Source organism: Poromitra crassiceps, assembly GCF_964638095.1.
Source record: "Poromitra crassiceps genome assembly, chromosome: 1".
In the NCBI taxonomy this organism is placed as follows: Eukaryota; Metazoa; Chordata; class Actinopteri; order Beryciformes; family Melamphaidae; genus Poromitra; species Poromitra crassiceps.
Genome location: NC_139623.1, coordinates 117,696,367 through 117,984,724, shown reverse-complemented (window position 1 = coordinate 117,984,724; position 288,358 = coordinate 117,696,367). Strand labels below are relative to the sequence as shown.

Below are 288,358 nucleotides of genomic sequence, written 5' to 3'. Positions count from 1 at the left end.
ACCCCCACGCCTAAACCTAAGGTCGGCATTGCGGCTTCTAAGGTGAACGACCGCCAGTCCGAATAATGGAAGTTAATGTTCGGAGTGGCAGCATGTCGGAAAGGCAAAGGAACCCCCCCTAAGGGCTAATGTCCACCAGCTCCGGAACAGAGGCAGTGCGGTTCCGGTACGGCTGCGAACAGACCCACACTCATGTAATCTGTGACGTATGCGGGATCCGACAAAAATAGAGGTGCGTAATTTTTCCGTACCGCATGTATTGCCCATCTATTAACATGGGTGAGAGTCTGATCCAGCAGTTTTACCGGATCCGCAACGCAGCCGTAACGCATCTGGTGTACATTGGGTATAAGACCAAAACCAAATGTGTGAGAGGCATATGAACTGACCAACCACGGATCTCCTTGTTTGCATGACGGCGACGCAACTCGTGGGCGGTACATTTTGACCGATGCACCAATGCACACAAAGAGACGGACTTCCGCCATGATCCTATTGGAGCCGCGGGATTTCTTCCGGCAAAACCCGGAAATGCTGACTTGTGATTCAGACCCTCTGGCGCTGATGTATAACACAATATATGTGTGTGGTGATATCCTGTTTCTTATTACACTATTGTTTTGCTTATTGTACAGGATTCAGGAGGAGGTGAACATGCAGGTATGCAGGATGAGCAAGCATGTACTGTATGACAGAGCCAACAAACAGATGCTTTCTGTTTTCTAGAAAAGCATTAGCTAGAACAGACCTGGGCAACTGGCGGCCCGCGGGCCACATGCGGCCCGCGAGCGCCACCTGTGTGGCCCGCGCTGGAATTGCAAAAAAAAAACGCCAACATGCAAGATACCCGCTGAATAAGTGTCCAAATGTTTATGTTATTCTGGCCAATACTCCACTTCTGTTATAACATTTCAGTCTGGAATATGGAATATCTTTCAATAATCTTTATGACTAAAAGGCTAAAAGTAATCTCATGTGTAAGAAATGACTGTTCTACATTGAAGTAAAAATGTAAATAATTAACTTGTTGGTTTTGGATTCTTTTTAGCTTCAAGAGTGCATTTTTGTTCATATGACCCTCAACACAGGCTTTGAGAATCCCGGGCCACTTACTGATACTTATGCTTAAAGGTCCCAATTCGTGCAGCTGTAACCTCTTAAAAACGTGTGTCTCTGGTCCATAAAACATGATTCTGGATTAATCTGTCGAAAATATAGCAAACCCGTTTGTTGTGACGGAGTTCTCACTTCCTCATCTGGTCGCTTCCCAAGAACGGCCTGTTTCTATAATATATTCAGAACTAACAGTTCCCATTGGCCGCTGAGGGAGAGCCCGCCCCAGGCTCCCAGCGGCCAATCAGATTAGCGTCTGTGGACCAGCACGCTAGGTTGCGAGTTATCGTTAACTAAACGGTACTACGCTAAAGAGGACATCTCAAAATGCCTAGACTTACCGAATGCACCTCTGCAGTTGCTGGATCACGTACAGTTGGCGTCGCTCCAGCTAGAAGTGTTAATTTTGTGGCTATAGACTAAATGGTGCAGGTAGCTTGTGTGAGAGAGACCCGCGCAGTATGCAGGAGGAAGCTAGTGACGTCCCGATTCCCCCAGATTCCCCTCTGGGCAAACGAAGCGTTTGGGGGTGTGGCTTGGAGGAGACTGCAGAGGGACGCTGGATAGGGACAAATCCAACTGTGGCAGTTCTGAGCGTGTGACCACTCATTACAGGGAGGGCTGACAGCAGTATATATGCATTTACAAGTAAAAACAGCTTTTGCACGGAATGGGACCTTTAAATTAACCCACTCATATTGTGGTTTATTTCAAGAAAAACATTTTGGATAGTGGAAATTCTAATTGGCTGGTAACTTTAAAATCTAGCAGCCATATTGGCAGGTGGTCAAAAAGGTTAATTTCAAGCCCTGCAGGGAGAGCAGGTGGTGATATAGGAGTGAGTGAGAAAAGGATCAAATATTGGTGTTTAAGACTGAATAATGACATCACAACTGTTAATTTAAAATGAGTTATTCCTCTAAACCTGAATTCAAATGACCCAAAAAAAGAATTGCGCCGGTGCAGTTTGGCCCCCAGCCCTCAGCAAAATCTGGCCCTCTGGTAGCGAGGACATTTTTTTGTGGTCCTCTCTATCATCAAAGTTCCTGGGTTACGGCATGACAATATTTGTTAGGCCCCCGGCAACAATCTGGGTTTCTCATGTGGCCCCCCATGAAAAATAATTGCCCACCCCTGAGAATAGAAAGACAGACACATGCACACACACACACACACACAATCAGATAGAGACTTACTGTATGGGGGGGATAGCAATGTTCTTGTCTCACTGCTTTGTCGCTCTTAGGCTGGTTTCACACCGGCGACCCAAGCCTTGCCTATGCCTTGCCTTTACCCACGCTTTTAAATAGGCGTCCGTTTTAGTCAATGAGGCTGTGTACACCGGGCGCCTGAGCGTGAACCCTGCGTGTACCCACGCCTTGCCTATGCCTTGCCGATTTTATCGAATAGGCGAGAGTTCTATTTTCACGCCGACAAGGCGCGTGCAGGCAGGCTTTTCTGTCAAGCCATGAAAGAAAAACGCGACAATATCCGTGGGAACTGGCAAAGTCAACTGAATTTCAAAATAAAATGGAGTTTCTACAACAGTATTGAGCAGAGAGAGAGAGCGAGAGAGAGATTGACGGGTGGCTATCACGTGGGGCTTTCTCCCTGTCGGCAAACAAATCTTCATGAGAGAGAATAGCGACCGAAGAAGCAAGATGGACAATGTTGTTGTGCCAGCACATATTCTTGCAAGATCACCTCTCTAAAATGTCCGACTATAGTCAGACCTGGTTATACATATCCAGCATCAATAGAACATTAAATATATCCGATTTATTTTACCTAGAGTAGAGGCTACCCATGACAATTCTGGACAACACGTGAAAAAATACAGTCGGGAGAGAGGAGAGGCGCTTGTGACTCGGCTCCAGGTTCGGCGTGCAAAAGGCGTGCGGTGTGATCGCAAAAGCGTGTAACAGGTTCACGCCCAGCTCGGCGTAGGCGTGGGTTGAGGCAAGGCAAGGCGTGGGTCGTCGGTGTGAAACCAGCCTTACAGCCAGTCAACCATCGTGGGCTCAGTGAGGCTCCAGCAGGCTCTCTCTGTGCCACCCCCCCCCCCCCCCCCCCCCCCGCCAACACACACACACACACACACAGAGAGAGAGACATTCTCCTTGTGGGTGTCGGTTCTGTCAAAAATTGTGACACTCGGATATACAGCTTTAATTATTGACATACATAGAACAATCTGAAACACATGGCTAAAGAACGGGAGAAAGGTTTGCTAACCCAACCACATGATTTATTAGCAGATCCTTTCCTCTGTACACAACCTTCTTCACACACATTGATGTTTTTACACTTGTAAGCATTGTCGTGTCCTGGTCGATTTGATTATTGCATGTATTAAAATCATATGCATCATTGGACTGCCCTGAATTGAACTGGCCCAAAGGGGGAAATAAAGTCACATTGCTTGCATCCTATCATATCACGTTGCATACCGGCAAATCTCTCTCAACATTAACGATTCTTCAGTTGTGAATGATGAAGGTGAAGTAAGGTCTCCTGAGGAGGTTGAAACTGAAATAGAAAACCTGCAGCAGTCAGATTCAGCAGCCTCCACTGGTGACGCTTGTTATTTTTGTCATTTCCCGGGCATAATCCGATTGTACATGCTCATGCTATTATAAATATACAGTGATACCCCTCTAAAGGTCATCACTGGATTTGTTTGGATTCTATAATAACAATAGGACGTGAACACAGATGGGTATTCAGACTGTATTTTCTTATCAATTGCCTTTGACTCCCTGATTCCATTTCCTATCTGGCTGTGTGTACTGTCATGGAAAATTATTGATCAAATGCTGATTGATTGATTAGTTATTAGCTATGGCAATTCCATGCTGTATTTAGTGAACTGTGTTTTTTTAGCAATGCAGAGGATTGCTGTTCTGTGAGAACATATGTCTTGTTTTGGGAAGTGTCTATGGGAATAGAGTTTCCTGTGAGAACCTGTGTCTTGTTGTGGCTCTAGACTGGACTTGTTATGTATTCTTCCGAACATCAGATTAGCTACATGGATGAATGGAAAGAACTGCCCTCCACGGAGAGGGGCGGGCATCGATAGTTTCAGTATATGATGTGATGTAAACAATAATTCGGGGCTCTTGCATTGTCAAATGTAGACAAGAGGAGACCTCCGTGCACGGAGAGATGATTGTGGAAATAAAGAAAACCTCCTATGAACATTTAAAACGGATATCTAATTATTGATGAATCGGCAGAGCATTGCAGTGGATATTTTTTCCCCCACAACTTGGGGGCTCGTCCGGGATCTCACGACTGGGATGCGGACCTCTGGCATGTCGACTGGTGATAACCTCCTGTCAAAGTTGGACCTGAAAGCTCGCTTAATGCTAAGAGAGCAGGAGTCGACATGCGGAGGAATGTAGCCCAGCGCTGTGATCTGCGGAACCTGGTGAGGCAAATACACACTGAATGCAATGTTGATTGATCAGTTTTATGTCAAATTGAGTAGCTGTGAAATTTAGAATAATGTTATACAATTGGTTCTAAAAATAGACAATTGTAACTACTGTTAAAAGCTGCAGGTCTGGGGGATTGTGTAGTGGAGAACGGATGTAACTTCTGCCTGGGCAATTCTTTGCCTTTGAGGGGAGTGCGGGGTCCTGGGGATGCCCGCGTGAGATAATATTAGATAAAACTCACTATCGCCGTTATCGGATATACTCACCGCCGAGAGGGTGAGGCGTTGCGTTAGGAAAACGGATGTAACTTCTGCCTGGGAAATCTTTTGCCTTTGAGGGGAGTGCGATGTGTCCTGGGGATGCTCGCGTGAGATAATATTAGATAAAACTCACTATTGCCGTAGCTTAGAGCGCACGTGTAAGAGGAGCTTACTATGAGCCGACTCATATTTGGGCAAGATTTAGAGAAGAAAAAATCGGCCTGTTTGTCGACGGGCAAACAGTAAAGACGCAGGTTGAAAGGTACACTTGGCGTCGACGTAAGTTGAAAGGTATACTTAGCGTCTAAAAACTGCAGTAAGTGGAAAAAAAAACACATACCCGGACCTGGGTTTTGCGAAAGGAGGTATAAATTATATGTGGATATAATAGAAGGGATACAATTACAAAGTCAAAGCATTGGGAAAATTCTTACCATTCATTTGCAAAAAGAGAAAAAAGAAAAGTTGTTTTCAAAAGGTCTCTTTCCTTTGAACAAAAAAAAAATGAAAAAAAAAAAAAAGGGGAGAGTGTGGGTGAAACTGAGCAGTGAGGCTCATTGAGGAAGAAAAAAAATGAGAAAAATGAATGGGAAATGACTGAGATATGAATGAGAAATTTATGAATGAGAAAAATGAGAGGAAGAAAAATCACAAACTAAACTTTTTGTTGTGGGGCTAAACGTTCAAATTGAACTTTTTGTTTTGGGATGCAAGCGTTAAACGGGCTAAACGTTCAAATTCAACTTTTTATTTTGGGGCTTAAACGTTCATATGTGTGTAGATAAGCCGGCCGGCAGGGGACAAACAGGGTTGTTTATTTTGTTATGTGGATCCACAGTTATGTTTTATTTTAATCCATACCTGCCTACAAAAGAGGGATTGGTTGTTATTTTGTTTTTATTGGTAATATCATAAGGTATTGGTTTTGATTTCGCATACACAAACAAAACCACAGTTGTTTAGAGAAAGCTCACGAGGAGCTATGGGTTTGTATAAATATGGGTTTGTGTAAATACACACCAGGAAAGCACATTTGTCTCAAGCAGACCTACACGCCACATTTAGAGGGAAATATAGACTGTATAAAAGTTATGGCCTAGGTGGTTTTGAAAAACCACAGAAAACAAGAGCAACACATTTTTTATAAGGGGGAAAAGAAAGTATGTCTGCCAGAAGCAATACATACATACCATACATACACTTTCAATTATCATGTGAGGAGTTTAATCTTTCGCTAGTGTCTCTTAATGTGTCTTAAAAAGGTCTCAACCTGGAAATTGACCCGTGCCTCACCACCATCATGTAGCAGACTGAGAGTCAGCGCCAGGCTCAACTACACTGAGGACCACCAGCAGTCCAGGCTCCAGCGGAGACGATCAACACTCCGGGCAGGCTTCAGCCAGGGAACCGGCAGCAGCATCCGTACCAGCAGCCACTACAGCCCTGAACACCGCAGCTAGCGGCCAGCAATGGGAGAGAGTAAAATCTCTCCCTCCCGTGTAAGTGTTTCACCACACCGGTGTAAACGGGCTACAGAAATGCAATATGAGTGGTTTGCTTGCTGTAAAAGAATATATGACTGCCGTGGAGTTTTCGATTCATAGGCTTGGCCCGGAGGTTGACGCCACCTGGACAGTAACAGCGGAGAGGACTCAACGAAGCAAATCAAGACGGAGCGGAGAGGGTGTGAGGCGCTGGTCAATAGCAGGCGAGAGACTGACACGGCCGGAGACGCAAGCCAGTTGAGGGTGGAGGAGTTCACAGCAGAATTTTCTCCAAAGACACCAATTATGAGCAGATAAGTAATGACACACATGAACATTTGCATGTTACAGCTGTTTGAGAAACCATTGGTTTAGTAAGAGAATCACACACTCAAGTGACATTATGTACATGCAATGCACACAGAGCAAAAGTACTTTTTTTGCAGTAGTACAGTATTGTTTAATAGAAGTTATGTTTTCTTTTAGGAAAAGCGTATTTAGCTTGGAAAACCCTTATTGCCAAGCGAAAAGGTAAATGTTTGTGAACACACTGAGATTTCTCTCCCCCCCCCCCCCCGCTTCTCGGCCTGAAGCCTTGAAGCGCAGCACCCTCCAGATAACCACAGTGCATAGCGCACACACATTTCCCAAGAGGACTGAGAGAGGCAGAGACAAGTTAAAGGGTGTCTCTCTCTAAAAAATAAGTATATAGAAAAACTGCTAAATTAATTGACACATGCGTTATATAACGCATCTGTCAAAGGGGGTAAGCAGCTTTTGTTTTTGTGTCTGTTTTTTGTTTTGTTTTTAAGTTTTTGTTGTTTGTTGTGTATGTGTTTGTGTGCCTGTGTGACTGAGACAATCAGATTGGACAAGCAGACTGAGATAAGCAGATTGGACAATCACCATGGGACAATCGGATCTCCAATGCCAGATGCTGAGATCCAGCCCCCCCCCCCCCCCCCCCATATCCTTCACCAGTGCAATTAGCTTAGGCTTTGCACACACACACACACATGCGTGAGCTGGACCACAGACGGTGTCCCCATGACGAATCGGATGCAGAGAGTCGTACTTTGCGTGGTTTGTGTAAAAAACTGTGATCATGTGTATTAAAAAGCGTTTTGGAACCACAGGAGACAGGGGAAGTGTGAACACAGTGTGAATGAGTGAGGTTTGGAACGGTGAAAGGAGTGTGATTGTTGAAGGGAATGTTAATGTACACCAGTTAGACAGGAAATAATGGACTCCAGTGTGACGAGAGAGTGGAGATGAGGACAAAGACTTGAGACATGACTTGGACTTGTAAGATGACTTGTGAGCTGATAGGTTGCGGGTTTGTTTCCCGGCTTTTGAGCAGAGTACATGCCAAAGTCGACTTGGGATGTATGTCTGCCGGATGCTTGGAAGGGAACCCAAAACATAGAGGTTAATCTGACTATGTGCTCTGTAGGTTGTGTAAATTGTGTATTGTAGTAGGGTTGGGGGTAATTAATCAAATTGTGTGTTAAATGAATATAAACATATTCTAAACTACCAAGTAGGGCTTAATTTGAATGTTTTTATATGAAATGTGAATAGCGGCTTGCTGATATGAGTGGATGGTGGGGGACGAAGTGGGAGGCGGGCCAAAACGATTTAGTGGAGGGGCCGCCTCTGACTTCGGCTACCAAAATCCAACACCAGTGAACAGAAGCCCAATTACCAGAAATGTGTAAACTGTGTTTTTAAGAAGAAAAAAATATATGCCAAAAGTGTGGAGCAATAAAAAGGCCATTGACCTCTGACACACTTCGTTTATGATATGAAATCTTGGGTAAATAATCATGCTTGATTTGATATTTAGCATCGCCAAGAGTTTGATTTGAGCAAATGATTACATTGTAACATAAGTATGTATTAAGTATTAAGTAAGTAACCAAAATTAAGGACTTATTAATTGTGATTGTGAACACATAGGGAAATTTTAATCTATATAGATGTGTGAGATGATACATTTTTTTCTAACAAGTTAAGGATAATAGTTATGTTAGTTTTCTTTGACTGTGTTTGAACTTATAGTTTGTTATCAATAATTTATTTTTAATATTGATAATAATGATTTATTCTTATCAAAAGTGTGGAATTGTCATGGAAAATTATTGATCAAATGCTGATTGATTGATTAGTTATTAGCTATGGCAATTCCATGCTGTATTTAGTGAACTGTGTTTTTTTAGCAATGCAGAGGATTGCTGTTCTGTGAGAACATATGTCTTGTTTTGGGAAGTGTCTATGGGAATAGAGTTTCCTGTGAGAACCTGTGTCTTGTTGTGGCTCTAGACTGGACTTGTTATGTATTCTTCCGAACATCAGATTAGCTACATGGATGAATGGAAAGAACTGCCCTCCACGGAGAGGGGCGGGCATCGATAGTTTCAGTATATGATGTGATGTAAACAATAATTCGGGGCTCTTGCATTGTCAAATGTAGACAAGAGGAGACCTCCGTGCACGGAGAGATGATTGTGGAAATAAAGAAAACCTCCTATGAACATTTAAAACGGATATCTAATTATTGATGAATCGGCAGAGCATTGCAGTGGATATTTTTTCCCCCACAGTACTTATTTTAGATGTAACAACTTTAGATGCAAAACAACTCACCCGTACATGCAGATGCACACATGAAGTTATGATATAACTAAAGTTCTGGAACAAGGCAACGTCACAACCAAACACTCATTCATACAGTGGAGGGCTACAGCAACTATTGAAAGTGTGCTCAAATTATGGCAATGAACATGACATAATTTACAATGCAAAAAAGAGTAGTGTCATGATAGTGAGAAGCCAGGAGGACAAGAAATTGGCCTTCCCAGCCTTTCACCTATCTGACAGTCATCTTTCTGTATGCCAGGAAATTAAGTACCTTGGCCACATCTTCACAGATAATCTCCATGATGATAGAGATATCTATAGACAGTGCCGCAAACTTTATGCTCAGGCTAATATGTTGCTTTGCAGGTTCAGTATGTGTTCTGGTCCTGTCAAGTGTGCACTTTTTAAAGCTTTCTGCACTCCCATGTATACAGCTTTCTTATGGTGCACATATAAGAAAGGTAGCATGCGGAGGCGTAAGGTGTCCTAAAATGATGCCCTGAGGATTCTACTTAAGGTCCCTAGGTGGCATAGTGCCAGTCAATTGTTTGTAACGTGTGGAATCCACACATGTGAGGCTCTCTTAAGGCATTCTATGTATGGATTCATGTCTCGCCTGGATGAGTCCCAGAACAGGCCGTCTGTGTAAATAAGAATTTGTTCTTAATGACTCGCCTGTCTAAATAAAGGTTAAATAAAATAAATAAATAAAAAACAGTATTATTGAGGATATAGTCAATCCTGGGAAGAGCTGTCTTCGGTTCTCGTCCAGGCATGGCCGTAACTAGCTATGAGGACGGGGAGGTCCGGACCTCCCCTAATATTTCAGAGAAAAAAATAAAACAATCTGCATGGAAAAGCATGAAAAACACTGGATCGCTTTTATTTTGAAACGAAAGGCAGGTCAGGCAGGAAGTCATCTGACGCCGCGTCCGCGGTAACTTGATTCCGAGAGAGCAGCAGCATGGTGGTGAGTGATGACTGTCTGTCTGCCTGGCGAGATAATTGAAGGTGAGCGAGCTGCGAGACAGTGAGCGAGTGAACGACAGACAGTGAGTGACACTGACAGATTTTTTAGCAACAACCAAGAAAGTAAGTGTCTAGTCTGTCTCTTAAGTAATGTTACCTGTGTGACACGTTGGGATGCTACTGGCTAATCATGCATGATGCCAATTGCCAAGCTCCCGAAGTCAGGTATGCAGGTGGCTATATGCATGGTTTCAGTTTCATGACCCAATAAGCAACAAAAAGAGGTGGTGTAAAGTTAAAAACAACATAATATATTTTATTTTATTTTTCAATCGTTCCTATCAGGAATAAATAAATGTCCCTCTGTATGTTTTTTTTATTATCGATGATGACTTTGTGTGTTGTGTACGGCTTGGGCTGTGTACCTGTGTTTGTAGGTGTCATTTTGATATGAATTTGGCTAAAACAGTTTGTGTTTGTTAGTTACAATTATGTTGACAGGAGAGCTGAGCAGGTGGTGACATGAAAGAGAATATACTGAATAATGACATCACAACAGTATAATCCTAATGTTGATTTAAAATGATATATTACTCTAAATATGGCTAAAAAAGGGGGGGGGAAATACAAAAAAAAAATTCCGCCTCCCCTTGCTGGACCTCCCCTATTTCGGAACCCTGGTTACGGCCCTGCGTCCAGGCTGCATAAACACTGGAGAGTCAGCCTCTATTTATGAATATGTTTGTTGTTGTTTCTCTCTTATTTTTTTTTAACTGTATAATTTGTTGTTTGATATGGAGTTAGCTTGATAACTGAGGTTCAGGAACACAAGATCACACCATGTCCGCGTCTATCTCACCACCTACTCTAATCCACCATCCATTCACCTGCGCTCCTCCAATCCAATCACCGAGCCACACCGGCTTTCTATCAGCTCAATCACCTGTAGCCTATATACACTCACCGTCATACCACTTCTCTCCCGTTTGTCATGTCTTCACGACCCGACATTCAAAACAGCTCTAGCGCAAGTAAATAAAAATAAAAAATTATCACAGAAAGAGAGAAAGAAAAGAAGGAGAGAAAGAATAGCAGGAAAAGTATAGTTCAGATCGGCTCGTTGTGCGTTTTTTTTTTCTTTACCTGGCCGCTCGCGCGTTTCGCCAAGCATGGCAAACCGAGACGAGTTATTTATAGGATTGTCGGACGAGGATCTGTTTCCCGATCCAATTCCCGAGTCACCCGAGGCTCAGCGCAGCTTGCCCTCGTCGGGACGGAGCCAGTCCAGCCAAGTGCGCTCGGAGATACACGCTCTCCCGGGCGCGCTGCTCCGGGTGCGCCCAGTATCCAGCCAGCTTTCCCCCGATTCCAGCCAGCGTTCCCGATCGTCGCGGAGCCCCAGGGGCCGCTCCCCGCACCGCGACCCAGCTCCCCGCCTTCGCCGCTCCAGGAGTCCTCACGGGGAACGGGGCAACGAAGACAGCCGCGCGACGCTCCTCCGGGCCGCCGCCCACCTCCCAACCTACGCTGGACCATCCCCCGCCTCCAGCAGGAGCTCAGAAGCCGTGGGGTCCACTTCCGTCGGGCGGACAACAAGGCAACTCTGTACGGCCTATACACCTCCTCGGCGCCGCAGCACCAGGCAACCCAGGTATCGATCCCCACGGCCTCTGCTTCCCTTCCCCCTCCCTTCCCTTCAGGCTCACGCCACCGTGGCCACAGCCAGCAGGCTAACGTCACCTCGGTCGCAGCCTCCCCTTCCCTCCCCCCTCCCTTCCCTTCAGGCTCAGGGCACCGTGGCCACAGCCACCAGACTCACGCCACCACGGCCACAGCCTCCCCTTCCCTCCCCCCTCCCTTCTCTTTAGGCTCACGCCACCGTGCACACAGCCAGCAGGCTAAACGTCACCTCGGTAGCAGCCTCCCCTTCCCTTCCCTCCCCCCTCCCTTCCCTCCAGGCTCACGCCACCGTGGCCACAGCCAGCAGGCTAACGTCACCTCGGTCGCAGCCTCCCCTTCCCTTCCCTCCCCCCTCCCTTCCCTTCAGGCTCACGCCACTGTGGCCACAGCCAGCAGGCTAAACGTCACCTCGGTCGCAGCCTCCCCTTCCCTCCTCCTTTTCAACCTCCTTTCCGCCCTCCAGCCGCAGCGCGGCGGGGGCGCACCCATAGACTCCCGCGCACACGCATCCTCTTCTCCCCTCCCCTCGCAGTCTCTTCCTTCAGCGCCAGCGGCCTGTTTGTCCCCCCCTCCGTTGCCAGCGAAGCTGCCCACCTCAGCGAGGGCGGCCTACCGCAACATTCCTACTTTTCTACCCCCCCTCGATGCCCTCCCACCCCCTCCAGGGAGCTTACGGTGGGGGAATTTGCGTACACTTTCTCCCTGTACCGGGACGTCCTCTGCGTCGCCTACCCCGGGCGCAGGGCAGAGTTAGACGATTACCTATCAATCGTCCTGGACCTAGCCCTGCGCTTCGGCAACGGGTTCTACCAGTACCACGTGCTGTTTGCGTCCCAGGCGGCGGGCCGCGTGCAGCAGCACAACCAGGCCACCTACTGGGGCGTGATCGATACGGAGATTTATTGCCGTGTATTTGCGGCTCGCGTCTCCCTCAACTGTGAGTCTTGTGGAGCGCCCGCCCACCCAGCTACCATCTGCGTCATAGACCAGCAGCCACGCTCAGCGCCGCAGCGCCGCTCGCCGGTTGCGGGCCCAATCGGCCCCGGTCCCTCCATCTTCGCACGGCTGGACGGCGCCCCTCCACCCTCCATCACTCCCAGGCAACAGACGGGCCAGGTTGCAGGCGAGCGCGACAGGCGCGGAAGGCCAAATTTATATCAGGGAAAACGGCTCATTTGCAACAACTACAACGACAAGGGCTGCATCACGGCCGGCTGCCGGTTCCTCCATACATGCTCGTTCTGCGGCGGCGCCCACTCCAGGGTCGCTTGGTATTCATTCTAACCATGGTGTGATCTGTGTTAGTGAAGTTGATAATATGTATGTACTCTATGGACCCCCTGTGTGTCTGGAATAAAGTTTGAATTGAATTGAATTCAATCATTCAATCAATCAATTCCTCGCCCCACCTGGATTCAATCATTCGCTCCACCTACATATACGCCCCAAACCAAGATCCTTTCTCACTCTCGTCTCATTGCAAACTCATTCTGAGTTTCACTCTAAGACAGACAACACAAAATTTCAGCTCTTACCTGACTGCCATGGAATCCACGTTCCAGCTCCACGTCTCCGACAGCAACGACTTGCTTGGCAGGACCCACATAGGTTTGCGGTTTCATCTCCCTTGTCCGACGCTGCAGACGAGCCTCTGGTCTGTCGTTCCACCTCGTCTTCGCTCGGAGATGCACATTCCTTCTCAACGGTATGCTCAAACCCACAGCAGTGCCAACGAAAATTCTCCCTCACCTCCATCTCACCCCGTAATAGGGAGAAGCCATCGCCGTCACTTCTACCAGCCATCTAGCCACACAAGGCAATCATCGGCATTTAGCCGACGCGGCCAAACTCACGGTAATCCAGTCCCATCTCAATCCACACACACACATCATGCTGACGACAAACGTCAACAACGGGACAGTTGCCCTCTGTGAAAACAAAGTATCCTTTCATCGCAGTGATCACTGGAAAAAGTTGGTTGTTAGGGTTACAACCAAACTTTTGGCCATTGGCCACGTCATCATCCAGCACCCACTGCCAGCGTGCACTTCCGGCAACACCGCGGCGATCCCGGATGACGTCATCACGCCGACCGATGATGACTTTGTGTGTTGTGTACGGCTTGGGTTGTGTACCTGTGTTTGTAGGTGTCATTTTGATATGAATTTGGCTAAAACAGTTTGTGTTTGTTAGTTACAATTATGTTTACAGGAGAGCTGAGCAGGTGGTGACATGAAAGAGAATATACTGAATAATGACATCACAACAGTATAATCCTAATGTTGATTTAAAATGATATATTACTCTAAATATGGCTTAAAAAGGGGGGAAAAAAAGCTTAATTTTTTTTCCGCCTCCCCTTGCTGGACCTCCCCTATTTCGGAACCCTGGCTACGGCCCTGCGCTCACTGGGTGGCAATGGAACCCTATGGAGCCCAAGTGGTGCGAGGTGTGAGTGTCTGCTCTAGCCGGCTTGACTCTGTTTACATTTTAAAAACTGCGACAGTTCACACAACTTTAACACAACATGCATATATTATACATCAAACTCGTGAGCTAATTCTGCTCTCACTCACAATGTCAAAATATAAGTGATGTGATGTATAGTTTTTGAGATATTAACATTTGTTTGGCACAGCTCATACTATTAACTGCCGCGGGGTTCCGCATTTATGGGTGGAAAACGACGTCACGCTGATTCGTCCTATACAGCAGCATACAGCCTTTTTCTTTCTCGTGTGTAACATTTACATTCCATGAGTACACGTTTCACAGTTGCACACAGTCCATCTTCATGTTTTCCACTCTTTGCCAAGTCCACGACACGATTTCAGACGGCAGCCCGTCTTTATTGTCACACGAACACACTACAACACATGCATGCGGCCACTACACACACTCATGCTGACGGTGGCCGGTGAAATATGTCCTCTGCATTTGACCCATCCAGGCTTGTCCTTTCCTCCAGGGGGCAGGCCAGGAGCAGTGGTCGCTATTTCTTTCCAGCGCCCGGGGACCTTCATTGGACCATCATTGGACCAACTTCAGATGTTGTCGTCACTGGTCGGATGACGATCTTCTGCATGTTTTTAGTGGGGGTTATGTACGGAGGAACCCCCTGGGGGGTACGGGGAGAACATGCAAACTCCACACAGAAAGGCCCTTTCGACGAGATAACCCACCTGGGCAGTAGGCACTGAAGATATGGGGGGGTCACAACTCCAGCGCCCACAGCGTCCCAGGTGGGAATCGAACCCAGGACCTTCGAGCTGTGAGGCGACAGCGCTTACCACTGCCCCACCGTACCCCACGCCGTAGTGCCATGCCAGTCCAGTGTCGCAGACAGCAGCCATTCCTGCAGCCTCAGTCAGGAGGGCGAGAATGCCCCCCCACCTGTGCCTGCTTCCTGTTTCTGCTTTGTCTAACCTCATTGCTTCATTTCTCTCATCCCTATGTCCGCAGGCTGCACTATCACCCCATGCACATGCACCCCCTCAGCCCAACATCCTTTCTTCTCCCCTTTCTTCTGCCAGTGTTAACATCAACCCACCGGCTACTGCGGCTCCTTCAGCCTCCATAACAACAGTTCCTCCGACCAACTCATTTCCTACTAACCTGTCCTTTTGCCCCTCCCTCCCCCAAACCCTCCCCCCTCCCCTTCCCCATCACCCAAATGTATTTAATTCTGTTAGGTCTGCACCCTCAACCACAGCACCACCTGCAACCGGTTTTGCAACAATTCCCACCATCAGCCAGCTTTCCAGCATTCTCTACACCGCCACCTACAGCCAGCTTTCCAGCATTCTCTTCGGCTCCACCTGCAGCCAGCCCATTCACCCTTACTACTGCTCAACCTCCAGTTCAACCCTCAGCACCACGCCCATGTCCAGTCTCATCCACCCTCAGGCAGCAGATAATAACTGGTAACTACATGGCCCTCGCTGAACTACTCCAACCATCCACATTCCACCATCATGCTTCCAGGGAATTACAAAGCAACATTGGACCCATCCTACTCAAACACCCTCACCCCACCGGCTCCAGAGAACGGACACCTACCCTCACTACCTTACCAAAATTCAGCATGAATGCCAGAGCATCCCGGCACACCCATCAACATCAACACCTTACCACCACCTTACAACAACACCCAGAGCCTGAATTCGTCAAACTTCCTCATTTTCAGTTTCTCTCACGATTTCCAGCCAGGCATCCAGGTCTTCTCAGAACCTTCAGTCAGCCACCTCCTTGCTGCTACACGTACCAAATGCCAACTCCTCGCCCTGCTCAGACACCTCGTCTACGCCATCCCTATCATTCCCCAAGGATGATCCTCCCTCTCCCACCTCCTGTACATAGCCGCTTCTGCTCCCAATTTGCACGACCACATTGCCATAGACAACGCTTGCAAAATGGAGACATGGCAATAGCAACACTGCTCCTCCTGGAACGGCATATTGTTTTCTACGATGATCTCACCCAACCCGAGGACATCCAGCTGTTCACCGATGCAGAACCATACATCGGATTCGCTGGCTACTATACGGAGGGAGGAGGAGCGCATCCGACTGGCCACCTGAGTTCGCTCTACTCTCCCCCTCTGCCGCTATCCACAAGTTGGATCCCATCTTGGTTGCAGCACTTCTTTGGGGGCAGTGGTCTAACAAGTCCATTCATATCTACATAGACAACACAGCAGTAGTCAACATCATCATCTTGCAATTCACGCATTACTTTATCCCGATCTCAGCCCAGCATCAATTCATCATCCGTACAGCTCACATTTCCAGTTACAAAACTCCATCACTGATTCTCCGACCCGTGTCTCATTCCAGAAATTCAACTCTTCAGTCTTCCAGTTCCACGTTTAGCCACCATCTTCACCTAAACCCCGCAGCTGCAGCACCTGACCTCAGCATCCTGACAAGCCATCCTCAACAACCTAGCTCGCAGAACATCGTCATCATACCTCACAGGATGGACTTGCTTCAAGACCTTCCTCACATGTTACGACTTACCATTTCCGGACGTCTTCACCATCCGAACTTCATCACCTACACCCATTTCTCTCTTCACATCAGAATTTTCACGATTCACGTCTACTTCAATAGCATCAATTCCTTTGTCAACTACTCACTGGCGCCTACGTCCTGCCATCTCTCATTCCCTCCTCAGCATGCCGAAAGGCCGAGCCACGATTAACTTTCTCCAAACTTGCATCAACACTCTCTGCACAGGGTACTCATCCCCGTCTCCGATGCAACCCTCGGATCCACGTTCCTTCAGACGTTCAGAATTCAACTCAACCACGTCCACCTCCAATCCACCTCGACACGCAAGTCTTTCCGAACTCACAATTCATACTTCCGACTCCATCATCTACAAACTCAAATTCCGATCCACTCGGAACAATGCATCCCATCTTCCCATTTCGTCTCGATTCCTACCCGAGTCCTTTCGAACCACTACTCAACTACTTCGATACCCAACTAACCCACCATGCTTCTATCAAGATCGTACTCTGGCCACTCATTCCGCATCGGAGCTGCCTCTTCTGCTTCCAGTCAAGGAATTTCGGACCACACCTTCAAAACCCTCAGCCGTTGGTCATCTCAAGCCTACAACAGCTACCCCCTCAGCGACGTCCGAAATGTCCACACTCACCTTAGCAATTAAGTTCTTCTGGGGATAAGATGGAGCCATGAAGACCATGAAGAGTCATCCCTTCATCCCTTCATCCCTTCCCCTCGACCCCTTCATCCCTTTGACCCCTTCTCATAAACCATCAATCCATTGTGGCGTGGTCGTAGTTAGTGAAATGAAGTTATGATATAACTAAAGTTCGGGAACAAGGCAACGCCACAACCAAACACTCATTCAATCATTCAATCAGTCAATCCCTCACCCCACCTGGATTTAATAATTCGCTCCACCTACATATACGCCCCAAACCAAGATCCTTCCTCGCTCTCGTCTCAGTCCAAACTCATCCCTCCCACCCAACCCCTTAATCTTCCATCTCAGCTTAGGAACACTGGGGATAAGATGGAGCCATGAAGACCATGAAGAGCATCCATCGCCGAGGCAGTTCCCCCATCCAGAGTCTCATTCCCCGGTTCCTTGAGACACCCGCTCATACTTCCATTCAAGTCATCCCTTCATCCCTTCCCCTCATCCTGTCATCCCATCATCCCTTCATCCCCTCATCCCTTCATCCCCTCATCCCTTCATCCCTTCGACCTCTTCTCATAAACTATCAAGAAGGGGATGTAAAATATATATACAGTACATACATCATACATACAGACATACATACATACATACTGTACATACTCTACGTATGTACGTATGTACGTATGTATGTACGTACGTACGTACGTACATACATACATACATAAATACATACACACACACACACACACACACATACATACATACATACATACTGTACATAAATAAATACATACATACATAATACATAATACATACATACATACATACACACACACACATACATACATACATACACACACACACACACATACATACATACATACATACATACTGTACATACATACTGTACATACATACGTACATACGTACGTATGTAAGTACGTGTACACACACACACACACACACACACACACACACACATACATACATACATACATACTGTACATACATTAGGGCTGTTGAAACGAATTTTGATATTCGAATATTATTCGAATTTAATAATTATGAATGAAATTCGATTATAAATTTTTTTTTTAAACGAATATTTTTTATTATTATTATTATTATTATTATTATTATTATTTTTTTAGAACACTAGAACAGTGACAAGTTCTGACAACATACTTGAAGAAAAGAGTGTTAACTGAAGTTGACTGTTGAAGCTGCTATACTGATGTAAACCTACCTGTAGCTCTTAAAATGTATGTTCATTCATTGTTAACTGAAGTTGACTGTTGAAGCTGCTATACTGAATGTAAACCTGTAGCTCTTAAGTGCAATACGTGACTGATTTTTTTTTGTTCATGGCTCATTGTTGTTTTGGCAAAGTTTACTTATTTGTTTATTGATAAGGAGCTCAAACAAAGGCTGTGTCTTTTTTTATTATCAATTATATTATTTTGGCATTTCAGACAGCACCAATACATCACTGATGAATATTAACTAAGCTCTGGTTATCTGACCTATTTTCTAATGCAATGAATGTATGTACATTGTACAAGGAACATGTTTTCTTAAATAAACATCATTGCTGGACTATTTGTGATAAGCCTAATATTATTTTGAATATTCATCCACCATTCACTTTTCCATCTACATTTGGTAAAATGCTTAGAAAAAGTTTTACTTGGTCAAACCCAAAGATTCAGCTATATTTAGAATCAGAACATAACATAAGAGAAGACAACAATTCACTCAGACAAAAAAAAAAAAAAAAAAAAATTTTTTTTTAAATTCAATTAAAAATTAATTAAAATATTCGAATATAATTCGAATATTAAAATGTATAAAGCACTGAAATTCGAATTTGATTATAGAGGGAGATTGACAGCCCTAACATACATACAAACATACATAGATACATACATACATACATACAGTTGGCAGCGAACAAACAGTGAGAAAAGGGCCCTCTGAACGGGGGGGGGGGGGCTGTTGAAAGAGTGCTATGAGGTCTCCCTAGGATGAATAATGGAGAGGTGTGGCAGGTTAGACAGAATACACTGAGCAGTGAGCCACAGGCACAGGCTGTCATCCAAAACATTATTAGACCAATTATAGTGCAGGATGGAAAAGGAGGACAGAGAGATAGGGAGAGACAAGGAGGATAAAAAAACAAACAAAGACTGACACACCTTGGGGAATTCATTTGTAAAAACCTCTATAATGGCAAGCAAATTTTTGCAGAACTTTACTCGCTATGCATAAATTCATGCAGTGTTGGGCAAGTTACTTTCAAAATGTAATTTATTACATATTACTAGTTACTCTCATTTGAATTTACTAAGTTACTTTATGATATTACTCTGTGTGTAGAGTAACTCGTTACTTACTGTATTACACTACTTTTGCATTACTTTCACCAAAATAACAGCAGTAGCAGAATGACATCGCAGATGACCTGGAACCATCCCGAAAAATTATTTAAATCGTCTTGAAGTCAGTGTAAACCATCCAAAATTCTAAATGTTATCCTTTTCCTTTGTTATTGTCATCTAGTAGTGGTTATTTGCATAAAAACACACAATCTGATTAGGAAATGATTACTGTGTGTTTATTTCTCTCCTATACTGGGTAATTAGTCAGTGATTGATACTGAGTGCTTAAAGCTGGTTTCATTTCTGTAAAGGCCTGGACTCATTGTTCAGGTGTGAAGTTGTAAGCTAATTGGAAAGGGTGTGGGCTAGCCCCCTCCCAGCTATATAACCAGTGAGCTATGTGGTTTTACTCCAGTCTCACAATTTTTAGTCTTCAGTAGGATCTCACTGTGTGCATAACCTTTGTCAGTTTGATTTCTGGTGGATTTTAGTTGCTGTGTGTTGGTGAGTAGACTAAATATTGCTGCCATTTCTCTCCTATACTGGGTAATTACATACCCAGTCATCACCATCGTCTTGAGACGTCTTAAGATGTCTTAGTGACCAAAACCAAGATGTCTTGAGACATTTTGTATGGTCAAGATGCCTCAAGACATCTTGAGACTTAAACTGAAGACATGCAGTCGTGTCTTAAGACATGAATGTGCACGTCTTGAGACATAAGAGACAGATGTTCTGTGTCTTGAAGACATTGAACATCTTAAGACACATTTTCTATGTCTTAAGACATGAATGTGTGCACGTCTTGAGACATAAGATTTTCTGTGTCTTCAAGACTGAATATCTTAAAACATTTTCTGTGTCTTAAGACAGGAAAGTGCACGTCTTGAGACATACGATTTTCTGTGTCTTCAAGACACTGCATATCTTAAGACATAACTTTGCCTTTTTTCAATTTGACTCATTTATATTGATATCGTAACACATTCAAAATATATGCATGCCATGACACCCCCACAGGCCCTTTTCACAGCAACTGTTTTGAGGTGGTAAAGTAGGAAGTAAAACAGGTGTAACCAATAACATTGATGAGGGCTACTGGCACTGGGACACCTGAATGGAATAGAACCATCATTAATGGTATGGTTACACCTGCTTTACTTCCTGCTTTACCACCTCAAAATAGTTGTTGTGAAAAGGGTCTATTGCTCTTTGGAGAGTGTGTGTGTGTGTGTGTGTGTGTGTGTGTGTGTGTGTGTGTGTGTGTGTGTGTGTGTGTGTGTGTGTGTGTGTGTGTGTGTGTGTGTGTGTGTTGCCAACCGCCATAAAACTCCAAAGAAGAAGAATGCAGAAAGCTGTTGGGTGCCCGCGCTGTGCTGGTACCGCTGGTAGGCTACACAGTTGTAGAGGGCAGCAGCAGCGCGTTGCCAGTGGATTTACTTCAACTTCTCAAGATGAGCCAGTGTCACCTGCAGCTAATCTATCCATGGTAATGTAACGCTAGGGCCCCGTTCCAATACCCATACTTGTACTTCTTTCTTGTAGTATGTACTGCCGCTGCCCTCACAAAGTATGGATTGTAGTGTGCAGCATGCATGCAAAATGCATACTATTGGGACACACTACATCTGTCGTCACGTGAGCTTCCTGAACTCCGACCTCTTGCTCACTTCCGCCGACGTCCGCAGCGCCACATTTGAGTTTTTTTTTTTTTTTTTTTTTTTTTTAATTCAATAAACAAAGTCTGGCAGTAACAAACAGTACATTATACAAAAAATTCAGACTAAACATTTACAAAATTGGAACAGACAATCAAATAAACAAAATAAAATAAATAAAGCAAAAAACATTAAGTCAGAGTTCTAAACAGGAATCAAGATATGCATGTTTTGGTACACACCATGCTTGTTTGGTTTTAACATATTTCAAGGCTTTCTTAAACTTAATTATCTCATTCATGAACACGCAGCTCAGTCAGTGCGACGTAACTCCAGTAGGTGGCAGTAATGCACAAAAAGTTGTTTGCCAACCGCCATAAAACATTAGAAGAAGAAGAAGAAGACATAACTTCCTGCTGCGCAAAGGATTGTGGGGAAGATTGGCTGGTGAAGCATGCATCGATGCATACTCCGAAATAGGAGCAGATGTAGTACAACATCCTGGTACTCTTGGCATACTGCATCTGACATACTATGTATTGGGACATACTAAATCTTTTTTTGCCTACTAAATAGTATGGAAGTATGGGTATTGGAACGGGGCCCCGGTGTAGGTAAGCTACCCAAAACATTATTCATGTTCTAGGGTGCCATTTCTGTGTTTCTATGGTCAGTTTAGCTGAATAAGCTAGGTTAGCACTGTACGCTAACGGCTAGCGATTGAGTGCTATTTAACAGTGATGTTTGTATTTTGAATGACATTTTGTAGTCAAATATGAAGGTGGGCTGACTGCAACTGCATGCATTTTTGGTTTGGCAATATTTGTTTTGTGTTGTTCAGTTATTTTAACTTAAAAAATTATAAGTTTTATGGTTGTAACTTGTGTCTGTCAACAGTGTCTTAAGACACCTGGCTAGCTATGTCTTTTTGACAGCATTTTGTGCTGCAACTGAAAGTGATCAAATTGTATGAATTTATAAACTGATTTGGAGTGAAATTAATAATGCATCTCTACTAGTTTGTTCATCATATACATTACTAGGCGGTTATTATTATTAATAATATTATTATTAGTATTATTACTGTTAGTGAGTTTCCTTTTTGTTGTTCTGAAGGAGGGGACCCCTACTAGGGCTGCATGATTTATCGTATTTTCATCGTCATTGCGATATGAAAATGCGCGATGAACACATCGCAAAAGTCACGTGTTATCGCAATAAAAAAAAAGAGTTACATGACAGGAGCAAATGCTCTTTCACTGTCTTTCACATGCAGCCAAAATCTGCTCTCACCAAAGACACTATAAAGCAAGACACTTCAACTTCGAGTGACTCCCTGACAAACAGCCAATCACAAGCTGATGACCAGAAGACCCGGAAGAGTACCATTTGGCGTTGCAAGCATGCAGTAGCATGGAGTTGGGTCTATCTATCTGCTCTCACTCGTCTCTAGCTACAGTAGGAGCTAACTTAGCTCACATTAGCTTATCAGCGGCACAACGTGTGATAATAGCGTAGTTTTCCAGCACAATGGCTGATGAAGGAGAGAACGGCGATGAAAATGTTATTGAGACTGATGAAGACCTTGTGGCGAAAAGGCACAGCACTTCTCTGATTTGGAATCATTTCGGATTTAAACGAGATAACAATAGCAAACACAGGTACTGTGTAAAACATGCGGCGCAGTTGTGGCAACTGCACAAACAATTACAAGAAAGCCAAGCCGCAAAGCCAACAATGTCGAGTAGCAGCAAGAAGCGATTGCAGCAACCGTCTCCATTTCTTGGAGTTTAGCGAGCGTGACTCCTTACGAGACAACATCCAAACGCCACAAAGAAATAACAGACTCCATAACTCGTTGTTTGACGAAGCACATGATGCCTATTTGCAGTGGGCAAAGACGGGTTTAAGGGTCTGATAAACAAATTGGAGCGGAGATACCACATTCCATCAAGGAATCATTTTTCCATGGTCGCCGCCAAAATGTACAAGACCTGCAGGGAGGCTGTGGAGACAGAAGTGAGTCAAGCTGAATACTACTTCTTTATTTAATAGACATAGGCTATTCAATGTTTGGGGTCTATGTTAGCTGTCTATTAAAGCAGAATGACACGCTACTGTAGCTAATATGTACCCTTTTATATTTTTGTTTATAGCATTTCTTTATTTATCGCAGGTCATATCGTCATCGCAATATTGAACAGTGTTATCGCACATCGCAGCTTTTCCTCATATCGTGCAGCCCTAACCCCTACACACATGAGGGAGGCTGGCTCTGTGTTGAGAGTGCAGAGAAGAGGAAGCTGAGAGGAAAGATCACCACCACCCAACGCTGCGGTGGAGTGGCACAGGCGCCCCTCTTTGTCAGCGGCCATCACTGTTCAACACCATTAGCGACTACTGTGCCCACCAGCCCCTGCCCCACCCCTTCACCTCACCTGCCCCACCCACCCCCTCACCTGCACAATAACTTGATCCGCAAGTATGTATATTCTTATGCACTATGTTGCTGTTGACTATTAGGATTTGGATATGGAAGTCTTTTGTTTTAAGAGAATCCACAGCTTCTGTGTGGAGGGTGTTCCAGCCACTAGAGAGAAGATCCCCTTGCAGACTGTGAGGAATTAAAAGATTTTTAATTTAATATCGATGGCTCACATCTTACCTCTAGACGAGACCAACGCCGAGTAGCCTTGCTTGAACCCCGAGTGAATCAGCCAGGGTTGTCTTGATGATTAGTCTGTCTGTGGCCGGGGCAGATCAGGAAGTGAAATGAAACAGTTTGCGGCAGCCACTTTGGCCATAACCACAAAATAACAAAATTACTTCCAAACAAACTGTTAGAATATAATGAGAGATGTTCGCGAGAGAAGCAAGCCCCTGGATGTAGCGAGCATGGCATTCTCCTTGTTTATGGTCTGTTGCTAGGCAGCGCAAAACGGTTGAAGGCAGGCAGCTGCCGTAAACCGTTTCATTTCACTTCCTGGTCTATCCGGCCTGCCAGAAGACAGACACAGACTCTATAATCATCAAGAGAGCAATCTCCGATTCACACGGCTTTGGTCTCAGCTACTATTATAGGTAAGATTCGATGCATCAATATTACATTTAGACTGTTTAATAACAATCGAAAATCTTGCTCGTAGCTGCTTTAAAGCACATGGTATTCCCTTACAACAATCACTCACTCATACTTTATATAACTTGTTTACTGCACAAAGAAATAACAGGGGCCTAGTTTCCAAATTATATAACTTTTTGCTGGAGTCTTCTTACTTTGATTTATCATTGGACAGGTTGTGGAGGTGTGACTTCCCAGGGCTAGATCCCGATTTTGAGTGGGATCAGGTGTGGGCAAATATCAGGGAGGCTTCCCGTAACCCAGACCACCAACAGATTCATTTTAATTACGCGCATAGAACTTATTTGACCCCACGTCGTAGACTATACGCTATGAAACTGATAAATGATCCGTCTTGCAGTCTGTGTAGTTTGAATGCTCCTGCCACTTTTATTCACATGGTGTGGGAATGTCCACCGGTTATACAGTTCTGGACGAAGGTGGCTGCTAAAGTATCTGACTTAACATCTGTAACTGTTCCAGTAACTGTACCCGCCTTACTGTTGAATGACTTGTCCGGGCTCAATCTGTCGAAGGCTGCAAGGCGTAGTGTACTAGCTGGTATTACAGCTGCTAAAAAGATGGTTGCGTTACGTTGGAAGCCTCCTCACTCTCTCACCATCAGACATTGGGTCCACTCCTTTCTCGATGTCGTGTACTTGGAGCTGTCAACTGCCAGAATCAACAGTGCAAGTGAATCCACCTTGATCAATTGGCAGAATGTTGCTAATTCACTCAAAGAGCTCTAGAATGATCCTTCCCTGATATAGTGTGTGTGTGTGTGTGTGTGTGTGTGTGTGTGTGTGTGTGTGTGTGTGTGTGAGAGAGATTGTAGAGGTTTATTTTTGATGATATGCTAGTGTGTGTGTATGTGTGTTGTGTTTGGGATTAGTGTTTGACGTGCTTTAACGTTTTCAGATCAGCTGACAAGGCGGCCGGCCCGGACGGCATCCCGGGGCGGGTCCTCAAGGCCTGCGCCCACCAGCTGGCACCCGTATACACAGACATCTTCAACCAGTCTCTCTCCCTCCGACGAGTTCCCCCCTGCTTCAAAGCAGCAACAATCATCCCCATCCCCAAACAGCAAAAAGTGACCAGCCTCAATGACTGGCGCCCAATAGCCCTCACACCAATAGCCAGCAAGTGCTTTGAGAAGCTGGTCATATCAAAAATCCGCCCCACACTCCCCCCGGACCACGACCCGCTACAATTTGCATACCGCCCCAACAGGAGCACAGCGGATGCAGTAGCACACGTGCTCCACACCGCCCTGTCCCACCTGGAGGGGAAGGACACCTATGTAAGAATGCTGTTCGTGGACTACAGCTCAGCATTCAACACCATAGTACCCTCCAGGCTGGTAAGCAAACTCAGGGATCTGGGACTAAACACGGCAATGTGCGACTGGATCCTGGATTTCCTAACAGACCGCCGCCAGGTGGTGAGGGTGGGCAACCTCACCTCCTCCCCACTGACCATCAGCATAGGAGCGCCCCAGGGGTGCGTCTCCAGCCCCTTCTGGTACGACCTCTACACCCACGACTGCGTGGCGACTCAAACTTCAAACTCCATTGTGAAGTTTGCAGACGACACAGCAGTCGTGGGGCTGATCTCGGGGGACGACGAGACGGCCTACAGAGAGGAGGTGAGGGTCCTGGAACAATGGTGCCAGGACAACCACCTCTCTCTGAACGTCTCCAAGACCAAGGAGATAATTGTGGACTACAGGAGAGGGGGGGCGCACACCCCCCAATCACCATCAACGGCACAGTGGTGGAAAGGGTGGACAGCTTCAAGTACCTGGGAGTCAACATCCACCAGGACCTGACCTGGGCCGGCCACACCGCCACTGTTGTCAAAAAGGCCCAACAGCGAATACACGGACTCAGGCGCCTGAAGAAATTTGGGCTAAGGAACGAAATCCTCAGGGACTTCTACAGAGGCACCATTGAAAGCCTGCTGACTGGCTGCTTCACCGCCTGGTACGGGAACTGTACCGCCATGGACCGCAGGGCGCTACGGAGGGTGAGGCGCGCGGCCCAGCACGTAACACGAGATGAGTTGCCAGAACTGCATGAACTGTATAACCAGCGGTGCCTCAGGAGGTCCCTGAAGATCATCAAAGACACAAACCATCCCCACAACAGCCTGTTCTCCCTGCTACCCTCAGGGAGGAGATACAGGGTTCCAAAAGCACGCACAAATCGCTTGAGGAACAGTTTCTTCCCGCAGGCCACGAGACTCCTTAACATACACAAATAGTGTAGTAGTCGTACCGTACCGTACTGCAGCTGCTACCATTACGTATGCCTAATGTTTAATTGTATGTTTAATAAGGTACATGCTATTTGCACCTGTATGTCAAATACGTCGAATTTAAAATGTCTGAACACGTCTAACGTATGCACAATGCCTAATGTTAATTGTATGTTTAATAAGGTACATGCTATTTGCACCTGCATGTCAAATACGTCGAATTTAAAATGTATGAACACGTCTAACGTATGCACATGACATGTGCACCTATGTGCAATGAATAAGCCACTGACTTGTCTTATCGCTATTCTGCCTTATTGCCTATTGCTGCTTAGTATTGCTTATTGATGCCTATTTCTTATTGCCTATTGCTCATTGCTTGTTGCCTATTTGTACTATTTCGTAAACGGAGTCCACAGCACAAGAATTTCACACGTGATACTTGTACCATGGAGTGACAATAAAAATCTTGAATCTTGAATTAGTTAAATAAAAAAAATGTATCTTAAAAAAAAAAAAAAAAACATTCTCTCATGTCACTCCCCTCTTCCGTGACCTTCACTGGCTTCCCATCTCGGCTTGCATCAAATTCAAGACACTGGTACTGGCCTACAGGGCAGTCCACATGTCAGCTCCTTCGTATCTCCAATCTATGGTCAAGTTCCAAACTTCGCATCGCTCCCTCCGCTCCTCCACCCGTCCAGATCGCCTCGCTCCTCCACCGCTACGTGGGCTCAAAAGTCGCTCGTCCCGATCGCGACTCTTGTGGTGCAGCAGCAGCAGCTCCTCAGTGATCCAAAGCCTAAAAAAAAAAGCCAATCTTTCGTCGGAGACTAACCTTTTCAGGCTACACCTGGGCCCTTCTTGAACTAACATTAAAAAAAAAGAAAAGAAAAAGAAAAAAACTACTACTAACTACTAATGTAGTTCTCAACGTAAGTTCAAGCCAGGAAGACTATAATATCTTTTACACTTCCTTAATTCACTTTATATCTCCACTCTTCAATCTACTCACAAGATCATAATAAGCTGTCAATTTCCGGGTTTCAATGAACAATCAGCTGGTTGCCAGTCTCTGTTAACCAATTGCATAGTGTCACATCACTGCTCTCATCACCTCTCACCCTACGCACCTCCAGTGTAAGCCTATCACGTTGCTCCACAACCCAGTCGTAAGCCAATTGCTTGGAGGCGGGTTCCTTAAATATGCTTGTTTCTGTCTCATTCAGCCTCTCAATCATCGCTGCTGTCAGGCTCGCAGTCAAACGACCACTCTGCTGTCATTTGCTGCTTTTGCTCTTGCTGCTTCAGAAACTGTCCTTGATCAGGTTGTATGGCGTTCTACATTGGTGTGATTTTGTTGCTGTTTTTTGTCGGGTTCACGGGTCAAAGCACCATGTCCGATTCGGATGAACTGTTTGATGGTGAAACTGACACTGCGGGTTCTGGTTCCCCGCGGCGTAGCGCCCGCCTTGCTGCCCGGCAGGGATATTCAGCGGCCAAAGTTGTGGATCTACTAAATCAGCACGGTGTTATACCAGCTCAGTTACACCTCAGTCAGCTTCAGGATCTAGCTGTGGAAGTATTTGAGTCTCCTGCTCGCACCGAGCCTCCCGGCTTTTCTAACCCAGCTCCTCCTCCAACCCAGCCTTCAGTTCAGTCTCTACCTCACCGCAAACGCTCGCAAAAAACAAATCACACTCAGCAAGCTAAAAAGAAGTCTGTCTCTGTGCCTCCTGTCCAGTCAGATAATGCGCTTTCATAGCCGCGTTGCAGTCCCTGTCTAATACTATGCAGTCAGTGGACGCTCGACTCCAGCAGCTGGAAAACGCGCAGGCATCAACCTCTTCCTCTGTTCCTGTCGCTCAATTTTTGCCGTCCCAGGTTCCAGTGATTTCTTTCAATCCAGCATGTGTATGCCTATTGCAAGCGCCCCTGCAGCCCCGTTCACTTTGGCCTCAGCTGTCGCAGCCCCGTCATCAATAGGTAGGCCATATGTCCCCTCTGGTGCTAATATTTCTTCTCGCCTTCGGGCTAAAATCTTGCAGGGGAAAAATATTAATCTAATCAGCTTGATATTGCCATCCCCCGAGTGTGAGCCTAGCGTCGCATCAACTGACGACTTTACTGCCATATTTAAAACTTCCGATCCCAGACTGACCAGGGACATATCTATCGGAGAATTTGTCGTGGTGTTTGGCTTGTACCGAGATATTATCTGTTCAGTGTATCCTGAGCGCAGGCAAGAGATGAATACATATTTGGCTCTGATCGCGGATCTTAATTTAAGATATGGAAAAAACATTTTCTACCAGTACCATAAAGCTTTTGCAAATAAAGCGGCACTCTACATTTCTCAAACTAACGCTCGTTTGAACTGGTCTATCCTGGATACAGAACTTCTGATCATGCTGGTGGGGGGCTCTCAAGCACTCTCCTGTTTCACCTGTGGCAACATGGGCCATTCAGCTGCTTTGTGCTCCACTGTGCCTTTCCACCCCAGAGAGTATGTGGCTTCATCTCCTCCCAAATTCAACCCTGAATCAGACCAAGAGAAATTTGACGGACGCGGGCGCAAGGTGCAAATCTATAAAAAACAACCCATCTGCAATAATTTCAATGAAAATGTTTGCTCTTACCCAAATTGCATTTTCCTCCATATTTGCAGCTATTGCAAAGATGCTCACCCGAAGTCTGCATGTCCACGTCGGTTCCGCCCCCTGCAGAATCGTCGTGGTTTCAAGAGATATTGAAAAAACATCCATCAACTCCAATAAACATTCCAGCATTAGCATCCGAACTGTCGTTCCATCCTGATTGTGTTTTTGTTGATAACTTGCTCACCGGTCTGTCACAAGGGTTTCGGGAAGGGGTTGTCTCGTCACTGGCCTCCCCATTTGTTTGTAAAAATCTTCAGTCAGCAATTGTTTCTCAGCTTCTTCAAAAAGAGCTCGATAAAGGCTATTTAGTCGGGCCTTTCAAGTCCTCTCCATTTAAAGTCTTTCGCTCCAGTCCCATCGGTATAGCCACTAGAAAATATTCCGGCAAGAAAAGGCTGGTGTATGATCTCTCCGCTCCTCACTCCCGGCCCATTCCAAGTGTGAATAGCTTAATTCCTCCTCAACCTTTTTCTCTGTATTACTCCACTGTTGACAATGCCATCAAGCTAATTAAGTTAGCTGGCCAAGGTGCATGGCTGTCCAAAGCCGATATTACAGACGCCTTCAAGATTATGCCAATTCATCCCTCACAGTGGCATTATTTCGGCGTAAAGTGGGAATCCAATCTGTATTTTGCCACGCGCCTCACATTCGGCTGTAGAAGTAGTCCATTTATATTCAATCAGATCTCCAAAGCTCTTTGCTGGATCCTTCTAAACAGGGTCTGTGTTCCCTCCCTGCTCCACTTGCTTGACGATTTTTTGTTAACTCATTGAGTGCCATGGACGAACATGTTCGTCATTTCGTTTAGTAACGTAGAGTGCCAAGGACGAGTATGTTCGTCAATTGCGTTTTTTGACGGGGGGATGTCGATGTCGATGTCGATGTCGATGCCTCTTACATCGCCTCTTACAATATGGGAGCTATTGAATGTGTCTAACCTATTTTACAGAACCCTTAGGTGGCGACAGTGCTCTCCAGATTACACAAAGGCGATGAAAAAACAAAGAAGAAGTCGTTGGGGAAACGGAAATCGCATCGCATCCGTATGCATCGATATGCATGAAGCATACTGTAACGTTAGCTGTGCCTGCAGCAGCCAATCTGCTGCCACAATTGAGCCCCTCCGTGCCCGTTGCGACATCCCATCCGCATGATCAGCCGTGGAGTTGTTATTATTCTCAACTGGAAGCATGGTAGCCGGTGACAAACACACGCGGAACGCTGTAAAAAAGCTGGATGTAGCGCACCGGCCGCACCCTTCACTGTGCACAGCAGCAGAAAGCCACCAAAGACACTCCCACTACGAGGGGTTTGCAGTTGAGGCGGGGGGGGGGGGGGGGGCACGCAGAGCAGCACACAACACCCAGACAGACCCAGACAGCAGGACAGGATTGGCAAACGCAAGCCAGAATATCCGATGCCCACCAGCAGCAAATCAAGACCAGCAGCGCACGCAGGGGCCAGCGTTGCTGGTTGCAGCTAAAAAATATTATTCTGCCAAACAAAATTCCCTGGCCTTCACTGTTTTATTGAAGGAAATTATTTTTGAGGTGTGACTACATTAGAAAATATTAGCTTCAGAGTCAGTGATGTGCTTGAAATGTTTAATTTCACAAAAGGCTCATTATCTCAGCTTCTAGAAAAAAATTGCTGTTTTTGGTTAAATCAAGCTATCTTCTCCGGCTCATAACTAAAGAACGGAAAATGGGATCAATAAACTTTTTTTTGCAGATGATAGAAGAGAGTCTCCTCGTTCTTTGTGCGTGTTCGGTGTTTACATAGTAATATCACACAATATTCTGTGGGCCTCGAGATATCACTGAAAACGCTCTGAAACTCTGGCACTGGGAGCGTCCGTTCTCCAAAAGTGGCTGGCACTCAATGAGTTAATAGACCCTCCGTACGATAACACTGGCTCTTCATTAGACAAGTTGAAACACCTGTTCAACTATCTAGGCGTTCCTCTCTCTGCCGAAAAGACCATTGGTCCAGCCACTCGCCTCGAGTTTCTGGGCATTACTCTGGATTCAGTGGAAATGAAAGCCTCCCTTCCAGAGGAGAAACTTGTGCGTATTCGTGAAATGACTCAATCTTTCACAGCTGCGCAGTCCATCCAAGCAGCAAATGCTCTCGCTTCTAGGCCATTAAAATTTTGCTATTCGTGTTATTCCCCAGGGGCGCTCGTTCATTTCTAGATTGCTGGCCTTGGCTTCGTCTGTGCATAATTTGCATGACGATATTGTTTTGGACGAAGGTTGTCGCTCCGACCTGCGCTTTTGGTCTCGCCTGTTGGAGCATTGGAATGGCGTGACGTTTTTCTATGACGACTTGATTTATTCCTCTGACTCTCTAATGTTCTTTACAGACGCTGCGCCCTCTGCGGGTTTTGGAGGGTATTTTCAAGTAGCCTGGGTAAACCCATCCCCCACGTGACCTGCTCTCAGACCTGTTCTCAGTCACTATGGTCTGGAATCCCACCATTGTTAAACGATTTCCTGCGGTTGTTGGGCCCCCCCCCGATAGACCGCTCCATTACGCAACCATCATCCAACCAGTTTAGTGCACAGAGCACATGCGCAGTGCAGCAGATGGCGTCATCACTCTGCGACCTTTGTTGTTAGCGCATTAGCTAACACTTTTCATTTCAGTACTGCTAACACGCAAATGGTTACAACCAGCTACAACCAACCAAGCCCCCCTCCGCCCGAAATGTAAACAGACTCAGAGCTGGCCTACGGATCGATGTGTGATTTCCAGGTAAGAATATGTTATTCACAGGTATATGCCACACTATATATTATCTCAGAAACTAGCGTAATTGTGTTTGGTAAGAAAGACATTCGATAAATGACTGACTTTTCCTCATCGGCTGTGTGGGGGTTAGCTAGATTACGGGAGCATTTAACGATCTAATGAATTCTAGAAAAACATGTCAGAAGCTAGCTAACGTTAGCCACGTGTAACATACAGTAACTGCTACGTTTTATATTATTAGAGCTTCCAAGAAGAGAGAACATCGCCTCTGCCAATGACTCCTGTGACGGTGGTCAGGGAATGAACAGGACAACTGTCTACACGGACCCAAACCTCGATCCCTGCTGCAGATGGCCGCAGATCTGGAGAGATATTTGTGGCTGTGAAGAACAGTCATCATCTATACAGTTATCAGGGACACGCTGTCTTATCTGCATAAATCATATTGAATAGTACCAGACAAAACCTTCAAAACAAATCAAGCTCATGCAGGGTGTCGGGCAGCAGCAGTGCATCGCGCACCCCTCTGGAGCTCGCAGAGCTCCAGGCTGCCTCCGGGGCTCGACTCTGCTGCAGCCCGAGGTCGGGTGCAGGGTGTCGGGCAGGCAGCAGTGCATCGCGCACCCCCTCTGGAGCTCACAGAGCTCCAGGCTGCCTCCGGGGCTCGACTCTGCTGCAGCCCGGAAATGATCGTGGACTTAATGTTAATCAAAAACGGCCACACTCATAACGGCAAGGTGTGTTTGACCTAGCTAGAAATAACGTTAATGCACTCGCATTTCAGCGTGGTTACAGATGTAGCTGACGCTAGCTAGCTACAGTAGATTTTTGGAGGCTATAGCGTTAACGTGAATGTCATGATAGTGAGCGTAGTGTTATACTGTATATTATACATAATCCAGATCATATTCCAGATGCAACCTAGCTAGATGTTAAGCTCCACACTGCTGTATGAGTACAATCAAATCTATCAAGCCTTGATATCATATTCCAACGTGAATTCAGCTGAGGGGTTCGCTCCAGAACGAGACTGTTGCATTCAATATTTGTACACGTGTTTCTGACTTGGATTGATTAATCAAAATTTTCAAAATCTTTACTACTGTACTGTCCATTAATAATGACATCAGGTGACAAGCTGAAATGTCAATTCGTATAGCAAATCTAGGTAAATTTCAGACTTTAACGTAGTGTCTTGTCTGAAGTGAATACAAGTTACCTATATTTTTCAATCCTGTCTTTGAATAAAAGTTGTACATTGTGTTATACTTGAAAACCATGTCTTTGCTCCCTTTGTGTTCACAATTACAACAAATCTGTATGGTTTATCTGTTGGCATTAAACCGTGGTATTTCCTTGGGTGATATTCCATATTTGTCATTAAACCTAGCTGTTCACATCTGCATTTTATACAAATTGGGCTAAATTTGCAATGATGAATCAAAGCCACGTGAGATATTAAGTAGCCTACTTTTATTAAAAAACAAAATAAAATGCAAAGAGAGGTTTCCTTCTCTAACTATTGGTGCGTTCACAAAATATTTACACAATGAGTTTTTTTTATAAATAATCTTTAATAACGTGGATAATGATGACATCTGCAGCTGCTGGACGAGAGACAGAAGAAACTACGAAACCGAAGATTGGAGCAGAGGACATGACTACAGAGAAACTTAACCGACCAGCACTCTGCTTCAATCAATGAATGCTTATAAATAAACCATACACATGAGAATTACCGTTAACGTTACAGCATTTAATAACATAAATATGGTGATATCTGGTGGTCTGAAATTACTCTCTCTATCTACAGTAGGGTAACTGGCTCCTATTGTGTCTTATTATTGTAACGTTTGAATCAGCGTTTCATAGCTATAATAGCCTAATGTTACTGTAGCCTGGATGACGTTAGCTAATGCTACCCAGCCTTCCAGCATTTATCTTCCATAATGCATTAAATCATAATCACAATGCTATGAAGACATTAGCTGATCACCACAGAGCTGCACAGACAAGTTTATCAGATAATTTCGCCGTAAAATGTGTCCAGGTGATCAGCTCTGAAGCCCCGGCTTGTATGGTCCGCTAAAATCCGATTTCGATATAGGTGTTATTTTGATCAACAGACCTAGCATCACATTATTCAGTTTAAGGATCCTTATGTGGAAACATTTTGAGAACCACTGTTTTGAAGTACTATTACTATAGCTGTTTTCATTCTCACATGACAATACAACAGAAGAGTATCAAACAAAAACATTTTTATTCAGTTCCATTCAAAAAAGTACAATTTGAGTATGAACAGTACAACATGCAGTACAACATGCAGTACAGTATGGAAAGAATATGAAGTTCTGTTGGCTGCCATTAACCTCACAAATCAACCATTGCAGCCGGACTGGTCATTTGGTTCAGCATCAACATGGGCTGAGAGATTGAGTAGGCTAAATAAACAATACACATGAGAATTACAGTTAACGTTACAGCATTTAATAACGTAAATTTTCGTGTACCCGATGCCAGGATATTTTGTCACTTTGTTTTCATCAAGTTCTCTGGACTTATATACACAAGCTCACAGCGTCCTAACAGGTTAACGTTATAATCTCAGAAGAGATTGAGTAGGCTAAATAAACCATACACATGAGAATTACCGTTAACGTTACAGCATTTAATAACGTTAATTTTCGTGTAGCCGGTGCCAGCATATTTCGCCACTTTTTCTTCATCAAGGCCTCTGGACTTGCATACACAAGCTTGCAGCGTCCATGTCCTTGTCTTTATCATTCACCCCACCGATCTGCAACGCCTTGATTCCCAGATTAGAAGCCTCGCGTATCTGGTCCTCCATTAGCGCATTTAACGGCGACACAACAATACGTAGCTGTAGCTGTTCATAGCCATAGCTAGTAGCTAGCTCGGGAGCTATGCTTTGGAAAGACCAAAAGCTAATGGCTAGCCGCTGCAGCTGTTATACGTCATTGACAAAGACGCACTCTCTGATTGGCCGATCACGGCAGGACTGATGTTGGCAGTCACGCCGTCACTCATTGGCTGCGGGGTGGCTGCGGGTCTGCGGGAGTCTTTCAACCGCCGCGGAAATCGATTTGAATGGCCCGTTCGCTAGACGATAGTGACTGGGAACTGAGAGAGCAGGTCACGTGGTGGCTGGGTTTACCTAGGCTAATTTTCAAGAGCAGTGGTTTTCCTGCAAATGGCCTGTTGATTTCCCCCAAGTCACCCAATCTTCTGCTCTGTTCGAGATTTACCCTGTAGCTGTAGCGTGTCACGTGTGGGGAAAGTTGTGGTGTCGCAAACGCATTTCTCTACAGTGCGACAATGAAGCGGTCGTAAGCATAATTAATAAAGGCCGCTCATCATGTTCCCAAATTGTGCCATTCATGCGCTGCATCACGTGGTTGTCTGTCAAACACAATTTCATCATTTCTGCTCGGCATGTGCCTGGTCATGAAAATTCTATTGCTGATTCTCTATCCCGGTTTAATTTCCAGGTGTTCAGGACTCGCTGCCCAGAAGCCAGCCCAATGCCTGTAGCAGTACCCCCTCTAGAGGCATTAGCCCTGTACTGAGATCACATTCTTTGGAGGCTTATCTGGAATCAGCCAGGTTTTACATGAGGAAAGGGCTAGCAGCCTCTACCCTGAAATCATATGATTTTGCTTGGAGAACTTTTGCCCTGTTTTGTTCATCCTTAAATTTGTCTCTAAAACCAGTTACTATCACTGCAGTTTGTGCTTTCATTTCTTACTGCATCGATGTGCGTCATTTTAAACCGCAGTATATTAGAGGTCTGGTCGCTGGCATCCAGTTTAATGTTAAATGTATTGATCCATCTTTTCCTAGCCTGTTTACCAATCCCACCATTAAATTGATTTTTAAAGGTATTGCAAAAAGTTCCCCCGCCAATAGTGATAATTCATAGCTTTCAAGGGGCATTACGTAGGTACAAGGAATGCCCCTTCTGGCGGTCAAAACTCAAAACAACAATGGCGCTGAACACTGACCAGACGCAGCTGCAGCAAAAAGCGGTATTTTTTCCTCCAGTTTCCAGTCAGGAATATTTAAACGCAGCACAGCTCTGTTTCATTAGTGACATACTGACACGGTGAATCGATTCACTTTGCACCGTGACTCCAGTGTCTGCTTCATATTGGAAACGCAGCACAGCTCTGCCAGTAAAAAGCAGTTCCCTCGTAAGGGGACTGGTGTGGGTGTGGGTGTGTGTGGGTGTGTGTGTGTGAGTTTTCTTTCTCCGACGGCATTCTGTAAAAGCACAAGCCAGGCGTGTCTCCTCGTCGGTTAGTGCAACCGATAGCACAACAGGTATCCAGCATTTTGGCTGAACAAACAGCGTGAGAAACTAGTGACTCGGCGGGCACTGCGGAATGAACAAGTTTTTTTTTGACCGCCAGGTGGGCGTTCCCGGCAGAACGTAACGCCCCTTGAAAGCTATGAATAGGCTTCCTATTACTCTATCCATTTTGCATAAAATGTTATGGGTTCTGAGAGATGGTTATATCTCTCCCTATGTCAACGCTCTTTTGGAGTGTTCCTTCCTTTTAGCTTTTTATGGGTCTTTAAGGGCCGGTGAATTCACCACCTCTTCAAACAAATTTGATCTGACCAAAGATGTTGCTATGTCGGACATAACTTTTCACCCAGGCTTCTTCAGTCTCACTCTGAAGCATTCCAAAACGGGTGGCGCTTGTGCCATAATTATTGGTCGCATAGACTCCCGATTTTGTCCTTTTAAATCCATGTGCAAATTTCTGGAGTTTAGGCCTTTTTCTGACCCTCACGTCCCTCTGTTTTTAACCCCAGATAACAATCCTATGTCCAAATACTGGTTTAGCCATCATTTACAGCAGATTCTCCTTAGATGTAACATACCCCGAAAGCAATACTCAGGGCATTCGTTTCGGATCGGTGCAGCAACGTCTGCGGCCTTACAGGGCATTTCAACAGCATCCCTTCAACAGATGGGCCGTTGGTCATCTTCTGCATATGCCTCCTACGTGCGTCCTGATGCAATGGCTATCATCAATGCTCAAAGATCTCTAAAGCCTTAAAAGCTTAGGTAAGCATTGCATATGACTGGTGGTGGTGGTCTATTATAACTAGTCAAGTGTTCAGCTTCTTCCGCTATGTCATTATTTATTAATAATAAATATAGATTCTGATAATGGAGGGGGGGGGGGGGAAACACACACACACACACACACACACACAACAATTTAACATATTTTGGGGATATTTATTGGGCTGTGATAATTGTTGTGCTAACTCTGCAGGTCTTGCTGGTCATTGCTGACCTTAAACTCTATCATGCTGGTCAGTGCTGACCCCATGTCAAGGCTGACATGTTCATGCATGTTGGTCATAGCTGACCTTAAACTCTATCATGCTGGTCAGTGCGGACCCCATGTCAAGGCTGACATGTTCATGCATGTTGGTCATAGCTGACCTTAAACTCTATCATGCTGGTCAGTGCTGACCCCATGTCAAGGCTGACATGTTCATGCATGTTGGTCATAGCCAGTGTTGGGAAGTAACGAGTTACTAGTTACTCGTTACTGTAATAATATTACTTTTTCCAAGTAACGAGTAGTGTAACGAATTACTATAGAATATAAGTAATAATATTACAGTTACTTCAAGATAAACGAGCTCGTTACGTTAGTCGTTACATCTTTTGTTGAGTCCATTCTGTGATGCCGCTGCGCTGCAAAACGACACGCAGTCGGCATTCACTGATCACAAGCAGCATGGCTTTAACACTCCCAAAACAAGGTGACGTCACCGCAGAGCCCATTCAGAGCACCAGGCAACAGGCAGGCAGGCACACCTCCCTCTCTGTCCTGCTGAGCCGAGGAGGAAAATCCGTGGCTGCGGATATATTCCCATGACTTTGTTTTTGTCGGGAAGAAAGGTGACACGATTGAACATCAAAGTCAAATGTAAACGGTGTCCAGGACATGTAGGCTACTACTCTTTCCACTGTGAAAAACACGAGCTCAAACTTCCTAACGTTAACGTTACGAGACGAGAGGACAGCACAACAGAAACCGGAAAACTGTTAAAAATAAAGAGATAACGTAAAAACTCACAAGCTGGTGGACATCAAACATTGCTGTTATTATTGTCAGGTTAATGTTAATGTTGCAGAGCTAACGTTTTTTGTGACACAAACTTGTTAAGCAAAGATGTAGCCTATACGTACTGAGTTTGCATTGGCAGTGCATACTGCATTCTATAAAGCAGAAGATAAAAGATTGCATCTTGTCAGTCATCACTTTGAGCCAGGTGTGCTCTTCATCAAGCATCTCTGTAGGAAGCTGTGCTCTGGCAAAGCGATTAGTTTAAATGGAACGGCACATAATAGACCTAGTTCACACATTCGCACCGCAAAGTCTGCATTTTGATGAGAAAAACGCTATGGGCCTTTTTCACAACGGCCATTTGTGTCTAGAATACAGAGTATACACAGGTGCAACCAACTAACTAATTAAGGCTCCAGCACTGGAACACCTAAATGGACTGGAAGTTGGAAGCCCTAATTAACATCTTGGTGCACCTGTGTTACCTCCTGCCTTTTAGACACAAAATCGCTGCAGTGAAAAAGGCCTATTGCCATTTGTGTGGAATGTAACGGAAAAGTAATATAACGAGTATCTAACGAATTACTTTTGGCATGGAGTAATAAGTAAAGTAATAATATTACTTTTGAAAATAGTAACGAGTAATATGTAATATATTACTTTTTTAGTAATGAGTGCCCAACACTGGTCATAGCTGACTTTAAACTCTATCATGCTGGTCAGTGCTGACCCCATGTCAAGGCTGACATGTTCATGCATGTTGGTCATAGCTGCAAGTCGTTACTGTCTTGGGTCATGGCTGATTTTAATCATGCAGGTCAGTTCTAACAGACTAGCATTGCTGGTTATGCTCCTAATGCTAATTTCAGGGTGCTCTTGTTTTCATTCATGAAATTCTGCTGCCTCTAATCAATGATATATGTTCTGCCATGCTTAATTATGTTTAATCCCTCAGTGACCACGCCTTCCTGGTAAGATATTACTGCCTGTTCGTCTCTTACTGGTAAGTTCATTTCCATTTGGGAAATTCATAGTGCTGAAACACAGCTGTGTGCTGTGTTTTCTGGGCTTTCGCCTATCTTTTGGGGATATATCTGGATGCTGATCTGGGCTGATGCAGCTCTCTCAAGATCTCCCTGCGGTGTCTAACCGCCAAAGACTAATAACAATACTTTATTCTCATCATTCTTTCTGTAGTAAATTATTCACTTTATTGTAATAAATATCACTTTATTCATCCTTTGGTCTCTAGTCTCTCCTGATTGAAATGTAGTTCTCAACGTAAGTTCAAGCCAGGAAGACTATAATATCTTTTACACTTCCTTAATTCACTTTATATCTCCACTCTTCAATCTACTCACAAGATCATAATAAGCTGTCAATTTCCGGGTTTCAATGAACAATCAGCTGGTTGCCGCCCAGTCTCTGTTAACCAATTGCATAGTGTCACATCACTGCTCTCATCACCTCTCACCCTACGCACCTCCAGTGTAAGCCTATCACGTTGCTCCACAACCCAGTCGTAAGCCAATTGCTTGGAGGCGGGTTCCTTAAAGTCCCTGGAAACCAGAAATATTTCTTTATTATTTAGCATTTTGAGTTCATCACATCACAGGAACCTATGTTAATAAGCCACCAGCCAAATTTGAACGATGATGAACGTCGCAAAGTATATAAATTTAGGTTTGACACTCATGGCAAAAGTAATGAGAATCTATTCGATTTTAGAGTGTCCTTTTTCCCGCGGACTGTGTGGGCGTGTCCACAATTCTCAAGCGCGAGAGGAGCAGGGGAGGGGGCGAGGGGGCTAGTCTGCGACAACGAAACGCTGGGCGGTTCCAGCGGCAGGGGGCGCGAGGTTGAAATGGACCAATCAGACACGGAAATAAAGCAAGACAGCCTATCAAGATGCAGCTCAAAGCGGCTTTCACATGCCGCCGAGCGTTTCATGATGTGCACGTATCTCAGACCTCTCTCCTCTGCTCCGAGAGGGAGAGACGAGAGAGAGAGATAAGAAGGAAATAAAGTGTGTGTGTGTGTGTGCGTGTGTGTGTGTGTGTGTTCGCGCGTTGCTCCCTATGGTTGCTCCACGCAGCGCATAGCGTACTGACTGACGGTCATCTGTCTATCTGTCTGCACGCGCGCACACACACACACACACAGCAGCAGCGCCGCAGCAGGCAGAGGAGAGAGCTCTCCCTCTCAAGGTTCCAACACACCGCCGGCGATAAACTCGCAGATAGACAGACAGATAGATAGATAGATAGATAGATAGATAGATAGATAGATAGATAGATAGATAGATAGATAGATAGATAGATAGATAGATGTTGGTTCTTAAAAGAGCCTTTGTGTTGATGCAATGCGTAGTTAGCTAGCTGCAAAAAGGTGTGGGACCACTAGAACTCTGAAGAGAGATGGAGGCAGAATGTGCGGGACTGCGTGTTGCGTGCGTGTACAAAGGTTATATAGAGCTTATGACGTCATAAGCTCCTGCATTTTAGCACCTCGCGCACTGCTCTCTTCAATGAGGAAGTATCTTGTAGAATCTTGTAGAAAAGTGTCGATTTTAAGGCTTTGGGTTGAAAGTAATGCATAATAATTTCAGAGGCATATAATTACTAACATAAGACCCTAAATAACATAGTTAGAACGTTTTTGTGGATTTTGGTTTCCAGGGACTTTAAATATGCTTGTTTCTGTCTCATTCAGCCTCTCAATCATCGCTGCTGTCAGGCTCGCACCCTCCTCCTCCCCTTCTCCTCCCGGTCATCGCAGACCTATCCCATTCTTCAGTCGGAAGAGTCTCATCATGAGTTTCAGAAGGAGATCACCAGCACCACCAGTATCTAGACACTGCAGGGGGATATATCTGGATGCTGATCTGGGCTGATGCAGCTCTCTCAAGATCTCCCTGCGGTGTCTAACCGCCAAAGACTAATAACAATACTTTATTCTCATCATTCTTTCTGTAGTAAATTATTAACTTTATTGTAATAAATATCACTTTATTCATCCTTTAGTCTCTAGTCTCTCCTGATTGAAATGCTACATGTTACGTATTCCTTCTCTAACTACTTCCTACATGGTGCTAGTCTATCAAAATATCTTAGCTGTCATTGATTGTGTTGCATAGTTGTTTTCTGTACTGTTGACAAAATGTGATATTCTAAGTCGCTTTGGACAAAAGCGTCTGCTAAATGACGTAATGTAATGTAAATGTAATGTGTGCTGTGATGTAAAAAATTAAACTCAATTTGTAACTCGTGTTACTTGACAAAGTAACTGGTATAATATTACTCAAATCCTATTGGTAATAAGTTATATTACTGAGTTACTACTAAAAGTAACTCATGACATGTGATTTCCCATTCACACTTCTGCTTGCATGGACCTCTGATGTAGGTGTGAAACACTCTTTGAAACAGAGTGACTGCAGTGTCAACCCGATCTCCCAAAAAATTGTAAAATAGCAACGTTTGTGGACAAACGTTGCTATTTTACAATTTCGGCTAAGAAATTGTAAAATGGTAACGTATGTGTCTACAGCGGTGGGCGTGGTTTACGGAGATTTTCTGCACGTACACGTGTACAGTACCTGCACCTGCACGCAGCATGACGTACGTCGTGATAACAACAACACATCGTTGTCTCTCAACAGGGCTTGCCTTCTTCGGTACTAATGCCTTGCTCGTCTCATCTGCAGAATGCAATGTCCAACAGCTTGCTGCCTCATCTGCTGCTCATATTGGGCACATTCTTGTAAAATATTTATTTGATAGTAACACCAAAGTAAAACCAGAAATCCCAATATCGCAGGTGGTGTTGCTCCATGTTTTGTGTTTTGCTTGATTCGCTTTTGTTGTTCAGTCAGCCCTCAGCCAGGCAAGAAGCCGACTGAAGAGGAGAGATTTCCCTTCTCTATTCTGTCCAATAGATCAGAGGTTCTCAAATGTTTTTCAGCCAAGGACCCCTTACAAGATAGAAAATATACCGGGGACCCCCTCATTCTGATTTGTGATTTTGGGCTAAGCTTAATTGTTTCCACGGTAACGTGCTTGACTTTTAATTTGATAGGTTTGTTATTAGAATGTAATCCATTAACCATTTTAGATTTAAAGCATAAACTATTTTCGTTGAACTATGAAGATTTTGCAAAAAAAAATATATATATATTTTTTTTTTATTACATTACATTTACATTACGTCATTTAGCAGACACTTTTGTTTTGTCCAAAGCGACTTACAATATCACAATTTGTCAAGAGTACAGAAAACCACTATGCAACACAATCAATGACAGCCAAGATATTTTGATAGACTAGCACCATGTAGGAAGTAGTTTGAGAAGGAATAAGTAACATGTAGCATTTTATTTTTTAATTAAAAAAAAGAAAGAAAAAAAAAGATTTTTTTTTTTTTTTTTTTTTTTTTTTTTTTTACTTGCAAACTTTTCGCGGACCCCCTGGCAACCCCCATTTGAGAACCACTGCAATAGATGAGTGACTGTTTCGACCACGTGACATTTTTCAGAAAGTTTGGTGCGCTTGGCAAATTGTTGTGTGAAAGCAAACCGGACCAAATGAAAATTGCAACAATGTTGCAACTTCACCCCCCCGAATCGCACAGAGTCCACCAACTTATTATATGAAAGCGACCTTAAAGACTTACACACATGACTTGTTATCTAATGTTCATCATGATGAAAATTAAAAGGCTGATTTGTTCAATACTTGTAATATAACAAGACACAAATATGTATTATTTATGTTGTGGAAGAAAACTCAGGAGGAGGGAGTCACAGTTCGATTTTGTTTGTTTGTTTGTTAGTTTTTTCAATCTGCAAGGCACTCAAAATCTGGATGATTATGCATATTTTTATAGTGATAACCATTGGTAATTATAGTTCTAAGACTTTAGTGTAAGGAGATGCATAGTGAAAGGTGACCACCTTCCATAAGTTATTTTGTGTTATCGATTGAGATTTTGCACATTTCAGGGTCCCAGTTCTGTGAGAAACACACATTAGGGGAGGTCCGGGACGAATGAAGCACTTTTTGTTTTTTTTGTCATTGTGTAAAGATTGTTTCAGCTGGAGTTATAATATTTTCATGTAAGCAACCTACACATGTCCTCTGGCAATACCAACCGTAGTTTCGTTCCATGGGTCAATACATCAGACGTCATCAGATGGCAACCAGAAGCTGCGCAATGCTTAATTTGTCCCACAGTGAAGGGACAAATAAAGCACAGGCGGGGGACTAATGTAGCGGTTGTGAAAAAGGCACAAAAACAGCCAGGTAACAATTTTTTTCTGGCATTAATTCCTTCATCTTTTGGTCATCTAAGAAACTAAGTATTATGAAATACATTTTAATATGTTATATGTTGCAAATTAATATAATTATAACGTCTATCTATATATTTTGCTGATGTGATGTGATCAATATTTTACCTCCCTTAAATGGCTTATCCAAAGAAATATTTGAATGTGTGCATTTTTTTGCCCTCTGTCCGTGGTCCTCTTCCTTATGCGAGGCATTGTCCTGCAAGCACAGATAAATGCATAGCCTATTCAAGGCAATTGGAGCAAAGTGCTTTATTTGTCCCCCGTGCATTTCCCTGGATGAAAGCTAAGCTAGCACAAAGGATATGCTAACATTACACACAAAACAATCATTGAGCTGTAGTCTACCGATAGGTCTAACAGATGAATAGCGTTAGCAGCATTAAATAAATAAATTCCAACACGCTAATAGAAAAATACACAGTTTGCAATATTTTACTCGCGTTTGAAAATAAGACGAAAAGGCAACGTTTTTGCGGATATCTCCGCCATCCACTGACTGGCCGAGCTGAAACTTCACAGGAAGTGAGGTACCAGGAAGTGTAACATGGGGGGAAAGAATTGTCTTCCTGGGTTTCGTCAAAGATAGTATATGAGGACAAGCTAATTCCGTCCCCCTGCTTAATTCGTCCCGGACCTCCCCTACTTGTAGACTTTAATATTGTAGGCGAAGCATTCAGTAAGGCTACAAGGGTATATATTAAGTGAGCATAATGAATGTTGCTGCTTAGCATTTCTCCCACAACAGTGTCATTACATTAAAGTATTGTAACGATTCACGTATTCGTCCAGGAACCGGAGACTTATAGTTGGTACAGGCTTTTATTCAGGGCTCACACTCATAGCTTCCAGCTCTTAGCCTCACTCGGCTACGCTCCTAGCTATACACACGTCTACCCAGCTTCTTCACATCTTCAGACTGACCTCACCACGAGACAGGAAGTGCCACTTACACCCCGTTCCCTCCAGGAACACCCCCACACATCAGTTCCTAGCTACACACCGAGACACCCCATTACATGTCAAAACCCCGGGTCGCTACATACTCCCCACCCGACAAAAGCCAGCTCCCACGCTGGCACCCACAACCCACACATATCCCCCTGTACCAAAACACAATAACACCAACATCTTTTTTCCCATCACCACATCAAATTCCATTCAATTTCCCCACAACATTTAGTCCCTTCTTTTTTCAACACACCACTTAATTTCCGTTCCACCACCACCATCATTTCCTTACTGCACATTACCCACATTTTCAATTAACATTCCCATTCAAATAGCCCTTTTCTTTTTACACACATTTAAATTCAACTCAATAACCCGTTTACGTTTTCCCTCTTTTCTTTACACACATTTAAACCACCACCATTTCCTTTCAAAGCTTCTGTCCCACCTGAAGCACATTAGTCCCTCTCAACCCCCAGTGGGGTCAGTCCTTCGCAGGGTGACTCTCTTCGGCCTCCCCTCTGTGCCCCACAGTCATCACACGCCCTGCAGTATCTCTGCACGTCCTCCTTGTGCTTGCCCCAGTAGTAAACTCTACGGATGCGGCTGAGTGTCTCTTCAGGCCCAAAATGACTGGATCCAGGGCCCTTGTGCGCCGCCCTCAGTGCCAATTCTCGCAGGCAACTAGGTACAAGCCACTGGAACCCCGCGCTTCTGTGCCCCTTTCTCTTCAAAATCCCCTCATCCAGACGCAGGTCCGAAAACATGTTCCACAGTCCCTTCGTGGCACCGGAACACTTGTGAATCTCCCCCACAGGGGGCCGGTGTCCGGCCGCCACCCACGCGAACATTGGACCGATATCCGCGTCCTCCTCCTGTCTGCGTATCCACTCACCCACGTCGACATCCCAGATAACCTGGTCATCGTCCTCCAGCTCTTGCACTCGCTCGTCCTCCCGTCCCGCTCCCCCAGGGGGCGGCGTGTTCAGGACAGCAGGGGGAACACAACCGGCCTCGATCTCCACCTCGGCTTTCTGCGCAGCAACCGTGGGGGGTGTGGAGCAGCTAGGCTGGGCCGGCTCCTCCGGCATTAACCCCTCTCGCTCACCCGGAGACACGAGCGCCGCTCTCCCGACTGTAACAGCATTGCAGATGATGTCTCTCTCTTCCCTCTGGCTGTTCAACACGATCCCCGCTCTCCTGATTGTCTCGTCGCTGATGATGATGTCCCCCTCTACCGTGGGGGGTGCAGAGCAGCTAGGCTGGGCCGGCTCCTCCGGCGTTAGCAACACCCGCCCATCTGGACACACAACCCACACTCTCCTGACCTGAATAACCGGCTCTTCCCTCTGGTTGCTCACCTCCTCCCCTGGCTGTGTGTCTCCCCCGTTCCCCAAAGTCTCAGTGCACTCTCTGGCTAAGTGCTCAGGCGAACGGCAAGTCCAACAGAGTCTCACCTGCCCGCCGCCTGTTGCTCCGGCTGCTCCACTGCTCCGCTGTTCCGCTGCCTGTTGCTCCGGCTGCTCCGCTGCTCCGCTGTTCCGCTGCTCCCTGGTCCCCGACAGCCTCCTGACACTCCCTGGCTAGGTGTCCAAACGCTCTGCATGTCCAGCAGACACCCGGCCGTCCCCAGTACCGTTGCTCCGCGTACCTGGTCTGTCCCCCGGGACCGCTGCGACACCACCTCGCTATGTGCCCAGGCTCCCCTCAAGTCCAACACCGTCTCTCTTGCGGCTCCTCCGGCCGTTCTCCACGCTTCGTTACCTCCGTGCTCAACAAGTCCACACGCTGCATGACTTCTCGTAGCACCCGCATCAGCTCCTCTGCCCAGGCAGGCGTAGCTTCCAACAGCCGTCTGACTTTCAACAAACGGGCTTCCATGCCCGCCAGCACCGAGCTGATCACCGTCGTCAGCTCCTCTTTCCCCCCGTTCAGCGACGGCCATTCCCCGTTGCGCACCATCACACGTGGTGCTCCTAGCAGCTAGTACACGCAGCTAGCCTGCTACCGCTAGGTCGCTCGAGCCCTAAGCCGTCGATTCCAACTTTCTCCATCGTTCCTTCTCACCCTCTCCCCTCTCGGCTGATTCGGAGGCAATACTTCCCGCTTAACTTCTGACGCCAATGTAACGATTCACGTATTCGTCCAGGAACCGGAGACTTATAGTTGGTACAGGCTTTTATTCAGGGGTCACACTCATAGCTTCCAGCTCTTAGCCTCACTCGGCTACGCTCCTAGCTATACACACGTCTACCCAGCTTCTTCACATCTTCAGACTGACCTCACCACGAGACAGGAAGTGCCACTTACACCCCCAGGGAACACCCCCACACATCAGTTCCTAGCTACACACCGAGACACCCCATTACATGTCAAAACCCCGGGTCGCTACAGTATGTATGATACCAATGATGAGTCGTGTTTTTCTGGATGTAATCCCTGCCTTACTGTAGCTTTGCACGCACTCACGCACACACACACACACACACACACACACACAAAGTTACTTTAAGTGCCTATTTGTGATTGGCCACGGCCATTGTCATGCCCCCTTTTTGCTAGTGGGTGTGGAAAGTTTTGGCTAGTAGGCGTGGAAAGTTAATCAGTTTTGTGGTGTTACGTGAATCAGTTTGGAAGTTAGGCCAGGTGGAAAGCTAGGGATTTCTAAGTTGGCCCATGACCAACCTTTTTGCCAAGTTTCGTGCTAAACCGTTAATAACTTTAAACAAACGGGTGAAAACATAACCTCCATCTAACTCCGTTGTTGGCTGGGCCACTCCATCGTGCATGTAATAATGTATCTAGAGGTCCTTGAAGGGGTTCCAGGGGTCCGAGAGAGGGTCCCAGGGGTCCAAGAGGGGTTCCAGACGTCCAAGAGGGGGATCCAGAGGTTCTTGAGGGGCTCCAGAGATCCAAGAAGGGTTCCAGAGGTCCTTGAAGGGGTCCCAGAGGTCCAAGAGGGGTTTCAGAGGTCCTTGAAGGGGTTCCAGAGGTTCCTGAAGGAGTTCCAGAGGTCCTTGAAAGGGTTCCAGAGGTCCTTTGATGGGGTTCCAGAGGAAGGGGCCTAGGAATCGAGCGTGCATAGCGTGCGAGATGCCTAGTTCAAGTAAAAAATACATTCAACCAATAACATTTTCAGTGTTGGAATGCCTCATTCCCCATCATCGTTTTTCATGGAGATGCTCTCACTACACAAACTGTAAACTCCCATTTTGCGCCCATTGGTTGTTAGCAACAATATGGCGACGCAAATATTAACATCAAAGTGCCTATTTGAAATATAATATAAAATAATATGAAAAACTCTTGCATTTTGCCCATGAATAGGCCATGTTTACATTCACATATTAGTCATTTAGCTGGTGGTCTTATCCAGAGGGAGTTACAATAAGTAACCATGCCAATCAATTGCATGTGTTGTGTGCCACTTATTTGCAGATGAAAAACTCTGCATCACCACCAAAACAAACCATTAACATTTTGAATACTAATTAGTGCTGGCAATGTAATAAAGACTTCTATTGTAGGCTATTCTAGAGACCGCCTTGGACCTCTTTCTTTCAATAACCTGATATACGGTGCCAGCAGTTGTTGTGGACATGCCAGATTAAGAGGCTTTTGAAGTCCATTAATCAGTGTTATGTGGCTGATATGTTTGTAGTTACTAAGATGATAAACCTCTGTGGGCCACATCTGACATGGGAGAAGATTTGCACAAGAGAGAATGAACACCACATACTTTGCATCATACTCTTTTTCTCCCTCTCTGTCTTTCTCTCTCTCTCTCTCTGCTACAGCCGCAGTGCACACCTACACATCTTTGCACACCCACTGAGGCACGCAGCCTTTTGACATGTAGTAATCACACATGCATGCACACATGCTCTCTCTCTCTCTCACACACACACACACAGACACACACACACACACACACACACACACACACACACACATACACACACACACATACACACATTTAGAGCACCAACACATGAAAGAACATCAATGGAGAACTGAAGCTTGTGTATCATGGAGATAAAAGCATTATGCAACACGTTACCCCATAACAAGCCTTCATGTCATTTCAGCTATGAGGCACAACACACACGTGCGCGCACACACACACACACACACACACACACACACACACACACACACACGGGAAGACATATAGGATGGCATATAGGACTGTACTGTATCCGACAGGACTGACAGCCAGTAGGATGTTCTTGTTCTCATGAGATGATGGATGGAAAACTGCATGGTGGGAGTTCTTCACATCCAACACAATATCTTTCAGCTGTGAGAAAAGGGGGCATCCACTCTCACAAACAGAAATATCTGTGTAAGACCACATGATGGTGTGATTTATGGACAGTGGCATGTGCTTTTTATGCGAATGATGCACTGTTCACTAGAAAACAAACCGCATGCATGGCATAAAGGCAGACAGGGAGATTGACAGGGAGATGGAGTACAGCAGTTAGATTCGCTCAACAACTGATGGACCTGGTTAAAGCTATCTAAGCTATCTAACTGTTTGAGAACATACTCTAACATGAGGATACATGATGACTGGTGAGGAGAGACCACCCGGTAGCTACTAAATCTCCAGCTTGGAAAGAAGCAGCATCCCATAATAACCTATGGCAGTGGTTCTCAACATGGGGTCCGTGGACCAACGTGGGTCCTTGAGAGGGTTCCAGGGGCCAGGGGGCCCCCAGCATATTGATGTATTGTTAAACTTCACCATTATTTCATTTACAAGAAATACACACAGAACACAATTAGAGAATGTGGAAGATTTAGAGTTCTCACCGGGCCTGAAAATTCAAACCTGCCCCGACCATACTAAGTTGAAGCCCGAGCCCAACCTGGCCAATTGGCATAAATTGTTGGCCCAAGCCCATCGGGCTGGGTCGGGTCCTGTCCCATCGGACTCGGGCTGCTATTGAAAACTCTAAGAGGAATGAATGACTGTTTCGATCATAGTTTCTGTCATCTTGCTGCCTACGATACCGATAGTCATGGAAATTCTGGACAAAATCATATAACAATGAAAAGATTCACAGATTTGGGTCCGAGAAACAAAATCTCACCAAATGAGAGTCCTTGATATGAAAAGGGTTGTGAATCAATGACCTATGGATCTGTTAAATAATGAAGTCAAGTCAGCAGTTAGGATGCTTATCAAACACCCACTCAAAATTCAGAATTCAGGGGTGTATAGAGATTCTTGATTCTTAAAAAATAAAAAATACACAACAAAGATTGTATTGCTATATAAAATCCTATAATACCCTGCAGAATCTTTAGAAAATCCTCGGCAAGGACAGTAAGCTGATGTGCCTGTTAGGCAATATGTCACTTTCTATCAGACTGGCCATCGGGAGGACCAGGACAATTCCCGCTGGGCCGCTCGTTTTGGGGTCCTCTCGCCATTCCGAAGTGTCGGCATTCCGATCATTGACTTCTATGCTTTCGGAGAGGCGGCCCTTTTTATCTCCAAAAAAGGTTTTGCCATTGCGAAAGATATTAGGTCCGCCATTCCGACATAGCATCTTGAGTTATTTAGCCTACAGGGGTGGGAGAGGTTAGGTTTAGGGTTAGGGTCTGCAGGAGGTTAGGTTTAGGCGTGGGGGGTGGGAGAGGTTAGGGTTAGGGTCTGCAGGAGGTTAGGTTTAGGCATGGGGGTGGGAGAGGTTAGCTCCAGCCGGTCCCCCGGGTTAGGGTTAGGGTTCTTTCGCAATGCGAGACAGATCTCCATGCCGGTATTTCGGAGTGCCGACATTTCGGAATGCCGGGGTGTCCCCGCTCGCTTTATGGACCTTCCTTGTCATCCCGTTTTGTTTGATCGCCTGTCATCCACTCATGTTTTCTGCCTCTAGGTCTTGCGGTTGTGTCCCCCTGCTGCCCGTGTGTGTTGGCCTGGCCCGCGGGTGGGCTCAGCACCCACCGGCAGTGTTGGGCAGTAACGCGTTACTTAGTAACGCGTTACTTAGCACTTTCCCGCGTTTTAATGCAGTCTGGTATACAGGAATGAGGTGAATGCAGTTATGATCGGACATACCCAAAGGTGGGAGGGGGATGGATTTGTAAGCCCCTTTGATATATCCGTAGCATAAGTCCAGAGTTTTGTTGTGCCTGGTTGGACATGTGATGTACTGGTGGAAATCACTCAAAGTTCTCTTGAGCGTGCAGTGGTTCATGTCACCAAGAACAATGTTGGGAGCGTCTGTACTACTTGATGGATGAGCTCACAGGCGTTCTTCTCATTTGCCTTCGGGTGGATGTAAACGACAGTCACAAATAACTGGGGAAACTCCCGAGGCAGGTATGGGGGGCGTAGTGAGACTGAGAGCAATTCAACATCAGCAGTACAGAGTTTCTCATGGACAATGACTGATTTACACCACCGTTCATTAATATACAAACAAACCCCACCACCCACAGACTCGCCTGTAGTTATGGCATCTCTATCCAGCCGGATAAGCACCTCAAATCCATCCAACTCCAGGTCCCTGTCAGACAACCAAGTCTCGATGAAAGCTAAAATGCAGGCATCCCTGAAGTCGTGATTGTTACGGGCCTGTGCTTGAAGCTCGTCGGTTTTATTACGCAGGGACTGAACGTTAGCAAGAATGATTGACGGTAGCGGTATGCGGGAAAGGGATTGCCTTTTCTTCAAGCGAACACCGCCTCTCCTCCCTCGTTTCCTGATCTTACGTTGTTGTGCTCCAGGAAGGTTCTGGTAGTCGGGTCTCAGTAGATCAGCTGGATTGGGAAGAATAAGGTCCACTGGAGGGTCCAGTGGACCTTCCTCGATGCCATATCCAGCTCCTCTCCTCCCTAATTTCCTCCGTTCTCCTCTGGCTCTCTCTGCGTGTTTCTGTCTGTGTGTGTGTGTGTGTGTGTGTGTGTGTGTGTGTGTGTGTGTGTGTGTGTGTGTGTGTGTGTGTGTGTGTGTGTGTGTGTGTGTGTGTGTGTGTGTGATTGTTTGAGGAGCAAGGAGACCTGCTAAGCTGGAGCAGGCTTCCCCCTGGTGATAGCTCTATCCAGGACAACAACCACCACCTGGGGTTTATGCCACACACACACATACACATATATGCACGCACGCACACACACACACACACACACACACACACACACACACACACACACACACACACACACACACGCACGCGCACGCACACACACACACACACACACACACACACACACACACACACACACACACAGATGCACACAAATCGTGGAGGGAGGGGTCATTCAGCTGCTGGTTAGCCTGCAGCTAGAAGTCTTGGCAGTTTATATAGCATTGTGTGTGTGTGTGTGTGTGTGTGTGTGTGTGTGTGTGTGTGTGTGTGTGTGTGTGTGTGTGTGTGTGTGTGTGTGTGTGTGTGTGTGTGTGTGTGTGTGTGTGTGTGTGTGTGTGTAGCTATTTTCACACATGAACTCCGGATCAGGTGAGGGTTGCTCCCCACTGAGCCTGCCCCGGATGATACGTGAAGTGTACCCTTTCACACATGAGGCATGTTGCATTCACACATGAGTAGCACCTCCGCAGAGTTTGTAAAGTAGAGAGGGGCGGGGGAATTTGGGCATGACCAGACAATGGGGAGTTATGAAAACTAAAAATACATAATGGGCGATAACTGCCTAACGTTCACGGCATATAATCGTTTGCGCATAACGTTAGTAAGTAATTAAACAACCCTACAACTCACGCCCAGATGCATCGATTTCCTCGAGTCGCAAGCACTACAAACAAAACAGGTCTTTGCTATGTTCAGTCCTAAAATGCATCAAACCTACTAGAATTATACAGAATACAGGAAGCTAGACGTTTTTACCTTCAAAATAAAATAAATTTTGTATTAGCTACTTAGTAACAAGAAATCAGAATGTCGACTCACTACGGGTTAAAATTGACTTTTCGAAGGGAGCAGATATTCTTCCAGTTTATCTCCGTTCTGTAGCCTATCTTTCGAAACACACACAAAAAAACATTACACGTGCATTTACTTTATTTAATTGCCATTATTGCGAAGGTTATACCCGGAAGTTTCCGTTTTATACTGCCTGACTTCACGCTACTTGGAATTTGCGGTTCTGCCATTGAATCTTCACAAACGCTGTGTAAACATTAAATCAAAGACATGAACGCAACCAGATCCAGATACCCTACCTAGCGATGTCCAATACTGGGAAGCGGGACGACCCTCGCGTCCAAAAATGCTTATTAAATGTGTGTGCTGTGCGAAGCAGACATGAAATCAGATCAGAGCCATGAGCCTTTCAATCCAGCAATCCAGCAACATGTTGGCTGTCGCACACGGAGCAGTTTTGAGCTTCATTTGGAAACCAAATGGCATGATGTGTTTTTTGCTCGCTCATTCACATCGACTATTTATATAATAATAATCACTAAGCACTCACTGAGCTGACTACCTTCACGGAGCTCTGGAGGGGGGGGGGGGGGGACAATACGCTTCTGCGACTACGGCTGGGGCTACACTTCCCTCCGTCTAGGAGGAGGCTCCGCGGGAGCGCGCATGAGCCACGAAATTCTGTTCACACATGAGCCCCATGCGGATGGCCTCTAGATAACTCCTGAATTCCAAACATGTGTGAAAGCAGTGTGTGTGTGTGTGTGTGTGTGTGTGTGTGTGTGTGTGTGTGTGTGTGTGTGTGTGTGTGTGTGTGTGTGCGTGTGCGCGTGTGCGCGTGTGTGTGCGTGTGTGCGTGTGTGCGTCAGCTTTATTATAGATTGTTGCCAAAGTGAGACAGGAGGGCTATTTTTTTGTAGGAATGATTTCACTTCAAAAAACATTGTATACAAAGGGATTACAATAGAGGGGTTTTGTTGTTGACTGACGTGTTATTTGTTCCTCATCACTGCAGGACCGTGTTCTTCTCCATTTATGTATTTTTATTCCAAAACTCGTTGCCTATGTTTCAAATGGAAACTGCGTTGTTTCTGAGGTCTGCCTCTTCGACTCTGGCAGACCCTATAGGAATAAAAAACATGGCAGACATAATCATAATAAGTTAACTAACCACTAACTGGGCCACCGTGACAAAAGCAACACAATGCAACTAACAGAGGTCCAAAGAGGACAAATACTCAGTGCCTGAATTGAAGCTGCTCAACTATAATGTGGCAAACACATGCCAGACATGGAGAAGCTGCATCGGCAAAGAGGGAGAGTGGGTGCATGTTGAACCTTACAAAGTAACATGTTACTGTGATGACATTAGATTTGTCGGTAATGAGTAGCGTAAGGCACTACGCTTCCTAAATCCTGTAATCACCTTACCGTTACTAATCAAACACAATCAAACACTCGTTACTTGCGTTACATAATCCTTCAATTCTCAGCAGGATCGGATTGAATCTGCAGGATTTATGGAGAAAATATCAATCGTGCTTTCATGCAATCGACAGCTGACTGTAAAAATATGTCTTTTTGGAGCTAGAATGGATGGGCTGAAGGGACGGGGAGGAGGACGATTGGTTAGGTTTAGGCATGAGGAGTGACGATTCGTTGGTTCGTCCCTCTGGCCGATCCATTGTATCATCACCCTTCATCGGAGTTGCAGGGTAAGTCTAGAAGCAGAAGACTCCCGCACACTGACTTCACTTCAGCAAGACTCTTTTTTAGATTATTTTTTGGTCATTGTTGCCTTTATTTAGACAGGACAGTAGGCAGACAGAAAAGATGGGATGGATGACATGCAACAAAAAGACCTCGGGTCGGATTCGAACCCGCGTCTGCCGCGTGAAGGACCGAGCCTCCCTGGTATGCATGCTACCAGGTGAGCCATCAGGATGCACAGCAAGACTTTTTTATTAAATACAAAAATACGTTTCGGTCAACCGACCTTCATCTGGTAGGAGTTGCAGGGAAAATGGCAGCATGCGCCGTCTACAACTTTTGACGGGTGGATTATGCACATATTTTGAAATTTGTTGCATGAAAGGAAAGGAATGTGACTGTAAAGTGCAAACTTTGCCCAGGCCAGAAGCAATTTATTCACTGTGAATACGACATCAAATCTCTCCAAGCACCAGGGACCCACACTGAGTCGACCTGAAGCAGGTAATGTGAAAAGCAGAGATAAACAGGCTTGAGGAAATGTTGCCCATTTGTTTCTACAGTAGAATCGCCATCTTTCAGAAACAAAGTGTATGTCCTTATTAGGATAGGGATTTGTGCTGATAGGTGGGCATATGTATAAGGTTTAATATTGTTAACTGGCAATTATGTGACAATGCATCTCAGGCGATGTTGAGGAGTAACGCAAAATGAATGGGAGGGAGGATAACAGTACAGGGAGTAATAATTAAAGTAAGGCATTACTTAATTACATTACACATTACAAAAGTAATGTGTAATTCGCTAAGAAGCTTCTTTGACCCTTCTTAAGGCTCCCGTAAGAAGCCAATTCGTTTCCTGATTCCTTCTTAGCCTAAAATGATCTTTTGTTAAGAAGGTTTTGTAAGAAGGGTCTGGGGCATTCTTAACGCCTTCTTAATGACGAAACACTGGCAGATCCAGCCGCGTCAGGCAAAAGAAGATATATTAGTGTCCACTGTTCCTCTTGTGTTTTTCCCTTTTTCCTTTCTTTCATGCACCCTTTAGTGTTTAAAATTGGGGAACACTTGAAAATCTCCCCTCTATGTAATATGGTTACTTGTGTTTTAAATGTTTTAGGCTATATTCCTCTAATCAGAATGGATTCCTTTTATAATAAGAATGTTGTGGATTTACAGTATATAGCACCTTTCACAGAACCCAAGGTCTTTAATTTTAATTGTGATGCTGCTCTGTAGTGTTTCTCGCAATTTTTCTCGCTCCTACTTTACCCTTTGTTGTATGCTGTAAGTAATTTGAACTGCAGTCCATGTCTGAAATAAATAAGGTTTAATAAGGTTTAACATGACCACGATTAGGTTATTCTACAACAGTGTTTCTCAACCACTGGGTCGTGGCCCACTGGTGGGCCTCAGAGTGCCATCTAGCGGGCTGCAGAGGACCTCTCCCATCAAGATATCACAATGATAACCTATAATTTATTTGGGAAGGTGGTCCTCAGAAATGTTTTAACAATCAGAAGTGGGCCTTGAATTAAAAAAGGTTAAGATCTCCTGTTCTACAACCATCCCACATTTGCATGCACAAACACTATGAGATACAGTAGTTCATCCCCATCACACACACAAACAATGCTGCGGTGCACATCAACAAATATAGCCACTCTCCAACTTAGGGATACTTTTATCCAGGTCATTGGTCATTATTTGCGTCAGTTAGCGTTTTCAGATATTCTTCTGCATGTGTAATGATACTTTTGTGGGGGAACCTGGTGTTTAATATTTGTAATGGGCAATGCAAGCAAGGCTATTTAATTTGTTTAGCACATTAGCCTACATACACATTGCAAATTAATGGTACATAACGTTATCCTACTTGGAATAGGTAGGCAGAACAGCAGTGAAATGGGATTCAGCCCGCAGTTAGTATTATAATCGCGTTCGGGTGCCTCGTTTCCCTGCTTGTTCATTTTTAGCGTTATTTATTGATGGGGGTGAGTAGGACGCCACTTGTTACATCAAAACTTCATTTGGGAGCATGTAATTATGTGGAACAATTGATTAGCCTGGCATCGATTGATTTGTTTTCAGCACCGAGATGGTGGACAGCTCCAGTTAAGATGCTTCTTAAGAGCCTTCTTTAGCGATGTGTTAAGAAGGCTGTTAAGAAGGCGTTTGGGAAACACTTCTTTGGAGCCTTTTTAACTCCTTAAGAAGCTTCTTTGTTGAAGAAGGTGTTAAGCTTCTTAGCGCCTAGAAGCTTCTTAGACCCTTCTTAAGGCTCCCGTAAGAAGCCAACGCGTTTCCCGATTGCTTCTTAGCCTAAGATGATCTTTCGTTAAGGTTTTGTAAGAAGGGTCTGGGCCGTTCTTAACACCTTCTTAAGAACGAAACACTCGCAGATCCAGCCGCGTCAGGCAAAAGGAGATATTAATATAGTGCCCACTGTTCCTCTTATTGTGTTTTTCCCTTTTTCCTTTCTTTCATGCACCCTTTAGTGTTTAAAATTGGGGGACACTTGAAAATCTCTCCTCTATGTAATATGGTTACTTGTCTTTTAAATATTTTACCGTAGGCTATATTCCTTTAATCAGAATGGATTCCTTTTATAATAAGAATGTTGTGAGGTTTCATACCAAATTTCAATCAGAAGGCCGCCATATTCGCATAACCTGATCAGCCTGTGACGTCAGTCAAGTTTACATTAAGTATAACATCAGTTATGTCAGTTCATCCTAGTACATAGCGAGTACTACTAGGGTTCTACGTCACCTCCCTCTCTGGCGGATCATAGCAGCAGCTGGCATCACGGCTGTTGATCATCTCCTCTGAAGCTGTCCTCTGAAGCTGTCGTTTCGCCCCACCCACGTCCCCAGTCCACCACCATGCATTTGATGGGGATGAATACTGTATCTCATAGTGTTTGTGCATGCAAATGTGGGATGGTTGTAGAACAGGAGATCTTAACCTTTTTTAATTCAAGGCCCACTTCTGATTGTTAAAACATTTCTGAGGACCACCTTCCCAAATAAATGATAGGTTATCATTGTGATATCTTGATGTGAGAGGTCCTCTGCGGTCCACTAGATGGCACTCTGAGGCCCACCAGTGGGCCACGACCCAGTGGTTGAGAAACACTGTTGTAGAATAACCTAATCGTGGTCATGTTAAACTTTATTAAACATTATTTATTTCAGACATGGACTGCAGTTCAAATTGCTTTATATACACAGCATACAACAAAGGGTAAAGTAGGAGCGAGAAAAATTGCGAGAAACACTATAGAGCAGCATCACACGCTATATACTGTAAATCCACAACATTCTTATTATAAAAGGAATCCATTCTGATTAGAGGAATATAGCCTACGGTAAAACATTTAAAACACAAGTAACCATATTATTCCCCAATTTTAAACACTAAAGGGTGCATGAAAGAAAGGAAAAAGGGAAAAACACAAGAGGAACAGTGGACACTAATATATCTCCTTTTGCCTGACGCGGCTGGATCTGCCAGTGTTTCGTCATTAAGAAGGTGTTAAGAATGCCCCAGACTCTTCTTACAAAACCTTCTTAACGAAAGATCATCTTAGCGCTAAGAAGCTTTTGGGAAACGCATGCCTTCTTAAAGAAAGATCATCTTAGGCTAAGAAGCAATTGGGAAACGCGTTTGCTTCTTAAGGGGGCCTTAAGAAGGGTTAAAGAAGCTTCTTAGCGCTAAGAAGCTTTTGGGAACAACAAAGAAGCTTCTTAAGGAGTTAAGAAGCTTATTAAGGAGTTAAGAAGGCTCCAAAGAAGTGTTTCCCAAACGCCTTCTTAACACATTGAGTGCCAGCGACGCCATATGGCGTCATTAGAAATTTACCGTAGAGTGCCAGCGACGCCAAATGGCGTCAGTAACTCCAAATTGTTTTTTTGACGGGGGGGTGTCGATCTAAGCTTCTTACGTCGCCTCTAACAATATTGTAGCTATTGGAGGTCGATAACCTATTTTACAAACCCATTAGGTGGCGACAGCACTCTCCTGATCAGAGAAAAAGGAGCCAAACACACAGAAGAAGTCGCTGGGGAAAAGGAGGAAATCGCATCGCATCCGTCCGTATGCATCGACGTGCATGAAGCACAACGAGCACAACGCCAGCTCAGCTGTGCCCGCAGCAGCAGCATCCGCTGTCACAACTGAGCACCTCCGTGTACGCTGCCACAGCACATCCGCATAATCTGTCTTATTATTCTCAACTGGAAGCATAGGAGCCCGTGACAAACACGCGGAACGCTGTAAAAATGCTGGATGTCGCGGACCCTTCACTGTGCAGAGCAAACTCAGTAGAGAGCCACCAGACACACCCAGGAGGAGGCGTGTGCAGTTGGGGGGGGGGGGGGGGGGGGGGGGGGGCACGCAGAGCACCATACAACACTTCACCCAGACAGACCCAGACAGCAGGACAGGATTACAGGAGGAAGGGTCGGTTACATGGCATTTGACACAGGAGGAAGCTGTAACCAGCAGCGCACGCAGGGGCCAGTGCTGCTGGTTACAGCTCAAAAATATTATTCTGCCAAACAAAATTCCCTGGCCTTCACTGTTTTATTGAAGGAAATTATTTTTGAGGTGTGACTACATCAGAAAATTAGCTTCAGAGTCAGTGATGTGCTTGAAATGTTTAATTTCACAAAAGGCTCATTATCTCAGCTCGTAGAAAAAAAGGTCTGTTTTTCGTTCAATCAAGCTATCTTCTCCGGCTCATAACTAAAGAACGGAAAATGGGATCAATAAACTTTTTTTTGCAGGTGATAGAAGAGAGTCTCATCGTTATTTGTGCATGTTCAGTGTTTACATAGTAATTATTAAAGAAATTATATGACTGTTTTAAAATGCATTGCGGCCTATGTGGCACAGCAAGCAACCTTTTGCCCAAGGGCCGTGGCACTCAAAGTGTTAACAGCCTTCTTAGCTAATTAGCTAGTTAACTCATTGAGTGCCAATGAAGACTATAGTCGTCAATTCGGATAGTAATGTAGAGTGCCAATGACGAGTAAAGTCGTCAATTGCGTTTTTTGACGGTGGGACGTGGATCAAAGCCAGATCCATCTCCTGTAAAATTTTGGGGCATGTTGAATGTGTATAACCTATTTTACCGACCCATTAGGTGGCGACAGTGCTCTCCAGATTAGAGAAAGTTGAGTAAAAAACAGAGAAGAAGTCGTTATGGAAACGGAAACGGCATCGGTATGCATTGATATGCGTGCCTGTGAACAGCAGTCAATCTACTGCCACAATTGAGCCCCTCCATATGATTTAGTTGCCGACACCAGCGTCTTTCTGAAAAGTTACATTATTCTCAGCTGGGAGCCGGACACACGCTGTGAAAAAGCGGGGTGCAGCGCACTTTTCAGTGCAGAGCAAACGCAGAGCAAACGCAGCAGAGCCACCAGAGACACTCCCACGGAGGAGGAGGAGGGGGGTGGGGCACGCGGGGCAGCATACAACCATTGACAGTAAACACAGACCCAGACAGCAGGCTCGATGGACAGAGACAGGCAAACAAGCTAGAATATCTGATGCCCACCAGCAGTAAATCAAGACCAGCAAGAAGGTGTAGGGTCTGCGCACGCAGGGGCCAGCGCTGCTGGTTGCAGCTAAAAAATATTATTTGGCCAAACAAAATTCCTTTGTTTTCACTGTTTTATTGAAGGAAATTATTTTTGAGGTGTCATTACATCAGAAAATATTAGCTTCAGAGTCAGTGATGTGCTTGAAATGCTTCATTTCACAAAAGGCTCATTATCTCAGCTTCTAAATTGAAACGTGTGTTTTTGCTGAAATCCACCTATCTTCTCTGGCTGATAACTAAAGAACGGAAAATGATATCAATAAACCTTTGTTTGCTGATGATAGAAGAGAGTCTCCTCGTTCTTTGTGTGTGTTCGGTGTTTACATAGTAATATCACACAATATTCTGTGGGCCTCGAGAAATCACTGAAAACGCTCTGAAACTCTGGCACTGGGAGCGTCCGTTCTCCAAAAGTGGCTGGCACTCAATGAGTTAAGAAGGATGTAAGAAGGCTGTAAGAAGGCTCTTAAGAAGGGTTCTGTGAAAGGTGCTATATAAATCCACAATGGTCTTATTATAAAATGAATCCATTCTGATTAGAGGAATATAGCCTACGGTAAAACATTTAAAACACAAGTAACCATATTACATAGAGGAGAGATTTTCAAGTGTTCCCCAATTTTAAACACTAAAGGGTGCATGAAAGAAAGGAAAAGGGAAAAACACAACAGTGGACTATATTATTATCTCCTTTTGCCTGACGGGGCTGAATCTGCGAGTGTTTCGTCATTAAGAAGGTGTTGAGAATGCCCCAGACCCTTCTTACAAAACCTTCTTAACGAAAGATAATCTTAGGCTAAGAAGCAATCGGGAAACGCTTTGGCTTCTTACGGGAGCCTTAAGAAGGGTCAAATAAGCTTCTTAGCGCTAAGAAGCTTTTGGGAAACGCATGCCTTCTTAACAAAAGATCAACTTAGGCTAAGACGCAATCGGGAGCTTCTTTGACCCTTCTTAAGGCTCCCGTAAGAAGCTTCTTAGCGCTAAGAAGCTTTTGGGAAACGCAGCCAAGGTCTGTTTCCAACTGTCAGAAACGGTGGTGGATCCGTCTGCTCTGCAACACACACACACACACACACACACACACACACACACACACACACACACACACACACACACACACACACACACACACACACACACACACACACACACACAAACAATTCAAGACTTGTTTCATGAGCACCGGGATAAAGTCCTCTGTGGCCTCTCCAGTCTCCAGAAACATCATTGAAACTTAAAAGGTTTTGCAGTAGAGTGCTAAGTAGATTTCCAACTCCATCATTCTTGAAGAATGGTCCAATGTCTCACTACACACAGTACAGGACTGATATGATAGCATTACAAGGGGGACTGAAGCTGAACTCAAAGACTGACCCCACACCACACCAGACCAGATCATTATTCTGTCCAAACACTTCTTTAGAAACACATTAAGTTATCCTTATTTGGTAAGGCTTTGTAATAATACAGCCCATGGTTTAGACTCTAAACTTTAGAATGTGCTGTGGAAGGTCCGACTCTGACCCCAGATCAGCACTAGTAAGACAAAGAGCAACTACTATACAGTAGGAATAGAAAACATGTGGTGCATTTCTGGGGCAACACTGCCCCCTAATGGTTCAGGCCTGAAGGTGTATCTGCTAGAAATGATGTAAGGCCAGGCTGTGTGTCTTGTCTTGGGTAGCTAAATGGTGTACAGTAAATATAAACATGTTTGGGGTGAGCACAAGTGTAAGCATGTGGGCAGGTGTAGCCTGCATAGAGGTCAATGTATGTATTTGATATTTTGCACATCTTGCCATGTAGCATCATTCAGCCATATACATGTATAGGCTATACTGTACTGTGTTTCAGAACTGACCAGCATGATGCACTCATGAGTCATGCAATACACATTGATGATGTTATAATTGAGGTTATAGGTGAGGGGAAACAGACTTTGAAGTGGGAAAAGAAACATGAGAAAGAGTGCTCTGTGAGCAGGCAACAGGCGTTCATTGGGGAACGGGTTTCTCATCAAAAAAAACGTTAGGGTTGTGCTACAACCTAGGTTTTACGAGTGAGAACGTTTGCTCTCACTCTAGTGCCATCTCGCTGTGCACGCAGCAACTGGAATAATATAATTTTTAACTCCAAAAATGACCAACCACCTACCGACAGGTGGCGTGGTAACCTTGGGACTGAGGCTGCCACCCAAATTCCTTTCCCCGTGACAATGTTACGTCCGCCCAAATCCCAAGACCCCACTCCATCTTCCAGCCCATCTGCGCAATGACTAGGGCTGGGTATTGGTTCAAATTTCAAGAATCGATTCGGTTAGTGATACTAAAACATGTTTTTTGAGCTGTAACCTAAATTACATGATTGTCCAGTTATGTAACACAGGGGTTCCCAACCTTTTTTGCGCCAAGGACCGGTAGATACATGGGGAAAAAAAGTTGCGGACCTGTTGTCAATTTTAATGGTTTTAGTTACACATATATATTTACTCACCAGGTGGTGACAAAGGGTAAATAACAGCCTTTTCATCTGTCAATAAAGACACTTTCACAATTATGCACAGTGATTTGATTTCAGCCTATATAATTTCTAAAAGTAGATATTAATGATCAAACATTTCCATTTATGTAGCCTACAGTATTTATGTTTTTGTTTCAACTACAAACATAAATAAACGTCAACTTGAAACTATGTTTCAACTACCACACACAGCCTATAATATTATAGCCTATGTTATTTTTTGGGGGGGGTTTTTAATAAAAAAAATCGATCTCTGGACATATGAATCGATATCAAAGGATTAAAATAAAAATTGATAAGAAATCGGATAATCGATTGCCGCTGTCGGCACATGAACCGCAGACAGCGAAAGGAAACGGCGATACGCCCACTGGTGAATCTCCTCTCGAGAGGCGTACCACTGGGAGGAATGTCCTCCTCAACAAAGAGCTTAGCTCTATGATGCAGCACGGCTATCTTGAAGATAGCACAGAGGCTGCAAGACCGAGGGTTTAAAAGCGCCCGTGCAGCGTGCTCGTGCCCAATGCAGAACACGCACCTATCGTGCCGGTCAAAGTCGGCCAACGTAGCTTTGCACACTGCGCACCCCCTCGCTGACTCTCCCTTCTCCATGCTAAGCACAGGAAAAGCAGGGAACTAAACTAACAGCAAGCTCCCGCAGGCCCAGGGCCGGTTCCAGAACAAGATGACTAGGGGTGCATCCTAGATAGGAAGGGGTGCAGATGCCCGGCCGAAGGATTCTGATTGGCTAGCAACAGTGGTAAATAGGCCAACAATCTACAGTTCGGCTCCAACCGCAGTATCACTCCGCTCCCTGATGCTGACTCCGCTCCCTGTGCTGACTCCGCCCACTGTTAGCCTGTCAGTCTGCAAATCTCTAACAAGGAAATGGCCGATCTCTAACAAGGAAATGTCCAATTTCGTAGTAACGTTTGATTTACTGGGTGGATTGAGTTTTGAGCAGTGGTTAGATGAAGATGAAGGTGAAGTGAACAAAGAACGACATGGTGAAATTGGGGAGAGAGAACTGGCTGAGCTTGAGTTGTCACGAGTTCGGACTAGCGGGAGGTCGGACTAGCGCCCGGACCCCGAACCTGGGACTGTCAAACAAACAAACGCCCTCTGCCGTCACCAGATATCAACACACCACCACCAAAACGGGCTGCTTTAGATAACTGTTTAAATAACTGTACTTTTACAGGCAATGTATCAATAACTGTGAATCCCGTTAAGGAATAGGTTAGTTGTTTTTTGGCTCAAAGGCAACTAAATGTTTAGTGCAGGGGTGCCCACACTTTTTCAGCTTGCGAGCTACTTTTAAAATGACCAAGTCAAAGTGAGCTACCAAGCATATTTATTTATATATATATACACTGAGTATACAGTGGAAAACAGTGGAACAGTGGAAATACAGTGGAAAAACAGTGGAAACAGTGGAAAAACAGTGGAAAAACAGTGGAAAAACAGTGGAAACAGTGGAAAAACAGTAAAAAAAAAAAAAAAAAAAAAAAAAAAAAAAATTTTTTTTTTCTTCCTCAATGCCATGCGATCGACCACACTACCTTCGCGATCGACCGGTCGATCGCGATCGACGTATTGGGCACCCCTGGTTTAGTGCAATCATTGATCTTGTGTATGGAACTATATTCTGTGGCGGAAGGATAAATGTATTCTGAAACCAGTAATGATTGTAAATAAATGAATTGGATGTTACAATTGTGTATTTTTTATATTATTTGGTAGCTGTTGTAGAAAACAAATTTACCACTCGAGGTCGGGGTTTGTGGCCACATTTACCACTGGTACAGGGTTTATAGCACTCGGCTTCGCCTCGTGCCACAACCCTGTACCAGTGGTAAATGTGGCCACAACCCCCTCCCTCTCATGGTAAATTTGTTAATTTGACCATCATTTCAAGTAGAATGATACCACCCAAGTAAGAATATTTCAAGTGTTTCAAGTGCTTTACTGAAATATTTGGACCATATAATGATAATACAATTATCTCAACCTTAAAAGGTTACGTATAGGTGCCAAAAAGCCATAAAATCACATCAAAGAACAAAGAAAAACAACAACTATCATTCAAGTTTAAACAGTAAGTGTGCAGCTGTAGCATTTATTATTATTATTATTATTATTATTATTATTATTATTATTATTATTATTATTTTATTTTTTTAACTGAGCATGCAGACAATTAAAATAAGGGTGCAATGCATGCTTTTGCACCCCCGTAGAACCGGGCCTGCGCAGGCCGCACCCTGTTAGCGGGAGTACCGTAAGGAAGCTAGTAACTAGCGTGAAGCAGCTAGGCAGTAAGCCACCCGGAGGCTAGCGAACGTGCAACGCTAACGAAAGCGGCAATAGCCTGACCTGAAGGGAAGGCAGCAAAAAGGCAGAGAACAAGCGTGAAAACCCGTAGCTCAGCTAGCGTAAGCAGAGAGAGACAAGCGCGAGATAACAAGCCTACTAGTTACTCTCGGAAGAAAACTCCTCAGCCGAGGAGAAAGGTCAAAGCAGAAGGTGCTATTTGCACAGCGGCAAAAGCAACACTTAGCAATACATGCAAAGCTAGCCACGCTAGCCTAAGTACTGAGAAAGCGGCAACACACTCGTGTGAAAGCAAGCTGACCTAGCTAGCGTAATCGCTAAGCTAATATCTCAGACTTAAAGGATGGCTTTACCGTGGTGAATATGAAGATCTATTAAATGTAACGCACCTATGGAGTTGGAATCCGTTGAAATTTTTAAAATCGGTCGTTCATACACAGAGAAATCAAAGAAAACCCACTCTGTGGGGTGGGGTGGGGGGGTGGAGGGGAGGGGCGGGTGCGGCAGGCAGAAATCCTCCACTTCCCACAATGCACTGGGCTCGTGGTTTTCTAATAAGTCCACGCCCAGGCCCTGGGGGCGCTGGCTAAAAATCATTATTCACGCAATCTTGCTACTACTCAACTTTACTTGTTCATCAAACGATAATGGCAAGGATTAAATGTGTAGTTAGCTCGTGCATGGCGAAGAAGAGGAGAGAAGCAGAGCAAACGGGCAAATCGCTTATTTCGCATTGTTTCCCAAAAGATTGAGCGCTACGGCTAGCCTAGGTAGCTAACATTAGCATAGGGCTCCATTAGCTGGGACCTGCGAGTTTGCAGTAGTCATTTCAAAGAGGACTGTCAACGTTCTTTTCTAGCCACGGAGACAGCTTAGAGTCGGAAAAGATTGAGGGTAGACTGCTCTAATCTACAGCTCTATGTCGATAGCTGCAATGTATGTAGCCTACATATTTTATTCATTTTGATTTTGTTTTAAAATGCTTGATTTGAGGCCAGCCTCCCCTCGCTGTCTACATTTTCACTTTCCAGGACTTGGCATATATCATTAATTTCAATTTGTGAATTATAAAGTTATATATATATAGATATATCTTTTTTTACATCACTTACCATAGCAAGTCAAGGATTTGAAATCATTCAAATATGTTTTCATTCAGATGTGAATTCAATCCATAAGTAACACAATGACAGAATGTGGCTATTTTGGTCATGGGTTTCATACACTTTCTGTAATAAAACATCTACAGCCAAAATCTTATCAGATGGGGGCTCTGGGACATAATCTTATCAAATGAGGGTCAGTGGTCTAATTTAGGGGTCCTTGACATGAAAAGTTTGAGAACCACTGTCTTAGAAATGCAGTAGGATTTCTATGACAAACTGATGTGATTTCTACTGGCATAAATTAAGACATTTTATAGGTTGGTGTGAAAATCAACAGCTCTGCATCCCATGTGTTTATACTTTGTTTTTACAACAGTAAAAAGTTCACATTTCTTTGGTTAACACAGTAGTATCTACTGCATCTAATGTAAATATCAACCTATTGGGTACAGCTTTTACAACCCCATACCGGCATGACTGATTAAAGTTGCAAATAACCAAAGCAACATATATTTGAAATTTTAATACAGGTTCTGACAATATATAAACACTATGTAAAATATAATAATAAGTTCTAAGACTTTCAAAATGTTCTTCTATGTCATGGATTGTTTGCTGGAAGCCACGGTATTGTTTATCAGGTGAAGGGTACATGGATCGCCTGCACAACACACGCTGGCAAAACAATACGATGATGCCTCCCTCTCTCGCACTGTGGAACCAACTGGAGGAAATGTCGATAGGCTATCAGGCGACACTGTCAGCAAAAAAAACAAAAACAAACAAAGAAAAAACAATATTAGTTTGTACTGAGGCCTGTACTACGAATGTTGTATTAGAAGATCCAGGATCTGTCCCTTGATCTGGTTTGTCTAAACCAGATCAGCTCGATTGTAGTTAACTTGTACTACGAACGTCGATTGGCACTCGTTAACTCGAACCAGGTTTTTCTAATCAAGCTGACAGCGCGTGCACATGAAAATGCCCGTGCACTGGAGCTCGTGCCCGCAAAAGAGGCGTGGTTTTTAACAACTGCCAATCACAATGCAATATGGACTGCTCCAACTCCTACAGCGCCAGACACGCCTATTTCCTCATCTGCGTTGGATATTATTACTGTTCCCGAATGACTGTCTAAAGTGACCACTTTTATCCACACAAGTAATTTATTTGAAGAGCGGTTTCGTAGGCTATCTACAGCTCTCTATCTACAGTCTTTTGTGGAAGCAATGTGTAATCTATCTCAGTCCAAATCTAGCGGATATTTAATGTAGCCTGTCAGAATGAAAATCCGCGTTGGATAGTCTGCTGAAAGACTGTCTAAAGCTGACGCTTGTATTCACATCAGTCATTTGATTTACTTTGATAAGCGATTTCTGTTTCCTACAGCAGCTTTTTGTGAGTGTAAAAATGTAAATGTGTAATCTCAGTCTATAAATTTCCACAATCTGTAAGCCTATTTAGACCATAGATTTAGAAACGCATGCTCAATGAATAAAATAATGATATCCTAATAGCCTATAAAAGAGAAAACTGCTGAACTGAATTGAGACGATGCGGGCATAGTTTTCATTGATAAAAACTAGCCTATTTTGTGGTCACATGGCTATTGTAATGTCAGCAGAGACGCATATCTCCATATTTCATATAATGATGCTGGAAATATGAAGTTCAATCACATCATACAGGCCAAAAGCAACACAGTTGCAGCTGCAAAATGCAGGAGTCGCCTAGATATGAATCATCTTAATATGGGACCATTTCAATTCCAACCCAACGTCAGTCTCAGCTCCGTTGCGCACACAGCACCGTGCGCTTTGGAGACGTTTATGTAACCTTTTTATGCCGGTTTAGTGATATTTCTCCACTCACTATTCAGCTGCTACTTGAGAGCACAAAAATGAATATATAAAAACATATTCTAAAGTGGTAAGTAGGGCTTAATTAAAATAGCCAACAAGTGCAAGGCTTTAGTCCTTGATTAACATTAACATTGATTAACATTACTCATTCAACATTACAATTCGTGCTCCTTCCTAGATGGGAAACTCGTCCAGAAAGGGGTTGGCCATTTTTCCAAACTGCTGATTCGATTGGTTCGTGGGCAGTTTAAGGTTTAATCTTATCCTTGCAACTTAACCTGCTGCGGACCAGGTTAAGTGTGAAGCATAAGTTGCTATGGAAATATATGTCGGTAAGAAGTTAACTTGCTTTGTAGTACGGCCAAACCAGGTTTAAACCTGAAGTTACCTCGCTAAACCACTAATCTTGCTTTGTAGTACAGGCCCCTGGTATTCTCTGCCAGGGTCATTTCGGTCTGTGTGCTCCCAGTGCCAGGATTTTGAGCATATTTCCTGATCTTCCAGGACCCACAGAATATTCTGTGCTAGGAATAAAATTACACAACATATCTCACAATAAAGCAGAGACTCTCTTCTTACCCCTTGTAAAAAACTGAAACTCTACCATGTTTCCTTGTTTAGTTACAAGCAGTGGAAGTTAGCTTGTTTTCACTAAAAATGCCCTCCTTGGGACAGAAATATGAGAAAAAGAGGTTTTTAGTGAAGGACACCGTTTCAAGCAGAACTCTCTTTTGAGCCTTTTATTTTTTGCCTCAGTGACACATCAGACATATACAGTATTTGTTTTCCCAAATAAATAAATAAAAAATAAAAAATAAGAGAATGTATTTTACAGTTGCCATGTGGATTTTTAGCTTAGCTTGATAAAAGCATAAACAAATGGAACGAACCCTTATGTGGTCACACTCACACACTCTCTCTCTCTCACACACACACACACACACACACACACACACACACACACACACACACACACACAGGAATAACGAGTGCTGTAACGTTACCTGCTGTCACGTTACCTCTCATAACTAACGTTAGCACAGAAGATCACACAATAGCTACGTTAGTGCTGTAAACTTTGAAATGTTTATGTGACACATGTTTCGCCTTGGTTGCTGGGGAAGGGTGTGTGACGCGGTTTGACGCGTTTGACGTATCCATGTGATTCCCCCTCCCTTGAGTGTGACAGCGCTCTCCCTTGAGAGGGAGAGCTGGCAAGAGGAAACGTGAAGCGAGTCATGCCGGCGGCATAAGTTATAAACAATGCGTGACAATTATTCTCGAATGTTGTGTGTGTGATCATTTCATCTCAAACGCGATACAAAAAATAGGCTACTTTTTACCATCGTCATCGCTCTCTCCAAGTGGCACCCATTTCTCCTCCTCCGATTCATCTGTCAGAACGCTGTGAAGGGGAGCCTTCGTCGCCATGGCGCTCCGTCGTGGAGCAATAACAAAAACGCTGGCGTCTTCCTCGCCATCGTCGCCAGCCGAGAACTCTGGATCGGACTCTGTTTCGACCACAGGCTCCACCCATAAATACTAAACTAGCGGGTTCCTTTTATCAGTTTGACTTGAAACAATGTCACAGGCTGGGAAAGTGTCTGATGTAATGTAAACAGCCAAAACATGAAAGTACGTCCGAGTACGTCTTTGGCACAGAACGCCATTGTTAAAAGTACGTCCGGGTACGTCTTTGGCAGAGAATGAGTTAAGGGCGTTGTGGTCAGAAATAGCATTGTGGTCAGTCAGGGTGTTGTGGTCAGTCAGGTTGTTATGGTCAGTCAGGGCGTTGTGGTCAGCCAGGGGGCTGTGTTCAGTCAGGGCGGTGTGGCCAGTCAGGGCGTTGGGGTTAGCCAGGGGGCTGTGTTCAGTCAGGGCGTTGTGGTCAGTAGGGTGTTGTGGTCAGTAAGGGCATTACGGTCAGTAAGGGTGTTCTGGTCAGTAAGGGCGTAGTCGTCAGTCAGGGCATTGTGGTCATTTAGGGCGTTGTGGTCAGTCAGGGCGTTGTGGTCAGTCAGTGTGTTGTGGTCAGTCAGGGCGTTGTGGTCAGTCAGGGCGTTGTGGTCAGTCAGGGCATTGTGGTCATTCAGGGCGTTGTTGTCAGTCAGGGCGTTGTGGTCAGTCAGGGCGTGGTGGTCAGTCAGGGCGTGGTGGTCAGTCAGGGTGTGGTGGTCAGTCAGGGCGTGGTGTTCAGTCAGGGCGTGGTGGTCAGTATGGGTGTGGTGGTCAGTATGGGTGTGGTGGTCAGTATGGACGTTGTGGTCAGTATGGACATTGTGGTCAGTATGGCCATTGTGGTCAGTATGGGCGTTGTGGTCAGTATGGCCGTTGTGGTCAGCCATGGCGTTGTGGTCAGTTAGCGTGTGGTGGTCAGTCAGGGCCTGGTGGTCATTTTTTTTTTTTGTGACATTGTGACATTGTGTGTGTGTGTGTGTCTGTGTGTCCTGACACTTATGTGTGGAGTGAGGCATCCTGGGAGTTGGAGTAACAGCAGTGATAGCCATTTTATGATGAGTGAAGGGTTTGTTTCAATAAAAGTTTAAAAACGGTATCCACATTCTTCTTAACCTTAGATCAGGGAAGTCCAGACCCAGAAAAAGTTTGGGGTCATTCGGGCAAATGGCCCAGGATGAGTTAGCAAAAATATGTTTTTGAGAAAATACAAGATGGTTTTTGCATGATATTGTATGTTTTAATTAATGTCACTGCTATGTGTATAGAGTGCAAGAAAAGACATGACTTACTTTTTGGAAGTGGCGTTTATTCAGAATGGTGGTATTGTCTGTGGTGCTTCAGAAGGAGAATCAAGAATCCCACATGCTCCCACACACACACAGCCCTGAGTCAATTAGGTGGCTCACACCTGTGTGTGGAGTGAGGCAGCAGTGTGTGTGAGTGTGTGTGTGTGCGCGCGCGTGTGTGTGTATAGGTGTATATGTGTGTGCATGTGTGTGTGTGTGTGTGTGTGTGCGTGTGTGTATGTACTGACACCTGTGTGTGGAGTGAGGCAGCAGTGTGTGTGTGTGTGTGTGTGTGCGCGCGCGTGTGTGTGTATAAGTGTATATGTGTGTGCATGTGTGTGTGCGTGCGTGTGTGTATGTACTGACACCTGTGTGTGGAGTGAGGCACGGGGATATGAAGTGCATCAGTGGCGGCCATTTTAGGATCTGGCAAGCACATATATATATATATATATATATATATATATACAGTATATGTGTGTGTGTGTGTGTGTGTATAGGTGTATATGTGTGTGCATGTGCATGTGTGTGTGTGTGTGTGTGTGTGTGTTTAGTGTCAGGGCATGTATCATCAAAAGTTTAAACATTTATCATTTCAAGACGGTTTCACGTATCCAAATTCTTTATAAGTCTTTAGATCAGGGAAGTCCAGAGATGACACAGAAAAAGTTTGGGCTCATTCGGGCAAATGGCCTAGGACGAGTTCTAAAAAAATAATATTGAGAAAGTCCAAGATGGCGGAAAATCTAGCAGACTGAAATGGGCGTGGTCTGATGCGTATTGATCCAGGGAATCCAGCAGATGTGGAATTTTGATTATACGCCTCACGGTTCAGCAGTTATGGGCCAATATGTGCAGTCGGCTGTTATAGCGCCACCATCTGGCCAATATGGCTAATTTTTTGTCTCTGAGTAGTCGGGCACATTTCCAACCTATGTGCAAGGTCTGACTACTGTAGCCCTTACGGTTTTTGACGTGCATGCTGTTTTAGGGCGGAATAATAATAATAATAAAAATAAAAATAAACGGAACAATTACAATAGGGATCCACGAACTTCGTGCTTGGACCCCTAATAAGTATGGGGGACTTTATAGATTGCAGTTCAAATGCGCTGTTATAGCGCCACCACCAGGTCAATCAATTGGTGTAATTTTTTCGTGGATAGTAAAAGGCCTATCTGTGAACCTTCCTACCAAGCTAGGTCGCTCTCTATGGTTTCTGAGATACAGCTAATTTAATGCACGATTTTTTTAAACCCCATTCATGTGAATGTGGAATAACTCACGCTTAATCGTGAATAGCGCCAAAACCGCTTGAGCAAACCCTTAACGACACCATATGTTTCCTCTCATCAATGAGCCGCACGTTTTGAGGTCTGGCATGTCTATGTGGTGCGAAAAACGTGGGCGGCATAACGTGCCAAAAAAGTGGCATATATAATAAGTATGGGGGACTTTATAGATTGCAGTTCAAATACGCTGTTATAGCGCCACCACCAGGTCAATCAATTGGTGTAATTTTTTCATGGATAGTAAAAGGCCTATTTGTGAACCTTCCTACCAAGTTAGGCCGCTCTCTATGGTTTCTGAGATACAGCTAATTTAATGCAAGATTTGTCTAAACCCCATTCGAATGTGGAATAACTTGACGCTTGACGAAATCCTTAACCACACCATACGTTTCCCGTCAATGAGCCAGTTTTGAGGTCTGGCATGTCTATGTGGTGCGAAAAATGTGAGCGGCATAACGTGCCAAAAAAGTGGCAGATATAATAATTCAGACAGTCTATGCCCCTGTTAGTATGTAACAGTTGTGTTTTGAGTGGCGCAAGGCAATTTATCCCTTGAAAAGCTGGTCTGAAAAACGGCATTTTGGAGATATGTGAATTTGAACTGGTTTTTAACCCTTGAAAAGCTGGTCTGAAAAACACCATAGAGCAATTTTTTGTAGATACAGTATGGCCAGGTAGGTTCGGTCGACAGTATGTGTGAACTTTGATACTGGTGCCCAAAAGTTAATCGGGCTCTACTTTGGACTGCAAACCCGCCATTTCCGAGATCCCCCCCCCCCCCCAGGTGAATTTGAATAAGTAACTGGCTTTTCATGCATTTCAGAGGTCTATAGACCATGAGAACCAGTTTGGGCCAGACTGTACTCCACATATTCAGACAGTCTATGCCCCTGTTAGTATGTAACGGTTATGTTTTGAGTGGCGCAATGCGATTTAACCCTTGAAAAGCTGGTCTGAAAAATGCCATTTTGGAGATATGTGAATTTGAAATGGTTTTTAACCCTTGAAAAGCTGGTCTGAAAAACGCCATATAGAGCAATTTTTTGTAGATATGGCCAGGTAGATTCGGTCGACAGTATGTGTGAACTTTGAACCACACATACTACAGGATAATTTGGGCAGATTAACGGCCCCGACGAGGCTCAAATCGGGAGCACCCCCGAGATAGTCGGGAGGGGGGAATCTTGGCCACAATCTGGCAAATTCTCGTCGGGTGTGGGGGAGGCAATAGTCATAGTGCCACCTACTGCCAACACAAAAAGTAGATTATCTCGAGAGAAGTTTGTCCGATCGACTTCAAACCTGGCGGGTACGCTGCTGGGGAGCTGACAGTGTGCAGTGCCGAATTTTGAGTCCCCATCATAGAAATGAGCATGTGACACATACAAATATCTAGTTCCTGTAATAGAGCCCTACTGCATATGATTCAGCCACTCTGGAATAGCATCTGGAGGCATCAAGGCACAATAGAAGTGGAGCATAAGACAGGGTTCCCACACTTTCTTAAAGATCAAATTCAAGGGGGGCACGGTGGCGCAGTCGCCTCACAGCTAGAAGGTCCTGGGTTCGATTCCCACCTGGGCGCTGAAGGAGTGCGTGCCCATCCGCATGTCCTCGAGTGCCCACCACCCGGGTGGGGTCGTCAAAAGGGCCTTTCTGTGTGGAGTTTGCATGTTCTCCCCGTGCCCCCTGGGGGTTTCCTTCATATAGGAACCCCTCACCAAAACATGCAATATCCTGGTCGCTGATGTGGTGCCTCCTCTGGTCGTTCGGGGCGCCTGTTCGGAGGAAGGGGGACTCGTTGGAATAGCGTGATCCTCCCACGTGCTATGTCCTACCGGTGAAGCTTCCCCTGTCAGGTGAAAAGAAGCGGCTGGCTACTGCCCATGTCTCGGAGGAAGCATGGAGCCAGTTTCGGCTCTCCCCAGATCGGCAGAGGGTGGAGCAGCAACCAGGATAAATAAATTAAAATGAGCACTAATAGGGGATAAAAAAATCTGGGGAAAAAAGAGATCACATTCAAGCACATTGCAGGCCCAATTCCAGCAAAGTCAACGACCCAACATGGCATAGTTTGAGACACGGCTCAAGGTTAATTACTGTTACAACACTGAATTTGTACTTTTTCCAGGTGTAGCCGAAGGTTAGTCTCGCTTGCCAGACCATCTGCGTTTCGCGCCGTACCCTAACCCTACGTTAACTTTCTGGCTTGATTGCTGCCGTTTAACCTGCATCATTCGACCTAAATCTCTCATGTTTGCACTTGACCGGAGGCAGGCGGTGTGTGAAACAAGGACACACAGATGGCAGGAGACACACATGCAGACAGCAGGCGGAATGTAGCCAATTTACTAACATTAACAGAACTTCAATTTGTATTCTTGCACAAAATATATCAATTCAGGAACTTTCAATAACCCATCAAGGCTTTGATTTTTCTCTCTCAAATTCACTAACTTACAAGGATCTGTGGGAACCCTGATAAGAACGACCTGTGTATGTGGTGGTGGGGTGAGTCAACAGGAAGAAAAGCGGAGATCGGATATTTGTTTGACCTTGGTGTGCAAAAGTATACTCTTTATTCTTATTATATATCCAACTTTATTCTGCCCCGCCCCTCCCTCCCCTCCACCCAGCCCCCCCAACCAGCAGCAGACCCACGCCGCCACCGGTTACTGTCACTGTTACAATAGCCAATCAGAGACCGGTTACTGTCACTGTTACAATAGCCAATCAGAGCTCACCTGCAGAAAGAAGGCAACCAAACAAAGAAGAGCAGAAAAGAGGGTTATTTTTCACTTTGTTTTTTCTTGTTAAATAGTAATAAATACATGGAGATGCAGTGGTTCTTACTTTATCCTTTTTCTCTGAAGCAGGAGGGTTAAAAAGTTTTTTATTTTATTTTTTATTTCTGTTTTTATTTCTGTTTTTATTTCTTTATTGATCTGTGTTGGTTCTTTAGCAGCAATCCGGACCAGTTGTCATGGTGATTAGCAGCGCGGAGAGGAGGAGCTGTCTGGAGGAGAACCACAGGAGGAGGAGAGGATGAAGAGGAGGAGTGTCCAATCATAGTGTCCCATCAGTCACCTCCTCTCTCCATACTCCTTAACAACCAGACCGGAAAGAGAGACAGAGAGAGGCAGAAAGAGAGAGGGAGACAGACAGGGTTCCTACACATTTTCAATTAAAAAAATCCCATACTTTTTCCAGACCTTGATTTGTTTTGAAGATTTTGTCTGGTACTCACTACTATAATAAGGCAGGCGGGGGTGCCGCGGCGCATGCGCACGCGCAGCGTCCTAGAAATGAGCACGCAAAGCGTGCAAGCACACGAAGCTAAGAGTGAGCGTGCGCAGCGTACAATATTTCTTGTATGATTTATGCAGATAGACATCTTGCCCCTGCTAAGTAGGTCATATCACTGTATAGATGAAGATTGTACTTCAGCGCCACAAATATCGGAATATGTGAGATGATTGGCAGATTTCCTACACGCTTTCCATTTTAAAATTCCATATTTTTCCAGGCAGACCCTATGTTCTTGACTGGATGTGATTTTGGTGCAGGGTATTTGATATAATGCATGCTGACAGCGGCTGCATGGGTAAAAGGAGCATCCCTCTATCTGAACATTATTCTTCACATCAACAAAAACTCCGGACTCAAAGTGTGTCTACAACAAAGCTATAATTATGTGTGTATCGGACCTGAACCATAACATTTTCCAGACTTCATTTCAAACTATTCAAGGCCTGGAATTGATCAAATTCTTTTTTTTTTAAATACTTTTCCAAATTTCCAGACCTATGTAGGAACCCTGGAGAGAGAAACAGAGATGGAGAAGGAGAGTCCATTTTGTCCTGAACTGACAGAGTGACAGAAGGCCGACCAGGAGAAAACAAGAGCGCACAAACATTTTGGTTTCCCCTCTGAAACCTACCAGCTTCTGTCTTCCTGGTGCAGTGTATGTGTATGTGTGTGTTAAGACTGCTAGTCCCCAAAGGCTGTGAATATGAAAATGTAACCAACCAGTGTGTTTAACTGTATGAGTGTGTGGTCTGACATCCTCTCTACAAACAGACTAGAAACAAAGACAGCCTCCGTGTCGACTTAACGGGAAAGGCATGGCTCCTCTCTCTCCTCCTCCTCCTCTTCGGGCTTAAACAACAACCAAGTAGAACACACAACTCCTCAAACCACAGGAAAAAAAAATCAAATAATATTAAACAACAACAACAATAATAATATTAATAAAAACAAACGCGTCTCAATCGTTCTGTTCCAATTACAGTCGCCAGCCTCTCTCTCCTTCAACGAAAGACACACAATAAAAGAAAAAGGATAAAAGGAGATTTCTCCCAGGCTCCTCCCCCTTCCTCCTCCTCCTCTCATGCAGAACATACTGTCTCCTTCAGCTCAAAGTTCATCACTTAGTCTCTGAACTCTGGCTGTGTGTGTATCTCTGTGTGTGTGTCTGTCTGTGTGTGTAGTTGTAGTCGTGGTTAAAATTGTATGGCTTTAGGGCGTGGTTCAGGGTTTATCAAGAGTTGGCCGCCCCCTCGTCCGAGTCCGGCCTCCCCCGGCCCCCCCCGGCGGGGTTATTGTTGTTGGAGGCGGGGTAGTAGTCCTCGGGGGCTTGTGGGGCTTGTGGCCCCGGGGCGCCGGGGGCCGTCCGAGTCCGGAAGGCGGACAGTCCGACGGGCAGGGCCAGCGGCAGGGAGGCTGAGCCCAACTGAGAGGCCTCCATGGAAGACACCGCCCCGCCCAGGTGGTGCAGCCCCAGGGACACACCCACGTCCATGCTGTCACAGCCCATCTGCGGGGAGGACCCCCCCTGCTGCCCTCCCCCTCCCGTCTGTCCGCTCTGCCGCAGGCCGCGCGGCCCCCCTCCCCCGTGGTGGCTGTAGGTTGGGTGGGGGTGGTGGGGGGCATCCAGGAAGTGGCGCTGGTGCTGCTGCGAGGCGGCCGGCTTGTGGAGCAGCAGCTGGGTGTACGGCGCCCCCTCCTGACCCCCCACGCCACTGTCGCTGCCCGGCCACATCCTCATCTGCTGCTGGGAGGGAGCCTGGCTCAGGTGGGGGGAGAGAGACAGAGAAAAACAAAGAGAGAGATTCAGAGAGTTTCTACTCTATCAGGAGGAAAAGACCATGGCTGGATTTGAATTAAAAAAAAAAGAAAAAAAAGAAGAGAAGAAAAAAAGAAATATTGCGCGCTCATTTCTAGCGTACGCCTGGCGTCCACGTGGAACTGCCGCCGGCCACCGCCTTATCAGAGTGAGGTACCTTCTAACCATGTTTCCTTGACCTTGCTGGAAAACATCATGAGGTCAAGGAAAGATGGAAAGGAGAATGCATAAGGGCTCAGGTCAAGACAACTGCCGTGCAGAGAGAACTCACAACTCAAAGCCATTATGAAAGCTCTCATCTCCACAGATATACAACATGCAACATTGATGATATTTTTCAGTTCTTAGACAGGTAGTTTATACGTAAGATTCATATACAGCAGTGTTTCCCCTACCATTCTACAGGCCTGGCGGGCCCGCCAGGCCAACGGTGCCCCCACCAGGCCAGAAAAAAAGTTAAAAAAAAATAATTGCAATTTTTTTTCTGCTCTCCCCAAAATTTAAATAAACCTTTACAGCATATTATTACAATACAACAATACTGGAATAGAAAGTGCCAAATCATTCAAAACAATAAGCATTTTGCTTTTAGGAGCATCGCGCCACCGCTGTTCCAAAACGTATCAATGTGTGTCGTTGCCTGGGAAACGCACATCCCATAATACAATAGGTTCGCATCGCATCCCATAATAGTATGATGATAGTTGGGATGCCATTGCGAACATAGATGCGAACAGGTTAGCTAAAAGTTTAGTGTCGACAGCGAGGGCCCCCACCGTTGCGGTCGGGGTACGTTTCGAAATCCCTCCAGGCCTGAAAATCTTTCTAGGGATTTGAATGCAGTGTTGTTGGTACCTGAGGGCTGGTCATCTCATAGTCAGAATGTGTAACAGCAGAGTTGTAGTAGCGGTTGCTGTAGCGGTAATTACGGTTGTCATTGGAAGAACCGCTGGAGCCACCTGGACACATTACAGACAGAAAGCTTCAGTAAAACATGAACACTAGCCTACCAAGAACCACTTATCATATCAATAAATACCTAATCAATAACCTTTACTCAGTACCTTATTGGTAACATTTGACAAATACTTTAGTATTACTACAAATTCTTACCAATATCTGGTCAATACTTTTATCAATAACCACCATTCATAAGATCAAAGGTTAAGAATGTGGACCTTTAAGAGATCCTTTAAGAGAAACCCGACAGAGGAGAAAAGCTCCAAACGGTTTCTCGTCACGATTCCACGTCTCTCCTTTCTGTGCGAGCGTCCATTTAGTTTAATTTAGTTTAGTTTATTTGACATATCCGTTTAAAATACATGCAAGTCAGGCATTAAAAAAACAACAATGTCAAGGATAACACAAAAAGTCGTGGACTTGTTTCCGTTGTGGTCCTTGGTGTCAACGTATACATAAAATACGCTTTAGTGTAGCATGATTTATTTCACATCATCATCATCATTACTTCCGTTTGTTAAGATTGGGAGGCCCACCGGCAAAGCGTTAACATATATTTTTATAGTGTAACAAAGCACACAGAATGTATTTTTAATTAAGACAATTAATTAAACAATGCTATTTTAATTGCCTTTTGAATAAGTACTTGCCTAGTATGTTTTGTAATGCAATTTTACATTGAGGCTTTTCTTTGTTTCTCAGTTTTTACATTTAGTTATTTCTTCTATTGTTAAAATTATAATCATTCTATTGTTTTTCTTTCTCTTTGCCAGGCCTGCACTGTACATATTGCTCCACAGGATTTTCGGTTTCCACTGGTAAATAAATACACCTGGACTACATAACTGGGTTTTGTCTCCATTTTTCTGCCTCAGCCAGTCGGCCAACCTTACATGTGGTACAGCCCAACACTTTATCAGGAATCGTTAAGGAAACCGATGAAGAATCGGATCGAGAAGCGGAATCGATAATGGAATCGGTATCGATCAATCTCGATCCCTGGCCTGGTTGCTAGGAGCAGCAACATTGTGCAAATTACTATGGCGACTGTGTCAGCTGTTTCCATGGTGATTAGAAGCTATAGCTGTGGCCACAGTCTTACACGAGACTGGAGGGACATGTGTGTGTGGGAGTGTGGTTTCACCTGTTATGTAGCAGTGCTTAGAGGGTATGTGCATGTTTCAGAAAGTCATATCTAAGACCTTAATGCTACCTGCAACTGGATTTTAGATGTGTAAAGTGCTATGTCTTTGCAATCACAGTGATGCTACACACCTGCATTGCCATGTATACTATATAAGTAACCAGGTAACAGAGTACAGACTGTTGTTAAACCTGACAATAGCTAGCTAACAGCTTGTTCCGGTTAACAGAGCTGACTCTTCTCAAGCTACAACTCAGAGTGTTTTGGAGTAGAGACTAGGACTAAAGACAGACAGTTGACTGTGTCACAGTAACTCAGAGTGTTTTGAAGTAGAGACTAGGGCTAAAGACAGGGAGTTCCCCAAGACCTGGTAGCCGGCGATTTCTCCGCCTACTGGCCTCTGGCCTACCGGTTACTTTATACACTGTAAAAAAACAACACCACCTGAACGCAACATACAAGATACCCGCTGAATAAGTGTCCAAATGTTCATGTAATTCTGGCCAATACTCCACTTCTGTTATAACATTTCAGTCTGGAATATGGAATATCTTTCAATAATCTTTATGACTAAAAGGCTAAAAGTTAATCTCATGTGTAAGAAATGACTGTTCTACATTGAAGTAAAAAATGTAAACAATAAACTTGTTGGTTTTGGATTTATTTAGCTTCAAGAGTGCATTGTTGTTCGTGTGACCCTCAACACAGGCTTTGAGAATCCCGGGCCATTTACTGATACTTATGCTTAAATTAACCTACTCATATTCTGGTTTATTTCAAGAAAAACATTTTGGCTAGTGGAAATTCTAATTGGCTGGTAACTTCTAGCAGCCATATTGGCAGGTGGTCAAAAAAGCTAATTTCAAGCCCTGCAGGGAGAGCAAGTGGTGACATAGGAGTGAGTGAGAAAAGGATAAAATATTGGTGTTTAAGACTTAATAATGACATCACAACTGTTAATTTAAAATTAGTTAATCCTCTAAACCTGACTTCAAATGCCCCAAATTTTTCCGCGCCAGCGCCATTCGGCCCCCAACGCTCAGCAAAATCTGGCCCTCTGGTGGCGAGGAGATTTTTTTGTGGTCCTCTCTATCATCAAAGTTCCTGGGTTACGGCATGACAATATTTGTTCGGCCCCCGGCAACAATCTGGGTTTCTCATGTGGCCCCCCATGAAAAATAATTGCCCACCCTTGATCTAGCCTCTTAAATTGGTTCTCAAAGTGAACCAGATTCATGCGTTTGAGTTTAAAATGTACACATTTTTCTTACAGGGGGCATGGCCCCCCGAACCCTCAAAGAGGGTCCAAGCAAGGTCTACCCACCACAATCTCTCCAAATCCTGTGGGAAACATACAGTTATTAGTATTTTCTTTGTTCTTAAAAATATACATTGCCTGTTTGTGTTTTACAAAATGGATATTGTTTATTTATAATAAAATTGAGCATTGGGCCTTTATAAGAATGTTTATTTGTATTTTTTCAATTGTTACACTCATGGATACATAATTGAGGTTTGTTTATTAATTGGGAAAAGGACCACTGGAACAAACGCCGCAAACATGATCCGGCTACTTTTTCAATCTGACTGGCTACTCAAAAGTTTGGGGATCTCTCTGCTAAAGACAGACAGTTGACTGTGTCACAGTAACTCAGTGTTTTGGAGTAGAGACTAGGGCTAAAGACAGACAGTTGACTGTGTCACAGTAACCTACATTTGGAAATAAATCTACCTTAGCACACTATTCACTTTGTCTAAGAAGGTTACTGAGTGGATCTACAGCCACACAACAAGGTGCATAAGTTATCTCTTTTTCTAGCCTGGTTGTTATAGTTTTAGACATTATTAACCAATAGCCAATTCTCCAATCGACCTTCATGATGCCATCAACCATCAGCTGTGCTTGATAGATTTGAGGTACAACTGCAAATTCTCTACTGCTACATGTATGTGTGTGTACTGTATACTAGGGCTGGACCCGAATATTCGGACATTTGTTTGTTGGGTAGTTATTCGGTTTTCAATTTTGGGATTGAGAGATTTCCTTTGATTCTGTGGCTAAACGTTATTAGATATTATATTAGATTATTATGGCACTTGTTAGACTGGCTATAGGACTCCGAGGACATCAGTAGCGGTGGGGCTGGTCAGAACGAGGGAACGTTGAGGAAATGTTTTGGCAGAGAGGAACACTGACCTGAGTGTAGCTTTGCCCCCAGCCAATTATGCCATTGTTTCTATATAAATACTGTAACTGAGTTCCCAGAAGAGGTTGACATTGTCAATGTAGGAGACACTGTGGGCAGTGCAGGCCATGAGAGCCAGGTGTGCAGAGCCAGGAGCCTGCTGAAACGCCACAGGGAACTACCACAGAAGCTGTTTTGGGTACTTTGCCTTGAGTTGAGATAACTCTTGTTGTGATTTGGCACTATATAAATATAAAACTGATTGATTGATTTACACGTCTGTCTGTGGACAGTTTTTGTGAATGCGATAGTGTCAAAACCGTGCAAGACGCAGTCACCAAACTTTACAGGTGTGTAGTTGACATAAGATTGAAGGTTGAGTTTGTAAATGGGCATGATCCGATCCCCCACCACCCCAAACATTGGCCCCTCGACTTTATGTCCCTGGTGTGATCTCATCGCAAGATGGTCTCTTTTCAATTGTTTATTTTGATAGTGTTTTTTATAATGCTGTGTGTGTGTTGTTACCAGAGCTGGAGACAGAGCTGGTAGTGGAGGTTGAATGGGAGTGGTCCATAGCAGGGGAGGTGGATGTAGATGAACTGGTGTTGGTTCCTTCGTCTGTTGTCTTCTTGAAGAAGTTGTGCTGCAGGGCATAGAATGGCGTGATGCGGCTCTTAGGGTCGTAGTCCAGCATGCGCAGGATCAGGTCTGGAGGAGGAGAAGCCGTGAGCACATCATGTAGACACAGACCTTCAGCCATGTTCTCAAGTCATCCTCATTCTGAGACAGAGCTGTGTGTGCTGCTGCTGGCGTACTGTACCTTTAAACTTCAGGTAGTATTGTGAGCTGCTGCTGGCTTACTGTACCTTTAAACTTCAGGTAGTATTGTGAGCTGCTGCTGGCGTACTGTACCTTTAAACTTCAGGTAGTATTGTGAGCTGCTGCTGGCTTACTGTACCTTTAAACTTCAGGTAGTATTGTGAGCTGCTGCTGGCTTACTGTACCTTTAAACTTCAGGTAGTATTGTGAGCTGCTGCTGGCTTACTGTACCTTTAAACTTCAGGTAGTATTGTGAGCTGCTGCTGGCTTACTGTACCTTTAAACTTCAGGTAGTATTGTGAGCTGCTGCTGGCTTACTGTACCTTTAAACTTCAGGTAGTATTGTGAGCTGCTGCTGGCTTACTGTACCTTTAAACTTCAGGTAGTATTGTGAGCTGCTGCTGGCTTACTGTACCTTTAAACTTCAGGTAGTATTGTGTGCTGCTGCTGGCTTACTGTACCTTTAAACTTCAGGTAGTATTGTGTGCTGCTGCTGGCTTACTGTACCTTTAAACTTCAGGTAGTATTGTGTGCTGCTGCTGGCTTACTGTACCTTTAAACTTCAGGTAGTCTTGTGTGCTGCTGGCTTACTGAACATTTAAACTTCAGGTAGTCTTGTGTGCTGCTGGCTTACTGTACCTTTAAACTTCAGGTAGTCTTGTGTGCTGCTGGCTTACTGTACCTTTAAACTTCAGGTAGTCTTGTGTGCTGCTGGCTTACTGTACCTTTAAACTTCAGGTAGTCTTGTGTGCTGCTGGCTTACTGTACCTTTAAACTTCAGGTAGTCTTGTGTGCTGCTGGCTTACTGTACCTTTAAACTTCAGGTAGTATTGTGAGCTCCTGGCTTACTGTACCTTTAAACTTCAGGTAGTATTGTGAGCTCCTGGCTTACTGTACCTTTAAACTTCAGGTAATCTTGTGTGCTGCTGGCTTACTGTACCTTTAAACTTCAGGTAGTCACAGGGGGCGTGTCCTGGCTCCCCCGCCCGCCGCCCGCCCGGGCCCCCTGTCTCTACACCCAAAATCTCATGGAGACGCCGTGTGGCTGGGGGCTTATACTCCTGGAAACACACGCACGAATGCAGGCACGCACACACACACAGACAGACAGACAGACAGACAGACAGACAGACAGACAGACAGACAGACAGACAGACAGACACACACACACACATACACTTAGTGGATCTGAAAGTATGAACTTGGGGTAATTAAATTTGGTGCAGGGAGGTAAACAGTCGTAAAAAAAATACATTTCACATTCAAAACCATTTTATATTATTAGCAATTAAATATTATTGGTTGCACAGGACCTGCAAGCTCAATGTATTGTATTTGCCACGTTGATTTGTTGTTTCATTATGTAGTGTAACTAACGCCCTATATATATATATATATATATATATATATATATTAGGGCTGGGACTTTAAGACGTTAATTTCGATTAATTAATTACGGAAAAAATAACTTCAATTTTTTTTTAATCGCACTTTAATTTTGCACTCCAGAGGCCAAGGAACGTTTCTCAGTGGAGGAATTCCAGGCATACTGATCATACCGATGCACAACATTGAGTGACATCAGACAACAAAGCCCCACATGTGGGAAGTGTGCTGTAGGCTAACAACAAACATGGAAGAAGCAGATGAGAAGGCGTTGCTTGGCCCGGTGGATGGGAAGTTTAGATTTAAAAAACTCCCTGATGGAAGCGTGGATAAGAGCACGGTTGTGTGCATCAGCACTTCAAGCCTCCAGTATCACCTCAATGCTAAACATGTTGCAGCTAGCGTGGAACCCAGAGCTAACGTTAACTTAGCCGCTGATCATGCTAACATTAGTCCTAGTATGAGCAAGCGGAGTCGCCAACCCACACTCAACCAGATGACAGGGTTCAGAGCCAAGATGAGTCCACGTCTGACAAGTAAAATACAGCAATATGTATTGTCTATTCATTGATTCACTCATATACCAAAATCCATTTGAATTGAAATGTTGCTTCTTGTGTCAAATATTGACATGCGATTAAAATGTGATTAATTAATTACAAAGCCTCTAATTAATTAGATTACATTTATTTTGTAATCGAGTCCCACCACTAATATATATATATATCTTACAGGAGGTTTTTCCAGTGAGGCATAGGAGGATGGTCCTCCTCTATTTTCTAGAAGAGATGATTTTATATAATAATATATTTTTAATAAAATATCAATCAAATGTGTTTTTTCTGAATAAAAATCATGCTATTCTTAAAATGGTTCAACAACAGTGACCTCTGTAGGGCACTGATGGAGCAGCATGCAGACAGAGTCTGTGCCAGTCTGTCATGCCCTCGGGGGGTAGAGGAGAACAAAATCCTCCCCTAGGGCGTTTGATTCCCATGGTAATGTATCTCATGCTAAATATTATTGGTTGAAAATACATGCATTTCACAAGGAACAGTGAAATGATGTGTTTTTCAACCAATGAAATTTAGCTGGAGCCTAACCCGCCCTCACCAATCAATACCAAACAATTAATTTATTCAACCTAATTGGTTGTTGATTGGATAGATCGGTATGATTGACATTGTATTGTCCAATGTTGAATGAGTCTCTCAATGCTGAATCCAGTTCACTACGAGGAAGTGATGACATCAAAATCCCACTTTGCTGTGATGAGTTGACAGGAATATATAGATTTACATGACACTGACGACAGTAGTAGCATTATATTTCCCCCTTATTTTTATTTACTTTTTATCAAGCAGTAAGTTAGTTCACAAGCCAGACAGTCGTTGCATTGGATTACGAGCCAAAGCGAGTTTCGAGTTGCGGGCCGCGGTACCGAGTGGAGACCGAGAAAACTGGGATATTTCCAATGTCTCGGCAGCATGCGCTTACACTACAGACGGCATGGATATGCAAGTAAGTCAATTAATTTCAAGTTATCCGGGCCTTCTGATAGATTCGGCATGCAAATGGTCCACCAATTGTTTCGTATTAATACTGTATGTTTCATGCTGCATAGCCTATCAATTTGCAAATAAAAACAGCGACCTTAAAGTCCCACATTTTTAAACTGAATTTGGCCGGTACAACGATGGCTGACGGGGAGCTCGTTTTTAATGCTAGACTCTAGCTTTAAAAACGAGCTCCCCGTGTGATGATCTTTATACCATGAAAGTAGAAGAAACAAGGAATCAATTTGGACCAAACATGTCAACCTAGCATGTTGGGAAGGGGGGTAACGCTTCGAAGCTGATGGTAACTTTCCCCTCCATGCAATTGAATGGAACTAAACGAGTATGTTGGTATTAAGTTGATGACAGTATAGCTGATAATCACTCCCCCTGTCTTTACAATGGCTACTGTCACCAGTACAGTAGTGGAGTGGTTTTGATTCATTTATGCATCAAACCTTTTACTGACAAACTAACTGTGGCCCCAGCAAAAAGGGGGGATAATCTATTTTCACTATAATTCAATCCATAATTAACACAATCTAAGCTAGTGTAGAAGTGAGTAACTAAGCTAATAATAATCAGCACAGCACAAATAATTTACAAAAATCTTAATCAAATCGAATCGTGAGGCCAGTGAAGATTCACAGCCCTATCTACTGTATGACCCTGTGTTTTCACGTTGAAATCCCCATTGGCCTGAAAGGGGCTTTTCAATGATGTTTGAATAACATAACATTTAGTATGGGCGTGGCAAACAGTGAGCTAGTTGTGGCTATCAAGCTTGAGGCCAGTGGCCGCATTTACCTGCCTATAGGCCCTTGGGCTGAGGGCTTTGTAGCCCCCCCCCGCCGCCCTCCGATCTCTGTGTCGGGAGATACAACCGTGCAGGGGGTTCCCCAAATTTCTAAGTAGCCAGCCAGATAGGAAAAATAGTGAGCTAAGGGTTGTACCTTGGACTCTCTAGGGCAGGGGGTTTTAAAGTGTGGGAGAGCACACATATAGACAGCTGCAGCCCCCCCCCCCCCACCCCCAATTATTATTGCAATTAGGATATTACTATTATTGTTGTATGCTCCACTTTTTGTTGTATGCTCCACTCCACAAAAATGTTGTAAACATCTTCATCCTATATTCTTTAAAGGGGGACTAACCCCCCAGATATGTATCAGAACAGTGATTTCAGTGAAGAGTATAAAACTTCTTTATCCTTATTTTTTTCAAATCTTCTTTTAAACATTTTAAACATCTTTATCCACTCTGAAGGATTTTTAATCATTTTTTACCACGTGCCCAGCGCTGTGTCCTTGTCCTTGCGGGCTGGGTTTATGTCGGACAGCCAAAACAGGCATTATAAGCCCGCATTGCAGAACACAAGGCTGCCATCCGCAACAACAATTTACACTATGCAATAGCAAGACACTATGCTCAAGCCCAACATGGCTCTGCTGCCACTTTGAAATTCTGCGGAATAGAAAAAGTCTCTCCCTCACAGAGAGGGGGCGACACTGTCATGAGACTGTTGAGAGGTGCGCACACTGTGTTTTCACTGCACAATACATACACATTGCCACTTGCTAAGTCCGCAACTTCAACCAAGAAAAGCAACACAAAAAGCACACAGTCCAGGAAAAACCCGGGACAATACGCATCGCTCTTGAGTGCCAAGCAGTCATCGGACATGTAGCCTACCTCTATTGTGTATTTCTGCTGTTTCCCCCTGCATCTTTTTTCACCTTGGCTTGGCCAGTGGGACTTTTGTTGTGGTCATCACCTGGCAAGGGTTTTTTAACCCACTGCCAAAAGTTTGAGATCTAAGTCCTTCCTTACATCCATAGAGAGTTGTGCGCTGTGGTTTCAATTTGCCGATTGCAGAAAGAAAGAAAACAAACAGAGAGTGGACCAAACCACTTTCGAATTGACCAAACCACTTTGAGGCGTATGGCGGGGGGAGATTTGTCAACAGCCTATCAGAATGCAGCTTGTGGGGAGGCCATGTGGGTCACTTGTAAATGGGACCAATCAACAGCGACAAACATGATAGACAAAGTGATAGACAGAAAATTTGACGAATTACAAAACAATTCGTAAGGTTACTCTGATGCAGGCCCGGCTCCAGACCCAAGTTACAGAGGGGGCCTGCCACTAGCTTGGGGGGGCCAAGCTACCCAAGGGGGGTCCGGGGGGATTCTCCCCCGGAAGAAGATTTTGTACATTTTAAAGTAAAATTCGTCAACCTGGTGCATTTGAGAGCAAAATGAAGAGGCTAAATCTGTGAAGAACTACACACATCTCTAATGTGTTGTGACTTTACAAATAATTAGGCCTAAACAATTAATATTAAGTGTATTTACACATTGTGCACAAATTGCATTCATTGTGACAAATTTACAATAGTTAATATCCAGCCAGAATCATTGCAAATGGATGTTCAAAGTAACAGTTAGCAATAGCATTCAGTTAATCAGCCTAATGACAGCCAGATTCCATGTTAAACTTTAAAACAGAAAAACGTTTAGCAAAAAAAAAAAAAAAAAAATTTTTTTTTTTTGGAATGGGGGGGCCAGTTTGTTGAATGGGGGGGCCCGGCCCGGTCAGGCCCGCCCCTAGCGCCGGGCCTGCTCTGATGTCACGCAAGCAAGGGAGGCAGGAAGGGACCCGGAACCGGAGGTGACCCGCCATTCAAAACAATGAGCGCGGATGTGAATTTTGTAAATAAAGAAGACACGTACAGTACGTGGTCTGAGCTTCGGTTTTTAGCCCGAATATTACAAAAGATCCCAGGTTTAAAGTCATGTTATAGCAGTCGGGCACTTAGTGACAAGCAAGACAACAATAACACGGACACGTTTTTGTATTGAGTTTGGCTTCAATGGGCGTAACGTAACCCATAAGAGACTTGACCCCCATACCTCCAGCGTTGCGTAGCAACAACACCGGAAGTAACACCAGAGTAACCTTATGAATGTGACTTTTATTGGCTTGTGTCATAGGCCCCCTGTGCTGATAGGCCCCTGGTCTACAGACCAGGTGAGCCCGTTCATAAAGGCAGCCCAGGCCACAGGGCAGGAAGTCATACTGTAGCAACACAGCAATAAAGGAAAACAGGAGGAAGGAAGGCAGGGAGCAATTTAGAAAATTTGGGTTGAAGATATGAAAACATTCAGTGTCCAAACTATTCAAAATGCAGAATATCAGAGAAGGTGTAAGGAGTTTTTCCACAGCCCTTGTTTTGGCAACAACAGAAGGCCAATAGTTTATGTGGAGGTTAGTATGATGATGATAGCGATGGATGTGGTTGTTAAATAAACTGGTTTCTAGCAGTAATACTCACAGCAGGTGAGGGATAAAGTACCTTCTTAATGTCCTTGTTCTTTTTCACCGTCCACAGACCATCTGACAGCTTATCAAAATACTTCCTGGCTTTAGGAGCTGCGTCGAGCATGTGGCTTGGAGGAACCCCGAGAACCTCCACAATCTTATTCATCTGGTCCACCTACATAAACACACAAACAAACAAACAAACAGTCATTCCTTCAAACCCCCAAATCCCCCATTTTCTCCCCAATTGTGTTGTTGTATCTGTAGGAACGTCTGACCAAGCCGGAAGTGCCGCTACTGGGGATTGAGGCTGGGTCTCCGCGGTGGTAAGCGAGTGCTTTTACTTCTACACAACCCAGACACCCCTGTTTAAACTCAACTTGAGTTCCACTAAACTTCCATTGTTCAATCATTTATTTTCACTGAGACCAAACAGTGTTGAACACTGAGCCGACAGCACCATCTCCTGGACAAATGCCCACATTGTAAGTAATGCGGAGCAGATCATTTTGGGAGCACAAATATAATTGGGTAAAGCTCAGGTAAATAGAAATATTGAAAGCCTCAGTGGCAAAGTTAGCATTTTATATTTTACTTTACATTTTATGTTTATTGTGTTTTATGGGGACAACGGATGGAAATTAGCCTCGTGCTAAATCCGGCAATTTTTACACTTTTACTATGTTCCAGGTTTTAGTATCTGTTGTATGGTTTCTGTGTTCATTAATTTTGCACTGTCCCATCCAAATAAACAAATAAATAAATAAGCAACTAAGAAATACAATTACAGTTGATTACAAACATTATAGGATACTTCAAGGATGTTTATGTAAACCAGGGATGGGCAACTTTGATGATAGTGCCACTACCAGAGGGCCAGATTGTGACCGTACACTTCCACCAGTAGGATACTGTAATGCCATCACTCAATTACCCAAATATAGTACCGTAATAGTTATACTAACTAATTTGATGAAAAGAATAGGGGTGTCACGGTACACAAAAGTCACGGTTCGGTACGTACCTCGGTTTTGGGGTCACGGTTCGGTACGAAAATGGGGAAAAAAAGCAACAAATCCCAAATTCTGTTTTTTTCCCTTTGAATATGTCTGAATTCTGCTTTTTACGCTATTTTTACCATCAGAAATAGTGTCTAATATGTGGGAATGAATAAATGTCCACTATTTAATAAGATCTAGGCAATCCACACAAAAAGGTTTTACTCTAGAGCAGTGATTTTCAAAGTGTGGGGTGCGCCTCCCTCTCAGATGTCTGTATTCCAGCTGTTTGACAGGGCAAAGGCATTTCCCCCCACTTTAAATCTTTATTGTACACAAGTTTGTAAACAGAGCGCATGTGTGGAGTAGCCTAATACTCCCACCAACCCCTCCCCCTGTTGTATTTGTTTTATGTAGCATTTGCGTTTGATGTAAGCACTAATTTGGAATCCTATCTGAAAGCGGCCACTAGGCGGCAGTGTTTCTTTAGTCAACGTCAAAATACCTACATGTTCAGAAGAAGAATAAAACGGCAGAAGAAGAAAAACTTCTTTACCCCTGTTGAAAGATACCCCCACTGTCTGACAGACAACGGGGTGGGTTTCACTTTCCCAGTAAGTACGGGAAAGAACCCTGTCAGCGCCTTAACGTTATTGGATGTGAGTTTTGTTTAGCATAATATGATTACGTTCGGTCATCTAATGGATTATTGGAACATGACAAGGAGTCATCGCCTCTTCCTCACCGCAGCTTGCCTGTCTGCATCCGCAGATGTCTGCTTGACCGCATCACTCATCCCACGCGATGTATGTTGCTTGTTTACAAGTTAACAGCCTTGTCAGTGTTATGTAACGTTTAGCCGCAACGCGCAACTACGGACTTTGTCGCGGCTACGTAACGTTACATTGGCAAGCTTACCTCGTTGGCTTGATGTTGACAGAATTTGCAAAACAGCTTATCGCCACAAAACGTCCCATTCTGTGAACGCGGATTTCTATGGCCCTTGTGTTGTTTTGGTGTGTCTTCTTCTGTGGCGTTTAATTCAATTCAATTCAATGCCGTTCAAACAGCGTTCAGGTGCTTCTGGATTTGACGTATTCGTCGTGTCGTTTCATGTACCGTGAAACGAGGTACCGTGAGGGTCGTACCGTAAATTCACGGGACGAATACATGTACCGTGACACCCCTAGAAAAGAATGAAATATATACTGGTAATTAAAGTTTATTATACCAACATTTGTATTTTTCATTTAGTATGGATAAAAAAAGTTTGACGTTATGTGTAAAGGGGAGACTCATGGGTATCATAGAACCCTTCTCATTCAGATATCTTGAGGTCAACATGAGGTGAGAGGTCAGTTGCCATGCCAGTTTTTCCCTCGCCAAAATTGAGCCCAACTTTGGAGCATTATTTAGCCCCCTTCCTGACAACCTGGTTGCTACCAATGGACAGGGCCCGAAATTAACACCCACCAAGCGCCATTGGCGACCAGATTTTACATTTGACGGGTGACGCTCAGGGGTCTGGGCAACAGCTGACGCAGGTGCCAGGTGTGGAGTGGGAGACAACGGTGCGTAGCCCAAGTTGTGCGCTGTCTGCACTGAAACTGTCGCAGTTATTACTTTTAGCTGCGTTGTATTTTCATCAAGGCAATGTCCAGAAGATATGGGTTCATGAGTGTCTGCAAATGCAGATAGATAGGCTACAGTAGGAGTACAGTAGCATGTTGTCTGTTTCAATAACGAAAGCGTCTTAACCGAGAATGATGTGCCTGTTGAATGCCGACCAATTAAATATTGTTGCTGCAAAATCGGCCTCTTAATGACAACACTGGAATAAAGATCGACTATAGAGGCTATAAAGAATAGACTATAGAGAAATGAATGGATTCTTTAAACAATAATTGTATAACGTCCTTTGTTTAATAGTCGCCGGGAAATATTCAAAAACGTTACCGGCTGCATTGGCCTAGCAGAATCCCTGACGTATATGTGACAAAAATGCGATATATTATTTTGGCCGGTAAAAAATAGACAAAAAGTTAATTTCGGGCACTGGTGCCTTAGGTCAGGGGTTCCCAACCTTTTTTGTGCCAAGGACCGGTAGATACTGTACATGGAAAAAAAGGTTGCGGACCGGTTATCAATTTGAATGGTTTTAGCATATATATTTACTCACCAGGTGGCGACAAACGGTAAATAACAGCCTTTTGTGTTGTACTGTACAGTATTTATGTTTTTGTTTCAACTACAAACATAAATAAACGTCAACTTTAAACTATGTTTCAACTACCACACACAGCCTATAATATTATAGCCTATGTTTATTATTATTTATTTTTTTACCCGGCTCACGGCCCGGTACCAAATGCGTTGTGGCCTGGTACCGGTCCGCAGCCCGGTGGTTGGGGACCACTGCTTTAGGTCTTCTGTTCCCAGAAACTTTAAAACTAAGCCCACCTCAGCCATTTGTTCTGTAACACTATGAAATTGTGAGATTAACAGGATAAATGACCAATGGGGAGGGCAGTGGGAGGAAGGGTTAAGAATAGGGATACTCCCATGTAAATCTGGAGTGTTGGCAGGTATGCGACATACTCCTCCCCCCTCCCCTTACGATCCAGTGTGTGTGTGTGTGTGTATTTTCACCACCGTTGATGGCACGCGGCCTTGGTGACGCCCACTTGTGTGACTGAAATGTCATCAAATCTAAGCTCCAGAATCCCAGAATCAATTTGAACATTTGTACTGCCCCAATACTGTATATCTGGGGGGCTGTGGGTTAATACTGTATATCTGGGAGGCTGTGGGTTAATACTGTATATCTGGGAGGCTGTGGGTTAATACTGTATATCTGGGGGGCTGTGGGTTAATAATGTATATCTGGGGGGCTGTGGGTTAATACTGTATATCTGGGGGGCTGTGGGTTAATACTGTATATCTGGGAGGCTGTGGGTTAATACTGTATATCTGGGGGGCTGTGGGTTAATACTGTATATCTGGGGGGCTGTGGGTTAATACTGTATATCTGGGGGACTGTGGGTTAATACTGTATATCTGGGAGGCTGTGGGTTAATACTGTATATCTGGGGGGCTGTGGGTTAATACTGTATATCTGGGGGGCTGTGGGTTAATACTGTATATCTGGGGGGCTGTGGGTTAATACTGTATATCTGGGAGGCTGTGGGTTAATACTGTATATCTGGGGGGCTGTGGGTTAATACTGTATATCTGGGGGGCTGTGGGTTAATACTGTATATCTGGGAGGCTGTGGGTTAATACTGTATATCTGGGAGGCTGTGGGTTAATACTGTATATCTGGGGGGCTGTGGGTTAATACTGTATATCTGGGGGGCTGTGGGTTAATACTGTATATCTGGGAGGCTGTGGGTTAATACTGTATATCTGGGGGGCTGTGGGTTAATACTGTATATCTGGGGGGCTGTGGGTTAATACTGTATATCTGGGGGACTGTGGGTTAATACTCAAGGCTCAGCAATGACTTGGCTGGCTATGATGACTATAAGAAACAAAGCAAATGACTTGGCTGGATTTGATTCCAGTATTTAGCTTGGTGATATTATATTTGATATATCTTCATTAGACATGAAAACATGCTTTTATCATGACATTGTTGTAGTTCTGACAGGCTGCCCTAAGCTGTTGTTGCAGTTCCCATAAAGGGCGCTAAAATCCTATCGCTAAATGACTGTTTAAGTTAAGCCGAATTCATGGTCTGGCGTCAAAGCCATCGCCGTAGGGCTACGCAGCTGGCGGGCCTGTCGGCACAGCTGGCATGCAGCTCCCCAAAAATGTGACTGGATGCAGCTGAGGTGAACAGCGCAAGTATACTATAATGTAGATGGAGAGATAACAGGAGAGAGTGAAAGCTATTACCAAGTATATGCACTACATTCTCTCCTTGGACTAACTTCTAGTAATTGAAATCATAGTGAAATCACACAATTTACTCATTTTGCTGGGAACTCCCCTGGGACCCCCTTTGTCAAGCGTTTGGGTACGTATGTCTAGCTGCTGCCGTGCTGTCCTAAACTCGAGGCTATGTTGAAGCATGTTTCAATTTTCTTTTCATGTTTTTTTTTTAGCAGGGGGTTCCTATCTGGGGGAAACCCCAGGAGCATGGGGAGAACATGCAAACTCCACACAGAAAGGCCCTTTTTGACGACCCCACCTGTGCCGTAGGCACTGAGCACACCCTCAGCCCAGGTGGGAATCGAACACAGGACCTTCTTGCTGTGAGGCAACAGCGCTACCACTGCGCCACCGTGCCACCCATGTTTCTTGCTTTATTTAACCATACTTCCTACTTATTCTGTCTAATGAACTGTGCTTAACTCCTACATGGTTCCTACACTCATCAATGCCTTTCAAAGTCTTGTTTAGTGAAATTCAAGGACACAAAAATGACAATGATACATCCCATAGGCCTAATTTGTTTTACACGATTCATGTTAACTGCTGCTATGTATATCAATACAAACTAACTGCTGCTATGTATATCAATACAAACTAACTGCTGCTATGTATATCAATACAAACTAACTGCTGCTATGTATATCAATACAAACTAACTGCTGCTATGTATATCAATACAAACAGCAGGGTTTTCCTCAGGATGTGCAGTGTTGATCCCAGGATGCATAGAGGGCCAAGGAGCTAATATTATGGATGGATTTGGATGTTGGGTGTGAATAAGAAAAGTCAAGTACTTTCAAGGCCGGCCATCCATTTTCAGAAACTTTTAAGGCTTTATTTGAATTTTCTCAAATCTAAACATTCAACGATTATCAAGTGTGAACCTGCTTAAACTTTGTCTCTGATGCTTTAGGGTGTATTCACACCTCTAGTTTGTTTGCTTTGTTCCGATTCAGGGACTTAATTGATACAATTGTTGCATTTGTGCGTTGGTTCGTTTGTGTTCACACAGCCATAAATCAAGCAGTCCAAATTGTATTGCCAAGCCTCCTGGATTGGCCAGAAGACACTCCGGTAGGCTAATAGCCTCTCGGGCTGGAAAACATAATTCCCAGAGATTTCTCTATGTGATTATAAGAATGCGTTTTGTTAGACCTACATAGTAAGCTATGTCGGGCGTGCGCCGTGCGAGGAGAGATAGAGAAAGAAAGAAAGAGGGAGCTAGTTATTTATTTATTTATGTAGCCTATGTAAGTATGTATTTATTTAGGCTATCTATCGGGAATTTGGAGATAGAAGATCAAAGACCATCGCAACTTCTGCTATTACTATCATGGAGACTTCAGAGGATTACGCATATGAACACCTGTCCTGTCAGGAATAAAATATGAATAAATAATTTAATAATAGCCTACGGACATTTCGAGGAAGACATGCAATCAGTCTGATTGAACCAGACACTCTTATCACAAAGAAGGCTGGCTCTGATTACCACGACTTGTTTTCATTTATTTAATGGGGACCAGATAAGTTGATCGAGTTCAAACTGCTGATGTGATGATGCAAAAATCCCCCAAAGTTTATCCATGCAAACGCTAGTTTCACAAGTCGCCAAAACAGGATCTGAATGAAGATGTTTTTAAACGATAAAAATGCTGGTTCTTCAGGCCATTACACACAGCGCAGCTGACTACGGCAGCTGTTTTATTAAAAAATGCACACTGTTTCCTGCAGTTGTGTCGGATCGAGGTCAGATCTCATTCTCACCCCAAACGAACCGCACCAGAGTTTGTTTAAAGCGGACCGAGACCACCCTTTCTTGGCGATCTCGGTTCGCTTGTTTTGTCCCGCATCCGAGTGCGATTGCTGTGTTCACACTCCCCCAAACGAACCGCACCAAGGGGGAAAACGCTCTCTGATTCGGAACAACTGCTCCAAACGAGATAGGTGTGAATACACCCTTTGATGTATCATTGGAGAATATTTGATAGAGCACGGTGCATTTGATTTATACCTCATTGGATCCGCTGAAGAGAGGCTCTCCAGTATGCATCTCCACCAGGATGCAGCCCAGAGACCACATGTCGATGGCCAGGTCATACGGCATCCCTAACAAAACCTCCGGAGAACGGTAGAACCTGCTCTGGATGTACTGGTAGATCTGGACAGCGAGAGGAGGAGAAGTTAGTTTAGTCTCATTACATTCTATAGCTTTTCTTCACATCTTCTCACATCCAGTCTACTGGCTAACATTTGAGAAGGAACGTTGGGGTGTTCCGCTGCTGTTTCGGCAGCTGGCCACTGTGAGGTGCTCAACCCTTTTTTATTCAGATGCTTGAGGGAGGTAGCAGCAGTCTGACAGATATTACCATTCAGCCACATTATCCGCTACTAGGACTCATTCATGCTTTCGCCACATTTACCTTTCACATACATGTTGGATTTAGTTTGAACTGCCTTCTTTTTTCTGATATATCAAATGTTTTGGCCGAAGACATTCACTAAAAATCTGGATTAAAATAACAAATTCAGTGTAGATGTGATTGAAAAATAACCCTGACAAATAAGAAGGGAACTTTAATTACAATATCAACAACAATATTACTACTAATAATATGCATACTAATAACATTAAAATTACATATAATAATAAATAACAACAACAATAATAATACATTTAATTTATAACCACCTCTCAAAACACAACAATAATAATATTAATAATAATAGTAATAGTAATACATTTCTTTCATAACCAGCTCTCAAAACACTCAAGGACACCGTACACAATTAAAAACAAACAAAAAGTTTAATAGTTTTACAGTTTCATAGAGTAACTCATTATGTACAACAGGAATTATTCACACTTATTTCAAATGAACCGAGCTTTAGAGGGAAGACTTTTCAGATGTATTTGTGCGTTTGTTTGTGTATGTGTGCGGATGTGTTCCAGTGTGTTTTGTGCGCGCGCATTGCTCACCCTTTGTCCGAGCTGGCAGGAGGATCCAAAGTCGACTATCTTGATGGCGGATCTCTTGGGGTTACACAGCAAGATGTTCTCTGGCTTTAGATCGCAGTGGATGATTGACAGCTCTGGGGTGGCCAGGAATAATAACGCTACAGACAGAAACAGTCATTATTAGTACTGTTAGCAGGGTTTTTGCTGGCTCAGAATTTGCCTTGGCCTACGCAAGTCGGTAAGCATGACCCGACATTTGACTTTTGGCTTAATATAGTCAGGGTTATCCTGAACACATAATAATAATAATATATATATTATATATATATAATAAATATATCAGTCATTGTCAGAAATTATAGAGCAATGATGTTTTCACAGCGCCTCAAGTTTCAGTCATTTCAACGTACAAATGTGAAACTTTAACTTTGGAATTCTCTAAATTGATACAGTAGAAATGCTTGATTTTGAGTTACATGTAGTAGGCAGTCAGGGTTGTCCTGAACTCAAATATATCAGGCCTTTGGGGGGTGGCTAACACCTCTTTGGGGGTGCGAAAGATTCCTCTATGCAGTAGGGCTGCGCGATAAATCGGTTTTGAATCGTAATCAAATTAATTAGTTAGGACTATGTTTAAAAACTGCAAAAAAAAAAAACTTCCTTGTTCCTTCTTCCCGCTGTAAAGTCTCTCAGAAGGCCGTGGCTAGTGGCTACTAAAGACAGCAGCGCAACTAACTTATTTCAACACCTCCAAAAAAGCACACAGAGTGCGAGCAGCGTGTTGCGCTGCGGGGTACACAAGCAGTGTTGGGCGGTAACGCGTTACTTAGTACTTAGTAACGCGTTACTGTAATTAGTTACTTTTTCAGTAACGAAGTAATATAAGGCGTTACAATTTACAAAACAGTAATTATATTACAGTTACTAATCCAAGTAACGCTGCGTTACTGCGTTAGATCATTGCCCGCCAGAATGCAATGTTTTCTATGTAAAAAGAGAAGAAAAGGAAAAGTAATCCTCACGGTCTCAGGTAGACCTGTCGCGCACACATACGTCATGATGACGTATGTGTGCGCGACACATACGTCATGACGTATCGGCGCGACAGGTCAGAGCGTGGTTACTTCAAAACAAACCGAAGCAGCATGATGGGAGGCTGAAGCCAGGAGAAGAGAAATACGCGTTCAAAAGCTGGAGGTATTCATGCCATTATTTTGAGTTTGTCTCGGTCAAAGATGCAAAGAACATTATTGTCCTTTGTAAACTATGTGCGAGCAGCAAAACGTTTTCAACCGCGAAAGATACTACGTCTGGTATACGGCGATGAGCTTCTTAAGTCCTTCTCCATTTACGGCAGATGCTACCTATTTCCACTGTTGACTCGCCCTCATATCGATGCATCATAGAGAAAATACCCACGAAGAACAATGTCAAGCTGCCACACAGAGAAAGACGTTTGCTGGCTACCTCGAGAGAGAATATGCGGGGATGGAGGCTAAGTTGAAGGCGATGCTGGGTGAGGTAGACCTTTATTTCCACTACAGCTGACATCTGGACAGCTAACAACAGGAGCTATATGGGTGTAACAGTTCACTGGATTAACAGATCCACTAGATCAACATCACTTTTCTTACAGCAACGACGCTTGAAACGTTTGCATTGAGGTTGTTGATTTATTACCACTCCGACAGTAACAGCATCTTTCTTTACACTCACGTTATCTGTCTGACTGTCTCATTTCACATCTTTTCCTGTGTCAAGCTAGCCAGGCTTAACACACCACTTCCTCTTCTAACTGAATTTCAAAGTAAAATGCTGTTGGCGTTTCTTTTAACCATATATACAGTGACATGCTAGACATGTAACAACTTAAGTGCAAGGTGTTTTGGGTAAAAAAAGAAGAAGTAACTAGTAACGTAACTAGTTACTTTTTGAAAAAGTAATAAGTAAAGTCACTTTTATTACTTTTTTAAGGAGTAATCAGTAATCAGTAACAAATTGCTTTTCCAGAGTAACTTGCCCAACACTGTACACAAGATAACGAGAGCCACGATACACATACGCACACAGACGTTATCACCGGACGGGAAATGTTGCCTTTAGGAAAAATAACAAAACAACACGTGAAGCCACCGAGTAGCTTACAGCTTTTGCTTCTGGCTGTAACGTTACACCTCCGCCTGACTCACCCTGTCTTTCTGAATTTCCTCCTACTGCTGCTATCGCAGTTCCCCGCATACCAGTGTCAAGTGACTGCAGGTTAGCAAGCAACAGCGTGGAAGTTAGGCATAGCAGCACCAAGCTAAAACAGGAAGTTGGGTTGTTCTGCCTTCAGAGTAAAAGCATAAATTGTCACATATGAGAAAAAAAAAATTTGAGCTCTGCAGGGAAACAAATGGTTAGAGAAGTATAATGCAGAAAAAATCAAATCGAAATCGAAAATTGAATTTTGAGATAAAAAAAAATCCGAGATTTTATTTTTAGGCTAAATCGTACGGCCCTACTATGCAGGAAAAACCCTGCCGTTAGTATTATTATGGATGTACATGGCGAACGGCCCGTTGTTGGAGTTGGAGGTTATCGTGCGTGCCCTCACCTGTGCAGAGCTGCTGTGCGAATTTCCTGGTGAGGTTGAGGGAGACTCCTCTGAAGTTGGTGTTCCTCAGCAGATCATACAGGTTGTAACTCAACAACTCAAACACCAAACACAGATGGTTCCTGAACATAAAGTGACGCTTCAGGTGGACTACACACAGAGAACAGGTGAGAGGGACACCGGAAGGGAAGGGGGGGGGGGGAAGAGAGAAAGAAAGTGCAGTGAGTCAAACCAGGCCAGTGTGTTGGACTACTCAGTGTTATTGATAATAAGCCTAAGACACAGTACAGTATAGTATATACAATTTATCAATTGTATCTCAAAAATGTAATTTTTGACAGTATTCTGAATTCTGCTATGTTACAATCTGTGGGCTAGCTCAGGCTTTGACAGAGGAAGCCACGGAATTGATACTGAGAGCCGTAGTTCCTTGAATGGCCACTTGAGGCTGGCTCCAAAAGTTGTTCCCTATTCACCCCATGTTAAAATAAGCATCTTTAAAACAGGATTAAGCATGTTTACAGCCTGGTTCAAAACATGGTTTTGGTTGATTATAGCTAATTTCACCTTTTATAACAAATGTATGGGGGGAGGGGTGACTTTCTTATAGAATTCAACCATTTAGAGTAAAATAGACGATAGAAAAGACTGTTTTGGGTGTGATTGACAGGCCGCCTGTCCAGTGATCTTGCAGCTTGCCGATCACGGACCAATAAAAGGTGGAGCTGCGGCTCGTCTTATGCCGTGCCGCGTGAGCAGCACAAGGACACCCAAGATGGCGACGCTAGGCTTCAAAACGGGAGTCCATAATCCAATGGGTGACATCACGCTGACTCTGTCCATATTTTTTAGATGTCTTCTATGCTAACAACTAGGGGTGGGGGAAAAAATCGATTCACCTAAGTATCGCGATTTTTAATGTCACGATTTTTTGGATCGATCTTTTATTCCAGAATCGATAATCGCAAATTAAAAAAAAAAAAAAAAAAAAAAAAAAAAAAAAAAAAAAAAAAAAAATTTTTTGGGTGCTTGCAGTCAGGCCACTCACTGAACAGCAGGCCAGGCGCCGCCTACTGGTTTACTAGTGGTTTTATTACTTTATTAGTTAGTCTGAAGTAATAATTACACTTCAGGGTTAAAGTGGGTGCATCTCATTGTAAAATTGGACCCAAATCTGGCTTCAAACGGCCCAAATTTCACGCGCGTTGGCCCATATCGGCCTGGCCTGCTTGGTATCTAATGCCCGGCCTGAATTATGATCCCAGTCCGCCCCTGTTTTTAACTATATCGCCCAGCCCTACTCATGATATATAATATACAGTCTCTAGTGTATGATTCAACTTTTCCCATGTTCTAATCTAGTGTAAAAAAGCAAACAAACTGAAAAAATAAAAGAAAAAAATAAACAAAAATCGCAATAAATCGTAATATCGAATCGCAATAATCGTAGAATCGCAATAATCGTGAATCGCAATATATATCGAATCGGCACCAAAGTATCGTGATAGTATCGAATCGGGAGATAAGTGAATCGGCACAGCCCTACTAACAACGCATTATGTAATGACAAAATGTAATACATTTTTACTTCATCATATAATAATAGCCACATTTTGTAAAACAACAGCAATATCATCATCATCATCACACACCATCATCATCATCATCAGTATATAAATGGGAGCTAGGGCTCTGTCTGTCTGTTTGTTTCTCTGTCCCACTGTGATTGTCCCACTGTGATGTCATAAAGCCCACTGTGACATCATCAGTGATGTCATAAATCCCACTGTGACATCATCAGTGATGTCATAATCCCTCATAAATCCCACTGTTGAAATCCCACTGTGACATCATCAGTGATGTCATGAATCTGACATCATCAGTGATGCTGGTGCGGGCAAAGCCGTGCAGCGAATGCGAGCTGCAGGACGGGCGAGCCTAGCAAACGAGCGTGCATAGCGCACAAGATCCCTAGTATATAAGATTGAGTAAGTAGGCTCTGTCTGTCTTTCTGCGATTTTGGTCACACATTGTGAGATTTGTGATGATTTTGGTCAGTAATGATGTCACAATGTCTATGACATCACCAGTAATGTCACTTGAGCACTAGATATCATCAGTGATTAGGGATGGGTAGACCCGGTACCAAACGGGCCCCGGGGCCGGATTTCGAGATACCGGAGGATCAATAAGCTTTCACGTCTTATCGGTACTGGAGAAATTAAGAAAATGTATTTCCTATTTATTTGTTGCTACATAAACGTTGTTTTGCACATTTATCGCACCAACTCCGTAAGACATGCCTATGATGTGTAAGACATGCCTATGATGTGTTTTTTGCGATTTCCGAACGAGAAAAGAGATCCTCTTTTCTTTTCCGTGTTGCTTTCTCTCTCTCTCAGAGGAGAGACAGGCAGTCAGCGAGGAGCCGAGCCTGACTGAGAGGGGCGGGGCGGGCAGCACACACACATGCACACACTACACACACTGATTAGGGAAGGCAAGCAACACGTTAAGAAAGAACGGAGCGATCAAAAGTCTGGTTGTACTTCACTCGAGTTGATGCTGACAATTCACGTTGTCATAAGTGCGATAAATCGTTCACTAGCAACGGTGGAAACACGAGCAATTTGTCTAAACACTTCGCCAAAGAGGAAGTGCATCAAATAGGTACAAACAGAGAAATGCACAGTTTTCGACAAGCTACCTCACACGACTTCATCATCTGTCAATAATGACCCGCTTGTGGTAAACGGACCCACCTCGTCATCAGGTAGGACTATGTGAACATGGATGATTAAGACGAGAGTAGTAAACATTATCCAGCTCTGGGTGTGTTAATCATCACAAACCCAGTCTGAAATAAATCGTCGGAGCATCATCTCTCAGTTGTCCTAAATAAATGTTACTTCCAGAGCAGGGGGGGATTTAGTGATTTGGGGGCAAGCGCAGCAGACAGATACTGTCGCGCTTTATTTATGCTTTCTCTAGCTGAATGTTGGTATCAGTGGTAGGAGATGTAAATTATTATGTAATGTTGGATATTAAAATTAATAATGAAAACGCACCCATTAACATTTTTGCAACTTTTTTTTTCTCCCCTTAAAAATAATGAAAAGAACCGACAACAACCAGCCCCATTTTTTTCTCTCTCTTAAAAATAACAAAAAGTACCGATAAGAGTACCGTTAAAGTACCGGATCGATAAGCAGTATCGATAAGAATAGTAGTATGATACCCATCCCTATCAGTGATGGTCACTCGAGCAATTGTGATGTCACTGATTATGTCAGTGTCTATGACATCATCAGTCAATGTGCGGACTCTACCTCACTACTGATCCCTCACTGACGTCATCAGTGATGCGAAGTTAAGCAATTGTGCGCCATGGCACCCAAATATTGGATAACAACATTGTCTCAGAGGTGGGTACAGTTTTATTGTGATTGATAACGTGTATATCGCATGCAGCCATTTAGCCGATCTTGTAGTGGATATAGGGGCCGCGTTGAGGCTAAACATTACGTAGCTCTCCTAGCTAACGTACTTAGCCACAATGTGAGACTCATGGCATATAACATCATTAGGTAATTAGGGCAAACACCTCATCACTGATGACATCACATCGTTAAGTACTTGGGGCAATCACCTAATTAAAAAATCCGGCTCTGTCAGGTCACCCGTGCCTCAGACTGATGACATCATCACCGAACTTATAGCCTCAGCCAGGAAGGATGACATCACTGATGACATCATCACTGATGACATCACTGATGACATCATCACTTCTCAGAAAGATGACATCACTGTCACATCACATCACATTATTAGCTAATCAGGGCAATCACCTAATTAAAAAATCCGGCTCCATCAGGGTGCTCACACGTAAAACGTAATTTTACGTAAACGTAAAATTCTGCTAACACACACATGCTTGTCAAATTATAATAAGAAGATATATAGCCTTGCTTCCACAATATTTATTTGGGCTGAAAACTCAGTGTGTGATACAACTTGGAAATCACATCCTGCTCATATTCATTTGTAAAACCTCCCCCCCTCCGCCCCCGACTTCTGCAGATAATTTATAACAATAAAAAGAAATCCCTGACATGATATTCCAGGAATTCCGTAAACTGTGGGAATCCTGAATCTTATTTTGTATCTTACTTTTTCCTGATCCCTTCAAACCAGCTTCACACTGGATCTCTGGCTAAGAGCCATGCAAGCAACAAATCAGGGGTGTAGCAGAGTAATGGCTCATTTATACTCCATTTTCATACGAAAATAAATGCGTCCTTTTCAAACGGTGTAATCGTCACTGCCCACATACTTCCATGCGTCTTTCACGTTGGTATCATGTTAAGCAATACATTCACCAGTGGGCAGCAGAGAGTCAAATGCATGAGTGTATGTGTGGTTTGGCTGCGTTTCATGCGTATCCGTAAGCTTTCAGAGGACGGACAGAAAATGCACGAAATGAACGCAGAGTACCGACAGAAGGCTCTGTCCATCTCTGTCTCCATCTTTAACATAGAGTATAATTGGGCCTTAAGAGTGTGTGTGTGTGTTAGAAGTAGCCTGGTAAAAATCATTGTCTGGACTTCGACCCGCCCCTAGCGATTTCCTGAAATTACAATGCCACCAGGCCAATTTATTTATTTCACCTTTATTTCACCAGGTAGTCACTTGAGATCAATGATCTCTTTTTCGAGCAAGACCTGGCCAAAATGGCAGCAATCAGGGACTGCGTTGTAGCTGATGATGTAAACGGGGCCAATCAGGGACTGCATTGTAGCTGATGACGTAACCCGGGCCAATCAGGGACTGCATTGTAGCTGATGACATAACCCGGGCCAATCAGGGACTGCGTTGTAGCTGATGATGTAACCCGGCCAATCAGGGACTGCATTGTAGCTGATGACGTAACCCGGCCAATCAGGGACTGCGTTGTAGCTGATGACGTGACCCGGCGAATCAGGGACTGCGTTGTAGCTGATGATGTAACCCGGTCAATCAGGGACTGCATTGTAGCTGATGATGTAACCCGGCCAATCAGGGCCACCTCTGGCAAAACAATAATGGCGTCTCCCGAAGCGAGTGGTAACATTAACATTGGTTGAGTAAACACAGCCATAAGTGCAGTTATTGCAGAGATAGACTCAATTAAACAACAAGAGTATGCATGAGTGGAGTTTCTCCATGGAAAAGATATTTTTTTTGGCGAATGATTGGCTGAAAGAGTTGTTTGTCAAGGCAAGTACTCCCGCCCACTGAAATTGCTGTGGCCGGCTGGAAGTCCAGACTGATGTATACTCTATGTAGAGCGAAACACAATCTGAGGTCATGTTATCAGGATGGTTTTTACCAGGCTGTTAGAAAGAAGTAGGTTGCTGGCCTATATTAACAGTAAGCTTAAGAAGAGAGAGCAATATTCCCCCTCAGTATGTCTGTGTTGCAGTATAGAGAGCTTACCTATATAATATTTCATCTCAGTGTCGTGCTTGTTCATGAGCTCTAGCAGGCGGAGCTCAATCTGTGCCTGGTTTAGAAAGGCCTTCTTGTTCTTGATGATCTTAATGGCCACCCATTCCTGCTCATGGTGGTCGTAGGCCTTCACCACCTGTAGGGACAAACAGACGGACGAGCATCACTAGGGTTGGTGTGAAGCACTTTGTGATGAAATATTTGCTGTATCTGTCATAACTGTTTGCATTGTATTGTATTGTACTGTACTGCATCTTGTCTGTACTGTATCTTGTCTGACTGCTACAGATGCAAAACAATTTTCCGAAAGGACAAAATAAACTAACTAACTAAACATATTTGTAGTTTTTCATTTTCTTCACGAGTATCCGCTCCGGCTTATGGTGGAGTTTTCATGTGGTCAAGCGGTACAGTGGCAGAGTGGTTAGCACTGTTGCCTCACAGCAAGAAGGTTGTGGGTTCAAATCTCTACCCGGGTCCTTTCTGTGTGGAGTTCCCATGTTCTCCCCGTGTTTGCGTGGGTTTGATTTGATTGATTTTCCTCTGGGTGCTCCGGTTTCCCTCCACAGTCTAAAGATACGCTGTGTTTGTGTAGTATCGCAATGTATAATCTAGTAAAATGTGTACTATGTAATGTATATGATGTACTTCAGGGCTATTCAACTAAATTGTTCAGGGGGCCACATTGTCAGAAACCTAAGGGGGCGGGGGCCGGACCCCAAGCCATATGTACACTTGACACAACCCGCCACCACATTTTCGCAGCCGTGCTGGAACTATTATTAAATAGGGGGTGCTGTAAGGAATGGAATCTCGAAGAAAATGTGATGTTTTTTGGACTTTTATCCATATTTAGAAGAATATTTAATTTTAAATTAACATTAGGATTATACTGTTGTGATGTCATTATTCAGTATCTTCTCCTTTTCTCACTCACTTTCATGTAACCACCTGCTCTCCCTTTAGTCGTTTTACACTACAACAGACAGCAACACAGGCATAAACACTGACCTTATTATTATTATTATGGAAAACCAGATTATGATGAAAATCAAACACTGTAATGTAACAAAAAAGGAAAAAGGAAATAAAAAAGCTTCTCCCGGGCCAGTCATAGATATTTGTCCCCCACCCAAATTCTTTTTTTTTATTAATTTTTTTATATCAAACTCTGGCGGGCCGGATCAAAATTCAAACGGGCCGTATCCGGCCCGCGGGCCGCCAGTTGAATAGTTGATGTGTAGATGTATGATTATACTGTGACGATGCTATGTAAAGCCCTTTGAGACATGCTCGTCAATGTGTGATAAGGGGCTTTAAACATAACTGACTAACTGAACTGAACTCACTTTGCGAGGCAGATGGATTTGTGCGAGATAATGAGATCACACATGACAAATCCATCTTGCCATGCTCCAATCTATTGGTTTGAATCTGAACCATCAGTGGTTTAAACCAATCCTATGAGGCAGCTCTGGGTGGGCTTTAGGTTTAACGACAGCGAGAAGTGAGGCCGTGATAGACAGATGGTTCATCCAATCACCTGCCAGATATATTTTGAAAGTGCCTGCCCTTTGAAATGGTTTCATGAGTGACTCGTTCCCAGATGGTTATGTGAAAACAAACCATATGGCAGTGTCAGGTTACAAGAAAACGGCAAACCCAGAAACCTATCGTGGTTACTCCGATTCACATTTTTCCATGGTTTTGTATTCATTCTTAGGTAGTAGGGATGGGCATTTGAAGAAATGTCCATAATCGATCATGGGGAAAATTAACATTATTAACATTAGGGTTAGGGTTAGGGTTAACCCTAACCCTATAACATTATTGATTAATCGCTATTTTTTAATAAAAACTAGAATGACCGCAACGTGGACTTATGCCTCCGCCATTAGTTCATTCTCGAGTCCAAATCGCCATTTGAGGCAAATTGGAAGAAATTCCGTCAAGGCGCTCCTGAGATGTTGGGTTAGAGCTTGGAAATTGGGTGTGTGAGGTCACAGTGACCTTGAACTTTGACCACCAAAATGTAATCAGTTCATCCTTGAGTCCAAGTGGACGTTTGAGGCAAATTCGAAGAAATTCCATCAAGACATTCCTGAGATATCGCGTTAATAAGCTTGAAAATGACATTCGAGAGGTCACAGTGACCTTGACCTTTGATAACCAAAATGGAATCAGTTCATCCTTGCGTCCAAGTCAATGTTTGAGCCAAATCAGAAGAAATTATATCAAGCCGTTCTTGAGATATTGTGTTAACCAACTTGAGAATGGAGTTCGTGAGGTCACAGTGACCTTGAAGTTTGACCACCAAAATGTAATCAGTTCATCCTTGAGGCCAAGTTAATGTTTGAGGCAAATTTGATGAAATTCCCTCAAGGCATTCCTGAGATATGGCGTTAACAAGCTTGAAAATGGCGTTGGAGAGGTCACAGTGACCTTGACCTTTGATCACCAAAATGTAATCCTTTCATCCTTGCGCCCAAGTCGACGTTTGAGCCAAATTGGCAGAAATTCCATCAAGCCGTTCTTGAGATATCGCTTTAACAAACTTGGGAATGGCATTCGTGAGGTCACAGTGACCTTGACCACGAAAATCTAATCAGTTCATCCTTGAGTCCAAGTCAATGTTTGAGACAAATTTGATGAAACTCCGTCAAGGCATTTCTGAGATGTTGCGCTAACAAGCTTGAAAATGGCGTTCGAGAGGTCACAGTGACCTTGGCCTTTGACCACCAAAATCTAATCAGTTCATCCTTGAGTCCAAGTCGATGTTTGAGGCAAATTTGATGAAATTCCGTCAAGGCATTCCTGAGATATCGCGTTAACAAGCTGGAAAATGGTGTTTGAGAGGTCACAGTGACCTTGACCTTTGACCACCAAAATCTAATCAGATCATCCTTGGACGGACAACCCGGATCTATAATGCCTCCGGCCTGGCTATCGCCGGCGGAGGCATAAAAATGCCTAGGCAGAAATAAAAAATATATAGTGTGCTTTTCCCCTCAATTTAATCTTTACTGCAATAACTCCAACAAAAATCATTTTAAATAAGGCAGTTTGTTAAACAAACAACACAGAGTCTAATAAGCCACTCTGTTGTTTGATGCTATGTGGATGCGGGGCAATATGAGGTTGGTTTAATTTTTATACAATCTCATTCCATGGAGATAGACAGCTTCAAGTTCATCTGAAATGGCATTGCAAGAGTATCTTCTATATACAGTATATATATATTACCAGGAAATCGCAATACACACACCCACAGTTATTAGCTGAGATACAGGATATCATTATTCCTTAATGAGTCAATATGGTGATTCTGTATTTCCCTGAGAATAACACAATCATGAATAATAATGAGACCAGTTTCATGATAAAATATGACCGCGGGGTAAATTTGATAGACAGGCAGCTCTAGTATTTATTTGTTCAGTCCCGTGAAGGCGCATGTGTGTCTGGATTGACCGTTGCCAGGTTACAGAGTTGTGAATGGAGGAGTGGCGGGAGTTGGGGTGAGATTTAAAAACGGCCTCTCCCCCTTCTTGGAGCCCTCTACTCCTGGCCTCACCTGTCCGAAGGAGCCCTTCCCGATGAGCGAGTCTATCTCATAGCGGTCCAGCCACTTCTCTCCATTCTTGACGATGTAGTCATAGTTGTCGTCATCGTAGCCATCGTTGTAGACTTTTCTCTCCTTCTTGGTGCTGCTGTCCTCTGGAGGGACCTGCTGCGCCCGCCGCTTCTTCTTAGTATAGTACACCTATGAGTGAACACAGGTGAGTATCTTTAGGTAACCATGTTAGGTCCTGAACTCTGCTACAAATAGAAACAGAATGGACCTCAAATCACCCAACACTAGTTGGTAAATTTTTCTTCATTCCTCTTCAGGGCCCTGTCTAGCTAGAGTTGGATCTCAGCAGACATTGAGACACCCTGGACAGGTCTCCAGTCCATCACAGGGTGAACACACAGACAGACTGTCACTCTGATTCATATATATGGACAGGTCTCCAGTCCATCACAGGGTGAACACACAGACTGTCACTCTGATTCATATATATGGACAGGTCTCCAGTCCATCACACGGTGAACACACAGACAGACTGTCACTCTGATTCATATATATGGACAGGTCTCCAGTCCATCACAGGGTGAACACACAGACAGACTGTCACTCTGATTCATATATATGGACAGGTCTCCAGTCCATCACAGGGTGAACACACAGACAGACTGTCACTCTGATTCATATATATGGACAGGTCTCCAGTCCATCACACGGTGAACACACAGACTGTCACTCTGATTCATATATATGGACAGGTCTCCAGTCCATCACAGGGTGAACACACAGACAGACTGTCACTCTGATTCATATATATGGACAGGTCTCCAGTCCATCACACGGTGAACACACAGACAGACTGTCACTCTGATTCATATATATGGACAGGTCTCCAGTCCATCACAGGGTGAACACACAGACAGACTGTCACTCTGATTCATATATATGGACAGGTCTCCAGTCCATCACACGGTGAACACACAGACAGACTGTCACTCTGATTCATATATATGGACAGGTCTCCAGTCCATCACACGGTGAACACACAGACAGACTGTCACTCTGATTCATATATATGGACAGGTCTCCAGTCCATCACACGGTGAACACACAGACAGACTGTCACTCTGATTCATATATATGGACAGGTCTCCAGTCCATCACACGGTGAACACACAGACAGACTGTCACTCTGATTCATATATATGGACAGGTCTCCAGTCCATCACAGGGTGAACACACAGACTGTCACTCTGATTCATATATATTAGGGATGCACGATATGGATTTTTAGAGCCGATACGATAACCGATAAATATATTCTTCTTGGCCGATAACCGATACGATATAACCGATAATTATTATAATAAAAATAGATATAATTTTAGTTTTTTGTTTTTAACCTGTATTTTATGCACACCTGGGGTTAAAAAAGGGTTAGGGTAGATGTATGGATGTAGTGAGCATAGCTCTGACCTAACCAAATCTAACTAACATCACTGTGAAAGCAAAACAAAAAAACTTCTGATATAATATGATTGTTTTAATAAAGTGTATCACTCAATTATAGTCAATACAAAAATAAAGGCTTTTATAGGACGGAAAGCCAAGCTGCTTAGTCTGCAGATAAAACACAATGACAAAAGGCATAGTAATTTAGACTTTATTGTCATGTTACTGATCTGTTCAAATTTTGCATTGGTTCCAGTTCTCAGTGAATTGTAACCTGGGCTCAATGAATGGGCCAGGCACTATAAACCATCTGTGTCGTTTCACTTTTTACTGAAAAATGCTGCCAGCAGATTAAAGAAAAGGCACTATGTGATGTTGACTAGGGATGGGCATTTCTAGCAAAAACACTATTCGAAATTCGCTGGCCAAATTCGAATTTAATTCGAAATTCGAAAATAAAAATAAAAATGTAATTTTTTTTTTTTTTTTTTTTTGTGAAATGTTGCATTGTCTCCCCTGATTCTAAGTCTACGGCTTTATTAATTAATATAAAAAGCTTCTGCTGTGGATTTTTAGCTCAAACAAGCATTGCACCACTGAAGTAACGAACATGTTACATGACATTGACATTTTCGAAAATAAAAAACAGTTTTGACAATCATGAGTGGTTCATTAAATATTTAGTAGGCTCAGGTCTGAGTGCCAAAGGGGTGCCAAAGTCACCCCCTCTCCCTCTTCATGGGATTTCATCCGCCATTCATTTTTCCATAAACCTTGCTTAAAATGCTTATAAAAATTGTTTTACTTGCTCAAACCAAGCGATTTGACTATACTTAGAATCAGGGGAGACAATGCAACATTTCACTAATAAAAAAAAAAAATTTTTTTTTTTTTTTTCTTCGAATTTCGAATTTCAATAATAAAAGTCGACCTTGATAATAACAACGATTATTCGAAAATTCGAAATTCGATGCCCATCCCTAATGTTGACTGATGCTTTTTATGTAGCCTAATGTGCGCGACTGCTCCTTTGTTTTCATTATTGGCTCTGTCCCGCAGCTAACGCTAACTAGCGCGGTTAGCTTAACGTTAGCGAGTGGTTTTTTGGAGTTAAATACACAATCCCTGGATGTTTCATTTCGGGTAAAGGGGTTTCCATTAGTTTCTATAAGTTTACGCAAGCTCTGTGTATTAAGTGTTTTTGTGGGGCTGTTTGATCACAAGCCACAGACTGTAAATGTCACAGTTGTTTGCCAAGCGGACGAGCCTGCAGGGTAGGCCCGCTACGACTGAGCTAATGCTAACAAAACTCGCTAACACAAACAACAAACATATACGCTGCATCATCGCCAGCTTTGGTTTAACGTAATGCCAGCTTAGAGGTTTCCCCTCCTCTCGGAACCTGTGTGGGACATGGATTGCAAATTACAGTAGCTTTCTGATCATTGTGAAACTGAAAAACAGCAACACACTACACACTGGCAGCAGCCATGTTTGCGTCGCAGCTGTGATGTCATGAATGTGCGACAACAAAAAGCTCAGCTTCTGAGGCAAAAAATAAACAGGATTATTATTGGATAATTTATCGGAAAAAGGCCATTATCGGAATAATAAATAATAATGCAAAATGGCCATATCGGCCGATAATTTATCGGTCCGATAATTATCGTGCATCCCTAATATATATGGACAGGTCTCCAGTCCATCACAGGGTGAAAACACACAGACTGTCACTCCTATTCATACCTATGGGCATCACAGGGTGAACACACACACACACACACACACACACACACACACACACACACACACACACACACACACACACACACACACACACACACACACACACACACACACACACAGACTGTCACTCCTATTCATACCTATGGGCATCACAGGGTGAACACACACACACACACACACACACACACACACACACACACACACACACACACACACACAGACTGTCACTCCTATTCATACCTATGGGCATCACAGGGTGAACACACACAGACAGACTGTCACTCCTATTCATACCTATGGGCATCACAGGGTGAACACACACACACACACACACACACACACACACACACACACACACTCCTATTCATACCTATGGGCATCACAGGGTGAACACACACAGACAGACTGTCACTCCGATTCATATATATGGACAGGTCTCCAGTCCATCACACGGTGAACACACAGACAGACTGTCACTCCGACTCATATATATGGACAGGTCTCCAGTCCATCACAGGGTGAAAACATACAGAATGTCACTCCTGTTCATACCTATGGGCATCACAGGGTGAACACACACAGACTGTCACTCCCATTCATACCTATGGGCATCACAGGGTGAACACACACACACACACACACACACACACACACACACACACACACACACACACACACACACACACACACACACACACACACACACACACACACACACACACACACACTGTCACTCCCATTCATACCTATGGGCATCACAGGGTGAACACACACACACACAGTCACTCCCATTCATTCCTATGGGCATCACAGGGTGAACACACACACACACACACACACACACTGTCACTCCCATTCATACCTATGGACAAGTTACATGCTCTAATAATCCACCTGACTGTGGGAGGAAAGCAGGAGAACATGGGAGGAACAAAGTCCCTGTCCAGTCGACACCTACCATTTCAAACATTTTACAATGCTTCACCTATGGTTTTGCTTGGTCCCAGGGTCACATAGAATTTAGGCAATGGCCAATTACAGTTCAAAACAACATTGGAAAACATAAGAAAAAAAAAAGTCTACTTAGATATATATAACTAGATAACACACACACACACACACACACACACATACACACAGACACAGACACACACAGAAGTCAAACGTTTGGACACACCTGGTTGAATAGACTGTTTTTCATTTTCTTAAAGCTATTTTGATCTAAAGTGCTTCAAATGTGTTTCTTAAGACACATATACATAGTGAAGTTGATACCTATACATCAAGGCAAAGGGCAGCTACTTTAAAGAATGTCAAATAGAAGATGCTTTTGTTAGGCTGCATAATTCAATGTGTTATTCCATAGCTTTGATGTCTTCACTGTTATTATCAAATGTGGAAAGTAATGAAAATAAAGAAAAATGTGCTGTGTCCAAACTGTTGACTACTAGTGTGTGTGTGTGTGTGTGTGTGTGTGTGTGTGTGTGTGTGTGTGCATATGTGTGCGTGTGCTATCTCCTACCTCATTGATGTGCTTGTAAGTCTTGATGAGGTCAACAGAGAGTTTCCTCAGTGGAGCGCTAGCAGGGTCTCTGAAGCTAGGGGGGATCCTCCGCTGGAGTATGGTCATATCAGACAGCACCTAGGGAGCAAAACAACACAGCAAGACAAGTACTGTAGTACATTAGGGATGTGCACGTTTCCGGTTTCAAGGTATACCATGGTTTGAAAAAGTCACGGTGCCGAAACCACTCATATTTTCTGTCATAGCGTTCAGACGGTATCAGCTCATCGGCTCATTTTGCCAGCAGTGCTGCTAGTGTGAGCTAGGGCCATTAGCTACAGGTCACTAGTTGACAAGAATCTCAGACACACAGACATAGACCTTTCCAGCTTTCGCTGCTCCCAACTGCAGTTGGGTAGCATCTGGTGTTGTGCTAGTCTATTTTTCTGAGCTGCTAACAAGCTTTTTTACCAACAGTCTGGACCAAATCTGCATTGGAGAACTGGCACTTTATTTGTCTACAGCAGGCCAGCGGCAGGAAAGGCTCGCGGGACTTGACGAGAGTTGGTGACACTGACCCGAAATGAGGAAATGGGATCCCTGTAAAGACTGCTGTAAATAGCCCGGGGGAGATTGGCAGTCTGATGTTTCTTTAGGGATCATATAATCACGATATGGGTCGAAAACGGGAATAAAACTGTCTATTTACATGGAGGAAGAGCACGCTGCCATGTGGCCCCGACGGAGCTCCATTCTAGGACTGGCTTGGACACTATTGATCTCCAAACAATGCGTAGGAGGCACAAAAACGCTGCGGAGAACACTGGATGAGTCGCCAGATAATAATTAATGTGAGGAGAGGGCTCCAGGTTAAAACTGGAGGAGTGCAGAAACGCCCGTTGGATGAGCCGTGGGTGGCGGCAGTACAAATCAATTGGCAACTTTGATGATATTTCGTCTGCGCTGTGCATCGAAGCTGTGGTCTCCCCCTGTGCGTAATTGCGCAGCGCCAGCTCACCTGATCGCTTTGATCTCTGTCATCAGTGATGACATCATCATCAGTGATGATGTCATCAATGATGTCATCCTTCCTGGGTGAGCAGACTGATGGGTGATGTCATAGTTGTTGCTATGATGTCATTGGTGATGTCATACTTGCTGCTGTGATGTCATCGGTGATGTCATCCATGCCAAAGTATAAATAAGCAATGCTTCAGTCTGTCTCTCTCTCTGCCCACTAGCTTCACTGTCCCTACTCTCTCTCTCCACTTCTCTGTTCAACTGCCACATACTTAACCTGCTGCAGCCTTACTTCTGCCCCAGCCCTGTCACGAACGGCAGTGTTCTAAGCAGACTGGATTGCATGCAGCAGATAATAGAACGCTCATCCATAAGACACTTGAGACTTGACTTGGACTTGTGACTAAAGACTTGACTTGGACTTGTGACTAAAGACTTGAGACTTGGTCTATAGCTAAAATACTTGAGCCTTGACTTGGACTGTAGCTCAAAGACTTGGACTTGCAAAAAATGACGTGAGCATCTCTGTCAGTGCCCAGCCACGACCAATGCCATTATTGTTGTTTGTTCCACTTGGGCATAACGAGTTCCAAAAATGTTGTAAACATCTTTATCCTATCTTCTTTAAGATTTTAAAACATCTTTATCAATCTTTTTTCAAATATCTTCTTTTAAAAATTTTAAACATCTGTATCCACTCTGAAGGACTTTTAATCTTTTTTTTTTTAAACATATCTTTATTATAACTAGCGGGATACCCGCCCCGTGCAGTGTATTGAGTGTAAACATTCTCTGCATGTTCAACCTCTATGGACTGTGTGCTGCAGGCTGGCCAGCGCGGACAGACAGTTCCCCAGCCCCATGCCATAAATCTCATAAATTCCCCCCTCCCCAACAGACACAAAAACATGAGCATACAGTATATGTGTTTGATGTACATACGGTACATACAAAGAACTGCTGCCATTTGTGAAACACACATTAAAAAAAAATCTCAATGTCCTTCTCCGTGGTTTCTCCTCTGACAGCATGAGCTCGCCTCAACAGAGGCAGCCAGTCTGCGGGCGCTCCTTCCCCGGCTGATTCGCGCGGTAGAAGCTGCGCAGCGAATGTGCAGCCAGCATGTCCACGTGATGTCGTGCCTCCACTGAAGCTGTCAGGGAAAGCGCCTCACACTTTGAAAAGCGCTGGCCGAGATCAAGTAAATCATACATACCTACATACTGCATCACTCTAGGCCAGGGGTTTTCAAGGTCTGAGACTGTGGGCCTCCCCTCACTCAGACAAAAGATTGGACATCACAATTACTGTATGTTATTTGATCCCATTGCTACTCAACAAATTGAGCCAAGATAGTCTGATATTGCTGTTAACATGCTTCAGACGACACCAAATACATAAGGTCTGTCTGCATTTTTTAGTTTCTGACTCTGGGAAAGTGGAAAAAACAGTAAACTTCCCCAAAACCACCGTATCTTTGAACTATCTCTTTAACCAAATCACACACATTTAGGTTATTCTATTGGATCTCCTTTTGATAAATAATGTAATAACTACAACAGAGAGGAGGCGCCGGGAGAAGGCGACCTGCTGAGAGCTCTGTTAACTTCATAGACAAATAGGCTTTTTTTTTAGTGTAATCGCGTTTTGTTTTTAATTTCGTTGCTTCGATTCGCTTTGTAAGTACCTATTGTATATAACAGTGTTTTTATATAGTGTATATAATAGCGTCTTTGCACTTTTTGCAAGAAAGAACACAACAAAAGGACTAAACTGCGGGACCATTGTTTTCGCTGCAGGCCCCCCTCCCTACAATGGAGGACAACAGAGACGCGAACAATAGCGACAAACACAGATACAACAGGAACGCGCTAATCAAGATCAGGAATGCACGGAATTACCCCAACCGAGACTGGCAAGCTCCCGACCTCACTGAATTTCCTGAACTTATAAAACATCAACGGAGAAGAGGAAGGAGAGGAGGAATACTCGCCCGCCTAAGGAGACGCGCTAACAAGCCACCATTGCCCAGCGTCCTCCTAGCCAATGTACAATCTCTAGAGAATAAAATGTGCGAGCTGAGAGCACAATTCCAAAAAGACATAGCGCGCTGTAACGTTCTGTGTCTGACTGAAACCTGGCTCACACCTGATACAACGGACCAGGCCATCACTATACCAGGTTTCAGCGTCCACAGGGGAGACAGAGACGCAGAACGATCCGGTAAGACAAAAGGCGGAGGCGTTTGTCTAATGATAAATGAAAACTGGTGTGTAAATAACACTAACATTGGGAAGTACTGCTCAGCAGACCTGGAGTATGTCATGCTGTAGTGCCGCACTACAGCCCGAGGGAGTTTACATCAGTCACCGTCATTGGTGTGTACCGTAAATTCCGGACTATAAGCCGCACCGGTGTATAAGCCGCACCTGCAAAGTTGACTATTTTTTTCTTATATAAGCCGCACCGGACTATAAGCCGCGGGTGTTTTAGTGGTTTTTTTTTTTTTTTTTTTTTTTTTTTTTTTATTGTGTTTTAATGTTTAATTACCATATGTAAGGGTTCATGCACAGAGGGGATTGTCGGGAAAGAGATGGCTGTTTGAGGAAGCTCCCATTTATTAACATTTCAACAAAACAACATAACACAACACCACCTGTGTTGTTTTTTTACAGTGCACACAGTGTCATACAGTGTCATACAGTGTGGTGAAAAGAGGGCAAGAGAGGAAATTAAAACTTATTATAGTTATATAGGATTTATAGTTAGAAAGAGTGCTAAAAAAGAGATTTTTTTTTTTTTTTTTTTTTTTTTTGAAAAAATCCATAGATAAGCCGCACCGTTATATAAGCCGCAGGGGCCAAAAAAGGCCAAAAAACGGGAAAAAAGGTGCGGCTTATAGTCCGGAATTTACGGTACATACCTCCACAGGCGAATGTCACCATCGCACTGAAGGAGCTGCAACGTGCGATTAGCGCACAAGAGACAAAACAACCAGAAATGGCGCTGGTGGTGGCTGGAGACTTTAACAGGGCAAACCTGAGAGGGAGAATGCCCACGCTTCACCAGCACATCCACTTCCACACCCAAGGCAAAAACACACTGGATCGATGTTACACAAACATCCGGCATGGTTACAAGGCCACACCCCGCCCCCCCTTCAGCAAATCGGACCACGCCTCCATCCTACTCATACCCAGGTATCAACAAAAACTCAAAAAACAGCTCCCAGCATTCCGAACCGCCCACTGCTGGTCAGACCAATCAGACGACATCCTGAGGGATTGCTTTGACCAAGTAGTATGGGAGGAGTTCAAGGCTGCAGGAGACCTGGGCGAACATGCAGAGACGGTGTCATGCTTCATAAAAAAATGCAACGAGGATATAGTCCCAACAAAGAGAATCAAAATAATGCCAAATCAGAAGCCCTGGGTCAACAGTTCTGGTACACCAGAACAATACAAGCAGGCACAATATGCCCTCCGAACCGCAATAAAAAAAACACGGAGAGACTATGGAAAGCAGCTGGAGTCTAAATTAGACACTAACAACCCCAGACACCTGTGGATAGGACTCCATGCTGCCACAGACTTCAAAGGGGTGAAACGGCAGAACCCCAGCACGTCACCCACCCTGCCGGACGACCTCAACGCGTTCTACGCTAGGTTCGACCCCTCTGCCAGAGCGCCCACCCCCCCAACTCACCCCCTCAACCCACCCATCACCCCTCCCCCTCCATCAGCCCACAACCCCTCCTCCTCTCCCCCCCTCTCTCCCCCCCCACCACCCCTCCCCCCCTCATGCCCCACAACCTACCCCCAACTCCTATCTAACCCAGTGCCCTCCTCCCTCACCCACCCCTCAGTGGGTGAGGGGAAATCCTCAGGGACTTCTACAGAGGCACCATTGAAAGCCTGCTGACTGGCTGCTTCACCACCTGGTATGGGAACTGCACCACCATGGACCGCAGGGCGCTAAGAAGGGTGAGGCGCGCGGCCCAGCACGTAACAGGATGTGAGCTGCCAGAACTGCAAGATCTGTACAACCAGCGGTGCCTCAGGAGGTCCATGAAGATCATCAAAGACACAAACCACCCCCACAACAGTCTGTTCTCCCTGCTACCCTCATGGAGGAGATACAGGGTCCCAAGAGCACGCACAAATCGCTTGAGGGACAGTTTCTTCTCGCAGGCCACGAGACTCCTTAACATATACAAATAGTGTAGTAGCCGTACTGTACCGCACTGCAGCTGCTACCATCACGTACGACTAATGTTCAATAGTATGTTAATTAGGCATAATGCTATTTGCACCTAACAGAATGTTATTATGTTTAATTATGTTTAAAGTATGTTCATGCCATTTGCACATATGTGCAGTGAATACGCCACTGTCTGTGGTGTGTCTTACTGCTTTATTGCTTGTTGCCTCTTGTTTTTATCTATTTTCTTATTTTTTGCACTATGTTGTAACGGAGTCTACAGCACAGGAATTTCACACGTGATACTTGTACTACGGAGTGACAATAAAAATCTTGAATCTTGAACTATGTAATATTTTTCATTTCCATTCACTGAGCCTCCCCTGAAACTGTTTGGAGCCCCTCTGGGGAGGACCGCCTCCCACTTAAAACCCCTGCTCTAGGCTATACTGTACTGAATTGTACATACTTCATACTACATACACATACAGAGTATACAATGCAGCAAACCCACCCTGCACCAAACCATGCTCTGCCTGGGCTCAAAGGTCACTGGACGCCAACAGACTCAACAAACTGATCCGTAAGGCCAGGGACATTGTGGGGCTGGAGCTGAGCTCTCTGACAGCGGTGTCGGAGAAGAGAACGCTGACCAGGCTACGCTCCATCATGAACAATGACTCTCACCCACTCCACGGCGTGCTGGTCAAACACAGGAGCACGTTCAGTGAGAGGCTGATCTCACCCAGATGCACCACAGAGAGGCACAGGAAATCATTCCTGCCTGTGGCCATTGGACTCTTTAACGCCTCACTAAGAAGAGCACCTCGGAGACACCCGATAGGATAGCTGTGCCTTAGTTACGTCACACGTAATGTGCAATTTGATTGAATTTAAATCCAGTGTGCAATAACTGCAATTTGACACGTACTGTACATAGATTGTAACTGTAACTACTTATTGAATGCTATTCTACAATTCTTACTTTTACTATCCCATTGACCCTATTTTATTTTAGTTTATTCAATTTTATTTTATTTTATTGCATTTTATTGTATTGACTGTTTCTACGTTTAGGGAGATACTGTGTGATACTGTGTTGTACTATGTTGTGTTATGTGGATATTTCATGCCTGAGTGCGAGCAACTGTAACTTGTCCCAATTTCCCCCCGGGGAAATTCTAAGTAACCCAGGTCCTAAAACACCCGTCCATGGTTCATTTTCTAGGTGCATAAGTGTAATATAATCAATCAAGTGCAATCTATACAATATACTAACATATAGTGTAATAATTTAAAATTGACCTATAAAATCTGTTTTAATTCTTAGCCCCCCCCACCCCCCCCAGAATCAGATTTTGCTTTCTTTCTTCTCAGACTCCAGACAGGACTGCCTTCATACAGTCTGTGTGTGGAAAACCTGGAGTGCACAGGGCGTGGGTTTGCTAGAACCGCGATGGGTTCCATAATAACGTGTCTGCGTTTTCTCCATTTCACCTGCAAGTTCCCCAAGTATCTTCTGCCTGGCCTGGCCTGCTCTGCTGCATACATTAACGTTACACACATGTGCAAAAAGATGGCTGCCGCGCCTTTGTCTGGTCAACTGAATGGGTGGGGCCATGGGTGAAGAAGGTGGTGCACACCCTTACACAACAAAGCCAAGCGTCTAAAAGCTCTCTAGCCAATCAGAGATCTTGTTACATAGCTCATTTGCACTGTTTGGAAAGCCAAGGACGAGAGTCACGGAAAGTGTAAGTGGCATTTGAAATTGGGATTTGAAAATGGATTTGAAATTGCATTTTCAAATCGCAATTTCAAATTCCATTTTCAAGTCCATTTTCAAATTGCAATTTCAAATCCCAATTTCAAATCCCAATTTGAAAAGCAATTTCAAATAGCGATTTCAAATAGGAAGAAGGAATTGACCTTTTAAATGCCCTTTTTTTTCATCTGTAATTAAATGTTTTAATTGACTGTTTAATAGGCGATTTTGGAAATCCCTTTTCAAATTGAACTATTTATTGATGGATTAATACTTCATTTGTGAATTTGTTTTGAAATTACTCTTTTTAAATGTACAATTAGAGAATGATCAAGGAAACACTTCATTACATTCCAAATTACTCTTCTGGTCCTCCATACCAATGACCACAACATCGCACAAACAACAAAGGTCACTTTCAAATTCAAAGCATTTGCTTTGAATTGCGGATATATCGGCAACCTTGTTTAATGTTTATTTCTGTTGTAATTTTCAGGCATAATTGTAATGTTTAAACTTTAAAGATATATACCGTAGCTAAACACGGTGGTCCGACCCATCTGTCGGCTCTGCTGTGCTTATTTCATTTACCCTACTGTGTTAGCGTCTTTGATAAACCATATCTACCCAACAGTGACAAGCTGGTCGGACTAACTGCTAGTTTTAGGTGAACTCAAGCTGTAGTTTTCTTTACTCAGTGGCCCAACAGGTAAATTAGGTCTCCAATTGTTAAAGTGTTATTAATGAGATATGAAAGCATCAAACGTTTTTTGTTTTTACATAAACCATTTTCTCTTTATCTCGGTTGTTCCTCACACTGTTTGCTCCACGCCAGTAAATTGTATGTACGTGATGCAAGAGTTTTCTATTCAGAAGTTATTGTAAATAAAGATTGTGATCCAGTGATTCCCAAACTGTGGGCCATGGATGCACACTGCAGGTGGGCCGCGAGTGGTCTGCCAACACTCCCGGTGGAGATCCTGTTATCAGAAGAAACTAGAAGACATAAGGCATCCATTGGTACCAAGCATAATAAGCTAGCTTGTGAAGGGGGCTAAATAACGCTCCAAACAGGTTACATTTTGGAGAGGGAAAACTATTTCAAAGGTGTCCCTTGACCCCTCAGCTCAATTTATCTGAATGAAAATAGGTTCAAAGGGCACCTATGCATCTCCCCTTTACAGATAAGGTAGCATTTTTCACAGCCTAGCATTAATAGCTTGTGGGTTGATTTCTTGTTGTTGCTCATCACATTTTGTCTCAACAAATGTGTTATGCATGCAAATGCTTCTGATGAGTAAGGGGGGAGAAAATGTTGGCCATCTGCTTTTGGGTATTTTGCTGAAATGTTTTTGCCCAAGTTCACATGCTCTGTTAATGAAATAAAAAATATAGAATATAAAAAAACATCATCTTGTCTCGTGTGTTGATCAGAGTTGTAATTAAAGGGTTGGGTGGGCCGCTGAAGATTTTCAGCTTTCAAAGTGGGCTGTGGCATTCTTAAGTTTGGGAACGCCTGTGATAGGCTATATGATCAAAGAGCTTGTCAGCCAATCAGGGTCCAGTATTGTGACTGTTCTTACATGTAATCAGTTATTTCCCAAGCCTGCATGCCACTGTTGGGTAGATTTGGTTTATCAACACAGTACATAAAATAAGCACAACCAAACGTCAGATAGGTCAGACCACCGTGTTTAACTAGGGTAGATATATTTAATGTTACAGTTACGGCTGAAAATGACAACAGAAATAAACAACAAACAAGTTTGTGATATCTCCACAATTCAAATCAATCAGCAGGTGTCTACCTGGAAGTGACTTTTGTTGTTAACGCGATGTCACGGTGATTCTGTCTATAATATCGGAGCTTGAAACTTTTCCGGAACTCATTATTTTGCGTGTGTGTGTGTGTGTTACCTGCTGCTGCTCGGCCATGGAGTGGATGGAGCTGAAGGAGGGGTGTGTGTGTGTGTGCTGGCTGGTCATGGCTGGCTCAGCGGGGGAGAAGCCCTGGGCAGCGGAGGAGGAGGAGGAGGAGGAGGTGGGAGGACATCCTGAGCTGCTTCCACCTGGAGAGACACAGAGAGAGACACACACAAGAGACAGAAGACAGAGAGAAGACATTCGTTTAGTAGCAATCCATGACATCCTGATCCTTTTGTATTGTGACATCTTTGGTGCTATGCTGTAGAGGTCTTCACGGGTCTACTCAGATCCTAAGACCCGGGACCATAGTACCTGAGGTTTGTTCATGTTGTGAGGCTTGTCGCAAACTGTCACATCTGTTGCCACAAGATGGTACTTTAATGAATGGATCGTTGGCAACGATCAATTGTTATTATACTGACAACGTTGTAGTTCATAGATTAAAATGGCAAAACAATCAAAGCTACCATAGCACCCGTTATTATGCTACATGGCAACAAAACGGCAAAGCTGATTAGGAACAAGGAAAGGCATCATTTATTGATGTCATCTGTGACAGCAATAACGAGTGGACTAAAGTTAGCCATGGCTTTTCAATCAGCAATGACAGAAAACATGGATTTATTTTTGATTAGAAACTTTCTTGGCATCATGTCACGGTCAGGCACAGGTAGTAGCAACCAGGGGAGAAGGCTACATTAAATGTTAGGTAAGAAAGACACACAAAGTTTTATATAGCACCGCAGGGATGAGTCCGGAAGACCCTACGGTAGGGCTAACATCCAGGTCTTCCGGACCTTTGTAAAAGTAATGGGAGTTTTGTATGGGGGTTTTGGTTAAATGCTTGAAACTTATTTCAATCTGTGGGTAACAAAAGTTTATGAAACAGCGAACTTCGTGTTCAGCAAGATAATCTTCACAAATGATGACCACGAATGCGTTTTTTTAACACGATTTCCAGAAAACGCTTCAAAAATCATAAAAGCAGGGAGTTCCCCAAGCCCCGGTAGCTGGCGATTTCTCCATCTACTGTATACACTGTAAAAAAAAATCTTGTATGTTGCACCTGAATGCAACATACAAGATACCCGCTGAATAAGTGTCCAAATGTTCATGTCATTCTGGCCAATACTCCACTTCTGTTATAACATTTCAGTCTGGAATATGGAATATCTTTCAATAATCTTTATGACTAAAAGGCTCAAAGTAATCTCATGTGTAAGAAATGACTGTTCTACATTTAAGTAAAAAATGTAAATAATTAACTTGGTTTTGGATTTATTTAGCTTCAAGAGTGCATTTTTGTTCGTGTGACCCTCAACACAGGCTTTGAGAATCCTGGGCCACTTACTGATACTTATGCTTAAATTAACCCACTCATATTCTGGTTTTTTTCAAGAAAAAAAATGTGGCTAGTGGAAATTCTAATTGGCTGGTAACTTCTAGCAGCCATATTGGCAGGTGGTCAAAAAAGCTAATTTCAAGCCCTGCAGGGAGAGCAAGTGGTGACATAGGAGTGAGTGAGAAAAGGATCAAATATTGGTGTTTAAGACTGAATCACAACTGTTAATTTAAAATGAGTTATTCCTCTAAACCTGACTTAAAATGCCCCAAATTTTTCCGCACCAGCGCCGTTCGGCCCCCGACCCTCAGCAAAATCTGGTCCTCTGGTGGCGAGGAAATTTTTTTGTGGTCCTCTCTATCATCAAAGTTCCTAGGTTACGGCATGACAATATTTGTTCGGCCCCCGGCAACAATCTGGGTTTCTCATGTGGCCCCCCATGAAAAATCATTGCCCACCCCTGATCTAGCCTCTTAAATTGGTTCTCAAAGTGAACCAGATTCATGCATTTTAGTTTAAAATGTACACATTTTTCTTACAGGGGGCATGGCCCCCCGAACCCCCCAAGAGGGTCCAAGCAAGGTCTACCCACCACAATCTCTACAAATCCTGTGGGAAACATACCACTCATTAGTATTTTCTTTGTTCTTAAAAATATACATTGCCTTTTTGTGTTTTGCAATATGGATATTGTTTTATTTATAATTGAATTGAGCATTAGGCCTTTATAAGAATGTTTATTTGTATTATTTCAATTGTCACACTCATGGATACATAATTGAGGTTTGTTTATTAATTGGGAAAAGGACCACTGGAACAAACGCCGCAAACATGATCCGGCTACTTTTTCAATCTGACTGGCTACTCAAAAGTTTGGGGAACTCTCTGTAAAAGTGGTCCTCATTTGTGAAGATTATCTTGCTGGACACAAAGTTTGCGGTTTCATCAACTTTTCTTAACCACACAGAGTTATTTCATGTATTTAACAACCGAAATTCAGATACAAAAATCCCATTGACTTTTACACGAAGGAACCAGGAAGTGCAAGGACTTCTGGGTAAGCCTACAAAAATATATCATCACTGCGGTACTCTATACAACTTGTCATAGCAATCAGCAAGCAACTTTGACATTGGTACCGTTTGGGTCTCTGTCTAGTACTTCTCGGTTCTGTATTGGTCCGGGTCTCAGCATTCTAATAATAGACAGATTTAATCGGGTCCGGGAACACATTGACATTTCCCAGTTCCATTATGGTCCGGGTCCATCATTTTGGACCTGTGAAGACCTCTACTCTTCCCATTTGTAAAGCAGCTGCGATATCTCCTTGACTTTTCTGTTGGTGAAGTTGAGACTGAGAGAGGGGGGCAGGGCTAACATGCAATAAAGGTCCTGTGCTGGATTCAAAGCTTCAATCCCTAACTCTAACCAGCCATTTCGCCTACAATACGGCCAATCCCAATCGAGATTGGTGGATTCACAGCCAATTGTGATTCATGCTGGCCAATCCAGATGGCGATTAGTTCATGACAACCAAACATGACAAGAGGACAACCGTGTCCCAAAAAAGGCACCACATCTCACATCATTCTTAGCCAATGAGCATTTAAGTTGGCCTTTTCTATGGGGCTTGCTTAATAAAAAATAATGAAAGATCCCTATAATAACCTTGGTCTGAACTGAACTTCCCTTGTTGGGCAAGATATGAACAGTCTGGTAGTCTGACTGTGCTCTCTGACTCATGCTAGAAGCCCGGATTGGTTAAAGGAAGATTTCATTAGTTATGTGGACATCCAGTCGGTGCTTGTGGTCTATGTAGTTCACTGAAAGTTTAACTATAACCACTTAAGTGTGAATCATACCCACGGAGAAAGTGCTGCTGTCCTGCTCAGAAAAATGCCAATAGAGTGGTGCAAAGCCTGGGACACACCGGGCTGATCGCAAAGAAGTAGCAGCAACGAAGGCCGACTGTTGCGTGGCCTCACATCTCCTGTGTCGGGGCCAACAAGCTGCACTTGAACACACCACAAAGACTACAGCCGACAGTCAACTAGCATGTACGTTCTGCGCCTGAGTGAGACCTAGGACTGTGGATATACAAAAACACATACACGAAATAAACCAGCGTTTGCCTACTATTTCCACACCACTCTCGCTCACCACTTAAACCGATTCGTAATCTACTTCTAATCGAATAATAAAAAGGCAGTGGCATTGTTAGACCTTGCCTAGTTTCAACGGCAGACCCATGAGAGTTCTTAGGCTGATACACTATGTTACTGCATGCTGCAGATCCCTCTCTGGGTCTGATACAGATTACAACACATTTGATTTGTTATGGACTTGTGATTCTTGTGTTGTGATTCGGTAGCAAACACTAAGGTTTACTAATGCTAACGGATACTTGCTATTAGCAACAAAACTCGCTTTACATTTTAAGTTCGTCACAGTATAGAAAACAACACACAAACTTGTATTTACCTCTTGTACATCACAAAAGTCCAAACCATACAATTGTATCCAGCTCGTCCACTTGACAAGTGTAGCCTACTCATCTTCTTCTTTGTGTTTATTGGTGTAACGCAAACCAACTAGGTGCATAGTGCATACTAGGGGTGGGGGAAAAAATCGATACACCACAGTATCGCAATATTTTGCCTGACGATATTGTATCGATATTTGGACGCCAAGTATCGATATTGCAAAAAAAAAAAAAAAAAAAATTGCAGGCCATGCCAGGCCACCGGGCTACTATAAACTTTAGTTCCAAGGCCAGCAGTAAACAAACGGTAGCATATTTTCATTTTGTTTTAACAGTAACAGTTTTGTCATAACAGTAATTTACAAATTCCCCAGTTACTGAATGGACTGCACAAGATGTTTTGTGTAAGTGAAGTGAAGTTGCAAAAGTACAGTAGTCCACACACATATCCAGTTAAGGTGGACTGTAAGTAGACTGTAACAAACAGTTCAGTTTGTCAGGTGCATGCAACTATGACATGACTTTATGAAAGTTGTTGGTCTGTCTACTTGACAATGTTGCTGCAATAAAATGGTTGAAGTCAGATATACAGACTGAAAAATTGTTCTTATATAAACCAGATGTTGACAAAGTTTTCCTTTGGGGACATCATTTGCAGTTGAAAAAGTAAGAAATCGCAATATATCGAAATATCGCAATATTCAATATATCGCAATCTCGATATATCGCAATATCAAAAATATCGCAGTATCGCAATACTATCGTATCGTGACTCAAGTATCGTTTCAGTATCGTATCGTGGGCATCTGGTGATTCCCACCCCTAGTGCATACCACCACCTATTGTGTCAGAGTTTATAGACACGCAACGCAAGTGTGCCTGGGCATGGAATATTTGTAATGTGAAAACTGACCAGCGGTGGTGAGGGGAGGGGGTGGGCACGAAACAGACAAACATCACGGTCCTACAGTGCTCAGTCAACATATAGTTCTGTAGCACTAGCATTACACCAACACAGTCCTTCACCGCTAATAAACATATAGTTATCTAGCATTACACCAACACAGACAATACACATTAATGAACATTAATGTAAATGCGCCAGTGTTAGCCACTAGCCAGATGGCTAATTTTCAACTCCTGTCCCTTGGAACTCCAGTTAGAATTGCCAGTGCCTCACACACACTGACAGGAGTATAAACCCTAATATGCATTAGGGCTGTGGCGATTCACTTATCTCCCGATTCGATACTATCACGATTCTTGGGTGCCGATTCGATTTATATTGCGATTCTTAAGTATTGCGATTCTACGATTATTGCGATTCGATATTACGATTTATTGCGATTTTTGTTTATTTTTTCTTTTATTTTTTCAGTTTGTTTGCTTTTTTACACTAGATTAGAACATGGGAAAAGTTGAATCATACACTAGAGACTGTATATTATATATCATGAGTAGGGCTGGGCGATATAGTTAAAAACAGGGGCGGACTGAGATCATAATTCAGGCCGGGCATTAGATACCAAGCAGGCCAGGCTGATATGGGCCGACGCGCGTGAAATTTGGGCCGTTTGAAGCCCAATTTGGGCCGTTTGAAGCCAGATTTGGGCCGTTTGAAGTCCAATTTTACAATGAGATGCACTCACTCCACTTTAACCCTGAAGTGTAATTATTACTTCAGACTAACTAATAAAGTAATAAAACCACTAGTAAACCAGTAGGCGGCGCCTGGCCTGCTGTTCAGTGAGTGGTCTGCAAAAAAAAAAAAAAAAAATTTTTTTTTTTTTTTTTGCGATTATCGATTCTGGAATAAAAGATCGATCCAAAAAATCGTGACATTAAAAATCGCGATACTTAGGTGAATCGATTTTTTCCCCCACCCCTAATATGCATGTCTTTGATGTTGGGAGGAAACCCACACGAACACGGGGAGAACATGCAAACTCCACACAGAAAGGACCTGGGACGGACCGGGGTTCAAAGCCGGGACGTTCTTGCTGTGAGGCAGCAGCGCTAACCACTGAGCCACCGTGCCAGCACAAAAGCTGCTATGTGGCACATACATGACAATTCATTCATGATTCCTGCAGGCCAAACTCAGTGTGATATATACATGTACAGTATGTATATATACATACATGCTTTTTTCCCTTTTTCCCCAAAATTTTCAAAACAATGCACAAACACGACAAACGAACACGCTCAGACACAAGAAAAGAAAAGAACAGAAAAGATACATATATTATTGACATTCAATATTACGTGGTTACCAGATGCATAAAGTGCTTGTAGGAGATATTGTTCCTGGGATCTCACACAAGGGGTCCATGAGAAACCAGCCACGCGAGTCACCCGTCACCCCTAACTTCATCAAGATAGGCTAGAAACTGGTCCCAAATGATTGAGAACTTTTTAATTGAATTGGTCCTCAGAAACCTAAGTCTCTCCATCCGTATAACCGAGGTCATGTCCGTCAACCACAGTTGGAAAGAAGGTGAAGAGGAGGACTTCCATTCCTTCAGAATCAGTGTTTTTGGCAACAGTTGTCCCCTGTGTCAGAGATTGTTGCACAGCTGTAGGGAAGTTCAGAGAGGACTCCAAGCAGCCCAAGATGGCAAGTTCTCTCTCCGGCAGGAGGGCTATTTTGTAGGCCTTAGAATACCAATCAAATATTTTGGCCGAGAATCCCGTTAGTGAGGGGCAGAACCAGAAGGCATGAGATAGTGTTCCCTCTGACACTTGACACCTGTCACACAGTGGTGAGATAGAAGGAAATAACTTGTGTAACTTATGCTTGGAATAATGAAGATGATGAGCAACTTTAAATTGAATCAGCTGATGTCTGCTATTAACTGAGCAGAGTTGTACCACAGACGGACTCCTTTCCCATATGATGTCAGATAAATCAATGCCAAGTTCCCCCTGCCACGCTTCTCTAATCCTCTGAGTAGAGGCTATGGTGCGGTTGTCAAATAGACATACAAATCTAGAGATAAGATGCTTGGAGTGAGTAGGGCTCAGCAGAACATCAAAAAAAGCATGTTCATTTGGAAGTGCTTCAAAGGTACGAATCTTGGAGCGAACAATTTCTGACTTGCAGGTGTATGCCAGACAACTCAAATTTCCTCTTCAGCAGATCAAAGGATGTAAAATGACCATCTATGTATAGGTCTCTGTTGGAAACCAGCCCCATCTCATTCCAGGCATGGAAGTTATATAATGACTGTTTTGTCAAACAAATGTACTTGAAACCTGTAGCCTACCTACCTCGTTGTGTTCATGAAAATGAATGAAGTGGACATTAACGTTAGCTGCACATCGCACAAACCAAAACATTAGCCCATGTGTCTGACTGATGACGTAACGTTATACAGAAAGGAGGGGGCTCTGCTCTGCCTGCTGCTGTCAATGCTGCTCTCTTCCAGGGATTTAAAAACGGTGACAGTCAAAAATTAACGGTCAAAAAGTAGTCGGCCCGTAATTGTTTAACAAACGGCTAATTAACCGGCATCAGGCGCTTATGGAAAACCCTGATAAAGGTAAATAAATAAATGAATAAACCCGGCCCTCACTTTGAGAACCACTGAATATAGTAGTATAGTAGTAAGTATAAAAGGAAATGTGAGACGAGTGTGTGCATAAAAACACATTCCGGTGCATTATTGTATCATAGCACACAACACTATTAAAATTGTGATTCTTTCATGTGCTCAGTTCATTCCTCACTCTCAGACAACAAAAAAGACAATTAGGCTCAACTCGTTAATCGCAATTACTTGCAACAATAATCATCATTACAAAATTTCATGAACAGCACTAGTCCTGAACAGCCTATGAAATGGTGTTTGCAATAAGGACCAGCCAAGTCAGCTAAATGGCATACAGTACAGCCACTAAACCAGCCAGCTAGTCAGTAAAAGAACCTGCCAGCCAGTAAACTAGTAAGTCAGTCAGTAAATCAATCAGCTAGTCAGTAAATCAAAGTTAGTAAACTAGTGAGTTGGTCAGCCAGTACAGTGTTTCCCCTAGAAAAAATTTCAGGCCTGGAGGGATTTCGAAACGTACCCCAACCGCAACGGTGGGGCCCTCGCTGGCGACGCTAACCTGTTCGCATCTATGTTCGCAATGGCATCCCAAGTATCATCATACTATTATGGGATGCGATGCGAACAGTTGTATTATGGGATGTGCATTTCCCAGGCAATGACACACGTCGACATGTTTTGGAACAGCGCCGCTGGCATGATGCTCCTAAAAGTAAAATGCTTATTGTTTCCAATGATTTGGCATCTTCTATTACTGTCAACACCAGTATTGTCGTATTGTAATAATATGGCATAAAGGTTTATTGAAATTTTGTGGAGAGCAGGACAAGGGGCGCAGTTGGCCACGACTGCGTGGCGACTCAAACTTCGAACACCATCGTGAAGTTTGCAGACGACACAGCAGTCGTGGGGCTGATCTCGGGGGGGGGGGGGCGACGAGACGGCCTACAGAGAGGAGGTGGGGGCCCTGGAACAATGGTGCCAGGACAACCACCTCTCTCTGAACGTCTCCAAGACCAAGGAGATCATTGTAGACTACAGGAGGGGGGAGGGCGCACACCCCCCAATCACCATCAACGGCACAGTGGTGGAAAGGGTGGACAGCTTCAAGTACCTGGGAGTCAACATCCACCAGGACCTGACTTGGGCCGGCCACACCGCCACTGTTGCCAAAAAGTCCCAACAGCGACTACACGGACTCAGGCGCCTGAAGAAATTTGGGCTAAGGCCAGAAATCCTTAGGGACTTTTACAGAGGCACCATTGAAAGCCTGCTGACTGGCTGCTTCACCACCTGGTACGGGAACTGTACCACCATGGACCGCAGGGCGCTACGGAGAGTGAGATGCGCGGCCCAGCACGTAACAGGATGTGAGTTGCCAGAACTGCATGAACTGTATAAACAGCGGTGCCTCAGGAGGTCCCTGAAGATCATCAAAGACACAAACCACCCCCACAACAGTCTGTTCTCCCTGTTACCCTCAGGGAGAAGATACAGGGTTCCAAAAGCACGCACAAATCGCTTGAGGAACAGTTTCTTCCCGCAGGCCACGAGACTCCTTAACATACACAAATAGTGTAGTAGCCGTACTGTACCGTACTGTAGCTGCTACCATTACGTATGTCTAATGTTTAATTGTATGTTTAATAAGGAATATGCTATTTGCACCTGTATGTCAAATACGCCGAATTTAAAATGTTTAAGCACGTCTAAAGTATGCACATGACATGTGCACCTATGTGCAGTGAATATGCCACTGTCTCTGACTTGTCTTATCACTCTACTGCCTTATTGCTTGTTGTGTCTCTTGTTGTTTTTGCACTCATATGCCCTGTTATATTTGTACTATGTTGTAAACGGAGTCCACAGCACAAGAATTTCAGACGTGATACTTGTACCATGGAGTGACAATAAAAATCTTGAATCTTGAATCTTGAATTATTATCAACAAGTACAATTGGCATATAAGGGATTTGACCAGTTGACCTGCCTGGACTGACACTAGGTATAGGACCTCATATAGATAGTTCAACTTGACAACATAAACATTCTTAATTGACCCTAGTTTACTTCCTGTTGCAGGAAATAAGCTAGGTTTCAATTCATAATGTCTAGCAACAGAATGATGTGAAAAGGGTCTATACAGTGCAGTATAATACTGTACCACAGCAGAAACACACTGCAAGCCTACAGACTGAAATAACTGCTCTACTGTAGCAGCATGGGTATAGGTGGATACAGGTGATTAACTGCTCTACTGTAGCAGCATGGGTATAGGTGGATACAGGTGATTAACTGCTCTACTGTAGCAGCATGGGTATAGGTGGATACAGGTGATTAACAATATGAGTAAGTTGATACAGTGTGTGAAGAGTTTTGTCCATATTCAGATCAGGATCCAGTGTCCAGATGTCAGTCTGTCAGTAGTACAGCATGGTGGTGGTCCAATGATCATCTATAGAGAGCCTAAGTCACACCCTCTTCTGGGTTTGGCATATGCACCAGGGGATTTCAGCCGCCACTTATTTTTCCATAGACGTTTTGTAAATGCTTATAACAATAGTTGTACTTGATCAAACCATCATATACATTCAGCTATATTTGGAATCAGGAGAGTCCATAGAACATTTCACTCAGTCCAAAACTACAAAACAAAATAGGCTTACATTTTCTTCCCTTTTTTTGTCAGAGTGAAATATGCTCTGGTCTCTCCTGATTCTAAATATAGCTTGGTTTGTAAAGTAAAACTCTTTTTATAAGCATTTTACATCTATGGAAAAATAAATGGTGGATGAAAACTCCTGGTGTGTATGCTGAAACCGGAAGAGGGCGTGACTTTGGCACTATTTAGGGGTATGTCGTCTCGCTGGCCAGCCTCCCCTCCCTTCCGTGAAAGGAGTCTTCAGGAGGCGCAGGTCTTCATTGTGGAATTGCAATGGGCGGTGCTTAACGGCAGTGCCCTTGGAAAATAGTTTCTGCATGTAGGTTTCTGCTGTTAGCTTGCTAGCTAGTTAGTGTTGTTGTTTTCACTGAGGCGGCAGGGCACTATTTACTAGCCGCTTTGACACACAGATCGCGCAAAATTGCAGTTCAGAAGGCCCGCAAAGCCTAAAACGGGTAATTAAAATTATCAATAATTATCGATATCGACCGATATGAAAGATGTTATATCGATATACTTTTTAACTATATCGCCCAGCCCTACTCATGATATAATATACAGTCTCTAGAAGTGTATGATTCAACTTTTCCCATGTTCTAGTGTAAAAAAAGCAAACAAACTGAAAAAATAAAAGAAAAAAATAAACAAAAATCGCAATAAATCGTAATATCGAATCGCAATAATCGTAGAATCACAATACTTAAGAATCGCAATATATATCGAATAGGCACCCAAGTATCGTGATAGTATCGAATCGGGAGATAAGTGAATCGGCACAGCCCTAGTAACAAGCCACGACTGCGTGGCGACTCAAACTTCAAACACCATCGTGAAGTTTGCAGACGACACAGCAGTCGTGGGGCTGATCTCGGGGGGCGACGAGACGGCCTACAGAGAGGAGGTGAGGGTCCTGGAACAATGGTGCCAGGACAACCACCTCTCTCTGAACGTCTCCAAGACCAAGGAGATCATTGTGGACTACAGGAGAGGGGGGGGCACACACCCCCCAATCACCATCAACGGCACAGTGGTGGAAAGGGTGGACAGCTTCAAGTACCTGGGAGTCAACATCCACCAGGACCTGACCTGGGCCGGCCACACCGCCACTGTTGTCAAAAAGGCCCAACAGCGAATACACGGACTCAGGCGCCTGAAGAAGTTTGGGCTAAGGAAAGAAATCCTCAGGGACTTCTACAGAGGCACCATTGAAAGCCTGCTGACTGGCTGCTTCACCGCCTGGTACGGGAACTGTACCACCATGGACCGCAGGGCGCTACGGAGGGTGAGGCGCGCGGCCCAGCACGTAACAGGAGACGAGTTGCCAGAACTGCACGAACTGTATAACCAGCGGTGCCTCAGGAGGTCCCTGAAGATCATCAAAGACACAAACCATCCCCACAACAGCCTGTTCTCCCTGCTACCCTCAGGGAGGAGATACAGGGTTCCAAAAGCACGCACAAATCGCTTGAGGAACAGTTTCTTCCCGCAGGCCACGAGACTCCTTAACATACACAAATAGTGTAGTAGTCGTACCGTACCGTACTGCAGCTGCTACCATTATGTATGCCTAATGTTTAATTGTATGTCTAACAAGGTACATGCTATTTGCACCTGTATGTCAATTACGTCGAATTTAAAATGTCTGAACACGTCTAACGTATGCACAATGCCTAATGTTTAATTGTATGTTTAATAAGGTACATGCTACTTGCACTGTAATGTATGTCAAATACGTCGAATTAAAATGTCCGAACACGTCTAACGTATGCACATGACGTGCACCTATGTGCAATGAATATGCCACTGACTTGTCTTATCGCTATTCTGCCGCATTGCCTATTGCTGCTTAGTATTGCTTATTGATGCCTATTTCTTATTGCCTATTGCTCATTGCTTGTTGCCTATTTGTACTATGTCGTAAACGGAGTCCACAGCACAAGAATTTCACACGTGATACTTGTACCATGGAGTGACAATAAAAATCTTGAATCTTGAATCTTGAATCTTGAAACCTTTTCCTTGTGGCTGAGTGTTGCTGTAATAGACAGTTTATGCTCTGAGCTGAACCTGGAGCCGTTCTGCTCCAGTGCGCAGCTCTGGTACGCAGATCCTACGGCAACGGCGCATGGACAAACGGTGTCATACTTAAAGAGACAGGCACGGGTAAAAATAATAAAAGTCGGTCTTGATAATAAAAACGATTATTTGAAAATTTTAAATTCCTTGCCCATCCCTACTCTTAAGTGCACTGGGCTCTAAATTGCGCACTGGGCTTAAAGTGTACTGGGCTCTAATGTACACTGGGCTCTAAATGTGTGTGTCTACTACTTTTCTACTGTGTGAGAAGGAAGGAAGGAAGGGGGAGAGGAGTAGAGGCTCGTCACTCTGTTGTTATGAGGCACTGAGTTCTGCCCGGCTCACAGACATGACGCTGCTCGAGAGGGAGGGAGAGAGAGAGAGAGAGAGAGAGAGAGAGAGAGAGAGAGAGAGAGAGAGAGAGAGAGAGAGAGAGGGAGGGAGAGAGAGAGAGAGAGAGAGAGAGAGAGAGAGAGAGAGAGAGGGGGAGGGAGAGAGAGAGAGAGAGAGAGAGAGAGAGAGAGAGAGAAAGAATATCTGCCCGGCACTGAAGAATGTGCTGCCGTCTCTTTAAGAGGCTGAGAGGAGCTCACAGCACTTCCTCACTCTGACACCCCCCTTCTTGCTCTGCCATTGGTCAGGGCCCCCTCCCTCTCTGTCAGCTGATTGGCTGCCGGTATCCAAGGGCTGGCTGGCCAGCGCTCTATAAATAAACTCTGTGCTGTCTCAGCAACCAGCCTCGCTCTGCCCTTCTCCTCCTACCTCTATCACTCCCTCTCTCTCAGCAACCAGCCTGGCACTCCCCTCAACCAGCTTACAATACTAGTTGGATAGCTACTTCTCTCTCTCATCTTCTGTCTCTCTTGTGCTCAGCAACTAGACCTCCAAGCCTCTCTACCGCTTAACAGCCAGTCTTAAATACTCTCTCTCCCACAGCAACCCAACCCACACTACCGAGGTCTCTCTCCATCCTCCCCCTTCTCTCCAAACTCATTCCTGCTTTTGCACAACTCTTTTCCTGCATTCTGTCTCTCTCTCTCTCTTATCCTATCAGGTCACTGCTCTCCATCCATCCATCCATCCGTCTGTCTTCCTCTTCCTTCTTACCATCTCTCTCAGTTCAATGTGGTGTTGAGGCGCCGAGCCATGTTTTAGGCAACATAACCGGCTAATGCTCCCAGCAACAGCCAACACACAGGTTTAAAGTCGAGCTGATTTTATTTTCTATTTTAGATCACATTCCTGACTATTCACTGCACCTATTTAACCGTCAAACAATGTATGCAAAAAAAAAATCACAAAAATATATTTTCTTTAGTTTTTCCATATCAAAAGTTCATTTTTCAAAATTGCATTCATAACTGCAATCTACAGTATGCTGACTTCATTTAGTACTATCAAATTTCTACCCCATTTCAACCAATCATATCACAACATGACAGCTGTCAATCAATCTTCATTGCGAGAACATTCTGAGCAGGCAAGATGGCTGCCTAGTGCCTACATGGGCAGACTTTTCTAGCCTATAAATGTCTTCATTTAATGTAGAATACAAAGACATGTAACTGGCTTGTTTCAGGAATACCGTCAGTACCGCGGCTCTTACCCCGGCCCTTCAGACATTTCAAGGCGGGCAGCAGCACTCTAAAGGCGCTGACAGGGTTCTGCGCAGCCTCCACTTGGAGCCTTGCCACCGACTAGCGGCTTTGCTAGATGAGGGACAAGCACTGTAAAATGAGGAAATTGCATTTCCTCATTCCTCACAAGTACGTCCAATCACAGCTCTCGTGCTGGTCACGTCACGTCCGCGTTGACGCCACGGAGTCACATTTTCGAGGACCTGCACGCCCCCCTCCGCCGAGCTGCGCCGATAGGATGGCCAGCTGCGGCGACCCCCTCGGCGCAGTCAGTGCTGGCGATTTCGCGTGAGCATAAAACCAGTTTAAGCCTCGGCTTTGAAACAGCAAACAGCAGGGAGGCAGCCAGTTGGCCAGTTCTCTGTGGATCCCACTCGCGTAGGGGCAGAAGACACTGAATCCCACTGGATTTTGGGGCAGAACATGCCATACAAGCACCAGGATTGGCCAACGTCAACTCCAGTTGCCAGAATGGTCAAATCAAATCATCCACATGCTATATCCCATCTTTCTACCCTGTCCCTAGGGCTCCTCGATTATGGCAAAAATCATAATCACGATTATTTTGACGGATTTTTTAGATTATTTAACGTGATTACTCACTTACTTAACTTTGGCATTATTGAACTTTAAAAAACATAAATGAACTGAAAAACAAAGAAATCGATTAAAATAAAAGTAAAAATGTAGATAAATAGGCTAGAATAAATAATATATGACAAATAATCGTTTTAACTCGATTATCTTGTTTTCATAATTGTGGTAAGCCAAAATTGTAATTGAGATAACAATGTGATTAATTGCACAGCCCTACCTGTCCCAGTCAAAGCAATGTTTGTTTCCAGTCGGATACATCATCACAGACCGCGAGACGTCATTTCAGCTCGTCTTTAAAACCAAATGCTTCTTGGCCACAACAAGTTGCTATATGATGAAAGCAACAATGCGGAGTCAACTCCATGTGTACCAGTGTCCATCAGAGTTGGCCAAAAGTTGCCCTGTCCATCAGCACCTTAAAGTGCAACACACATATCATTCTGATGCTGTGTACACTACAGGTTATTTTACCAATAGTATTTTCCCAGTTACACTTCTGTCCCACAGGGTTCCCATTATATACATTTAGCAGTGGCACCCCCCACCCCAGCCCACTGCTAAATCTTGGCCTCCGCTGCTTCAAAATAATATGAAAACTCATGAAAAATGTCATGAAGTCAGGGCAGATACTTTAAAGAATCTAAAATTTAAGATAGCTTTGAGTTGTTTGACTTTTTTGGTCACAGCATAATGCCATTAGTGTTATTTTATAGTTTTGATGCATTTACTATTATTCTAAATGGTAAAAAATGAAGAAAAATATGGTGTGTAAAACCTTTTGACTGGTAGTGTGATGGACATATGCAAATATCATAGTAGAGTATTCAAGTATAACTAAAATAACATCATTTTGGGGGGACCTGGCCAAGAAAAGCAGCACAAAGTTACAGATGCTACAAACAAACATTACATTTAAAGCCATATTAAATCCGTTTTATTCTTTCCAAATTCCATTTAATTTCCCCCCAAATTCCATTTAAATGTTTCTGAATTCTGTGTTTTGCTTTTTACGCTCATTTTACCATCAGAAATAGTGTCTAATAAGTGGGAATGAATAAATGTCCACAATTTAATAAGATGTAGGCAATCCACACAAAACATTTTTTACTCTAGAGCAGTGATCCTCACTACTTTCTCCATGAGAGCCACACTAGCCGGTCAAAGTCAAGAGGAGAGCCACTTTTTCCGCAAAACCATACAGTAAGCGCTTGATTTAGTTTTTAGTTTATTAAATGATAACACCAATGATAAAACATTTAGAACCAATGATAAAAATGTTAGAAACAATTATAAAAATCATAAAAACATTCAGACCGACTTTATATATGTTTTTTTATATATATATAAAATGATAAAAGTATGTATGTATGTATGTATATATATATATATATATATATATATATATATATATATATATATATACATATATATATATATGTATATATACACACATATATATATATATATATATATATATATATATATATATATATATATATATATATATATATATATATATATATTAGGGCTGTCAAACGATTAATTTTATTAATCGCAAGATTAACTAGGCCTATAGTTAATCGCATCTTTGTATCGCATGTTTAAAATGCAATTATTTTGCATTTCAAAGCATTTTGAATTAGATATTAATCATTCTTACCAGTGTGTCATGATTGGGAATCAAATGAATGCAAATAAATGTACTTTGTGATCTTGAATTTTAGATTTATTTTCAATTCAATAGAAGTGGAATGTAGACAGGAGGTAACAATGTCTACAAAATATATCTAGAACCGATACTTCCGGAGGCGGCGCTGTGGAGCAGTCGAAACCCAAAATGACACAGCCGAAGAAGGCTGTGTCTGAGCTAGGGGTGGGACAAAATATCGATACTCACGGTATCGCGATATTTCCACTTGCGATACGTTATCGATAGACTGGCACCAAGTATCGATATGTTTATTATTATTTTATTTTTTTAATAAACAGGCTAAAATATTATGCTGTGTGCGGTAGTTGAAACATAGTTTCAAGTTGACGTTTATTTATGTTTGTAGTTGAAACAAAAACATAAATACTGTAGGCTACATGAATGGAAATGTTTGATCATTAGTATCTACTTTTAGAAATTATATAGGTAGGTAGGTCATATAGGTTTTCTTGTTTTAATAATAATAATAAAAAGACTTAATGTGTAACTTTTCCTCTGTGGTATCGAAAATGGTATGAGTGAGTGAGTGAACTCTGAGAGAGTTCATGTCAATTCTGCTAATAAATACATAATACCTGCTTCTTGCCTTTTAGGGGTATTTTTTTCTCTTCAGTTACACAGATATCGTGATGTATCGTAGGTTAAATTTCTTCCAATATTTCGATTATCGCAGAATCGCTGTATCGTGATAATATCGTTATCGAGGGCCAAGTATCGTCACCATATCGTATCGTGAGTTACTCCACGATTCCCACCCCTAGTCTGAGCTAAAAACTTTGGCACTTCCATGTGAATAATGGCTCGGTATTGGAAACTGTGTATTGATAACGTGTATATCGCGTGAAGCCATTGGAGCCGACCTCCCAGTGGTTAGAGGACCCGCGCATCCGAGATTCTGAAGGAAGAATGAGTGATGAGTCTCGCGCTAGCTAGCTGGCTGCTAGCTGGCCGCTAGCTACTTTTAGGTGATTGCTCGCCTCAAACTCGATGTACTTCGGTGATATTTTAATTCCGTTTTACACAAGGTGCAAACTACGGCTGCTGACTTGTCCACTGTGCCATTTGGGAAGTTTTTTTAAGTAAAACGAGCCATTTAGAAGCGTATTGCTGTCGTTCTCTTCCATGCCTGGCCTGCACAAGCAGGAGACAGGAATCCGAATGGCTTGACTACAAGTACGGGTGCGATGAAGGGACAAAATAGCGGCATGCGATTAATGCGATAAAAAAAAAATAACGCGTTATGGGCGGCCCTTAATCGCATCGCGATTAATGCGTTAACGCTGACAGCCCTAATATATATATACCGTATATATATATATATATATACATACATACATACATACATATATATATATATATACGGTATATATATATAAACGATATAAAAAATGATAAAAGTGATGAAAACATTCACACGACTTGATTAAAATATATATATATGAAAACATTCTGATGTTCAGTCTGTCTCTCTCTGGGATGCAGCTCCAAACCTCCAGACAGTTGCTTTGCTTATCGTTAAAACTCCGACACTGGGACGCTGGTGACTTGATTGTTGCAGCTTGCGCATTTCTTGTTAACGACAAGGAAATGCCAGCTGCAACAATACGCCCTGTCATTCACACCTGAAGCGATCCAATCCCTCCACGAGGCATTGGCTTGTTTGCAGTGTTGCCAGATACCGGTATATGGTGAGTTTCAACCCCCATTTGGTGCTCCAAAGTAGTGTTAATTTCGTCGACGAAAACTATGACGAAAAATGTTAGTCGACTACCTTTTTCCCCAAGACTAAGACGAGACTAAAATGTTCAGACTTTTAGTTTCATTGACTAAGACGAGACTAAAATACTCAAACTTTTAGTCGACTAAAACTTGACTAAACAAAAAGAGGATGGGGTTGACTAAATATGATGAAAACTAACAAGGACATTTGACACAGGACTAAGACCACGACAAAATTTAAAAATAGATGACAAAATTAACACTACGGTAATTATAGACTGTTTCCCCCCCTAAATGTAACAGTTCGGGTTTCTGTGCTGCAGCATCATAGATGTAGCTGACATGTAGCTGTCTTAAAAACATTTACAGTAGTTACAACAGAACCCACCCAGTCTTAGCTAAGGGTCTTATCTATATGTGTATGAGGCATTGTGTTCCCAAAATGTATAGCTACTTGCTTGTCTACATTATATCCAGGGAAGTCTGAGTGCTTCCCGCACAGCCAGCCTCCCTCCATTCTCCCCTCAGCTGCGGGCTGAGCAGGGACTGTAAATACGGTCCACTTGTCGTTGCTACCGCTGCACGCCGACACTGGCCCGGGTGGGCAGAGTCACCATTAGCTACTTTCCCTGGGAAAGAGTTGCCAAAACTGCTTCGAATTACAATTACTAGTGCAAGCGCATCAGCAGATTCAACAGTTTTCATTGACTAAAACTAGACTAAAATGTGAACAGTTTTCATTGACTAAAACTAGACTAAAATACTTATGGTTTTATTTGACTAAGCTGAGACTAAAATGCTCAAACTTTTAGTCGACTAAAACTTGACTAAATAAAAACAGGATGAGGTTGACTAAATATGATACAGACTAACAAGGACATTTAACACGGGACTAAGACTAAGATTAAATTAATAATAATAATTTCCATTTTTTTTTTTTTTTTTTTATATTCCAAAATCTGTATCTCTGACATCCCTACTCTAGAGTATAGTATACAGCCTATCCATCCATCCATCCATCTATCTAAGAGGACAGTGTTTGAAGGTAAGAGTTGACACATTTGCTTTTTGACAGCGCCTTTGGCCAATGGGACAACAGCACAGAACCATGGCAGCCAATCAGAGGTGTCTCCTCCAGGCTAAAATGGCAGCTTTGCTGTGCGCTGGCAGTGTTTCCCCTACCATCCCACAGGCCTGGCCAACGAGGAGCCCACCAGGCCAGGAAAAATGTGGGTGATTTTTTTTGTTTTACTACGTCGGACCACGTTAACTACATCATCAAAAAAGCCCAACCCCAAATACACTACTTGAGTGTCGCCAAGCGAGCAGGGCTCCCACCTGACGTCCTGTCCCCGCAAAGATGGCGGATTCACCAGAAACTTACCAACTAAACTCTTATCTAAAGTATGGGAGCACTTGACATTCTGTAAAAGTAGAACGTGTGTTAGACGTGTGTTAGACGTGTGTTAGACCTTGTGTTAGACGTGTGTTAGATGTGTGTTAGACGTGTGTTAGACCTTGTGTTAGACGTGTGTTAGACGTGTGTTAGACCTTGCGTGACACAGGCGCACCGCGTTAATGAGGACAAATGATAACGTAACTTAACGTTATTAAGGACAAACGGGGCTTAACGAGAAGGGTAACGAGAACTGTAAACACGATTAGACACGTGCTTTGAGTTTTGAAGTGAGGAGAAACGTTAAACGTCTCGTTTAACGTTATCTAATAGCCGTGTTTGCTGCTTGTGATCCGTGTCGACGTGTGTGCGCACTCGTGCGTATGTGAGAGAGAGAAGGAGAAAGTTAATGCAGACTAACAAACTGGTTAGCACTTCAAGAAGACAAAACAGTGTTGTGCAACAAGCAGGCTTACTGGATATTTCCATGTAACGTTATAACTGCCTTTATGATCACTGTTGCGGTAACGTCACATTACAACATCCAATGTATCCTATCCACCCGATGTGTTGTTGTTAGGCAACAGCCAGCGTCTGTCATTAAGAATACACCAGAACACATACAGAATAGGGATGGACCGATCCACATTTTTTGAGTTCCGATCCGATTCCGATACCTGAATTTGGATGAGTGACAGACCACAGCCACTGGCGGCAGTCATGTTTGAGCCTAGGTAGCGCTGAAGTCGTAGCTGTGACGTCATGATCGTGCAACAACAATATGCTCCCCTTCTGAGGCAAAAATAAAGCCTCGTGGACTCATATTATCAGCAAAAATGTCATTATCGGAATAATAAATAACACAAAATGGCTATATCGGCCGATAATTTATCTGTCCGATAATTATCGTGCATCCCTATTTTTAAGTCTTTTACCGACCTACTCAATCAGAAGAATTTTTCAGTACATAAAGGTGCACGAGCACGGTAGCCAGCCAGAAATTATGTGACCCTGACCCAACTGTAGACATGAAATCCATTTTATTTTTTTCCGAATTCCATTTTTTTCCCCAAATTCTGTTTTTTCCATTTTTATTTTAATTCATGGGTTAGGATTGATATTTTTTGTTTTTGTGATGTCTTGACACTCTCAGACAGCCTCTTCATCATGTTTCTCAAACTGAAAATCAAGTTGAGGTGACCTAAGTAGGGATGCACCGATCCACATTTTTTCAGTTCCGATCCGATTCCAATACCAGAATTCTTATATATGCCGATACCGGTATTACTCCGATACCAGCTATTTTTCTGGAATATACAGAACGGAGAACAATTTGGCCAATTGAAGAAAAAAAAAATGCAAAAAAAATACAACTTGAAAAAGCAGACTAAATTAAGAAAACATACAAGGCAAAGAAGGCTACTTCTAAATCAATTCAGCCTCCTACTAAAGCTGTGTTCACACCGAGATATTTATTTTTCGCTCTGTCGCTTGATTCAACCCTTTGGAATCGCTCTGTCGCTCTGTTTAAATCGCTCATCAACAGGCACACGAATTGACGGACATTTGGGGGCTATAACGTTACGCAATGTCATGATGTTTGTCCACTACGAGCCACCGTAGTTTTTTACAAGCTAAGCCTATCAGCGTGCTCCTAACGCGAGCTCCATACAGGTAGTACAGACTTCACTTCATGTCAGCTGTCAGCCTGTCAATGCGGTTTGTTGCCACACAATAAACCAGCGGTTTGTTCCAAGCCAGTGTGATCCTTGACTCGCTCTCACACGGCAGCCAATCAGCGTTGAACAGCGAGCGACTGATGCCAGCGTAATTTCGCTCGAGTTGGGTTGGGATATTTCATCTCGGGCGACGACCGTATTTTCTCCCTATCGCTCTGTCTCTGTCGCTCGGACGCCCAGCGATTTTTCTCCTGGGCGAATATACGCTCAATCGCTTGTTTGCATTGACTTTGTATGTAAACTTGATGACAGCGAAAAACTTTAATAGGTCGGTGTGAACGCAGCTTAACACATTCACTGCCAGCCGTTTTTTCAATACTGTAGGTAGGTTCTGCCAAGTTTTTTTTTTGAGGATTCTGGCTCATCTTTCAAGAGCCGAGGATTCTTTTCTGCTAAGATTTTGTGAACACAAATTATCTCAAAAGAACTAATAGAATGTGTGCTTTCTCTGTCTAAAAGAGTAAGTTTGTAGAGTTAGTAGTTATGTAAGCATTAGCAGTAGAATACAGCATGGTTTCAGCGTCTGAAAATTTATGCTGAGATAAATGGCTTTTTGTGAAATTCGATAGAACAGTCACTTTAACCATTTATTTTTGGCGTAAGACGTCAGACATCTAAACAATAGTTTTGAACAGTAATTTCCTCCATAGCAGCAGGAAACCCCCCTCTCCTTCAAACTCCTCCCTCCGTGTGTGTTCTCCTCTCTCCGTGGCTGCAGCGGTACAAGCGAGGCTCTGCCTGTCTGTGCTGCCTGGCTGCTGGCGGCTGCTCTTTGGGCGAGTCTGCATGAGTCGTTTCGGTTGTGAGCTCAGCTGGAATGAAGCTGCGTGCGATTGTGGGCTTTCTGCCGGTGTTTCAAAGTGTGTTGCACGCATAATCTATTATGCAAATTTGCAATCCCCCACCGCCAGCTCCCAGCGCGATAATGCGCGAAAGCGAAAGCGTTTTCGCCAATCCATTTTACAGTATGAGAATGGTTTCCTCGCGCGTTCCCCTGCAGTTTTGGCTCGGCTTTTTCTAGTCTGGAGAGCACTGTCGCCACTTAGTGGGTCGGTGGAATGGGTTGTACACGTTCGGTGGCTCCCATATTTTTATAGGAGACGTGGGGGGCGTTGATCCACGTCCCACCGTCAATTTTTTTTTTTTTTTTTTTTGACGACTTGACTCGTCAATGGCAGTCAACCGTTGGATTTTTTTTGACGAGTCAACTCGCCAATGCCAGTGAACGTGTTAAGAGACATAATTAGTATTTGGTAGGGGTGTCACGATACACTCAGTTCACGATACGATACGTATCACGATACTGGGTTCACGATAACGATACGATTTTAACAATATTTTTTTTAACTTGAATAATGACAATATATGACTGGAAAAGTAGTATTTTATTTGAAATGCACAAATACAAAACATGCTGTTGTGGGAAATTGTTATTACAATAACAACTAGCAAAAACATGAGATTGGAGATAAGGCTTATCTTGAAATAGAATGAGTTACTGTACACCGTCACTTAGATTTACTTTGAACTAAAAGGTTTCTCAACAGTATAAATTCTCATTATGCATCTTCAGTTTTTCTTCAAACTCAAACAACAAGACTTTTCTTAGTCTATTTTTTATGCATCTTCAGTTTTTCCTGTCAAGTAAACAGTTTTGCCAGAAACTCAATTGAATAGTTTCTCTCCTGTATAACTTCTCATGTGTCTCTTCAGAGACTTGTTCAACTGAACTACTTTCCACACATTGAACTTCAACAAACAAAGACGTTTCTTTGTCTATTTTTGAAAAAAAAAAAAAAAAAAAAAATTGCGATATGAGATTTCATCTCAACGATACATATCGTGACGTTTTACTATCGCGAAATTTCGTGGGACGATATATTGTGACACCCCTAGTATTTGGTAATCAATTATCTCATATAGTTGGACGGATAAGCACAATAATTGTGCACTTTTTGAGAAAAACGTGAAATTTCACACATAGTTAGGGCTAATCTGGGCTAGATCACCAAGGGGACCCTAGACTCTCACCAAGAAACACTGAGATTTGTGAACATTTTATACTATCTGTGAAAATGGAAAAATGGAAGATTTAATTGTTTTTGCCCCATCTAGACCGCATAAAACCAGGTCTAGTTCAAAGACCATCACACTTATACCTTTCAAATCTGTTCTAGATTACCAAGGGGACCCTACACTCTCACCAAGAAATACTTTCAGATTTGTGAAACTTTTATCATGGTATGAGCATACTTGAACATTAGACTAGGGAGGAATGGTGGCCATCTCGGATTTGAGGCCAAATCTGACTTCCCTCCACATCTGACAACAAACCTTATGGTATTCACTCACTATGTGAGAAATGTCATGCTTCTATGAAAAGGTGCACAATTGTTATAAGCACATTTGTACATTAGACGTGGGAAAATGGCGGCCATCTTGTAAAATCTGACTTCCCTCCCAATCTTAAAATAAATCTTATGGTATTCCCTAACTACTGTATGTGTGAAATTTCATGTTTTTCTCAAAAAGTGCACAATTGCTCTATTTTTGGGAGCTAATCCGCTCTACTAATAACATTAGGTACCACCTTGTTCATAATATAACACAAAAACTATTAGGTCATTAGATATTTCCATTTTCCACTCAAAGGTATTAAATGTTTCAGCAAACCAACAATGAAACACCCCTGCCACTTTACACACTTGGTCTGACTCCCTCCAGAAACTACCAAGTGGGTAGTCTGGGGACTTCCGGTTTTGAAGCGCACTGCAGTACAGAGATACGAGGATGTACTGTTTCACATGCAGCAGACCGGTGACAAACAATTAATTTGTGAAAAGTAATAAATATACATTTAATTGCAGAGATATGTCTCACTGAAATGTTTTGTGTAAATGAGTCCTCACTATGTATGATTACCTCTACCATAACGTTACTGCTATCATCTGATGCAACATCAGAGACTGAGGGGAGAGAGAGCCGCAGCGATAATAACACGGCAACACGGACAACTTCTCAGTAATCACTTTAGCCTTTGTGTCATTACAAGTTGCTATCTTGCTTTTTGGTGTTTCAAGAGTAAATATCTCCAATCCATGGACATGTTGTTGAGTTGCAGCAGCCTGCTGTATGCTAGCGCGCTGCAAACTGTGGAATGGAATTTCTGGAGCGGAGGCGTGTCTCATGTTACGTTGGGCTCAGTGCGAGCCATGTGTAAACTGGTTCGGCACCACATGGCACATGGATCGGCAATTTCCGACCCGTGAATTACGTCAGTATCGGTACCCGATACCGATATTGGATCGGTGCCATCCCTAGATGTAAGGGTCTCACGCAAGACTGACCCCCATCTCAAAACACCGAAATCGAAAACGGAATCATTTCTCTAGGCCTATTTTACAATTATGAAATCATTTAGGTTACTACAATAACTGGGTCTACTTTTGATTTGGATAATTAGGCCTACTTTTTATCAATTTCAGACAAATTATGGTAAATTCTGCAGTATTCCATGTTTTACAGTTTGAAATTGGCTAAATATTGGCCACAGCAATAGGCCTATCAGCACCTTTTTTGCAGATAGGCCGATTGCAGTCAACAAGGCCAACATTGGCCGATACTGATATACAGCCGATATATCGGTGCCCCCCTACCGGGAACCCTGACACTAACCCAAAAGTCAAGTGTATAATGCAGGACAGTAAGCATAGCACATGCTGACTGTGCTATTACATGTGCCATTACATGTGCTATTACATGTGCTATTACATGTGCTATTACATGTGCTATGACAGTAAGCATAGCACATGCTTACTGTCACGACAGTAAGCATGTGCTATGCTTACTGTCATAGCACATGTAATAGCACATGCTTACTGTGCTATTACATGTGCTATGACAGTAAGCATGTGCTATGCTTACTGTCATAGCACATGTAATAGCACATGCTTACTGTGCTATTACATGTGCTACGACAGTAAGCATGTGCTATGCTTACTGTCACGACAGTAAGCATAGCACATGCTTACTGTCGTGCATAGTCACCCCCAAAAGGGCAAAGGCATGAAAGAAACCTGACATTGTAATGATACAAAGCTTGTTGAGAAGCGGCAAAGTTTTCCTTGCTTCCTCCAACACGTTGTAGTCCCACATATAATCAATATTTATAATTAGTCTTTATAATTTATCATGCCATCCTGCATATAATGACAACCAACCAACCTCTCCAGGACCACCACCACCAAGACCGCAGTCGTCCACACATTCTCTAGTCTAGGACAGCACAATGATAGGACAAGCTTCACAATGTTGGCTGGTGCAAAGAACAAGAAAAAGGCAGGACCTGCCTAAATGCCACAACCCTAGCACTGCTACCAGCTACAATCTATTAAAGCTCCCATAGTATGCTATTTTTAGCTGTTTCATACATTTCTCAGTGGTGTTTGGAATAAGGTTATGAATTCTGTTGCAAAAGAAAAAGTCCAGGCTCGGTGGGGCCTCTCCGTCCTCTCAGTTTCTCCCCTCAGTAATTATACGCTGTTCTGGGTGGGCAGGGATGCCATGATATTGATAATGAGGCACTGCTGTGATTGGCCAAAACCAACATGGCAATCCTCTGTGAAGAAAGCTCTGTGACAGAACATTGCAGATTGCAACCAAATTGCAGATGTGTCAATTGCTCCCGTTGTGACGTCACAGGAGGAGCCAAATCAAAATAGCTAGTAGAAGCACGCTTTAGTAGAAAGGAGGGTAGGGCAAAAATGCAGAGGCATTTACTTTTCACATTCAGTGGGTTGTTAGGTTGAAGGCTGACTAAAATATTTATGGACAACGATTTTTTTTTTTTTTTTTCATAATATGGGAAATTATGGGAACATTTTTGGCCTTTTAGATTGGCCAAAAATCCCACTAATATCCACAAACTAGTGGCATTTTCTTCAATCTAAAAGTTGCCAAGCTGGGCCGTTTTGCCGATAGAGCGACCCTGCAGGTCAGGCGGGTTTTTACACGACGGCTCTGCACGCCTGGCGATATAAATCTTTGGCGGGGGTCCAACACGTTATTTTCTGACCCTGCTTCTCCTGGTAAATGGTAAATGGACTGCATTTATATAGCGCTTTTATCCAAAGTGCTTTACAATGTGCCTACATTCACCCATTCACACACCGAAGGCGGCCAGCTGCCACGCAGACACTTCGACATGTGGACTGGAGGAGCCGGGGATCGAACCACCGACCTTCTGATTAGTGGACGACCCGCTCTACCTCCTGAGCCACAGCCGCCCCTCCTCTCCTCCTCTTGATTTGTCACCCCTTTTCGAGCGTGAGTCAGTGATTCAATGATTCCAACAGGCTTTCTTAACACAGGGTATATGCAGGAATCAATGATTCCAACAGGCTTTCTTAACACAGGGTATATTATGCAGGAATCCTGAAGTTAAATTCAATAGCTTTGAAGACTTTTTCAAGACCTCAACGCCACTTTTGTCACATCAGTGATAGAGGTGTAAATCACAAATTTCTTAATATATATATTAAGATATTATATAGATTATTTGGACAACGATACAATATTCGCTGATATCACAAAGTAAATGAGTAAAACTACAACTGTGTTGCTATGTGTTAACTCTACCAATACTACTATCGTTGGCCTCAGAAATAACAGGGAGGGAGAGAGAGAGAGAAAAAACAAGGATAATATGGCAACACGGACACCTCTATGCTGGCAAGATGTAATTAAAGACTATAACATCTCCAAAACCAAGGAGATGTTGTTGAGTTAGCCAACTGCTAATGTTACTAGCTCATTACTACTACTACTACTTACTAGCACTGTCTCATGTTATGTTATGGGGGGCTCATGGTCCAGCGCCACCAATGAATGGAATCTGGATCGGAACCTGGATCGCCGAGGTAGGTCTGATATCCGATAAGTGAATTACATCAGTATCAGCACCCGATACCGATATCCCATCTCTAAGGGGAAACACTATATTTCAACTGTATTCATCGAACAGTCAATGAAGAAATTGACATGGTTGACAAAAGCCACTGGGGTCTCTTGGTGTGTAATGAAGACGGAACAGGTTAAATAGACTTGAGTCATTCCATCTGAAATCAAGACAGTCACACCTTTTGTCTCAGAATTGGCCAAATTTCACACACAAACATAATTTAACCAGCCACATGAGTAGCAGCTTGGGTCTTTTGGGATAATAAGATTTGGAGCCATTACTATATTCTCTCAATTAATTTTTGTGAATTGTACATTATAATCCAGTCACTTTTTTGTCATAATATTGCCTAGGAATAGTAGAGGCTAGTGGCAGTCACACATACATATATACACTCACTATAGTGTATTTCGGGGCATTTCAGTCACATATATTTGCACTCACCCGCTGAACTGAACTTGCTCTTGTCTGGGCCAGTTTCCCCTCTACCTCTGGTATGAAAGCACTGTGCCACATCCTCTATGCACCTGGCCTAAAAACAATAAGGCTGCTCACTGGCACAAAATAAAGCGTTAATGAGCTGATTGATGCAATTAGTTTAGGGATGGAATGGAACAGACACCACAGTGGAAAAAGATTTCAACCAGAGATAGACAGCTTAGAGTACATTAAATGACATCGGATGTGCTTCGACTGAGAAACATCATTCTGAATGTCCAACTAAATTAGCTGAGCATTTTCATTATGCTTCTAGTGTTTGCACTCTGCACTACATCATTAGGCCTTCTTCTTCTTCGGTGGTGTTTTAGGGCAGTTGGCACCCTTTATGTTGCATTACTGCTTCCTTCTGGATTTATCCATCCACCGTTTCCCTACATTCTGTCCCTCGTGCCGACTCTCAACCCGCTCTCCTTTTCCCATCATTAGGTCTGTGGAAACACCTTCATTTAAGTGCAATGACCCGGTGTTCAAAGTGCATATTACAGCACAATGTGCATTGTGATCAAATGTATTTAAACATCATTAAATTGTGAAAGATTAAAGAGTTTACCAATATGCCCACAATATGCATTATTATCCCCTTTTAATACATTCTATTATATGTATTCTATTCATGTGTTCTATGAGACGAAACTCACAAACCCTGCCTGATTTTGGATTTAAAGCCCACCTCCAGTGTGTCATTTTTAAGATATTTCATATTTTTCTGAGTCATGTCCTGACAGTGTTGATTAGCCACACATTAATTTTGTGCTCAGAAAAGTTCAAAAAGTTAAGATAATTGCTCAAATTGGAAGATGGCGTACAACTCACTAGAACGGGAGACAGGAGAATACTACGAACTTAAAGAGTCATCTTCTGAAGGCTCATCACGCTATTTTTGAAACGGTAAGCTAACTGCAACGACAACTCCTGTTAACTACCGTAAATTCCGGACTATAAGGCGCACCGGTGTATAAGCCGCACCTTCAAAGTTGACTATTTTTTTCTTATATAAGCCGCACCGGACTATAAGCCGCGGGTGTTTTAATGGTATTTTTTTTTTTTTTGTGTTTTAATGTTTAATTACCATATGTAATGCTCCCATTTATTAACATTTCAACAAAACAACATAACAACACCACCTGTGTTGTTATTTACAGTGCACACAGTGTCATACAGTGTCATACAGTGTGGTGAAAAGAGGGCAAGAGAGGAAATTAAAACAGAAGTGGATTTATAGTTAGAAAGAGTGCTAAAAAAGAGAGATTTTTTTTTTTTTTGGAAAAAATCCATAGATAAGCCGCACCGTTATATAAGCCGCAGGGGCCAAAAAAGGCCAAAAAACGGGAAAAAAGGTGCGGCTTATAGTCCGGAATTTACGGTAATCATATACATTTGCTAACGTCAGGTCAATGTTACTCAACAGTCGGCTTGTGGTAAATTCCCTAGTAAGCCACGTTGATTTAGCCTGGAAGCTAGTATTCCTCACAAAAAAAAGTTTTTAAGTTTGCCAAACACCTGTATCAAATGAATGGGCTTGCTAGCTTCAGGCTAAAGTTGGCTGGGTTAAGCTAACGTCATGTGGAAAACATGCAGGGCTTTTTGGTCGGGCAGCAAGTGAAATTGCCACGGTGTGAACATTTTCACACGGGGTAATATACCCCGGTGTTACCGGTGACACAGTATAATAGGGGTGCTCCAAAAAAATCACGATTCTTAATGCCACGATTCCTGGATCGATTCCTAACTCCCAAGAATCGATTCTTCAGTGTCTAATTCTTTATGCTGTGGTTGTCTTTTTGAGTTGCACCTGAAGGCAGCACTGCGCTGCAGAACCAATTGTGATAGGAAGAGCGGAAGGGCTCTGGGCTCAGACCTGGCTCAGCTCAGAGCCACAAGACAACCTAGCTGGATGTTATGAAGAGTCACATAAACAGGTGGAAATAAAATGTGTCAGACGATGGTGTTGTACACGAGAGACAAAGCTACAGTTGCAGCAGACAATAGTGCTAGCTAGCCTTAGCTGGCTGGCATGAATGAGGATCGCTAGTAGTTTGCATTTTACTGCCGATGGCTAGCGGTAGCGATGTTAGCATTAACGCCAACGTTACAGGGTATAAGTGGCTAGCCGCTCGCAATCTTCAAAAAGTCCATTGACTATCTGGCTATCGTTATGCATGCTGTCTGGTAGACCATTTATAAGTTCGCAGCTATCTGAATATGCGCCTATGGTTTCAACTATCTGTGCTTCCTTTATCAGACTAATAGCAGCTGACATTAGCTGCTCAACAACAGCCAGTGTGTCTATTAACGTTAGTAGTCTTTGGTCAGTGATTTTCACTGGATGCATGCAGGGTGCTTTTGTCTACCCTGATGCAGGTGTTTATTCAGAACACTGTCAGTGTCTGCCCACTGTCATCAGCCTGCCTTACGATGTTACACTGTGGGATATGTCCACCACATCAGCATTATGATAATATAATAAAATAAACTATTTGTATAGCACCTTTCTTAACAAGGTTACAAAGTGCTTGTACACTAGAATAAAGCATGGCACTAATAATGCCAGTGTGAGCAGTTTGGATTCCCTCTGGGGCAGTCAGTAGTAGAAAGTTGAGTACCGGTATTTGCACTTTTACTTGGAATCTGTGTACTGCCACAGTGCCACCACCTCTTGGATGCGTAGTTATACTCAGGTTAGTGTCTCCCCCCAAAGTCTATAAATCCCTCCCAAAGTCTACAGATCCCCCCAAAGTCTATAAATCCCCCCTATCTGAAGAACATAAGGGCGAATTCCCACCTAGTTTGCAAAATTAATTTTAGGCCCTGACTGTAATACTTCAGAAGTTGAATTTGAAGTTCAGCATTAATAAATTTGACCTTTTTTGTCTTAGATTTGCCTTTGTGTGTTATTGCAATATACATAATTGAGAATCGATTCTAGATTCTGGAATCGAGAATCGTTGTAATCGAGAATCGTTGTAATCGAGAATCGATTCTGGAATCGGATCGTGACCCCAGGAATCGGAATCGGATCGGATCGTGGCTTAGCCGGATCGGAGCACCCCTACCGTATAAGGTAAAGAAAGAAAAAAGAGCTCCTCAGCTGTCCTCACGGTCCAGTCAGTCACAGAATCCACACTCAGGCTTAGCTGCTCACACACACATGAATCAGACCTCATGCGAGCCAGCCTGAGGCGGTCGCATTTAAATGCGCATCAGACCTGTACTTTACTGAGATCGGAGCGCCAAAGATCAGAACTGGGCCGAGTCAGTGCAAGGTCTGAACTGTTGCTTTCACACATGTGGGACACCTCTGGTGTAGAGTAGAGAGCAGGGCGGGGGTGGTGGGAGTTGGGGCATGACAACACAATAGGGCATCGTGAAAATGGTGACGACACGGCTACAAGATAGAGAGATAGATAGATATATTTTTATTTCTGTGTCATCCACCATATTCAAGGTGCCCAGCCCGTCTGGGCTTACAAGACACAAATCATTCAAGTTCAACAATACAAACAAATCAACAAACAAGCTACAAAACGCTCAAACATAAACAAGACAGAGTTATATATTCAGATGAACAACTTCTCCATTCTGAATTTCCAAGCCCTCCCAATAAACCTGGCCAAACTGAAGACTTCATCTCTGAACAACCATTCCAACTTCGCATCATCTCCTGACCAAAATAGTTCAGGTTTATTATTTTGCATTAGCTACACTTCATGCATGGAAGACAACAGTCTGAGCATTGTGTTAAAGGAACACTCCGCCCATTTTCAACCAGCTTTGTATCATTAGAACATCAGTAGTATATCAGAAAACTTTTTTGAAGTCTGTCATTTAATTTGACAGTTATTGAGTGTTAAAGTGTGGACCAGTGACATCACTGGTCCACACTAACTCAAATTAATAACTCATTAACTCAAATCAACTCTCAATAACTGTCAAACTAGATGAATGATGAATAGTTTGACAGTTATTGAGAGTTGATTTGAGTTAATGAGTTATTAATTTGAGTTAGTGTGGACTGCACTTACCAGGTTAGCTGGCTGCTTCTGGCCTGGGGACCTCTGCCCAGCCAGCTCTGCTCGGCTGTTTGCAGGAGGCATCCACAATTGCCTCTTGCCATCAGGTGGTTCCAAAACTGGAATAAAATAGTAATCTCTAAAAATAGAGCCCAAACATCCGGTATGGCGGCCATTTTATAGACCACTCTGGCCACCCCAAAATAGATACAAGGGCACCACCTGCCACTACAATTGTACACTACAGCTCCTCACAGACAAATCCAGCCATAATCAATAAAAATAAATATATCTATACGCGAAGAGCGGTGGGGAGTGAATGTAACAATAAGTTATAGCCTTAACTCATTGAGTGCCAGCCACTTTTCGAGAACGGACGCTCCCAGTGCCAGAGTTTCAGAGCGTTTTCAGTGATTTCTCGAGGCCCACAGAATATTGTGTGATATTACTATGTAAACACCGAACACGCAAAAAGAACAAGGAGACTATTGTATCATCAGCAGTTTATTGATACCATTTTCCGTTCTTTAGTTATCAGCCGGAGAAGATACTGTAGGTCAAAAACAGCAAATACAGGCATTTCTATCTAGAAGCTGAGATATTCAGCCTTTTGTGAAATGCAGCATTTCAAGCACATTCACTGACTCTAGCTAATATTTTCTGATGTAGTGACGTGGTGTAGTTGTGTGCTGCCCTGGGTGCCCCACCCCCCTCTCCCCCCCTCAGCTACAAACTCCTCCCCACACTAGTAACACACAGCCTCACGCACCCAGCGTCTATTTTCGGAGTGCTTTTTGTGCGCCGCCTCCCAGGCAGCGCGACAATACATCCATGAGCGCGACAAGGAAATGCCAACCCAGACTGCAGGGAAAGGGTTGGCACTTCGGCGTCGGGTGCTGCCTTTCTGGTGGCTAATCGTGTGAAGAAACTATGCAGACAGACAAACAGAGGCAGAGGAGCTCAGTTGTGTGCGCGGATTGACTGCTGTTGCCAGGCACCGTCAGTTGCAGCCAGAGCAATCTACATGGCTCTGGGCTGCAGCATGAGCGCTTTCTCTTTGATCAGGGGGCTTTTTCAGGCTATATTTCGGACATTTCTCTAATCTGGAGAGCACTGTCGCCACCTGATGAGTCCGTAAAATAGGTTATACAGCTTCAATAGCTACAATATTTGTACAGGACATACATAAGGCTTTGATCCACGTCCCACCGTCAAAAAAGGCAATTGACGACAATCGTCGTCTTTGGCACTCTACGTTAGTATTCGAATTGACGACAACTGTCGTCATTGGCACTCAATGAGTTAATGGCACAAAGTGAATCGCATTGACATTCAACAAACTATCATGACATCTGAGTCTGATAAGTTGCTAAAAATACATTATGGGTGATAACTGCCCACTGTTAAGGGTCACGCATATTAATTAGGCTAATCGTTTGCGCATAACAATACAAATTAATGAAACGACCCTAGAACTCACGCCCGATACATTGATTTCCCAAGTCTCAAGTGCTGCAAAGAAAACATATTTTTATAAGGCTTTACTGAGTTTTTATTCTGTACTGCAACCATCACTTTCACTCTATGATGTTGCTAAAGTTCAGTCCTAAAGTTGCATCAACCCTGCTAGAAATATACAGAATACAGGAAGCTAGGTGTTTTTACCTTCAAAATAAAAGCAATAATTTTGTACTTGGTAAACAAAAAACAGAACAGTCGACTCACTACGGGTTAAAATTTACTTTTCAAAGGCAGCTGAGCAGATATTCTTTCCAGTTGATCTCTGTTCTGTATCTTTTGGATCACACACACACAAAACGTTACATGTGCATTTACTTTATTTAATTGCCATTATTGTGAAGGTTGGAACCGGAGGTTTCCGTTTTATACTGACTGACTTGACACTGCTTGGATTTGATGATGAAATTTGCGGTTCTGCACGTGAATCGTTCACAAACACTGTGCATAAACGCAAAATCAAAGGCAAGAATGCAACCAGATCCAAATATCCTACTTAGCGGTGTCCAATACTGGGAAGCAGGATGACCCTCGCGTCCAAAAATGCTGTATTTTGAAGGTGGTGTGCTGCACAAAGATGTGCAGAAATAGAGCAAAGCCAGCATTTCAATCAAGCAACACGTCACCTGTTGGCTGACACACGGAGCGGGTTCGAGCTTCATTTGGAACTAGAACAACCGCACCACAGATTTATGCCTCCGCCATTACTTCATTCTCGAGTCCAAATCGCCATTTGAGGCAAATTGGAAGAAATTCCGTCAAGGCGCTCCTGAGATGTTGCGTTACAGAGCTTGGAAATTGGGTGTGTGAGGTCACAGTTACCTTGAACTTTGACCTTTAACCATCAAAGTCTAATCAGTTTATCCTTGCAAGTCGATGTTTGAGCCAAATTGGAAGAAATTCCATCAAGCCGTTCTTGAGATATCGCTTTAACAAACTTGGGAATGGCATATGAGAGGTCACAGTGACCTTGACCTTTGACCACCAAAATCTAATCAGATCATCCTTGAGTCTAAGTCGATGTTTGAGGCAAATTTGGGGGGGGCCTAACTCCCACGGGTCCACTAGTTTGTCTGGCCACAGCTATGCCGTTTTACATGCAATCGGGCTGAGACTTTCAGGGAGTGTAAAGAGCACCCGGCGCCACCTGCCAGAGCCGGATTTTGTAATTAGGTAATTGCCCCCTAATTACCTAATGATGTGATGTCACTCGAGCAATGATGTCATCAGTGATGATGCCATCAATGATGACATCCTTCCTGGCTGAGCAGACTAGGTTGCTCTAACTCCCAGGAGGGGGGGTCCAACTCCCATGGGTCCACTAATTTAAATGAAAAATAATAGATCTGTTGTTCACTATAAAGTGCCACATTTCTCATGTTTAAATGCAAATGATTTTTTTTATCAGTTTATTAACTTAAAGAGCCCTTGATGACCTTTCAATTATGAACTAGGGATGGGCGGGAGTACTCAGGTACTCGAGTACTCGTTTGTAACATCAGTACTCTAGTAACGTTTCAGCTGTTCAGGTACTCGCCCCACCCCCCACGTGGATGGTAAATGGCCTGCATTTATATAGCGCTTTTATCCAAAGCGCTTTACAATCAGTAGGTAGTCTACATTCACCCATTCATACACCGATGGCGACAGGCTGCCACGCAGGGTGCCTACACACCATCGGGAGCAAGGAGGGTTAAGTGTCTTGCCCAAGGACACAACGACAGCAGCTGGGAGGGAGCGGGGATCGAACCGCCAACCCTTGCGTCATTGGCCGACCCGCTCTACCTCCTGAGCTAAAGCCGCCCATCAGATGGATCAGATATACATGATTGTACGCGATACAGCTAGGCACCATTGCGCCGCAGCAGAGTAATGTTTGGACGTATTTTGACAAACACGACGAAACGACTGTGCAGTGCAAGATATGCAAAGTTAAACCCAGATATACATAGACATACCCGTTTGATGCTTAACGACGTGTGCAAAAAGCACAAGGAGAATGTCAACGGGGCAGATGAAAAGCCGCTTCGCATTACCTTGTTTGCTAGCAGTAACAAACGCCGTTGTAGTGATGCAATCAGAGCAGAGAAGATTTCCCAGCTCGTCACGAAAATGGTGGTGTAACGGGAGCATATCCTTTCCTCACAACAATAAGTGCTCCAGGCAGTGCTTTTCCCATGCCAAAACATTAATGTTGTGTGAACAGCCCGTACACAGAAGATTACCCCTGCTCTGTCATTATTATCATTGTAATATATATTCTTACAGGCATATGGTCAATGCGAAATTAACTGCAAACTAGGGGGCACTTTACACGAGGACGGTTTCCTATGGAAACGGGGAATTATTTTATCGTTAGTGCCTCCCTTTTAGACGGCGACGGCGAATTCGCGCTTAGGAAACGACACATTTTGGAACCACCTTCTAGAGTGAAATTGTTAGAGACGCTTCCCGCTGAGCGGGGCTGAGCGCTCCATGTAATCACTTTGGAACGGCACATTTCAGAAACTCTGACGTGCCTGCACACGCGACACACACGATTACGCCTTAGCCGTGCGCGAGTTGACAACCAAATAAAACATCAGTATGAATGAAGTTTGGCAACATTCAGAATTAAGCTACACTGCGGCCAACTTCAGTTACATGTTCAGAACGTTACTGCTGCGAGGAGCCGATGGCTGTACCCGGTCGGCATTTAACGTTATAGTTACAAAGCACGTCGACAGTGTTTTCTCACTGCCAGTAGCAGTAGGGTTTGACAGATCACAGTCAGCTCTCCCGGTCATCGCTGCTCGTTAAAGATTTCCAATAGGCGTTATTCTGATAAACTGGTCACATACAGTATATGTTACATTCTCACCCGACAAATATTAAAACCTTAAAACAGTTTGGGTTTTTTTTTAGCTTGAAAGAAGCTTTTTGGCAAGTCTAAATGACTGCGGAAAGTGTACTCTACTTCCGCGTTTAAAACCGGAAAGACGATTACGAAATTACGTCATGCAGTAAGCGTCCTTGTATGGGCAAAGAATAAGGTGATCACACTGCCACCTAGCGACCTGGCATGTACATTACGGCGTTTTAAAAATTCAACAGCGCTCATGTAAACAGGGAGAAGGTGTGAAGGAAAAGGTGTGAAGGAAACGCTATTGTGTCGTTTCTTCCAGAAACTGTCCTCGTGTAAAGGGCCCCGATTTCTGCCGTCGGGGGAGGGGTGGTTGTACCTCCCTTGATAGACCACTCCATCAGCCAACCACACAGAGCACATGCGCAGTGCAACAGATGGCGTCATCACTCGGCGCCCTTTGTTATTAGCAAAAGAGCTAACACATTCAGTAGGCTACTGCTAGCATGCAATGGCTACAACCAATGTGAACGATTTTGCAGGTTTTGCAGAGATTATTATTTCCTCCAGACCTCGCGTCTCGAGGCTGCCGCTTGCATCTTCCTATCTTCCACAAAATCGAGGTAATCTTATTTTCTAACGTAATTGCACAGCATGACATTAACGTCCATGTGTCATTACAGGAGGAGCATACTCAGAGCATATACTCATCTACCAGCTATAGCATTATATATCTAGCTAACGTTAGATCAACTATCAATCAATGAGGGGGAACAAGGGGGTTAAACTCCTGGATAGTTTATCCACCTCTGCATTTACAGTATTTACCAATCGCACGTAGTGTTGGGTAAGCAAACGTTAACGTTATACAGTGATTAATACAGTTATACAGTGATTAACAGTGTCATTTGTTTCTTCCAGGGGTAGCCGCCGTCCAGTACCAGTGATGGGACACACAACAGAGGATCAAATGATTTGTGAAGATCAAAGCTATAATATTCTGTTCTCCTGAGATTAACGCTAAACTACATGTTACTGCTGATCAGTTGTTTCAACATAGGATATTGCAATAACACACAAGCCAAATGCTGACATGAGAGATTTGCTTTGAACAAGTTGTAGCTAGTATCTGCCAGTGACCGGAGAATATTGTTATATTTGCTTGTTTTAATGCTTTTGTCAATAAACATTGTCAACAAAGATAGCCTTGTTGTTATCATGTATAAAGATTGTTGATGTCGAGTGAACACAAACTACGAACCGAAGATTGGACATGACGACGGAGAAACTTAACCGACCAGCAGTCTGCTTCAATCAATGAATGCTTTATATTTATTGAAATGAAATATGGTGATATCTGGTCTGGTGGTCTGAAATTACTCTCTCTAGCTAGGCTAACTGGCTCATAGTGCGTCATATTATTGTAACGCCTGAATCAGCGTTTCATAACTTTATAATAGCCTAACGTTACTGTATAGCCTGGATGACGTTAGCTAATGCTACCCAGCCTTCCATTGGCATATGCTGCCTTTAGCTTGTGGTATTATGGTACAGTAATATCGTATAGTTTATCTGGAATCAGTGTGACAAGATCCCTGCTGCTGGTCTGCCTTTCCGTGTCAGAGTATCTAGCTACAGTATCTTAACAGACTGCATTATGCTACACCATGCAAATATATTTCGATATAATTCAAACAATTAGCTCACCATACCATGGTGGGCTGGACTGTATAGTATTGCTGTGAAAAAGTTACATTTGATTGTGTCAAGTGTTACATGTTATATTTTTAACTGAGCTTTGCGGAATTACCTCAACACAATTGTGTATCAGCTTTAAATGTCCAATATATACAGCATGAAACAAACGACCAGCAGCATTCAAATGTGCAAAAACGTTATATTTATTGAAATGTGGTGATCTCATGTCACATTACATAACGTTATGCCCAAATGGTCTACTGCCCAGAAGCGTCACTTTACATGTTTGTTAGGGAATTATTTTCATTATGTTAAACCAGCATTTATCTTCCATAATGCATTAAATCATAATCACAATGCTATGAAGACATTAGCTGATCACCACAGAGCTGCACAGACCAGTTTATCAGATAATTTCGCCGTAAAATGTGTCCAGGTGATCAGCTCTGAATCCCCAGCTTGTATGGTCGCTGCCCGTCCGCTAAAACCCGATTTCGATATAGCGTTAGGTGTTATTTTGATCAACAGACGTCATAATGGGGATCTATACTGTTACGTGTGTCTACTAACATCATTAAAAGATCATAAAGGTAACGCTGTTTCTGGTAGTTTACTTTTAATCTATGGCTACGTTACTAGCTAGCTAGCTAGCCTGCCAGTTGATAAATTAAACTTTTCCCAAATCCAGTCGGGAGAATGGCGAACACATCTTTCCCCCCGAGAAACTCCACTAATGCATGCTCTTGTTCTGGTTTAATTGCAGTGACTGAGTCTATTTCTGCTATAACTGAACTGATAGCTGTTTTCACTTGATATTCCTCAACGTAGCTCTTTCCCTGCATAGCTAGTAGCTAGCTCGGGAGCTATGCTCTGGAGAGGCCAAATGCTAATGGCTAGGTAGTGCTGAGCCGCTGCAGCTGTTATACGTCATTGACAAAGACGCACTCTCTGATTGGCCGATCACGGCAGGACTGATGTTGGCAGTCACGCCGTCACTCATTGGCTGCGATTCTGCGATGGAATTCGCTTCGTGCCAGAAATCGCTCTGAATGGCTCGTCTTCCAGACGCTAGTGACAGAGCAGGTCTGAGAGCAGGTCACGTGGAGGCTGGGTTTACCCAGGCTTCCCCCCCACACCCCGGAGAGTACCCGATTACTCTGCCATAATAGAAGAGTACTCGAGTATTTACATTTAGGGCTGTCAAACGATTAATTTTATTAATCGCGATTAATCGTGCGATTAACTATAGTTAATATTATTATGTTATAATTATATGTATCGCATGTTTAAAATGCCATTATTTTGCATTTCAAAGCATTTTTAATTAGATATTAATCATTCTTACCAGTGTGTCGTGATTGGGAATCAAATGAATGCAAATAAATGTACTTTGTGATCTTGAATTTTAGATTTGGAATGTAGACAGGAGGTCACAATGTCTACAAAATATATCTAGAACCGATACTTCCGGCGGCGGCGCTGTGGAGCAGTCAAAACCCAAAATGACACAGCCGAAGAAGGCTGTGTCTGAGCTAAAAACGTTGGCACTTCCATGTGAATAATGGCTCGGTATTGGAAACTGTGTATTGATAACGTGTATATCGCGTGAAGCCATTGGAGCCGACCTCCCTGTGGTTAGAGGACCCGCGCATCCGAGACTCTGAAGGAAGAATGAGTGATGAGTCTCGCGCTAGCTAGCTGGCTGCTAGCTGGCCGCTAGCTACTTTTAGGTGATGGCTCGCCTCAAACTCGATGTACTTCGGTGATATTTTAATTCTGTTTTACACAAGGTGCAAACTACGGCTCTTGACTTGTCCACTGTGCCATTTGGGAATTTTTTTTTTTAAGTAAAACGAGCCATTTAAAAGCGTATTGCTGTCATTCTCTTACATGCCTCCTGCACAAGCAGGAGACAGGAAACCGAACGGCTTGACTACAAGTACGGGTACGACGAAGGGACAAAATAGCCGCATGCGATTAACGGGATTAAAAAAAAATAACGCGTTATGATCGGCACGCATTAACGCGCGATTAACGCGTTAACGCTGACAGCCCTATTTAAATTAATTAAAATGCCCATCCCTATTACGAACATAAGCCATGCACATCTATGCTTTATCACTTTGGATTTACAAGACGTATGACGATATATTGGCTGTTTATCTAAACTATAACCCTGTTGTCTGTTCAGTCTTATGAATACAGCAGGTTTTAAGGTTACAATGTTATAACATTCTGATTATCACACCAAACATTAGGGGTGCTCCAAAAAAATCGATTCTTGATTGATTCTTTTTGAGCTGCACGTGAAGGCATCACTGCGCCGCAGAACCAATGGTGTCCTTTGAAAAAAGCACGTGATCTACTTGTCATAGGAAGAGCGGAAGGGCTCTCGGCTCGGCTCAGACGGGCTTGGCTCAGAGCCACAAGCCAACCTAGCTGCTGCTATGAACGGTCACATAAACAGATGGAAATAAAATGTGTCAGACGATAGTTTTGTACACGGGAGACAGGGCTACAGTTGCAGCAGACAATAGTGCTAGCTAGCGTTAGCTGGCTGGCATGAAGGAGATGGCTAGTTAGCATTTTACTGTCGATGGCTAGCGGTAACGATGTTAGCATTAACATCAGCGTTACAGTGTATATATATGACAGTCGTGAAAGCGGCTAGCCGCTCGCAATCTTCAAAAAGTTTGTTGACTATCTGGCAATCGTTATGCATGCTGTCTGGTAGACCATTTATAAGTTAGCATTAGCAGCTATCTGAATATGCGGCTATGGTTTCAACTATCTGTGCTTCCTTTATCAGACTACAGCTAATGTTAGCTGCTCAACAACATCCAGTGTGTCTAACGTTAGTAGTCAGGCCAGGTGTTTATTCAGAACACTGTCAGTGTCTGCCCACTGTCATCAACCTGCCTTACGATGTTACACTGTGGGATATGTCCACCACATCAGCATTATGATAATATAATAAAATAAACTGTTTGTATAGCACCTTTCTTAACAAGGTTACAAAGTGCTTGTACACTAGAATAAGCACACAAAAGACCAAATGTATAATAAGGCAAAAACAATTATAAACAAGCACAGAAGAATTTAAAATAAATGTAAAATCACACATTAGAGATGAGAGAACTACTTTATCTTCCTTCACCTCTCCTGGCTCTCCTGTGTGGTTCTGTGGGTAAAGCATGGCACTAATAATGCCAGTGTGAGCAGTTTGGATTCCCTCTGGGGCAGTCAGTATTTGAGTATTTGCACTTTTACTTGGAATTTGTGTACTGCCATGGTGCCACCACCTCTTGGACATAAGATGCGTAGTTATACTCAGGTTAGTGTCTCCCCCCAAAGTCTATAAATCCCTCCCAAAGTCTACAGATCCCCCCAAAGTCTATAAATCCCCCCTATCTGAAGAACATAAGGGCGAATTCCCACCTAGTTTGCAAAATGAATTTTAGGCCCTGACATTAATACTTCAGAAGTAGAAATTGAAGTTCAGCATGAATAAATTTGACCTTTTTTGTCTTAGATTTGCCTTTGTGTGTTATTGCTAGGGATGGGAATTTCATGCATTTTCCTTAACTCATTGAATGCCAATGACGACAGCTGTCGTCAATTCAAATACTGACGTAGAGTGCCAATGACGACGGTTGTCGTCAATTGCGTTTTTTGACGGTGGGACGTGGATCAATCCCTGATACATCTCTGGTACAACTATTGTAGCTATTGGAGGTCTATAACCTATTTTACAGAACCCTTAGGTGGCGACAGTGCTCTCCACATAACAGAAAGGCAAGGAAAAAACAAAGAAGAAGTCGTTATGGAAACGGAAATCGCATCGCATCCGTATGCATCGATATGCTGAAGCACGTTACTGCAGCTGTGCCTGCAGCAGCCAATCTGCTCCCACAATTGAGCCGCTCTGTGTCGGTTGCGACAGCACATCTGCACATCCACACCGTGGAGTTATTATTCTCAACTGGAAGCATCGTTGCCGGTGACAAACACACGCGGAACGCTGTAAAAAAGCCTGGCTGTTCCGCACCCTTCACTGTGCGCACAGCAAACTCAGCAGAGAGCCACCACAGACAGGAGGAGGAGTGTGCAGTTGAGGCGAGGCGGGGCGGGGCGGGGGGGGGGGGAGGGGGCACGCAGAGCAGCACACACACAACACCCAGACAGACCCAGGCAGCAGGACAGGATTGACAAACGCAAGCCAGAATATCCGATACCCACCAGCAGCAAATCAAAACCAGCAAGAAGCTGCAACCAGCAGCGCACGCAGGGGCCAGCGCTGCTGGTTGTAGCTAAAAATATTATTCTGCCAAACAAAATTCCCTGGCCTAAACTGTTTTATTGAAGGAAATTATTTTTGAGGTGTGACTACATTAGAAAAGATTAGCTTCAGAGTCAGTGATGTGCTTGAAATGATTAATTTCACAAAAGGCCAATTATCTCAGCTTCTAGAAAAAAATTGCTATTTTTGGATGAATCAAGCTATCTTCTCCGGCTCATAACTAAAGAACGGAAAATGGGATCAATAAACTTTTTTTTGCAGATGATAGAATAGAGTCTCATCGTTCTTTGTGCGTGTTCAGTGTTTACATAGTAATATCACACAATATTCTGTGGGCCTCGAGAAATCACTGAAAACGCTCTGAAACTCTGGCACTGGGAGCGTCCGTTCTCCAAAAGTGGCTGGCACTCAATGAGTTAACCGTTAGTTGCGCACTAGGGATGTCAACGGTTAACCGTTAATCGATTAACCGTCGCTAACGTCGTTGTTCGGTTATTGCTGTCGGTCTATCAGTTAATATTAAAAAAAAAAAAAAAAAAAAAAAAAATTTTTTTTTTTTTTTTTTGGGTCTATTTACTCAATGAGCTCATGCCCAAACAAGGCGTGTCTATTTAGATGCTGAAATGTTAATGCTTTTTGTGTTAGAAATTCTAACACAAAAAGAATTTGTGTTGAAATGTTGATGCTTTTTGTTAATGCTTGTTAATGCTTTTTGTGTTAGAAATTCTAACACAAAAAGCATTAACATTTCAGCATCTAAATAGACACGCCTTGTTTGGGCATGAGTTCATTGAGTAAATAGACAAAAAAAAAAAAAAAAAAAAAAAAAAAACTTTTTTTTTTTTTATATTAAAAAATTATGAATTAACCGATAGGTTAATCGATTATTAGCGTCGGTTAATCGAAAGTGAAATTAACCGAAAATTGACATCCCTATTGCGCACCTTAACAATCAGTTAATCGGTTAATTGTTAACATTGTTTCTCTCCCCCAACTCTCCTCCAATCGCCTAGTATTAATATTTAGCTATAACTTTTATGAGTGACAGCGTCCACAATCAGCATCCAGCGACAATGGAACGTAACGTGACGTTCAGCGATGCTCATCGGGGGAATCGTAAATTGCCCCTGGAGTTGAATTTTGAGAACGGCGTCGCAGTATTTTCACATTTACTTTTAGAGTGTAATCCTTCTATCCTGTTGCTAGCGCGAGCTTGCGGCTAATTTTAGCATCTGTTTTGTTTCATGTTGTTTCCTCAATTCACTTCCTACTTCCTCATTACATTACATTACATTACGTCATTTGGCAGACGCTTTTATCCAAAGCGACTTATAATAACACATTTTTGTCAGCAATAGAGCAATCAACTATGGAGCACAGTCTATGACAACTACAAATTCTGAAGGAACAGTGGTACAAGTTTAGTTTAGGTTAGTATTTTTTTATTTATTTTTTTAGATTGAGAAAGAAGTTAGATCAAGAAGGGCCCAGATGGAGCCTCAACCTATGCTAAGAAATACTGGATCAACAGAGGTTCTAAGCTCCTCCCAGGCAATCAGCCGCTCGTTGACAGAGGCTGGTGGTCACCTGATCACAGTCAGCTGTGTATCAATGGCCCAAATAGCAGTCTAAAGTCTATAGCCCAAATAGCAGTCTAAAGTCTATAGCCCAAATAGCAGTCTAAAGTCTATAGCCCAAATAGCAGTCTAAAGTCTATAGCCCAAATAGCAGTCTATAGCCCAAATAGCAGTCTAAAGTCTATAGCCCAAATAGCAGTCTAAAGTCTACAGCCCAAATAGCAGTCTAAAGTCTATAGCCCAAATAGCAGTCTAAAGTCTATAGCCCAAATAGCAGTCTAAAGTCTATAGCCCAAATAGCAGTCTAAAGTCTATAGCCCAAATAGCAGTCTAAAGTCTATAGCCCAAATAGCAGTCTAAAGTCTATAGCCCAAATAGCAGTATCTAAGACCATTTTAAAAAGACAGGAAAGCAATGCAAAAAACTAACTCACCAAATATAACAGCAAAAAGTGCAGTAGAGACAGACAGGCACAGCACAGCTAAAAAGCTCTTAGCAGAAACTCTAAATGTGTTCTAATCGGTTATGTTCTTAACGGGAGTTAACCGACTATCGGTTAATCATTAACATCCTTAGTTATTGCAATATAAAACTACATAATTGAGAATCGATTGTAGATTCTGGAATCGAAGCCGAAGAATAGAAAGATTCCGGCCAGGCCCGGCCCCATTTGGGTCGGGCTCAGGCAGAGAATCTAACCTCTAGTGCTAGGTAGGGCTGTTGCAGTCATCGCATCACCGCGGTTATACACTCACATCAATGTGAGTGCAATGTTCTGTTGGCAGGGTTACCTGCTTCTGCTATCCGACCTCTTCAACTAATTCAAAACTCTGCAGCCCGTCTGGTATATAACCTGCCCAAATTCTCTCACGTCACTCACCTCCTCCATAAACTCCACTGGCTTCCCATCCTTTCACGCATCAGATTCAAGTCTCTGGTACTGGCTTACAGGGCACTCCACCGGTCAGCCCCTATATATCTACAGTCCATGGTTAAGCTCCAACCACTGCATAGCTCTCTCCGTACCTCCACCCGTCCTGTCCGTCTAGCCCCTCCATCAATCTGCGGACCTGGGGGTCGCTCATCTAGATCCCGACTCTTCTCCTCTTTAGCGCCACAATGGTGGAATGAGCTCCCCCTTTCGGTCAGTTCAGCTGAAACACTGCCTATTTTCCGTCGGAGACTAAAGACTCACCTATTTGGACTATATTTTGGCCCTTCCGGATCAGACCTTTCAGTAGAGCGCTGAAAGCGCTACAGTAGAGTGCTACGTTTCAGTTGTCGATTGTTCACCGTGCTTATTGTTTGCTGTGTCTTTATAAGTGATACTTTTATAAGTGTTTGTTGTTTTTTACCTTGTTCATTGCTTGATATATTTTTCTGTATTGTTGCTGATAATGTGTATTCTTTGATTGTATATTGTACTGCACTGTATTGTATTGCATTGTAAGTCGCTTTGGACAAAAGCGTCTGCTAAATGACATAAAGTAAAGTAAAGTAAAGTAAAGTACATCACACCCAGCACAGACTCCAGATGATATCGCATCACTGCATGGAAATGAGCAGTTATTGATTACAGTTGTTACTGCACTAATACAAGGACCAAGCAATGCACACGAACAATAGCCTATTAATGCTGACAAAATAGCCTACTCTCCAGTTGAGTTGAAAGTGTTGGTGACAGGGAAACCCCCCTTTTACCAGTGTGTAAAAAAAAAGTCACTCTGGAACAGTGAATGCAGTCGGGGTTATCACAGGTGTGATTTAATGGATGTGAAAAGCGCTGGTATGACGAGGTGAACCAAAATGCTTACTTACCACAAATAAATCCAACAAGGAGGAGCATTTACTAGTTATTCCCTTTGATCAGCAAGTGACTGATGCAGGTGAGAAACACACACACTCCTCTCCACTGATGCAGGTGAGAAACACACACACTCCTCTCCACTGATGCAGGTGAGAAACACACACACTCCTCTCCACTGATGCAGGTGAGAAACACACACACTCCTCTCCACTGATGCAGGTGAGAAACACACACACTCCTCTCCACTGTCCAGTGCCACACACGTTTTAAGCTCTGTTGTTTTATCATCAAGGCTATGTCGGTGAGATACTGGCTCATGTGTGCAGATAGGAGCGTGTCTGTGTTTCAATAACCAATGCTTCCTTTAGGAGCGTGTCTGTGTTTCAATAACCAATGCTTCCTTTAGGAGCGTGTCTGTGTTTCAATAACCAATGCTTCCTTTAGGAGCGTGTCTGTGTTTCAATAACCAATGCTTCCTTTAGGAGCGTGTCTGTGTTTCAATAACCAATGCTTCCTTTAGGAGCGTGTCTGTGTTTCAATAACCAATGCTTCCTTTAGGAGCGTGTCTGTGTTTCAATAACCAATGCTTCCTTTAGGAGCGTGTCTGTGTTTCAATAACCAATGCTTCCTTTAGGAGCGTGTCTGTGTTTCAATAACCAATGCTTCCTTTAGGAGCGTGTCTGTGTTTCAATAACCAATGCTTCCTTTAGGAGCGTGTCTGTGTTTCAATAACAAATGCTTCCTTTAGGAGCGTGTCTGTGTTTCAATAACCAATGCTTCCTTTAGGAGCGTGTCTGTGTTTCAATAACCAATGCTTCCTTTAGGAGCGTGTCTGTGTTTCAATAACCAATGCTTCCTTTAGGAGCGTGTCTGTGTTTCAATAACCAATGCTTCCTTTAGGAGCGTGTCTGTGTTTCAATAACCAATGCTTCCTTTAGGAGCGTGTCTGTGTTTCAATAACCAATGCTTCCTTTAGGAGCGTGTCTGTGTTTCAATAACCAATGCTTCCTTTAGGAGCGTGTCTGTGTTTCAATAACCAATGCTTCCTTTAGGAGCGTGTCTGTGTTTCAATAACCAATGCTTCCTTTAGGAGCGTGTCTGTGTTTCAATAACCAATGCTTCCTTTAGGAGCGTGTCTGTGTTTCAATAACCAATGCTTCCTTTAGGAGCGTGTCTGTGTTTCAATAACCAATGCTTCCTTTAGGAGCGTGTCTGTGTTTCAATAACCAATGCTTCCTTGCGACGTGCCTGTTGAATGCCGACCAATTAAATATTCCTGCTGGCTGCTGCAAAGTTGACTTCTTAATGAGAACTTTGGAATAAAGATAGACTATGGAGCTATAAAGAATAGACTACAATAGAATAGAATACAGCAATAAATGCATGCGTAACGTTTATTTAGGAGCCAATTCTTTTGTAACTTTCTTTTTTTTGTGGTAACCACAACGGTTTGATTGGCTCCGCTAATTCGTGCGGTATGGAAAAAAACTAAATCATGGCAGCTCTAGTGCTAGGCCTGTCACACAATAATCTATTAATTGACTTTATCGTGATATATGGACATACCCCCCCCCCCCCCCCCAAAAAAAAAGGAAAAAGAAAATGAAAGAAAAAACAAAAACAAAAACAAACTAAATAATTTGAGGGATATGAAGGTGAAGGGATATTAGAGCCAGTGCAACATGTTGTTAGTGCAAAGACAGCAAGACGGGACAGTACAGGGACAAAGATCAGCCTGACATCACATAACAGGGTTGTCTCTCTCTCTCACACACACTCACTCACTCACTCACTCACACACACACACACACACACACACACACGGTGATGTACTGACTCTATTCCAGGAAGTCCAAAGGCCACATTGACGGTCAGCAGTGTTGATGCAAAGACTGTTTGTATGCATCTATCCAACACTCCATGACTATTTCCCAACACATACAGTGATGCTTCATTCACCTATGATATAAGTTTTGTTGAGTTGCATATTGGTATTGTTCTTGCTAGTTGCCTCTGCCAAGGAGGTTATGTTTTTCTGTGCCGTTTGTAGGATTACAGACAATCTACAGTACTGTGCTGATTTTCATTCAATTTGTTTGAGGGTGTAGCAAGGTTGAAATAATATTCCGATCCCCATTTTAGTACACAGAGGGGAACTTACTTAGCCTGATATTAGACTGAATTGTCAACTCGTTAAGACTCCCTTTCCATCTTCTAGTATGAGATTGCCCTCTTCTTTCTGTTTAAGCAATTTTGATGCAGGGAATCCCCCAGCCAATCACAAGAGACCAATGTATCCACATTAATCAATTCTAAAACAGCATCTATCACCCCATTTACACCAGTTTTTTAAATGCGACCTGTATCCGGATAAGTTATCTGGATAATGGTCGCATTTAAAAAACCAGGTGTAAATGGGGTGCAAGAGATCTAAACACAATATGAGCCAGACTACCCCCAGATGTGGTCAAAAAGATCTGATCACGTCCTGATCATGATGCGTTTACATCTCGCATTAACATGCATTTTTGCTTGTCCAGATAACATCCAGATAACTTATCCGGATACAGGTCACATTTAAAAACCAGGTGTAAATGGGGTGTAAGTCGTCTATGGTGACATCATTATTACTCCTCGCCACACTTGACAACAGCATTAGTTCTGCCCATTGTGCTGTTTGTTTATTGGCTAATCGTCAGTCCCCCTCGGCGCTCATCTTTTGTTCAACCGGGGAAAACACTGTTGCATGTCACGATACCAGAGCAAAAGCAGCCAAAACTCACCTCAGTGGGGTGGGCAGTTTTCTGTGTTAAAAGTTTGGGGTTAAGCCTAAAGCAGTGGTTTTCAACTTTAGGGTAGCGACCCTAAGTGGGGTCGCCTGGAATTCAAATAGGGTTGCCTGAAACTTCTTTAATATATATATATATACAGTATATATATACACAACACACAATTTAATACTAGGCATGCATGATATTTATCGGCCGATATGGCCATTTTGCGTTATTATTTATTATTCCAATAATTACATTTTAGCCGATAAATATCCCCCGATAATATGTGGTGTCGTGGACACCTTGGTCTCTAGTGATTGGTTAGGGAAGACCAAAGCCCGGCCCCTCATATAAATGCTCTGAAGTGACTGCATTCTCAGACCGAGGAAATTAGTTTATGAGTTGACGATGAAGTCTGAATATCAGGCTACATCTAGGGATGGGTATCGTTAGGATTTTATCGATATCGGTACCGATACCGGTACTGCTTATCGATACCGATACTTGATACTCTTATCGATACTACTCGCCATACTTTGATGCAAAAAATAAAAACCTAAAAAGATGTAAAAAGTTATTTTGTTATTAACTCATTGAGTGCCAATGACGACTATCGTCGTCAATTCAAATAGTAACGTAGAGTGCCAATGACGACTAAAGTCGTCAATTGCGTTTTTTGACGGTGGGACGTGGATCAAAGCCTGATGCATCTCCTGTAAAAATATGGTGGATGTCGAATGTGTATAAGCTATTTTACAGACCCATTAGGTGGCGACAGTGCTCTCCAGATTAGAGAAAGGTGAGGAAAAAACAGAGAAGAAGTCATGGGGAAACGGAAACCGCATCGGTATGCATCGATATGCATGAAGCATAACGTTAGCTGTGCCTGTGAACAGCAGCCAATCTGCTGCCACAATTGAGCCCCTCCGTCTCCGCTGCGATAGCCCCTCCACATGATTAGTTGCCGACACCAGCGTCTTTCTGAAAAGTTACATTATTCTCAGCTGGAAGCGCTGGGAGCCGGCTACAAAAACGGCGGAACGCTGTGAAAAAGCTGGGACTCGCCTGACACACGCAGCAGAGCGAGCAGAGCCACCAGAGACACTCCCACGGAGGAGGAGTTTGCAGTTGAGGGGGGTGGGGGTGCTGTTTTATTGAAGGAAATTACTGTTCAGATGTTTCAGGTCAGAAAATATTAGCTTCAGAGTCAGTGATTTGCTTGAAATGCTTCATTTCACAAAAGGCTCATTATCTCAGCTTCTAGATGGAAACGTCTGTTTTTGGTGAAATAAACCTATCTTCTCCGGCTGATAACTAAAGAACGGAAAATGATATCAATAAACTTTTTTTTGCTGATGATACAATAGAGTCTCATCGTTCTTTGGGCGTCTTCGGTGTTTACATAGTAATATCACACAATATTCTGTGGGGCTTGAGAAATCACTGAAAACGCTCTGAAAGGGCTGGCACTGGGATCTTCCGTTTTCCAAAAGTGGCTGGCACTCAATGAGTTAACTTTTTGCATCAATAATATATTGACCATTGTGAACATAGTCATTTATTAAATCTAGGCCACCTATGTACGGTAATTGAAATGTGCAATTATTTTTGAAATTGGAATCCTATGATAAGAGAAAACTGAGAAAACAGCTGTAGTTCACTCTAAGGGGGAATTCTACTACAACAACCAGAATGCATTGCGCTGGCCCGACTCTTTCAGTTTCACATATAGTCAATGGTTTCACTTCAGGGACAGAGAAAACCATCTCTACTGAGGGTCATTTTCATTCATAGCATGGTCTGGCTGAGCTGTTTAATCAAATAGCACAGCAACGTTGTTCAACACACTACCTCAACTTCACCAGCTCGTATCCAAGGTTCGTCCTATTTACTGGAACAGCAAACAACATTTCCATTGCATGAGAAGCTGACAGGATGTAACGCTTGTTCCAGGTATTAGTCAGTTCCCCAAGTAAACAGTTACCCCAGACGCCTGCGGCGCGCCTAGTCGTTGATTATCCCTTACTTAAACTAGAACGACCGCAACGCAGACTTATGCCTCCGCCATTAGTTCAGTCTTGAGTCCAAATCGCCATTTGAGGCAAATTGGAAGAAATTCCGTCAAGGCGCTCCTGAGATGTTGTGTTACAGACAGGGGCGCCACCAGGGATTTTGGGCCCCATGACAGGACATAGCATGGGCCCCACTGATGCCGGCGTCCGAAGGGCGGCGGCCGGAAAATTGGGGCTGTTTGAAGCTGATTTAGAGGATAATATCGCATTTTAAATTATATTAGGATAACACTGTAGTGTTGTCATTATTCAGTTCTAGAGTAAAAAAGCAAACAAACTGAAAAAAAGTAAATATAAAAAGAAACAAAAATCGCAATAAATCGTAATATCGAATCGCAATAATCGTAGAATCACAATACTTAGGAATCGCAATATATATCGAATCGGCACCCAAGTATCGTGATAGTATCGAATCGGGAGATAAGTGAATCGGCACAGCCCTAGTATTTAGTAGTACCGTATTATATTTTAGGGTCTGCTTATAAGTATAAGCCATGCCATTTGATTGGTCAGTGCAGCGGGCTTGAGTTGTACAATGTAGCTGTGAATATGTGTGCACTGCAGGGTTATCCTGGTGTGCACGTTGGTAAACTCAATAGTGTTGCAGCTTTGGTCATGTGAAAAGACCCTCAGTGAAATAAACTCTCTGCCATAACGCTGCCTTTAGTCAAAGCCATATTAATAATTTCCAAGGTTTTCTAGCAGCCTGATTCTGACTTTCTCTCCTCAAAATTTCAGAGCAAAATGCAACCAAAAAGAATCTGTGGTCTTGAACACACTCTTCCCCAGCTTGGGATGTGGCGAAACCATTGGTCGCCTGACTCGCCTCAGCTAGTAAACACCACGGTTTGAGCTAAGCTAATGCTAACTGGGACCTGAAGCCACGTGAGGCCATCCTGTGTTGAAAGCGGCCTGCAAAACACTGTTACTAAACAGGACAGGCAGCACTCATTTGTCTATATGAGAGTCACACAATTGCCACACACAGAATACTTTCTCCTGATGCTTCCATACCAGTGGCGGTGATGCTGATGAAAAGAATCTGTCAGCCAACAACAGTATAAACCCTTCACTGTCTCTCCTGTGTGTCTGTGTGTGTGTGTGTGTGTGTGTGCGTGTGTCTGTGTGTGTGTGTGTGTGTGTGTGTGCGTGCGTGTGTGTGCGTGTGTGCGTGTGACAAATAGGGTTGCCAACTTCTTGAAATGGAAATAAGGAACGGGGGGGGGGGGGGGGGGGGGGGGGGGCAGTCCGGCGGTGTGTGTGTGTGTGTGTGGGGGGGGGGGGGTGTCGGTTGAATCTAGCAATGTTAGAACTTCATTGGTCCTGACACACAACAAACAGAATGAGAGAGGTGCAATCTAGGCTGAGGGGCAGTCAGGCAGAGCAGCAGCGGCTGCGGGGTTTACTCGCTCAATACAAATAGAGGAAATACAGGACAAAGCGCGTCCCGTATCAGTTCAATACGGAACGCGTCTTTTTGTTTACAAATACGGGATGATTCCGTATTTTAAGGGACGGTTGGCAACCCTAGTTACAAAGGCTGTATCTGTCAGTATGTTACAGTGTTGGTGTGTTAAGACACTGTGCCATGCCTTAACACAGACAGACAGGCACGCACGCACACACACACACACACACACACACACACACACACACACACACACACAGAACATACTGGCACACACACACACAGCCACTGTAACATAGTGACACACATACCGTACACTCTGCCATACTGACAATCCGCCCACCATAACGCACACAACGACCATAACCAGAGGTGGAAAGAGTACTCACAAATCCTACTCAAGTACAAGTATTGTTACTTTAGTGAAAATTTACTCAAGTCAAAGTCAAAGTACGCCTTACGTTAAAAATATTTTATATCTCAATTATTTGCCCTAATAATTACATTCCACACATCCAGCACACGTTAACAGGGTCACATAAGCTGTCCTAAGCTGTCCCTGTCTTTGTCTGTTTTTTTCTGTTTTTGTTTGTCTTTGTCTGTTTTGTCTTTCATACTGAACAGCTCGTTCAGATACAGCCAGGGATGCTCCGTTTGGCAATTCTCTCCTTTGCCAGATGAGCTAGACCTGCTAGCTGCAGCGATATCACAATCACTATGTATCCATTGGCTGGCTCTCAGCAGTGTCAAATGAAACTCAGATTTCTGAACTAAAGCCGTGCTGGGACACACCGGGGCAATGCCAATGAAGTAAAGGCCGACTGTTATGTATGAACACAGCGCAACCGGAAAGACTACAGCCAACGGTCAACTAGCACGTACGTTCTGCACCTGCGTGAGACCTATAGGACTGTGGATATACAAACCAGATACATCCACCAAAGCAGCGTTTGCCCACCATTTTCACACCACTCTCACTCACCACTTAGACTGTTTCCTAATATAGCTATTTTTCTAATGGAGAATATATCTGATGCAAAATGTAAAATGGCTGTTTTCAGCCCTTGTCTGATCTTGTGCTTGTGGAACAACAAAGAGGCGGAAGAAGAAGAACACCGACAGGTTTAAGGAGCTTTCCTGAAGGCTGCGTCTTTGTGAAATTATTCATGTGTTGGAATGATCAGATGATAAGTAGAAAAATTAGAACATTTTGTGCGTGGCCCCACTTCTCATGCACTGCTTTCGCTCAACCAGCCAATCAGAATGATTTCTCTCACCGACGATCCCAACACTGATTCAACATGTAGAATCGGCTGACAAAGCGGACTAAAGCCAATGGTGCGGGACACACCACACAAAGTCACAAAGACGCTCACTGATGGCCCCCACATCTCACTGATGGCCCCCACATCTCACTGATGGCCCCCACATCTCACTGATGGCCCCCACATCTCACTGATGGCCCCCACATCTCACTGATGGCCCCCACATCTCACTGATGGCCCCCACATCTCACTGATGGCCCCCACATCTCACTGATGGCCCCCACATCTCACTGATGGCCCCCACATCTCACTGATGGCCCCCACATCTCACTGATGGACCCCACATCTCACTGATGGCCCCCACATCTCACTGATGGCCCCACATCTCACTGATGGCCCCACATCTCACTGATGGCCCCCACATTGCCAAGGGCCGAAAATCGCCCGGTGTGTCCCGGGCTTAATGTGACGATGGGGGTCATTAGAATGGTGTGGATCAGCTACATCTGTGTCTAATTCAATTGGCCAGTCTTCAGTGCAATATAATTTCATTGGCCGCTGCAATAACGAGGCACCAGTTTGGGCGCTCTAAATGCGGAACTGATTCTGGACCTGTTAGTAAGCAGTCCCAATGCTACAGTGCTGTTTTCATAGTGCGGTGTGCAAAACAAAATCTATTGTTTAAATGACTCCGGTAAGAGTAAAGATATAGCATTATAAATAGACTTTAAAAGTACAAATCCTACAAAATAACTACTCAAGTACTTGAGCATGCAGCCACTGTGAAATACTGAGACACACACACACACAATCAGTGTAAAGTTCCAGCACATACACTGCCATACCGACGCACACAGAGAAGTGACACAAGGAAGAGCTGTGTGTGTGTGCAGGACTTGGTGGTGTGGTGTGTGACACACACACACACACACACACGTCTTATGTACTGACTCTTGTTGTTCTTGCGAAGCAGGGCAGAGCTGATCCAGGGTTCTGATTGGACCATCCTGCTGGAGGGCGCCGTCTTCTCCTCCACCGATGACGACGTGATCACCATGGAGATGCTTGGCGATTGGTTAATCCAGCGGGGAAACACTGTCAATCAAAAGGCCGTGTGATGGGTGGACGGAGCTAGGGAGTCAGGTAGGGCTCATCAGGCGTGCTGCAGCGTTTTCAATCCCAGAGTTCACTTCCAGAATTTACATCCAATCAAATCACTCAATGTTGAAGTGGTGGGAAACCAACCCGACCAATCAAAAGGCACCGTCTCCTCTGGCTTCTGTGTTTTATTTATTTATTACTGTGGTTTCTAAGGCAACCAACTGGCGTACAGGCAGCTTGTCTGTCTCTCTGCAGTAAAAATATAAAGAATTAAACTTTGTCTTCTTCTGTGGTATAACACTATAGATATAGAGCTCTCTTTCTATATATATATATATACATATATATATATGTATATATATATATATATATATATGTATATATATATATATATATATATATTCTGTTTCTTTGTCAGCATGGGGAGTGGGGGTAACAGAATATTTGGTTAGTTAACTTACGTTAGTTTCTTTCTAAGTGTGTTTCTGTAGATTCATGCATTGTTTCTGGGTGCTGAAGGTAGGTTATTTAGGTATTCCTTCCAAGATAGACCTAACGAGTACTCCAGTATCTTAACTAGTAGGTACTCTGATTAAAGAGCATGCACTAAATGCCCCAAATGGTAAAAGGCATATGTTCTACTTGTGTAGGGTAGGTTCAACTAGTCTTGGGCAAGCTTAACAAGAACTACACAGTAACTAGCAGCTCTGTGACTGTTTTCAAACAGTGAGTTATAGCAGATTGGTTTCAACAGGGCCTGATTTCACTATTTTGGTAAGCTTAGCTCATCCAATTTAGCCTGTTGTTCCAGACCAGTAAAGCTCTCAATGCTAACCAGGCTAGTGTGACATGCTGTCAAGAGGACTGGGTGAGGCGGGGTGTTGGGAGGGGTGGGAGAGGAGGAGGTGGAGGGGGGCCTTTACCCCATCCCCAACACTAAAAATAGGATCAATTACTGACACTTTGTGAGGGGACTGGGCTCTGGACAGAGTATGGCAGGCTAGAGTGATGTTATCTCTCAGATTAATCCACTGACACACACTGACTGTCACAGAGCCTCTACAGCCTGTGTTTTACTGTTCTTTAGCTCCCCTTCCCCCGCCTACAGAAGAAGTCAGCTGCTGCCCTTAGCTAACTGCTAGCCTCTGGGAGGGGGAGAGAGGGGCTGTGCTAAAAAGAAGCCTGAGAATAGCCGAACCCCCGACACACTATACAAAATGTCTCCCTGTCATATGGCAGCAGGGGCACGGCACACACACGTGAACAAACCAGTCCAGCTCAGAGGGTTGATTCGACGCTGAATAGTTGCAGGAATAACAATAAATAGTCCCCCCAGCAGGATATCCACACTCGCTGGTCAACACGCCTGTACACAAGCAACGCGACGTCCTCTCGTAGGCAGGTACACGACACCTTTAATAACAGCCTCTTCCGAAGAAAAAGATAGCATCAGTTTAGATCCAATGTCTGAGGCTACAGTTTGCCGGATAACGATTCCCCGTGTGCAAGTAATGCGTTGCTGCAGAACAAGCCGTCGACAGTATTCCACTTCCCAAACTCTTGACACTTGGTCTTCTGTTTACCAAAATATATTTCGATCCAGGAAGTAGTCAATACCCTTCAAGGTAATCCTACCCAAACTAAAACCACCAAAACGGCGTTTAAAACAAACAAAAGCACGAGGGTGGTTTCAAAATAAACCCAATCCAGTGAAGTTCCTGAGCTGGCTGACAGTCAAACGCTGTAGAGGCTCCTCCGCCCCGGGAGCTGCTTCGGTAAGTTGGATCTCTTCTTGACGCTCCTCCGGTCGTCCTCTCGCGCTCTCCTCCGTCGTTGTCTTTAGTTTGTCTTTTTTATTCCTCCGAGGTGGAAACCTTCGCAAGGGCGACGTCGGCTCATGTTTCTCGCCCCCCGTGTCCCTGTCGGTAGTTCCCCGTTATTCCGAGTCTCTCTGCCCGACTCCAGCTCAGCTCCCCACCCTGCGATACGGACCGTACCATCTGGCTGTGGGCGGGGGCCGCGGCTCGCCTGTCTGACGCAGCTTCACACATGACCGTCAAAACTAGGGCCGATAAACGCATCCCCAAAAGCGAAAAGACATCAGCGAGATTTGGGCGAAGGGTTTAACATCAACCACGAGCCACAGAGCGGCTGATTTAACTGGAATAACGTCAACAACAGAATGTATGTCAGGTACAGGGCCAGTCGACCTCCCCCTGGCTGCAGTAGTCTGGTCCAAGCAGGCCGCTCCTGTCCTGTCCATTTATAGTAACAGCAGGATATATACTGGAACTTTATATATACACATAAATAGACACCCTTTTACTTAAACTATTCATATAGCCTCTGTGTCGAAACTTTTATAGAAATACGGTGAAATCCAAAGGGACAACTACCTTTCTAAAACACTTTATAGTACTTAATACATGCAGTATAAAACTATATACCGGTACATGTCTGGAAATTAACCAACTATGACGAGCGGAATCCCATTCTTAAATACCTTGCAAATGGTCCACAAAATATAGCGTTCGACTGCAAACAGTTTGAGATGAGAGAGAGAGATTGAGGAGACATACAATTGATAAATCCTTTAGATATTTTTTCCACAGTATATTTATATCTAAAAAATAAAGAGGCTGGCTCTTACTAAACTGTGATCACAGACAGAGCTTTATCGTTTGTAATGTCTGACCTGAAGTGGCAAGTCAACTGAAATATATGAAGCATTTAGAAGGCTAAACTTTTGCAAAGAAAGATGAGCCCCCTGGCTTTAATACAGCCAGGCTTGTTTTGTTCCTCCAGTCCTTCAAAATTATTTCAACTTTTCTGTGCTAAAGCGCGCGCACATGCAGCCCCTCTCCTCCTCCCCCAGCACGCGCCCTCCTAGGCTCTGTTGCTATCCAACGCCATGGCAGCCGCGACGCGATTGGCCAGAACGAGTCCCGTCCCTCGCTGCGATTGGCCAGCGGTCGTGTCTATGGGCGGGGCGGTCGGCTTGGTTTCCCCGTGTCTCTTCAAACGGCGCGAGGCAGGAATGACGCGGAAATAGTTTGAAGAAGATGCCAGGTAGAGGGGGGAGGAGAGAGGGGGGGATTGGCCGCTACACACAAGAGGGGGAGAGAGGGGGGGGGGGAGGCCAGAGGAAGAGAGATAGCCGGGAGAGAGAGGGACACATGCCCATAAAGTGACATTCCACAGCGCACACACACACACACACACACAGAGAGAGACGGAGAGAGAGAGGCCTGAGAGAGAGGGAGAGAGAGGCCTGGCCTGTCTATCACAAACCAACCAACGCTAAAAGTTGTTCCTGTTGCTATCCGACCGTTCCAGCTAAATCAGGCACAAGGCTGCCTGGGAACAGCTCTACACACACGCGCAGTCATAAACCATTGGGCAGTTTGTTATCATTTGAAGCAAAAATCCACCCTACAACACTATTTACACTGACTGCACTGAGTTTCTCAGATTCACTTACTTTCCATTTCTTAAAACAGCATTCACACAGGACTAGTGGTACATGGCGGCTTCCAGTGATTTGTAATAAATGCAGAGGTTGTCAGTGATTTTAATCCCATGCAGATTTGTCATGTCAGTAATTTAATTCTAAATGTATTCATCTGTAAGCAATCCTTTAGAATTTGAGGTTCAGTATATTTAAAAAAGAAGCTTAGATTAATCGACTAATCAAAAAAGTAGCCGTTAGATTAACTCATTGGCTGCCACGTAGGGCTGTGCCGATTCACTTATCTCCCGATTCGATACTATCACGATACTTGGGTGCCGATTCGATATATATTGCGATTCTTAAGTATTGCGATTCTACGATTATTGCGATTCGATATTACGATTTATTGCGATTTTTGTTTCTTTTTTTCTTTTCTTTTTTCAGTTTGTTTGCTTTTTACACTAGATTAGAACATGGGAAAAGTTGAATCATACACTAGAGACTGTATATTATATATCATGAGTAGGGCTGGGCGATATAGTTAAAAACAGGGGCGGACTGGGATCATAATTCAGGCCGGGCATTAGATACCAAGCAGGCCAGGCCGATATGGGTGTGTAATTATTACTTCAGACTAACTAATAAAGTAATAAAACCACTAGTAAACCAGTAGGCGGCGCCTGGCCTGCTGTTCAGTGAGTGGCCTGACTGCGGGCACAAAAAAAAAAAAAAAAAAAAAAAAAAAAAATTCCTTCAGAGCGTTTTCAGTGATTTCTCAAGACCCACAGAATATTGTGTGATATTACTATGTAAACACCGAACACGCCCAAAGAACGATGAGACTCTCTTGTATCATCAGCAAAAACAAGTTTATTGATATCATTTTCCGTTCTTTAGTTATCAGCAGGCGTGGACTGCATAATCGGGCACGTCGGGCAAATGCCTGGCCTGAAAAAAAAAAAAAAAAAAAAAAAAAAAAAAATTGGTGCCCGCAGTCAGGCCACTCACTGAACAGCAGGCCAGGCGCCGCCTACTGGTTTACTAGTGGTTTTATTACTTTATTCAGGGTTAAAGTGGGTGCATCTCATTGTAAAATTGGACTCGGCCCAAATTGGGCTTCCAACGGCCCAAATCTGGCTTCAAACGGCCCAAATTGGGCTTCAAACGGCCCAAATCTGGCTTCAAATGACCCAAATTGGGCATCAAACGGCCCAAATCTGGCTTCAAATGGCCCAAATTGGGCTTCAAACGGCCCAAATTGGGCTTCAAACGGCCCAAATTTTGGCCTGAATTATGATCCCAGTCCGCCCCTGGTTATCAGCAGTAGAAGATAGGTTGGTTTCACCAAAAACAGATGTTTCAAACTAGAACCTGAGATAATGAGCCTTTTGTGAAATGAAGCATTTCAAGCACATCACTGACTCTGAAGCTAATATTTTCTGATGTAGTGACACCTCAAAAATAATTTCCTTCAATAAAACAGCGAAAACAAAGGAATTTTGATGGCAAAATAATATTTTTTAGCTGCAACCAGCAGCGCTGGCCCCTGCGTGTGCAGACCCTACACCTTCTTGCTGGTCTTGATTTACTGCTGGTGGGCATCAGGTATTCTAGCTTGTGTTTGCCAATCTGTCCATCGAGCCTGCTGTCTGGGTCGGTGTTGTATGGTGCCCTGCGTGCCCCACCCCCCTCAACTGCAAACTCCTCCGTGGGAGTGTCTCTGGTGGCTCTCTGCTGCTCTGAACTTTCTGCTGCACGTTTCAAAGTGCGCTGCATCCAGCGTATATTTTCACAGCGCTCCGCCGTTTTTGTGCGCCGGCTCCAAGCGCTTCCAGCTGAGAATAATTTAACTTTTCAGAAAGACGCTGGTGTCGGGTGCTCCTTTTCTGGCAACTAATCATATGGAGAAACTATCGCAACAGACAGAAAGGCTCAATTGTGGGAGCAGATTGGCTGCTGTTCACAGGCACAGCTAACGTTACAGCATGCATCGGTTTCCGTTTCCCCACGGCTTCTTCTCTGTTTTTTCCTCATCTTTCTCTAATCCGGAGAGCACTGTCGCCACCTAATGGGTCTGTAAAATAGCTTATACACCTTCAACATCCCCCATATTTTTACAGGAGATGCATCAGGCTTTGATCCACGTCCCACCGTCAAAAAACGCAATTGACGTCTTTAGACGTCAATGGCACTCTACGTTACTATTTGAATTGACGTCTTTAGACGTCATTGGCACTCAATGAGTTTGGGACAGCCTTATCCCATACAATGTCCATGTCCTATGCAAATAATATTTTAAAAGGGAAATTGACTGTACAACTGAATTCATAGCATTCCTGTCAATTTCGAGCCATATGAAATCCGCGTTCACGGAATCGCGGACAGAATTGACCAATACAAATGGAATCTACTGTAAAACGTGGAATACTGCAGAATTTGCCATAATTGGGCTGAAATTCAATATATAATGATGTTAATAAGGTGACGTCACACACTCTCTCCGGATCTTCCTCACACACAGCTGCCTGCCCTTGGCCTTGTTAAGGACATACTCCATGCGAGGGCCGTGCGGCCAATATGACATAATCGCGGTGGGGGCGAGGCCACCGCAGCCGTAAACGCGTGTCGCCAGAGTTTTCTAGCAGCGCGCCGCTCCGCTTTGCAGGGAGACAATAGATCCATGGGAGAGACAGAACGAGAAATGAAATGAAGAAGTAAGTAGGCTACACTGAGCCATGTTTTGACCACATTTCTTGACCCATGTGGTAAACTTTGATTTCTAACTGTTCGTTTTTAGTCATTTCAAGTAATGTGTTGTGTTGAGATCTAGGCCTATTTACATTCAATAACTAGAACGACCGCAACGAAGACTTATGCCTCCGCCATTAGTTCATTCTGGGGTCCAAATCACCATTTGAGGCAAATTGGAAGAGATTCCGTCAAGGCGCTCCTGTGATGTTGCGTTACAGAGCTTGGAAATTGGGTGTGTGAGAGATCACAGCGACCTTGAACTTTGACCACCAAAATGTAATCAGTTCATCCTTGAGTCCATGTCGGTGTTTGAGACAAGTTTGATTAAATTCCGTCAAGGCATTCCTGAGATATCGCGTTAACAAGCTTGAAAATGGCGTTCGAGAGCTCACCTTGACCTTTGACCTTTGACCACCAAAATCTAATCAGATCATCCTTGAGTCTAAGGCGATGTTTGAGGCAAATTTGATGAAAGTCCGTCAAGGCATTCGTGAGATATCGCGTTAACAAGCTGGAAAATGGCGTTTGAGAGGTCAGTGACCATGACCTTTGACCTTTGACCAGCAAAATTTAATCAGTTCATCCTTGAGTCCAAGTCGATGTTTGAGACAAGTTAGATTAAATTCCGTCAAGGCATTCCTGAGATATCACGTTAACAAGCTTGAAAATGGCATTCGAGAGGTGACAGTGACCTTGACCTTTGACTTTTGACCACCAAAATGTAATCAGTTCATCCTTGAGTCTAAGTAGATGTTTGAGGCAAATTTGATGAAATTCCTTCAAGGTATTCATGAGATATCGCGTTAACAAGCTGGAAAATGGCGTTTGAGAGGTCACAGTGACCTTGACCTTTGACCACCAAAATGTAATCAGTTCATCCTTGAGTCCAAGTCGATGTTTGAGACAAGTTTGATTAAATTCCGTCAAGGCATTCCTGAGATATCGCATTAACAAGCTTGAAAATGGCATTCGAGAGGTCACAGTGACCTTGACCTTTGACCTTTGACCACCAAAATCTAATCAGTTCATCCTTGAGTCCAAGTCGATGTTTGAGACAAGTTTGATTAAATTCCGTCAAGGCATTCCTGAGATATCGCGTTAACAAGCTTGAAAATGGCGTTCGAGAGGTCACAGTGACCTTGACCTTTGACCTTTGACCACCAAAATCTAATCAAATCATCCTTGAGTCTAAGTCGATGTTTGAGGCAAATTTGATGAAATTCCGTCCAGGCGTTCCTCAGATATCGCGTTAACAAACATCGTACGGACGGACGGACGGCCGTACGGACGTACGGACGGACAACCCGGATCCATAATGCCTCCGGCCTGGCTATCGCCGGCGGAGGCATAAAAACAGGATTGGCGATTCTATTCATGTGCTGATACAATTGTTTGAGAGTGAAACCACAATCTACTGAAAATAATGGCATTCCATTGACTTTTAATTGAGTTTAATTGACTTTATCATGGGCCATTCACTGTATATGTATGTAAACAGCAGTACTCTGAGCAGCACTCTGAGTATGACCCCCTCTGTCCCAGCGCAGGGTGAGCATGCAGTCTGCGGAGCTCCGCCTCTCGCTGCCCGCATGGAGTATGTCCCGGGCTTTACAGTGGACTCTGCAGTAACGTTAGTTAACGAGCGCATTCCCCCCCTGCATAGCGTTAGTGACATGTGCAGAGACAATAATATGGACATGTCGATAACCCTGTGTGAAGTGTGCGTGAAGGAGCCTACATAACGTTAGCTGTGAATAATTGCCTCAATAGACCTTCTTACTTACGTATTCTATTTAATTCTGTTATGTTGTTCTTTTAAAACGTTATAACATTAGCTACTTGCAGACAGTCTTGATCACGTTAGCTCAATTGACTGACTGTTTAAATACTTTGTAGACGCAGACGTAGACGTTACCTTGTTATCAGCGTTGTTCATGTTATATCCACTTTTGCACATGATGATCTTTTGTGGCTGTGTATTCTTATTCACTTGACACATGACGTTTTACACCATTTCTTTCTCTAGCAGCTGCACATTGACCTATGTCAAGTTAGCAAACATAAACACCACCACTTCCTGTTAGAACTGTCAAAATAAAATTACATTTGAAGCATTTTCTGATGTTCAAAAAACTCACTGTTGAAAAAAGTGAATGTTTTGTTCACAGTTGTTTTTTCTTTACTTGAAGCACACAATGAGAAGCTTAAAAGCACTTTACAAAAAAAAATAAAAAAAAAATTGAATAAAATGTTCTACTGTATTTCTGACTTGAAGCACTTGTTAAAAATAGTGCATTGTTGTGTAAATTGACTTGTTATATCTTATTAAATTGTGGACATTTATTCATCCCCACATATTAGACACAATTTCTGATGGTAAAATGAGCGTAAAAAGCAAAATACAGAATCCAGAAATTTTTTAACTGAACATTTTTAATTTGGAAAAAAATAAAATGGATTTCATATGGCTCTAAATTAAATCAATATTTGAGCACATGAACAACTCTCTCTCAAAGGTAGAAACCAGAGAACCAATGCTCTAACCTGCTGTTGCATCAAGACCAATCAAGACACACTATTCAGTGTTTTCAATCTCTCTGGGCTAAATCTCAGCTGTTATTCCATATTTATAAACTATAGGCTACTGTGTCGCAGGAGTCACAAATCCTACCAAATCACCATTAGCAACTTTTTGTGCATACATACACAAATTAATATAAACAGAGCACAGTGCGAGATCATAATCTGTTAACAGGAGTAATTTACTCTTATTCCATGAACTGACCAATTGAAATGCATTGATGATTACTATTTCCTCACTCTATGAGGTAATACTTCAATGTGATAGAGCAGTCATTCTCAGCCCTCATCATATCAAGGACCCCTAATTTAGTCCACATTAGAGTCACGGACCACCCCATCTGAGAATATGTATATTGTCAGATATGATTTTGCCCAGAATTCCATGACTATAGACCTATTTGTAATATACTGTAGGTAGAGAAATAACAGAGAAACAGTCATTATTCTACATTATTTACTTCCAGTAACTGAAATAGCCCAATGGTGAAGTTTAAAGAAACCCTAAAGTCAAAAATTAGTTTTTATTCTTGTTCCTTCTGGTGGATGTTTGTTTGCACTGTGCAGAATGATGTCTGTGCAGAGTTTGACACTAGACGGCTGTTTTCACAATCAATTATTATTATTCAAAGTAGAGTATATTATATACATCTTAAAACATGACTTTAGGGGGTCTTTAAAGGAACAGCTCACCCTAAAATCCAAAATACATATATCCCATCTCACCTGTAGTGCTATTTATCCATCTATATCGTTTTGTGTTAGTTGCCTGAGTTTTGGAGGTATCAGTGGCAGATAGGGCTGGGACGGATCAGAAAACCCACGGATCGGATCGCGTGACGGATTTTTAGCCACGGATCACGGATTTTTCGGATCAGCAAAAAATAAATAAATAGGCTATATCAGATTTTTTCTCTCAAAATTAGATTTTCGATTTGAATTTTTAATACTATTATACTTCTCTAACCATTTGTTGCCCTGCACAGCTCAAAAAATATTTTTTTCTCATGACACAATTTATGCTTTTACTCTGAAGGCACAACTGAACAACCCAACTTCCTGTTTTAGGTGGCACTGCGCCTAACTTCCTGCCTGTTGCTTGCTAACGTAGTCACATGACACGGGTAGGCTACAGACCAGACCGGGTGAGTCTGGAAACATAACGTTGATGCTACGTTATGCTACTCGGTGGCCCCACGTGTTGTTTTGTTGTTATGCGTCCAAGGCAACATTTCACCGTCCGGTGATAATGTGTTCGTGAAACGTGTGCGCGCGTGTGTGTGTGTGTGTGTGTGTGTGTGTGTGTGCGTGTTGTGGCTCGTGCTATCTTGTGCAGCGCGCAACATGCTGCTCGCATTCCTGTGCTTTTTCAGAGGTGTTGAAATAAGTTTGCTGTCTTTAGTAGCCACTAGCCACAGCCTTCAGAGAGACTTTACAGCGAAGGGATGAGGAAGCTCACTTGTGCTTGCCATGATGATGCCTGTCTGTGTCTGGCTGCGCTGCAGGCGTTCTCATACACTAACGTTAAACGTTAAATGAAACGGGGGGGGGGGGGGGGGGGGGTCCGCGGACCAAGACGTTCCGAACCGTGTGCCGAACCGTGGGGGCTGATCCGTACGGGTCACGGATTATCCGTGATCCGTCCCAGCCCTAGTGGCAGAGTTTCTGCCTTCTCTCCAATACAATGGAACTGGATGGCACTCGGCTTGTGGTCAAAATAAGAAATACATTTGATAAACTCAACAGCAATGTCTCTTTTCAGAAATCATGACCCCGTTACTCCAGATAATGCACAGAACTTGTTATGAGCAGTTTCATGGAGGAACTATTTTCTTTTGACCGAACTGCTGCTACCTAGTTCCTACATGACTGAGACTGCAAAAGAAAATAGTTTCTACATGAAACTGCTCACAACAAAGTATGTGCATTATCTTGAGTAACCGGGTCATGATTTCTGGAAAGAGACAATGCTGTTGAGTTTTTCAAATGTATTTTTCTGGTGCTGCGAGCACTACAAGCCAAGTGCCATCCAGTTCCATTGTATTCAAGAGAAGGCAGACATCTCTGCGGCCGATATCTCCTGAACTAACTTCGGTACGGTACGGTTCAACTTCGGTACGGTTCAAAAGTTATGGACCAAAACGTAAAGACGGCTGTTATAGTGTCACCTAGTGGTCAACTAGTGTAATTTTTCCAACCATACTAAAAGGTGACTGTGAACCTACCTACTAAGTTTGGTAGCGGCAGGTGTTATGGTTTCTGAGTGGGACCAAATCGGCTTGCAAATTGGCGACTACACTCAGTTCTCTGTCTCTATCCGCTTCGCTCAGTAGAGACTGAGAACCTCCCCCCACCTCTAGTTGTTAAAAGTGGGTGGATACAATTTCAGAGTTAGAAGAAACATTGCATCGCAGAACCAATCCTAAGTCTTGAGGGCGGGCCTACATTCTGGGGGCGGTGTCCCTGTGCCAACAACAAGTCGCAGACAGTAGGCCAAGCTTAATAGACAAAGCTTTTACCGTAACCAGTTGGTAAACAAGCCAGCAAGTCTTTCTTGTCCTGTGTTAAAATCTTTAAACAAAGCCGCTGTAAATCCCTAATTGCACCAATCTTGTGGATTGAGCACACATCAGATAAAACTGACTCAAATAACGTTACATTTCTCGAGACATCCATTTTCTCTGTGAAGCTCTCTCTGTGTTACAATTCTCCGGTTCGTGTTTCACTACGGAGGACAATAGTGGGCGCACCACTTCCGGGTAGGAAAAAAATTGTAAAATAAACAACAGGTATAAACTCTCTTTGCAGCACATCAGTGTCATGCTCTCTTGGTCTGTATTGGAACTATGAAACATTGCATTGCCGCTACCAAATAAAATTAAAATAATAAATGTAGGCGTGTCTGCTGCCGGCCGTTCTCGCCGGCCTGGAAAAGACAGATTTTGACAATGATGTTCCCAGACGTTTGGTGTAGGTGGCGCTGTTGGCGTCGCTCAGCAAACGTCTGGGAGCCGAGACTAATTGGTAGGGATGTACCGATCCACTTTTTTTCAGTTCCGATCCAATCAGATATCTTGAATTTGGATATCTGCCGATACCGATATTATTCCGATATCAGCGCTATTTTTTCTTGACTATACAGTACAGACAAAAATTTGGCCAATTGAAGAAAAAAGGAAAGAAAAATACAACTTGCAAAAAACTAAATGAAGAAAAATATACAAGGCAAATGAGGTTACTTCTAAATCAAATCAGCACTATTTAGGCATTGCTGCTTTAAATAAGGGCCGTCTGCCTGTAGCTGGCTCCTACTAAGATACATTACTTAGTGTTTTGTAATCAATTCTTTCATTACATTAGCTGTTAGGTACCTGGTTCATAATATCCCACAATAACAATTGGTTCATTAGATATTTCCAAAACAATTTGAATTGATTCGTGAAAAGTAATATAGCCTACATTGATTTGCCAAGATATGTCTTGTGTGTCTTTATTTTTACTGGAATGTTTTGTGCAAATGAGTACAGCCACGAGTGTGTCGCTATGTGAGGCTACCGGCATTAACGTTACAATACTGCTATGATTTGATGCTGACATCAGAGAGGGCGAGCGAGAGAGAGAGCAAACGCCCTCAGCAAACAGCCAGGGCTACACGGACAGCTTCACGGTAATCCCTTTGGCCTTCGTGTTGTCTGGTGGAAGTTTGTTCTGCTTCTGGAATGTTCTCTCGAAACACCAAAAATCAAGACAGCAACGTATGTTTGCAAAGCTGTCGTTCCGAGGGGTGGACGCTCCGTTGCGTTGTCTGAAAACAGCAGCCAAAGAGACAGACAACACAAGCTGAAAGGAGACACTCGAGGAGTGACTCCGGGATGCGGAGTGGGCTTCCGGCGGTCAACACGAGGGCTGGATGGATTAGTGAGAAGTTGTCCGTGTATCTACTATTTCATATCTCCACGCCACGGGCATATTACGTTAGCGAAGTGACGAGTCGGCTCAGCTGAGCTCTGTGTACAGCCAGCCACAGTGGGTGCTGCGGCCGACCTGGCTGCTGCTACAGGCTAGCGATCTGCAAACTGTGGAATGGAATTTCTGGAGACTGGAACGGAGGCGTGCCTCATGTTACTTGGCTCATTCAGCGCGAGCGCGAGCCATGTAAAAACTGGATCGGCAGCACATGGCACGTGGATCGGCAAAACCCGAACCATGAATTACGTCAGTATCGGCACCCGATACCGATATTGGATCGGCCCCATCCCTAGGTTTACCGTTTACCCACTGCCAGTGACCACACAGGGTTTACCCACTGCCAGTGACCACACAAGGTTTACCCACTGCCAGTGACCACACAGGGTTTACCCACTGCCAGTGACCACACAGGGTTTACCCACTGCCAGTGACCACACAGGGTTTACCCACTGCCAGTGACCACACAGGGTTTACCCACTGCCAGTGACCACACAGGGTTTACCCACTGCCAGTGACCACACAGGGTTTACCCACTGCCAGTGACCACACAGGGTTTACCCACTGCCAGTGACCACACAGGGTTTACCCACTGCCAGTGACCACACAGGGTTTACCCACTGCCAGTGACCACACAGGGTTTACCCACTGCCAGTGACCACACAGGGTTTACCCACTGCCAGTGACCACACAGGGTTTACCCACTGCCAGTGACCACACAGGGTTTACCCACTGTGGTTGCAATGCAGAACATTCGCACGGAATTTCGTACCACATTCCGCCTCTGCATTCGCACCGCATCTGTGTGAAACGGCCTTTACAGTGCACAGCCACTTGGATAAATACACAATATACAATAAATGCATTTTAAATTGTAATCCTGTAATCCCAATTTTTACTATACGTGTATGTGACTGTAAACTTGATTACATCTTTGTTCTGTAACTGTAAGGGATTAGTTACCTTTTTTGTATGCTGGTTACAGTAACTGGATTACATGTAATCAGTTACTTCCCAAGCCTGCTCTGTAGCATATAAACGGAATATGATGGGATATTCTATAAGCAACTCTGTTGTAAACACCTTAATCCAGATATTGTCTTATTTAGGTGAAGGTCAATAGTTGGATTATTGCCATCCATGTAAACATAGTCAGTGACAACTAGGAGGGCAGAGGAAGGGGCTAGGAGGGCAGAGGATGGGGGCTAGGAGGGCAGAGGATGGGGGCTAGGAGGGCAGAGGATGGGGGCTAGGAGGGGCAGAGGATGGGGGCTAGGAGGGCAGAGAATGGGGGCTAGGAGGGCAGAGGATGGGGGCTAGGAGGGGCAGAGGATGGGGGCTAGGAGGGGCAGAGGATGGGGGCTAGGAGGGCAGAGGATGGGGCTAGGAGGGCAGAGGATGGGGCTAGGAGGGGCAGAGGATGGGGGCTAGGAGGGCAGAGGATGGGGCTAGGAGGGCAGAGGATGGGGCTAGGAGGGCAGAGGATGGGGCTAGGAGGGCAGAGGATGGGGCTAGGAGGGCAGAGGATGGGGCTAGGAGGGCAGAGGATGGGGCTAGGAGGGCAGAGGATGGGGCTAGGAGGGCAGAGGATGGGGGCTGGGCAAGAAACAGAAAGACGGAGATGGACTTAAACTATGCTGTCATTCATCCCGTTCAGTAGAGTAGCCCACTGTGTAGTGTGTATATGTGAATTGATGATTTTCATTGGATGAGAAAAATATCCCGTGACTATTCAGCTACTTTTGGAACTAGTCGGTGACTACTAACATGCAGTAGTCGTGAATGCCCTTAGTGTCTGCACTCCTGAGGAAAAACAAGTGGAGTTTACTGTATAGCACATCGTCAGTATCTGCCGATAAAGTCTTTCAAATGAAATATCGTCACCGGCCCGAAACAACCAAGTAAAACTATTTTTATACATTTTACAAAATGTAGATGGAAAAAGAATGGCAGATGAAATACCTTGGTTCACATGCCTAAACCGGAAGGGGGCGTGTATTTGGCTCTCTATATCGCCATATCGGATATCAGCCAAAAAGATCCAATATTGTGCATCCCTAGTTGCCTACGGATCTACTGTCATCATGCAAAGCCCACAATAACCTCAGTGTGTGTGTGTGTGTGTGTGTGTGTGTGTGTGTGTGTGTGTTGCGGGGGGAGACGGGGGATTTGCATACAGTAGGCTACAGCACACAAAAGGACTAGATGACCTACAATTGCTCTGCACTTTCTCTAGCAAAACCGTAAGGGTGTGTGTACTCAACATGACTGATTATGTGAGTGGTGTTACAACAGGTAACACATGTGAGTGGTGTTACAACAGGTAACACATGTGAGTGGTGTTACAGCAGATAACACATTATGTGAGCGGTTACAACAGGTAACACATGTGAGTGGTGTTACAGCAGGTAACACATTATGTGAGCGGTTACAACAGGTAACACATGTGAGTGGTGTTACAGCAGGTAACACATTATGTGAGCGGTTACAACAGGTAACACATGTGAGTGGTGTTACAGCAGGTAACACACATTATGTGAGCGGTTACAACAGGTAACACATGTGAGTGGTGTTACAGCAGGTAACACATTATGTGAGCGGTTACAACAGGTAACACATGTGAGTGGTGTTACAGCAGGTAACACACATTATGTGAGCGGTTACAACAGGTAACACATGTGAGTGGTGTTACAGCAGATAACACATTATGTGAGCGGTTACAACAGGTAACACATGTGAGTGGTGTTACAGCAGGTAACACACATTATGTGAGCGGTTACAACAGGTAACACATGTGAGTGGTGTTACAGCAGGTAACACATTATGTGAGCGGTTACAACAGGTAACACATGTGAGTGGTGTTACAGCAGGTAACACACATTATGTGAGCGGTTACAACAGGTAACACATGTGAGTGGTGTTACAGCAGGTAACACATTATGTGAGCGGTTACAACAGGTAACACATGTGAGTGGTGTTACAGCAGGTAACACATTATGTGAGCGGTTACAACAGGTAACACATGTGAGTGGTGTTACAGCAGATAACACATTATGTGAGCGGTTACAACAGGTAACACATGTGAGTGGTGTTACAGCAGGTAACACACATTATGTGAGCGGTTACAACAGGTAACACATTTGAGTGGTGTTACAGCAGATAACACATTATGTGAGCGGTTACAACAGGTAACACATGTGAGTGGTGTTACAGCAGGTAACACACATTATGTGAGCGGTTACAACAGGTAACACATGTGAGTGGTGTTACAGCAGGTAACACACATTATGTGAGCGGTTACAACAGGTAACACATGTGAGTGGTGTTACAGCAGGTAACACATGTGAGTGGTGTTACAACAGGTAACACATGTGAGTGGTGTTACAGCAGGTAACACATTATGTGAGCGGTTACAACAGGTAACACATGTGAGTGGTGTTACAGCAGGTAACACATTATGTGAGCGGTTACAACAGGTAACACATGTGAGTGGTGTTACAGCGGGTAACACATTATGTGAGCGGTTACAACAGGTAACACATGTGAGTGGTGTTACAGCAGGTAACACATTATGTGAGCGGTTACAACAGGTAACACATGTGAGTGGTGTTACAGCAGGTAACACATTATGTGAGCGGTTACAACAGGTAACACATGTGAGTGGTGTTACAGCAGGTAACACATTATGTGAGCGGTTACAACAGGTAACACATGTGAGTGGTGTTACAGCAGGTAACACATTATGTGAGCGGTTACAACAGGTAACACATGTGAGTGGTGTTACAGTGGGTAACACATTATGTGAGCGGTTACAACAGGTAACACATGTGAGTGGTGTTACAGCAGGTAACACATTATGTGAGCGGTTACAACAGGTAACACATGTGAGTGGTGTTACAGCAGGTAACACATTATGTGAGCGGTTACAACAGGTAACACATGTGAGTGGTGTTACAGCAGGTAACACATTATGTGAGCGGTTACAACAGGTAACACATGTGAGTGGTGTTACAGCAGGTAACACATTATGTGAGCGGTTACAACAGGTAACACATGTGAGTGGTGTTACAGCAGGTAACACACATTATGTGAGCGGTTACAACAGGTAACACATGTGAGTGGTGTTACAGCAGGTAACACATTATGTGAGCGGTTACAACAGGTAACACATGTGAGTGGTGTTACAGCAGGTAACACATGTGAGTGGTGTTACAGCAGGTAACACATGTGAGTGGTGTTACAGCAGGTAACACATTATGTGAGCGGTTACAACAGGTAACACATGTGAGTGGTGTTACAGCAGAGCCCTTTTCCCACATGCGCTTTGTACCGCAAAATGACCGGTACGTGGTCTAATGCCTGCATGTGAGAAAGGCGCCGTGCCGGTATAAGCGCGACCCCGTCGTCCCCGACATTTCACCAGTCTCTAGCCAGTCAGAAGAGCGGTATGCTTTTAAGGAGACGCAAGTGGAAACGGGTCCAGTCATTTTCCGCGACAGCGGTCCTTCAATCATGGGCGAGGAGTAGCCTACACACGTTGCTTAATGTTCCAGCGGGCATAATCTAATCATTCGCGCACATTAAAGCAAACTGGCGAAATGATCTTGTGATAGCCTAATAACAGCAGTATGTCAGCTTGCTGATTTCCGAAGGCAACCCCGGACACATCAAACGCAGCCAGTCTGTAAAAAGTGCTTCAACGCAGGTGAACGGATAAACATCGAACCAGCAACTATTTCTCTCAGACACGGATCCCAACTTCTTCAAAGTGCATCATCTAATCATTCGCGCACATCAAAGCAAACTACTTCCAGATTTCGCTTGTGCATTTTGCTTTCTCTACATACATACAAGCGTTGAGCAGCTTGCAAGCCTTTCTCGCTGTCTGTCCCTGGCTGCTGCTCTCGAGCAGAGAGGGGAGGGGGTTAATCGGCTGTGTTTATTACGCTGGCGGCTTGACGCTGCTCTTAAGTCAAACGAGTGTGATTTATTGTGTGACAACTGACAAGCGAAGTTATTTCGAGTTTTGCCGACCCCCCAAATAAGCTCCCCCCTCCCCCCCGCCCCCCCCCCCCCCCCCAACATACTGGCAAATTCGCTGATAGATTCCCACATGCGCGAGCCGAAGTGTGAAGGGAAATGTCCGATATTGACTTACAGGTAATTTTCCGGTACGCATGTGGGAAAACGGCTCATGTAACACATTATGTGAGCGGTTACAACAGGTAACACATGTGAGTGGTGTTACAGCAGGTAATGCACATTATGTGAGCGGTTACAACAGGTAACACATGTGAGTGGTGTTACAGCAGGTAATGCACATTATGTGAGCGGTTACAACAGGTAACACATGTGAGTGGTGTTACAGCGGGTAATGCACATTATGTGAGCGGTTACAACAGGTAACACATGTGAGTGGTGTTACAGCAGGTAACACATTATGTGAGCGGTTACAACAGGTAACACATGTGAGTGGTGTTACAGCAGGTAATGCACATTATGTGAGCGGTTACAACAGGTAACACATGTGAGTGGTGTTACAGCAGGTAACACATTATGTGAGCGGTTACAACAGGTAACACATGTGAGTGGTGTTACAGCAGGTAATGCACATTATGTGAGCGGTTACAACAGGTAACACATGTGAGTGGTGTTACAGCAGGTAATGCACATTATGTGAGCGGTTACAACAGGTAACACATGTGAGTGGTGTTACAGCAGGTAATGCACATTATGTGAGCGGTTACAACAGGTAACACATGTGAGTGGTGTTACAGCAGGTAATGCACATTATGTGAGCGGTTACAACAGGTAACACATGTGAGTGGTGTTACAGCAGGTAACACATTATGTGAGCGGTTACAACAGGTAACACATGTGAGTGGTGTTACAGCAGGTAATGCACATTATGTGAGCGGTTACAACAGGTAACACATGTGAGTGGTGTTACAGCAGGTAACACATTATGTGAGCGGTTACAACAGGTAACACATGTGAGTGGTGTTACAGCAGGTAACACATTATGTGAGCGGTTACAACAGGTAACACATGTGAGTGGTGTTACAGCAGGTAACACATTATGTGAGCGGTTACAACAGGTAACACATGTGAGTGGTGTTACAGCAGGTAACACACATTATGTGAGTGGTGTTACAGCAGGTAACACACATTATGTGAGCGGTTACAACAGATAACACACAAACCTTTCCATCTCTGATGATGATGTAAGAAGTCATTGGCAGAACGCCTCACAGTGTCATGTTTTAACAAGACATTTCATTACAAACATTTGACACAGGAACACCTTGTGTATCAATCTTGCATCGGTCCAAAAGGGGGTCACAGGCGCACAAGATTGCAAACGTGAATTTCAAACTGTGTATTGGAATATTCAACTAAGCTTCACAAACAAGTTACCTTGGATTTAGATAGGGCCACCCCCTCCCCCCACAGACACATCCATTCTCCCAGGACAGCTGTAATTGCAGTTATAAACTCATTCAAATTTATAGTGCTCTGGCAATAAATATTTATGCACTCCATGCCTTTTAAAGCTCATTTGCACTGAAAGTTATCATGAAACATAAAATCATGAGAAAAGCATTCAGTCAATTTATTCAAGGTTTTATTTGTCTATTTTATTAAATGTTTGTGTTTCTTTCGTTGTGTTATAACCTCATTGTAAACTAAAAACCTGCTTCCATACTGGATCTTAGGGAGTGACACAGCATATTGCATGGCCAGAATAGCAGCTTCTTAACATTGGACTTAAACTGGCTTTACGATTAGAAGCAGCAGTTTCCCATTGCCTTCCTGCAGCGTTCTCTCTCTCTGTCGGGCTTGTATAGTGACTGTGCTGAAACGCAGTGCTGTGGCTATATTAGTGAATATACATGTGAATAAACGTCAGTGTTTCCCTCCGAAACTGACTGGCTTCCACTAAATCACGTTCAGCTGTGCTCGCGCTCAGACAGTGGAGATTACAACAGCAGAGCAGACTCCGGGAGACTCACGTGCCTTGCAGCAAAATTCCACCCGGCAACTACACACTGTACCATGGCAACAGCCCTGCCATTGGTCCCCGGTGCGTTTTCAAGTGACCAATGGGAGGGCCGGCCGCGGGTGATGCTTGTTGCTAGGTAAACATGATGCGGAGGGAAGATAGAGGAGCTGAATTACCATGCTGCCACTGCAGGGTGCTTACAGCGAGCAGGAGAGAGAGAGGAAGGGGGGGGGGGGGGGGGGGGCAGAGGTAGAGAGGGGGCGGGGGCAGGAGAAACTCCACTCCTTCATACCGCTGGGCGGAGCCAGAGAGACAGAATGTAGAAATGACAGAGGGAAAAGAGGGAGAGACAGAAAGAGAAGACTAGCTGGCAGCCACTGGGAATGTTGTTGCTGTTGTCATAGGGTTCCCACACCTTTTCATGGATACAATTTAAAAACTTTTCAAGGATCCATAACAGAATTTCCATGTAATGTCTGAATCAATATGAGATAGATACCGGTAGATTGATAGATAGATAGATAGATAGATATATATATATAGAGAGAGAGAGAGATGGAGAGATAGATAGATAGATAGATAGATAGATAGATAGATAGATAGATAGATAGATAGATAGATAGATAGATAAAACACAATGATTTTTCCCAAACTTTAAGGGACTTTACAAATTCCATGATTTTGCAGGTCTGGAAAATTACATTTAAATTCCTTTACTTTTCCAGGTTTTCCATGCCCGTGGGAACCCTGCTGCTACCTGCATGCTGCACAACAGCCAAATCGACATAGAGAAGACAGCGAATGATGAAAGTGACTCTCTAAATGTCATGGATGGCTCGAATCGGGAACCTACGGCATGAGAGGCGGATGCCGGATGCTCTAGCAAGGAGGCTAAAGCTTAGGACATACTCCAGGAAGGCAGCGCGAGCCGGAGCTCCGCAAACCGGGAGCGCACTCCCCGCTCGGGTCGAGGTGTTCATACTCAGAGTGCTGCTCAGAGCACCGCTGTTTACATAGTACAGTGAACGGCCCATGATAAAGTCAATGAAATGCAATTAAAAGTCAATGGAATGCCATTATGTTCAGTAGACCAGTGGTTCTCAAATGGGGGTCCGTGGAACTTTGCCAGGGGGTCTGCGAAAAGTTTTCAGGAAAAAAGAAATATATATATATTTTTACAAAAAAGCTTCATAGTTCAACAGGAATATTTCATGCTTTAAATCTAAAATGGTTCATGGATTACATTCTAATCTAACAAACCTATCAATTTAAAAGTCAAGCATGTTACCGTGGGAAACAATTAAGCTGAAAAACATTTGACTGCGGTTTCACTCTCAAACGATTGTATCAGCACATGAATAGAATCGCCAATCCTGTTTTTATTGAATGTAAATAGGCCTAGATCTCAACACAACACATTACTTGAAATGACTAAAAACTAACAGTTAGAAATCAAAGTTTACCACATGGGTCAAGAAATGTGGTCAAAACATGGCTCAGTGTAGCCTACTTACTTCTTCATTTCATTTCTCGTAAACAATGCAGCTAAGGCATTAGCAATCGATTGTCGAGTGTTGCCCAAGCTTGCCCCCATGGCTTTGTCTCAGCAAAATCACTTTCCTAAACTATTTGGACATTTTAATGACCATGTATTCATGTGAAATTTTACGTGTAGACTGTTAAGGCGCTGACAGGGTTCTGCGCAGACTCGACTTGGAGCCTTGCCACCGACTAGCGGCGACAGTGAGACTGTGCATACTCGAACGTAACTCGGCACGTTGGCTGCGGTACACGTCCAAAACACTAGGTGGCTTGTGGTACACTCATTTCCATTACAAATGACGTTATCATGTCGTTTACCAAGAACTTGCAATCATGTCGGTGGGCGGACATTTTATTGTCCCTCCATTTCAAAACTCATTCAGGTGAGCCTGCAGAAGGCTTTGCTAGATGAGGGACAAGAACTGTTACATGAGGAAATGGCATTTCCTCATTCCTCACAACAAGTACGTCAGCGGATATGGGCGCGGCCCAAGGCAACGGCCAATCACAGCTCTCGTTCTGGTCACGTCACGTCGATGCCGCGGAGTCACATTTCCGAGGAGCTGCACGCCCCCCTCCGCCGAGCTGCGCCGACAGGACGGCCACTGCGGCGACCCATTAAGCATAAAACCAGTTTAAGACATGTCTAAAGTAATTCCACAACACTAGCCTCCGTTGGCTGAAATGAAAAGCCAGTTGTCCCCTTTCGGGTTTGGGAAATGTGTCCGTGTTTGGAATATTTTCCATTACCTGCTTCAAACAATACTCACTGACATGATCCACTGGAATACTCAAATTCATCCATCCATCTTCAACCGCTTATCTTTGGTCGGGTGGCGGAGGCCATTCCAGCAGGGGACCCCAAACTTGTCTTTCCCTGATTAGTGGCCATCCTTTCATCTTTAACTCCATCCATATACTTAGTGTATCAAAAGATACATCAATAAGACTGCCATAGCCATACAAGGGGCGTCCCAGTGGCTCACCTGGTATAATGCGTGCCACAAAGGCTTAGTCCTTCGTGTGGCCAACCCGGGTTTGAATCCGACCCGTGGTCCTTTGCCGCATGTCATCCCCTCTCTCTCTCTCCACCTTTCCTGTCTGTCTACTAGGGCATTCACCAACTAGTCGACTAGTAAAACCACTAGTCGACACTGTGCATAGTAGTCGACTAGTCGTCATTCTTGGTTTTCCCTGTTTCCATAGTGCAGTGCAGTACAGCAGATATGCCACCGGGGGGGGGGGGGGGTTGACTGCCAAAGTAGCAGAGCATTCACTCTACAAACATGGCGGACTCATAGTTTGGAAATAGTAATAATATTTTACCTGAGCAAATAAAACCGTCACCTGCAAGATAGGTAAGGCTACAACAGCAGTACCAGCGCTATGTATAACCATCGCTACACCCGGTGCCGGGTACTAGTATGCTGTGGTGTATGTTATGCTGTGATTTAGTTTTATTACTGCGGCGTTGGCGTATGTTGTACTGTATTGTATAATGTATACTTTGTGTGTCTTGTACACTGTCAGTACAGATACAAAATTATGAAATGCATAATATGGCCCCTTTAAGGCTGAGCAAGGAGATCGATTTTATTTCACCAGAGGCGAAGGCAGCAACACAAAAGACTGATGGAAATAACACAAGAGATTCAGCAACAGGCGGACACCGTGGTGGTGAGTAGAGCTGTCACTTTTTCCCAAAATAAAGTTCGAACAAACTTAAATTGCCCCGCAAAATGTTCGAATATATTCAAAGTTAATTTTGGTTAAGCTGTGTTCACACCGAGATATTTATTTTTCGCTCTGTCGCTTGATTCAACCCTTTGGAATCGCTCTGTCGCTCTGTTTAAATCGCTCATCAACAGGCACACGAATTGACGGACATGTGGGGGATATAACGTTACGCAATGTCATGCTGTTTGTCCACTACGAGCCCCCGTCATTGTTTACAAGCTAAGCCTATCAGCGTGCTCCTAACGCGAGGTCCATACCGGTAGTACAGACCTCACTTCATGTCAGCTGTCAGCCTGTCAATGCGGTTTGTTGCCACACAATAAACCAGCGGTTTGTTCCAAGCCACTGTGATCCTTGACTCGCTCTAACACGGCAGCCAATCAGCGTTGAACAGCGAGCGACTGATGCCAGCGTAATTTCGCTCGAGTTGGGATATTTCATCTGGGGCGACGAGCGTATTTTCTCCCTATCGCTCTGTCTCTGCCGCTCGGACGCCCAGCGATTTTTCTCCCGGGCGAATATACGCTCAATCGCTCGTTTGCATTGACTTTGTATGTAAACTCGATGCCAGCGAAAAACTTTAACCCAGCTTTAATAAAAAAAAAAATAAAATAAATTGCAGGCCAGGCCAGGCCACCGGGCAACGGCCCGACGTGCCCGATTATGCAGTCCGCGCCTGCCGGTTACATCGTATAAATATATATAATATAATATAAAATATAAGAAGAATATAAAAAAGAATCCTCAGCTGTCCTCAATGGTCCAGTCAGTCAGCTCCTCTCCGCTGCTGTGTTAGCTTGGACGCTCACAGTCACAACACTGGCTGCCTCACAAACTTGGCTGCATCCAACTCGATCAACTTTTCAGACCCTCCTGGAGACAATCGGAACGTCAGTCGTCCGCGGTGGCTTGTGGCTAGGGATGCGTACCGAACTCGGTACTTTTACAGGCACCGACCGAAAGGGGGCGGTACTACCGAGTACCAGTTCACATGAAAACCAACGGTACCACATTTTGGTACTTGAACGCATCTGAGTAATAGAAAGAGAGTGGGTAAAATAGAAATTCCGACGGAACCTTAAGGCAACACGCGAGAGCGCGTTACGTCAGTACGTCACACACCTGAAAGCAAACATCATCAAACCAAAGCGGTCCAAAAATGTGGCTACACTTTACCAAGATAGACTCAGACAACACTGGTTGCAGCATTTGTGATGTGAATTGCAAAGCTGGGCAGGGAAACACCTCAAACTTGAGGAAGCATGGTCAAACACAAGATATATTTAGCTAAATGCTGAAGACTTTAACGTCTTAGATAGGCTGAGGGTGAATGAAGCAGACACCGCACCGCAGCTAACGTTAGCAGCACCTCCTCAGCTGTCACGTTAGCTGAAGTCTTGGTGGACGATGATGACGGAACGCATCGACTTCTACAACATCAGGTAACATTATTTAATTAGCTAGCGTTCGCTGGATAAGTTGTTTCACTGCTGTTGTGGTTGTTAGATAACGGGGCTTTTCACTGTCTTCACGACGACTGCAAAACAGAGATCGCTAACGTTACTCTTGCTGCAGTAATTGTGAAGGGTTCAACAGAACATATTTCCTCAGCCTCTATAGTAGCTATCAACATGAAATAAAAGGCATTTGAGAGCTTAAAGCCGTGGCTTTTTATTTGGAAGGGTTACATTTGCCATAATCTTTATTAACATTTCTTAAAATGCATTAGAATCTTTTAATTTTTTTGGGTTAAAGATAAAGAATTGTTTTAATGAACATTAGGGCAAATATAATACGAAAAGCCAAAGGGTTAAGCTCTCAAATGCTTTTTATTTTATGTTTCTATAGCTGCTTTCACACATTATCTAGAGGCCATGCGGATGGCTGTCATGTGTGAACAGATTTTTGTGGCTCATGCGCGCTCCCGCGGAGCCTCCTCCTAGACGGAGGGAAGTGTAGCCCCAGCCGTAGTCGCAGAAGCGTATTGTCCCCCCCCCCCCCTCCAGAGCTCCGTGAAGTAAGTAGTCAGCTCGTGAGTGCATGAGGACAGAGACATCGTGACAGATTATTATTATATAAATAGTCGATGTGAATGAGCGAGCAAAAAACACATCATGCCATTTGGTTTCCAAATGAAGCTCAAACCTGCTCCGTGTGCGACAGCCAACATGTTGCTGGATTGCTGGATTGAAAGGCTCATGGCTCTGATCCGATTTCATGTCTGCTTCGCACAGCACACACATTTAATAAGCATTTTTGGACGCGAGGGTCGTCCCGCTTCCCAGTATTGGACATCGCTAGGTAGGGTATCTGGATCTGGTTGCGTTCATGTCTTTGATTTAACGTTTACACAGCGTTTGTGAAGATTGCCCAAATCTTCATGCCCAAATTCCCCCACCCCCGCCGCCCGCCCCCTCTCTACTGTACAAACTCTGCGGAGGTGCTACTCATGTGTGAATGCAACATGCCTTATGTGTGAAAGGGTACACTTCACGTATCATCCGGGGCAGGCTCAGTGGGGAGCAACCCTCACCTGATCCGGAGTTCATGTGTGAAAATAGCTTATGTGTTACAGAGCCTGAGATATGAAGGCTTTAGTGAATACCAACCGCTCTCTCTGAGAAGTTTGGACTTTTTTTTTTTTTTTTACAACTGTAATTATTTTTGTTATGTAAAGTACCGAAAATGGTACCGTTTTGTGTACCGTACCAAATCCCAGGTACCAGTATCGGTTCAAATGTGAACGGTACCCATCCCTACTTGTGGCTACTAAAGATCTAAAGACAGCATGACAACTTATTTCAACACCTCTGAAAAAGCACAGGAATGCGAGCAGCGTGTTGCGGGCTGCACAAGATAACGAGAGCCACAACACACACACACTTTTCACAAACGGTGAAATGTTGCCTTTAGGACACCTAACAACAAAACAACACGTGGGGCCATAGAGTAGCTTAACGTTACGTTATGTTACAGTAGATGTTTCCAGACTCAACCTGTCTGTACCCGTGTCAAGTGACTGCAGGTTAGCAAGCAACAGGGAGGAAGTTAGGCATAGCAGCACCACGCTAAAACAGGAAGTTGGGTTGTTCTGCCTTCAGAGTAAACGCATAAATTGTGTCAATTATGAGAAAAAAATATGTTTTGAGCTGTGCAGGGCAACAAATGGTTAGAGAAGTATAATAGTATTACAAATTCGAATCGAAATCGAAAATCTAATTTTGAGAGAAAAAATCTGAGATTTTATTTTATTTTTTATTTTTTTGCGGATCCGAAAAATCCGTGACCCGTGGCTCAAAATCCGTCACACGATCCGAACCGTGGGTTTTCTGATCCGTGCCAGCCCTAGTCATCATCAGCCTATCAGAATACTTTGAACTTGTTAAAGCAAAAGATACCCACCAATGATTTTTCATTAAAGGTCCCAATTCGTACAGCTGTAACCTCTTAAAAACGTGCGTCTCTGGTCCATAAAACATGATTCTGGATTAATTTGTCGAAAATATAGCAACCCCGTTTGTTGTGACGGAGTTGTCCCTTCCTCATCTCGTTGCGTCCCAAGAATGGTCCGTTTCTATAATATATTCAGAACAGTTCCCATTGGCCGCTGAGGGAGAGCCCGCCCCAGGCTCCCAGCGGCCAATCAGATTAGCGTCTGTGGACCAGCACGCTGGGTTGTGTCCACAACTAACGCTATCGCTAACTTAACGTTGCTACGCTAAAGAGGACATCTCAAAATGCCTAGACTTACCGAATGCACCTCCGCAGTTGCTGGATCACGTACAGTTGGCGTCGCTCCAGTTAGAAGTGTTAATTTTGTGGCTATAGACAAAATGGTGCAGATAGCTTGTGTGAGAGAGACCCGCGCAGTATGCTTGAGGACCATCGTGACGTCCCGATACCCCGTCTGGGGGAACAGAGCGTTTGGGGGTGTGGCTTGATGGAGACTGCAGGGGGAAGCTGGATAGGGACAAATCCAACTGTGGCAGTTCTGAGCTTGTGACCACTCATTACAGGGAGGGATGACAGCAGTATATATGCATTTACAAGTAAAAACAGCTTTTGCACGGAATGGGACCTTTAAGAGAACGCAGATATTGATACATTTGCAAATGAGTATTGTATGCGTTTCAAATTTTTTGTATTGAGACTTATCGATATACTATCGATACCTGTTGCAAATGAGTATTGTATCCGTTTCAAATTTTTTGTATTGACTTTTTTCTCTCGATACTATCGATACTTTTGACAACCCTAAGGCAGAATATCATCAGACATGATTTTGTGCTATGTCACACACACAAGACACCTTTAAAGTCGAACTGAACCCGTTCGGCGCGTGGGTTGGAGTCCGTTTCAGACTGAAAACATAACTTGTCTGAGATGACAGGTTGAGAGGCGGGTCATAGCAGCATGTCGATGATTTTATTTGACAATTCTGGGGACTGGATTGGGCTTTGGCCAATCCTGGCGTGTTCCGCCTCCAAATTGAGTGGGATTCAGCGTGTTGTGGCACTGTCCTCGGGAAGAGCCTGGTGACGCGAGGTTAGTGGCTGAGTGGAGCTGGGCAAGCCGCAGGCAGCCAGCTGCCTTTGTGTTGCCGAGCGGAGAGTGGAGCCCGTCGGCCTGGAATCTCCGAGGTGCGACCCCTGACAACCAGGCTCTCTGGCGTTATTTTGAATCCCACTTAAAAATACAATAGGCTACAGCACAGGCCTAGCTTATCCCCCCCACCCCCAGTCCAGCCGTTTGTTCCAGGCCAGTGAAGTCCCAACAATCTACAAAAACATGCAATAATATAAAATCATAGATAAAAAGTTGAATCATACACAATAAATAAAACCAAAAGTAAAGGGTTAGCCTTCCCAATGGCCAAGGGCAGCATCTGTTATTCTGGCCTCATAATAAGCACTGAGGCGGGTGGTCAGAAAGTCAAATAACATTAAAATACATTGTATGCTTTGGTGCGATGTAGGATTTTGTCTTTCAATATCCTCATTGCAGCCTCGCTGTAGTTGTTGGTGTTGTTGCTTCTCACAGGAATGGTGTCCCTGTAATAGAGAGCCCAACATGAGCATGAGCGCCTGGCCAATCCCGGCACTTGACTGCTGCGTAGGTGGACACAGGGCGTGGTTTTAGCGTAACCTATGTGGTATTCGGCGCGCACCATTATCGCTATTGCGGTAAATAATATTCCTGGAATGCAAGTTTTAACGAGCCAGTTACATTTCTTTGCATTCTTAGAAATTACCGTTTTCTTTATTGTGTAGATCAACATACAATTGACCAAGTTAGTAGTTAGTTTATGGGATAGGAATTCTGCCAGATGACAGGCAGGCACTAGGCGCCATTTTCTCCTTCATTTGGAGGAGAAAATTATCCTGAAATGAAGATTTGATTGACAGCTGCCATGTCGTGATATGATTGGTAGAAATTAGGTAGAATTTTGATAGTACTAGGTGACGTCAGCAAACTGTAGATTACTGTTATGAATGAAATCTTGAAAAATGAATTTTTGATGTGCAAAAGTTTGAAAAACTAAAGAAATTAGATTTTCGTGATTTTTTTTTGGCATACATTTATTAAATAGGTGCACTGCATACCCAGGTATTTGAACTAAAAGAAAAGAAAAGTCATTTTTGGGTTCAGCTCGACTTTAACTTGTCAATGTTAGCACTACTGTGAGGTGATGACCTCCTTGACCGTGTACTGCTCTGTGTTTTGATGCAGGGAACTCATCTCTGGATGCATTTAGGCAGTAGGCACATAAACAGACAGTCTGGCGGGAATCTACCCAGCAACCAGTCACATATGTCTGCTACTTAAAGTTAACTAAGGTGTCACTGGAGACCCATCACCCTTGGCACCCACCCCCACCCCATGGCTCCAAAAACAGCCTGTTGGTCCATGTGTTGGGCTGTGGGAGACTCAGTACTAACAGCAGTACTGAGACGATTCAGGCCAGCAGTCCATCACTCTGCAAGAGACAATATGTCTCAAGCTCCGACACAGCAAAAAACATTTCATTTAATCAAAGATAGTTGAGAAACAAAACTGCACAGCTGCCAGACATGCTCACAAAAGTTTTCTCCAGTTATAAAATATACATGCATTACCAGTTGCTATCTGGTCTCTACAGCTTTTCAGAAAGACAGTTTTAAGACTTTTTTTATTGTTGTTTTTTAATTTAATACCAATTTTTTTTTTTTACTAAATTTACAAAGCTGTCAACCAATCTATTTCTGACTGAAACTGTGTGAATCTATAAACGGGCAGAAACTAATGATGCAGATGAGTACTACTAACCCTGTTCTTGATTAAGTGTGGACATACAATTAATCCTATGGTGAAAAACACGAGACAAGATAACTGGATTTTTCAATACTTTTTAAGGTCTTCAATTTTGATCATTTTAAAGATTCTTTTTTCAGACTTTTGGATTCCCTGAACTTCTACTTCCACAGCAACTCAACACATTACAGATTTTCTGGGGCCAAAAGCACTAATGGTGTGTTTAGCATCGACTCCCAACTGAACACATATGTCCCATAGCAACATGTTACCTCCATTAAGGCTGCCAACATTAGCTCCATCCCTGCTCCCTGTTCTAGGGAAGGGTTTGCTTTGGTCATTATTCTGGTGCTATAACTGCTCCATATAAACAGCTTTGGTCCAGCTGTGCTTAAGACTGGAATGACCACACACACGCGCGCACAGAGAGAGACACACACACACACTGTTGCCAGGCGAGACAGAGTCAGGTTCAGTGTGACACCCAGAAATAGAGCCCTAGCAAGGACAGGTGGGGGGACCACACACACACACACACACAGAATAAGGACAGACCTGAAGTGAGACATATAGACTAGGCAGAATTTCTGAAAATGTGCTTATTTAAAGTGCTGAAGGCAAATCATGTTAATTTATGGCATACATGTTTTTTAGGGGTATTGAAGGGTGCCGAGTTCAAGTCTGCTGTATGCCCAGCTCAAAAATGTATGATAATGCCTCAAATCCAAGATGGCCGCCACCAGCGAGCTGAAATGTATTTATGTACATATCCTTTTGACTAAACAAGGTAGAAACTTGAATCTAATGTGCTTGTTGTTACTGCAGTCAGTCGGTATTAGGGCTGTCAAAAATAATCGATTATAAGATGCATCGCGATGTGGACGATTCTGCATCGATTCCCAGAGGCCAATGATAGGCTATTACTCGATGTGTAACCAATCAGAGACCCGACCCGAGACCCGTACGGGGCCACATTTTATTATGGTCACGTCACGTGTGTCCGGGTCGGGATGGTTGGGTCCTATTCTATCACCACGGGTCCCGGGTCTGTTTATCATTATGTGTAATACCCGAGTGGGTCTGAGAAGACCCGTGATACGCGCTGATCACGAGAGAAACACATGAGGCTTGTTGTCACAAACTGCAAGTAGCAAGAACTGCGGTGGATTTGATCGAGTACTCGGTGCTCTGTTAGGTTGGCCTGTTAGAGTAATGCTCTGGGTTCGATTACTCATGCCTGCCTCAGTAAAGCCAAAGTTATGTCTAGCCCATAGACATAAATAATAGTCTAGCCTTGTTTCCGTGACAATTATTATATTGTTTAGAGTTAAGTGACCATGCGCACTCGGAGTCATATTTACTAGAAGAGTACAAAACCACAAGATGATGTCAGAAGAGCAGAGTTATGCATGCCAGGCAAAGTAACATGACAAGCTAGCTCAAGATTAGCATTGTGAGCTAACGTAAACATGGACATCTCGGTGAAAATTGGCGCAGATGGGAGCAACGCTTCAGGCTGTACATGGTCGCTTCAGGTGCATGTGCCAAAGAATATAATGTTTAAGTCACCCTGACAACTTTGGTTTGATTAGCATCAGCAGAAAAGAGAATCAGTTTGAACTGCGACCTGATATCAGGTATATAACAAGGAAAACAGGGCATGTGAAATGCCTGCATTTATGTCTTGTAAATAGCTTATTTTCCGACTCACAGCGGGTCATAATGCTTTTTATATCAGAGAGAGAACAAGATGAGAGATTTAACTGCTAGCTGCATGTAATCCATATATGACGTTACTCCATACGGGCGGCCCCTGAATTCAAATGAATCGTGAATGGATATGGTGCAAACTGTTAGATGCTGGGTTGTTAGGCTACGTTCACACAGCAAACCTTAGTGCTCGAATCTGATCTTTTCCCCCCTGAGTGACTCAGGTCAGGCTTAAAAGTGACTTTTTGACCTGGGCTACTTTCTAACGTGGAAAAACATCAGATTCGAATCTTTTTGTTTTTGTGACTTCGGTGTGAACAGACATCTGGCCCATATCAGACTTCAATGTGACTTTTACGTCATTCTATACTGTATCATACGAGTGTCGGCAACAAGTGCGAGCGATTGATTGATTCATTTATTGATTCACCCGACGTTAGGCTGTCAATTTACCTCCGCTAAATTGACGACTGCATTTCATTCCAGTCACGTTTGGTAGCCTATACGGGAGAGCTAGAATGAAACAGCCTCAGGAAGCACTCATGTTACGCACTGAACGCACTAACGTTAGTTCAGTATCTGAACTAACCTTAGTTTCAGACTGCTTCCTTGTATATTGTGCGCTGGGATCAGCACTCCCCAGCGCACTCCCAGCGTTTAACAGTCGGAAAAATACGCTAGGTGGACACAGGCGGCTACACACAGTTTTAATATTACATGACGACTATTTTGCGACCCGCCACGTGGCGGACAGATGCCAAATCTAACTCGCCAAAGCTAAAATATGCCCGCCATTGGCGGGCTCTAATTTCGGGCCCTGCCTGTATAGATAGCTGAGTGTAGGCTGATATTCGGCTCATATTAAATGTTAACGTTAGGCCGTGTCTCCGACAGACACAGTAACAACGTAGCCTATTTCGGTCTTCATGTCTTGTAGTAGTTAGTAGTAGTTGTTGTTGTTGTTGTTGTTGTTGTTGATAGTTGCCATAACAACCACAGCTGTCGGAAAGACGTGCACACGCTGGGTAGTAGGAAGCGTTGTTGTCTGGTCTGGAGCTAGCCTGAGAGGCTAATAAAAGCTACATGTTACAGAGTAAAGCTGACTATCAGTATGTTATTGCACGCATAGGCCTATCTTTACATTTAAACGTATAGCAAAAATAAGAAATAGAAATAGAAGTAGGCTATGTCAGTGTTTTCCCCTGAACAGCTAAGAAAGTGGACACTGTAAATAGTTAGCTGTGAAGCTGATACAATTCAGGTAATGCAACATTTAAGGATGCCAACCGCCATAAAACACAGAAGAAGCTGCTGAGAAAAAGGAAGTGCTGTGGGGTTGCAACTTTTGAAAACCGTCTATAGACATGTGCCTGTCCCAAACATGTAAAAAAGAAACACCCGAAAAATAGAAACTGCAGCACTGTGTTACAGCACATAGAAGATGGCTCAGACTCAGTGTAGGAATTTAGCCTGGGGCAAGGGCAAAAATGCCCCCAAGAAATGTCAGAATGCCCCTAAAAACCATGATCCAGGGGCAAAAATTGGCCGCAAGATTTCTATAATTCTATAAAGATGACGAAGAACACACTCACACAAACTTTTGTTCACACTACCCTTTAGCAACTTTATGCAGTAATTAATTTTTTTTAAGTGCCCCCCAAATTGTGTGAATGCCCCCATTTTTTAGACCGTGGGGGCAAACTTTGCCCCAAAATATTTTTTAAATTTCCTACACTGCTCAGACTACAAAGTTAGTTAAATGTCTGTCCAGTAATACAATGATACACCCCGTTTATTTCTTTTGTAGCGACAGATGGCCTTAAATGCCACACTCACCTGACTCTTTGAGAGAGAGGCGAGGTAACGTGCATCTGCAGACTTTATCGAGGGACCATGAAGGCGTCATGTGACAGGCTAGCTAGAAGCCTGGAGGTGCTGCTGCTGCTTCTCTGCTATCAACCTTGTTCATCTCACTATATTCTTCATCACAGCGGGTCATTACCCACTGTGCACTTAAACATGCACTAGTTCTGCATAAGCACCTGCAGCTCTCTCCTTATTTTACTGACTTTCTCACTAATCACACAGCTGTTTACATGCTTTTCTGAACGGCTAGTTATTAGCATAGCTAGCTGTTAGCGATCATGGATGTTCTGTCTCTCCCTCTCGGTAAGTTGTTGTGTTTGTGAACCTTGCTGCACATAACATTACTTATTTGCGGGAGTGCATGGGAGAAGTAACCCGCTAGTGTCGATGCCCAGTGTGATGGCAGAGAAACGTGCTTCCTGCGTCGTGTTTAATGTTAGAGGCGGCACACACACACAAAAAGACGTTGAAAAAAATAAAATAATCGCACCCTTTTGTGGTTATGTAATCGCACGTGCTGACATCGCGATTGCGATTAGATTCATTGTGCAGCACTAGTGCCTTGGTATCAGAAATATGGTATGGTATGGTGTTTATTCTTAATCCCCGAGAGGAAACATGGTTTGCCACCAGAGCGAGTACAGATACACAAGCAGGAAACAGTAACATACAGCACAATAACAATAACAGTAGATATAGCCGCAAGCGGCAATGGCAGGGGTTCAAGCCTTGCGCAAATTGAACACCTAATAGTCCTTGAGGCAAATTTGTAGAGCACGTTCAGGTGAACATGTGGGAAAAAAGTAGCTTGAAAATTGGAGAAACAGCCTGGGAGTTACAAACGGGTGTGAAGTTATAGCTTATTTTGTGTTAGGCCACGCCCACTTTTCAGATCTGTGGCGCCCCCTTTTGGTCAAATTGCAAAATAGCATGCCAGAATTGCCATTCCAGATGAAGCTGAGAAGTTTGCAACTGATGATGCAAATGGACTTGATTTACGGCTATTACATGCTTACACCATAGACACCACCCACTTTCTCATATGATAAAAACACTTCTGATTTTGTCTAGGACATCCTCCTTGATATATCTGACAAGTTTCGTGATCATTGGACAAACAGGTGTGGAGTTACAGCCTTTTTTGTGTTAGGCCACGCCCTTTTCTGGCGTTTATGGCGCCCCCTTTTGGTCGAATTACACAAAATTTGACACGCATGGTCTGGGATGGTCTCCGAAGATCTCCAGCAACTTTCGTGAAGATTCCTTAACTCATTGAGTGCCAATGACGACTATCGTCGTCAATTCAAATAGTAACGTAGAGTGCCAATGACGACTAAAGTCGTCAATTGCGTTTTTTGACGGTGGGACGTGGATCAAAGCCTGATCCATCTCCTGTAAAAATATGGTGGATGTCGAATGTGTATAAGCTATTTTACGGACCCATTAGGTGGCGACAGTGCTCTCCAGATTAGAGAAAGGTGAGGCAAAAACAGAGAAGAAGTCATGGGGAAACGGAAACCGCATCGGTATGCATCGATATGCATGAAGCATAACGTTAGCTGTGCCTGTGGACAGCAGCCAATCTGCTGCCACAATTGAGCCCCTCCACATGATTAGTTGCCGACACCAGCGTCTTTCTGAAAAGTTACATTATTCTCAGCTGGAAGCCAGCGACAAAAACGGCGGAACGCTGTGAAAAAGCTGGGCGTAGCGCACTTTTCAGTGCAGAGCAAACGCAGCAGAGAGCCACCAGAGACACTCCCACGGAGGAGTGTGCAGTTGAGGGGGGTGGGGCACGCAGGGCAGCATACAACAGTGTTGGTGTTGTGACAGCAGGCTCGATGGACAGATTGCCAAACACAAGCTAGAATATCTGATGCCCACCAGCAGTAAATCAAGACCAGCAAGGTGTAGGGTCTGCGCACGCAGGGGCCAGCGCTGCTGGTTGCAGCTAAAAAATATTATTTTGCCAAACAAAATTCCTTTGTTTTCGCTGTTTTATTGAAGGACATTGTTTTTGAGGTGTCACTACATCAGAAAATATTAGCTTCAGAGTCAGTGATGTGCTTGAAATGCTTCATTTCACAAAAGGCTAATTATCTCAGCTTCTAGTTTGAAACGTCTGTTTTTGGTGAAAACAACCTATCTTCTCCGGCTGATAACTAAAGAACGGAAAATGATATCAATAAACTTTTTTTTGCTGATGATACAATAGAGTCTCATCGTTCGTTGGGCGTGTTTGGTGTTTACATAGTAATATCACACAATATTCTGTGGGACTCGAGAAATCACTGAAAACGCTCTGAAAGGGCTGGCACTGGGAGCATCCGTTTTCCAAAAGTGAAGTGAAACGAAAGTAGATTTCAACAAGGCCAGGTCGAAACCTGGCATAGGGCCGTTGTACCAATTTCCGTACCACGGTAAAAAAAACAGACTGATATTTCTTGAACATATTCTCCTTTATTAAAGTATGCAACCATTTTCAATGAACAAATGGCATGTAGCCTTCAACTTTAAAACAAAACAATGTGCTTCTGCTTACTTCTTCTTACATTCAACTGTATGGCAGTGAGTACAGACAGTGCAACACCAGTGGCATGTAGCCCTCAAGTATTTAATTTGATTATTATATTAAATATTATAATTTAATTTATTTCACAGAATTGCTGGAATCCTTTTTTTCAACGGTGTATATTGGTATTTGATCGATGCATAGGAATTCTGCCAATGCCCTATCACACTTTCTTGCTTCATGCGAGTCATATTTCCTCTGCTTTTCAAAAACATCAGGAATTGTCTGCTGGGTGGTCTTTTGGGCTCCGCGACTTGTGCCTTCCTCTTCATCTTCATCTCTCGCATACTGTTAAATGGAAAGTAACGTCAGTGAGATTTACTAAAATAAAGAGATGATAAAGACAACTGCACATACACACATGTAGAGTGCAAGCAATTTTATGTAGCTAGTTTTAATTCACGGACATGTTTCACCCGAAAGAAGCTTGTATTTATTTTGATGCCATGTTGAACTATGGCTAAGTCCGGCTATTAGCCGTGTCCCATAATGTTTCCATTACAAACATTGCATGCACACGTGTTACACTATGCTAGCTAACGCTGTACCAGGTATTAGCCGGGTCTCATAATGATTCCATTACAAAAGACGTTAACGTGAGCGCAAACGTTTTTTGGTTACACAATTACACAATGCATTGCCAGCTATCTCAAAAACGAATGTGACAGGATAAGGTCTGTTTGATATGTTGTTAAACGTGTTATTTTACACCGTTTGAAAGAAGTAACCCACCTTGAATTATTTGAACAGGTCTGGGTGCCTGTCTTTCAGCTGCTTGGCGAGATTGGATGTGCTACCCAGTTTGGTTTGGAACTCCCTTTCACACTTTTTGCAGATGGGACTTTGGGGACTGATATTTCCAAATGCGACTCTTTGCATTCTTCTTCTCAACAAGTTGAGTTGTTGGAATAGGACAGGAGCAGCCGCAACCGAATGCTGTCACATTCACAGCTGCTTTACATTAGGACAAAAAAGACGATACATGTCAACTCCTCAAAAATCGAATCAATAAATTCCTAGTCGGATCGAGAGAGGCACCAGACGGTGAAATGTCCGACGACGGCTCTTGTGGAACTCTCTGAACGAGCTAGCCACAATATTAGCCAGAGGTGCATTACCGCCACCTACCGGACTGGAAAGCGGAAAGACATTACATTGCCTGAATCCGTGCTAAAATGGTCTGGGCGACAGAGTGGAATGTAAGGGCCCTGCCGTGCATTCTGCACAACGGCCCCAAAAATCCAAAAGGCACGATTGTAGAGCTTGCTCCATAAATGCTTCCTGGCGATTTTGGTGCAAATCGGTCCAACGGTCTAGGAGGAGATGTCAAAAATGTGTTTTCCAAACTTTTCCAAATATCTCAAAAATTTTCCAGACGGAAAAAAAGTTTGAAAATCGGACCAACGGCGTGGAAGTTATGGCCTTTAACGTAAAACCTTCGATTATAGGGCCACCTTCAGGCCGATTCGAAAAATCTTTCTTGAGCAGCTACCAGCCAACAATATCTGTCATTGGGCCAAATTTCAGGTCTCTAACATTTACCAACTCACGGGAATTTGCGTCGGGGCAGATGAACAAGAAGAAGAAGAATAATAATAATAAACTGGCACAAAAACAATAGGGTTTCAGCCCCTTCAGGGCTTGAACCCCTAACAAGAGAGAGCCTCACAATGCAGAGCTAGCAGTGTTCATTAAAGAATTTTACAGAAGCAGGAACAAAGGATCTTCTAAATCGCTCAGTAGAGCACCGAGGCATCAAAAGCCTATCACTAAACGAACTACGCAGGGCATTAAATACATTATACAAAGGATGGCCTTCAAAAGAAAGAATAGAGTTCAAATTTCTCCTTGTTCTCTTGGCTATAGTGATCTCCAAGGAATCAGGGGGAAGGCCAATCACTGAGCCAGCCTTTTTAATCATTTTGTTGATCCTATTTTTGTCCATGACAGTGAGGCTGCCCCCCCAGCAGAGCACAGCATAGAAAAGGACACTAGCTAGGATACCTTGGTAGAACACATGAAGAAGTGACCTGCTGATGTTGAACGATCTAAGCTTCCTCAAGTGGAAAAGTCCAGAATGGGCCTTCTTGAACACAGAATCTGTGTTCTTCTTCCAGTCCAGCTTACTGTCCAGGTGGACACCGAGATACTTGTAGGACTGGACTATTTCTACCTCCTGCCCTTTAATTATGACAGGGGAGACTTCCGCCTTCTTCCTCCCAAATATCTATTGTATGAAGAATGACGAGCTATTTGACTGCCTTTGCCTCATAGTTTTTCATTGGATATTGACGGGATCGACATGCAGTTCAGTTGATGAGTTGAGTTGAGTCGTTGACCAATGTACACTATAAGATTGCGTCCAGAATCGGCTTGGAAATTCAAACATGTATATATAATGGTCGTGGCTCCAACTGGCGTCGGGAGGCAGTTTACACCTGACGAGTAGAATCTGTACCCAAGTATACACTAACAGATTTTGGTACCGACTGGCACAACTGCCCACAACAACTGCAGACTAGAGTAAACAAAGATAGACTGTGCCCGACTGGAAATCATGTGTAAAATCGGGGTAAATATATTGTAGTGTAAACTACCTATAAGATGTAAAAAAATTAAAAAGTTTGTTTACATTTGAAGGGCCCTAAAAAAGTTGGATAGCAGTGTTTCCCCTACCATTCTACAGGCCTGGCGGGCCTGTCAGATTTTTTTTTTCTGCTTCTCCCAAAATTTCAATAAACCTTTATGGCATATTATTACAATACAACAATACTGTTGTTGACAGTGTTGACAGTAATAGAAGATGCCAAATCATTCAAAACATTAAGCATTGTGCCAGCGTGCAGCGCTGTTTGGACCACGTTCAGTATGTTTCTGCCTGCCATGGGTTTGACAAAACAAAAAAACGCTGACATTAATCATGTCTTTCAAAGCTGTGGTCTTTGAAAGTGTGCTGATACTTATATGAAACTAGAAGATCGAAGGAATCCAGTGTTACCAACCATGTCAACATAGTAGCTTGTCAGGGGCTAAATAACTGAATGAGAATGGGTTGTATGGGTATGGTTAGGTCTATCATGCACCTTGGGTTGCATGCACTTTTTGTCAGAAAAGTGTGTTTCCCTTTTAAATAGGCTGTTTTTATACCAACTCTAAATCTCATTAACAAAAATTACCGTTAAACAGGTTAAACAGTAGCTTTTGTATTATTTTGAAAATTTATTTTATAATTAGAATGTAAATTGTCGATACATTGCAATGCATTTTAATGTAATGTAATTTCACTGCCCTCATCCAGATTATCTTTTGGCCCTTATCCACCTTATTTCTAGATGCCATGAAATATGGGTGCTTCTCCTCCCCCCCCCCCCCCCCCCCCCCGCGCTGTATTTATTGTGAAAAGGCAACTTTTTTCCCCCAGCGTCAGAGTTTTAATGACGAAATGTGCAATCAGTCACGTTCTAAACCGGACCTTGCACCCATAATTACTTTACAGCGGGGCATTCAAAATAAGGTGGATAGGGAAGAATTTGGGCACCGCTGGTATAGACTATATCTTTCTGGAGGGGATGCTATAACCTTGTGAGGCAGCTGGTTCACACACACAATCACATGACAAAACCATCTTGCCACGCTCCAATCTATTGGTTTGAATCTGAACCATCAGTGGTTTGCACCAATCAGCACCCAGAGGCAGCTACGGGCGGGATTTAAAGTGTGATGACCGGAAGAAGCTAGCCTGTGATAGACGTCATAGACGGATGGTTCATCCAATCACGTGCCAGGTATTTTTTTGAAAGTGCCTGCCCCTTTTAAACAGTTTCCCAAGCGAGTTCCCAGTTGGTTATGTGAACCAAAGGCAGTGACTCTGAATCAATACCAGAAATTATTACTACACTGGACAAATAGGACACACCTCTTAATTGGATTTTAGTGCTTGAGAGTCAGTGTCACATTACATGGAAGCTATTTATTCACCTTATGTAGAAGAGACAGTCTGGCTTGAGAGACTAACAGGAAGCACAATTGGAACCGATTGTGTTTACACTTCCTGTGGCAGAGCTTATCTCCGCAGTCTGCTTCCAGTGAGTCCCACTAACTTTGACCAGAGATGATCTCTAGTTTGATCAGTCTGCTTCCAGTGAGTCCCACTAACTTTGACCAGAGATGATCTCTGGTTTGAGCAGGTAAAACAGCCGGCGTTTTGAACAGGAAGTCATAACACAAACGGGTCAAGTGGGCGGGGCTACATAAGGTGAATAGTGTACCGCAGGAATGAGTCCGGAAAACATGGCTGCTAACACTTCCAGCTCGTAGGTATAAAGGGCAATGGGACTTCTGTATGGGAATTTTGGTGAAATGCATGAAATAAGGTCAGCAGCGCAGGGACTTCTCGGTAAGCCAACAAAAATATGTCATCCCTGGGGTACTCTATTAAAATAAAACAAACATTCCATAAAAACAATATAAAATACGAGAATTACTCAAATCAACAAATATAAGGGCACGTTATGTCAACAGCTACAGAAAATAAATTTGCCATTATGTTACATTACGTGGAAGGATATCATGGAAGATTACTGTAACAATTGAATTACACACAACAAAATTCCATGACTTTTCCAAAGCTTTCAAGGATTTTACCAATTTCATTACTTTTTTAGGCCTGGAAAATTAGATTTTTAAATTCCATGACTTTTCCAGTGTTTCCATGACCGTGGGAACCCAGGGTCAAGAAGAGCGAGCCACCGTCACAATAGCGTCACCGTCACCCGGGATTTTAGCAGGTAACCAAACTTAACGTTTAGCAATCTGGGAAGTCAGAGTCTATTTTTATTTGAAAAATGGACTCTGGGACAGCCCTACCATTTTTCCCAGCTTCCTGTACAGCGCGCCTCTCCTGCGACGTCACTTCCTTTTCCGCATCCGTGCTCCACTGTTTACAGTCTAAATAGCAACTTGCGCCGCGACTTTCCAGTCATTTTCCACTGTTGTTGTAAGACGAGTTGACGTCTTCTATGCAGTTTTAACGTCATTAGTGAATAGCCGAAATGGACGCGGAAAAGGAAAGTGACGGAAAAGCCACCATCACTTCCTTTTTGTTAGATGGAAATTATATTTATTTTTAACACAACACGCAATTCTGGAATATTTGAATATTGGACAAAATAAAATGAAATGAAATGTAAACCCCGAGTGTAACACACATTGACACATACTCCGATGGGGGTATATATACGTGTTATAGCAGTGGTTTTCAACCTTAGCTCATTGAGTGCCAGCCACTTTTGGAAAACGGATGCTCCCAGTGCCAGAGTTTCAGAGCGTTTTCAGTTATTTCTCGAGGCCCACAGAATATTGTGTGATATTACTATGTAAACACCGAACACGCCCAAAGAACGATGAGACTCTCTTCTATCATCAGCAAAAAAAAGTTTATTGATATCATTTTCCGTTCTTTAGTTATCAGCCGGAGAAGATGCCTGCCTTTGTGTGTGCATGATGTGGGGGGAGAGATTGACAGCGCGCTGTGGCACACACACTGATGATCAGCGTGAATCTGTTTTTGACAACACAGAAGTCAGCGGATCTACACAAATCACACAAATCACCTATTTTGGATTCAAAACGGCGAATTTTGCCAAAAGGTGACAAGTTTGCACCCCTGAACAGTGATGATTGATTAGGGTCACTAGAATTTCTAACTTTAATACAGATACCCAAGAAAATATCGATACTATTTTCGATACCACTTTCAACAACACATCAAGAGGCATAAAATAAACTAAGACAGATGAACATACAGACACTTTTTACGATTGGCCGTAAATTGTAATCTAGGCCCGATAAAACTCATTCAAAACTTTCAATTTACACAGATTACCCCTGCTCTAGTCATCAGCCTATCAGAACACTTTTAGCTTGCTGAAGCAACAGATACCCACCAATGATAGGGAGGGAAAAAGCAGTAGTATGTTTGATTTTTCATTAAGAGAAAGCACTGCTGGTATATCCATACTATTGCAAAAGAGTATTGTATCTGTTTAAAATAGTTAGTATTGATACTTACAATACTATCGATACCTGTGGCGAATGAGTATTGTATTTCAAATGTTTAGTATTGATACTTAGCGATACTATTGACAACCCTATTATTGATTAAGAACATGTATCATTGTTTGTTTCTTCAAGGGACTGAGACCCGACTGATCTGATGACACTGAGTGGCGAGCACCATGGACGGCTAACATTGTGGAGACCAACAGGGAAAGGCTTTGTGCAAATATAGTTTCAAGTGTTGTAGTCTGGCTGGCCAGCCTCCCCTCCCTACCGTGAGGGGAGTCTGGCGCCACGGAAACAGGAAACTGGGATAAGCCCTCCCCTGCTCTACAGCTACTCCCCATTGGAGCGACTGTTTCAGTTGCTGCCAGATGTCCGCTCCTGGCTTATTACAAGCTCTGTCATTGGCTCTGACCACGTCAATCAGAGCTAGCCTGGGTAAACCCATCCCCCACGCTCCCTCCTCCCTGTGTGTCACTGTAAATAGTGCCCTGCCGCCTCAGTGAAAACAACAATGCTAACTAGCTAGCAAGCTAACGGCAGAAACCTACACGCTAGCTCGTTGCTACACGTTGAAAACGGCAAGTTGGATTGTTGGAAACTACTTTCCAAGGGCACTGCCGCTATGCGCCGCCCAACGCAATCCCACTATGGAGACCTGCGGCGCCAGACTCCTCTCGGTAGGGAGGGGAGGGTGGCCAGCGAGACTAAAAGTGTTGTAATGTTAATCTTCATGTACATGGCTCATAACTCCGGGAGATCCCCAAGTGCCGGTCGGGGGTCAAATCTCCACCTATTGGCATTTGTCTGACCGACTACTATTATAGATTGAATTTTTGGAGATGAGGCAGGCTGTATTTAACCTTGCTTGCAAGATGGATAACCTCGCGAGATCAAAAGAGATTCTCTCGACGTAATCCATCTTGTCATGCACAGGCAGTTAAGATGATTGGCCGAACCATGCTGGCTCGACGAATCAGCGGCAGCCTTAGGCGGGCTTAGGCTCGTCTGGGCAAGTAGTGGGTACATGGTCTTTGTAGTTCTTTTCACTCGTCAACATGGCTGCCGCCGTGGAAGTGACAGGCAGTCTGAATGAAATTGAATGGAACGTTCCCAATTCTATGTATTACATTCTAAAAAACGACCCTCAACATTTGGGAAGGCTAAGCCACACAACTAGTTTGTTATAATCTAATGTCATGCTTCAAAGGCGACTTTACGACAATGAGGACGGTGAGGACTCACTCAATCAATGAATACCATGGAGATCAGGCACCTTCCTCCGGTCGCTTCAGAGGCATGACGATCTGATTGGTTGAAGTTAACACGCACCAGCGGTGATAGACAGATGGGTCATCCAATCACCTGCCAAGTAGCTTGGACAAAGTGCCCGCCTCCGTCAGCGGGTCGGGTTACTGCATTCCCAGATCGACTGGTTTAGTGAAATGCAATGTGGAGCTAAACCGTCCATCTGGCAGCATCAGGTTAGGCTGTATTCACTGAACAAGGTATTAAATCTGAGCGAAGCCAGTAACACACACACACACACAAACACACACACACACACACAATCGACACGTGTTGTTGCATGAAGCGCAGATGAAAGTGCACTTTTTTCGTCGCCTCTCATTCATGATCCTTCGCTGTCATAACATGACATGAGCCCGGGAGGTAAGCTAAGTAAATAACATGCTGTGATTCAGCTTTTGAAAGATGAAATATCTTACTAAATTAGCGATTATACTGTTAATAATGCTGTTGTCAATGTTCATTCATTTAGATGTTATTGACTTTACAAAAACGACCAAGCCTCCAAGCTCTAAAGCTTCTGGCATACTCTTCGCGCACGCGCTGGAGGCGGGGCTCCGAGGAGGGCGCACGGACTCTGCGCGGGCCAAAACAGAACATACTCAGTGCTCAGCTCGCTCCTCCAGGCAGTCTGAATGAAATTGAATGTAACATTCCCAATTCTATGTATTCAATTCTAAAAAACGACCCTCAACATTTGGGAAGGCTAAGCCACACAACTAGTTCATTATAATTGAACGCCATGCTTCAAAGGCGACTTTACGACGGTGAGGACTCAATCACAGCAGATATCCACTGATAGCCTATCACGGAGATCTCACAGGCACAGGCAGCAAAACCTGATGCGCTGATAGAAAAATCTCCATGGACGCGCGGCGCTGCGCTCAGGCCTCGCCCCCCGACACGCCCCGTGCGATGATGTCATAATCGCCACGCGCCCTATGCGCTTGGCTGGGCGCGAAGAGTATGCCAGAAGCTTAATGTGCGGTGTCCTTGCGGCTCTGGTCAATCTTTCACTCTCCCTCCTTGGTCTTAGCATGTGAAGGCTGCATCATTTCCAAAAACGCCCTTCAAACTGCAACCGTTAGGCTTTGGGCTAAGCTAAAGTTAATGCTAGCTTGCTGAAGACGAGTGAACAAGACATTGAACACATATTTTCTCTCTCTCTGCTAAACGCGTTTCCAGTGTTTAACACTACTATGTGGCAAGCTGTGGCCAACTTTTTGCGCAACCGCATGATTTGTGGTTGGCTTGTGTTGTATAGGCATGTTTGTAGCTTGTTTTGTCGTGTATTCAAAGAAGATGCAGCATGAGACAAACTGAACTATAATCAAGTCTTTTTATTAGCGTAGCAACTCTGTAGATCTAGGAAGTGCTGAAATACAACTTTACAACCCGCCACAGGCTCATTCCTATTGGCTAACTACTTGAGCTCTTCCCTAGAAGTGATCTTAGTATAACAGTATTTTACCATATACTATGGTATTATATTGACCTCACCTGTAAGGGAGAAGTTTATTTTTTCATCATTGTAAAGCCATAGCACAGTAAAGAGGATATTAATGTGTATTGTTTCTTGATACATCATCTAGCCTCTTAATTTTGCTCTCAAAGTGCACCAGATTCACGGATTTTACTTTAAATGTAAAAAAAAAAAAATCTTTCCCCCGGACCCCCTAGAAAGGATCCAAGGTTCACCCACCACAATCTCTCCAAATCCTGTGGGAAACAAACAGTTATTGCATGTTTGTGTTTTGCGATATGGATAATCTTTTATTTATAATTAAATTGAGCATTGGGCCTTTATAAGAATGGTAATTTGTATCATTTCAATTGTCACACTCTCATGATACATGTTTGATGCAAAAACCCCTGTCCGGCTACTTTTTCTAAATGTCTGGCTACTCAGAAGTTTGGGGAACTCCCTGACAAGGTTTCCATAAGCGCCAGCTAAATAGTAGGGATGGGCATTTTAAGCAATTTAAATAGTCGAGTACTCTCCTTCTATTATGAACGAGTGCTCGAGTACTCGCGCGGGGGGGGGGTCTGTGTGATTACTATGGTAATGACGGCGCAGGGGTAATCTGTGTGTGGGGCTGTTCACACATAACGTTTGCATTTTTGCATGGAGAAAGCGTTACCTGGACCATGCGAGGAGAGGGACTGACTGACTGACTGATATTAGGTGAGGTGACGCTAAGCTAACGTAAAGCCTACCTCAGACAGCATCTCCGATGGTTGGATGGATGGCATTTGCGCTTCGGAGCGGACAATGTTGTGAAACAACCCAAGCGAAGGCTTAATTCCAATACATGTCCATTGTCCAGTATCATCCATTTTACTTTATGATCACTGTTACACTAACGTGAATCCACGGATTACAAGGTCCGGTGTTCTGCCAAAAAAGTGAAAACTGACCAGTGTGATTAACGTTACAGCTGCAGCTGAACAGTGATCACCATGAAGCGATTGTCTCCCAAAAAGTGATTCTTTCTCCACATTTCTTGTGACTAACGTTATGGGAAACGACAGTGTAGTCAGTAAACTAGTGCAAATTAATAGTGCTACTTTCTTACTGTCACAATAACCGCAATATTGTAATACCGTGCTATAGACAAGCCAAGCAAAGTAGATGGCAAGCAGCCACCAGCAGCGTGATGCGACAGACAGGTGCAGTGTGATGCGACAGGTGCAGCGTGATGCGACAGACAGGTGCAGCATGATGCGACAGACAGGTGCAGTGTGATGCGACAGACAGGTGCAGCGTGATGCAGTAATTCAGAGGTGTTGCTTCGTAAGATGGCCTCTAGTTTCCTGGCTGGCCGGAGTTTGGATCTTCAGGCCAATCCCGGTGCAAACACAGCATACTACACTCGACCGGGATGCCGGGCGACTTTTCTTAAGCTATGTTCTATCAAGTATGTATCTATAAAATATGTTTACCAGTCAATGACAATGACACGTTAAATTGCAAGACTTTTAACGGAGCTTGGCACAATAACCTCTCCAAGGGTGTATCGTGTTAGATGCGACCAACACCACCCTTCAAATCTCTAAAAAACATTTATCGAAATGCAGTGATCTGTAACGTCACTAGAGCTGCCACGATTAATCGATCAACAGAAAATGAATTGGGCAAAAATGTATTGACATTTTATATAGTCGAATTTAGGAAATGTTAGGGCCTAAAATTCATATTATTGGATTTTAGACTTTTTAAAGACCCAAGGAAATGCTGCATAAACACAGGTGTAACTAATAACATTAGTGACGGTTCTATTCCATTTAGGTGTTCTAGTCACAGGGCATGGTGTTGCATGCTGCATGCATACCATGATGGAATGGAACCATCATTAATTGTATTAGTTACACCCGTTTACCCTGCTTTGACACCTCAAAATGACTTGTGAAAAAAGGCATCCCTAGTTTGATGCCGTTTGTACAGTACTAGGGATCGTACATTTTTATTGATATTGATACCATTTTTGAGACTGCTTAATGATCTGAGTCTTTATCAAGAATGTAACGACAGTTTGTTGTTTTATGCAGAGACTGTTGTCGTCTAAATGTGGCCTTATATTGGCCACAACCCGCCCCTGACTGCTGACCAGAGACCAGCTGAGCTACAGACATAATGACAAATGCCAGTTCAGTCGGTTTGCATAAAATCAACCCAGTTTAAGCTTGTACACCGGACCGGGCAAACCAGAAATCGACCAAACCCTATCATTAAAATCACGAATCGATTCGATACCACTATTGATTTTTCTATGTCCCCAAAGGAAAACTTTGTGAACATCTGTTAAAGTTTCCAGTCAGTTCATCTCACTTCAATCAATTTTATTGAAGCAAAATTGTCAAGTAGACAGATTGATGACCAACACTTTCATAAAAACCTGTCATAAATTTTGCATGCACCTGATAATTTATATAATAAATAAAATATTGCGATACTTGGCATTCATGCAATACAATATATTGCCACACAAAATATCACAATAGTATGCTGCTGTATCAATTTTTGCCCCACCTCTAATTGGCAGGCAATTCAATTGAATTCAAAAACTTTAGACAATCGATGTATGTTTGTACATCAATGATTTGAAATGACATGACTCTCATCTCGAGACATAATGTTACGTTATAGTCAGGATTTAGTAGTCTCGATAGCAATATCGATAAGCTCAGGTCTTATTGATTTTGGGGTTTTGAGACATTATTTACCAGGGTACAGGTTCTTCCCAGGTCTCAATCCCCATCCCTAGTGTACAGATTAAATTCTACTTGGGTTCATGCAGCAAACTAGCAAGCCAGCCAGCCAGATGACCTGTTATAAGTAACTAACCAGTCAGGTGGCAGTCCAACAACACATCTCCCAAAATCATTGTGATGTGTTATGTTGAAGGATGGATGTAAAACAAAAAAAATGGAAAAAAAACTATAAAAATTGACTTTGCAAAGGTTTTATGGAGGTAAAAGACCCAACTTCTAAATTAGGCAACAATAAACAATAAACATGCAATCTATTTAGGTGAAAATGTGAATGCAAACAAACCCAATGCATTCCCTAATAATGCAGTAGTTCTCAAACTTTGTCTTAAGTACCCCCTTTACCTGACTACAACATTTTGCTTAGAAAACTATAGCATATGATGCAATGAATGAATCATAACCCCCCTTTTGAAGAATATAGTTGCAATTGGTGCCTCCTGAGGAGATTCATTTTAACGTTTTATCCATTTCCATGATTTATTCTTACATTTTTCCATTTTCTCTTTTCTCTCAAGTACCCCCTGCTGTAGCTCCACATATCCCCTAGGGGTATGCGTACTCCAGTTTGGGAACCACTACCCAAATGTAACTTTAATCATATGCGAGGAGGGATTTTGAGAAAACTATCTTATATATTGACACTATCTTAAACCCAAAGATTTATTACCTAATGTCAATGTAATTAAATGCTCAAGAGGCCATTGTAATTGCTTTGTTATTCTCTACTCTCCCTTTATCTTCAAAAGGCCTTTTTATTTTTGCCACATTGTTATTCTAGTCTGCCTGGTTAAATGAATGAATGAATAATGCTTAAGTCCTGTGTAGATCAATGGAATTAGGTTAGGAGGTCCATTTCCACTGGAACCAAACAATAAGTTGATCTTCACTGGGCTGTAAGGGACTTCGAATAGAAGCTTCAACTGTGGAAAATCTATCCCGTTTGTCTATCTCCAATATGGCATTATGGCCTTTGGCCTTCAATGTGATCAAGTGGGCAAATGGCTTGACAACCTGAATACTACTGGCACAATATTACCAAGACTGAAGATAAGAGGACAAAGAATGAGACTGGAAGGGAAGAGAGTGGAGGAGAACTGGGTGGGGAGACAAGCAGGTGAGGAGAGGGTCCATTTTGAAGATCACTTAAATCTTCCTGGCCAGAAGCAGCAGAGACCAACTGAGGAGGACGAGGAGTGGACACATACACAACCTTCTGATCAACCTTATTCAAACTAGAGAAATGTGGTCAACGGATTCAGACCGGCAGAGGGAGAGAGACCGAGAGCCTGGGGGGGGGCTGCAGAACCACCATGCCTCCAGCTGTGTAGCAGTAATGGGTCCTTCATAGTCCTGTTCCTTGCCTGGTAGCAGCCATCCCCAGGTAGCTGAGTGCCTGCCTCCCCCTCCTCCAGGGCAGGATTGGGGCTGGGGCTGATGCAGTAGCTAAGCTAGCGTTAGCTGCCATAGCAGATGAAATGCTGCGGATCTACAGAGGGAGACGGGGAGGGGACGTGGCCGCTATGATACCTAAACTAAAGCCAACGCCATACACCCGCCACATAAGGATGCGGTTGCAGTACACTCAACAGAGGCTGGCAGCGGCTACCAATCTATCATCCATCCCTCCATCCGTCTTGGTCCGCCTGCATCCTCTCCTATTCTGTGGTGTCGTGTTAAGGCAGGTCGTGATGCTGTTACTGAAACCTGCCTAGCTACCCACACTGATCACCTCAATCTTGAATCAATGACTTGTGACCACCCCAATACTCAATTAGCACGCTATATGGCTAACTGTTACAAACGACTCTGTCACACTGTAAGCTGTGGTGACAGGTAGGGAGGATAGACTGGTAGCACATCATGGGATGCAGTAACGTTATACCCCATCATTATAATGCAGTCTCAGCCACTAGCGCCACGACAGACAGCCCGAATGTGTCCAACATCATCTAACGCGATCCATCGAACAGCACTAAACCATTCATTTCCTCGGGACCTGGCTCCTGCCCCGTGTCTAGCTGCCCAGCAGTGGCCGAGGAATGGAGACGAGTGGCCGGGTTCTCAATAAGTGACAGGGGCGGAGAAGGGGAGGGATAGGCTAGCAAGCACGGTGGCCACAGATTCATCACGAAGCCTCTCACATGTCTATTAGCAGCGAACAAGGCGGCATCAGCCCCATATTCAGACCGGATTAAAGCAGCCCAACCCCCGGGCGGCTGGTTCTTACCTCAGGCGGCGTGTTGGACCAAGTTCCCCGAAGCAGCCATGTTCGGAAACCCTCTCTCTCCCTCCTTCCACAAGAACCAACCGAGCCCCCTCCCCGGGTCAGTCCTCTCTCTTCTGAAGCAGAAATCCCAACAGAGTTGTAGAGTGGCTTTAACTGTGATAAAATCCCGATAGGGTTGTTTTTCCAGTTAAATGTGGTGGTTATCCGAAGCTCAGACAGCGGGTTGTGGACGCAGGCTGATCCCCGGCGCAGTGCGCCCTAGTCGCGGCTTAGGGCAGGATGGCAGCCCGCCACCTGGACCATGGGCACCCCGAAACTCAGTCTTCTTTTCCTTCTATTCACTGATTTTCTAAATCAAGATTTCTTGAGCAGTCTTGATCAAGCGCTAACCTTACGGCTAACGTTACAGCTGGGGCCAGCTGTGTTAGCTAGCTCGTCAGTCTTGTAGGATTTTACGGACGAGAAGCTAACATTAGCTAGCTGTTAGCTAGCACGCTAACGTTAGCTGACTAATAAACCGCTGCCATTGTCATTTGTGGCCAAACAGTCCGCCCACTGGAGGCTGCTGGGCGGTCAGCGGCTAGCCGAGGGGCCGTTTGGCAAGCTAAACAGACGCTATGGAAAACCAAATGTATTTTTCAGAGGCACCGCTAAAGCTAGCGCTGTGTCGGTCAGCCCCTCTGTGCCGTTAATCTCGGTCAGAGGAAGGAGAGGGGCTGCACGGAGAGCGCGCGCTCCCGACAACAGGCAAGCACAGCCCCGGCCCGCGCGCTCCACATATTCCCCACAAAATGGCGGCCCAAACAAACCCCGCTCCTCCGCAGCACCGCAGACTATGAGTTACTGCAACTAGGACAGTCAAAAGCATGCGGTTCGGATATTGGATTTGGCCTATCGAAGACATTTGACATGTGGTGATCTTCGGGGAGTCAGGAAGTCTATTCAAAACAGGAATATAGATGCTACATTGAAGCATGCCGACACTGCAGTGCTTCCCTTAAACCGCTCCTGCAACCTGACAGAAACGCGTCTTTCCCTCTGTCGCTATAGACCCTTTCAACTTAACATTCTAAATGGCTCTAAACTTAATTCCTGTTGCAGTGTTTGCCAATACAATAACTGTCAGGAAATAAACTAGTCCAAACCGTTCCCTAGCAACAGAATTGCGGTGAACCGGTTTTTAACAAATATTTTTTCCATTTTCTTTCAGAGCAGCTCCACGAAATAGCTTTTGATGGCATCTTTAAGTTAGTCTTGGTTCTCCAGATGTCTGCCTGCTTGGGAGGGGGGCCATCCATGGTCTCAAATGAACCTGCCTTCAGGTGCTAGCCCTGCACTAGTGATGCAGCGCCCCCTCTGGGCCGGCCACTGAATGAACAGCAAGAGGAATCTAATGGGTGGACCTTCAGCTCTTTCTCATCCCCACAAGTTATACATTTTGTGAGGGCCGGTTAAAAAAAAACATGTTTTAGTAAAACTATTTGAAGGTGGGTTTCCCTTTTGATTACTCTGGTAACCATACAAGGTAATATAATCATTCCATTAAAGCTGCAATAGCCTATCAAAAAATGAAAAGAAAGCAGTTTAAAACTTTTTATTAAAAAACAGCTTCAGATAAGTCAATGCATACCTAACTTGTTTTAAACATAACTTGTTTTAAATTATCTAAACAATTTTGCTTTAGACTTAAAGCCCCAATCAGTAACTTTTTCACCTTAATATAACCGCTTTTTAGTCATTGAAGATGGTAGAGTGACTTGTAACAGGGAGAATGTCACCTCTATTGGTCACACACCGCCCTCCAAAGGCCTCTCTAAGCAGTTGTGTGCCTGCGTCCCGGAGGCAAGATGCACGTGTAACGGCGTTGTGTAGGTGGTACTTGCAGCAACCCATGTTAAGGGCTTGTCCAGGGGTGGATTCGAACTGCCGACCTTCGGCTTGGGAGTCCAGCGTGTTAACCGCAACACCAAGAGAGCTAGCTCCCTTGGCGGAGCTGGTTAACATGCCTTTATACCTGGGGAGTGAGTTTAACCAATCCACTCGCTACCACTCGGGACTCATGAGGAATCCGCGCTGATTCAACTCGGTTACACACGCATGCGCTGTACAGCGGAAGCGTTGTGTTAATGAAAACAAGGAAGTAACTCGCTGCGGATTTGCTACGAAAATGACGTTTCACGTAACTATGGATTATTATTTCATCATGTAGTGAGTACCCGATGTCACAACATGTACAGAGCTTTCTGGCGCTGTGTTTTGTTGACTTTGAACGGCGATATCGGTACAGATACTAGCGCACTCAGAGGGCGCAGTTTCTCAAATAGCAAAACTTGGTAAAGTTGCTGAATGGGCTTTAATAACAAATAGTTGCGGTATGAAATCAGATTACAATGTCACAGAGTGGAAAAGTCATCATCTATAGTAATCTGTACACACTCCTACAGGGTTCAGAGTTTACCAGCTTGGCCACCAAACCAGATAGTGGATGAGGATCAACATCAACGGTTGTTAAACTACAAACCGGGTCTTGTGCGTAGCCTATATACAACATACTAGCAATATAGCATGTTTTAACAAGCATAGGGAGGGGTAATGATCTTAGACTGAAGAGACAAAAAGGCTGCCATATTAGGTCTGGTTGGATAACAACTCAAGAGATATTACTATGAATTAGGGCTGGACGATAATTCCATATTTTCATTTATTGTCTTTCAGTGGAATAATAGTGTGATATGAAAATATTGTAGTTTTGTTTGATGTCACACCGAACATTACCATTCGGTTCAATGAGATAAACATTCATTTGATAATTTAATTTAATTATGCATACATTAACTATGGTTAATATGGTGATATGTATTGATAAGAGAAAAATCCTTGATTATCATTGATTTCCACCATATCGTCCAGCCCTACTATGAATATGGAATTCACTATACATTGATAGAAAGTACTCTCAGACCACCACCAAGATGACAGTTATAATTAGGACAACGGGAGAGGGTATCTTGCAAAAGTAGCAGCTCCAGTCAGAATGAACCACCTCACAACAGACCAGGTGAGTATTTCAAGAAGCACAACAACACTGTTGTCCCATTAAACTATATAAAAAAAGGCTAACTTTAAGTGTTGCTCAATGGTTTGGGATGTGGGTGGGGGGTGGTGCGTTTCATGTTTTGTTCGGTTTTCTTTTCTCTTCTCTTTCTCGTTTTGTTTATATTCAACGTTTTGAACTCAGCGGACTTTGTGATTTGTTCATTCCGATGTCCAAATACTTTATATAACATGGTATTGTGATGAAACTTGTGTTTTACACCTCTATTGCTGATGTGACAAAGTGGCGTTAAGGTTTTGGAGTGGGTCTTAAGGGGTGCTGAATCTAGTTCTGGCATTCCTGCATATACCCTGCTATGGAGGTGTCTGGCTGCTGAATTGTAGTTTTCTGTTTCATGTACGTTTCCTTTTTCCCCCCTTCTCTATTTTTTGTTATGGAAATTGATGCTTGTTGAACCTATTAATTAAAAAAAAATGATCGCAAAAAAAAGTGTTGCTCAATGGGGAAAATAAATTGGTATATTTACAAGAAACCCACGGAGGCCAATATCAAAGTTGAATCAAAATCCAGGACCATGCCAAATTCTTTCACCAGATAAAGCTTCATGGATAAATGGTGTATGCTGCTTCTTGAAATATCCCTCTGGTTAGCAGTCACTTGACTTGTCGCTACCTTGACTTGACAACCAGGTGGATTTGGGAATCGCTTCTCCATATCAAACATATTCAATTTTTTTCTATGTCCGTTCAACTTGATGTGAACCCTTCCCAGTCTTCAAAGTCGTGTAGTACAGACCCTCTAAGCAGTTGGTTGACCAATTGTAGGGATGGGTGATGATTTTTGAATATTTGGATAGTCATTAAATTATAAAAGATCAAATAGTTTACACGAGTGTGTTTAGACACAGATGCCTCTTTACTTGGCCGGCAGCATCATGAGCTCTCCTTGGCAGATCTGCTCTCTTATAGAGTGACGACCAAAGGTCTCATGGAACGGAGGATAACCACCGTCTTGTCTTAAAAAGTACATTCCCCCTTGTTTCTACTGGTGCCCTTCTCTTTAAGATGGCATTGTGGGGCATTCTGGGAAGTGAAGTGTTGTAGTGGTTCCGGAAGATGTACGCAGCTAGAAACGTGGCTTAGGATAAATTGTGTTAAGCTGTATTTGTTACGGCAATAAAACACACTCAGCCACAATGAAAGGTTTCAAGCTTCGTTACTGCATGAAGAAAAGCTAATATTCTGTCTACTATTCCCTGGGTCATCCCGACTACAGAGGAGGTTGCTAGTTAGCCTGGCTAGCTAACATCAATATGACTAGCCTAGTCCAGGGAGGTGTACTAATTGAATGGCTATTGGAATATTCGTCAAATAGTTCCCAGTGAATATCAAATTGTATTTTTGCTTGAAATGCCGTCTCTAGTTGATTGGTTAACTGTCACAGGGTCTAACAAAGAAGAAGACCAAAAAAAGACAACCCGCAGCCAAATTCTACCCACATTTGGCTTGATTTTGTTTTCCCATCTTGCAGCGGTCTACAGACAAGTTGGTGGAGGTGGAGAGCGGATCAACAGGCAACTCTGGCAGTAGCGAGAAGAGGTGGTCTGCAACCAGACCAGAACCCGGCAGGACATTTCCAGGCCTCATTTGTGTTTTGGAGGGGGTCTGAGGGGAAGAGAGAGAGAAAGTGTCAACACATTGCCTATGCTGAGATAACGGTCCAACTTCTAGGCCCCAGTCCTGGAGCTCTGGAGCAGGACCACCACCGTTAAAAGCTGGGTGTATAAATCAGTAGGGATGCAGATGCACCGATCAGATTTTTTTGCCACCGATCACCAGTGTTGGGAGTAGAGGTCGACCAATATGGGTTTTTCAATGGCCGATATTTAGAGAGCAGGGTGGCCGATAACCGATATATAATGCAGATTATTATTTTAAAAGAATTATTGCATTTGATAAAATACAATTTAAATATAATCATGAATGAGAGTATTTGGGTAAAAAAAATCAAGTAGTCTATAATTCCATTATCCATTCATGCACATTGAACATGTAATATAACATTATACATTTAATATATAAGATGTTATCTTAGCCAGTACAGTAACATGTTCCTGATTTTTTTTTAATGATAGAAAAATACATTGGGTTATGCAGTAGATTTCAGTAGTGACTAGGGATGGGTATCGTTTGGATTTTATCGATACCGGTTCCGGTATCGGTACTGGTTCTCGATACCGATACTTATCGATACTCTTATCGATACTAATCTCCATAATTTGGTGCAAAAAAATAAAGACATGACATGAAAAGATGTGAATAGATTCAACAGATATTTTGTTATTACTTATTACAAGTAAAATTCCTGATAAAGCCTATTTCACCGCTGTGAATATGACCAGGCTGGTGACCAGCATGAGGAGGAGGTGCCAGGCTGTTGTGGCTGTGAATGGTTCTTCCACACGCTACTGAGGCTCCTGACTGTTACCATACACAGCCACAACAGCCTGGCACCTCCTCCTCATGCTGGTCACCAGACTGGTTACACACTGCTGTGGGATGGCATTCCACTCCTCAAACAGGATCTGTAGCAAGTCAGCCAACGTGGTTGTGTTGGTCACTCTAGCATGAACAGCACACCCAAGCTGATCCCACAAATGTTCAATTGGGTTGAGGTCAGGACTATTGGCAGGTAGGGATGCACGATATGGATTTTTTCAACCGATACGATAACCGATAAATATCTGCTTCTCCTGGCCGATAACCGATACGATAACCGATAATTATTATAATAAAAATATATATAAAAAAATTTACCTGTATTTTATGCACACCTGGCCTGGGGCCGGTTGCGCCAAGTGGTCTTACGACTGGTCTTAAGCTACGCCGGTCGTAACTTAACGACCTAACAGCTACGCCGGTTGCACCAAGAGGGCTTAAGCCTTATTTTCACTAAGCCCAGGCGTAACTCTTACGCCTGGTCAGGAGGAGGCGTAGTGCCTGCCTGTAACAGAGATCTCCGTCTATCAGCGGAGACCTTTTTGAGTCCTTACCGTCATCGTCACCGTCGTAACGTCGCCATCGAAGCATGATGTTAGATTATAACGAACTAGTTGTGTGGCTTAGCCTTCCCAAATGTTGCCGTTAGTTTTTTAGAATTTAATACATAGAATTGGGAACGTTACATTCAATTTCATTCAGACTGTCTGGCACTCAATCGCCGCCATTTTTCCCCCGGAGCGAGGGAGGGTGGGAGGAGGGAGGGTGTAGTGATGCACATACAGTAGTGGCTGATAGAGCGTAGTGGCAGAGTGACGCTCCAAGCAGGTCGCGAGGCACATTTTTGCAACATCATCCAATCAGGGGGCATTCCCTGGCAATTCACATGGACGCGCATTGCTACAACCGGCATAGTTAAGACCAGACATAAGCCGTGTTGGTGCAACAGGCATAAATCCACTCTAAAGACTGGTCTTAACTAAGACCGACGTAGGAGTTACGACCAGGCATAGTTAAGACCAGTTGGTGCAACCGGCCCCTGGGGTTAAAAAAAAGACAGATGTAGTGAGCATATAGCGCTGACCTAACCAAATTTAACTGACATCACTGTGAATGCAAAACAAATAAAACTTCTGATATAATATGGTTGTTTGAATAAGTGTATAGTCAATACAAATATGTATATATTGTATAGAACGGAAAGCCAATGACTGCTTAGTCTGCACAAAACACAATTACAAAAGGCATAGTAATTTAGACTTATTGTCATGTTACTGATCTGTTCAAATTTGGCATTGGTTCCAGTTCTCAGTGAATTGTAGCCTGGGCCCAATGAATGGGACAGATACTATAAACCATCTGTGTCATTTCACTTTTTACTGAAAAATGCTGCCACCCGATTAAAGAAAAGACACTACTGTACTGTAAAATCACATAGCTTCATAGGCCCAGACCATGACTGACATATTTGTGTACACTACACCCCTGGGTATACACTGTCATGAAATGGGCCATTTTCACTGTGCCATTTTGGAGAAATTGATAGTCAAAGTCTCAATTCTGACATTGAAAATGTTGGTTTTTCAATGTTCTAAGTAGGCTACTGTAAAATCACATAGCTTCATAGGCCCAGACCATGACTGACATATTTGTGTACACTACACCCCTGGGTATACACTGTCATGAAATGGGCCATTTTCACTGTGCCATTTTGGAGAAATTGATAGTCAAAGTCTCAATTCTGACATTGAAAATGTTTTTTCGATTTTCTAAGTAGGCTACTACTTAGGCTATTATCGTGCATCCCTATTGGCAGGCCATTCCATTCTCTCTAGTCCCAAATTCTGGAGGTAGTCTCTGATAAACCCCGCTCTGTGGGGGCGAGTGTTGTCATCTTGGAGGATGGAGTTCGGTCCCAGACTGTGGAGATATGGGATCGCCACTGGTTGCAGAATCCCATCTCGATATCTCTCTGCTTTGAGATTGCCTCCAATAATGACAAGCCTGGTGCCAGGCTGTTGTGGCTGCTTATGGTTCTTCCACACGCTACTGAGGCTCATGACTGTTTGTTAAATGAATAAATTGTAAAATTGCCAATATGTCTTGTTTCTTCCTTGTTACTGATAGACTTCAAATCATCCAATCCACCAAACAAGAGTCAATAGCAACAGCAGAATAAGCTGTTTGGCATTGGCAGAGAAGATTTATCAAATTTTCCATGAGCGCAACCCACATACTCAGCTGTGCTGCTCATTCCACAAATGGATATTCCTTACAAATGGGGCACCATTTAAAAGGGAAATAAACAGGCTTTCCAACGGTATACAATTTATTGCCAAGAACCATTGTTACAACAGAGAAATAATCTACCAAACACACATTTCAGAACTTTTTGTTCGATGTTTATAATGTCAGCACCGTCTGTCTGTCTGTCTCTCTCTCTGTCCTTCGCGTATCTCGAGAACCGTTCGTCGGATCGACTTCAAACTTGGGGAGTGCGCTAAGGGAGACCTGACAGAGTGCAGTGCCCTGTTTTCGTGCAATTTGGCATAGCGCCACCTACTGGCAACAAAAAGTGGTTTATCTCAAGAATTGTTCGTCCGATCGACTTCAAATTTGGGGAGTGCGCTGATGGGAACTCGACAGTGCAGTGCCGAATTTCATGCAATTCAGCACAGCGTTCGTCCGATCGACTTCAAACTCGAGTAGTGTGCTTAGGGGGACCCAACGGAGTGCAGGGAGCTGAAATCGTGCAATTCGGCATAGCGCTACCTACTGGCAACACAAAAAGCGGTTTACTTGACTTGAACTTACTTGACTGAAAGGAAACGGTACACTAACAGTATCGTTAACACAGAGAACAAGGAGATAAACAAGGATGAATATGGTAGTTTAGTTCCACCCAAGAGCTCAATGTGGCATAACTGCATTTATTTGTGTCCTGTTTTGGTGCTGGATAGAGCGCAACTATTGGTTGTTGACAATGTTCATGTCACTGAACTTCAATATTTGCATGAGCTAAAACTAAAGACTCCCGATAATATTAAACACGTTTGATTTTATCGGAACATCAAGATGAGGATAAGGCTGAGCCGAGTTCAGACAGCTCAGACTGAGTTACACCAAATGATTGAGATGACGGGGGCATGCCACAACTCCAGCAAAACTCATGATTTCAGTCAGACATTGGAAATTTGTCTGTGACAATTAAATAGCTTGAAAAGTCTTTTGGTGTAAGGTCAGCATTAAACATCAAATTCAATGACTTTTCAAGGACTTTCCAGGACCAATCTACACTATAATTGGAGCAAGCGAGTCTCTTGTCCATCTCTCTGTCCTACTTTACTTTACTTACTTTATTTCATTTGGCAGATGCCTTTATCCAAAGCGACGTACAACAAGTTATTTACAATAAAAACCAACAAGAATACAAAGTCAGAGACTAGCAAAAATAGAACAATATAAACAGTAAAACAAGACAGTGACAGGATCAGAAAAAATCTGTTCATGAAGGAATACCGAAAAGGTGTGTTTTTAGTCTTTTTCGAAAGATGGGTAGAGTTTTGGCCGTCCTGACCGAGGGAGGGAGTTCGTTCCACCATTTCGGTGCCAGGGATGAAAAAAGTCTCGAACAGGATGAGCGATTATTGAGTACATGTAATGGTGGAGGGGCGAGGCGTCCAGCACTAGTAGAGGGGCGAAGGGAGCGGTGTGAGGGCTGGAATCTGACCATAGATTGTAAGTACGGAGGGGCTGTCTGGTGTACTGCTCTGTAGGCTAATACTAGTGTTTGATACGTGAAGAAATGGGAAGCCAATGGAGGTCATGGAAGAGGGGGGTGACGTGGGAAAATCTGCGTGTGCAGCAGATTGATTGAACACCAGACGAGCTGCAGCATTCTGGATGAGCTGGAGTGGTTGAATAGCAGAGGCAGGTAAGCCAGCTAGAAGGGCATTGCAGTAGTCCAGCTTCGATATGACCAGTGACTGGACCAGGAGTTGTGTTGCTTCTCTTGTGAGGAATGGACGGATTTTGTGTTATATAGGGAGAACCTACAGGAGCGTGCTGTTGCAGAAATGTGGGCTGAGAAGGAGAGCTGGTTGTCCATGATCACACCAAGGTTCTTAGCAGTTTTGGAGGGTAGTACAATGGTGTTATCTATGGAAATGAAAAGGTCAGTCAGTGGGCAGTCTTTACCAGGGAGGAAGAGCAACTCGGTCTTGCTTAGATTAAGTTTAAGGTGGTGAGTGGACATCCAGTTACTAATGTCTTTGAGACATGCAGAGATGCGAGTCATGATTTGGGTGTCAGAGGGGGGGAAAGAGAGGTAGACCTGTGTGTCGTCGGCATAACAGTGATATGAGAAACCGTGTGATGAGATGATATGGCCGAGAGATCTGATAGATAGCAGGAACAGTCAGGGGCCAAGGACTGAGCCCTGGGGGACACCAGTGATGAGAGTGCAGGGTTTTGAGAGACCTCCTCGCCATAGGACCTGGTAGGAGTGGTTGGAAAGATAAGATGAAAACCAAGAAAGTGCAGAACCAGAAATGCCTAAATCGGAGAGAATGGATAGAAGAATTTGGTGATTGACTGTGTCGAATGCAGCAGATAGATCTAGTAAAATGAGAACGGAAGAGAGGGATGAGGCTGGGCTGCCCCGCCGCACGGCTCGGTCTTGGGCCAGCACCATCAATCCTCACACCAACAACAATAACAACTGCAACAATAACAACTCACCCTACCTGTAGCCTGGGTAAACCCATCCCCCACGTGACCTGCTCTCAGACCTGTTCTCAGTCACTATAGTTTCTGGGAGTGACTGGGACTGGGAACTGAGAGAGCAGGTCACGTGGTGGCTGGGTTTACCTAGGCTACCCTACCTGCCCCTATTAACCGTCAACTCCACTCTCCCTGGATTACTGTCACCTCTCCTCATATCATACCTCCATCTTGGACTCTCACTACTGCTCCTCCTATCTTTTCCCCCTGGACCATTTTTATTTTTTCCACCTGGACCATTATTTTTTCCACCTAACCCCCAACTTCCACGATCTCTCCCCCGCCTCACCTACTCTGCTGCCGACCTTCACTTATTCAACAATAACCACCGTCTCTCCGCTCCTGCTTTCACCGCCGCCAGCAAATCTAACATTCTCCGCCGCTGCCGCTTCATCCACCGTGGACCCCGCCATAACCGCACCCAGACCCTACACTACTCTGCTGACACTAACATTCCCTCACTCTGGACTAACTCCCGCCCCCCTGTCAATACCACCTGCCGCTCTGCTAACCCCAACAACCTCCGCTCTCTCCCCCCTGCTCCCCCTCCTCCCAAATCAATCTCCCTTGCCCTGCTGAACACTCGCTCTCTCTCCAACAAATCACCTGTCATATCCGAACTCATCCTGGACAATAACATTGATCTTCTCCTTCTCACTGAATCATGGCAACAACCCCTGGACTTCTACTCACTCAATCAGGCCACCCCCCCCCCAACTATAGTTACATCGCCAAGCCCCGCCTCTCTGGGCGTGGGGGGGGGGTCTCGCCGTTTTCCATAAACAATCCCTAGTCATCAACAAACTCAACCTCAACCTCCCATCCATGTCCTCCTTTGAACACCTTGCCTTCTCACTTCCCAACTCCATCACTGTCCTTCTTCTCTACCGTCCCCCCAAGCCCCACCCCTCTTTTCTGTCTGACCTCTCTGAACTCCTCACCATCGCTTCTTCTCTTTCCTCCCGCCTCCTTCTCACCGGTGACCTGAACATCCATGTTGACCAACCTGACTCCCCTCTGACATCTGACTTCCTCTCTCTCCTCAACTGTTTTCACCTCACCCAGCACATCAACTTCCCCACCCACACCAAAGGCCACATTCTCGATCTAGTCTGCTCTTACTCTCTACCCATCTCCAACCCTCACCCTCTCTTTTTCCCTCTCTCTGACCACCACTGCATCCTCTTCTCTGCTCCCCTGCCCTCACCCCGCCGCCCCAACAAACGCACCATCTCCTTCCGTAACATAAAATCCATCAACCTACCCACTCTCTCCCAGACTATATCCTCTGCCCTCCCCCCCCTGACTCCACCCCTCCTCCCCTGACGACTATGCCACCCTCCTCAATTCTGCACTCACCGACTCCCTTGACTCCCTGGCCCCCCTGAAAACCTCCAACGTCTCATTCACCTCCTCCTCCCCCTGGTTCACTCCCCAACTCCGCACGATGAAACAGACCGGCCGGCAACTGGAAAGACTTCACAAGAAAACCCACCTCACTGTCCACGCCGAACTCTTCAAACAGCACCTCTTCTCCTACTGTGATGCACTCCTAGCCGCCAAATCTGCCTACTTCTCCACCCTCATCAACAGCACCAACAGGAACCCCCGCACTCTCTTCTCCACTGTCAAAAAGCTCCTCCAACCCCCGGACAATAACACTCTCTCCTCCCCTGAACTCTGCAACTCATTTCTCCACGCCTTCAACAGCAAAATCTCCAAAATCCACTCCTCCCTGACTGCCTCCATCGCCAACCCCTCCGCCCCTCCCCCCCCCACTATCATCTTCCCTCCCCCCTCCCCCCTCCCTCACTGCCTTCTCCCCTGTTGACTCCTCCCTCATCACCGACATTATCACCGCCTCCAAGTCTTCCACCTGCTCCCTCGACCCCCTCCCCACCCCCCTGATCAAGGTCTGCCTCCCCGCCCTCATCCCCCACCTCACTGCCCTTTTCAATCAGTCACTCTCCCAAGGTCACGTCCCCTGTCTACAAACTCGCCGCCGTCACCCCCATCCTCAAAAAGCCAACCCTCGACCCCGCCAACCTCTCCAACTACCGCCCCATCTCCAACCTCCCATTCCTCTCCAAAACCCTCGAGCGCATCGTCGCCACCCAACTTCACTCCCACCTTCACTCCCACAACCTCTACGAACCCCTACAGTCTGGCTTCCGTCCCTACCACAGCACCGAAACCACCCTCTCCAAAGTCATCAACGACCTCCTCACCTCCGCTGACTCTGGTGCCCTCAACATCCTAGTTCTACTCGATCTGAGCGCAGCCTTTGACACTGTGAACCACTCCATCCTCCTCCAAAGGCTAAGCCAACTGGGTGTTGAGGGCACCGCACTGGACTGGCTCACCTTATACCTCACCGACAGACAACAGTTCATCTCCCTCTCCGGTCACTCCTCCACCCTCTCCTCTGTTTTGCAGGGGGTCCCCCAGGGCTCAGTCCTTGGCCCCCTGCTCTTCATCTGTTATATACTCCCCCTTGGTCACATCATCAGTCAATTCAACCTGGACTTCCACTGCTACGCCGACGACACTCAGCTCTACATCACCACCAAATCCCTCCAGAACCCACCTCTCACCCACATCGAAAACTGCATATCTGCAATAAAAACCTGGCTAACCCACAACTTCCTCCAACTGAACAGTGACAAAACGGAACTCCTCCTCATTGGCACCAAATCCACCCTCAATAAAACTGGACCCATCACCCTCACCATTGACGACTCCACCATCACCCCCTCCCCCCTGGCTCGCAACCTTGGTTTCATCCTGGACCCCACCCTCTCCTTCGATCCCCACGTCAGCTATGTTGTTAAAACCTCATATTTCCATCTCCTCAATATCGCTAAAGTCAGACACTGCCTCTCCCCCCCTGCTGCTCAATCCCTCATCCATGCCTTCATCTCCTCCCGCCTTGACTACTGCAACTCCCTCCTCACCGGCATCACCTCCCGTTCCCTCCATAGACTCCAGATGGTCCAAAACTCAGCCGCCCGCCTGCTCACTCACACCCGGTCTCGTGATCACATCACCCCTGTCCTCCTCTCTCTCCACTGGCTCCCCGTCAAGCAACGCATCGACTTCAAACTACTCCTCCTCACCTTCAAAGCCCTCCACAGCCTAGCCCCCCCCTACCTGACTGACCTCCTCATCCCCCATCGCCCCTCCCGTACACTCCGATCCTCTTCTACTGCCACCCTCATCATCCCCCCATCCAGACTCAAAACCTTTGGTGACTGTGCTTTCTCCCGTGCTGCACCCCGACTTTGGAACTCCCTCCCCCAGACCGTCCGAGACTCTCCCTCACTCCCCACTTTCAAAACCCGACTTAAAACCTATCTGTTCTCCCAAGCTTACAACCTCCCCTACCCCTGACCACCTCCTCCAAACCATCACCCTCCGCCCCCCCCCTGCCCCTCCCTCCTGTTCTCTTCCTCTCCTCTGCTTCTCCATACAACCTTGCCCTGAACGGACACTGTTATTTGTACCTGTCCCCTGTATCTGTTGCCTGTTGCCTGTATCTGTTGCCTGTGTCTGCTGCCTGTTGCTTGTCTTTTGTTTTACGGTTAAGCGTCTTTGAGTCTTGAAAAGCGCTATATAAAATAAATGCATTATTATTATTATTATTATTATTATGAGGCCCTAGCAGTGTGTAGGGCCTCAGTGACGGAGAGGAGAGCAGTTTCGGTGGAGTGGGCAGATCGGAAACCGGATTGGAGGGGATCGAGTAGGTTGTTTTTTGATAGATGGAGGGAAAGTTGATCAGAGACTGCTCTTTCAAGGGTTTTGGAAATGAATGATAGGAGGGAGATAGGACGGTAATTATTAATGTCAGTGGGGTCAAGAGAGGGTTTTTTGAGCAGAGGCTTCACTCTAGCGGTTTTTAGGGAACGTGGCATGATGCCTGTGGACAGAGAGGAGTTGATGAGGGATGTGAGAAAAGGGGATAAATCAGAAGAGATGGACTGGAGAAGAGAGGAGGGGATGGGATCAAGAGGGCAGGAGGTAGCAGGGTTAGAATAGACCAGTTTGAGGACTTCTTCAGAGGAAAGGGTAGAGAAGGAAGGGAGCTTTGAAATGGAGGGCAGATACTCAGGGTGGGAAACAGGAGAACTGATATTGCAGGATGGAGGGGGGAAGGATATGATATGTCGTCAATCCTTTTTGTGAAAAATGTAGAAAAGTCGTCTGCAGAGAGGGAGGAGGAGGGGGGGGGGGGGTTGAGGAGAGAGGAGAATGTAGAAAATAGTTTGGTCGGGTTATTGGCGGATGACTATTTCAGAAATGGAAAAGGATGATTTGGCTGATGAAACTGCATGGGTGAATTTGGAGAAGATGTGTTGATAGGCTGAGAGGTCATTGGGGTGCTGAGATTTCTTCCATTTTCTTCGTGTATCTCGAGAACCGTTGGTTGGATCGACTTCAAACTTGCGAAGTGCGCCAATGGGGACCTGACGGAGTGCAGAGCACTGTTTGTGTTCGTTCAATATTAATAGAACGTTCAATATTAATTAATTTGTGTTCGATTCTGCCCCTCCGGGGTGAACAACGAAACATTATTCTCCCTCTGAAGGTGGGCGGAGCAACCAGAGCACAACAGCACAGTCTCTTCTGCTCTGTCCCACAGACACACACAGCCCATCGATATTCAGCGCCATCAAAACGTGTAAAGTTATTTCACGTGTGATTACTGAGAGTTAGAACAACAGCGCGATATGCAGGCTGCCCCAAGGCACAAACACATGGATGTGGATCAAAGCATTAATTAATTTGCGCGTAGCACTAACGCGCTTCATTTCGGAATATCCAAACATATCGACAGCATATGCATGCTACCTGAGATGGTGTAGGTAGCTAATCTAGCTCTATGTTGCACCAAACAGTGGCTCGAGTTGAGCTACGTATATGCAGCTCTGTGTCGATTGAAAAATGCTTCCACCTGATTAAAGAGAAAACATGTGATACTGACTGATGCCTGTAGTCTACGTGATACGCAGGTATACACCGTATACCCAGTAGAAAAGGTCCCAGATCTTCGGATACCCACTTAAAAATGCGCAAGGGTACGTAACATCGTTTTGTGACAGAACTTTCACTTTTCCATTCATAAAATTCACCCTGTGCTCTGTGTTATGAAGCGCGGACTTTTGGACGATAGGGGCTTCCGTCGAGCGTGAGCAAGCCAACAATGTGGAGATATGAAACGAAAACAAACTCAAACTATACTCTTTTCAGTGTTTTCGTAAGCCTGCTATCCCTGAAGCTACTACCGCTTCGGGTGTACGGCAACCATTTTAGGGCATCCTCCTCCGTCAGAGTAACCTTTGTCAGTTCTTGCGTCTCCTAGTAAACCATGTCGAGTGTGCTCTGAAACACCTTCAGTCCTCACACGAAAACGCTGTCATTCTTCCTGCATTACTGTGGCGTCACTCGTCAGTCATCAGTCCTCAGTCATCAGTCCTCACTCGTCAGTCCTCACTCGTCAGTCATCTCTCGTCAGTCATCACTCCTCACGTCTCACACGAAAACATTGTCATTCCTTCTGCAACGTGCCTCACTTATCACTCAAACTAGCTGTCAGTCATCACTCCTCACGTCTCACATGAAAACGCTGTTCTGTGGATCATAAATATGAATTCACGTTGAATTTACATGAGATTTACAGACTGAGTTAAATAGACGTTAAATAGGCAGTGGATTTACATGAAGAAGCTGGTCTTGTGGCGGCTGGTTCTGGTCTTGGCAGACCTCAGTCTCTTGCCGTGGGGGAGTGTCTTAAAGAGTTTGTGGCCAGGGTGGGAGGGGTCGGCCATGATCTTGCGAGACCGCTTCAGTGTCCTGGCTCCATGCAGGTCCTGGAGGGATGGCAGGTTGCATCTGATTATCTTCTCAGCACAGCGGATGATGCGCTGAAGTCTGTTGATGTCTTTGAGAGTGGCAGCAGCATACCAGACAGTGATGGAGGAGGTGAGGATGGACTCAACGATGGAGGTGTAGAAGTGCACCATCATGGCCTTTGGCACTTTGAATTTCTTCAGCTGCCGCACAAAGTACATCCTCTGCTGTGCCTTCTTGGTGAGAGCTCTGATGTTCAGCTCCCATTTTAGGTCCTGGCTGATGATGGTCCCCAGGAAGCGGAAGGACTCCAGTGTTGACTGGGGAGTCACCCAGGGTGATGGGGGAAGGTGGGGGTTTGTTCCTCCTGTAATCCACAATCATCTCCATTGTTTTTTGAACATTTAACACCAGGTTGTTTTGACTGCACCAAGTCACCAGATGGTCAACTTCCTGTCTGTATTCCGACTCATGTCCGTCTGCGATGAGCCCTATGAGGGTGGTATCGTCTGCGAACTTCAGGAGCTACTTGGGTTTATGATCTCTTTGATAGTTACTTTATATACACCATCATGACTGTTCATCCTCTCTGTGCTCGTACTAGGCAGCACATATCCATTGCCTTAATTGCCTCGTCAAACTCTGTGCCACGGAGCGAACTCGTTTACACTCGTTTGACTTATGAGGGCATGCATGTTGTCCTTCACATTCGCTAAACCTGCCGGTCTTTGAACAAGTCGGGATTGCCTGTCGGAGAGAAATAGCCTGGTTCGATGTGTTGGATCCCTTCAACTGTTACCTTTCCATCCAAAGGTATTGCAACTTTTGTCACCAGAACGTCAAACAGGAGTCTCTGCTGATAGTAGAGAAGACATGTTCATATTTTCTATGGCTGCAACAACTAATTGATCAAATCAATAAAAATCAATTATTAAATTTGTTGGCAACGAATTGCATTATCGCTTTGGGTTGCGATTTGTTGGGTAGCGGGGCTATACGTCTATATATCTACTACGTCGGACTTGCTGTGTCTGTCATGCAGCTGGACACTTCCTGTGTCGCGGACTGACTGTCACGCGTTGTCTCCATGGAGACGAGACGGGAGCCCCATGCTGGCGCTAAGATGGCGGAGGCGGCGAAAACCTTCCAAGTAAACTATCTACAGTATGGGAGCACTTCACATTCTGTAAAAGTAGAATGTGTGTTAGCTGCAAAGTATGAAAATCGACCTTGCATGACACGGATGCACCACAGTAATGAGGACAAACAACAACGTAACATAATGTTAGCCATGGACAAACAGGGCTCAACAAGCAGGGTAAGCTGGTTAACGTTTACTACAAAACTGTGAACGAGATTAGACACGTGCTTTGAGTTTGAACTGAGGAAACGTTAAACGTCTCGTTTAACATTATCTAATAGTCGGTGTCTGCTGCTTGTGATCAGCTTGACGTGCGTGTGTGTGTGTGTGTGGGGGGGGGGGTGCGCGCACACATGCGTGCATGTGTATGAGAGAGAGGAGAAAGTGTTACTGCAGAAACAATCTACCTTCATGCATCAGGGGGGACACGTGTGGAGTTAATCTACCTGTAGATGCCCACCACTACAGCGTGGTCTCTCTCATATGGTTCCAGTGTGAGCTGCTCCTGTGGCTTCATGTTTTCACTCGCCATCTTCTTCACTTCGGAGGCAAACACCGCTTCTGGAGCCGCGGTGGAATCTATACAGTTGGCCTAGAGAGAAAGATAGACCATAAGACATCTCACACTAAACCTTTGTTAATTTGACACTAGTTAGATTCTAAAGCTTTCTCTTGTCAAACATTTTGATCCTTGAATAAATAACAGATTTTACCTTTAACCTTGAAGATGTATGATCTACTTTCTAATAGGACTGAAGTATGGTTAAGCATTAATAAGCAGAAAATGACCGTTTACAGATACAGAAATATTGCCATATATTCCAGTTCTAAAAGCAGTGACAATTGTTATTGTGCCACTTATGGTTATCTTCAGTCACACTAGACCTCTGAGAAAAAGCAATTAATACTAAATCAAGTTGACATAAATTAGGTATTTGATGTGTGTCTTGAAATAGCTCAATTATAACTGTTTTATGTTAAAATAAGAAATCTTAGTGGTCAAATGTAGGGTTACATTACATTACGTCAGGGTTTTTTTAAAGTGTGGGAGACTGAGCCTCCCCTCAGAGAACATACAGTGCATCCGGAAAGTATTCATAGCACTTAACTTTTTCCACATTTTGTTATGTTACAGCCTTATTCCAAAATGGATTACGGTAAATAAATGTTTATCTCAAAATCCTACACACAATACCCCATAATGACGAAGTGAAAAAAAGTTTTTCTTTAAATTTTTGCAAATTTATTAAAAATAAAAAACGACATGTACTGTAGATAAGTATTCACAGCCTTTGCTATGACACTCAAAATTTAGCTCAGGTGCATCCGAGACAGGATTGTAGCGAGGCACAGATCTGGGGAAGGTACAGAAACATTTCTGCAGCATTGAAGGTCCCAATGAGCACAGTGGTCTCCATCATTTGTAAATGGAAGAAGTTTGGAACCACCAGGACTCTTCCTAGAGCTGGCCGCCCAGCCAAAGTGAGCAATCGGGGGAGAAAGGCCTTGGTCAGGGAGATGACCAAGAACCCGATGGTCTCACTGACAGAGCTCCAGCGTGGAGATGGGAGAACCTTCCAGAAGGACAACCATCTCTGCAGCACTCCACCAATCAGGCCTTTATGGTAGACTGGCCAGACGGAAGCCACTCCACAGTAAAAGGCACATGACAGCCTGCTTGGAGTTTGCCAAAAGGCACCTAAAGGACTCTCAGACCATGAGAAACAAAATTCTCTGGTCTGATGAAACCAAGATTGAACTATTTGGCCTGAATGCCAAGCGTCATGTCTAGAGGAGACCAGGCACCGCTCATCACCTGGCTAATACCATCCCTACAGTGAAGCATCATGCTGTGGGGATGTTCTTCAGCGGCAGGAACTGGGAGACGAGTCAGAATCGAGGGAAAGATGAATGCGGCAATGTACAGAGAGATCCTTGATGAAAAGCTGCTCCAGAACACTCTGGACCTCAGCTCCTTTGTAGCCTGAAGGCAAAAACCGAAAGGCTCAAGAAAGGCTTCTTCCCCCAGGCTGTCCGCATGCTAAATGCTAGCCACTAGCAGCATTAGGACCACATAGCACTTACTTTCTTTTTATCTTTTTAAATACGGCACTTTATTTCTATAACTTCGTTTATAATGATTATGTTGGCCGTGTTAGGCCTGTCTCTTTTTTAATTAAAGATAGGACCCGATGATACTGTATAGCACTTTACGATCAGTCTCTTATATGTTCTGTGTCTTTTACTGTTTTTTTTACTGTTTTTTACTGTTACCTACCTTTTCTGGCACATTGCAGAGACTAAAATCCCATTGCATTTCACTGCATGTTTTACACTGTATTTCTGTGCAAGTGACAAATAAAGTATCCTCCTCCTCGTGTTAGCAAGCAGCTAACGTTATCTATCGTTAACCATATTATCACAGCAACTAATACAAGGTCTCTCCATGAACCGAAAACACAGCCCTGATTCTAGTTTCCCCCCCCGACGTCGGTCACATTGATACTGTTTGGCCTGACGGGCTTCACTATAGCCACTTTCACACATGAACTCCGGATCAGGTGAGGGTTACTTCCCACTGAGCCTGCCCCGGATGATACGTGAAGTGTACCCTTTCACACATGAGGCATGTTGCAAGGCAGAGGACTGTGTGGGCAGGAAGTAACGTAAAGTTAGTAAACTAGTGCTACGTTTGGAATTACCGTAGTTCTATCGGGCCTGTTCTATGGTTAAGCGTGCGTCTGTCCACCTGCGTACCCAGTTGAAACATGCCCATCAATATGTTCCTAGTATAACAATAAATAAATAAAATTTACTTTATAAGGTGTCTAAGGATGGAGGATAACTTCCTGGTGTGGTGTTCATCACTGTACCTTGATTGAGATGACGAAGTGTCCTCCGTTCTTCAGGAAGTTGTGAGCATTTAAAGCAACAATCCTCGTCTGGTCAGGCTGGGCAACATCAGCAAAGATGACATCCACCATTCCTAAAGAGACAACAGTCAATTATTGTCTGAACACACGATGGTATTCGGCCACCTGTGTATTGACATGAATATAGCTAGTTTGACAACTAGTAGGCATCTTATTGTAGTCACACGCAATACTCTTCTACGAGGATTTTTTTTAAACCCATCTTCTATGATGGATTTCTTCCCTGTATGTTTGTTAAATGTTGGTGTAGCTCAAGAAAGAAGCCCTTGCTCTTTGATTCCAAGCAGGGTTCCTACAGCTTTTTAAGAGTAAAATTCAAGCACTTTTCAGAGCGCTGAGAGCAGATGGCATTGTCATAAAGCGGAGAGGAGCTGAACGGAAAAATGCCCCTTTTCATTTCAGAGCCCATGTCAGTCAATCTAACTCCGGGGCAACTCTGCTGTCCGCTCTGCGTGATTTTTGGTTTACATGAATGATCGTGCAGATGAAACGCCAAATTATGTTGAAAATCAAGCACTTTTCAAGGAGTATATTCAAATTCAAGCATATTCATATCCTTGAAAACATTAAGGTTAAAATCAAGCATTTTCCAAACTTTGTACAAACCCTGTCTAAGGGACTGACACCAAAACCTGATTTTCCACTATAAAACAAACGCCGTTGTAACAATGGTGGGTAACTGGCCAAATTACTTCATGCTAAGATATTTCCAAAATGGAATAAGAAAAACAAACAAAATGAAATGGGGCAAGAAATGCAAAGCGCATCGCCTAGTATATTCATTCATTCAGTATATAAATGGGAGCTAGGCTCTGTCTGTCTGTTTGTTTCTGTCCCACTGCCTGTTTGATCACGTGCGAACCGAAAAAAACCTAAAAAAAAAAAAAAAAAAATGCCATTCTGATTGCACTATTGTTCGTATTAGCCTCTTCTCAAGTTGCACTAGTATGCAAAAGTCTTATTTTGTTTATTATGTTGATGTTTGAAGAAAAGTTAAGCTGAATAGTTATGAGAAATAAATACAGGGTGTGTTTGTTACACAGGTGTCCTGCTTCTTTACCAGCTTAGAGGTGTATTATCGCTATCAGGTGGACTGAAGTTGCACTACAGACAGTTATGGGCCACACTCGGGAGCCCTGCTTAAAAATAAATAAAAAATAAATAAATAAAATAATTACAAAGAAAATCGGTATACCGGTTCGATCCGGTTTAGACGGCAATATCGAACCGGTTTTAAAATTTTCAAACCGACCCAGCCCTACTGTGATGTCATAAATTCCACTGTGACATCATCAGTGATGTCATAAATCCCACTGTGACATCATCAGTGGTGATAAATCCCACTCTGGCATCATCAGTGATGTCATAAATCTGACATCAGTGATGCGGGTCTTATTGGCCACACAGCGGCCGAGCTGCGAATGTGAGCTGCAGGACGGGCGAGGCCGCATAGCGGGCGAGCCTAGGAATCGAGCGCCTGTAGGGCGCGAGATCCCTAGTATATTAGCATGATCAGTCATCAGTATAATGGGAGTTGGGGCTCTGTCTGTCTGTTTCTCTGTCCCACTGTGATTGTCCCACTGTGATGTCATAAATCCCACTGTGACATCTTCAGTGATGTCAAATCCCAGTGATGTCATAAATCCCTCATAAATCCCACTGTGACACCATCAGTGATGTCATAAATCTGACATCAGTGATGCTGGTCTCATTGGCCACACAGCAGCCAAGCTGCGGGGCCAGCTCGGCGAGCTGCAGGACAGCTAGCGAGCCCGCATAGCGGGCGAGCCTAGGAATCGAGCAAACATGGTAAAATTGAGTAAGGGCTCCGTCTGTCTGTCCCGTCCCAATAATGATATCATCAGTGATGTCATAAATTCTCACAGACACAAGAGAGACACACACACAATCCCGCATAGCATTACCTTTTTCTTAAAATTGTATTTAACCTCTTCCCCCCGACAGGCCGAGTGAGCCCTTGTCATCTCTCACAAATGACGGTCTACAGCAGCCTAGGAAGCACGCAATGAGACATACAGCACACCAAAATGTCGGGAAGAAACGTGGTTAACTGTGACAAGCATTTGTATGCAAACGAAAAATAATTCCAACCCCAAGCAACAATATCAGCATGTAGCCAAAACACAAAACGGTGCATGCCTGCATTTATGTGGTGATTTGTTTTTGCGAGTGAATCATTCTCTCTCCAAACGAGATGGCATTCGAAAGCCAAGAGTCTGCTGTTTCCAATGAGGTATAGCTCGTCTCTGAGAGATGAAAACTCACTCAGTAGGCTGTCAAAGAACAGCAAAAAAGTGTTTAACGTTTTACAGATAAAACTACATGTTACGTCTTACCTTTGCTGTTTTCAAATCAAAAGTTGTGTTCGACTTCATAAAAACGCTACTAATTGCTACTCCTAATGCCTCTTCATCATCTTGAAGCGTTTTTACAGTCATGGTGTTTACAAAGCCATATGGAGGGTTTGGAGTGGAGTGGTCATCTTCACAGAATACAAAAGCTTTGTGTTCAGTTCCACGGCATTTCCTGGAAAACTGTCTGACGTACATTCTTTCAGTCCACGTCGATTCTATTGGCTCTGACGCTTCCATAGGGGTGTCAATCATCGAAATCAGCCAATGGGTTCCCGAGATATCCCTATGCGTAACGCCCCAGGCGTTGCCTGCATAATGAAGAAGGCCTTTCGATGCATTGCACACAGTAAAAATACAGCTATAACACTTGAGGGTTATCCAAACCATAACGCATATTAACTGAGTACTTGGTGAGATGTAGGAGGAGCCCGGCCAGGAGTCAACCCACAGAGCCCAGTCCCTCCACGTGCCAGAGCCTCCCGGTCCCGGCAGAGTAGTTCTGGAGCAGCGGATTGAGTGGCCCTGTCTTTCCCTAGAGGGCTGACCGTGGGTAGCTACTGGGACGTAAGTCGGGGCTTGATCACCCCCGGCTGGGTCACCTGGGTGAGGGTGTATGATGTTGCAGTACCCAAAACATCCTATGACCCCAGGGTACATCACTGATGATACGTCCCAGTTGCATCCATGTGATGTTTTTTCTATATAGTGATTAGAGCTGGGTATTGGTTCAAATTTCAAGAATCGATTCGATTCCAATTCACAAGGTTGCGAATCGATTAATTTCAATTCGATTCGATTAATCTCAATATTGATTTGGTGATACCAAAACGTGTTTTTTGAGCTGTACCCTGAATTACATGACTGTCCAGTTATGTATATTAGTTAGGTATATACAGTACTTTCATAAATAAATGCTCCTTGCTTTCCACCTTTCTGCACCTCTTTTCTTCTCCATTTTGGCACCATTGAACAGCAAGCCCCGCCCACCCGCGCTGGGGTCCCAGCAGCTTCTGACTGAAAAGTTACCTCATTCCTCCCTGCCTGGCTGCCTGCAGCCTGCTATCTGCGCAACTAGGAACACTTATACATACTGGCCTGCTGTTCTGTGAGTGGCCTGGCCTGCAAAAAAAAAAAAAAAAATTGCAGTCCATGCCATTCCAGCATGGGTGGAGTTAATTGGGGGGGGGGGGGCAGGGGGCCTGGCCCCCCAGTTGTAAAAAAATAAAAAAATAAAAATGTAAATGTAAATGTAAATGTAAATCTCACTGTCTGGCTGAATATGATCATACAATTTATATCCAATTGGACAAGAATCACAGGTATCTCTTTGCTAAAGCTGTGACAGGGGGGCCTCTGACAGGGCCTTGCTGCAGCCACCCCCTCCCTCTGGAATGCCCTCCCCAGTCACATCTGAGAGGCCAAAACTCATTGTCTTTCATACTCATTATGTCATCGTTCCAAAAAAGCCCTTTTCACCGTTGCTTTTGACCTATAATATTTCTCTCTCTCTCTCCCCCTCTCTCTCATCTATTTTAATATTTTCTCTACTAACTTTATTAAAGTTGTTTTATCCTGTATTTGTAAAGGGTCTTTGAGCACGTTCAAAAGCAACAGTGAACAGTGAAGCACTATAATATACATTACATTACTAAACATACAATAATGAGTATTAATGTTCTGTAATTCTACTCATATTCTAATACAGGGTATATGCAGCAATCCTGAGGTTAAATTCAAGACTTTTTCAAGACCCTTCCAATAAATTTCAAGACCCCATCGCCACTTTGAGCTGTGACCGATTACATCAGCGACACACCTTTAACTAACACTTACTATACATTTTGAGTTTGAGATTGCAAAACTAAACGGTCTTAGTTTGCCATAACTTCTATGCACTGTATATATATAATACAACAGAATTCAGATAGGCCGGGAAGGAATCAAGCTCAAGACAATAAATTGAGCAACTAACCCAAAGGCAAGGTTTATTTAAACTTAAAAATATATATAAAGTATATTTATAACAATAACATGCTCGCTCGCTCACTCACTCACACATGCACACAACAGTGTTTCCGTGAGGCTCAATCTGGTGCACTCTGAGAGCTACCCCCAGGTATTTTCACATGATCAAATCTGGCCCCCATTCAAAAAGGTTTGCACACCCTCACCATATAGTCTCATATCACAATATTGATATAACATCGATATATTGCCCACCTGTAATATTGAGTGCCAGAATCAACCTCCCAATGATGCAATTTGCAGAAAAATATTAGATTTCATTGATTATCAATCACTGCTTTCAACGTCTTTCTGATATAAATGTTTTATTTTTACAACCTGATCACCCTATCGTTTTATTTTTACAACCAGATCACCCTATTAAATAAACAGCGTCATGACTCAATAACGTTACTTGGCAGAGGGTCGCTCGTACTGAGCACGTCCTCGTCAAACTGACGGTGAAAAATGTTTGCTGTCACAAAATAAAAATCATTTGACGACTTATTTGAGGGAGTGTAATTATGTTATTGATCACATTTACTACCTGTTGCTCTTTGAAGTCGTGATGTTTGTCTGCGTTTGGTCAGCTCCCTTTGCCAGTTCGCCTCCACACTTTTAAACATTGTTTACAGACGGGCTATGTAGTGTCCATCCCTGTCAGCAACGTAACGTAAAGCAAAATAACTCCATATTTCGCTCTCAACCGGACAAGACCGCATGCGCTCACAGCAGCCATGTTTGTTGTGTTGAAGCAAGCACTGAATGAGTGAAGGAGAGGAGGGGGGGACGCCCACGACACACCCACACTGTCACATGCATGTAACGTTACATTATTTATTTTAAAAGCACGCAAATTATTTTTAACTCAGCGTAAATTAACGTCATGAAAACACATCTATTCACATCGAAAAAATAACACCTGTTAATCCCTAAACCTATTTTTCAGCTCACCTGCCGAAAATGACATGCCCAAACTGAATGCAGTATATCTCCACAAACATGGCAAAAAATTAACAATTCAAGCTCCGCCAAAAAAAAAAACTTTTGGATGAAAAGCACCTGAAAATCATGGGTTGGCAGCCAAATTCTTCTATTGAGCAGTAGACTAATGTCTTATGAGTGCTTGTATCAAAGCAAATCCTTAGAAAGTGAACCAGAGCAATTTTACAGATGATTTACTACATGTAGGCCCAGGCGGACCTGATCTGGGCACATTTTGGGCATCCTGGTTGCCATTTGACTTTTCTATGGTAGAAGACTGAAATACAATTTTTTTTCTCCTATTTACATATCACTATAGGTACTCAGTTAATATGCGTTATGGTTTGGATAACCCTCAAGCGTTATATCTGCATTTTTACTGTGTGAAATGCATCAAAAGGGCTTCTTCAAATTGCATGCAAAGCCTGGGGCGATAGGCAGAGGGACATCTCGGGAAACCTTTGGCCGATTTCGATGATTGACACCTCTATGGAAGCGTCAGAGCCAATAGAATCGACGTGAACTGAAAGAATTTACGTTGGACAGTTTTCCAGGAAATGCCGTGGACCAAACCCAAAGCTTGTGTATTCTGTGAAGATGACCACTCCATGTAAAAAACCTTCCATATGGCTTTGTAAACACATGTAAAAAAACAACGCTTTAAGATGATGAAGAGGCATTAGGAGAAGCAATTAGTAGCGTTTTTATGAAGTCAAACACAAATTTTGATTGGAAAACAGCAAAGGTAAGACATAACTTACCTACTGAGTGAGTTTTCATCTCTCAGAGACGAGCTATACTTCATTGGAAAGAGCAGACTCTTAGCTTTCGAAGCCGTCTCGTTTGGAGAGAAAAGATTCACTCGCAAAAACAAATCACCACATAAATGGTAAATGGCCTGCATATAGCGCTTTTATCCAAAGCGCTTTACAATCAGTAGGTACATTCACCCATTCATACACCGATGGCGGCAGGTTACCACGCAGGGTGCTGGCACACCATCAGGAGCAATTTGGGGTTCAGTATCTTGCCCAAGGACACTTCGACATGCAGACTGGAGCAGGTGGGAATCGAACCACTGACCTCTTTTATCCAAAGCGATTAGTGGACAACCCGCTCTACCTCCTGAGCTACAGCCGCTACATAAACGCAGGCATGCACCGTTTTCTTGTTTTTGCTACATGGTGATATTGTTGCTTATGGTTGGAATTATTTTTCGTTTGAATACAAATGCTTGTCAGAGTTTTGTAGCCACGTTTCTTCCTGACATTTTGGTGTGCTGTATGTCTCCCTGCCTGCTTCCTAAGCTGCTGTAGAGCGTCATTTGTGAGAGATGACAAGGGCTCAGCCCGCCGCCAGGCCCACTCGGGGGGAAGAGGTTAAAGGGTCTTGAATTTGAAATCCACCTAAGACTTTTCAATACTTTTCAAGGGTCCTGATTTTCCCTAAATTGAATTCCCAACTTTCAAGACTTTCCAAGACCCTGTGGATACGTGTAATATTTCTTATATTTCCATTCTTATACTTATTAAACTAATTAAAATAATTAGAGAGAGACCATGATGATGCCAGCCTTAAAATTAGATATTCCTCTAAATCTGGCTTCAAACGGGCAAAATTTCAAATGTAAAACGGCCACATTTTTTGGGAGACAAATGTGTGTCTCCTGCAGAAGTGGCCCCCCCAGAGCTAAAAGTCAAACTCCGCCTATGCATGCCAGGCCACCAGGCATCTGCCCGAAGCGCCCGATGGTGCAGTCCGCGCCTGCCCCCACCCCTTTAAAAATGGTACGCACGCATCGTCATGTGGATCTGGCTATACAGGCAGCATGGCTGTGTTTCAGACAGGCATAACTGCACGGGCGTCAAGTCAGCCAGAATGTAAAAGTTTTATCAGCTTTAAGGCTTTCAAAATAAAACCCTTATTGTAACATTGGCATTAATATTAATTTTGATTAAAGCTTTACAGCCAGTTTCACTTGTAATCGTAACATCACGAGTATTTTGATACAAGGTTTGCTGCTTTGTTCATTGAAATACCTTTTTCTCATCCAACGTGCATCAATAAGCTATTTACTTTTGTTTAAGAAATATTATTTTGAAAGTTTTAACTGGAAGTTTCCCAGCTCATTGCGAAAATTGACTGGTGGAGATGCGCTCCCCTTACCAAAACGCACGGCAGATAAAACTCATTGAAAACGTGGCACTAGTTTACTGACTACACTGTCGTTGTCCCATAACTTTAGCCACAAGAAATGTGGAGAATTAATCACTTTATTGCTTCATGGTGATCACTATTTAGCTGCATCTAACGTTATGGTCACTGGTCAGTTTTCACTTTTTGGCAGAACACCGGACTTTGTAATCCGTGGATTTACGTTACTGTAACAGTGATCATAAAGCAGAATGGATTATAGACGGTTTTAACTTGACAACAAAAACATTCTAAATTGAACCCCCGCTCACTTCCTGTTGCAGTGTTTGCTATGGACATAAAAGAAAAAAAACATTCAAGTGCAGGACTGACCATTCCGTGAAAACCGTCTATACAGCTGAGCAGCGAAAACAAAAGTAACAATGTCAAGTGAATATTTCTGCAGTTTGCCGAATGCTGAGAAAAAGGAAGTGCTGTGGGGTTGCGCTCTGGTGAAAACCGTCTATACCAGACATGTAGGCCTATTGGAAATGAGCCTTCGCTTGTTTCACAAGTCTGCTCGAACGAAGCGCTAACCAATGCTGCCATCCAACCACCAGAGATCTCAGGTAGGGACAACAGCTGCAGTTAACGTCACCTAATGGTCCCTCTCCTCACAAAAAGTGCTACAGGTATCGCTTTTTCCATGCAAAAATGCAAACGTTACGTGTGAACAGCCCCATACACAGCAGATACCCCTGCTCCGTCATTACCATAGTAATAGATATTCGACATTAACTGCTTAACATAACCAAACTTGAGTTCAGCGTGTGTTTCCACACGGACCCCCAAACACCCCCCCACCCCACCCCCACCAGCGAGTACCCGATTACTCGTTCATAATAGAAGGAGAGTATTTGAGTATTTAAATTGGTTAAAATGCCCATCCCTACTTACAATTAACCGAAAGCTTGTGATTTACCCAATTTAAAATGACCATGCTAGAGGAGGGGAAACTTAAAAGATAACTTTTCAATGTAATTTTGTTACGATGGTCTCATGTTCAGAATTCAGTGATAGCTAGTGACAGCACTACTTGTCATCTGCCGACCACCATGCAGTTTTTCCTGATGTGGCTAGTGGCTACCTACCAACCAACATGCGGTATTTGTGTGGGTGACGGGCGTCTTCGATGATGGGAATGATGTTGGTTCGTTTCTTTGCCACATTGAGAAGGTCGCGGCCTGACCGGTGGGAAAACTCCACAGCATAGACCAGCCCATCCTGTCCACATGTGAAAGACACTGGATTACATTTCACCTTAACTTTTCTCTTTAATTACAAACATCAGTTCAAAATGTGTCTTATCAGCAGGTCTTAGACATAACATGAAAATGATTGTTGTACTAACCGGTCCAACAATGTCTGAGACGTGGGACACTGTGGTCCCAGAGGCAGCTCCCAGGTACATGACTTTTGCCCCTGGCTTAATATGAATCTGGTCTACACCTCCCAAGATGGCTGCCGCCAGCTTAGAACGGAACGGATTCCAGGTCCTGTATTCAATCTTAGTCTCTCCCTCCTGACAGCCAAAAGAGAAAACAAATGGCAAATCTACACTTTTGTTTCTATGGCACAAAATGCATGTAGTAGCTCACACGATATGCACCAACTTATGTTAATATGGGAAGCAAATCATGAAGGAACGTGTGGTAAATGCAGCCGTTAAGTCCAGGTGCTGGATTCAGTAGCATTACATCCAACAGTGGTGCTCTTTGCTCTAGTACTGTACCACCACCATGCTGTCAACTAGAATCTCACCTCCACATTGATCCTCTTCTCTCCATAGACAGACTCTCCCACCACCATGTTCTTGGTCACCAGGGCATCCTCCTTCCCTCTGCAGATGAACACTCCTGAGGAGGCAGACACAGAATATGTGTCGGTGCCCTGTGGGCTCTACATTTCTGGTAGGGATGCACCATTATAACTTTATGCCTCCGCCATTAGTTCATTCTGGAGTCCAAATCCCCATTTGAGTCAAATTGGAAGAAATTCCTACAAGGCGCTCCTGAGATGTTGTGTTACAGAGCTTGGAAATTGGGTGTGTGAGGTCAGTGACCTTTGACCTTTGATCACCAAAATGTAATCCGTTCATCCTTGCCCCCAAGTCGACGTTTGAGCCAAATTGGAAGAAATTCCATCAAGCCATTGTTGAGATATCGCTTTAACGAACTTGGGAATGGCACTCGTGAGGTCAGTGACCTTGACCTTTGACCATGAAAATCTAATAAGTTCATCCTTGAGTGCAAGTCGATGTTTGAGGCAAATTTGATGAAACTCCGTCAAGGCATTCCTGAGATATCACGTTAACAAGCTTGAAAATGGTGTTTGAGAGGACACAGTGACCTTGACCTTTGACCTTTGACCACCAAAATCGAATCAGTTCATGCTTGAGTCCAAGGTGATGTTTGAGGCAAATTTGATTAAATTCCGTCAAGGCATTCCTGAGATATCGCGTTAACAAGCTTTAAAATGGCGTTCGAGAGGTCAGTGACCTTGGCCTTTGACCACCAAAATCTAATCAGTTCATCCTTGAGTCCAAGTCGATGTTTGAGGCAAATTGTATGAAATTCCGTCAAGGCATTCCTGAGATATCGCGTTAACAAGCTTGAAAATGGCGTTCGAGAGGTCAGTGACCTTGGCCTTTGACCACCAAAATCTAATCAGATCATCCTTGAGTCTAAGTCGATGTTTGAGGCAGATTTGATGAACTTCCGTCAAGGCATTTCTGAGATATCGCGTTAACGAACATCGGATGGACATACATACGGACGGACGGACGTACGTACACTGTCGTTTCCCATAACGGTAGTCACAAGAAATGTGGAGAAAGAATCACTTTTTGGGAGACAATCGCTTCATGGTGATCACTATTCAGCTGCAGCTGTAACGTTAATCACACTGGTCACTTTTCACTTTTTGGCAGAACACCGGACCTTGTAATCCGTGGATTTACGTTAGTGTAACAGTGATCATAAAGTAAAATGGATGATACTGGACAATAACCTGACATTGCTGGACAATGGACATGTATGCTATTGGAAATGCATTCGCTTGTTTCACAACTTGTCTGCTCCAAAGCGCTAATGCCATCCATCCAACCATCGGAGATACTGTCTGAGGTAGGCTTTAGATGTTCGCTTAGCGTCACCTAATATCACAGTCAGTCCCTCTCCTGACAAGAAATGCTCCAGGTAGCGCTTTTTCCATGCAAAAATGCAAACGTTATGTGTGAACTAGGGCTGCACGATTATGGCAAAAATCATAATCACGATTATTTAGATTGATATTGAGATCACGATTATTTAACACGATTACTCATTGACATTGAGAACATCATGAATTTATTGAACATTTACACTGGCTTTTTATTTAACATTGGATGTCTTTGGATTTGAGATATAATTGAAAATAAATAAGTGAAAATAAATAATAAAAGTGCAAAGATTTAGAAATAAAATAAAAACTAAAATAAATATACAGTATATGTAGGCCTACTATGTTGCAGTGAACTGCCACAACCAACTGCAACTATTAATCTACATTCAATATGTTGGTAAACATCTGAACTAGTAGTCCTTAAACCACAAAACTAACCAAATGAGAACACTAGTAACGTTCGTTTACATTACATTAAATTACTCATTTGGTAGATGCTTTTATCCAAAGCGACTTACGTCGTTTAGGTTAATAATAGGCTATTGTTAATGTTTATCTGTGAGCTTGTTAGCTGTTGAATATGCGGTCGCATTGTAAAGAGTGTCCTGAATCGATGACTGTATGTGGTGGCAGTAGCTAGATGGGGCTTTGTATTTTTGTTCGTTTAGCGTTATTGCTTGGTCATAGACCACTTTGTGAGTGGATTTCAAGTGATTAAAGAAAGAGGGAGAGGTTGTGTTGCGGGGTGCAGCCACGACCGCGCATATCTTGCACTGTTTGTTCCAAGTCTATGGCTGTGATTGACAGGTGGGTCAAAACTCGCATCGCAATTCCGTGCTGTATATTCGCATCGCTCTTGATGTGTGGACCTTTAAACTCGGCGAAACCATAGTGTTTCCACCCCACATACGTTGTTTTACCTCTCCTCTCGACCAGCGGCTCTCTTTCTGTGACTTCTCTCATCTTATTCTTGTGCTACCACGGAAATAAGTGGGGAGGAGAAGTGCAGTGGCTCTCTGTTCACATGACAGTCATTCCCAACTCGAGCGGTGTGTGTGTATTTTGGGCTTTGGGGGAGGGGCCGAGCACACTGCTGCAAACGAAGGGGTGCGCTTGATTTACAACACAAGACAGAACGAGAGTGACAAGAGCCGCAAAATCGTTGTATGTCGATTATCTTGTTTTCATAATCGTGGACAGCCCAAATCGTAATCATGATTAAAATTCGATTAATCGCCCAGCCCTAGTGTGAACAGACCCATATACAGCAAATTACCCCTGCTCAGTCATTACCATAGTAATCACACAGACCCCCCCCCCCCCCCGCGCGCGAGTGCTCGAGCACTCGTTCATAATAGAAAGAGAGTACTCGACTATTTAAATTGCTTAAAATGCCCATCCCTACTCCACAGAGGATTAGAGAGGCATGGCAGGATGAACTTGGTGTTGATCGATCGCAGATTATATGGGACAGGAGTTTGTCTATGGTTCAGTCTTGCTCAGTTAACAGCAGACACCAGCTGATCCAATTCAAAGTTACTCACCGTCTCCACTATTCCAAATCAAAATTGCACAAGATTTACCCATCTGTCTCACCACTATGCGATAGACGCCAGGTGTTAAAGGGTACACTGTCACACGCTTTTTGGGTTTGCCCTTTAATATCCGGATTCTGGGCCAAAGTTTTTCTAAGGCCTATAGAGTAACTCTTAAGGCGGAGGCAGAACTTGCCATTTTCGGCTGCTCGGACTCCTCCTTAAGGCCTAAACAGACTCGTCCGTCCGCCTCGAATTGGAGCCGTCTCGCCGTCTGCCGGCGCCAGCGAGCCCTACATGCTAGGACGTCACTACACCCTCCCTCCTTCCACCCTCCCTCCTCCTGTGGAAGCTCCGTGGGAAAATGGCGGCGATTGAGTGCAAGGCAGTCTGAATGAAATTGAATGTAACGTTCCCAATTCTATGTATTAAATTCTAAAAAACGACCCTCAACATTTGGGAAGGCTAAGCCACACAACTAGTTTGTTAACGTCATGCTTCGAAGACAACTTTACGACGATGAGGACGGTAAGGACTGCTGACGTCACGCACGTATCGTCGCCGCTGAGTCACATTTCCGAGCAGCCCCCGTCAGCCGACGGCGCCCCCTCCCCGCATGACGGCGCCCCACCCGCCGTCATACGGGGAGGGTGGGGCGAGGCTCTGACGGACGAGTCTGTTTAGGCCTTTACTTCTCCCCATGGCTGTGCAACAGCCCCTGACACAGGGGATGATTGTCGCCAAAATACTTATTTTGAAAGACTGGAAGTCCCCCTCTCCACCCTCCTTCTGCTGTGGCTGACCGACATGGTCTCAGTAGTACATATGGAAAGACTCAGGCCTCTGAGGACTAACTCAATCAGGAGGTTCTCGACCATCTGGGACCCGTTTCTGGACTACCTGGGTGAGGTCAGAAATGAGTAACTTGCACATCCTTGCACACATATTTTAGTAGGCTGGTACTTTGTTTGGTACTTTGTTTGTTTGTTGTCTCCTTTTTTGTTGTTGTTTTTTTCTCTCTCTCTCTCTTTTCCATCTATCCGTTTGAATTTGTTTACTTGTCTCGTCTTTTTGTTTGTTTGTTTGTTTTTAATCATTTAAAACCAAAAACCTGTACAATCGACTTGATGTGGGACTAAGTTTACGGGGTGGGAGAAAACAGTTTATTTTCAGATCAAGCACTCACACTGTCGGTATCGCCATTGCATCATATTCGTGCATGCAACTTATTTGAAGACTATTTGTTGTGGGTTGTGTGTAGGGCTGTGAATCTTCACTGTCCTCACCATTCCATTATGATTCATCTGTCAACGATTCGATTCGATTCCACGATGCATCACGGTGCATCTCGATACAGTTCAAAATATTGCAGCTCCAAGTATCAAATCCTCAATTTTCTGTGTTATTACTGCACATGGCTACTTTTTCATCAATTAATACAGGCAGTCAGATAAATTTCAAGGCCCTTGTTTACGGTACTTAGAAAGTGCTTTAAAATCTGAATGTCAACAGAAATTGAAACATAAACGATTCAACGATTAATCTGTCAACGATTCGATTCGATTCACACGTCTGCATCGCAATGCATCGATTATACGATTAATTTTGACACCCCTAGTTCTGTCCCATCTGTTTGCTGTTGTTTTGTTTTGTTCTTTGCTTGGGTGTGTACACCCAATTGTTGATGGCACTAAACCAGTGTCTGAAAATGAAACAATAAAAAAATTATATACAAAAAAAACATAACGTTAGCACAAGCATTAGCCAAAGTTAGCTAGCTAACGTTAGTTGTTTTGTTTGTCACCAAGAATGTGTTGCTACCTGACGTTACGTTCAGCAACTGCATGCAGGGAACCAGGAGGGATTTTATTACGCGGAACATTATGATTTATGAATAACAGCCATTTAAATTGGAGTTGTCCATTACTTTCATATTGCATTTGCCCTACTTGGTAACCGTTTTATAAAAGCAATAGCTCACTTCATCCCGTTATACTGTATATGATCATTATACCACACCTAAGGGTGTTCTCGACCCTTAGGTGTGGTATAATGAGCATATACAATGGTCTGTCATGAGTTATTGCTTAAATATATCAGACCTATATCAGTATCGGCCGATATTGGTTTTGTTGACTGCAATCGGCCTATGCAATCGCAAAACAGGTGGCATGCACCGATTGGAGTGGCCGATATTTAGCCTATCAGTTGGGTCACATAATTTCTGCCTGGCTACCGTATTTGTGCACTTAGCAACTGGTACATTGTTTAGGATAATAAATGTAAGCAGCTTCAAAAAGCCAAATTTAAGACCTTAAAAAAAAGATTCTACCTGAAACTGGATTTAAGAAGAAAAAACAATTGTTTTCAAATGCCAAACAACCTATTCTATCTGACTGAAGTAATCTAAGTTGTTAAACTACCGGTATACCTCTCAGCAGCCTTTGACACCAGCAGCCTTTGACACCATTTCCCACTCTATCCTCCTCGACCGCCTTGAACACACTCTGGGCATCACTGGAACCCTTCTGGCCTGGTTTCAGTCATATCTAGCCGACAGGCTCCACTATGTGTCCCTCGGCGGGTGCCGATCTGCTTCAGCCCCAGTCAGACAAGGTGTCCCTCAGGGCTCCGTCCTTGGTCCATTCTTCTTCACCACTTACCTCCTTCCCCTCAGCCACATCATCAGGAAACATGGACTCAGTTACCACTGCTACGCCGATGACACCCAGCTCTACATTCACACCAAACCTTCTGCTCCCCAGCCCCCCCCACTCCCTAATCACCTGCCTCCGTGAAATCAAAAACTGGATGACCACAAACTTCCTCAAACTAAACAGCAATAAAACTGAACTCATAGTAATTGCACCCAAGTCCACTCTTCACAAAGTCAGCAACCTCATCCTCTCCATTGACAGCTGCTCCATCTGCCCCTCCTCAGAAGTCCGCAACCTGGGGGTCCTGCTCGACCCAACCCTCTCCTTCCAATCTCACATTAAATCTGTCACTAAATCTGCATTCTTCCACCTCAAAAACATCTCACGCCTCCGTCCCTCACTCTCTGACACCTCCGCCGAAACTCTGATTCACGCCTTCATCACCACACGCCTGGACTACTGCAACGGAGTGTTGTTCGGGGTCCCTGCCAAGACCCTTGCCCGGCTGCAGTACGTGCAGAACTCCGCTGCCAGGATCCTTACACGAACCAAACCCTGGAACCACATCACCCCCACCCTGCAGCAACTCCACTGGCTTCCCATAAAACATTGTATCACGTTCAAAATTCTCCTCCTCACTTATAAATCCCTGCACGGTCTGGCCCCCTCCACCCATACACCCCCCCACGTAGTCTCCGTTCCTCCGACACTGGACTTCTCACCATCCCCCGCACAAATAGATCCACCATTGGAGATAGAGCTTTTTCTGTTGCTGCACCTAAACTCTGGAACTCCCTCCCATTTCCCATCCGCGACTCTGGTTCTATAAACATCTTTAAAAGCAAACTCAAAACCCATCTTTTCAGCCTCGCTTTCTCTGAGCACGGCCTGGGCTCCTGATAGCTCTACTGTACCCTTTTAGCCTCTTTCTTACTCCTTTTTCTCCCTATACTGCTTATTATGTCTCTTTTAGTGTGTTTTGTTCTTATTGTACAGTGTCCTTGAGTCTGAGAAAGGCGCTTTCAAAATCGAATTTATTATTATTATTATTATTATTATTATTATTATTATTATTATTATAATTATATGGGCAGAATATGAAAAAGGTCCAACTATGTTTTGTAAAGTAGATGTGATGCAGAGCTTTTCCGGCATAGAGAATTACGAGGCAGCCGCCTCCGTCAAATTTCGCTCCGCCTCCAGCTCTCAACGGGTGAAAACCATAGAGAGCCAAAGTGGAACGTCACTTCCTGCTTCAGCACTGTACCAGAGATTTTCATCCGCCATTTATTTTCCCATAGACATTTCGTAAAATGCTCATAAAAATAGTTTTACTTGTTCAAACCAAATGGTTCAGATATATATAGAAACAGGAGAGACCGCATAACATTTAACTCATTTAACATTTAACTTAAAGTGAAATGTTCTATGGTCTCTCCCGATTCTAAATATAGCTGAACCGTTTGGTTTGACCAAGTAACACTATTTTTATAAGCATTTTATGAAATGCCTATGAGAAAATAAATGGCAGAAGAAAATCTCTGGTACAGTGCTGAAGCAGGAAGTGACGTTCACTTTTCCTCTCTATACTTGCAATGACACTAACAAGCACTGCACTCAACCTATACCAGTAACGTATGGAGGACACACAAAAAAGACGTGTAAACAGTTATTGATTTTTCGGATATGATTTAATATCCGTGTAGTAGTGTACACGGTGCCATCCCTAATTGCTAACATTACACGCTAACTAACGTTAGGAGGTCATTGTCATGCCATCCAGCTAACATTCTGCTGCAGCTGTCTGACACATTTTAATTACATCTGTTTTGGAGTCTGTATCCGTATGGTCCATATGGTCATGCCAGCGAGCTAAACCAGCTAACGAAGCAGAGACGCAGACTGCACTGACCAGCTGCTCTCCTGTGTTAGTTAGCGATAGGGATGTTGATCAATAATCGAAAATCGATAATTGATCGTTGAGGAATGAATTTGATCATGTGGAATTTTGATCGATTATTGTTTTTTTGTTTTGTTTTTGTGGACTAGGTTTGGGTGGAATTCGTTCATCCTCGCCCCACTCCATTGCAGAGCCGACTAACGTGAGGTGGAGCTTCGTATAGTCTCTAGTTTTCTGGCTGGGTGGGGCCCTTTGTGCCAACAACACTGTTTTTAACATGGGGAATTCACACCGGCATGCGCCGGTGACACAAACGCACCCAGTGGTCTGCGGACCTCATTGAGGCCGTTATAACTATGACACTTCATACACTTCTCTCCTAATTTTCAACAAAGTGTGAGTAACGGTACACGTGTTTAAGTTAATTTATCCAATAATTTAAGTCATTTTATTTGTTTATAACGTTATGAACTATGAAGTAGCAGCAGTCAGCATGGACTCAGCTAGCCTTTAGCTGCTAACGCCCAACTGAATCAATTCACACACATCTCGTGGCAAATAACGCTAATAATATCCACGCGTTGGACTGAGAGCAGCTGGATGGAACTCGACCATCAAGACAATGAGGTTTTTGTCGTGAGTTTATAAGCCTGGAAGTCGCGGCCGGTGAGCTGAGTCCTACTTTCAAAATGTGAGTACAGTAGCCTAGCTAGCTAGGTTACATCATGTAACCTGTCATCTAACATGTTTGTTTAGCTGGCCACAGCGCTAGTGTCTGATATTCTTACATTAGCCGGCCAAGAACGTGCAACGTTATTACCGGAGTAATTTTTGTTAAATAATTTGTTTTAAATTATTATTATTATTATTATTATTATTACGCTATTGATAATCGATAATTGATCGTTAATTTTCCCGAATTTCGATTATGGAAATTTATTCAAATGCCCATCCCTACTTCTCAACCTGGGGGTCGGACCCTTACGTTTTTTGGGCGTCATGACTCAAAAAGGTTGAGAACCACTGAGATATTGTATTAGCAAACACTGCAACAGGAAGTAAGCTAAGGGCAATTTACAATGTTTATGTAATGCCCATCCCTAGTTAGCGATAATAACAATACGACTTCCAGTCGGATATTTTCAAAACAAAATGATTCTGCACAAGTATAAAGCACACAGAAGCCATTGGAAACGTTTTATTTTGGTGTCTCCCTGACTTTGTGTGTGTGCATGATGCAGCGCGCTGTGGCACACACGCTCAGTCATCATAGCACACACTGATGATCAGCGTGAATCCAGCACCCCCCCCCCCCCCCCCCATTTCAAAAACTCAACGGATCTACACGAATCCCACAATGACCTATTTTTTATAATCAATCCTGTAGTGTAGAGCTGCAGCACTGTCCTTTGGTGTCTTTAGTATTTTCTGCCATAGGCATTTTGTAAAAAATGAATTAATAATAATAATAATAATTATATTATTATTATTATCGATAATTTATCGTTAATTTTCCCGAATTTCGATTATGGAAATTTATTCAATTGCCCATCCCTACTTCTCAACCTGGGGGTCGGACCCTTACGTTTTTTGGGCGTCATGACTCAAAAAGGTTGAGAACCACTGAGATATTGTATTAGCAAACACTGCAACAGAAAGTAAGCTAAGGGCAATTTACAATGTTTATGTTGTCAAGTTAAAACAGTCTATAATGATACTCACCTTCATGTCTGTGGGGCTCCACCGTCACCTTCCTCCCTGCTCCGAAGCCCCCCCTGCCCCTCGGGGCGCCCCTTCCACCCCCCCGCCCTCTAAATCCACCCTCTGGGGACCTGAACCCTCCACCGCCACCTGAAAGACAGACAAAGGGTGATTTTTACTGGAATTAAAAGCTTATGTTAAGATGAATGGGCCTGTGATCAAGCCAAACCATGTGAAATGCACCTTTGAAGCCCCATGTTTTAGGATGTATGTAAAACACCCTACTTTGTAACAAAACAGGCCAGACATCCAGGTCACAACTATGGCCAATAAATATGGCAAATATCAAATGCAATTAAAATACAGTGATGATCATAGATGCACAAGTATTTTTTTGCAAGTCCAAGACAGGTCTTAAGTCTTTTATGGTTGTAATGAGTGTTTTAACATCTGCTAACATGTTTGCTAAGTGCTAACCGTCCACACAAGCTAATGTTAATTTTCACATTACCATGAATGGTTGACCGGTCAGGTGCCTGATGAAGTTTGATGCGGTCAATCCAGCATCCTTTATTTTAACATTGCATTTAGCAATTGTTGTTGTTGAAGTTATTATAGCCAAAGGTTATGACAAATTCCACAGCAGCTGCAGGTGTGCTGCTCACCATGGTGTAACATCAGAGTTGCTGCACCATTACTGCATGCCAGAGATGGGGACTTGGACTTGAGACTTGGACTTGAGTCGCATTTAAGTCACACACACAGTGACTTGAGACTCGTCCTCAAAGACTTGAGACTTGACTTGGACTTGAGGTTTTTTATTTGTATTTTTTTGGTGCATTAACATTAACTCATTCATGGCCAGTTTAGGACTGCCAATATTTAGCACAGGCCAAAGATTTTTATAATTGTTGGTCATCTTTCAAGACCCACAGTAAATTATCTATTAGCACCAAAGTGATTTGCAATACCTCAAAATGAAGATGTACGTCTCTGGGTTCACCAGGAAAAAAAAAGTGAGCTTTTAGCATGTTCTGTACTCTACTTATAGCCATTTATATACACCCTGTTTTCACCCAAAAGGTCTCCCTGAGAAAATAAACAGGAGAAAAGGCAATTTTTGTAAAGGGCCCAATCTCAGGCAGAACTCGCTCTCAATTCTTTTATTTTGAACTGTATTGACATCAGACATGTAAATATTATTCGTTATGAGACAAATGACAAAAAAAAAATATATATATATATATATATATACACACATGAAGTGCTTTTTTTTTACATTCAACAATACAGTTTACTCGGTGTGAGTGAGTGTGCAGACAGACAGACAGACAGACAGACAGACAGACAGACAGACAGACAGACACACACACACACGATCGCCCTTTTATCTTCGTTGCGTGATTTCTAACCCCACATAGGATAAGCAATAACCACGCCCTGTGGCGCCGGGATTGGCCAGGAGCAACACTGGAGGGCACGCAGCCCAGTGATTTCATGAACCAACTGAATAGCTCTTGAGAACGGACAGCGGGCTGCTGTGACTGCCGCTTCTGCGTGTGTTTATTTTGTTTTGTTCTGGTCCACCCGTCCTCGTCCATGTCTCCCTGTCCTATCCTCCCTGCTATTTGATCGTTCCCGTTTTCCCCTCGGCTATTCAACACGTCCTCACCGCCCTCTGGAGTCTGGATTACCCGTCAAACTGATCGATCATTTCCTCATTCCTCCGATGATCAAACACATCTCTCTGGATTACTTTCTCCCGTTTTCTCCCGGCTGGCACAGAGGAAGGCGACCAGCTCGTGCAGCGCGCCGAGGGGCGTTTCAATGGCGTTTCTCCTGTCTGCAACAAGGAAGCGTTTATCCGTTTTCTGATTTTCCTCCTGCTCAATTTCAAAACAACAGCTGCGGTATGTGTTTGTTCACGTGTTGTCTTAGATGCTAGGGACCTGATACTATGTCACAGGCTGGGGAAGTGTTTGAACTACGCCCTGTACTAATAAAAACAAAAACACGTCAAACACGTCATTGGCGGGGAGGGCTATTTCTGATAACACGTCAAAGACGTCTTTGGCGGTGAATGAGTTAAGGAAATGTCTACTAATGTCATCCAATCAACTGCACACTTTATGCTAATAGATAAAGGAGTGAGGATAATACAGTACATGCTTTGAATTCATTCGTTTTAGCTATGCAGTTTTCTAAGCAGACTGGATGGCATGCAGCAGATGATAGAACGCTCATCCATAAGAAACTTGAGACTTGACTTGGACTTGTGACCAAAGACTTGAGACTTGACTTGGACTTGCCCCTCAAAGACTTGAGACTTGACTTGGACTTGCCCCTCAAAGACTTGAGACTTGACTTGGACTTGCCCCTCAAAGACTTGAGACTTGACTTGGACTTGCCCCTCAAAGACTTGAGACTTGACTTGGACTTGCCCCTCAAAGACTTGAGACTTGACTTGGACTTGCAAAAAATGACTTGTGAGCATCTCTGCTGCATGCAACATGATTCTGAGCAACTTAATTATAATCACTTGATGAACAAAACTTGGTAACCCTTCCTTTTACAGTCCGGTAATTACAAGGTTTACCTGGTAACTACAAGGTAGTTACCCAGTATTTACTAGATATTTTCCTGACAACTACCGGGTATTTACCCAGTAATCACCTGGTATTTACGCAGCAATTATAGATTATAACTCTCCATTCTTGGCGTGTCCTGGAGGAGAGCCTTATACAGGGTTCATACACATTTTGACCAATGACATTTCCATTACTTTTCCATGAGTTTGAACCAAATTTCCATGACCAAACATCATCGCCATCAGTATATAAATGGGAGGCCCACATTTACTTATTTTACTTTGGGGGGTTTTAAATAATATAGAGGTAATGAATCATTCAATATGGTGACAAAACTAGAAACTGTTGGGCCGTGATATGACATCATCTGATCCCTCGGTTCTCATTGGGTTGTGATATGATGTCATCATCTGATCCCTCTGTTCTCACCTCTTCCTCCTCTGAATCCTCCTCTCCCTCCCCGGTCACCAAATCCTCCTCTTCCTCCCCGGTCACCAAACCCTCCTCTCCCCCCGCGGAACCCTCCTCTTCCACCTCGGTCCCCACGAGGACTGAACCCTGCAGCACAAACACACAAACAAGTTAGACTACCTTACATACTAGAATCAGTGTTTGATTTGTTCATATTTAATAAGATAAGATAAGATAAGATATTACTTTATTGTCAGACAGAGTCCGAAAATTGTCTTGCATCCACAGACACTTGTTTCTCATTTATACATACAATATTGCAAAACAACAACCAACACCATCCTCAAAGTGCATAGTAGACAAAAACAAAACAATAACAAAAGACAACAAGAATAAGGAAAGTGGCTGCAGCCCCTATCTAGTCCCTATCTAGAGCCTCTAGCCTGATTCAACAGTTTGACAGCCTGGGGCACAAATGAGTTCCTCAGTCTGTTTAAGCGAGCCCGTGGGACTCTGAATCTTCTATTTGAAGGCAACAGCTCAAATTCATTAAAAAGAATGTGCGTTGGGTCAGATATTGTCCTACGTGCTAGAGACAAGATTCTACGTCTGTGGGCTTCCTGAAAGCTTGTTTCCAGTGTTTGTCCTATAGGGCTGACAGCTATGCATAGCCTAGCCCAGGCATGTCCAAAGTCCGGCCCTGGGGCCAATTGCGGCCCGCGGACTGATTTTAAGTGGCCCTCGGCTTGTCTCTCAAAATATACTATATGTGGCCCTCCACACAGTATTGGTTAATCAAGCAAGTTCAATTGGCATTTTTTCCCATCTTTTCCCATTTACCCATTCCCTTCACCTAACGATGACAGCACTATCATACAGTTTTGTACAAGCACCAAGTAGGAACAGCACATGCAGAACTAATGTTTTCAGATGGTAAACAAAATCTTTCAAGAGTAGCCTACATTTGTATGTGATTTTTATTTTATTTATAACCCATATGATGCGAGCACCTGGCCCCCCGGCATTTTCACATGATCTAATCTGGCCCCAATTCAAAAAGGTTTGGACACCCCTGGCCTAGCCGAAAGAGTCCTAACGGGGCTACAGGCACTACTGGAAACAAATCTGGATAGGTTCGCCATTCAAGACAGCTCAACACGAGCCTAACGATGTTACAGAGATGTGGGCTGAAGTGAGAGCTAATACTGCGTTCCTTTATCGCAAAATAACTGGCATGTGGAGGCTAAATGACGTGACATCTGTTTTGTTAGCGTTCCATTTGCAGAAAAGTTGAGCTGGGAAGTTCACTGTTCATTGGTCAGATCCAGTCGCTATCCAGGCTAGCCATTGTTAGCAATAACAGTTGATAACATGGCATTTCGCGGCATTTTGCGCATACAAACACTGCAGCAACATGTCCACACAGATAGATGTTAGGCAGTGCTGTGTGTACAGCTGATTTAATGAGACACAAACAAAACAGAAGTGCTAAACAACATCACTACGATTATAACTACTGTTGTTGTTTAGGGGGCAGTGGTAAGCGCTGTCGCCTCACAGCTCGAAGGTCCTGGGTTCAATTCCCACCTGGGACGCTGTGAGTGCTGAAGGAATGCGTGCCCGTCCGCATGTCCTCGAGTGCCCACCGCCCGGGTGGGGTCGTCAAAAGGGCCTTTCTGCGTGGAGTTTGCATGTTCTCCCCGTGCCTCCCGGGGGTTTCCTTCATAAGCCGTTTTCCCACATGCGTACCGGAAAATTACCTGTAAGCAGGCCCGGCGCTAGGGGCGGGCCTGACCGGGCCGGGCCCCCCCATTCAGCAAACTGCCCCCACCATTCCAAAAAAAAAAAAAAAAAAAAAAAAAAATTGCTAAACGTTTTTCCGTTTTTCTGTTTTAAAGTTTAACATGGAATCTGGCTGTCATTAGGCATTGATTAACTGAATGCTATTGCTAACTGTTACTTTGAACATCCATTTGCAATGATTCTGGCTGGATATTAACTATTGTAAATTTGTCACAATGAATGCAATTTGTGCACAATGTGTAAATACACTTAATATTAATTGTTTAGGCCTAATTATTTGTAAAGTCACAACACATTAGAGATGTGTGTAGTTCTTCACAGATTTAGCCTCTTCATTTTGCTCTCAAATGCACCAGGTTGACGAATTTTACTTTAAAATGTACAAAATCTTCTTCCGGGGGAGAATCCCCCCGGACCCCCCTTGGGTAGCTTGGCCCCCCCAAGCTAGTGGCAGGCCCCCTCTGTAACTTGGGTCTGGAGCCGGGCCTGCCTGTAAGTCAATATCAGACATTTCCCTTCACACCTCTCCTCTCGCATGTCGGAATCTAGCAGCGAATTTGCCTGTATGTTGGGGGGCGGGGCGGCACTGCAGAGCGGGTGGGGAGTGACGTGTCGGCAAAACTCCGAATGGTGAAATAAGTTTGCTTGTTTATCCGTTCACCTGCGTCGCGTTGAAGCACTTTTTACAGACTGGCTTCGTTTGATGTGTCCGGGCTTGCCTTCGCTGTCGGCAACGTAAGCAAAATATTTCCACATTTCGCTTCGTGCATTTGCTTAGTCCCTGTCGGGCTGTGACTGAAGGAGGAGGACGGACTGTGGCCAGAGAGCGAGCAGAGAGGAGAGGGGAAAATCAGCACACCCACACATGAAGCTGACATAGGCTACTGCTCTTATTATCACAAGATCATTTCGCCAGTTTGCTTTAATGTGCGCGAATGATTAGATTATGCCCGCTGGAACATTAAGCAACGTGTGTACACCTCGCCCATGAGAGTGTCGCGGAAAATGACTGCACCCGTTTCTCACTAGTATCCGCTATCGCGCATACCGCTCTTCTGACTGGCACGAAAGTGGTGAAATCTCCGCGACGACGGGGTCGCGCTTATACCGGCACGACGCCTTTCTCACATGCAGGCATTAGACCACGTTCCGGTCATTTTGCGGTACAAAGCGCATGTGGGAAAAGGGCTATAGAGGAACCCCCTTCACCAAAACATGCAATATCCTGGTTGCTAATGTGGTTCCTCCTCTGGTCGTTAAGGGCGCCTCTTCAGAGGGAGGGGAACTGGTTGGAATAGCGTGAACCTCCCACGTGCTATGTCCTACCGGTGAAGCTTCCTCTGTCAGGTGAGAAGAAGCGGCTGGCTAACTGCCCATGTCTCGGAGGAAGCATGGAGCCAGTTTCGGCTCTCCCCAGATCGGCAGAGGGTGGAGTAGCAACCAGGATAAATAAATTAAATTAGCACTAATGGGGGATAAAAATGGGATAAAAAATCGTGGGGAGTCACGTTATAAACAACTAACCAATGCTGCGGGTCCGTATGGAAACAGTGTTACTCGAAATGTTTAAAAGTTAAATCAATTTGGTCATTCAGTGGCGTTTTACTGCCATGTAAAGTAACTATTACGCTAGCCGTTAACATTAGCCACAGTAGCCGACTACCCACAATGCATTACGTTATCCCAGCACCCGAACGACACGGCTGTAGAGCAGAATGGCTCTGCTGTAAAATCCTCATAGACGTTTTTTTGTCCATGTAAAACAGTGTAAAAATGACACCGGAAGCGGAAGGAGCACCCATCAGGCATCATGGCAGCTAGAAATAAGGTGGATAGGGGACATAAGACCACTGCATAATGCAAAAGCCCTAACACCATGGCACTGACTCAAATATGTACTAAATAATTAAAGGTCCCATTCCGTGCAAAAGCTGTTTTTACTTGTAAATGCATATATACTGCTGTCATCCCTCCCTGTAATGAGTGGTCACAAGCTCAGAACTGCCACAGTTGGATTTGTCCCTATCCAGCTTCCCCCTGCAGTCTCCTTCAAGCCACACCCCCTAACGCTCTGTTCCCCAGACGGGGTATTGGGACGTCACGATGGTCCTCAAGCATACTGTGCGGGTCTCTCTCACACAAGCTACCTGCACCATTTTGTCTATAGCCACAAAATTAACACTTCTAGCTGGAGCGACGCCAACTGTACATGATCCAGCAACTGCGGAGGTGCATTCGGTAAGTCTAGGCATTTTGAGATGTCCTCTTTAGCGTAGCAACCGTTAACTTAGCGATAGCTCGCAACCTAGCGTGCTGGTCCACAGACGCTAATCTGATTGGCCGCTGGGAGCCTGGGGCGGGCTCTCCCTCAGCGGCCAATGGGAACTGTTAGTTCTGAATATATTATCCACCTTATTTTTGGCGGCCATTTTTGCCTGATCTGCTGATGGGTGCTTCTTCCGGTGTGATCCTCCCAGCCTTGTTGCTGACAGCTTGACACCCGTCTGGGCGAACGGAGCAAATCACTAATCAGGTCCAGCTTGGCAAAAATCTCGTCGATAAATATCCCTTTAAGAGCGCAGTGCATTCATGGGTAATCGCCTGCTGTGGCCAATATTAACCATTTCGAGTAACACTGTTTCCATACGGATCACCGGCGTTAGTTTGTTGTTTATAACGTGGCTATATTCATAACGTTTTCTATCTCGGATACGTTATTTCGAATCGCACATAGGTTACGCCAAACCCCACATAGGTTACACCTCGAATCCCACATAAGTTACGCTAAAACGCACATACTTTACGCCCCGAATCGCACATAGGTTACGCTAAAACCACCACCGCAAAGCGTGTGGGTTTCAGGACGAAACAGACTCGAGCCACTAACGTCATCTTAAGAGCACAATATTCCTGGGATGCAAGTTTAACTAAACAGTTACATGTCCTCTGCATTCTACATAAAATTAAGATATTACGGGTTGTTTTATTTTGTATGTTACATACTTATTGACCAAGTTATGTTCAATTCAGCCAGGGTACAAGAGACTGAGTGTAGGCAGCCATCTTTTCAAATCAAGTAGAATACATTAGGAAATGGCAAGCTGCAGCAATAGTCACGTTAAACCGGACCTTGTACGCACAATTATTTTTTACAGTGGGGCATTCAAAAATAAGGTGGATAGAAACAGACCATTCTTGGGAAGCGACGAGATGAGGAAGTGAGAACTCCGTCACAACAAACGGGGTTGCTATATTTTCGACAAATTAATCCAGAATCATGTTTTATGGACCAGAGACACACGTTTTTAAGAGGTTACAGCTGCACGAATTGGGACCTTTAAATCAAGGCCATAGTGTCATTAAACCCTTACATGGCATGCAGCAATCCCCCATAGTAATATTTACAATAATCCAACTATTAATGATATAGTGATTTATTGTCAAAAACACACCTGACATGAAAAATTACACCATTATAATAAACCACCACCATAGCATATATTTCAATAGCCTATTTATTGTGCATGCAAATAAGAAACATAATGACATTGAATGATTCATTAATACACAGGACAACATGTTAATATCCCTTCCTTGTGCCAAAATAAAACACATTTAGAAGCCCAGGATTATTAGCCCACATACAGCACACTCCAGTTGATGTGCAGTGTACTAAAGTAGACTGAACATGACTCAATACACCTTGGCAGAGTTCTGCTAAACAAATAGAAAGAGATAAAATGTGCTCAGTAGAGTACTGGGCACATGTTTCCTGATGTTTTGCTCCTAGTTTTTTCAACTTAGGGGCACACGTGCTCCTTCTGAAAGTGCTAAGTGACCAGCCCTGATCCCAGTTATTTTGCGATAAAGTAATGCGCCATAGGAGCCTCAGCAGCCCCGACCTCAAAAATCCAAGATGGCTGCGCCGCACAACAACACTAGTTATAATCGTAGTGATGTTGTTTAGCACTTCTGTCTTGTTTGTGTCTCATTAAATCAGCTGTACACACAGCACGGCCTACGCTACTTCTATCTGTGTGGACATGAGGCTGCAGTGTTTGTATGCGCAAAATGCCACGAAATGCCCTGTTATCAACTGTTATTGCTAACAATGGCTAGCAAGTGGACCTGACCAGTGAACTTCCCAGCTCAACTTTTCTGCAAATGGAATGCCAACAAAACGGATGTCACGTCATTTAGCCTCCACATCCAAGTTATTTTGCGATAAACGCACGATAAGCTGGGTAGCCATGGCTAGCAAATTGGTTAACATGCTGCTTCCACTTTATAAAGTGATTTAGTGATATATCATAATTACATTTCAAGTCTACATTTTAAATATCGCCTAACGTTAGTATATGCAGTCGGGGGGTAGATTTAACACCTGATAGCAGCTTTTAAATATAATTTAACTTGAAAACATGTTTGCTGTTGTTAGCAGCGTGGGGTGGTGGAGCAGGCCCGATTACGGTATTAGGCAACAACAACAACACGTCTGAACTGTAAAAACATACGATAGACAGAGTGAATACGCAGTCCACGTTAAAATGGCACCACAAGTGAGTAGAGGCAGTGTGTGTTACTTTACCTGGTCTCATGATAGCTGCTGAACACTATTTACGTTGTTGTTTCTGCTCTTCCCTGATCTCTCTCCTCTTCTCTTCTCACGCTGCTGCAGCTGCACGCATTGATACGGCTACCCACGTGGCCTGTTACACGTGGCCCGTCCCACTATGCTGCATTCAAGTCCCGTGGTAAAGAAAATGTCTAAACAACACAACAACAGTTATGATGTGTTCTCAATCACAAAGTGTGCCTGATGAGAACAAATGTCACAGAAGATAAATGGATCTTCAGATGGAAGAAACATTGGGAAAATACGCTAGTAAATGGGATAACGTTAGCAAAAATATAGCCTATCTATAGATAGATAGATAGATAGATAGATAGATAGATAGATAGATAGATAGATAGATAGATAGATACTATCTATCTATCTATCTATCTATCTATCTATCTATCTATCTGTCTGTCTGTCTGTCTATCTATCTATCTATCTATCTATCTATCTATAGTCTACACTTTATTGTTTATTAAAAAAGGGTCTTCCTGGGGTCCAAGACTACATGTCAGACAAACAATACGAGGGATCAGCCGAGCAGCATTTTGGTAAACAAACCGCGTCACTGGGTGGCAACGGCAATGGAACCCTATGGAGCCCAAGTGGCGCGAGGCATGAGAGTCTGCTCTAGCCCCGGCTTGACTCTGTTTACATAAAAAAAAAACGACAGTTCACACACAACTTTAACACGACATGCATATTATACATCAAACTCTTGAGCTAATTCTGCTCCCACTCAGAATGTCAAAATATAAGCGATGTGATGTATAGTTTTTGAGATATTAACGTTTGTTTGGCACAACTCAATCATACTATTAACTGCCGCGGGGTTCCGCATTTCTGGGTGGCAAGTGACGTCACGCTGATTCGTCCTGTAGGCCTATCTCATCACATCTCTTATATTTTGACATTCTGAGTGAGAGCAGAATTAGGTCACAACAGAAAAGCCAGCACACAAAAAAGTCCTTTTAGAGGTTTTAATACCTTAGTCTGGGGCAGCAGCACAGCAACAAACATGTTTCGGCACATAGGCCTTCTTCAGTGTTGTTTTTTTGTGTGCCTTTTCTGTTGTGACTTGATAGCCTATTACATGTGCCTGGCCCCTGCACCGAAGTTGCATACTTTTTTGGAGTGTGCTCGCTTTTCACTTTTTTCCTTGAGAGCAGAATTAGCTCAAGAGTTTGATGTATAATATATGCATGTTTTTAAAATGTAAACAGACTTAGCCGGCTAGAGTCAGACACTCAAGCCTCGCGCCACTTGGGCTCCATAGGGTTCCATTGCCGTTGCCAGTGCCACCCAGTGACGCGGTTTGTTTACCAAAATGCTGCTTGGCTGATACCTCGTATAAAATAGAATAGAAACATGTCACATAACAGTAAGAGAAGAGAGAAGAGAAAAGAAGAAACATTTAAGAAAATATTAAAAGTAGGCCTATAGAACAAAGCAGCAAGCTCCAGAATATCACCTACAATCAGAAGATACTTTCAATCCATAAAACAGACATCACAAAATACGACAAGAGATAAGATAAAATAAGGGTGTTAGTGTGCATATGCATAGACTGGTTTGATTTAAATGTGCCCGGATTTTAATTGATAAAAAAAAGAGAGGGAAAAAAACTATAGGCTACCGGCTAACGGAAACACTGATTCCCTGTTGGCCTTCCCCCTCCACCAGGGGCAGTACTGGGTCATGACGGCGGTGCCATGAAGCAGATGCTGCTGCCCTTCTGGCTGGGCCTGGGCGGCACCCTGGGGTCCGGGAGGCAGCCGTTCCCCTGGATCCACGTCTCGGACCTGGCGGGAATCATCAGCCACGCCCTGGAGCCCTCTGCCGGCCCCCCTGCCTTGTCCCACAGGTGCTCAACGGAGTCGCCCCGGCACTCAACACCAACTATGAGTTCACTAAAGAGCTGGGCCGGGCCCTGAGGCAGCCCCCACCATCCTCCCCGTGGCCGGCTTCGTCATGAATGCTCTGATGCGGTCCGAGAGAGCCGTGGTCCTCACCCAGGCCCAGAAAGTAATGCCCAAGAGGACTTTGGAGTCCGGATTATAGTACAAGTACATGGACTTGACCTCCGCCCTGAAGGAGATTGTTGGGAGTTAAGAGATATAAATGGAGAAGAGTTCTTGTTCTTGTTCCGAATCGGATTGTGACCCGAATCTTCAGCGTTTATTAAATCTAGCGCTGACTTAAACAAATATCTGTATTTATTTATTTATGTGTGTATCCTTAATTATGACAAGAAAATTCAGAACAATGACAACTCGTAAAATTCTCTGAACAGGAGCCTATATAGGATCACAAAACGTCTGTTTTCTGCACTTCTCCTCATTCAAGATTCAAGATTCAAGATTTTTATTGTCACTCCGTAGTACAAGTATCACGTGTGAAATTCTTGTGCTGTAGACTCCGTTACATCATAGTGCAAAAAAAACAAAAAAAACAAGAGGCAACAAGCAATAAAGCAGTAGACCCGCCACAGACAGTGGCGTATTCACTGCACATATGTGCAAATGGCATGAACACACTTTAAACATAATTAAACATAATAACATTCTGTTAGGTGCAAATAGCATATACCTAATTAAACATACTATTGAACATTAGTCATACGTGATGGTAGCAGCTGCAGTGCGGTACAGTATGGCTACTACACTATTTGTATATGTTAAGGAGTCTCGTGGCCTGCGAGAAGAAACTGTCCCTCAAGCGATTTGTGCGTGCTCTTGGGACCCTGTATCTCCTCCCTGAGGGTAGCAGGGAGAACAGACTGTTGTGGGGGTGGTTTGTGTCTTTGATGATCTTCAGGGACCTCCTGAGATCTGTTGTACAGATCTTGCAGTTCTGGCAGCTCACATCCTGTTACGTGCTGGGCTGCGCACCTCACCCTTCTTAGCACCCTGCGGTCCATGGTGGTGCAGTTCCCGTACCAGGTGGTGAAGCAGCCAGTCAGCAGGCTTTCAATGGTGCCTCTGTAGAAGTCCCTGAGGATTTTTGGCCTTAGCCCAAATTTCTTCAGGCGCCTGAGTCCGTGTAGGGCCTTTTTGACAACAGTGGCGGTGTGGTTGGCCCATGTCAGGTCCTGGTGGATATTGACTCCCAGGTACTTGAAGCTCTCCACCCTTTCCACCACTGTGCCATTGATAGTGATTGGGGGGTGTGCGCCCCCCCCTTCTGTAGTCTACAATGATCTCCTTTGTCTTGAGCCGTTTTCCCACATGCGCTTTTTACCGCTAAATGACCAGAAAGCAGTCTAATGCCTTCATGTGTGAAAGTTGTTTTCCGGTATAAGCGCGACCCCGTCATCGCGGACTTTTCACCAGTTTCGAGCCAGTCAGAAGAGCGGTATGCCGCGATAAGGGACACAAGTGTGAAACGGGTCCAGTCATTTGCCGGTCCTTCTCTCATGGGCGAGGTGTACACACGTTGCTTAACGTTCACTTCCAGCGTGCATCATCTAATCATTCGCGCACATCAAAGCAAACTACTTCCACATTTCGCTTCGTGCATTTGCGCTGCTTCATGTGTGGGCGTGCTCCCCCCCTCCCTCTGCTAGCACTCTGGCCAGTCCTTCAGTCCAGCCCGACAGGGACACAGACACCGAAAATGGCAAAGGCTTGTTCGAGTCTTGCAAGCCGCCCAACGCTTGTAAGCAGATGCAAGAAGCGAAATGTGGAAGTATTTTGCTTACGTTGCTGACAGCGAAGGCAAGCCCGGACACATCAAACGAAGCCAGTCTGTAAAAAGTGCTTCAACGCGACGCAGGTGAACGGATAAACATGAACCAGCCAGGCGATTTATCTCAGACAGGGATCCCAACTTCTTCAAAGATTTCAGTTCAAAGACTGGTTAGCGAATGTGAAGGATACAACTTACATGTCCTCTTAAGTCAAACGAGTGTGATTTATTGTGTGACAAGCGAACTTATTTCACCATCGGAGTTTTGCCGACCCCCAAAATAAGCTCCCCCCGCCCCCCAACATACAGGCTATTTGACGACTATATTCACACATGCAGCGCTCAGGTGTGAAGGGAAATGTCCGATATTGACTTACAGGTAATTTTCCGGTACGCATGTGTGAAAACGGCTTTGGAGACGTTCAGAGAGAGGTGGTTGTCCTGGCACCATTGTTCCAGGGCCTCCTTTTGTTCCCCTTGAACATTTATTTCTGCTGACTGCAGCATGGGGGATGTACTGGAAAATACCAATAATGCCATCTTCAAACAGACCAGGACCAGGACATCTTCAGACCTCCATGACCCTCTGTGGTCTGGATGCTGCTCTCCTAAATTCCTTCAGAACATTGCTATGGCAGACTGTTGGTGGCCACCTCTCTTTTTTAACTGCCTGGCATGTTTGTGTTATGCATTACTAATTTCCTCTACACATCAGATCTAATGATCGTATCACATCAATCACAAGCAGCAGTGATATGAAATTACCAGGACTTGCTGCAGTGTTGTGGGAATCAAATATGGGATGTAATTTCTCATGTGAAGCTCAGTAACAGGAGAACATGACTCGACCTCCGGTTTCAGACTTCTCAAACATCAGATTTCTCATGGTCCAGATTACAGCCTGTGTGGGCTTTTTGTAAGGTGGTGGTGCACAATAAAGCTGGGTTACTGTAAATATGCAGCACTGGCTTATTGGCTGAACATTATGACTTTTTAATGTAGTATTCTTGAGTCACACCAGTTGTTGGGTCTCATGCTTGGGTGATTCCCAAAGTTGGGTCTGGAGAGTCCCCAATCTCAAAGATGTTCGCATAAATGTCTTTAAAGTCACTATTTATCACCAACTTGAGTTAACACAATGGTGATTGAGCCTATGGCCCATTGATGGAAGCCTTTGCATTTTCAGTATTGCAGCATTTATGAACTTTGTTTCTGTGGTGACACCCCAGATAGGGTGGGTGGAGCTAACACAATAGACCCACTCTAACCTTAGTGTAGGTTCCCGACAACTCTTGTGTGAAGTAGGATAACAAGCTACTACTTTTCCAGATCTCTGCAGCATTGCGGGTGGTTACTATGGCCAAACAAACTGACTAACGTCAGTTTGGATCTCACCTGCAATTACCGCTCATCACCATAGCCTATGGTGATGAGCGGTAGACTACCCTCCACTACACCACTGGGGTCAAAGGGATGTCAGTAATTTTTGTAACAAGGCCATCATTTTAAATTAGGGAGGTATAAACAAACAAAAGGTATGCAGGTATGGATACAGATAAAAAATGAGATAAAATGCTATTATGGTAATTTATATTGTCGGGAAGGAACTGGGGAATAAAAACAGAAATCAGAAGAAAGAGTAAGGTATGGAAATTCACCATCGCACTGCTTCACCACCTGCACTCTCATTGTGCATTCTATATTTCAACTTTATCAGTGCCTAAAAACTGATCCCCCGGTCATGAAAAACCTGGAAAATTCGTGGAATTTCAAAATCTTGTTTTCCAGACATGGAAAAGTCATCGGATTTGTAAAATCCTTGAAAGTTTTGGAAAAGTCATAGAGACAGTCGGCATGTGTGGGAACGCCCACAAAATGTTATATGGCTGGCGCGCGAGTGGGGTAAAACCGCTGATATATCTCAATGGGCTGAGGGTGCAGCCACAGCAGCTCAGTGGCCTTGTGGTTTGAGTGTCCGCCCTGAGACTGGGAGGTTGTGAGTTCGAACCCTGGCCAAGTCATACCAAAGACTATAAAAATGGGACCCATTGCCTCCCTGCTTGGCACTCAGCATCAAAGGGTTGGAATTGGACGGTTAAATCACCAAATGATTCCCGAGCGCAGCGCTGCTGCTGCTCACCGCTCCCCCAGGGGATGGGTCAAATGCGGAGAACAAATTTTGCACACTCAGGTGTGTGACAATCGTTGGGACTTTACCTTTACCTTTACACTTGCGCGCCGTTTGACGCATGCTGATGCTGCTGCGGGGACACCCCGGCATTCCGAAATACCGGCATTCCGACAAAATTGTCGGAATGGAGATCTGTCTCGCCATTGCGAAAGAACCCTAACCCGGGGGACCGGCTGGAGCCAACCTCTCCCAGCCCCCACGTCTAAACCTAACCTCTCCCACCCCCCATGCCTAAACCTAACCTCCTGCAGACCCTAACCCTAACCTCTCCCACCCCCCACGCCTAAACCTAACCTCCCCCAGAACCTAACCCTAAACCTAACCTCTCCCACCCCTGTAGGCTAAATAACTCAAGATGCTATGTCGGAATGGCGGACCTAATATCTTTCGCAATGGTGAAACCTTATTTGGAGATAAGCATAGAAGTCAATGGTGAAACCTTATTTGGAGAAAGCATAGAAGTCAATGATTGGAATGCCGACACTTCGGAATGGCGAGAGGACCCCCGCTGCTGCCCATTCACTTTGTATTGAACACGCTGTTCATCGCCTCGCGAAGCATGCTGGGATACCACACGATGCGGAGCAGGCTTGTGAAGCGACAGTGGGCGACACAGCGGGCGGGGTGGAGTTTGACAAAATTCAAAGCTAGCCAATTGAGCTTGTCCTAGGTCCTACCCTACCCTTCCTGTCCTCTTCCACTTCCTCTCTACCACCAATCTTCAAAGAAGCTAAGTAAATCTAGCAGCAGCTAGCTTGGGAGTTACCTGCTGCTTCCGGGTTTCCACGCCCACCAAGCGACGAGCGTCCATACAGCCAGGCGTCAGCATGCGTCAAACGGCGCGCAAGTGTGGCTGAACCGTCACTCACCAAAGGACGGTGCTGCGGCTCTAAACTACAGGTTTGGGGGTTCTAGAGCAGAACACAAGACGTCTGCTCAGATGTGCGTTTACTGCGGTGGTTAAATCCCCGATCGTGTCTGCCTGGGCTGGGCTAGCAGCTAAATTCTAACTTTCCTGGCTGAATATGGATCGGATCATCGCCGCTTTGTTTCCTTGCGCTCTCTGGAGCCTGCAGACACCTGGCTGGTACCTGTTGTCGGCCCGGACGAGGAGATCCAGATCCCCCGCGCTCGCTCTCCTCGTATCCGCAGAGCAGGGGTGAACCCCCGAAGCCTCCGGCCGCTGGGCCGGGCACCGCGGATGGGAAACGTCCCGGCTCCTACCAGGATGGCCCTGGTTAATGCTAGATCGCTAGCAAATAAGACATTTATTCTGAATGACTTCTTCACTTCCCGCGGATTGGATTTTCTGTGCGTAACTGAAACCTGTCTTAGTACTGGTGAGTCAAGCGCCTTTTCTGAACTTTTACCGCCGGACTGTACATACTTTAACTCCCCGAGGGCTACCGGACGAGGAGGAGGAGTAGCTACTATTTTTAAGGAGTGTTTTAACTGTAGGCAGCTATCCTCTGTCACTTTCTCCAGCTTTGAACTGAATATGTTTGAGCTGGATCGATCTCACCCAGTACTATGCTCTGTCATATACCGACCTCCTAAATATAACAAGGACTTCATCAATTACTTTTCCGACTTCTTGGCTGGCATTATGCCAAAATATGACAGCTTTTTAATTGTCGGAGATTTCAATATCCATGTCTGCTGTCCTTCTAGGCCACTGGCCAAAGACTTTTTAAACATTATTGACTCTTTTAATCTTGTGCAGTCTGTGATAGCTCCTACACAAGAGCATGGACACACTCTCGATCTGGTTTTATCATGTGGCCTACCTGTTTTTAACATTGAAGTATGCGATGCAATCTTCTCTGATCACATGCCTGTTTTATTTGAGATTTCTCTTCCCTGTCATTTACCTAAACAGTGTGCTCCAGCTCGTTTGTCTCGTGTAGTTAAACCTTCCACCGCTGCTCAGTTCTCGGCTGCTTTTAAAAATGCCGCTGTGACTCACTCTGAGCTCTCCCTCTGTACTGAGGAGCAAACCACCCTGTTCAATTCCACTTGCCTTAACATCCTGGACACTGTTGCTCCTTTCAAAATCAAACGTCCCAAACCTAAACTGGAACCTTGGTTGAATGACACCACCCGTGCTGCCAGACAAGAATGCAGGCGAGCCGAACGCAAGTGGAAAAAGGACAAATTGCAGGTGTCTTTCAGCATGTTAAAGGACAGCTGGTATAAATACCAGAAAACAGTTAAAGCTGAAAGGACCAAATATTTTTCAGATATTATCGCTAATAATTGCCATAAACCTCGTGTTCTTTTTAGCACTATAGTATTCTTAATACCCCCCAATCAGTCTGTCTTGAACCTACCTCGGAAACCTGTGAAAAATTCCTCCACTTTTTTTCTGACAAGGTTGAAACCATTAGAGCCAGCATCTCAGCCCCTCTGTATGACCCATCTGTCCCTGTCACCTGCTCTGCTGTTTTTGACCAGTTTGAGCCTGTGTCTCTGTCCGACACCATCGCTCATATGAAACCTTCAGGTTCCCCTAGAGATGTGGTCCCCCCTCGCCTTTTTAAAGAGGTTTGCGACACTATCGGACCCGACATCCAAAAAATAATAAACAACAGCCTTGCCTCAGGTGTGGTTCCCACTAGTTTTAAGCACGCTGTGGTGCAACCTTTAATTAAAAAATCCAACCTGGACACCTCGGTCTTTTCTAATTTTCGACCAATTTCCAAGCTCCCATTTCTTTCAAAACTTTTAGAGAAAGTTGTGCTCACACAAGTACAATGTTTTTTAGATTCCCATGGCGTTCTTGAGGTGTTCCAGTCTGGTTTTAAAGCCCGTCACAGCACTGAAACGGCGCTTTTAAAAGTTTTTAACGATCTATTTTTAGCCACCGACTCTGGGAACTCTGCCATTCTTATGCTTTCAGACCTCACAGCTGCTTTCGACACAGTGGACCATACCATCCTCCTCTCCCTGCTTTCAACACAGTGGACCATACCATCCTCCTCTCCCTGCTTTCAACACAGTGGACCATACCATCCTCCTCTCCCTGCTTTCAACACAGTGGACCATACCATCCTCCTCTCCCTGCTTTCAACACAGTGGACCATACCATCCTCCTCTCCCTGCTTTCAACACAGTGGACCATACCATCCTCCTCTCCCTGCTTTCAACACAGTGGACCATACCATCCTCCTCTCCCTGCTTTCAACACAGTGGACCATACCATCCTCCTCTCCCGCCAGGAGCACTGTGTCGGCATCAAAGGCACTGCCCTAGAGTGGTTCAGGTCCTATCTGACTGCTAGACGCTTTTCTGTGAGCCTCGGTGACTCAGAGTCCTCCTCAGCGGCCCTTCCCTGTGGGGTCCCCCAGGGCTCAATTTTTGGGCCTATCCTCTTCGCTCTCTATTTACTTCCCCTAGGGTCTATTTTCCAGAAGTACGGCATCTCGTTCCACTGTTATGCGGACGACACGCAAATTTACCTGCCCCTGAAACGCATGGATGCAAACTCCCTAAACCCCTTGTTGAACTGTCTAAACGACATCAAAGCGTGGATGGCCTTAAACTTTTTAAATTTTAACGACAGTAAAACTGAAGTCCTGATGTTTGGTCCCAGTGGTTCCGCTCACATGGACTTGGGCCCCCTGGAACCATTTGTAAAACCCACCGTAACAAACCTAGGTGTGAAAATGGACAGTGATTTTAAACTCGACAAACAGATTAACTCTGTGGTAAAATCTAGCTTTTTCCAGCTGAGGCTTTTATCTAAGGTCAAGCCTTTTTTAACCTTTTATGACCTGGAAAAACTTATTCATGCTTTTATCTCGAGCAGACTCGACTACTGCAACGCCCTTTATGTTGGGGTGAGCCAGGCCTCCCTCTCACGCTTACAGCTGGTCCAGAACACTGCAGCTCGCCTTTTAACAGGAACTCACAAGCGTGAGCACATCACCCCTGTACTGGCCTCCCTCCACTGGCTGCCTGTTCGTTTTAGAATCCATTTTAAGATTTTATTGTTTGCTTTTAAATCGCTAAATGGACTAGCCCCAACCTATCTCTCTGAGCTTTTAATTCCGTATGCCCCGACTAGGTCACTCAGGTCCGCTGACCAGTCTCTTCTGGCCGTCCAGAAGGCAAGGCTCAAGCTCAGGGGAGATCAGCCCCCAAACTGTGGAACGAGCTCCCGCTGCATGTTAGGCTGGCCCCTACACTGCCCATCTTTCAATCTCGCCTCAAAACACATTTTTACGACTTGGCGTTTAACTAGAACCTAGTATGGGAGTCGCGTTTTTTCCACTTTCTGTTTTTTGTCACTATTTTAACTTCTGTCTTATTTGTCTGTGCTGAGTATTTTCTTTTGTCACTGCTATTTTTGTTTGAGTGTACAGCACTTTGGTCAACTCTGTTGTTTTAAATGTGCTTTATAAATAAAGTGGATTGGATTGGATTGGATAGAACGGGGGATTTACCCCACCCTGACCACGCCCCCAGCCAGGCTGAGCCAGCTAACCCAGCGTCTATGACGAGACATCGCCTCAACCTATGGAATATTTGTCCAGTGTAGTAGCCTATTGATTGAGTCACCACCTCACATTAAATGGAGATTATATTATGCATTCTTGAAAATGATGAAATGTGTATGGCTAAACCAGTGGTACTCAACCTTGCCTACTCAGGAGCCACATTGACACCAAAACATTGTTGCAAGAGCCGCAATCCACAAAAAGTCCCTTTCCTCCTTTATTTTAATTTTTAAGCCCTGCAGCTCGCCAACTGTGCATCACATAATGCACATACGCTGCTTAGCCTGCAATAGCCTCACCCAGGAAGGATGACATCACTGATGACATCACTGTTGACATCATCACTTAACTTATATAGCCTCAGCCAGGAAGGATGCCATCACTGATGACATCATCACTGATGATGTAGTAACAGAATTACTGTATGTTAGAGAACACACTTTATGAGTAATATCATAGATTTACAGCACGTCTTCCAAACAAAAAATATTTCCTTTTTACAGAGAGAGGGGGTGCACCGTTCCTGGAAGTACTGCAATACCAGGTCGATGCGTGGAGTGGACGGAGCAAGCCCCTATTCCATCTCCCAGTTCTACAGATTCCACAGATTCTACACTTGATCTTAGCCAAAAGGCCGAGAAGCGATACCACAAAGCTTTCGGAGCGACGGGGGCATTCTCCGAGGTGTCTCTCTCTGTCGCGGTTTTCTACTGAATTTCTACACAAGACCACAGAACATAATATAAATAAAATGCCGTTCAACCGGTTATGAGTAAAACGATATCAAAAAGCAAAATAGGAAACATTTTTAAAGAACACCAGAATGCGTCTTTTCATCCATTTCTGGTCACGTGTTGTGCAAATAAGAACAATCTAACAAATTAAAATCCTAAGAGAACATCTTTGTTAAGCTGCGTTCACACCGACCTATTAAAGTTTTTCGCTGGCATCGAGTTTACATACAAAGTCAATGCAAACGAGCGATTGAGCGTATATTCGCCCGGGAGAAAAATCTCTGGGCGTCTGAGCGACAGAGACAGAGCGATAGGGAGAAAATTCGCTCGTCGCCCGAGATGAAATATCCCAACCGTGTGAGAGCGAGTCAAGGATCACACTGGCTTGGAACAAACCGCTGGTTTATTGTGTGGCAACAAATCGCATTGACAGCTGATTGACAGGCTGAGAGCTGACATGAAGTGAAGTCTGTACTACTACCGGTATGGAGCTCGCGTTAGGAGCACGCTGATAGGCTTAGCTTGTAAACAACTACGGTGGCTCGTAGTGGACAAATATCATGACATTGCGTAACATTATAGCCCCCAGATGTCCGTCAATTATTGTGCCTGTTTGACGAGCGATTTAAACAGAGCGACAGAGAGAAAAATAAATATCTCGGTGTGAACACAGCTTTATCCGTAAAGTTGTTTGTCGTCTCGGATAAGATGGAGATGCACCAGAACTGATTTTCCGAAAAGAACAGTGTCAATGAATTGCAACAATGTAACCGTTGCAATTCATTGAAGGAAGGGAAGAAAGTTACATTGTTGCAATCTGATGCCACACACACACACACACACACACACACACGCACCCACAGAATAGGTGCTTAATTAACATGACTCAGTTCAATGTCATTGACCACAAGAAACTAGAAGAAACGATACGAGGCCTTAAATCCTCATCGTGTTGCCTAGACACCCTGCCAACAAGCTTTCTAAAAAATGTCTACAGTTGCCTGGCGACCGACATACTGAAGATAATTAATACCTCTCTTCTTACAGGCATTTTTCCAAAATCTCTAAAAACTGCAGTTGTTAAGCCCTTGCTAAAGAAGCGTAGCCTCGACCCCTCTATAATCAGCAATTACAGACCAATATCAAATCTTCCCTTTATTAGCAAAATACTCGAAAAAACTGTCTACCAACAACTCAATACCTTTCTATCCTCCAATGATCTCCTAGATCCCTTCCAATCAGGCTTCCGACCCCATCATAGCACCGAAACTGCGCTTATCAGAGTTAAAAATGACATCCGAATGAACACTGATTCAGGTAAAATCTCAATCTTAATGTTACTAGACCTCAGCGCTGCCTTTGATACGGTTGACCACGAAATTCTATTGGACAGACTGGAAAACTGGGTCGGGCTTTCCGGCACGGTCCTAGAGTGGTTCAGATCTTATCTGCAAGACAAGAACTACTTTGTCTCCATTGGCAACTACACATCTGACCAAACCAAAATGACATGTGGGGTACCCCAAGGATCAATTTTAGGTCCTGTCCTGTTTAACCTTTATATGCTCTCTCTGGGCCTAATTATGCAAAAAAACAAAATAGCTTATCATAGCTATGCAGATGACACCCAACTCTACATAGCCCTCTCATCGGATGACTATGCCCCCATAGAGACACTGTGTCAGTGCCTTGCGCAAATTAATGATTGGATGTGCCAGAATTTTCTCCAACTTAATAAAGACAAAACAGAGATAATTGTCTTCGGCAAAAAAGAAGATAGGCTCAAAGTTACTGCTCACCTCGAATCCCTATCTTTGAAGCCAAAGGACCAGGTAAAAAATCTTGGCATTATTATTGACTCTGATCTAAATTTCAACTCCCACATCAAGCTTATAAGAAAATCTGCCTTCTATCATCTAAAAAATATAGCAAGGATAGAGGCTATATGTCCAAACAAGATCTTGAAAAACTAATTCATGCTTTAATTTCTAGCAGGCTAGACTACTGCAACAGTCTTTTCAATGGTCTTCCCAAAAAAGCTATTAAACAACTACAGCTCATTCAGAATGCGGCTGCTAGAGTTCTAACAAGAACCAAGAAAGCTGAACACATTACACCAGTTCTCAAATCCCTGCATTGGCTGCCAGTAAATCTTAGAATAGACTTTAAAATTCTGCTAATAGTTTACAAATCTCTCAACGGGTCAGGCCCACACTACATCTCTGAAATGCTTCTACACTATGAACCATCCAGATCCCTGAGATCTTCAGGCACTGGTCTACTAATTGTCCCGAGGACCAAATCATAACATGGTGAAGCCGCGTTCTCCCACTATGCCTCTCATAACTGGAACAAACTCCCTGAACACATTAGATCTGCCCCTACTCTGCCTATTTTTAAATCCAAGCTAAAGACCTTTATGTTTACTCTTGCTTTTAACTGCTACTAAACTACTGCCTCTCTCGGCCTGTAATTAAAAAAAAAGATTCCTGTACATTTCCAACAAATGGACTGTACATGTAATAATAATACTGAAGAATGCCTTGTAACTTATTTAAAACAGAAATAATGTTTCATGTTTGTTAATTTGAGTATATGTTTTAACTAAAACTGTCGGCTGTGTTTTTTTTATGTGTTTTTTACATGTGCATTGCTTTGCTGCTTGTTTTTTCGATTATTTTTTTGTAAAGCACCTTGAATTGCCTTGTGTATGAAAGGTGCTATATAAATAAAATTTGACTTGACTTGACTTGACACACACACACACACACACACACACACACACACACACACACACAGAGCTCTGTCTCCCTCATGTGAAGGACCAGGCTAACTGTACCCATTCACACCTTTTTATTTTACTTCACACATACAAACTACTTTGCACTGTATACACATACAGTCAGGGTATCGTTAATATAGAACCACCTTGAGGCACAATACACCTTGTATTGGGCGTAGCCGTAGGCTAGTGTGTGTAGTACACGCATGTATGCAGGTTGAATGGTCTGAATAGCGTATTAATGTTGCAAGACTATGCATTTCACAGCTAAAGTTCTCATGTAGGGACGGTGTCTATCACTAAGATTGTGGAAACCCTGTCAAGTTCAGTTCAATTTACTTTATTTATAAATAAATAAATAAATAAATAAATAAATAAATAAATAAATAAATAAATAAATAAATACTAACATGCTGGTCTACACAGCATAGATATATTTCGATAGGCTAGTGGGGGGATTAGCTCCTGAATTATGCTATCACACATGATTTATAATTATATGTAATTATACGATTGCTATAGTTTATGTCCATACGTTTTTATTCTCAAGGGAAGATCAAAACAAATTACTACTAAACCTCCACACATCAATAAGACAAAATATAAAAGAAGATTTGCAGTATCACATTTTGTCCACCAGATGGCAATAAATTAAAGGATTCACAATTACGTCTGGTCGGATGTAGGCCTCTTGAGAGTTCCCTCAGTTTCTCAGTTTATGTGTAACCCATCCCCAATCACCTTTGCAGTGTAATTGAAGGATAATTAAACTTATTTTAAACTTAATTAAACTTATGTTGTGTGAACTTGTGCCGAGAACCTATGAAAACCTGGCCTATATCATAAAGTATGTGCCCATATAAATTCAATGTTTCAACTATATAGGTCAGGGGTGGGCAACTATTTTTCATGGGGGGCCACATGAGAAACCCAGATTGTTGCCGGGTGCCGAACAAATATTGTTATGCCGTAACCAACTTTGATGATAGAAAGGGCCACAAAAAGGCCCGAACGGCGCCAGCGCGAAGAATTTGGGGCATTTGAAGCCAGGTTTAGAGGAATAACTAATTTTAAATTAACAGTTGTGATGTCATTATTCAGTCTTAACCACCAATATTTGATCCTTTTCTCACTCACTCCTATGTCACCACCTGCTCTCCCTGCAGGGCTTGAAATTAGCTTTTTTGACCACCTGCCAATATGGCTGATAGATTTTAGTTACCAGCCAATTAGAATTTCCACTAGCCAAAATGTTTTTCTTGAAATAAACCAGAATATGAGTGGGTTAATTTAAGCATAAGTATCAATAAGTGGCCCAGGGTCTCAAAGCCTGTGTTGAGGGTCACACGAACAAAAATGCACTCTTGAAGCTAAATAAATCCAAAACCAACAAGTTAATTATTAAAATTTCTACTTCAATGTAGAACAGTCATTTCATACACATGAGATTACTTTTAGCCTTTTAGTCATAAAGATTATTGAAAGATATTTCATATTCCAGACTGAAATGGTGAACTTTTGGACACTTATTCAGCGGGTATCTTGCATATTGAGTTCAGGTGCATTTTTTTTTGTTTTTATTCCATCGCGGGCCACACAGGGGGCGCCGTATTTTGCCCATGTGTGATATAGGTAGAAAGAGAATGATACTGAGATCTTCCAAGATGATCGCTTGGAAAGGATCCGAAAGGATAGTTTTGGAATGGTTCACCCAAACAATATAATTCAGTCATTATCCAGTCACCCCTGTATCAGTTGAAACTCCACTGAAGAAAGAAAAGGTGCTTCAGTCCAAACAGGTGTGATGAAGGTGCTCTTTCGAAAAAGAAAGGTCCAAGGCACTCTTGTGGCAAAAAGTTTAAAATGCCTTTATTGATATGGCTATAGAAGACTGTCTGTGCCGCAGGCATATAAAGCTCTCCCAGGGATCAATGTTCCCAGGGCTCAATGTTCCCAGGGTTTATA

The 288,358-nt window shown here is 43.9% G+C and overlaps 2 protein-coding genes across 3 annotated transcripts; both read right to left on the bottom strand.

The window, feature by feature from the left end:
- Nucleotides 1-75,287: 75,287 nt before the first annotated feature.
- Nucleotides 75,288-224,689, bottom strand: dyrk1b (dual-specificity tyrosine-(Y)-phosphorylation regulated kinase 1B). Of its 2 annotated transcripts, none has more exons than XM_083637160.1 (13): nucleotides 224,311-224,689; nucleotides 121,225-121,376; nucleotides 112,344-112,463; nucleotides 107,630-107,818; nucleotides 104,044-104,191; nucleotides 98,569-98,718; nucleotides 95,994-96,130; nucleotides 95,028-95,174; nucleotides 88,114-88,254; nucleotides 82,757-82,877; nucleotides 81,523-81,705; nucleotides 77,560-77,663; nucleotides 75,288-76,644 (listed from the first exon to the last, which is right to left on the bottom strand). In XM_083637160.1, exons 2-13 carry the CDS (start codon nucleotides 121,291-121,293, stop codon nucleotides 76,120-76,122), a joined length of 2,034 nt encoding a protein of 677 aa, XP_083493286.1. In that variant the 5' UTR covers nucleotides 121,294-121,376; nucleotides 224,311-224,689; the 3' UTR covers nucleotides 75,288-76,119. The 2 variants fall into 2 exon arrangements, with proteins under 2 accessions (XP_083493286.1, XP_083493285.1); XM_083637159.1 differs by lacking the exon at nucleotides 224,311-224,689 and adding an exon at nucleotides 174,825-175,285.
- Nucleotides 224,690-225,895: 1,206 nt separating this feature from the next.
- Nucleotides 225,896-274,200, bottom strand: LOC310772822 (rRNA 2'-O-methyltransferase fibrillarin-like; the record flags this gene model as incomplete). Its single annotated transcript, XM_083632751.1, has 9 exons — nucleotides 225,896-229,029; nucleotides 242,083-242,228; nucleotides 244,510-244,622; nucleotides 253,217-253,349; nucleotides 253,477-253,647; nucleotides 253,887-253,981; nucleotides 263,102-263,230; nucleotides 266,098-266,226; nucleotides 274,137-274,200. The coding sequence occupies 9 exons, from the start codon at nucleotides 274,198-274,200 to the stop codon at nucleotides 229,008-229,010; spliced, it is 1,002 nt and encodes a 333-aa protein (XP_083488877.1). The 3' UTR covers nucleotides 225,896-229,007.
- Nucleotides 274,201-288,358: the final 14,158 nt, after the last annotated feature.

Coding starts and splice junctions, on each gene's coding strand:
- dyrk1b (XM_083637159.1), bottom strand. CDS start 174,930: ATGGTGATCACGTCGTCATCGGTGGAGGAGAAGACGGCGCCCTCCAGC. Junction 104,192..107,629: donor GGAAGGGCTCCTTCGGACAG/GTGAGGCCAGGA, acceptor TTGTCCCTACAG/GTGGTGAAGGCCTACGACCA. Junction 95,175..95,993: donor CCTGCCAGCTCGGACAAAGG/GTGAGCAATGCG, acceptor CTCGCTGTCCAG/ATCTACCAGTACATCCAGAG.